Source organism: Candoia aspera, chromosome 3 (assembly GCF_035149785.1).
Source record: "Candoia aspera isolate rCanAsp1 chromosome 3, rCanAsp1.hap2, whole genome shotgun sequence".
Taxonomy (NCBI): Eukaryota; Metazoa; Chordata; class Lepidosauria; order Squamata; family Boidae; genus Candoia; species Candoia aspera.
Window position 1 is genome coordinate 94,404,247 of NC_086155.1, and position 211,025 is coordinate 94,615,271.

Sequence of the window (211,025 nt, forward strand, 5' to 3'; positions counted from 1 at the left end):
ATCATTATGGAAGTGGATTCATTCCAATTGGCTCCAGACATTGTAATTGCAGGCAGGCTGTCTCACCCCCCTGTCCTCTCACCCAGGAGCCATCCAACCCAAGATAGGCCAGATGGATTTAAAACAGTCCAAACAGCCTGTCAGGGCAAAGATGGCATCAGTACGCAGTCACAGGAATGAAAACAGAAAGTTTGTCCAAGCATGATGCATGTATTAGCCCACTGAATCTCTGAAAATGTATGTAAAACAAGAGCCAATGGCAAGAATGGTTCACAGACTTGCATAAGGAACATGTAGCTTCAGGTTTTCTAAGTATATATGTCTGGCATGCTTGTTTTCATGTAAAGCCTTAATAAACATCAGCTGGAAAACATATTTATTAATTCAGTTTGAATATCAGAGTTCCAGCCTCTATGCAAGTAAACAAAACAATAAAAAACAAAAAAAATGTTGCTTTATATGTGGTTTACGGGGAGTGTCATTAAATGCAATGAGAACTACTTTACATAAATATGCATAAGACTGCTCTTTTTAAATTACTTTCTACAGATTTTTTTTTGTCACAGCTCATACTTTTTATATAGCTGCCCATCTCAATTTCATGACTCTAACAGAGTTTCTAACAGCTGTTAAAAACACCATATAACAACCTATACGAATAAAAATAACACATATATAATTAGCAACTGAGATTAAAAAACAAACAAACCCAAACATCAGACCAATCAGCGTTATCATTGCTCAGGCTCTGACACACATCTGGTTCTTGCCTGAGTATGGATAGCCACAAATGGCACAGGCTCAGCATGATCCATTGGTTAGTTTTTAACTTGAGGGTGTTTATGTCTTGGTATGTACAGGTTTGACAGAGAAGTTTATAACCCTCAAATCCCTTTTGGATAATTTTATTGCTTTATCTGTCATGATTTCTTTGTATTTTATCACCATTTTAAAGTTTATACTGGATTGCTAATTTTAATCTCTTTTTTGTTGCACATGTATAGCTTGTGCAAACATTTTAGCGTTCTCTGCTCTTAATGCTGTATTTAGCCAAAATTCCTTGTATGTATTTCTTTTAACTACCCTGATATTGTCAATTCAGTTTTGGATATTTATATATCGATTTCCTTGTGCTGGTTAATGACCACAATAAAGTTTTTCATTTCACATCTGGATCCCCAAGTTTAGATACAAAATCATGTCTTTAAAATTGTGTCTTTAAGGTCTTTAAGACCAGCAGGGTTGGGGCCAATCTAATCTCTGGGAGGAGGATGTTCCAAACGGGTGGGTGTCAGAACAGAGAAGGCCCTATTCCTGGGTGCTGCCATAAGACATGCAGAAATGGAAATAATTTGAGAAATGAGGTACTAGGAATTTATTTTCGTTAGCAGTGAAGTTGTGTAAAAAGCAAGTTTGCCATGGGCCACGAGCCCTTTTATGTTGCAGATGTTTACAGAGAAAGACTAACATATCTTGTAAACAAGCAGATGCCTAATCATTTAGATCTAGTAACAAACTTCCGGGGGAGGTACATGGAGCCAATGACTGCGGCAAAGTTCAAGGAACTAGTAAGTAGACTGGTTCCTTGGAACCTCTCCAGATAAAGAGAGGACAGGAGATTGCCCACATGTGTTCTGGATGGCTGCTCCTCGCAAGGAGACCCCAGGACAGTGGTTTTTCGTGGGTTTTTTGCAGGTTTGAGTGCCAGGAGATGTTGGGATCAGCTATCTTGCTCGCAACTGTGATGGAGCCTTTTAAAAGACACTAAGTTTGCAAACCTCACTTTGTAATCACTTTCGGAAATTGCCTATTAACCATCTTAAAGCTATTACTGTGTAGGAATGCGTCCCTGAAGCGGGGGGTGATGTGGATTTCGGCACTGCCGCTAGCTCAGGAAGGAGGGAGCGCATTCCAGGGAGATAAGAGAATTCTCAGTAGTCAGGGGGCTGTTGGTGGGAAAGCAAAGAGACTCAAGGTGGCCCTGCCCTAGAGTCTCTCAGGTTATTTGTGCTTGGGTTAGTTAGAGTAGCTTTAGTCTGGCAAGATTTTGTCTATATGGTGAGAACAATAAAGAACTAGAGTTGGAAGACCCAGCATGGTTCTTGGCCTGGTTCTGACAATTAGAGACCTTCAGAATGACAAGTTTGAAAAGTCTTCATCGGGTGAGTTTATCTTCAACTCTGAACAAAAAAATTAATTATAAGCTTAAGAATTTAAAGAATTTGAAATAAACAGCAAAAAGCTAAATAAGATTTTGAACTAAGAAAGTTGTAAACTGATTAAGGGTCCAGATAAATTTGGAATATTGACTTTTACTATAAGATTTTGGAGTTAACTATAAAAAGTGAACAGCTTCTCATGGGAAACATAAGGCTATTGTACAGTAAGTCATAACAAAGGTAAGTGATGATTTGAGAAACTGGACACTAGAGGTGACTAAAGATTCTAAGCAAAAGAAAAAAATACAAGTCTATTCTTGATGTCAGTTAATACTGGGACTTACAAAATGCTATGAAATGTTATAACAACAGAAATATTAGAGGAGATCTTTGAAGAATGGAGCCAGAAATTAGTAACTACAACAGCAACACTGTCAGTAATGATGTCTATTTCTATGGATAGACTATGTCTAAAAGATGTTAATAGAGGATTGACAAATGTGGAACAAATTTTATCTGACAAGACAGAGAAAGTACCAAAAGTGGAATTATAAATGACAGGCCAAGACAATGATTTGGAAAAGGACGCTTTACTGGATACAAAAGAAACTGGCTGAAATTTTATAAATTAAAAGGGAAATAGAAATGATAAACCAAAAGAATGACCTGGAAAATGTTTTCTTATTGGATCTACAAAAGAGGCTTGTTAAAGCCTTGAAGATATCTGTGCAATGGGATAAAGAAGAATTGAAGAGAAATCAAATCCTACAACATTTGATTGAACTAAAGATTAAAACTGTTAGAAGTAAAAGGAAAGAACATAAAGTTGGTTTATTTGATCAAGGTTAAAATAAGAGGGTTTTTTTTTTTTGCAAAGTTCTGAAAACCCTTTATAGGTTTTTTGCTGACACCAGGATTGAAAAAGTTGATGTTTTATGGAGTTGCTTATAGATAAGGGGTGGGATATGGGATGAAGAGATATGTTTGCAATCTTATAGGGGGTGAAGAGTTATTACATTTGTTTATTCTTGTTGTGAAGGTTGGAAGTCACTTCTTTATATATTTTTCTTTTTCTTTATTATATTCTTTCTTTTCCCTTCCTGCCTGCCTGCACTTTTTATTCTTTTTCCCATTCTCTTTCTCTAAGTTTAGTTTCTATTAGCTTTTGCTATTGTAATTAGAATTGTTAACAAAAGTTATATTTAAAAACCAGTTAAGATAAAACTTTTAAATCACTCTCCCAAGGTTTCATACAAAAATAATTTTAGATTGGATGCTGCGTGGAATTATACAGTCAAACAGCCCAATCCTGTGGACTCTTATTTGACAGTGCAATAATGGCATTGGGCCTCATTAGAGAAAAGCACACATTTCAGGTAGCCCTCACTTAATGACCACAATTGGGACTAGAATTTAGGTCGCTAAGTGATGCGGTTGTTAAGGGAGATGTCACGTGACTGCTTCACTTAGCGACTGCAATTCGGGCAATTTCCCTTGCCGTTAAGTGAATTTTACCTGATGTTAGCTGAGGACCCACCCCAATCCAAGCCATTCTGGGCTTGGTCCTCCCAGCCCTGAGCCTCAGTAAGGTAAGGTACTGCCTTCCCCACCTGCCTATCTCCCCCTGCATCTCTGCCCTTTTGGCCACCTGGCATCCTGCCTTGTGAGGCAGCAAGCAGCCCCAGAACTGCGCGGATCTGAGGTTGCTTGCCACGTCCTGGGGAACTGCAGCAGCCCCAGCCCAATCCCAGCTGCAGTCTCCCTTGCCACCCTGCATGCTGAGACCCCTGCCACCCTGTGCTCCACCACCCCAGCTGACCTTTGCCGGCTCCTTGCTCCTGCTGCTGCTGAGGTATGCCCGGCCTGGCTACTAGGATGGGCTGGGCTGGCTTCAGCTGCAGAACACCCCCCCCCCCAAATCAGTCCCTTTGCAAAGAGCTCCTGGGCAGTGCTAAGCTAGCTTTTTTTTTTTTAAGCGAAGCTAGCTCAGCCCCACCCAGCAGCAGACCTGCAACAGGGTCTCTGTCACTTGGGGCAAACATGGATTCCGTGCCCATTTTGGCACCCCCCCAGTGCGGCACCTGGGGCACATGCCCCACTTGCCCCCCCTAGTTGCAGCCCTGCCCAGCAGCTCTTCGCAAAGGGACTGCTTTTAGCCTTTTTAAAATTGTTTTTATTTTTTTGGAATGCAAAGCCAACTCATCTCTGCCCAGCAGCTCTTTGCAAAGGGGCTGCCTTTACCATTTTTTTTTCTTTTTCCTCAGCTGAAGCTGGCCCAGCCCGGCCCAGCAGCCAGGCCGGGCACACCTCGTCAGCAGCGGGAGCAAGAAGATGGCAAGGTCAGCTGGGGCAGCGGAGTGCAGGGGGCAAAAAAGGCATAGATGAGGGGGAGATAGGCAGGTGGGGGAGTTGTGCCCCTGCAGTCTTAAGTGTGGGGGGGCTGCCAAGTGTCCAAATTTTGATCAGATGACTGCAGGGGTACTGCAACAGCCATATATTCGGGCACTGGTCATAAGTCCAATTTTTCAGCACCACCGTAATTTCAAATGGTTGCTGAACAAATGGTCATTAAGCAAGGACTACCTATAATATCCAACATACATTCTTGCTGGGGGTTAATACATGCCTGGTCCTATAATCTACTCTGCTTAGAACTTGGATTTTACCAAATGCAAGTTGAGAAGAAGATGAAGCACAAATGCCTTGCACTTCCTGTTCAATGCATTTCTTCACCCACTCATGTCAGTAATAGCTTATCTAATATACCTTTCACGTAATTAGACGTTTATTATAAGGATCTGAGATCACAAATCATTACTTTTCATAGGCGCTGTGTGTGTGTGTATGTATGTGTCTATGTATATATGTGTGTTTAGTGGTAGCCTTTGTCAAGTGTTTCACTTCAAGTTTTTGAAACCTGTAGTTAATCTGATGTAACTGTGTGTGATCCATAGTTGATTAAAAGAGAAAAATTAGTGTTTCTCTGAAAGATTTTGTAATGTGCACGCAATTTAACATGATAACTTGAATGCATTCAAGTTCCTTTTAAGTTATTTACTTCTTCTTAAAAACAGGAAGTTTTTAGTATTGATATGTGTTCAATTGACCAGAGCATTGTTTCATATCCTTGTGCAAACGTTTCAGTGAAAAGCAGGAACACGCCCCCAAGATAAACTCGAAATATCTTCTTTCTTCATCTCAATAAAATTTCTCTCCCCAGAACGCACATTTTGTTGAAAACAGAGAAGTATTATTTGTACTGAAAGGAGAAGTTCATAGAGGAAACAGTGAAAATACCAAGGCCTGATCATTAGCAAAATGATCCTTAGGTACCTCTGTAAAGGACCTCTAAAGCACTGCAGTTAGGTCTTCTGTTGCAGTAGAAATCCAATAGTGTTATATCCAAACCTCTGACATATGATTATGCCTCTATGATTGCTTGCTTAGTACCTATAAACTATTATACAGTGTTAATTAATCATAATTAATTATCTGTAAGAATAATTGCAGATGAATTACAACATTCTTTCTAAAATATTAATTTTGGGGTTGACTCATTTATTGTGCCACTGCCTACACAGTGATGGGTGTGTTATCTGGGGCTACAGATCATCAGCTACTAATTATAGAAATACACATCAGACTGAAAAAGACTATAAATTCCAGTAAGATATAACTTCAAAACATATTCCTGAAGAATATCAGGTTGAAGTTAGAAAACATTCAAAGACCTGGACCATGTGAATTGAGAACCTGAGGAATTGCGGGAAGAAATTAAAATGATTGTAAAAGAGGAAGCCACAAAGCACATAACAAGAATCAGAATCAAATGAAGGACACACCAGCTATCAAACAAGGCCATAGAAACAGTTAAGGAAAGAAAACTGACAAAAATCAGAGGAGATCTTAGGAAAACTAGAAAGTTTATTGCAAACTTCCAACAGTAAGTGAGAAAACACAAAGAGGTATATCTGAACTTGGACTGCAGACACAGAAGAAATGAGAACAAAAGATCTATTTAGGAAAATTAGAGAAATTCGTGTTAATGTGTTAATGTCATTAGGAACAAGCATAGAAAGGATTTAACAATGGAACGTAATTTTTTAAAAGTTAAATAATGCTAAAATGTTAACAAAAGATGGAATAGACGGAAAACCTGTTGGTCTTCCTGTGCAGAAAACCTGTACAAGACCAGCTGAAACTGCACTATATTTGAGAAAGAAGAATTTGAGCATGGACCAATGATACTTGGGGAGGAAGTCAGATGGGCTATAAAACTGGCAAATAGGAAAACCCTGGCATACATGAAATCTCCACACTCTTAAAGGCTAGTATAAAAACTGTAAATATCTCGATTCTCTGCCAACAAATATAGAAAAAAACAGCATGGTTTAAAGACTGGAAAAGTCTATATACTCCAGTCCCTAGAAACAGATGTTTAAAGAAATGTTCTAATTAAAGGACAATGTCATACAATTACAGTTGAATTACAGCCCTAATATCACATTCCAGATATTGTTGAAAATCCTTCAGATGAAATTAGTGCCCTGTAAGGATAAAGAAGGGACGCGGTGGCGCTGCGGGTTAAACCACTGAGCTGCTGAGCTTGCTGATCGGAAGGTCGGTGGTTCAAATCCGCGTGACGGGGTGAGCTCCCACTGCTAGTCCCAGCTCCTGCCAACCTAGCAGTTCGAAAACATGCAAATGTGAGTAGATTAATAGGTACTGCTTCGGCGGGCAGGTAACGGTGTTCCATTTAGTCATGCCGGCCACATGACCATGGAAGCGTCTACGGACAAACGCCGGCTCTTTGGCTTTGAAACAGAGATGAGCACCACCCCCTAGAGTCGGACATGACTGGACTTAATGTCAAGGGAAACCTTTACCTTTACCTAAGGATAAAGAAGTGAACATACAAGCTCCAGAAGGAACAGGGAAACATGGGGTTGCATAGCTAATACTGATGGAAACTGCAAAAGAATACCAAAAAGGGCTCTACTTTTGCTTTATAGATTACTCCAAAGCTTTTGTTTCCGTTGACCATTCAAAACTAAGAAAATCTCTCAAACCAATGGGCATCTCCCAGTATTTGATCCTTCTGATAAGAGATTTCTAAAATAACCAACAGTGCATGAGGAGGATAAACAGAGTGCTGGAAACAACAGGAATGCACTTGCAGGAGTTGCATAATGCAATGAGAGACAGGGCAGCAAGGACAGCTTTTATTTATAGGACCACAGGAGTTGGACAAGATTTGATGGATCACAACAATAAGAGGGAAAAATGCAAAAAAAGCAACTTCCATTTTTGCCTCTTTTAGCAAACTTACACCCATTGATTTGTCACAGCTGTTAAAAAGTAATGTATGGAAGAAAACAATGCCAACTCATGGCCAAGGAGACAGCAGCCTTCCTAATTTGCTTAGGCCACTTAGGGCTAACCTGGAAAAGTGATAGTGGGAAATTTCTGCCACTATTAATCTATTCTTCTTATTTGCCTTATCAGTACTTAAATCTTTGAAAAATCATGATGGTACTTTCAAGAAGTTCTGGGAGGGCCGTATAATGAGAGATCTCCTTTCAGTGACCATACATCCTTTATTATAAAGACCAATCCTTTATTTCAGAAAGCTGTCTTTCAAATTTATTTATTTTCTTGTGTTTGCTTTTGAATTTTCCTTTGTAAAGCAAAGTTATAAACAGTTGATTTTTTTTAATCCTTATGATCCTCTTTTAGATTTGCCCCCTTTTCAGGTTTGTCCTTCATTTTTTCAAGAAAATATGGTCACTGTGTTGTTTATGGGCATGTAAGCCTCCTGATTTGAGAGCGAGTGGCCGGCAGACTAGGACTCTGTAAACAGGGATTTCAATTCAGCCCTAGGATTACTAACTTTTCCTATGGAATGCGTCCTTTTTGGACCAGCATCAACTTCAGTCCAATGTTAAAAGTTTATCCCCCTGTTTTTTCTGGAGTTAACCTGTTAAAAGTACACAGGCCCGGACCGGAATCTTCTTCCGCCTCTTGGTATGGGTAAATTGGAAATCCTAGCTCCTCGCTGGAGGAACCCTATGGCGAGGCTGCTGCCTTTCCTTCCCGTCCCTGGGCTAAGCGTCCGTCCGTCGCAGTAGCCCTGGCCAAGGCCCAGGGAAGAGGTTCCTCCAGCCCTCGCGGAGCTTCCTGCTTCCCGCAAGGTGCCGAAGAAGCCGCTTCTCTGCAGTAGGAACAGAGAGAGGTAGAGGAGAGGCCGGGAGGGAGGTGCTGCTTTTGCGGCCGCCGACACGCCGGGCCGAGGAAGCGAAACAGCGAGACTCGGGCCACCCTCGGCGAAGACGCCTGGGAGCAGTAAGCTCCCCCGACCTGCTCCCCTTGGGACGCGGGGAGGAAGAGCGAGTGAGGAGCTGCCGCGTCCCTTCCCTCTCGTCCTCCTTTCCCGCCCAGGCCGGGCTGGCGCCTGCCTTTTCCCTTCAGGGGGTGTCGCCGCCTCCTGGGACCCCCCACCCCGAGATGCGACCATGGATTGCAGGATCAAGTAAGGGGGTCAGTGGAAACGGGGCGGCGGGGCGAAGCTGGGTGGAGGAAGAGGAGGAAAGGCGGCCGGCGGCCGCCGCGAAGAGAGCGAGGGGAGGCGTCAGGCTAGGCCTCAAAATCACCCCCAACCCCACTTTGCCTGTATGCGGCTGCTGAGGAGGAGGCCGGCCGGGGGGCGAGAGCTGAGGTCAGCAGAGAAGGGGGGAGAAGGGAGTGGAGCCCCCATACACGCTTCTGGCGCGTCTGTCGGGGGCTGCAATCCCAAACACGCTCGGCGGGAAGGAATCCCTTGGCAAGCAATTGGGTTTGCTTAGGTGGGATCCGCCGGCTTGCGCAAGCTTGCTTTCTCCTTGGAAAAAAAACAGCTTATCCGCAAAGCAACTCTACTGCTGTCTCCCCGCCCGCCCCCGTCGCGGAATGAAATCTGACAGTCCTTTTTTGAATGGCCGACAGTAATACGAGCATTCCTCAGTCCCTGGTTTGCCTGCGGTGCTTACCCTCTTGAACAGTACTTGACACATACCCTCAGCAAGTGACAGTGCAGGTCTCCTACTGGGTAAAGCTCGGACAGCACATTTTTGTAGAATGTAGTCCTACAAGAAACACAGTAGGCCGAGTTTGGGATTTTCTGATCGGTTGGCAAGCTACAGCCCACATGAAAAACTTCTTTATCCCCATTTCTAGTGCACAGTCTCAGCCTCATTATAATCACATGGCATACAACATGCACCTGGGTATCTTGAGATGTCATCCTCCCCATCCCCCAATTTATAGGATTTGAAGATAAAACAGGGTACTATGTTATATGCCAGGTAAAGATTTGACAGGAGCACCAAAGCTCCCCTGCATTTCTGGAAAGATAGCATGTGTGGCAATAGTGGGCAGGAAGATGTTAAAATTGGCAAGGAATTTCACATGACTGAGGGAAATGTGAGTGGAATGATGCCACAGAATTCATAGATATGAATAATTTCTGTTTTTAATAATTTCCACAGTGGGTTGGAAAAAAAAATGAACGCTTTGAATATATATGCCAATTCCAAGGACTTTTTTTGCCAGAGTGAAAAATGAATGAACTCTTTTCCCACCTGGTGCTTGCAGTTACAATCTTGACCTTGCAAGCCGCATTGCTGAACTTCGTATTCTGAACTGGTTTTAATAGTTTTACAAACTGACAATGATCTGTTCATGGTAAGCCAGCTGGAATAGACACAAAAGCCCATGCCCAACATGCACTGCTGTGGTTTGATATTTTATGGTTCAAAGTGACCAAGAAAATTTGAAAGGCCTTTTTGTGGAAGCCTACAAGCAGCTATACAGAAAACAGAAATATTGACCTATGAGATGTTTAACTAGTTTCTGAGACAAGAGATTGTGGTTATAGTTGGAGAACCTGTTGTCTTAGAAGTTTTCTTTTCATTCATTGTGGGTACTTCTGGAGTTAGAAGCAGTCAACTACACAAGCCAATGCAAAAGAGAGCTCAGTTGCAAGTCCTATTATAGCTGCAATCCTGTGCACAATTTCTAAGGATTAATTTCTGATTGAGCATGCATGGGATTACATTGTGTAGAGAAGCATAACATCTCGTCTAGAAATTGTATGTGGTTGATTTTTTAAGGGTTGAAGCCCCATGAGTATAAATTTGGTTAATAATAATTTCATGACTATTTAATACATTGAATTTTTGTTCATAACTCATGTTTTTGGTTCTTTATATGACTACTGTATGTAGTTTAACTTTCTTGAATATAGCACATTCAGCTCCAGTTGCTGTTTAATACCTGCTACTTCTGGCCTTCAATTTACATATTTATTATTCATTCTCATGGTCAAGCAGTCATGTAACCAAGCAGAGGGTGACTTCTTGATTAGATGACCAGGTTTTTTTGTGTGGAGAAATACTCACATGTTCATTTGCATGAAACTCTAATATTGACAAGCTCAACTAATTATTGAAGATGAAGTTATACTTTGCTTATGTAATGATTGCCTATTCTAGAACACCATCAGACTCATGAGCAGGATCACAAAGATATCTGATTTATTAAAGAATAGTATGTAGGATCACAAAGAAAGCTGAGAATGGAAAAAGCATGCCAAATGCAAACTAAAAACCCTCGGTACAAATGAGATCCCTCCCCCCGTAGAATCTTCCCAAGCTCACAATCCCAGGTGCTCCTAACGGCTTCTGATGGTCCGTGGGAAAAGTCCTTGAACAAAGCATATAACCCAAACACATTCCATTGAAATGAACATAGATACAGAGTTTGGCACAAGATTTCACAGCAGCTCCCTCCCAAACAGAAACGCATGTCAGCACCATGGCATGTGAAACATTACGATGTACAGTGCACATTGAAACAGTGAACATGACATACTGCCCCCCAAAAGAAAGAAAACACTAAGCGGCAGGCTTCAAAGGGTAAGCCAAGTGGAAACAGTTTACTAAATCAGGAGCATTAACGTGGCGAGCAGTCATCCATTTAGGATGAGGAAAGTGTTTCCAGCGGATCAGATACTGGAGGGTGCCTCGAAGCTTGCAAGAATCAACGACCTCCTTGACTTCAAAGTGCTGTTGGCTATCAGTCATGATCGGGGCAGGAGGAGGAGGCTGGGGATGCCAGCAGGAAGAGTGGTGGACAGGCTTGAGCAGGCTGCAATGGAAAACAGGGTGCAAGCGTTTCAAATTGTGAGGCAGGTCCAATTTAACAGTAACTGGATTGATAAGACCAACAATAGGGAAAAGACCAATGAACTTGGGAGCAAGTTTTTTAGAGGGTTGTGGGGACTTGATGAATTTGGTAGATAGATATACTTGATCCCCAATTTTGAAATTGTGTTGCAAAGAACGACGTTTATCGACTTGAAACTTGTAAGCAGCCTGGGCATCAGCCAAAGCCTGTTGAATCACCGGCCAAGAATCAGCAAGCTTAACAGCCCAGTTAGAGGCAGAACAGGATTGGGGAGGGGGTTGTGGCAGCTCAGGGACGGGAACAAAATCGTGACCAGAAACCACACAAAAAAGGGTTTGCCCGGTACTCTGATGGACAGCATTGTTGTAAGCCACTTCAGCAAAAGGCAGCAAGTCCACTCAATTGTCCTGATGGTAGTTAATGTATGCTCTGAGGAATTGTTCAAGTGCGGAGTTCAAAATCTCAGTAGATCCGTCAGTCTCAGGATGGGACGACGTGGACAGCGCCTGTTTAGTGCCAATCAATTTTAAAAATGATTTCCAAAACTGGGAAGTAAACTGTGTCCTGCGGTCGCTGACCAAATGGGAGGGGCTACCATGGAGACGGTAGATGTGAATGAGAAATAGGCGGGCCAATTGCGGGGCCGACGGGATGGATGTACATGGAATGAAATGGGCTTGTTTGGAGAAAAAATCTTTTACAACCCAAATTACAGTTTTTTTCTGACTGGGAGGTAGGTCCACAATAAAATCCATAGAAATCTTGTCCCAGGGACGGGATGGGCTGGCCACTGGCTGTAGAAGCCCCTGTGGTTTCCCTCCTTTTCGCTTTGACATGGCACAAACAGGACAGGAAGCAACATAGTCTTTTACACCACGCCTTAAGGTTGGCCACCAAAATTGACGGCGAACCAAATGCAAGGTTTTGACAAAACCAAAGTGTCCAGCAAGTTTATCATTATGGGAACGCTGCAAAACATCAGCTCTTAAAGTTTCAGGCACATAAAGGTGGTGTTCCACCCACGCCAGACTGTTTTCAAAAGAAACATAGTCTCTATTAGCTAGCAACCAAGTGTCAGATTTCAGTGCCTGGAGAAAGTCCTTCTGTAACTGACAAGGAACTTGCACTTTCCGCTTCCCAGACTGGGCTGGGGTCGGGGTTGCCTGCACACAGGTCTGGCTCCGAGTGATGGCAACCAAGCCCAGTTGTGGTTGAGTGAGAACACTCCCAACTATATCTGCCATGTGGTCAAGGTCCTGAGGTAAATGTGACAAAGCATTGGCCAGAAAGTTTTTCTTTCCTGGAATAAATTTTAACAGGAAGTTAAAGTGACTGAAAAATTGAGCCCAGCGAATTTGTTTAGGACTGAGACACCAGGGGGTGCGGAGGGCTTCCAAATTCCTGTGATCAGTCCAAACCTCGAAAGGGCATTTAGCGCCTTCCAGGAGGTGACGCCAGGCTTCCAAAGCGGCTTTTACAGCAAAAGCCTCTTTTTCCCAAACATGCCACCGGCGTTCAGTTTCAGAAAATTTTCTGGACAAATAAGCGCAGGGTTTTAAGTGATTTTCAGAATATCTGTGTAACAATATAGCCCCAACTGAGGAGTCAGAAGCATCAACTTGGACCACAAAGGGGCGTTCAGGATCGGGGTGCTGTAAAATAGGCTCAGCAGTGAAGAGGGTTTTTAACTTCTCAAATGCTGCCTGGCATTCAGGCGTCCAATTCAGCACTGCCCCAGCGTTTTTTACTTTGCGTGTCTCCCCCAAACCCTTGGTATGGAGTAAATCACTAAGGGGCAAAGCAATCTCAGCAAACCCCTGGATAAATTGGCAATAGTAATTACTGAACCTGAGGAAACTTTGCAATTGCCTCCGGGTGCGGGGACTTTCCCAACTTAAAATTGCCTGAATTTTTGCAGGGTCCATTTCAATGCCCTTGTCAGATACCCTAAGCCTAGATAGTCAAGTTGGGTCTTGTGAAACTCACATTTGGAAAGCTTGGCATAAAGCTTGGCACCTCTAAGCTTACTTAACACCTGTTTGAGAAGGCTTTCGTGTTCCTCCTCGGTTTCAGTGTAAATGAGCACATCATCCAAATAAACCAGGACCCCTTTAAACAAATGACCATGTAATACTTCATTAATCAATTGCATGAAAACTCCAGGCGCCCCAGCTAACCCAAAAGGGAGGACTTTGTACTGAAATGAACCCAGTGGACAATTAAAAGCGGTTTTCCACTCATCTCCAGCTCGTATGTGGATGCAGAAATAGGCTTCACGAAGATCGAGCTTGGAGAAAATCTTGCCCTTAGACAAGTGAGCTAACATGTCCTTCATAAGTGGCAGAGGGTATTTGTTGCAAATTGAGATGGAATTTAACCCCCGATAGTCCGTACAGAGTCGAAGCGTGCCATCTTTCTTTTCCCGGAATAGCACAGGTGCCCCAACTGGGGAATTTGCAAGTTCAACAAACCCCCTTGACAGATTTTTGTCAATAAAGTCCCGTAATGCCTCAAGCTCCTTCTGAGTCATTGGATAATTTTTTGGCTTGGGCAATTGAGCGTTGGGAACCAACTCTATTGCACAATCAGTTTTCCGATGGGGGGGTAGCTGTTCTGCTTCCATTTCCCGAAAGACGTCTGCAAAGTCTTGGTATCGATCGGGCAAGCCTTCTAAACGTGCCAAACTAGGGTGCGGCGTGGCAATTGCAGCCCTTCCAACCCCCGCACTTGAAGCTCTCTCCACGGTAGGGGCTTGGTAAAACCCATCCTTAAAAGTCAGAGTTCTGTGTTCCCAATTTATATGTGGGCTTTGATAGGTCAACCAGGGAATCCCCAGAATGACCAAGGGGTTGCCAACAGGTGCCACTACAAATTTCAAAGTCTCACGGTGGCTGCCCATTTGCATTGCGACAGTTCCAGTGAAATGGATTGCCCCCCCCCCCACCGTTGAACCATCTAACTGTGTGAAGATCAAAAGCTGCTGGAGGGGGAAGCTAGGCAGGTCCAAAGCAGCAACCAGATCAGGGTGAATCAGACACCTGGAACACCCAGAGTCAACTAAAGCCCAGACCTCTGTAGTCTTTGTGCGGGAGCCCAATTTCACTTTTACTGCTAGAGTGGGACAGTCAGCACTCACCATATCATCTTTGCGCCCATCCTCCTCCACCTGCCCGCAGGTGCTCTTCATGGCAGGTGGCTGGCGTTTCCCGCCAGCTCCTTAGAGTCATCTTCAGCCTCTCCCGAGAAGTAGAATACTTCCTCAGCATCGGCTGCCCCCTTGGCTGCTGTCATCCACCGCGAGGGGGGTGGCGATTTGGCCGGCAGCTTGCCCGCTCAATCCCCAGCCTTGGCTTTTGGGCAATCAGCTGCTCGATGCCCTTCCTTTCCGCATCGTAGACACTGACCCCTCACATAGCGCCGATCTCTCTCCTCTTCCCAGGCTCTGTAGCCTGGCCGGGCAGCAGTTGCAGCACTTCGGGGTCCCCTCATGGTGGCTGGTTGTTTTTCAGGTCGTTTGGTTTGCATGAAGGTATGCCGGGCGTGCTCAGCCTTGCTGGGCAGACAGATCCATTCATACAATGTCTCTGGGTTGTCTCTACACAACGCCCACCGCAGGACGTCCCGATTGAGTCCCTCTTTAAACCGTTCTATTAAGGTTGACTGAGACCAGTCGGGGATTTTCCCAGCTAAAGCCTTAAACTCCAGGGTGTAATCAGCTACAGACAGTTGGCCCTGGGTAAGATCCTTCAGCGCCTTTTTAGCTCTTGCCTTGGCTAGAGGATCCTCAAAATGCAGCTTTAACGCCCACATGAAGTCCTCAAAATACTCAAGCTCGGGGGAGTCAGACTCACTTAATTGAACATACCAGTCAGCCTCTCGTCCCTTCAACTTGGTGGCAATGGCAGTTATTTTAGCCTCTTCGGAAGGGAAGTATGGTCCAAACTGCCTCATGTAACTTAGCATTAGTGAGAAAGAAAGATAATTTGGTTGGATCCCCATCAAGCTTGACAGAGAAGTCTTTCACCCCCACCCCTGTTGGAGCTGAATCAGCGGCTGCTTGAGTGGTTGGGCCCCAGGTTACAGTAGTTCTCCCTCCTCGGGGTGAGGACACTGGTGGTCGAACTCTGCGGGGTGGAGATTCATCCCGGCGCCATCTCCAGCCCTGCTCTGCCGGCGGTCCGGGTGGGGGGATGTGGGATGATTGCATGGAGCTGGAATCTCCTTTGCGCCTCGGCTGCCCCCCCCCATGATAGAGACAAGTTTCTTAATATGTACTCCATCGATTCTATTTTGGCCTCCACCACTCTTAGCCTTTCAGGGGTTTGAGATTCCTCCCTCCCTTGTGTGTTAGGCTGTCTCCCTGTTGATACCGTGATAGATTCTACGTTTGGGGTCAGCGGGAACCGATACTTCCAGGATGCCTGGGACGTCCCTGGCTGGGGTTCTCCCATTTCATCCCAGGTGATTAACTCTGCGGGCGATTCGCTGGGTGCCGGTTGCTCTGGTTCTCTCCCATCGTCAGATTCCTCCACCTCAGGGCTGCAACTCGAATCCTGCCGGAAACCTGAACGTTCTGGGGTGAGGCTCAGTTCTCCGCTCTTGACTGTTGACTCAGGCATCAAGCCAGTCGGTTCCTCAAGTCCCCCGGTCGTGAGCTTGGACTTGGCCATCGTTAACTCTTTTCCCTCACAAACTAATCTTGGTAGGAGCTAACGGTACAACTTTGGTGATTCTCAGCTTTATGTAATGATTGCCTATTCTAGAACACCATCAGACTCATGAGCAGGATCACAAAGATATCTGATTTATTAAAGAATGGTGTGCAGGATCACAAAGAAAGCTGAGAATGGAAAAAGCGCGCCAACTGCAAACTAAAAACCCTCGGTACAAATGAGATCCCTCCCCCCGTAGAATCTTCCCAAGCTCACAATCCCAGGTGCTCCTAACGGCTTCTGATGGTCCGCGGGAAAAGTCCTTGAACAAAGCACATAACCCAAACACATTCCATTGAAATGAACATAGATACAGAGCTTGGCACAAGGTTTCACAGTAGCTCCCTCCCAAACAGAAACACATGTCAGCGCCATGGCACGTGAAACGTTACGATGTACAGTGCACATTGAAACAGTGAACATGACAGCTTATTGCTTCTCAGTTGTTGTCCTGTCTTAGATAACCCTTCGCCATTCTAGCACTTTTTGTCTTTTGGAATAAATTCTCCTGAGTTGTTGGCTAGGAATTCTAGAAGGTAATTTCAATACAACTTGAAAGCATGAGTCAGGGAAAACTAACATTAACAAAATTTCATTGCAGTTGATTGTAAAAGAAAAGGCAATGTTAGTCCATAAAACAGTCTCCTTAATTGTACATGTGAGGGTAGATGTTATTTAAAAATTGGAGTGTACTGGCTAAAAAGTCTTTATCAAATGCAGTTTATTTCAGTTATACATAATAATCTCTTTGAGACTATATATTTTGCATGGCCAGTAAGAAATAAATAGATATTAGAACTACAACAGCATTTGCTTTGAAAATCTATAGAGAATTATAATATGTATAGGAGTTGGGAATGGTAATGAGTAAAAAATACATTGCATGACATAAATAGGACATACTGGAAGTGTTACAAGAGTCACATTGCAATTCCATGTCCACATTGTTATGAACCCAACTCTGAAATGATAGAATCCTTCATGTTAAAGCTACAGAACTTGAAATAGATGTTGAAGGAAAAACTGGCTGATATATAGGATTATAATGGATTTTAACAGATTATTTACATGTGTACCTTGAGTGTAGTTTTCTGTGATCAGTCATCTCTGTCTTGTACTGCTTATTTTTAATCCCTAATGAAGAAAGGGAAAAAAATTCCCTAAAGAGGTAAAACAAATGTTATTTCTGACTTGCAGTAGACTGTAGTTTCACTCCTTAGTTTTAGTGTCAATTCCCACTTCTGTTTATCCTAGTTCAGCAGGATTCCCTTTGTTCTCCCCAGTCATTCAGTGCTGAGAGTTACTAGAGCTGGGATAGCCATTACATAATCTAGTAAATTTCAGCAGTCAAGATTAAATCATGTTTGTTGACCTTGCATTGTAATGCAATACTATATGTCTCAGGGGCTGATAGAAAATAATCATTTTGTATTCTAAGGGCCAAAATAATTATGAGTCATTACCATTGTGCAGTTTAATGTTGTAACAGAGATAGCATTCCTATGATAAGATTATTTAAATGTTTGTGACCAATCCATGACTAGTCAGATATTTTGTTTTTCCTTTCAGAGAAAATCCAGAGACTACCTTTGATTTGGTGATACAAGTAAAATGTCAGGCTTCCGAAAATGAAGGTAATACACATACATTTATATTCTGCATATAAATTGATTATGCAAAATGTAACGGGTTTATATTTTTAATGTAGCTAGACTGAAGGAAGTGTGCTTAATTGTTTTTTATTACAGTTATGTTTAGTAATAGAACTATATAATTATAGCTTACCGTATTATATGCTTTATATACTACTACTATTATTAGCTGTAGCAACAATAATATTTAATTAGAGACATACAGTTTGCTTTGAGTTTGTACTTTAACCTTTTTCAATTTGCACATTATAATGGATTTCATAAGTTGTGTTTTAGCAGTACATATAATTATGATGTTTAAGCAGGAATCCTCTCTGGCTATGCACACATAAGCAGTTCTGCTGCTAGTGTAAATCACTCAGTTGCCATCACTGTGTTTCTGTTTTAATAGCAAGTGGAGAATTATCATGTTAGGAAGGAGAGACTCATGGAAAGTAACAACATAAGCTTTCTCAACTTAGATCTGATAATCCTGCTTAAACACAAAAGAAAATAAATACTTTTCTCAAGGTGTCTCCCTAAATAAGCTTTTGTATCTGTTTCATCTGTTTTTTAAAGTTGACTATGGAAAGAATATCTAACTGAGATGCATTTCAGAGAACCTGGATCAGCTAAATTCAAGTGTTCATGTTTTTTGCATGAATTTACATTTGGAATACATCCATATTCCAAAAAGTAAGGTTGGGTGAGAAGAAATGAATAAAACCAGAACAAAAATTAAATATAGTTTGATGAAATTAAGATATAAATGCCAAAATTAAATTACTCAAAATTAATAACATTAATTTGTTAAAGACAATTCTATTTTTCCCATGAATTTAATAATGTATCCTATCATATTAAAAGATACAATTTGGTGGCAATTTCTGAAGTAGTTCTGAGGGCTGTACCAAGGTTTTGGGGTCCACATGGCTGCTGGGGCCTCCAGTTGAGCTAAAAGAAGCTGAATTATCTCCTATTTATCCAGGCTCCGAGATGCTTTTAGCATTTCTGCAGTTTATTTATTCAGAGAAATATCATTAAATAATAAAGGAACATTAGTTGTTATGTAATACATTTAGATGTTTGCATCTAAAATTATCACACCATCTGATTTTTTAAAAGTAAAATATAGCATTACATAGCCAATAGTGATTTGCTTCAGGAATAGAAAATATAAATACCCTCAAACAGGCAAATGGGAGAATAACCACCACATGTTAAAAGCATGGTGTTCCATGTTTGTATCGTCTGGAAAAGTACAAATATATTGTTATTCTGTTCGTATAACCTCTGTCTCAATCCAAGATAAGATAAAAGTTGGTAAACTTTCTTCAGGGTATAGTATAGGCTTGGTAAACTGTGGACTTGTTTAGCTGGAATTTCAGCATGGGATAATAGATATGTCCAGTCATTGCCTTTTAAAGGATGACAATTTTATTTATTTATTTATTTTCTATCCCACCTTTATTATTTTTATAAATAACTCCAGGCGGCAAACATATCTACTACTCCTTCCTCTTCCTATTTTCCCCACAACAACAACCCTGTGTGTAAAGCTATGTACTGAAGCCTAATATATATTTGATACAAGTTCTTGGCATCAAAAGTAGAATTAATTCTATAGAGTTTAGTCGTGTAGAATATAACCATTTCTGTAGTATAAAAGGGTTAACAAGAATTAGGAATAGATAGTGAATATAGCAAGTTGGTGCTGATTTCAAGAAAAAAAGTTTATTTGTTTTATATGTATGCTGCCCATTCCCAGACGCTCTGAGCAGCTAACGATCAAGAGCATCATAAAAAGCAAGAAGATAATAGATAAGCCCACCCAAAAATGGCACCTTCCCACAATAGCACAATCATTTAAAAAAACAAACATATAAAGTCATGAGTCCATCAGTTCATTCTGAACAATCACAACAGATGCTAGATAGAATAGCTATATAATTTAATTGTTCATGATTTGTGTATGGGAATCATGTGTATTAAAGTCTTTCCTGTCATAACTTACCAACATAAGAAAAGTTGGTTTGTCAGTGACAAAGCCATGGTGCTGGTTTTTTATTTGGAAAGGTTTTTTTCTGCTTTCAACCTTCCTTCTGAAATCTAGAGCCACAGTTCCCAAACTGGGTGTCACTGCAAACTCAGAGGGGTGCCATGGGATATTTGAAATCTTTGAGGGAAACACAGTGATAATATCTGTTGGACACTGTGTATTAGCCTGGCATGCATGTATTAGCCTGCATGCATTCATTCATTCATTCTATATAGCTGCCCACATCACATTCATGACTCTAGGCAATTAAATTAAATTAAACAATTGAACAATTAAAACACAGTATCATTGTATTTTGCTTGAAATGATAAAATATCCTATGGCACCCCTCTGAGTTTGCTATTTCTGTTATGCCCGTGATTTGCAAACTGTGTGCTGTGGCATCCTGGGGGACAGTTTGGGAACTGTGCCATGCTGTGAAAGAATTACTGAGACACTAAGGGTGCTATGAGTGAGCTAGTTTGGTGTAGTGGTTAAGGCACCAGGCTAGAAACTGGGAGACCATGAGTTCTAGTACTCCTTTAGGCACAAAGCCAGCTGGGTGGCCTTGGGCCGGTCACTCTCTCTCAGCCCTAGGAAACAGGCAATGGCAAACCACTTCTGAAAAATCTTGCCAAGAAAACTGCAGGGACTTGTCCAGGCAGTCGCCAGGCATCAAAGACTGACTTGAAGGAACAAAAATACCCCCTGACTTGAAGGCACAAAAAAGAAAAAAAAAGGGGTGCTGTGAACCAAAAAAGTTGGGAACCTTTGGTCCAGAGAATGTGATACTATGTAATTCTCCCATCCTCCATGTATAAAAATAAGTTTTATATTGTTCTTTTTAGGGGTCTATCTGCCATCATCTCAAATTATTTAGCTCTTTTCATTAGGCTTGGAACCAGTTAATAGCACTTTCTAATTAGTGTTTACCAGTGAAGATGATTTGTCAGATTGAAGAAATTATTTTGGGGGAACAGCAAGTTTGGAGGACTTTTAGATGATATAAATATTAAATTAATATGCAGAATATCTGGTTTCTAATGCTACATGACACTATTACAAAGATACATCAAAGTACAAAGTGAAAAAATTATGTTAAAAATAATTAGACAGCTGGTTTCATTTTGATTACTAGTTCTGTAGTAGATGTGAAATAATATGCTTATTCTTAAACTGCTTCACAGAAATAGTGTGATTTGGTTTATACTACCACAACCTTTCAGCCGTGTTTGCTACAATAGGAAGAAGAAAAATCAGCAAGTGTTATTGTGCCTTCACTGGGAATTTCTAAAGTGGTATAAGAAGCACTGAAAAGGTGTCTGCTATTGCTTGATCACTAATTAGCAGTTTGATAAATCTGTTAGCATGTAGGATACTACCAGGATTTGTTTCTGCCAGTGAATTTTTGTATGCTCCTGTTATGTTAAGTTTCAGCTGGTTTGTCATATTAGAGATTGCTCTTATCAAAGATCATTATTTCAATCAATTTTCAATCAAATAATGATTATTTCAATAATTTCAAAGACCAATCATATATCATTATTTAAGCTATCAGCAATATTTATTTATTTATTTATTTATATTTCAAATTTCTGTCACCGCCCATCTTCCCCAAAGGGGGACTTTGTGGTTTACAACACAATAAACAAAACCATGAAACATAGATTGCAATACAAAATCTTATAAATAGATAAATATACAACCTTGTGGCGAAAAGCTCTCATTCAACGGAGATGGCACTACGGTGCCAACCACCCCCAGGAGGAGTTATTGCCCTTCCCATCCCAAGTAAGGCGGCAGAACCAGGTTTTTAAATTCTTCTGGAAGTCTGGGAGCAAAGGTGCCCTCCTCACCTCCGGGGGCAAGATATTCCAAAGAGCGGGCGCCACTGCAGAGAAGGCTTGCCTCCTGGACCCCGCTAGATGAAATTCCTTTGTTGGTGGGGTCTGTAGCATACCCTCTCTGCTTGACCGGGTGGGACGGGTTGATGTTATGGGGACGAGATGGTCCCTCAGATATACCTTATATAATGATAACATGAATATAACTTACTAATATTATCATCTTGCCTTACTCTTGGTCTTTTGTAGAACATACTGTTTCATAGTTTCCTTTAGACTGTACGGGTAGTCCAGGCTTAACGCCCATTCGTTCAGTGACCATTCGAAGTTAACGTTGGCACTGAACGAATGGTACATATGCCCAGTCCCTGAAGTTATGGCTTTTGTAGCGCTCCTGTGGTCATGTGATCAAAATTTGGGTGCTTGGCAGCCTGCCTGTACTTATGACCACAGGGGCGCTTCAGTTCCCCTCACCTGCCTATCTCACCCCCATCTCTGCCCTTTTGGTCGCCCTGCACAGTGGCACTCCTTGTTGTGGTGGCGGCCCCTGTGGTGCTGGAACTGAAGTAGAGGACGGGGTTTTCAGCAGCCTCAGCCAGCTGCCACCATCCGCGTGCCTCTATTTGATGGACCTTGTAAGACAATTTGAACCTATGATTGGAGCTAACCTGTATGGTTGGGCCATTTATGAAGTTTTAGTCTGAGCAATATGGGAAGCAGCTCACAAAAAATAATTCTAATTCTACTTACAGAGCTTTTACTTTCACATAGGAAATAAGATGCATTTGTGTGTGGTAATAGTGGGGCTGTGCATTGCAAAGAAAAAAAATCAGAGATAAATTATCCCCAAAGTAAGATTTTGGTATTTGCCAAATGCCCTAGAGCCTATGCTTGGGGGTAAAATGAAGACCCAAGTTAAATATTTGGGGGTAGTGATTCACTTCTCCTGTAAGCGTAGGGCCCATCAGGATTATATTGAGCAAAATGCCCCAAAATTAACAATAGCTCTGAAATCTTTCTAGTACTCTAAAGGGGCATGAATTATACTGGTCGCTTTTAAAGTATTTGCAGGAAATGTTTATGTACATCTCTTACTTGGTGTCCATTTAGACCCATATAGCTCTTTTGCTTAGTTGGGGAGAGTACAATCTAAATTTCTAAGGGTTATTTTCCAAGTGGTGTGAAGTGTGCTTAATGTGGTCCTTTGTCATGAAGCTGGTATTATTAGAGTAGAAACCAGCATGTGTATATTTTCATTCTGGTTGAAATTGCTGGTTTTTTTTTTCTGTCGGCTTAGGTCCCTTGATCCTGGCTGATAACTTTGAATCGACTTGGAAAAGATTAATTTATAAGAAGTTGCAGAGTCATGGTTTTTCACAGGACATATTACTGATGAGGGCTATAAGTAGGTGGTAGCAAGCCTTAAACAACATGTTAGGGATGTAAAAAATAAATTAGATTTGTCAGTTCTCCCTAAGATTTTTTTTTTTTTAGACGCTAGACTCCCTTTTTTAGACTGGCAAAATATTTAAACCAAATATCTATCCCTAAATTTAGGAGAGCACTAAATTTTAATGCACTTTGTAAAACCCACTGTAACCAATCATACTGATTATTTAGTTATTGTTGTTTATTTTTAACTTATTTTGTAAGTTTTAATTTCTACCTTTTAGGTGGAATTCTGGTCATTGACTCTAGTAAAGGACTGACTGATGAGCAATAGTGAGGGATTTACCCATTCAACTGGATGAATACATATTTGAGACTATCTATTAAAAATCCAGACTAATGTTTCCTACTCTTTTGGAAAGGTGCTAATGCTGTTTATTCCTGTGACTGATTTTAGGCTCTTCTAGCATTTTATGTCTCTTAACTAATGCCTTTTAAAAAATATTCCACTTAAATTTATGAATCTAATATAAAATGCACACATTCATTAGTTACCTAGCACTGGAGTTTTAGCTTTAAATAGACTTTCATGCTAGGATAAGTGTTTGAATATATCATACTTAAAAATGTGACTCATTCATTATCTGTGCCTGCGCTCTTTTCTTTATAAAAGAGATTCATATTTTAAGTGGGTGTTCTTTTTTTGTATCCCATCTGTTTGCTGCACTTGATCTTGCTGTGAAGTAGAGGTTAGTGTATGACAGCACAGTCATAAATATTGCTGTGGAAATATCAGGAACAGAGAATATTGTCTTCTGAAAAGACTGAGCAACAAGAAAGACTGGAAGCAAAAAGATGTTAATATAAATAATGCAGCTTTAGTATTTTGCTGAATTTTTCATTATTCCTTAAAAATAATTTCAGTATAGAATTTTAAAATAATATTTTGTGTTGCCCTGTTATCATGTAAATCCACCTATGTTCTCAGACATTGAGAGGACCTTGAATTAGTTTATGTAGATTAGCAGTACTTTGCAGACTGTGTTTTTCATTATGCATAAAATTTGGCTATTCCTATCCTTCATATTGCATATGATTGATTGATCTGTGACTTTGGGGTGCTAACCCCAAGAATAAGGTTTTAAAGTGGGAAGAATACATTTTAGAAATCATTTTCAAATATACGATATAATTTGAGTGTAGATCATCCAGATTGTGCTTTTTTTAAAAAAAAAAATCCTTATGAGTTTGATCCAAGGCAGATCTGCAAAACTGGGTTACTGCTATATACTTTTCACTCAAGTCCTTATGAAATACACTTCTATGCATATTTTTCCATCCTTTGCAATGGTACCCATGAGTGATTCTTCTTTTTCCCCCCCAGTAATTTCACCCATGCAACATTAGCGTCTTCAAGTAGCCTGTTCGGCTTTGTGACTCTCTAGTTTTTGATACATTGTATAGAAGCTATTGTTCCAGGTGCTTTTAGAATTTTTTGAGCTGATATTTTTTTAAAAAAATGTTTTGATAATCTGTCATGTGGGCTGCTATTTATAACTGATAGACTTGGTGGATCATAGTTTCTGCTGGCTGGATATATAGCCTGAATTTTTCTTCATGGCCTGAGGAAGAGAGAGAGAAATTGACGATGTGGAGTAGCCTTCCATGTTGCTAATGGTTGTGAAGTGGTTAAGGGGTTACACTAGAATTGATGAGACACAGATTCATGTCCATTATCAGCCACAAGAGCTTGCTGAGTTATTCTGGGCTAGTCTTACCAGTCCAACCAATCTTATAGGGCTACTGTTATGAGGAGATCCCCACAACTGCACAAGGAGGAGGAGGAGATCTCCAAGTAAGTCAGCTTGAACTCATGGAGGAAAGGTGGGATATAGAATTAACAGATAATTACTCACATGTGTTAGTGTCATTAGTGTTAGACTGTTTGCAGTTATTTAAATATCCCTTCTGTACTTTTGATTGGTAGATTTTTTCCTAAGTATTTTTCAAGTGGTGCTGTTTGTCAAAAGAACATTTCTCAAAAATTAGTGAATATTTATGACTAACCCATGCGAAGTAACAAGGTTGGATTTTGCAAATAAGCAGAGCCCACTTTTTAAATAAGAAATATTAACAATATTTGTTTTGACTAGAGCACCTGAGAAAGTGGAGGCTGCATGAGAAAATTCTTGGCTTGTGTGCTTAGTTTTTTGCAGGCTATTTTATACATTGGATTCTAAGTATAGAAATGGTAGGAGAGGATAGACACAATTAAGGAAAATATTTTTTGTACATTCCTTTGTTAGTTTAAATTTAGACATATATCTTTGTACTACCATTGAACAAACAGGAAGTTTTATGTCATCATTTCAACCAGGGTTGCCTTAAATAGGCAAATTGTGGTACACTTTTTAAAACTGTAATGTATTTTAAAGCTTACGTAAACCGCAGTTCATTTACAGAAGCTGACTTTTTAAAACTGTACACATGCCTAGAGGAAGTTACCTCAACTTTTGTATGTATAATAGATATAACAGTGAATCTTGTCAAGTTTAGAGGACTTGATAATCTCCTGTTTACTGACTAAGAGCTTGATCTTCCTGCATTTGCTGACTGATGCCGGATGAGGAAAATCTGCTTTGTATCCTCTCTTAGTGGTTGGTTCGCTATCTTCCCAAGGCACAACAATCTTTTTGGACAAATTTATAAATGTGAGAACTATTGAAGTTTAGTGTGGAGGCCTGTCTAATCACAAAAAAGAAGTAACTTGTTCAAAAACAAGGTAGAAGTTGAGTTTGATCCCTAAATGTCAAATAATATTTATCTGTATATAATGTGATCACTCTCATTTCCAAAAGTTGAATAAGTTCATCATTGCAAAAGCACACACTTTGTTTCTCAAGATCATTACCCAGACTTACCTGAATATGCACAGCCTTTTTCAGCCATGATGACCAATCACACAATGTTATCAAAGAAATGACTCTAGCTTTCTCTTTTTTCTTTCTGGGATCCCTTCCTTTCTCATTATCGTGTACCCAGTGTGTCAGGGATGTATAGACATTCCTTTTTAGTCACTAAATTCCTTCAGTGCCCTGATTGTGTTCCATTTATTTTTCTTACATTTAATTTTTAAGGCAATTGGTTGGGTAGAGGTAGCGTGCAAAGCTGCCTGATGTAAAATAACAACAGTGGTAGTAGCAGTAGGTAATGGTGTATGTGAGGTACCTTTGTAACCATAGCACCCAGAGATTATTTTCCCTACTCCTATCTTTATCTGCTCTGTCAGTTAACCTGCACACATTTCTCATTAATGTTTTAATTCTCTTTGGTTCCTTCCAAAACCAACACCAAGTCATCTGCAAAAGCCCTTAACTTGTAAGTTTCTTTTTAAATCTTTACTCTGACAATCCTCTCATTTTGTCTTATATCTCTATTCAGTATTTCAAGAACCAAAATAAACAAGAGAGGAAACAGTGACCTGCACTCATTTCTCAGTGGGATACTTGTTCAGCACTATCACAGGTGGTGATCTTAAGAATGCTAGTACTTTCCCTTTTGGTAACAATATTTTTGTTCCATTCAGAAGACTAAGATGCTTTCAGTTGCTAACTATGGATATAATGAGCACGGCAGTGCTTTAGTATGAATTATTATCTGTTTTTTAAATTCTTATAAATTATCCTTGCCTAAATCTTAAATTCTAGCTATTTTACCAACCTGCTTTTCAGTTTTTACAAGAAACATTCTCAGTATTTGCTACTGAAAAAAAATGCCTATTTGAACTAGTTAGAATAATGAGTTTTCAAATCCAAATTAATTTTATTTTTGATGTACCTTTTCTTGAAAGTGCTTGAAACTATGTACATGATTCTCCCTCTTACTTCTGTTTTGTTGTTTTTGCTGTTTTGTCTTGTGAAGGGTCATGGGCCAAACAGTATCAGTTTAAATCAGTTGACTTTTAATGGATGTTTAAAGACTTTGAGAGACTACATTTTGAATATGATTTATGTATAATGTAACATATATTAGCTAAACAGTATGGGTGAGATGCTTGTCAGCCTCTGAGGTACCTGCACTTTTAGGATCCTTAACAGATCTAGCATTTGAATGGAAGCCAACAATCCAATTTTATAAGGTATTAAAAAGTAAAATGAAAGTCAGTGTTACTGGTAGTCCTCATTTAAAAACAGCAATTGGGACTAGAATTTCTGTCGCTAAGCGACATGGTTGTAAAGCGTGACATCATCTGATTGCGCTGCTTAACAATGGAAATCCTGGTGCTCCCATTGCCATTGTTAAGTGAATCACAGGTCATTAAGTGAGGATGTCACATGGTCACCATTTGTGACTTTCTGCTGGCTTACCCATTGACTTTGCTTGTAGGAAGCTGGCAAAGAAGATTGCAAATGGTGACCACGTGACTGCAAGATGCTGCGATGACTGTTAGTATGAGGACCAGTTGTAACACTCGTTCAACACCATTGTAAGTTTGAATGGCTGCTGAACAAGTGGTTGTTAAACAAGGACCACCAGTAGTTGTATATGTATTGAGCTGTGGAATCAAGAAGCTGTATTTTCAATGTGGAGAATTAATAAGTACTGTATACTTCTTATGGTTTAACAATGAAATGATTTCATCAGAAAATATTATTTCAGGTTCATTAGACCCCTAAATAATATTTTAAAAAGACATTAGACTTTTTGTCCTGGAATTGTAAAAAAATTTAAGGTTCTTTAAGTCATATGGTCTGGTCTTGCCCAGGTGTAGCTTCATTTTGGTTTTATATCATTATGTATGTCAATACAATTTTAGAAAGAAATCTTAACATTAAAGACCTTAATGTGATATTCCTAAAACATAGAATTTGTTAACTCATGAAGACTGTTGGCTCTATCAAGCCTGGGGCATGGCAAAGAAGTGATTTTAATGTAAACAGGAAAAAATTATCCTTGTGACATTAAGGAACGGATTCAAGATATGAGTCTGTTATCTATGTTTGAGAAATCTCTGTATTTTAAAAATGAGAAGAACAAGCAATAAGTTTATGGTCTATGATATGCTTAAGGTTTTAATTTTATATTGCTATTTACAGTTATATATGGCTCTTGTTTTTGTTAGCTTTCTTTTTTTGTCAACTAGTTTATTTTAATTACTCTAATATATCTATGCTTTCTCACTGTATAATCACTGTTATGATTATTATGATACAGCACTGCAAGAAATATCTTCTATATTTGCATATAAGATCATCCACAGATAAGCTGAACTTTGAATTTTGAACCAAAATAGATAAACCAAATAGATCATATATTCCCAACCAGATGCTGTCCAGAAATTTTGGGACTGCAGTTTCCACAATTCCCAGTCACCATAGCCAACAACTGGAAAGTTCAGAGTCTGTATATTGGAATGGCATGTATAAATGGTAGGAAATAAATAAGTTATGGGAGTAGGTTTAGGAATATCTTAGAACACTTCACTAGAGAGGATTATGTACACGGATAAGTCAGAGAGATGACATGAAGTCTTGTAGCTCTCTGTTCAAGAAAGCAAAAAGCTGTTGCAACTCTAGTTTCACTATGCCCCTTGCATGTGGTCTACTGTGGTTCTTCGGAGACAATTGTGTCCCGGTAGTGGCCTCATATGAAAAAAAGGAAAAGAAAAAAAATGCTTTCTGAACTTTTTAAGAAATTATGCACAGAATTGTCTAATTTTTTTAGCATTTATTTCTAGTAGTTTCCTCTCCATTTTTTTGGCTTGTGGGGAAAGTTAACTTCATATGTTATGTATCTTGACCATAAGAAGTAACTTATTTTATGTTTTACATTAACCTTTTTAAAGTTGTGTGATCAATTCTGAGCATATGTAGAATAACTTGTTACATTTTTCTGTTTGTACAAAATAAGGTTGATGTATACTTTTACAGAAAATTTGGGGGAAGGAGAAATGTGTTAATTTTTAGAGATTGCCCTCTGCCCCAAGGTTTGAAGGAAAATATTTTCTTCATGCATATTGGAACAGTAATTACTACTGTTAATAAGGTTACCAGAAATATAAATGTTTATATTGTTTGCTCTTAAAGACTTCAGAGTAGGAAACGTTTCAAAGTCTATTCACCTTATAATTTGGAAACGGAAGAATCAATTCCTACAGTACAGATAGTCCTCGTTTAGTAACTGCCTTGGATAGCTACCGTTCGCAAATATAGTGGAAATAAACTGTAATTAAAAAAATATTTTTTGACCAATGTGCAAATTTACCACAACAAAAGGCTTCTGTCCTAACAGCCAGGAAACACGCTGAGACAAGGAACTGGTCTCTAATGTTTATTGCTAGTACATAACAGGAATCCTAACAAACTGAAGAAGCGTGGGAAAACCCAGACATATAAACCCCAAAGGTTAAGGCGGTCCCGATCTGTGTCTCTTTGAATGGCTGACCAATTCCTCAGTGCTACGCATGCGCTTAACAGTCTGGATGGGAGCCCCCTGCTCGCCATCCTTACTCATGACAGCTTCAATGTGAAACTGATTAATGTCTGGTCATTTTCAGACAGCAGCTGCCAGCGGCTTGAAGGTTCTAATCAACTAATTAAGGTCACAGAGCTCAGCTTGTTAACTTGTAGTTAGCACTTTGTAGGGAAGTGCTGTGCTGTGGAGAAAGGCAGCCCAGGAAGAGACAGCTTGTTTAAGCAATCTCTCTGCCCTGCGAGGGGGCAAAAAAAAGGGGGAAAAAATGGGTCAGGCACAGGACACTGTATGAGAGAACTTTATCTGAATGAGATGGCAGCAATCAGTGATCTTTGCAGTGTCTGTCTCTTGGTCATGTGGTTCACTTAATGGCCATTTTGCCCAAACCAACTGCAGTCACTAAACGAGGACTACCTGTATTGTTATTGTTTTATTCTTTATTTTGTATTCAGTAAGGCATTTCTTGCAGCACTCTTCATTTCAGCTGGAAAAATGCTAATTACATAAGGAGTGGGGAAGTTGTGGCCATCCCACTGTCACTGAACTACAAGGCCCAGAGACCTCAGCCAACATGACCATTAGTAAGAGATAATGTGAATTGTATGAATCTGACTTGGAGGTGACTAAGACATGAGTTACTGTGATCCTTCTGATCCAGATTCAGGTGCAGTTGGTGGGCAAAATAAAACCTGTGCAAAGGCCCTCCAAGCTATGAGTGCCACCTGCTCTTTGAGCAAGAGCTACAAGTAGATAACTGCCTCTTTTGGAGCAGATGGCATGACCCTCTCATGCAAAAAGATATTCTCCTGTCACCTCTCAGGAGGCCTTGACCAACCAGGAGGAACAGGATCTAAAACCCATTGCCCAAAATCACAGCTCCAAGGACCTTGTCCACTTCTTCAGGACCAACATTTCAAATTCTTCCCAGATCACTGGGTGACTCTGTGCCTCAGGCACCTCTGTAGGACCTGTAGAAATAGAGTCTAATTATGAGTGAATCCAAGTAACTTTATCCTACAGATGCCTAGAATAATCCTCAGAGCAGCCTTTTGTTTCTCCAACGCCCCCCGCCCCCAGCCAGGAGGGATTGGGTCACCCTAAGCAGAACTGTGGGTCAGCTCTCTGTGGACATGATAAATTTGTAAAACTAAGTTTTGCTGCCCGTATTGCCACAAGGTAATGCCTTGTTGTTGTTTATTCGTTTAGTCGCTTCCGACTCTTCGTGACTTCATGGACCAGCCCACGCTAGAGCTTCCTGTCGGTCGTCAACATCCCCAGCTCCCCCAGGGACGAGTCCGTCACCTCTAGAATATCATCCATCCATCTTGCCCTTGGTCGACCCCTCTTCCTTTTGCCTTCCACTCTCCCTAGCATCAGCATCTTCTCCAGGGTGTCCTGTCTTCTCATTATGTGGCCAAAGTATTTCAGTTTTGCCTTTAATATCATTCCCTCAAGTGAGCAGTCTGGCTTTATTTCCTGGAGGATGGACTGGTTGGATCTTCTTGCAGTCCAAGGCACTCTCAGAATTTTCCTCCAACACCACAGTTCAAAAGCATCGATCTTCCTTCTCTCAGCCTTCCTTATGGTCCAGCTTCGCAGCCATATGTTACTACAGGGAACACCATTGCTTTAACTATGTGGGCCTTTGTTGTCAGTGTGATGTCTCTGCTCTTAACTATTTTATCGAGATTTGTCATTGCTCTTCTCCCAAGGATTAAGCGTCTTCTGATTTCCTGACTGCAGTCAGCATCTGCAGTAATCTTTGCACCTAGGAATACAAAGTCTTTCACTGCTTCTACATTTTCTCCCTCTATTTGCCAGTTATCAATCAAGCTGGTTGCCATAATCTTGGTTTTTTTGAGGTTTAGCTGCAAACCAGCTTTTGCACTTTCTTCTTTCACCTTCATCATAAGGCTCCTCAGTTCCTCTTCACTTTCAGCCATCAAAGTGGTATCATCTGCATATCTGAGATTGTTAATGTTTCTTCCAGAGATTTTAACTCCAGCCTTGGATTCCTCAAGGCCAGCTTGTCGCATGATGTGTTCTGCATACAAGTTGAATAGGTAGGGTGAGAGTATACAGCCCTGCCGTACTCCTTTCCCAATCTTAAACCAGTCTGTTGTTCTGTGGTCTGTTCTTACCGTTGCTACTTGGTCGTTATACAGATTCTTCAGGAGGCATACAAGATGACTTGGTATCCCCATACCACTAAGAACTTGCCACAATTTGTTATGGTCCACACAGTCAAAGGCTTTAGAATAGTCAATAAAACAGAAATAGATGTTTTTCTGAAACTCCCTGGCTTTTTCCATTATCCAGCGGATATTGGCAATTTGGTCTCTAGTTCCTCTGCCTTTTCTAAACCCAGCTTGTACATCTGGCAATTCTCGCTCCATGAACTGCTGAAGTCTACCTTGCAGGATCTTGAGCATTACCTTACTGGCATGTGAAATGAGTGCCACTGTTCGATAGTTTGAACATTCTTTAGTGTTTCCGTTTTTTGGTATGGGGATATAAGTTGATTTTTTCCAGTCTGATGGCCATTCTTGTGTTTTCCAAATTTGCTGGCATATAGCATGCATTACCTTGACAGCATCATCTTGCAAGATTTTGAACAGTTCAGCTGGGATGCCGTCGTCTCCTGTTGCCTTGTTATTAGCAATGCTTCTTAAGGCCCACTCAACCTCACTCTTCAGGATGTCTGGCTCTAGCTCACCGACCACACCGTCAAAGCTATCCCCGATATTGTTATCCTTCCTATACAGGTTTTCTGTATATTCTTGCCACCTTTTCTTGATCTCTTGTTCTTCTGTTAGGTCCTTGCCATCTTTGTTTTTGATCATACCCATTTTTGCCTGGAATTTACCTCCAATGTTTCTAATTTTCTGGAAGAGGTCTCTTGTCCTTCCTATTCTATTGTCTTCTTCCACTTCCGCGCATTGCTTGTTTAAAAATAATTCCTTATCTCTTCTGGCTAACCTCTGGAATTTTGCATTTAATTGGGCATATCTCCCCCTATCACTGTTGCCTTTTGCTTTCCTTCTTTCTTGGGCTACTTCTAGTGTCTCAGCAGACAGCCATTTTGCCTTCTTGGTTTTCTCTTTCTTTGGGATGTATTTTGTTGCCGCCTCCTGAACAGTGCTGCCAACTTCTGTCCAGAGTTCTTCTGGGACCCTATCTACTAAGTCCAGTCCCTTAAATCTATTCTTCACCTCCACTGCATATTCCTTAGGAATATTAGTGAGCTCATATCTAGCTGATCTGTGGGTCTTCCCTAATCTCTTTAGTCTGATCCTAAATTGTGCAAGAAGAAGTTCGTGATCTGAACTACAGTCAGCTCCAGGCCTTGTTTTTACCGACTGTACAGATGTCCGCCACCTTTGGCTGCAAAGGATGTAATCAATCTGATTTCGGTGTTGTCCATCTGGTGAAGTCCATGTATAAAGCCGTCTCTTAGGTTGTTGGAAGAGAGTGTTTGTTATGCAGAGTGAATTGTCTTGGCAAAATTCTATCAGCCTGTGTCCTGCTTCGTTTTGTTCTCCCAGGCCATACTTACCTGTAATTCGAGGTGTCATTTGACTGCCCACCTTAGCATTCCAGTCTCCTGTGATGAAAATAACATCTCTTTTAGGCGTGTTGTCCAGTAGGTGCTGCAGATCCTCATAGAACTGCTCTACTTCAGCTTCTTCAGCATTTGTGGTTGGGGCGTATATTTGGATCACTGTGATGTTAGATGGCTTGCCCTGAATTCGAATTGAGATCATTCTGTCGTTTTTGGGGTTGTATCCAAGCACTGCTTTAGCCACTTGACTATTAATTATGAAGGCTACTCCATTTCCTCTGTGGTCCTCTTGTCCGCAGTAGTAGATCTGGTGGTCATTTGATGTGAAGTGGCCCATTCCAAAAAATAACTTTTTTGTCTATTTCTTTTTCCTCTCCAAGTTGAATAGTAGAGATGAAATGTTAGCTTATTTATGCAGAGATGAGTCTAACTTACAGTATATCGTTACACTTCCCTAATGTAGGATAATTGCCTTAAATGTTGCTTTCCTTATAATTATTGATCAAACTAGATGGGTCAGCAGCAGATACATGATCACCTATGTGGCTGTCCTTTGTATTTTCCCTTCCTTTGAAATAGTTTTCAGAGCTATTGACATTGACACCTTCTGTTCTATGCACAATCTGAAAAAAAAAGTTAAGCTAGGCCAAACCTTCATTAATAGAGATTTTATTTGAAGCTTAAGTACTGTATTTATAAACATTAAATACGTTGTTGAAAATCTGTAAGAGCCTACATGGCAACCATTTTTAGACTACTTGCTTGTGTCAGAAAAAAATGAAGTTTTGATTTTGGGTTTTAATGATTAAATGGCTTGACTTGATAGAAATAATGTTACTAAGGTTTAACTAATGGTAAGAGATTATACTTGTAAATGTATTCATATCTGTACTGGAGAAGGTCAAAAGTCACTTTCGATTTCTGCTCTCTCTCTGTTCTGCACTTTTATAGTTTTCTTTTTTCTTTAGACCTGTACTTTTTCTGCTCTATATTCTGTATTTTGTATTTTAATTATATTTGGAAAATTAATAAAAATCTTATTAAAAATAAGAAAATCTGTAAGAGCCCTTTGTATGCATTCCAACAGAACCTTTCATGTCATGCCTTAGTTTTCTTATGCTGATGGTACTGCATCAATGGATGTTTGTAAAGCTAACCTGAGTTTCAGAGATGGTTTTGGGAGTCAAGCAAATAGACAAAAGGGACTCCAGGCAATTTTCTGCATGGACATACTTCAGCACTACTCTTTAGCATCCAGCCATTAACTTCAGTTCAACACTGAGCAGTACTCAGTAAATATTTGTGTTTGGCTTAGTACATTTGTAAAAGTAGTCAATTGTGATTTAGTCAATAAGCTATAGTTTAGTATGATGTATAAATCAAGTCATTGTTTCCATGAGGGAATGGCTCTCAGTTTAGTTTACTCTTTGTTTTGCTGAAGACCATGATATTTCTTCCTTGGATCCTTTATCCTCCTCCTCATTGAAGAGAATGGCACACTGGTTTTTCCTTTATGATTCATTATAGTGTCTAAGACTCTGGAATGAATGATGTGGTTAGTGTCGGTCTTTTTGTTAGGGAAATCCAATTATGAATTTATTGTATATAATAAAAGATTTAGATTTTTTTCTCTATTACTTCAGTGCTTTTATGCACTGAAGTAATAGAGAAAAATTATTAAGTAATAGAGAAAAAAATATTGAATCTCTGTTGAATACACTTAATAATTTGCTTGTGACTAAGTGTATCGACTTTGGGAAATTCTTTATCAAAAATTGTGACCTTACTATGGTATTGCAGTAATGTCAATACTAGCCTTTGCAAGCAGGCATGCTATTACAAATGTCTAAGACTACCATAAAGTTAATTTTTTAATTTAAATGTAACTTTATAATAATATGCTGTGATCTAAGTGTAAAATTAATAAGAAACTGGATACCAATAAGAAGAAGACAAGTATTACAATAAGTTACCTTTCTCCAACTGTTACTTGAATTTTAATATTAAAATACTCTGCTTTCCTTTAAAAAGGAGAAAGAATTGTTCTTAGATGCTGACCTTACTCCAGCTCAAAGTTGTCATAATATGACGTTATTACTATTATTTCTTTTATTAAAAATGTGGAGAAAGATTTTCATTTGCTTACTGAACTACCAGTAACAATGTTTGGAAGAGAGGAAAAAAAGCAGTGAAAAAGGAAGTGATAAGAAAAGCTGAAAGTGGTATATATAATCAATATACATGTGTGTATTGGTCTTTTTCTGGATTACATTAGCTGGTCCCACTTTCAGCTCCAGAAGCTGGATTCCTATATGAGCTGTTGTTCATAAAAAGTAAGGAACTGAACCAGCAAGTAAAAGTTAACACTCAAGTGAGGAGTCAGAGCCAAAGAAGCCAGTAGGTACTGGAACTGGTGTCCAAGGCCAGACTAGAAAGAATAACCGAGGAGTGCAGCCAGAAATGGAGAACATAAAACATTACTTTCTGCCCAAGAGACCCAATTTGGATAACTATGGTCCTTTCAGGAGCAGAATATAATTGCTTAGGGAGAAACTCCAACTTACTGTTCAGTGACTTGCTACTTGGGGCAGCAAGTTCTGTTTGCCCCACAGCAGCTCTCAGTAGCATTTGTCAGGCATGTGCAGGTTGTCTTTCTTCATAAATCTCAGTAGCAGAGCCAGTGGATGTGAGCCCAGTCCCTTCATGTGTACTGAGCCCTTGTGCCATGTACCTGGAAAAAGGCTGCTATAACAACACTTCCATGTTTCCTGAGCAGTTCAAATCATTGCAACAGGACTGAGTTTCGACTAGATGATAGGGAGTAGTGGAGAACTGTGGTATGTTTAGGAGAAGTGAAGGGAGTGGGGCTTGTCGATCATGTTCTGTTCCAGCATGGATATCGTGGAATACTCTTCCTTTAAGATTAGATTGCCATCCTCATTTTGGCCCTCAGAAACTGTTAAAAAGAGAGGGATTTTTTGGAAGATCCTTTGGAAATTAATGATCACCGTTATGCTGACTGTAGTGCTTTTATGTTTGCTTGTGTTTTTATTGGCTTTTCTGTTTTTATCCTGTTTCTGTGTTCCAAGCCACCAGGAATCTTTTTTGTTGAGTTTGGTGGTATATAAACACAAAAATCAGTTAGTCAATCAATAAAACATGTAATATGTGGCACTTCTAAATATACAACCAAAGCATAGTGGGAGAAAAAATGACTTCCAATAGATCGAAAAATGTGCTAATCCTTCATGTGATGGAGTACAGCAGTCATTCCATAGGCATTATTGTAGACTGACTCATTAGCAGTATATATTCTACAGTTTATTCCATTTTATCACTTCTCATTCCTGACCAGCTTAGTCTACCACTCAACTGTATATTAGTAAACTATCAACTTACCAGTAGCATCAGCAACCACTCAGTTGCCAGAATACCATTATAAACCTATGCAGCTGAAATATACATTTCTAAGTGTTTGCATAATAAAATTAAGGATAAAGTTGCAAACAACAGATTTCTCTTGGAAGGTAGATTAGCTATAAAAGCTATGTCTTCTTTGAGTCAAGTTCAAGTCCTGGTGACTTTATGGAAGCTATGCAGCTTTCTTCAGCAACAATATGGGGATGGATTGCCACTGGTTTCTTCTGAGATTTTGTTCCCAGCTATCTAGTCCAGCCTGCAGCCCTGTGATTTCTTTGTGGTCTCCCATCCAATTACTGACTAGGTCTGATCTTGTTTATCTTTTGGACTTCAATCAAGGTCAGCAAGATACTTGTGAGGTTTCAGCCCACTTCTGACTCCGAAAATGAAACTTATCCGGAGTCAGAAGGGGAAAATGAAACTCTTCAGGAAGGAATTGGAGAAGTTGAATCAGGAAGTGACTCAGCAGAGCAGGAGAATTTGCAGACGTGGATTGGCCAAACTCCAGAGGGGGGTTTGAATCCTCCAATCAGTGCTCAAGACAGGAGAGCAGAGGAGAGCAGAGGAGAGCAGAGAAGTGTACAAATCAGAAAGTAGCCTGATTGGCTGCAGGAGAGAAAAGGCGCAGAAAGGATCGTCTTAAAAGGCAGATGCGCGAAGAGCAAGCTTCCAGAGACAACCAATCCTTTGAGCTCACAGCTGTTGCGGAAGAGTCCTTACCTGAGCCTGAAGCCTTGTCTGTAGCCAGTGTGGAACCAGTGCCAGTGCCTTTTACTTCCGCGGAACTGCCTTCTGCACAGGCTGCTCCAGGTGAACCTCTCCTTGCTGGCCTTGCTGAGCACAGTCTTGCGTCTAGCTCTGGACCTCGTCGCTGTGTTTCAGCACGATCCAGGTGTGCATCCAGCCTTGCTTCCAGCCTTCAGTCTTGCCTAGAAACTCCTGTCCAGACCAGTCTTGCTTCCAGCTCTCAGCCTTGTCCAGACTCTCCAGTCCAGCCCAGCCTTGTTTCCAGAGATCAGCATTGCCTTGACTCTCCAGCCCAGTTCAGCCTAGCCTTCAGAACCAAGCCTAGTCTAAAGGTTCCAGCCCAGTTGTGCCTAGCCTCCATGCTCCAGTCAGATCCTTCCTGCGTGCCAGTCCATTGCACATTGCCTTCAGTTTCCTCTTTGCCTCGCACTCTAGCATCGCCAAACCTGACAACTTCAATCAGAGAGTTTGTTGAATTCTGCCTTGTGGTTCTGTCTCAGTCTGACCCTGGAGCATGGCCTGTTCATCCGCCATTCCCTGGGTGGTCTTGATCAAATTGCTTGCCTAATTATTCACAGACTTTACTGTCATAAATAGTTGTTTTAAATAAAGAGTTTGATAATACTTCTGTCTGGCTGCCTCATAGTCTGAACAGGACAATACTGTCACTCCTGTAGGCACAAAGCAAGTATATCTGAACTGAATAGTCATGCCTAATATTGATTGTATGACATATAAACAGATTTAGTTTATAATTTTCATGTATAGCAAGATTGAATATATTGTAATAAACAAGTGTTTGGGGCCCCTAAGCATATTTGGAATGTGTGGGACATATCATGGGGTGCTTTCACAAAATGGTCGCCATTATTTATTTATTTATTTAATTTATCAAATTTGTCACTGCCCATTTCCTCCCACCAGAGGGACTCTGGGCGATTTACAACGAAGTAATCAATAAAACAATAGATATACAATATAATTACAATATATAAAAATACAATATATAAAAATGCAATTACAAATAGACAATAAATATATATAAAAATAAAATCCAAATGGCAGATGATCTAACTCAGTCCTTGTGTGCGACGAGCACTCTAGAGCACTAGCCATCCCCAAATATGATGACTCCCCTCCCCGTCCCAAGCAAGGTGGCAGAGCCAAGTCTTCAGATTCTTCCAGAAGGCCTAGAGCAATGGGGCTAATCTCACTTCTGGGGGTAGGATGTTCCAGAGGGTGGGGGTACTGAAGAGAAGGCCCATCTCCTGGACCCCACCTGTCATGAGTAAGGATGGCGAGCAGGGGGCTCCCATCCAGACTGTTAAGCGCATGCGTAGCACTGAGGAATTGGTCAGCCATTCAAAGAGACACAGATCGGGACCGCCTTAACCTTTGGGGGTTTATATGTCTGGGTTTTTCCCACGCTTCTTCAGTTTGTTAGGATTCCTGTTATGTACTAGCAATAAACATTAGAGACCAGTTCCTTGTCTCAGCGTGTTTCCTGGCTGTTAGGACATCACCAAACAGAATTCTCTTACTGACGGGGTCCGCAACGTGCCTGCTCTGCATGATCAGGTGGGATGGGTTGATGTAATGGGGAAGAAGCAGTCCCTCAAGTAGCCTGCGGTGTAGGGCTTTAAAGGTGATAACCAACACCTTGAATTGGACCCGGAAGCAAACTGGCGCCCAGTGCAGCTCGTGCAGTAAAGGTGTTATATGCACCCTTCTAGGGGCACCAAAGATAGCCCACGCAGCTGCATTCTGGACCAGCTGTAGCTTCCAGATACTCTTCAAGGGTAGCCCCATGTAGAGCGCATTGCAATAGTCTTTATGGAAGATAACAAGGGCATGAGTGACAGTTCAAAGGGCTTCCCGATCCAGGAAAGGGGGTAACTGGTGCAGACTCTTTAAACCAATTCAAGACAGAGGCAGCATTGTATGCCATAAGGTGTCTCTTTCAATTAACAGCTTTCTGATATTTAGAATGCACTCTATTTTTTCTTTCGCCCTTCTTTTCCCTTATTTTGAAATAGCAATAGTAAAAAGGCCTAAGCTTTTATAGCAGGAAAAGGTGAATCAGAAGGTGACCAACATTGATTAGCCTAATAACAGAATGGAAACCAAGGCTCTCCAAACTTACCTTGTTGTTGAATGCCATGTATTACTTTGAATTGTTGAATCAGTTATCTTGCCTATACAGTATCCCATGCATCCAGTGACAAGCCATTTTTAATTGGGCTGCTCACAGGAGCAGCATAAATTATTACACAATGCATGCATTACACAGTCAGTGATGGGTAGTAGATCTATCATTCTAGATCTATGGTATGCACCAAGCTTTGAGTGATTTGGGTAAATACCTAAAGGATTGGATAAAGAAACATGAGTCACTGTGGTGCAGTGATTGTGTTGGACTAGGACTGGGGAGACTCAGGTTCAAGTACATCCTCAGCCGTGGAAGCTGGTGAGCTTGGCCCAGTCATTCTGCAGCTCAAGATATCTCACAGGGTTGCTGTTGTGGGGGAAAAATGCTGGAGTGAGTGCTATGGACACTGCCTTGAACTCCTGGAGAAAATATGGAATAGAAGCTTAACAACAAAAATATGTTCTTTTTCTTCCACAGCCCTTCTAACACTGTGGTTATAAGCTATGATTAATACGTTATGGAAATAGTTCACAATCTCTTGATTTTTTAAGAGAGTATTTTAAATGCTCAATGAATTGCAAGAGTATGTTAACCATTTTTCATAGCAGACACATTGAGATCTGTTTTCCAGTTTAGTTTTTTATAGCATGAGTTGCCAGTAATCTTGGGGATATGTAAATTATAAATGGCAGAGACAGAGCACATCAGATTAAATGCGGATTACTCTGTAATGGCTCTAATATATATCAGGAGATTGGAAGAGCTTTCTAGTTTTATCCTGATAAAGCTGAAACTGATTTAAATATTAATTCCATTGACAATTATTTTATTTTTAGAGAGGAACAGCCCAGTATGATAAAGATCTGTGAGCCTTTAAAATCCTGTTCTTGAAAGTGCATGTATTAGAGTTTAGAAAGAGGATGATCTAGAATGGGAGTAAGAGGGATATCATAACTAATAAGACATTTACCACTCTTTTCCAGAATATGAGTGTGCCATTTATTGAAGCAGATTTTTGGATGTAATTATTAAAACATTTAATCATTCAATCAAATTTATTATGGTCACTGACTATATATTGACCATATATACACATTGACCATATAATATTATTATTAAAATGTTGTAAGGTATAATGGGTTCATATGGCCCAGTTGCTTTTTCTTGACTCCTGCCATATACAGTGTGACTCAGAAAACAAAGGAACTTCCATCTATGGGGGGAATCCAAACAGGGTCATCTGTCTTATTCTTTTAACAAATCATAAAACTGAAAGCATCATGGCATGTTTTTGGCTCCTAAACTAAGGAGAGAGATCCAGTTTAGCGTAGTGGTTAAGGCATCGGTCTAGAAACCGGGAGACCATGAGTTCTAGTCCTGCCTTAGGCACAAAGCCAGCTGGGTGACCATGGGCAAGTCACTCTCAGCCCTAGGAAAAAGGCAATGGCAAAGCACTTCTGAAAAACCTTGCGAAGAAAACTGCAGGGACTTGTACAGGTAGTTGCCAGGAGTCAAAAACTGACTCGAATGCACCCAAAAAAACCAAAATCAAAAACAACAAAAAAACCCACTAAAAAGAACGTGTCAGAGAACCTTTTCAGATTTAATGCTAAATAGATACAGGTAAAGATTACTGATTTTTCTTTTTAGCTATTGCTGAAGGTTTTGATTGGGTCTAATCCATGCCATTGTATTAGTAAAAATCTCACACAGTTGAAGATTTTTTCTCCTCCATCTTGGTGTTTTGTCTCTAGAATAGGTGTGGACAGCCTACGGCCTCAGAGCCACATGTATGTTTTGACCTAGTTCTCAACCTAGTTTCAAAAGCACTTAGCAAGCAAGCAATTCAGATCTCTTACAAAAATGATCTGCCCCTTCCCTATTAGCCTGCTGTTGGAAAAGGAGGAGAGAATTAAAAGGGGTTTTGGAAAAAGAGAGAATGACAGAAAATGAAGAGCCAGAAAGATAATGGTAAGTTTGCTAACCTTGGGTTCTGGCCCCAACCACTGCTTGCTTCAGCCCTTGCTACCACTGGCATATACTGTGATCCCACCAGATCATTCCTGTGCTAATGTGGCCTTTTCACTGAACAATTGATTCCTACCTTTGCTCTAGAACTTACAGTATGACCTGACAGTGGCACACTCTCCTAAGAATTTTGGACATTTATTAAAAAATGTATTGTTTCATTGGGCCTTTAATGGCTGCTGATAAATTTTGTACTGTTTTAGTTTGTTTTAAAACAAAATTTGTTCTTGCTTTTTTGCTGCAAATTTATTGTTCTATATTTTTAATAATAATGTTCCTGATTAGGGAAACAGATCTATAAATATTTTAAATCATGTAACAAATTAACTTATCTGCAAACAGCAAAGTAGGACAAGTCATAGCAATCCCAGCCCCACAATGACACCATTGCAGAAGCCCCTCTTTCTAAATGCCTGTGTTGTGACACTGCTCTGGGGCAAGGCTTGGATAGTGATGTCCCTATTCTTTTGGACTCCATGAAAGCACTTCTTACTTCTTGCTTGCTGACAAAAAACAGCCCAGCCAGCTCTTTTTTCTGTTGGTAATTGGCAATTATCAGCTGAGAGCAGTCAGATGTAGCTTGTTTTTTGCCTGCAAGGAATGATTACAATTCCTTTTTTTATTTTTTACTGTCTTCTGCTTTGATTAAAAAAAAAACAATTCTGGGGATCATGTTAATTAATATCACTGGTTATTATGCGGATGCCCATGTCTCCAAACCTAATAAAGTTGCTAAGTATATTACTGTTGCTCATTTATTTGTCTTATAAAAGTAGTTGACAAGGAATTAATTCAGTTCAGTCAGCAAAATAAAGGGGCAACCAAGGGAAGGGGGGTTATACTTTTTAAAATAGAAGCATACGAGTATTTTGATCTAGCAGTGTCCTGTGCAATTAAAAATAGAACACTGGTATGATTGGGTATCTAGTAAACAGAAGCATCCTAACCAACACTGTTTCCTTCAGGTTGGGGATGGAGATTAATAAAACTCTTGCAGAAGTTCATGAGTACTTGGTTTAGTCACACCATTTGTGACAGGTGCTTTTAATGGGGGACTGTGTGCTGGTAATAGAAGGTACTCTTATGATTTCAACCTAAGAGGAAACTCCCATGGATTCAACTCAACAGGAACTTAGGCTGCAGTCCCCTGCACACTTACATGGAAATAAACTCCACTGAACTTATTGGAACCAAGGGAGGAATTTGAACTGCTTGTTTCACTCCTCCATGTGTTCACTTTCTCAATGGTATAGAGAAAGAGTTGCTTTATTTCTCTCAGCCTTGTTAAGTAGTCCAGACAAGAAACACACCCAGAAGTACTAGCTCTTTATTGTAAAGTTACATTAAGAGAATCTTGCAAGTCTGAAAGTACATCTCTCCCTTCTTGCCTTTACAGTCCAAGAAACTAGGGAGGGTCCCTTCTGAGTCGTTTGCCATGCCCCCATTCCTTTTGTGGGCTCAGCTGCCTCTTGTCTGTCCGTTGCCTAGTCTGCAACTCTCCTTTCTGTCTTCCAAGGTTATTCCCACATACAATTACAACTTCTGAACCAATAAAAAAGTGAGATGTTTGGCATCTGGTCAAGTGGTTCTTCCTAATTGTTGATCTTTATGCAAATGAAGCTCACAGAGAATTCAAGAGGAATCTGACAAATTAATGATGGAAACAGTATTTTTTTAAGCTGGAAAGTGACAATATTTAAAAAGAAGGATCTGGGAATAATAGTAAAACAATTTCAGAGTAGGTATCAAGCTACAAACTAGATATGTGATATTAGAATAAGATAAATAGGTTTCAATATTTTAATAACTGATCTCTTGTTTTTCACATACTAAGATTTTTTTTAAAAAATCCTTTACACTCCTCCTCCCATGGATAATTTGTAGTGTTATATTCGAGAGAGTTGTGGCTTGGAAGTTCTGTGATTTTTCTTGGAAGGTTTGCTACTTTTGAAAAAAATTAGAGTTCTGATCTGATGTTCAACTAAGATACCTAGCAGTGGTAGGGCACCCCCATGGCATTTACTACTGAACTCTCTCTCCCTTCCTCCTTGTCTCATAGCCTTCAGGATCTTCTACTTCATGAAATCTAGAACATGAGCCAGGCATGTAGCTGCTCAAATGCTGGCCTGTGTGGTAAATGGCAGAGCTAAGCAAGCTATCCATGCTTCTTCAAATTTATTCTAAAATTTATATCCAGCTGGGAAAAAAAAAGGTGAAAGATCCCATGTGCAAGCACTGAGTCATGTCTATTGGTCAAAATATTGAATGATTTATAATCAAATTCAAATGCTGCGTCTTAACTGGAATGGTGTTTGTGTACCTGTTTCATGGGCTGGCTTATGTGGAAATGGTCACTTTTGTAGTATTGTGGACTTGTTCACTATCGCTGGGAGTCGTGCATTTTTTTTGGTGTGCTTTGTAAGTTTAATTACATTGGTTCTTAGGATTTTACAGGAGTATTCTGTAATTTTGTACTGATATTGTCTATTACACTATTCTGTAATTCTGTAATTCTTATTTTTCACAGTTATTACTAGCTATCTGAATAGTCTCATCTGTTACCATTTTTTCCCTATTTCAGTTACCTTTGCCTCCTGGATTAGGAAATGTAGGCTGCTAGGGTTCAGAGTAGATTCTACCATCCTTCTTCGATAGCATTATACTTTCTATATAATATCCATAGGACAACTATTCAGAATAAAATAATTACACAGCATATTTAGAAACAAATTGATTTTAGCTAAAATAAAAAAAGATCTTGGAAAAGAACTTTGATCCTGAAAAAGCATGCAGAATTTGGGGGATCTCAGGATCTCAGTGAGGAAGCACTGAGATTTGAGTATTCCTCAAAGTCCTCTCTTGCTAGTTGTCAGCAACACAACTGAGTTGAGTATGGGAACACACAGAAAATGTTTTTATCATTATATTTATGTATGGGCATACACTAGTTAGAGGAAATGATCCATTAGGTAGCCCAGCAGCAAGCTGTATGGGATTTTAATGGAATAGTCTTTTGCATTGTGCCAGTAAAGTAGTTAGTAAAGAAGTTTCAGAATTGGCGTAATTGGATCTTATTAAACTCTGTTGAACTAACCTGTTTCTGTCTGGGGGGTTTGTACCAGTAAAAGGTGGGAATATAATACAGCCCACCAATCAACAGCACTTTTGTCTTGTCTAGAGGTAGAACTAAAGTTTTATAGTGCTTAATGCTGGAGCCTGGGACTAAGATTTTCGGATTCAAAGAGCCATTCAACCATAAAGCTTATAAAGTGATTTTGGGTAGTTACCTAATCCTTTTCTCAGAGTTGTAATGAAGAGAATAGGAGACAGGGAGAGCCCTTGTGTGTTGCTTGAACTCCTGGAGGAAAGCTGAAATACAAATATAAAAAATAAAATAGTAATTTATTGGCTCCCAATGTATGATTGGGGATTGGCTCTACTGTACATAAGAAATTTGACATGTTCAAAGATGGTTAGAATTCAGCCTGAGTATTTGTGACTGTCCCATAATTTTTGTGAAAGACCTCTTAATGTTTAAGTTGATGATCATACCACCTTCATTTGAAAACATAGATTGGAAGCCAGAATAGTGTGCACAATCCTGCTGCTTCGACATATATTTGGAAAACTTTGTAAAAGCGATCTTAGGAGAAATAAAAGCTCATGAAAACACTTTTATGTATCCTAAATGATTGTGTACATGTTGAAAATGGAATGGTAGATTCAGCTGAAAGAGAGCTGTGCTTTCTCTATGGTATGTTAAAGGATCACTCATATCAGAGTTGTTGAAAGTTAGGCATGCAGCAAAAATGGGCTCAAAATGAGATTTAAAAAGAGGTCATTTTTCCCCCCTCGTCTCCTATTTTTTTGTACCATGTTGCCTTATGAAAAGATCTTGAGAATGTGCAAGCATTTTATTGATCCTAATAAAAGCATGGATGGATTTTGAAGTTTGCTTCCTCCATGAGCTATCTTAGATTTGTATGTTTTTTATTGTGAAACTGAAAACTTGTCCTCACAATTCTTTTGAAATAGAAACAGAATGCCTGTGTAGATATAAATTCTTAGCTGATTAAAAATGGAACTGGAAAGATAGTTGCAGAATATTAAGTATTTTAAAAGTAAAAAAGCCTAGATCAAATTTTAATTTGAAGTAGTTATATACTTGCTTTCTTTTCTTCCACCCAGTTGATCCTGTCCTTCTGTTGTGTTTTTTTTCCCTTATTTAATTCATATTTACCTTTCTTTTTTAATAGTAATTTTATTAAAGATTACAATTTACAGCAATAAAAACTAATACAAACTAAAAAAAGAAGAGGATAAAAAAATAGAAAGTGCATAAAAGGAAAAACAGAAAAAACAAAAATAGAAAAGAAAGGAAAAAATAATATACTAAAGAAAAAAAAGAAATATAAAAAATGACTTCTCCCTTCATCACAAGTATAAACAATTTTAGTAACTTATCACCGTCTCTTAAAATACAACAAATGATTTCTTCCCGTCTCTTATCTATAAAGAAATGCATGAAGCCTTGTCATTTCAGTCCTGATATCAACAAGTCCATTAAGGGTTACCAGAGATCTGAACAGAACTATGTTGACCTTGATCAAATAAACCAACTTTATATTTCTTCCTTTTACTTCTAACAATCTTGATCTTTAGTTCCTTCAAATAATGTCCTAGAACTTGACTTCTTTTCATTTTTTCTTTGTCCATTCTCACAAAATTCTTCAAAGCTTTAACAAGCTTTTGTAAATCCAACATAGGAAACTTATCCAGGTCAGTCTCTTGTTTATTATTTGTATATCCTTTTTAATTATTAAGACATCAGCTGGTTTATTTTGTATGTCCAGTGTAACATCATTTTCCATGTCATTCTTGTAGCCTGTCATTTTTAAATTCACTTTCAAATCAGTCTCAATAATATCAGGTAATACTTGTTCGCCTTCCCTAGCATCTTTTAAACATATGTAGAAGCGGATGCTCTTAAAATTAACTTCTGGGTCTATTGTTCAAAAAAAAGATCCTCAGTATGTCCAATGTTAAAATATTTTGCTTCATTCTGTATTAGTAAGTTGAATTTGAGTGTTCTTCTCCTTTTATTGAAACCTTTAGTTCCTTCTAGTTTCCTCTAGTGTCCAAATTTTAAAGTCTTAACTTATGCTTCTTTTTTTAAAGAATTCAAAACAAAAGCATTTTCCCATGGGAAGGATTCTTTATAATTTCAAAATTTTATTTCAAAGTTATCTGGACCCTTAGTCCATTTATAACTTTCTAAAATCAAAGTTTTCATCACCCTTTTGCTGTTTATTCCAGAATTTTTTTTTTAAGTCCTTAAACACAGTTTGAGCAAGATGGCTATTTCCTTGTCTCCCAGAGCTCTAAACCTGCTGGGGACTGCTGACTTGTGGTCTCCTCATGAGAAGCAACTGTCTGGAGCACTTGGGGGCAATCTCAAGTCCTCTCCTTGTCCTGAGAGGAATTACGAAGGGCCCGTCTACTCACTGGCTCTTCTTTCTGCTCTGATCATCAGCCCCACTTTCTGCGGAGCTGTCTTCAGTCCTCCATTTCTTCCCTGGAAGTCGGGTATTTACCTTTCCTTCAGGTAAGTCCATACACTGCCTGCTAAACTGTATCCTGAGTGTAATCAGGAGAGGGATCTCTTTAGTTCCATGGAAACAAAGAAGCCCTGGAGTCTCTTGATTTAGAGCTTTTGAGTCCCTTTGATTTCTGCAAGCTAGATATTAACTGAGTTTCTTAAATCTGCCTGCCTCAGCAAAAGCCACCAGTACTCTGCAGAGTTTTAAGCTTGTTTGTGCATGTGTTGTTGAAATGTCTGGGTAGACTGATCCAGTTACCACGACATATAGGCCTATCATTTGATATAAAATTTACATTTTTTTTAATACCCCAAGCCTAAAGTTAAAGCAGCATATTATTCTTCAATTTTGAAAATTTTGAAAAACCTCATTGTTTGTGATGATGTAACAGTGGAGTGTACAGTATCCCATTCCAAGGTTCTTTTTGTCATTGTTCTGACCCATAAAAGCTTTAAGATTTTTTTTTTAGGTGCATTCCCTTAGGTTTTAAAGTTGGAGATAAATATTTTCATGTGACATACAGCTTGAATTTTACACTGACTGCCTTTTAAAGGAACACCAATGCTAGCAGCTGCATCCTAATAAAATATATGTACTGAGCCTTAAAGAAATTAGTGCCATTATTGTTTAAAGCCTGTATCTCTTAAAGTTTTCTCCTATCTCTCTGTTTAAACAATGGAAAGTTTTACCATATGTTCAGATAACATCTTCATCAGGTTCACAACAGGATACCTTAGTTAATTTTCAGTTGAGTGCTTGATAGGATTTTCTTTTTCTGGCTGGTTGGGTGAAAGTCTAGACACTGAGAGATGAGGCTTTACTGGGGCCTCACAATATAGTTATTGTGAATGTTAAGTAGGAGCAGCATCCTCTGATGTACAGATTCTGTGCCCAAACCAGAAGTACAAAGACGTGGCTTTTGTTCCAAAGGAAAGGGACTAATCTAAATGCTGCACAGTGTGAAAAACTTTTTTATGCAAGAGGGGAGAAGAACTTGCCTTAGAGGTGAGAGGTCAGGAGTTTAACCTCTGACCATAAAATAAGAGATCAGCAATGAGTGGGATGAACAAGGCCAGGGAAAATCCTCTCCAAGTACTTTGGGTATTGTTTACTGAAAACGGGTCAAGGAAATGATTGTCAGGGTGGTTATGTGAATTCTCGTGAGATGCATGATTTCTATTGACTTTGAGTTTCTTCTGACTTGTGAAGATTTCTTCTCTTCCCCTTTTAGTATAAGGAAGACCAGAGTAAACTTTGTCCCTTGGTCTTTAGTTCAAACATAATTATTATTTATTTTAGTTTTATACCAGTTTTTCTCCTGAAGTAATGCCGTTATCCCTTTGTATTTGTATGGATTTTTGTTCTTTGTGCTAATTAAATATACAAGCTAACTACATTCATTCCTAGGATTTTTTCCATTGGTAAAAATGGTATCATTTATTGGGCTCTTTATAGTTAACAAACTACATTATGAACCTCTTTCAGATAATTTATTTGGCAGGCAATGGGAAGATTGTCCTTAGTTAACACAGAGATATTTGGGTGGTCATTGTTATTGTACAACACCAGGGGAGAGCTGTTCTCAGTTGTAATGCTAAAGAAATTAGGACATTTTTCTCTCTGATGTTGTTTTGGCATTAAAAGTGCTCTGGAACTTAGTCACAATCCAATTATACAGTGTCAGTTAGTAGACAGATATGCTACACAGTCAGATTTACTGGTCTAAGCTAATCATTACTCTTCTTCCTAAACATATATGAATTAAATATATATGAAACTTGTTTTGACGTCATTTGCTAGATGTATTGTATGTTGGCTGATGTATTATATGGTTTACTTTTTTGTCTTCATCTATAATCTTTAATAGGAACCCACAATCTTATTTAAGATGTAAATGAAGCATATATTTTTTTATCGAAAAATGTATTCTTAGAGTTGTGTAATTTATTTAACCTTAGAATCTCAAATTTGGACTATTTTATTTTAGTAAGTGATTTGAGCTTTTTCACATTGCATGTATAATATTTCTGTCTGCTGTTTGAGTAGGTTTTGAATGAAATAATGCAAGATCTGGAAAATCTGTTTTATCTGAAGTAAAAGTGGATGGATATACACTTAGTTATGGAATTTGTAGGTTGCTTCAATCTGTCATGATTCTGGGTGGCTCATGAAATGGTTCATATATCCTAATCTCTTTTTCCCCCCTTACTGTTGCTGGTTCCTCCAACCTTTTAGGTAGTTTTTTAAAAAAAAACAAAAAACAGAAGATAAATTTAATTTAGTCTAAAAATATGGATGGGACTTGAACAAAAATTGTTTTGATTTGCATTTAATTAAAATTAATTGTATTTTTTATGATTACTCACTAGTCAAGGATTTAGTAATTCTATTCTGTCACATTGCAATTTGGAGGGTTTGGGCATTACATGCTTTGTTTTATGATATTGTACAAATTAGTATATTAATTAAGATATTAGGTGGTCTTTTAAACTCTACTAAAACCACTGAAAATAATAACTATAGAAAAGTTGAAAGTAGTAACTATGGGATGCCTTATGTATGCTGTTTTCATATAAAAACGGCATATGTTTTTATATCCTACTCCCTCTGGCAGCCACTCTGCCTTCTAAGGATTGGAGGACCCTGACTAATAGCATAGATTGTATATTGGGTTACTTGGGATGGGAAATGTGGATATTTACGTATTTGACATTTATGTACCTCCCCAATCTGAAAAACTGGGAAATGTAAACATTCATAATATATCATTAAAACAAATTATGAAAACAGAAATAAAAACTGGATGATTGCCCACAGTTCCTTATAAGGGGACCAGAATCCCAGATGGAGCAATGGATAAAAAGTAATGTGCATGCTGGGTCATAGACACAAGGGATAAGGCCTATAACAATCTAATAGCATAATTCCTTTAAAAGATTTTTTAGCTGTTGGAGTAGCACTGATTTTTTTTCTGCAACAACCCTATTAACCTGTTTTCTTTGCTTATCAGAAGTTTAGTGTTGACTTTAAAGACTGGTATGTGAAGCACGTCAAAACATAGATTTTCAGCTATGTTGCCTGTCATAGATAAATCAATACTTAAATGTATGTGGAACAGCATTTAGTTTTTTTCCCCCTTGTGCTCACATGGAAGGCCCTTGGGACAGATGGCCCCTCACTGTTGATGGTTCGATTTCAGTGATCACCCACAGCTTCAGAGGAGTGTGAAGAAAAGAAATTGCTTTCTTTGTCAAGGTGTTTTCAATTCAATTCTCACCCATTAGCCCTGTTTCGTTAAGTTTTGAATTACTCCATCAGGTGACTGATGAGTGTATTTCCTCTCTTTGGCTATTGAAATAGGCTGGTGTAAAATGGAAAAGGAAAATCAAGTTTATAGTTATTGATTACTAAAACGTCTTTAATCTGTCCCCTGGCTTGATATACTTGAACGGTAAAATAATATTAAATGTGAATAGTAACACAAAAAGGAAAGCTTAATAATATAGTAATCTTAAACTAATATATATATATGTGTGTGTGTGTGTGTATGTATGTAGATAGATAAATAGATAGATAGATAGATAAGCAGGAATCAGTGGACATTATTTAAATATGATTGTGATTCTCTGTTTAAGCAAGAAGAGCTTTTAAATACCTCTTTGTGCAAGTAAGAAACCCTAGGTTCTCAAGTTAAATTCCTAGTGGAATCACAGGCCTGCAAAATAAAATCTGATACAGTTGGTAATGTCACAATCAGTGTGGTTTGAATTATGCTATCCTGGATACTCCCAGAATGGGAATTGATCTATCGGATCAGATTTGGCTTTTACTGTCAGCTAAGTTCCCCTGTGTGTCCCTGTATTACCTGTGTTAAAAAACAGAGGGTTTCCATTTCCTTCATACAAAAAATGAAATAAAATAGTCATTATTGAAAAATACCCCTTTAGAAAGGATTTTCATGATAAAAAATCTCAGAAGAGTAAATCTCAGTTAAGATATTTATTTTAGCAACAATATTACAATAATAACAGTAATAATATACTTTTTTTTTAGCATTTAAGCTCTGTTTCAGTTTCAAGACTCCTAGGTAATCGATAAAATATATATTAGAGTTCCATATATAAATACAATTTCCAATAGATTTTTGAGGAGTGGTTTTGTAACCATTCAACCCAGGACAAAGTTAAATGAACTTAGAAGTGCTGTTGTAAAAGGCTTATAAGTCCCCCCGTAGGGGAGAGATAGGTGGTGAATAAATTTATAAAATAAATGAATAAATATAAATAAATAAGATTTTAAAAGATAAAAGATTCTGCAGAAGCCCATACTGCTTATTCACCTCTTAGATTCAGGTTCATTTTCATGCTTTTCAACTCATTTCAGGGAGTTTAAGGTTAGGGTTCTGATGTATGTATCTTCAGCTGCCGTTGTTGCCTGTCCTGTCTTAGGAGGGAGTTTTCTGGGTGCTGTGTTGTATAGATTCTTCCTTTTCTTTGTGGATATTCAGCTCCTTATGGAGAAATTATGTGCCAAATAAGGGGATTTGACTTCCCAACATTATATTAAGCTGTTTAAAGCGCTGGAGCAATTCCAAATTTACAGATCAATGTATTATGTAATATAGTATTTTTATACTGATATGTATTAGGTGTTACGAGAATATTGTTTGTCTGTCTTGTCTTATGCATGATCTTCCTTTTAGGAATCAAATTTCACTTTTCTCCTTTAAAATATATATAACTATGAATATTATTTACTTTCTTATTTCACCTAATTTTGCAGGTGTTATTGCATTATTTATTTATTAGGTTTTATCCTCTCCAAATCTATCCAACTTGTGGCAGCTTACAAATATACTAAAAATACAGTTCAAAAAGGCAAAAATACAATGAGCAATCAAACAGAAATATATTACTTGTCCCCTGGGTGTCAGAACTCAAATGGCCTCTAAAAGAACTTGGTTGTCAGTTTCTCGTGGAAGGGGGTCAGATAGGAGCTGATGTAACCTCCAGGGATGATAAAAGAATGGTGTTCGACAGGCCCAATTGTTAGCTCGGTAGATGAGCTGGGAATCCTTTTCTCAAAATCCTTCATTTTGTAGGCAGGCTAAAAGCATGGCATGTTCAATTTCATCTTTGCGCTTTCTGTGCAATGAACTTTCACCCGATTAAGGTTTTCATTTTATAACGAATGGCATTGCATAACTAATGGCATTGCAGCAAAAAAGACTTTCTTTTCATGTTCCCAGGGAGCTGAAAATGGCTTTCTATGCATTGAAATGCTCAAATACAATATTGGGCAAAAGGGATTCACTGCCCAAGGTGGGAAAATGATAGCTCAGACTTTTTTTCCAACAGCAGAAAAGATACAAGGTAACAATATTTCAGAAGTTGGCATTTCTGAACAAATTAAAAAAGCTAAGAGAAATAACATCAACTTTTCATGGTTTTTCATGGTTTTTAGTAGGGATGGGAAACTTATTTGATTGTACACACATTTTAGAACAAATAGAAACTTTTATAAAGTGATTTCAACAATATTTAAGAAAATGTTACTGGGAAGAAGAGGTAAATTCTTGTCTCCATAGTAGCAATTCCTTTGACAATTACCACCAAACTGCATTCAGATTTTTTAAAGCCTCCGTTGATACCAACAGAGTTTTAAAAGTAGTTTTTAAAAGCCTAAGGGTAGGGTGGGAAAAAACTCATATTTCTGAATAGCTACTGGACTGTTGGTGAGGACCATTTTTAAAATACTTAGCTACGCTCATGTGGCATTTTATCTGTTTGGAACTTCCAGAAGTTCCTGGTCCACATTAAAGAATATTGGCAGTTTTAATTTAGCTACATCAAGAGGGCCACAGGATCCATACAGGTAGTCTTCGACTTACTATGGCAATTGGGACCAGAATTTCTGTTGCTAAGTGATGCGGTTGTAAAGTGCCCACATTGCTTAGTGATGGCAATTCCTGCAGTCCCAGTTGCTGTCATTAACTGAATCCCACAGTGATTAGGCAAGGCAACTTCCTGCCAGCTTCCTACAACCAAAGTCAGTGGGGAAGCTGGCAGGAAGTTGCAAGTCCCAGGCTGGCAGACAGGTAAGTGGCTGCTGCTGGGTGGGGGAGGGAGCGAAGGGGTGCACAGGGTGTGATGGTTGAGGAAGATGCATGGGGGTGCATGAGTGACTGGTGTGTGAGTGAAGAGGGGCTGGGGGAGAGTCGCAGGTTGGGGAGATTTACCCCAGTGACTTGCAACCTTCCCTGCCGGCTTCCCCATTGACTTTCTGGGGAAGTCGGCAGGGAAGGTTGCAGATGGTGATCATGGGGTGCTTGGCAACCAGTCATAAGTGCAAGTGGGTCGCCAAGCACCCAGATTGTGATCATGTGACTGCGGAGGTGCTGGGATGGCCAGAACTACAAAGACCAGTCATACAAGCATACCAGACAGCAACTGGGACTGCAGGGATTGCGGTTGCTAGGCAATGTGGTCGCACTTCATGACTGCATCGCTTAGTGACAGAAATTCCGATCCCAGTTGTGTTGTAAGTCAAGGACTACCTGTAAGCTTAGTGTCCTATACTTTGTAAAATACCAAGAATATTGATGGAGAATCTACCTGTTCTCCCTCCCACCCTCCCTTCTATCCATGTGTTATATGTGTTTGTTATATATATTCTGAAGATGATGCTTGGTGAGATTAAGAGTGTACATAGTATGAGGATTCTGGTAAAATCGTCGAATCCACTCCCAGTGCTGGTTTGAGTTATTAATATTGCTTGGGTTTCTGCCAAGCTTTCCAACTAATGGTTAGTTAAAAACAGTTTTCCATTAATCTTTCCACTGAGTGTGTTTCTTGGATAGCACTGTCTATTTTGGATAGAAAATGAGCTCTGTGCTGAGCTAGTTACTGTGAAGTCAACACTCAAGTTTGGGAGCTTTGTGAGTTTCTGAGCGTAAATTGGAGTGCATTCCAAGGCAGCATCAGTTCTAGGAATGTGAGTGGAGACTAAATTGTATAAAAATGATAAGTGGGAAAGTAGCATTCCATTATTATTAATACACAGTTGACTTTCTTGGATCTTCATATAAAATATACTCCTATGTTTTTTTAAAAGCTAAAAGTAATATATGCATTGATCCATTCAACACACTTTTTTGTATATATTTGTCTTAACTCACATTTCCATTATTGCTAGGGCATAGCCAGAAAGAATATTTTGGTTTCCCTCTCTAAACTATTGTTTCTCTTAAAATGATGGTAGTTTATTGAAATTATGAAGTCTATGAACTTATTATTTCAACCCCAAGCAATATAAAATAGGATACCTTGAATGATCAATTAAGTAAGTTTCAGATATCTGATAAGGAGAGCAAATTTAAATAATACTTAATTTGTAATGTTTTCAGGATATGTTTTCTAATAAAAAAATAAAGTATTTTCTTTGAAATGTCTCTTGAATTGATTTACAGTAACAGCTTTGTACAATGAATGACTTTCCCTCTTTTGTTGGTCACTGCTGAACTTCTTTTTAAAAAAGCCACACACAGTTTTGAATCCTTTGTCTCCAGCTCAACGTCGGTATTTAAGGTGATATAAATATTTTACATCTAGATTTAAGTAAGTATTTTATACCTAGATTTAAATATGGAAGATAGGTATATTATATGTTAGATATTAAAATTGCCAAAATGTGTTCTTCAAAGGAATTAGGACAGATATGATAATATTCTCAGAGACTTGGATCCAATCCCTTCCTTATGTGAGAGCAACAGACTTCTATGTAGATGAGAGGGACATTTTTTTCACCTGGTGCCAATATCCTATGGCTTTTGACAGGCTTTTTCAGAGGGCATCTTACTGAATGGCCTGGTTGTATGCTGTATACTTGAGTCCTGCAGAAAGAGGGACCTGAATGGCAGTAATGCACAGGTACAACCAATATTATATAAAACTGGATTCAATACAGTTTTTATGATATTTATGGTATAAGCCATAGGTGGTGGTTTCCTTATGGTAAATTGAAAACTGAAATTAGAATGTATGATTGCATTGTTCCTTCAGTTAAAAGATGGGCATGACTGGAATCAAGAGCTTGCTAATAATTTTGAGCTGTAACGAAATATTATGTTAAAGAAAGGGAGTTAAAAAAAAAGATGCATAATGCATTTATTATCTATGGCGACTGTGTTTTCTGGTAGTTATCTTTGCCATCTCATCCATAAAATCAGCATAATATCAACCCAATGTTGCCCAGTCAGATGGGTATCATTCGTTCCAGGAAAAATAAATTCTCAAGAAAAACTGTTTAGATGCACGATGGTATAAATCTTCTGTTTTGTATCTCCTTTCTAACAGTTGAGGAACTGGCTTGAATAGAGAATAAATGTAACCTCAGATATAAACATATGCAAAATACAGGTAGTCCTCACTTAACGACCACAATTGGGGCTGGAATTTCTGTGTCTAAGCAAAGCGGTCATTAAGCAAATCCGACCTGATTTTATGAACTTTTTTGCAGGGGTCATTAAGCGAATCATTGTGGGCATTAAGTGAACTATGTGGTTAAGTGAGTCACGCGGTTTCCCCATTGATTTCGCTTGCCAGAAGCCGTCTGGGAAGATAGAAAGTGGTGATCACGTGACCACCTGACACTTCTACGGTCATAAATGTGAACTGGTTGCCAAGTGCTCAAGTCATGATCACATGACTGTGGGGATGCTACAATGGCTATAAGCGTGAGGACCGGTTGTAAGTCGTTTTTTTCAGCACTTTTGTAAGTCTGAACTATCAGTAAACAAATGATTGTTAAGTGAGGACTAACTGTATTGAGTTCATCAGTTGCTTTGGTAATTATCATAAACTGGTCTGCTCCATGAAATGTGTAATTTATTTTAAGTATTTTAAGTATTATTTTAGGTTCAGTCACAGTAACCAAGTACTGTTGTATGTCTTCCTCCATTTTGTCAATGAAAATATGGCTACTTCTTTTCTCATAATATAGCAATTATAATACAATGATGACTGCCTAGGCTTTCCCTTTCATATACTCAATGCAAAATGCAAGTATGTACTGTTAGTAATCTGACTTGCACCCAAGCTGAAGTAATTATTTTATTTTATTAAACAGAAGAAAAAGTATATATACATACATGAATATGAACAATATTGCATAACCTGTAATAATAAAGAAAAGAGAAAAAGAGAAAAAGAAAATTGTTATAAATGAATTTTTAAAAATCCGATAGACTTTGAAAATTTCTTTGTACTTTTATTGGAAGAAAAGTAATTCATGTGTTGACAGTGCTTCTCAAAAATCTTTTGTTGCAAATTAGGTGTCGATTTCTCCTGCAGTGTTGTATAATAATTTTGCCAGCTCCCATGTATGAAAAATCCATAATTCTTGATGTCTTGGTAGATTACAAATACTAGAGATAAATCAAGGAGAACACATGCATTTTTAACACATCCAGTTTATCCAGTTAAAATAACTTAATTAGTCCAAGATTTTTGTAAATCCATGGAGTACTATTGTCTCTGAATAAAATTTATATAGTTCTTAAGGAAAATAACTTGTCTATTAAGAAATTTATTCTGGGAGATGGGTCTGAAACACTATCTGATAATGCATAATTAATTATGGCAGAAGAATATCTGGTGAATGGGGTTGCAGAAAATTTGGTGTGAAACTTTTAGTCATTTCTTGGTGCTTCTGCGATTAGATCCCACTTGTCTCATAGGGTTAACTTTTCATGAGGATAGGTATAGTTTTAATTTACAGGTAGTCCTTGCTCACCAACTACTTGTTCAGCAACCGTTCAAAGTTGCGATGGTGCTGAATGAGTGGTACTTATGACTGGTCCTTGGAGTTCTGGCCATCGCAGCACCCCTGGGGTCATATGATTATGATATGTATGCTTGGCAACCAGCTTGCACTTACTACGGTTGCAGCGTCCTGTGGTGATGTGATCGTCATTTCTGACCTTCCTTACCAGCTTTCCACATGCAAAGTCAATGGGGAAGCTGGCAGGGAAGATCGCAAGTTGCTCTGGTGGGTCCCCCTGGGTTTCATGTGCACCACGCCCTCCTTCCCTCTGCCTCCTTTGCACGCATGCCTCTCTCCTTCTTCCGTCAGCCCCCCTGCACTTGCATGCACTGCAGCACCTGCCTCTTCCAACTCAAATGGCCTGCGCCGGGCCTCCCAGGGCCTCCCCCACCCTCCTGCAGCACCCTTGTGGTTCTTACCTGGGACTCTCACTGCTTCCCACTTAATGAACCGTGCGTTACGATGGCAACCAGGACTGCCTGGATTGCTGTCACTAAGCAATGTGGTCATGTTACATCGAGCTTTACAATCACATCACTTAGTGACAGCAGTCCTGGTCCCAATTGCTGTTGTACCCTGAGGTCTACCTGTATTACACTTTGCTGTTACATTAGTAAGCTTCTGGCAGTTTTCAAAAAAGGTTGCTTCCAAGTCCAAACCTGCTTTAGTTTTTTTCAGCAGAGGTGCATTATATACTTCCAAACTACTCTCTAGCCCCAGTGACTTGGCTAAGACTTTGCATGCAAGCATATCCGAGAGCATTTCTTTTTTTTTCTAGACTCCATTTTTACTGCAGAGAAGTAGCTGGCAAGAATATATTCTGTGCTTCTTCACAGTTTTCTCTGAGTAAGAAGGTTCTATATAGGCATTTATGATGCTCATTGTCTATATTTCATAACCCTTTGTACTTTTTATGTGTGTTCCCTTGAAAAACTAATGTATCAGATTGGAACTTGAAAACTTTCTTTTTTCTTTTAGACATTTTAAAGATATATAAATAGACATTAAAAAGAAAAAAGATAAATGGGTAAAATACAGATGAATAAACAAGAAATTAAAATGTCATAGGGATTATAGTTTTCCAATATATCATTAGTTAATTATGAATAACTGAATATTTTATACTGTATAGTTTTAAAACATTAAAAGTTGCTATTGAACTTTAAGCTAAACATAAATATCAAGAACCATAGTCAATGCAGTGTCAATGTCTTGAATAAAATTATGTGCTACTGTAAATTAAATCCATGTTACTAAAATATCCTGTAAAATTGAATTATGGACTCTATCCACAGAAAAGCCCTCATTTTGGATGTGGTATAAATTCATCAATTGTTGTAGTAAAAAAATGTGTCTTGAAGAACAGATGGGCACACCTCAACCCACCACATGGATCAATCAGCTCCTCCAAACTATCACATTCCTCAGTTTTTCATCACAATATTTACTTTCTGCCGGAGATCAGGCCAAGGCAGTATTCTAACAAAGAGTCTTGGATGTATTGCACACAATAGGTTGTCAAAATGGCTGGCCAAGAATAAACTGTCCTTTCAAATAGAAAAATAACAGACAATGGATCTGACTCAATACCATAGGATAGCTCTTACTAGAGCAAGTTTTGAGCAACTAGATTCTATGGTCAAATATGGATGATTCCACCAAGTGCCTTACCTTGAAAGGACATGTGTTGTGGAGCATCTGAAGTAGAAGACATTGCACATGTCCTATTTAACTGCCAACTATATGCCCCAGCAAGGGCTTCAGACATTAATTGACAGAACCACATTTTGGGACTGTAACAAAAGACTATGTTACTTCCTCCAGGGCACAAATACATATGTGGTCAAGTTTATAGTTACGGCTGTCCAACTGAGAACGCAATTTACAGAACACATTGGGGTGCATGTAAAGGTGATGAATTCATTTAAACTCACATTGTTTCTGTATTTTATTACTTGTTTTATTATATTATTATTATTATTATATATTATTATTTTTATCTTACAATTTTATCTCTATTTTACCCTACTGTATTTTATCATATTTTATCTTACCATAGTATATTTTATCTTACCGAACTGTATTTTATCTGTTTTATGGTATCATATTTTATATTTTATATCTTATAGTGGCTGATGCCCAACTTCTTGATATGGTCGTTTGACTAATCAATAAAGTTACTCATAGTAAAAAAATGATTTTCAGTTTGAATTTGATCTTCAATCTGATTTTTTTTTTTAGGATACATAGTTATTTTAGATACTGACTCCTATAACTTAACCTTTTTTTCCAATGAGGGGAATCAACCAAGCCTTCCTTGCAGCAGTTAGCATATACAAAGCAAATTCAATATACTTTGAAGGAATATGTGGTTTTGTAAAGAATATTGCAGATTGAAATGGGAATTCAACTTTTAAGATTTGTTTCAGAGTAATATTAATTATTTTCCAAAACTGTTGGGCTTTAAAAGAATGCCACAGAATAGGAAATAATGATCTGACTTGATCATTACATTTTCAACAATTTTTAGAGAATGCATTGTTCATTTTAACAGTCAGATACCAACAGTAAAACATCTTACAGTATATCAATTTTATCCAAGTATAATACATGGAATAAATTTAATATTCATTTTCCATTGAAATTCCATTGTTGCATATTTAGTATTGCATTCAAATAATAGTTTCCCATTTTTAGCATATGTGCTCTGACATGAATATGTAATGTGCATGTAATACTTGTAGAGTTCTGTTGGCTTTCTGTTCCTTACAAATAATATGGAATAAAAGAATATATATTTTTTCCAACTTGATTCATAATGAAACATAAATTTTCTTACCAATTTTCTGACTAAATGTTTATTAAAAGTTAATAGCATTGTAAGTGGGTAGATAAAATTATTATGGGGACTGCTACAATCTATAGGGCCTAGCTGTCTTTTAGATATAATTGAATATACTTATGTTTCAGTTGTATATACAAATGCAAGGATGTAGTAGTAAATGTATAAAAATGAATAAGGTATAATTACAATCTCTTTGCATGCTATAATGCCACACAATAATGCCTCTTACCACACACTGTTCCTCAACACTTAATTGGCTCCAGTATCTTCAAATACAATGAAGCAATGCAGGAATAAAAGAAATACAGAAGGGGGAATGTTGAAAGGTGTACCTGACTTTGAAAATCTTATAAGGTGTAATACTAAATTAAGCATAATTTATAAATTACTAGTAAAATATGAGTCAGAATCCAAACATCCATGTGACACATACAGTCCGAAAGATTGTATGGTTAAATGGATACAGTATTTGAATATACTTAGAGATGCAACAGTGGGAGTTTCAATGGAAGAATCAGAGAAAAAGCTAATATATGCATGCATGAATCAGTGCCATGATGCAACTACTGATATGTTTGTATTTTTTTTTTACAATCTTATTCTCTCTTTGTAAATCCCAAATGTTGCAGAAGGTAGAGGACAGAAAGAAAATACCAGAAGGCAATTGAAGAGAATAAAGTAGTGCTTAACTTATGACATTAGGAAATAATTCATTTCCCCCTAATTCTAACTCCCTTTAATAAATTGAATAGTTGGGTAATTAATTTAAACAACATTGAAAGAACTATACAGTTATAAAGCACTGAGTAAAATCAGCATAGAATAGCCTACTGATCTGTTAACAAATAATGCAAATATAATTATAAATATGATTTTTAAGAACATATTTTGAATACTTTAGTATTTTCTTTTTAGACACATTTTTATATCTCTCTGTGAGCCTGAAGCAACACTGGCCCTCTTTAATATTAATGTACTCTACTATAAGATGCTGCTTCTTTGCCTCTGATTAATGCTGCCTGTCAATTATTTACAGATCCTGTGGTTTTGTGGAAGTTCCCGGAGGACTTTGGAGACCAGGTTAGACATGTGAGATTGATCCTTTTAAAATGACAGAGTAGTAAATGTAATAACAACAATAATAATATCAACATCACTTCCCTCTCTGCAGCAGCTTTCCTACTGAGCTGGAGAAAGGCAAATGGTTGGAGACAGCAGTAAGAGAATTTTCACCAGCTGATTTGATTATTAGAATTTGTTCATGGCATGAAGCATTGCACAGGATATTAGTTGCTTTCATGGCTTTATTATGTTAATATTTTAATATGGGTGGATGTACTTCTTTGATAGAATTTTTTTTCCTACTGCAATTGTGAATAAACATCTTGTGAAATACATTAGTGTAATTATGATTGATGTACAAGATTAAAATTGTCACCAGGTGTATAACTTCAGCAATAAGCTCAAATGGTGATTTTAGGCATGTTTGTTCACATAACCTGCCGTCAATACTGATAAATCAGATTGGTTATTTGTTTATTTATTTATTTATCATATTTTTATCACTGCCCATCTGCCCCACATGGGGGACCCTGGGCGGTTCACAGTAAAAACAATTTAAAATTCAATAAAATTATAAATAATTATTCATGTTTTGAGATAGCTCATACCATTGATGATAGAAAGAAATGTTATATTCTGATGCTACAGTGTTAGTTTGTCTTATACCTAAAGCCAAACAGGTGGAGCTAAATATTAATGGCTTTGAATGTCATTTTTGGTAGAAATCTGAAGTATCAATTCAATGCATAAAATAACTGTATTTATCAGAGGTGTGCAGTATGAGTTCTGAAGATACATATTTTCAGAGTCCCTTCAAAACTTACTACCATTTTGACAGAAGGGGAAAATCATTAAATACACAGGGAATAATCACATTACTTGCATTCAATTTAGTTCAATTAGTATAAATTAATATTGAATTTAATAGATGTAATAAAAATAAAAAAAAATGATTTTACCCTGGCCTCACCTGCTTTTTTATTTTTGACCCTGACTTCTGCCTATTTTTTTTTTGAAAGATAGTCTGTAATAAGCCCTCAGTTTGATAAAAGATGCCTGTTCCTGATACACATTATTGTTTTTAAAAATCAATGCTACCAAGTTATGACAGCCTGGGTACAAATTTTTATTTAATACATTTCACTTCTTTAAAAAACAAAACTGTAATTGATCTTTCATTAGTTCAAGCATAGTTTTGCTTTGAAGAATGCCAGATACTTTAGAAAAATAAGGTATGTGTAAACAACAGCTTGAATTCTGTTTTTAATATGGGGATTTATATAAGAACTATGTTTGCCAATGCAGTTTACAACTCAGCATTTGTTGTGCTCGTACCCTGAGCATAGTTGTGCAAACGTGAACTCCATTAAAATGAACAACATTAATTGCTAATATCAACAGCCAGTGTTCATAATAGCACAGAAATTTTCATTCTGGTGTGGTATTTTTTTTTTTGGCAACAATTTTTCACAGAGTAATAGGAGTTGAACTCTGTTCCAGCAGACAGGAACTTCATTTGCAGATAGGTTGGAATTTAAATTAATTTACCTTTGAGTGAGAGCAATGTTTTTTACATTTTAGCCTGGGTATCTTATTATGGTTTAATCTCAAAGATATGCTGAAGTTCACATATATTCATATACTGGGCTTACATGTATAACAAATGTATTATATCATTCACTCACCTTACCAGCTGCAATTAATATTTTAATTTGCTTTTACTCTGTTAATTAGGAACTGAGATAGATCTCCCTTTGAAACCCTATAGATTCACTTCCTGAAAACAAAAACACAGGGTTTGTTTTTTCATAGGGTTGCTTGGGAGAAGGAGAGAAAAAGAGATTAATCCCCTCCCACCTACCCTCATCATTCTGATCAAGGTAGATGTGTGGCCTTCTTCTGTCTACCACATAACCAATTGCTGATCAACTGAATTGATGAGGGAAAGTGGGCATAGATCTTTACACAAAGAGATTTGATGATGAGGCCTTGTAGTTGACCATATATGATGCAGAATGTATAATGTGAGAGACTGTCAGACTATATAAATGCACATTATGATTTTTTAAATAAATGAACTGTATGCAATATTTTTTCTTAATTATACCTGCTTGTTTTCAATTTTCTTGAAAGTGGCAGTCTCTATATTTCTGTAATAAATTTAAGTATGTATTCTTCCTGATTCTTGGGTTGTTGGATACCAGCAGCCCTGCTGTTTAGTAGATTTCTGATTTCCACAAGGGAAACTAATATATAATTATTTATATTTATATAATGCATGTCCTGTATTTTTATGTATTTTAACAATTATAGATTTCTTTGCTTTATCCTTGTGATAATCATCTCATATTGATATAATATGACCCCCTTTACTTTTACTTCAAATATTTGATATAATACCCTGGTTTTCAATCTCATTGACGTACTTTTGGTCAAAATATCATCCATAAGATCAAAATAGTGAGTATAGTGCATTCCAGTATTCCTCTATATAAGCAGCTTGATTTTCAAAGGTTTGTTATTTTGGCCCTGGAGTTGAAGTTCTTTTTTCTGAATAGCTATGTTAAAAGCTTAAAGTACATATTCATTTCCTCCCTTTCTTTCTTCCTCCTTTACTATGAGTAGGCAAGGAACTATACAGTAAGTATGTTGGATCATTGTTCAGTAAAACCCTATTTGCTCTTCCATAGCTTTCAGATGCACACAAATAGCAAGTTAAGCTCCTTCCAAGTGTAGTGGCAATGCGGAAGATCATTGTATTTTGAGGAGTTTAAGTGATATTTCTTGATTTCTCCTTCATATTAAGAAAATTATAGAACTTTAGAGTTCATTCTGAGCTATGTTTAAGCTGCTTGTTTTTTTCACTCTTGCTTGAAAAGCGGGGGGGGGGGAGAGAAAACCCCAAGATTGTTTATCTTAGCACTAGCTTATCTGTATAGCTTCCCAGGCTCTTGGATTATGTCATAAACAGGTGCCCCAGACCCTGGGAACTTACCTAGTCAAGGTCGAGTCCTGTAGCCTTGGTACCATGGAAACAGAGTCATCAGGTTTTAGGGCCAGACTTTGATAAAAACCTTAGGATTGCCTCTTGAGCGGGGAACTTGGCCACAGACCCTGGTACCGGGTGCTGTGTGCAAAATTGGCTTGGGAAGCTTCTGCACAGACTTAGGGCTGAATACTCTGGAAATTGAACTGCCTTGGGGTATCTCTGCTATTGTTATAGAAGGGCTCCTGACAGCTGATGAGAAATTAGGTATCATCTTGCTTGGTATGTTATGATTTTTCTTGCTTTATGTTATGCTTTTATGCTTCTGTTTAATTTGCCTAAACTGTGTTTCTGTATGTTTGCTTAAGTTAATAATAAAGCTTAAAATCTGGTGTGCTTATTGTCTCTGGATTTAAAAGAACCAATTGTCTGGGCACCCGATCACTGCCTGGACACTTGGCAGAACACCAGGCAGCATCTTTGGCATCCATTTTACTACTTGCTGTTGCTCTCTGTTGCCTGGAAGTATTTGTTTGCCAGGTGAAGGGAGAGCAGTTGAGTCAAGGACCACCATTATTTGAATTTGGTTTAGTTGAGAAGGTACCCATTGTCAGTCCCTATTTTATAGCTGCTGTTCTAATACACCATGTAACTAACTGAAGATAAATAAGTACTGACATACCTCTCTCCCTGGTAAGTCATAGTCAGACAATACATTGTGATGTTCCCCACCACACACAAATCTGTTCATTTCCCCTCTGCCAGCCATTCTTGTCCCTTTCCCCCAACCTGCTTCTTCTTTCTGATTATAAGCAAGTTTTTTCTTGCTTGTCCTTTCATTCCTGCTAACTTAAACTTTAGTCAGTCTTGCTTCAGGACTTGGCCCAGGAGTCTGTTTCTAAATCAAAGTAGTTTCTTCAATATGAAAAGGAAAGTATATATAGAGTGACTTTCCTATACTAATGTAATCTTTGCTGTGATCACTTTTATTACTGAGCACATGCTAATGTGCCAGCTTTTCTATTCAGCATGCAGAGTGCACAATCTTTTAATGACACAATAAGCTCACTCTGCTTCCCTTCCATCCTAGTTTTCAACAGTCCAATAAAATAAAGATGCCTTCCTTGCCAGCTTAATAACATTCAGGTCGAACTTGACTCTTGGTGACTCTATCAATGCATTTATGACATCATTGTCTTGGTAATGAATACAAAAGGAGTCCCCAGGATATGCATTTATCTAGTTTCCAGAAGTCTGTTCTAAAAATGAAAAGATGACACTTTGTTGCTATATGGCAGGGTTTCTTAACCAGGGTTCTGTAGAACTCTAGGGTTCTGTGAGAGGTCAATAGGTGTTCCCTGGGAGATCATGATTTATTTATTTATTTATTTGGAATTTGGGCAAGTTCACATTCAAGAGGTAAGTTTCATTCTTATTTTTAGTTTAAGAACACTGTTAATGCATATATACAGGCATACACATGAAACGAATATAATAATTTTGTAACTTCTGGCCTCTGTTTGAGTGTGAATGTGCAGGGGTTCCCCAAGGCCTGAAGAATATTTCAAGGGTTCCCCCAGGGTCAGAAGGTTGAGAAAGGTTGCTATATGGTCTAGATAAGTTTAATGATAAACTTAGCAATTGAATTTAGATAGATGTTTATACTTACATGGTTCTTTCTTTCTGTAAATGTTTTCTGGTTATATTAGTTCATTTTAGTTACAATAACATACATGTTTTTGTCCTTCACTATATAATGACTATTTAATGTAGACTTTTGTATTTCACCACTTTTACAACTAATTATTATTATTAAAATACAAACATGTTTTTTCATTGCCTTCTTCTGGGATGTTTTTGACTTCCCATCTTTACACCCCTAGGAATTTTTGGTTGTCTCCCATCCAAGTTTGGGCTTGCCTAGTTTCTCTAGAGCTGAGAAACCTAGAGTCGCTTCCTTCAATGTACAAGACAAGAAAGCATTTTTCAGTTTTTTAATTTTTTATTTGTTTTTTCATATAATAAAAGGCATATCAAAAGAGAAGAAGAAAAAGAAAAAAAGTGCAAGAAAAGAAAAAGAAAACTAAAGTTAATAAATATATAAGTTACTTCCAATCTTCTTTTCAATAATTACAATCTTTTTGTAAAAAAATATTTTACAAATCTCACTCCCTCATTTAGTCTGCATCTTTCTTAATCTTCAAATCCATACATCATCAATTCATTTTTTCTTCTTTCAGCAAAAAATCCATATAAGGTTTCCAGTCTTTCAAAAAAGTTTTTATTGCTTGTTCTCTGACCAAACATGTCAGTTTTGCCATTTCTGTAAATTCTGACATTTTTACAATCCGTTCTTCCACTGTGGGAATTTCATTATTCTTCATTTTTTCAGTTTTTTTCAGTAGTTATATATATAGGGTTCTGCATGTTTCAAAAATGATTTTGTGGAAGTGCTTTGAATCAAGTGCAAGTGCACTACCTCTTTGCTACTAACTTAGGTACTTGCATTCTCCATTAAGCTTCTGTACAAGTCTGAAGAAAGATACAGCACTTTGTATTTATTTATACAGTGAATGATATATCACACACTTCTAAGACTCAAGATGTTTACAATAGGCATAAAGCAATATATAGTTAAAACATTTCTCAAATATACAGTAAAATAATACACTTAAAAGAAAAAAAATCTACAACCAGTCTTGTTAAAAGAGGTGGCCCGGTATCACTCTTATCCCTAATATATTAGCTGGAATAAAAGTGGCTCTTAAAATAGCTGCATCTTTTTTCAGGCTAGTGTGGACCCTGAAACAAGACGTGACTGCTTTAATGAGTAGCTAAGAGATACTGTCCTAACAGCCAGGAACCACGCTGAGACAAGGAATAGGTCTCTAGTTTTTTATTACTGCTACATAACAGAAAATCCTAACAAACTGAAGAAGCGTGGGAAAAACCCAGACATATAAACCCCAAAGGTTAAGGTGGGCCTGACCTGTGTGTCTTTGAATGGCTACCTAATTCCTCAGTACTACGCATGCGCTTTACAGCCTGGATGGGAGCCCCCTGCTCGCCATCCTTACTCATGACAGATACTGTGTTTACACTTTCACAATGTCTGAAGCACTTTTCCTCCTAATCATATTCAAAGAATGCATAGCCTTAAGATGATATCTTAATTGAGAGAGAAACTAGGAGACTGAGTTCTAGTCCTGCCTTAGGCATGAAAGCCAGCTGGGTGACTTTGGGCCAGTCACTCTCTCTCAGCCCAACTCACCTCACAGTGTTGTTGTTGGGAAAATAGGAGGAGGAAGGAGTATTAGGTATGTTCCTTGCCTTGAGTTATTTATAAAAATAATAAAAGTGGGATTTTAAAAAATCTAAAACTAAATATAAATCTAAATGCTCAGTCAAATGTCCTTCTTGCCCAAATTCTTAATCCTTGCAAAATTAAATTGCAGACTTGACTGGCTTTTACTACATCTCAGTACAGGCAGATGTTGCTTAATGACTGCCCTGTTTAGCAACCATTTGAACTTACGATGGCACTGAAAAAGGAACTTTATGACTGGTCCTCGCACTTAACGACTGTCGCAGTGTCTCCACAGTCATGTGATCGAGATTCACAACCAGCGGGCGTTTATGACTGTTGCAGCATTCTGCGGTTATACGATTGTCATTTGCATGCTTCACAGCCAGCTTCTGACAAACGGAGTCAACAGAGAAGCTGGCAGTAAAATCACAAGTCATGGTCACATAATGTCTTGCTTAACGACTGAGGGTGATTCGCTTAACGACCATAGCGGAAGTGAGGTTGTAAGTCCATCGTAGTCATGTGATGTCACTTGATGACCATGTCGATTAGCGATGGAGTTGACGATCCCAATTGTGATAGTTAAGTGAGGACTACCTGTAAGTAGAGAACAGTAGCATTCAGTTTACATGTAATCTGTGTGGGCAGGAAACTTTCTTTACCTCCTGTCATAGATTGTCCTTTGCCAACACAGCCAAAATTGCCAGACTTTCTGGAGGAGAGGAGACAACTCCAGACAAGCTGTTCTGGTGAAGCACTGTGAAAAATATTCTGTGGCAGGAACAATCTTCTCTTCCTGAACTTATCTGCTATGCTAATGGATCTAGGACGTAGATCTTGGATGTAGTTGCTTTTCCAGGGGTCATGCTCTTTTACATTGTTTCTGAGGCCAAAATAAGCAAAAAGGAAGAAAAAAAAGAAAGAAAGAAGGAAAGGGAAAGGGAAACCAACCCTCTGAATAAGAACCAAGGCTCTTGGAATGACAGGATAAAAATTTGTTAAATAAACATTATATGGCACTAGGGCTTTGCGGAGCAAAGTCCATAGTGAATCCCGCAAATGCATTCTGTAAGAACATGTAACACTTGTCCCCATCATTTGTTTATCTCTTAGTTTGGAATCATCATACAGAACTATTGTTCAGTGTTGTACTTATTATGGATGGCTTCTCTGGTCTTGAACTTTGGTTCTAAGTAACAGAAGAAGCAGGAGTGCTTCCTGAAAATTGGGTAGTTGGAAGGTGGTATTTCCCTGTGAAAGAACTTTGAAATATAGATCCTTCTTAGCTGAAAGGCAGGATACATACACAGAACTACACTTTGGTTGTTCAGAGATCACAATCAATTATGGTTCAAACTCATGTCCTCTCACTTCTCTCTTAGCATGAATGTGAGGATATTAGAAACTTTCACTCCTGTTTTTGATTAACTGCAACAAAACCTAAACTTAGTTAGTTCCTGAAACTATTCAGTTTCATAATCCATGATCAGAAGGACAATTATGTCACAGAAAGTTTAGTTAACAGGGAACGAAAAGGTGGAAGAATAAAGACTAAAGAAGCCCATTTTCCTCTTTGCTGGTTTTTCCTTCTTCTTTTTTCTTCAACTAGATTGTACTTAAATAGGAAAAAAAGGACTACCCCACATGGAATTACATGTGTATTCTATCCCTAATGACTCTGGAAAGGCCTGTAATTTTGTTTTAATTTTACAGATGAGAATCATAAACATCTGTTATGATCCTATTTCAAGAATTGTGACATGAAACTAGAAATTTTTCTCTGATTAGACAATTTCCCTTAACATTTGTTAAAATATGTACATGACACTATGAGAATATCAGGACAACATGCAAATAGCAGTTCTAAATGTGAACTATTTCTTATTATTTTCATCATTAACTAACAGCTAATTATTGGTCCAGTTGTTTTATACACACATTTAAGGTCTGACTCTTGCTTTTGTCAGTAAATAAGTATTTTGAAGACCTGAGGAAGCCCTCCCTATCATTTGGTATCTAAAGCGTTTGAATCCTTTCACCCTGAGTACAGATTAGTATAGTTTGTACATAAATGTTTTCTGTACTGCAAATATATAGTTGACACTGTAAAAATGATGACTTTTCTTGCATTTGGAGGGACAGGTGGCAAGTCCACATCTTGTTAGGATCATGGTTTTGTTCTATAGCATTTTCCATGAGTTTGAAATGTTGCATTTGATCAGCATATGGTATAGGCAAGCCTCATCTTGACCAAACTCTTTTGTTATCTTGTTATTGTTACAGGTCTTAATGACAGTTGTAAGCCACAGTTCTGGATGTAGGGGGTAGTCTACCCTGGGGAGAAGAGGGAGAAACAGCAGTGTGGATTATGGAAATATGAATTGATCTAAGAAACAGCTCTCTTGTAATAGAATGGGGCTCAAAGAAAGACAGGAGAAACTGGAGAAAAGACGATGGAATATGATGTGAAAATGATCATTTGAATGCTTTCCTTTTCATTACCAGATGCTATGTTCTGGTGAAAAAGGCATGCATTTGTATATCTTAAGGCTGGGTGAAAAAGGGCCAGATGAATGGAATTACTTGTTAGATATGTTTTCATTTTGAGCAAGATAAGTTATGTGCATTTTAATAGACTGTATGCATATGTTTCTCATTTTTATTGTACAGCTGTAATATTTGACACTACTTAGTGAAAAACAAAAAATGCTTATTTTTTACCAAGTGTAATATTTAATTAAGGGCAGCATTTTTGATATTGTATATTAACCCAAGCAAATTGAATGTGTGATTTGGCCTATATTCATTGCCTTATAAAAAAAGCTGATATAAAAAAAGGCTAACTATTCATTGATAGCTGTGTGTTTAAAAATCGGTGCATTGGACAAAATAGTTACTATTCAGTGATAGAGCAGTATCTGTAGAATTAGAACAGATTGCTGAAGTTTCATTCAGAGCAGAGTCTTCAGAACTTATTCCTTCATTTACTTTCAGCAAAAAGAGCAGGTTATACTCATGTAGCATGGTCAAAACCTTCCTTCCTTTCTTCCTATTACAGTTTTCCTGCTAGCTTCTTTGTTATGTTTACTTCACATCACATAGTTTCTTAAGGAATCATTCACAAATATATATCTCCTGCCTTGCTTATGAAAGTTGGATAAAGATGTAAGTTCTCTGATTGCTGCAATAAGAGAAAACCACATTGCTAACAAATACTCTTGTTCCGGTGGCTAAATTGTAGTTTAACATACATTACTGAGCTTTTGTCTTTCTTGTTCTCTCCCCTTCCCTTGTCATCTTTCTTTGCAACATTCAGTGTATTCTTAGTACACCCAGCTTCCTATCGGTTTGGTTGTGGTTGTATGTTAAAAATTCATTTAATTTACACATACATTGCATACCTCAAGGAATACATTGCATATGTTGAAGGAATAAATACTTTGGGATGCTGCTGTTTGACATGATAGACACTTGGGGAATTTCTTAGATCTCAGAAAGGAAACTTTGTCGCGCTTTTCCATTTGTGAAATGTGGGTAAAGAATTGGAAGTACTCTGGCTGTTTTCATTAACTCTGCAGGCTCTAGGAGAAGAAATAGTAGTTTGATTTTGTTTCTTCTTATCCTGTGTAAAAACCTGGAAATTGCTTTTTTCCTTGGGAAAAAGTGGCATTTTTCTCAATTTACTATTTTTTTTAGTTCTCTCCAAAACTGCCGATCTCAAAGCAGTTACAGTTTATCTTTGACCATATTTGTCTTAATAACGTGCAAACTATTTTGATGCTGTGCTGTTCATGTTATCTGGGACTCTCAGGCTTTTTTTTTTTTTATGATTCATTGAGCTAAATAGGATGCCAACATTTTTTCTTGATCCATAGGTTTTCCAAAAATGGAGATATATTAAATGCCACTTCTTGGAACTGACATTGGCATTTGAACTTCATGTTAGCCTTTCTCTATTTTCTGTTGTGTTTCACACATTGAAGAGGTAGTTTTTTAAACAATAGCTAATAGCTTCTATTTTGCCTTGTAATGCTTATATAAATTTGGAGCAGACTGAAAATTCATAAGATCTACTATTTCATTCCATTGCTGAATCCACACTTATTTTAGTATTCACAACTTCCATATGGTGTTTCTAAAGCCATGCAAAATGCATGCATTTGTATATCTTAAGGCAGGGGGGAAAAGGTGTGAGATTCCCTTCTGTCTCTGTTCCCCTATTTTCATGTAAAGATATGATGGTGTTATTGGATAAATTATTCATTTTTCTTACTGTAGGCACCCTAAGCCCTACTAATTAGATTCTATACCAGTATGACTCACAGAAGGTGGTTTTGAGTCTTGCTGTGTTTGCCAACCACAGGGTATAGTGAAATAGCTGCACATAACAACTTAAAATCAGGTGTGTGCTCATTGTTTGGGTACTGTTTCTGCAGCAGCTCTCTCTGTTTTCAGTGTAGTCCTGCAACTTTTTTTTCTGGGGGAGTTTTCAGTTAGTGTGTCTAGAATATTTTTTTTCCTTTAAAATGTGGTAAGAAAATTAAACTTTGCTCTGGAGTAGGCTAATTTATAAAATACTGATCTGCACTGTATATATATACAATGTTATATAGCTGTTTGCTGCTGTTTATAACAGGTGGCAGATTTAAAAGTGATAGTGCAAGTTAAATAAACTTTATTATGGTCTTTACCAGCATATGTACATATAGGCATATATACATAAAATTCTATGTAGTTCATAAGAAAAAGGAGGGGGACAGGATAAACAGTACAAGGTGTAACAAAGATTTGTTTCCGTATGATACGCACCTGTAATTAGTTTTACATAATTGTAATTGTTAACTTTTGTCCTTCCTGCAGTGGAAGAGATTTATTAACACAACCTATAACTTTTTCAGTTTTACCCTATCAAGATTTGCTTTAAGTTCTTGGTTACTGTAAGGCATGAGGAGGTAATTTGTGGTTTATAGTTCTCTAGTTGCTTCTGACCTCCAGATCTCATCATCTAGTGTAACTCTGGAATTGGAGTTCTGGAGTTGAGTTATATTTGGAGGTCTGAAGACTCACATTTTCATTTGGGTCTCTGGGTTGCTCTTACTTCACTTATATATAAATTTTGGTTCAAATTGAAGGTGCTGGTTATTACTGGTAAAGCCCTTTTATGGTTTGGGTCCTCAGTATCTTTGAGACTGCCTGCTCTAGATAAAAACTGCCTCCCTTATATATGCAGATGAAGAAGAGGTACTGTGGATCCCCCACCCCCAAAGTTAAAGAGTGGGAGCCCAGAAGCAGGCTTTCTTAGTCATAGTTCCCTCACACTGGAACAGGTTACTGCTGGAGTAGTCTCTTTCTTACTATAATTTCAAATAGCAGTAAGTTGTTTTCCAGAGAGCCTTCAGAAAGAAGGGCAACGGTACATATGTCGGGTGAAATGAACAGGATTTTATTTTATTTTATTTTGTCTATATACCAGCGGACATTTATTGTGTCTGGTAGCTGATTGGTAGCCAGAGCATTTGCTTTGCACTGGTGTAATGTGTGCATGGCCAAGTGCTGTATTAAGCAATCTGGCTGCTTCATTCCATACCAGTTGCAGCTCTGAGACCTGGTACAAGGACAGTCACACACAGAGCGTATTATGGTAAAAAATTCTTTTTGGTAGATGGGTGGCTATATAAATTAGTTCAATAAGTTATAAATAAATAATACAAATATGAGGTTACCAGCACGTGGACAACAATCACCAGACAATACTGATCTAGGAAAAAATGAAGTGAAGCAGCTAGGGAAAAAATAAGTTGCTGGAAGTGGCTTACAAGTAGCTACTCAAACTTAGAAAAAGACTTGCCTAATTTATTGATATGAAAAAAGGTACATTGTACATGTACCTACATGTTGTGAACTAACTCTTTTGAAATATTTTCATATCTGTAATAAACTGAAGCTGGTAATAATGTAGGTTCTCCTTTAGTGGCAATAATGACTCTAGGAACACCTGCAAATTAGAACTCATTCTGTATGAGGGAGTAATATCCTTTTTAGAATAGGCAGACTCCCCATTTAATATATCCTTCCACAAGATCTCAGTCTTCTCAGAATTCAGCTCCAATATACTCAGCTTCAGTGTATTGTCTAAACTTTCAGTGCATTTATAGTAAATATCAGTTTGGGCCATGAAGAGCCTCTCCTGATTCAGGTGTTATGGAGAACTGTGTATTATTAGTATATTGATGATATCTCAACCTCAAACTCCTGATGATTGCCTCAAGTAGCTTCATACAGAAATTAAAAAGAATTTAATGTCTTGTAGTATCCCATTATATAACTGCCGTGATGTCAGGGAAGTCACTCTATTTTATAAGATAGTACTTTACGTAAGAATAGAACCATTGAACAGTGTCTCCAACCCCTGTCTCACAGAGACATTTGAAAAAGTCTCCATGGTCAATCAGATGCTGCTGAAAGATCAAGCAGAATGAACAGAGTAGTGTTTCCCCTGTCTCTCTCCCATAGGAAATCATCCATCGGATTATTCAGTGCTGATTAATTCCAGAAAGCAGATCTGAACCCAGGCTGAAATGGATTAAGTTAATCAGTTTCTTCCAAGGATTTTTTTTTAACTGTAGGGAAATTGCTATCTCCAGAACCTTGCCTTCCAAACAGAGGCATTTGTGGCCGAGTAGTAGTGGTTATAAACCTCTGAATCAAACTAGGGTTCTTTCATGAGTATATTCATTATTGCTGCTTTTAAAGTCTAGTGGAACTACTCCGTTACACAAAGATAGATTTACCACTCCCTGGATTCATGCAGTCATCTTCCCTCCCCTCCCCCCTCCCCCAACTAAGTTAAATAAACCAAGGTGGGTAAGGATCAAGACAGCAGGTTGTAGGCTGCACAGCTACAAGCATCTTGCCCACATTGCCATCCATAACAAATACAAAACAAACCCATATACCTGAGCCAGACAATGCACTGGACACCTTAGTTTGTGTCAGAAACAGAGCAAATCTGTATGAAGATGAGCAGTTTTGAAGTGCCTTGCAAATTTGTCATAGCAAGCTTCCAATAACTCCAGTATGGGTTTATCTGGGGCAGATGACAACTCCATACTGAAGCATCTGCTGGATGGCTACTTGAGAATGCAATGGAGGCTATAAATTAAGTATCTTTGCAGCCTTCCCTGTCATGCAGTAAGCGTGATTATATGCTCTTATGCATGTTTGGTTAACTTCACAGTGGCTTTTACTAATTCTTTTTGCTAAATGAAATGTAAGTCACACTGTTATTCTATGGATAACACCGTGACATAAGTTTCCTCCTTGTACTTATTTATTATCGTTAAACTTATGACCTTTCCAGTTAAGCATAAAGCATTTAGAAAGTAGTCATTCAGATCCCTCAAAGCTATCTTGAAATTGCTGAAGAAACTTTTATTGCAGGTGCTTATTAAAAAGTTATATCCTTTATCTAGTCATGCCCACTGCTAACACTCCAAACTTAAAGGCAGCTGCCTCAGTTATATAAGGTTCCTGAGATTCAGTCAACCAATTTCTTTTTCTTCCTATAAACTTTTTCTTTATTCTTCATAACAGCTTTTAGATAGCACCTCTCCTGCATGTGCTTAACTACTAGAAGTAATAATGTTAGTAATTTCGTTAGCTTGATTTATGTCCTGCCTTTCCCAATTCTTTAGTTAGGTTGATGTGAATGAGAAGAGAAATAGAGAAGATTTCTAAGGGAGCTTTTTTAATCCTCATGCTTTTAAAATTAGTGTTGACTTGGACTGTTTAGTGTTCTACAGCAGTTTTTCACATGGTCTAGATCCACTGCTGGACCTGCAGCAAATGGATAATTTTTCTCATTAAACATTTCCCCTCATAGAATCAGATTGTGTCTTTTTCACTAGTAGTTGTTCTGTGCTCTGCTTCTGAACTGGATGCCATTGATTTGCCTCAGTGATTTTCAACCCACTCAAATTAAAGTTGGAGAAGACTTCCTAGAAGACCATATTCTGAATCAGCCTTCTCCAGTCTAGTGCCTGCTAGCACTGATATTCTGGATATTCCAATATACAGTATTGGAAAGAGTGTAGTAGGGAAGCTTTTGCTCTTCTTTCAGCAAAGGTCTATTGTTTTCATTTTTGTGCTTCAGAATTTAGAACTGTTTTTCTTAGAACAAATTCAGAAAAATGTGTTTTTCTTTACAGCATGGAAACATTCAGTATTTGTTTCATAGTAATTCATGAAACTTTAAAACTATTTCAAATAAGCAAAACATTGACAGATTTGTCTGACAACTTTGTTTTTTAAGTATAGTTGAAAATTTTTCTGTTGCAAAGAAGGTTACAAAATGCCTTTATTTCTCTAATCTACCTTAATTACATACATGGTTCTGAGAAAATCCTGAATGACTTTGATGTAGCCGGTATATATAAACCCCTAAAGATCTTTTTTACTGATAACATTAGGAAGAAAAGACTATTTCAGTATCTCTTTACAGTGAATTTCTCTTTATAGAAATTCTTTACCAGAATGTCAAATTGATCTGACTACTAGCCAAGGCATGCCTTAAATATATGTTTAACGGCTTTTTATTCTTCGTAGAACCACAATTTGCCATAAAGGGTGTTTCAGTGTTACACAAAGTCAACTTTAAAATGTGTAATAATACTTTCTAAAAATACATTCAATAATTTAGTTTTTCAGCTGATTGCATATTACATCTTAAGAAACTTTCTGGACAGCATCTTAGTTTCCTTTATTTTAAAATCTAAATAACACCTGTAATTAAGGCAGAGAACTGATCCTTACAAGCTAGGTAGCCTTCCATCTATTGATCTGGCTTATACTGTCAGGGGAGAAACAGTCAACTGCTGAGTTGCTTTGTCACTGACATAAGCTGAGAGGATTTTTTTCCTCCTATACTGTTTATACACCAGTCTATAGACTTGCTGGCTGGTTGAATTTTAAAGAGTGCGGAGGTTTAAAGACTTGTCCCCTGAGGGATGATCCTGCCAGTTGGGAAGCGAGCTGAGGCCATATTTTGCAGAAGTGTGTATATGTGTGTGTGCTTGCACACACGTGGATGGGGGAGGGATAGAAAGGAAAGTATTGAGTTCGTTTGCTCCTTACAATGTTGCAGAAAGGACTGATATATTTATTACAGTGAAATACAATAATATCTGTTTTTCCTCTTTTCCATGTGTTCTCATTTTTGGTGGAAGAGCAGAAATGTAGCAGGAATGTTACAAATGTCTGCAAATACAGTTCCCTTGAGATACAATCTTATGTGCTTACTAATCAATATTGCGAAGAAATATAGTTTGTGGTGGTTTGTTAAAGGCAAACTTGTATTTGTTACTGTGAAGGCCTAGAATCTAAAATACTAACATTGTGTGCTAGAAGGGAGGGGAAAACGCAGAAGTCTCTGCTGTAATAATCTAATTATTGAGTAGCTTTTTAATATTATATTTATTACTTTGTCTCTTTTTCATGAGGTTAGCATTAATTTGCTATGTCTATCTAAGTAAATTGTAGATCTTTATGTTTAACATCCCAATCTGATTTTAGTGATGATTCATAAAATAGAGTGAGTGACAATCTTCCCTGAAAATATACTATATTGGAAGGTCCAAATAAAGTTATAGCATTGTCTCCCTAGGACCAGTACTTAATAAATCAGTTGTCAGGCTTTTGAGCATGCACTTTCTCCTGTTTCCTTTTCTTTCTATAGTGATTTTACCAATATCTTGTGGCTTTCACTTTGAGCTTATGCTGCATTTGTATTGGTGCAAGCTTTACATCTGATTTAGAGGCTGAAACCCAAGTAGGAAGGTTAGCCAAACATAGCTATGAAAGAGTCTGCTTGCAACAGATGTAATATGAAATTATAGTCGTATAGCATTAGTGGAAATTAAATTTTTCTAAGAATAACAGATTATGGCAATTAATGCAATGTAATGTATCTGAAATCCAATAATGACAAATATATATTTTGCCTGATGTTGTTAATCAGAACCTAAGAACTGAGGACATAGGCCATATGCCTATGGTAATGAATTTTTCCAGCTATATTAGGTCTCATAATACATGGGATGCACATTACCATGTTGTCCTACAGTCCTTTCTTCTATTGAAATTGGAAAACTCTTGATCAGGGTCTGTAAGTAAACTGCATCAAGTAAGAAAACAATGATTTCTTGAAACATTTCTGCCATAATACATGGATCTGTGTTTCTTTAATGTAACTGTCCAATTTCCTCCAAATTCCTCCTACTCACCCCCTTGTGAAGTAATCTAAATTTTATATTAGTGACCGCAAGCAAATGCAGGCATTCTTGTTTTCCTATCAGCTTTTCTCCCATCTGATCTTTTCATTTTTCCTTCTTGTAAGGGATGAAGCTAGCAAGGTGGAAATCTCTGATTCTCCTGCTTGAGGAAGCTTGAGGAAGCCATTTTGTAAACAAGACAAGACAGATGGCAGAAACCTTCAAGGCGGGAAAGGAGCAACTAACAGTCATTGATTCAGAAGGTGGGAGGGAGGGGCCCAGCATTTAAACCTGGCAAATAACATTTACATGGAGAGCAGAATTCTGGGGTGCTGTTAAATGGACAACTTCTTAACTATCTGCAGTAAATTTACTTCCCTCGCCTTCTTGTGTCTGCTTGGAAATGCAGAGTGGGGAGACAGCATAACTACCATATCTGATATGAAGTCCTGACAATCCTCTATGTTAAAGCTCAGATTGTATATTTTCAAGCAGGACTCTTTCTTCATTATAACATTAATCTTTTCAGTGCAGTGTATCTTAACAGCACTAAAAACCACTCAATTCTGTGTGAATTTCAATACAATATAGCTGTAAATAAGGGAAAGGTGGGAATCCTATTTTTTTGTCATACTGGCTTTGAACACTTGGTAGTTATAATTGCTTCTTTAATTCTACTATTTTTCTTTGCTTTATAATAATTTTCAGATGAGTATATATCATTTGTATAGTTACAAATGTGTCACTGAACAGCATGTCAGACCCAAAAGGAAGAAATAAATGTGTAATTTCCATAAAATTATAGGTATATATCTTTATTTTTTTTTAAACTGGTAGAAGATTTTGAACCTTGTGCTGCTGTACTAAAGGGTTAACTCTGTCCAATTTTCTCCTTATAACAAATGACAAGTTCCAGCTTTTTGAAACATTTGCTTATAAAATGCATATAGAGTTGTTTAGCTCTCAATAAATTCAGTTTGCTGTCAACTTAGTTCCCCTTTCTCTGCTTGCATTTTAATTGAAACAACATTTGTATTTTTGAGCCAGGATCTGTCAGAAGTCCCTATGGCTAGTCTGTAGTACAAGTAGCAGCAGACGTGGCCTACCCATATGGTACGGTGCTTCTTGTAAAATCCATATGGCCTTGTTGAAGGGAATCCCAGCAGGGATGTGAAGGGTGTTAATACCCTTCAGGCCAGGCCTTTCCCTCCTGGGGTTTCTATGGTATTGTCTTTGCAATCTGCCAAAGCACAAACTTAATTCCTTTTTAATAATCAATTATTTTAGTCCAGGAACATGCAGTATAGGTTTCTCTTCCCTCCAAATATTGCTTGATTTTTTCTGTTTTTTAAAAAAATTACAAGCATATTCTGGTAATTATTAAATACATATAACATTCTTTTTCTGTATTTACAGGCAATCCTCCAGAGTATACCTAAATTCTGCTTTCCTTTTGACATTACAAGGTATGTCTTACCACAGCTTTTCAATAAGTGAAGTTAATGCACTGAAAACAATTTGCACTGCAAAATGTTGATTTTCATAGGAAGCCAGTGAATGGATAGAATCACTATATTAAACACATTAAGAAGCAAAGTGTTTTCTGAACTGTAACTTTTAGTTTGTATCCTTGGCAATAGGCAATATGTTTTCAGTATGATTGTAGGCTTTTAATGGATAATCATAAATGTTTAACATGCATTTCTTACTAATATGAAGTTGATAAGACATTGTTTATAACTGCACTTTTACTTCCTTCCAACCCAATAGGAATAACAACATTGGCTTTAAACCGTTTTTTTTCCCTTATAAAAGTGATTTTATAAATTAATAGTATAAAATCTCTTAATACATTTTTTTTAGGAAAGAATGAGTATAAAATCTCTTAATACATTTTTTAAGGAAGGAATGATAAGGTTCAGTTCTATTTTGGCAAATTCTTTCAGGCCTTTCTCATGCTTAGGTATAATTGCCTGGTTGTTAAAAAAGCCCCAAATACACAACTTCTTAAGTATAAATAAGAGCTTCCAGTTGAAATATCTCTTGAAGATTGTACAGATGTGTTCTGAGGGTTATATTTTAATTTTAAAATGCCTTTATTGTGTGCTGTGTATTGTAGGACTGCAGCATTTACTCACATTGACAGCTTGGTAGAGGAAACATTTTTTTTCAGCTTATTGAGCAGCAGACTTTAAAAGAAAATCATTCATGATTTTTAATACAATTTAAAATAAACATAGAGGGCAGATGCCATTAGAAGAGGCATTGCTCCTCATTCTGTAATGGGGGGTGTGCTTCTTCTAAGATAATGGCTGTTGTGATATCAGCTTAGCAGAATTGTTGTTCCATGTGGAACTCTGTGCAGACTTAATTAAATACTTAATTATAAGTTATCTGATTAGTCACTGAAGGTTTCTTTAACCAATACAATTCAAGGGACAGAATACTTTACAATTCTTTAATCCAGTTGGAGGGCACATGTCAGGAAGAACTAAAAAGTTTCCAAACACACCTACTGAACTTTACAGCCAGACAGAAATTTGATTCTGAAAATCTAGCAAATGCAAAACATTATCTCAACTCTGGGACATTGTTCTATCCTATATGATATAATTTAATTTAATTATGGATTTCTTTTCCAGCATTTTTTTTTTAAAACTTAAACATTTGGGGGCATTTTTTTTAATGATTCGATAGAGAGTCAGCCAGTTGTTACTATGAGTTACTTGTTTTTCATCAGCTTCCAAATACTACTTGTTCTGTTTCTTTAATATATTAAAATGGCTGTAGGTTGAAAACCCAAATAGCCAAATATAATCAAAATTAACCGGGAGTTGATACGAGCTTTCAAACCTAATGAAAATTAAACTGGTTAGTATTACTTACATTAAGGTTGGTACTGGTACATGAAAAATTGGGAAATGAGAGAAGGAAGAGAAAAGGAACTCAGAATTTTATTCAGTGGTGTCTGCAAGGGGGTAAAGACAAGTCAAAATTGTTAGGAATGAGGAATCCGAGGAGGAGGAAGGAGACAGTTTGTCAGAACCGTTAATTCAAACCGTAGAAAAAGATGGGGAAAGCATAGAAAACAGGAAGAGTGGAGAGTGAGAAGAAGAAGAGAGGAAGAAGAGGGGCGTGTTTGGCATTTGTCATCTCCAATCAGTGTGAGAGAATGAAGGGCTGAAAGGAGGGCCGAGCAACGGAAGGCCCGATTGGCTCCCAGTCACCAACGGCATGAAAAGGGAGGTTATGGTGCTGAAAGACAGAGCCGGTTGCCAAGAATAACTGCTCCTAATCGCAGCCTTCGACTTCCAGCTCCCAGATTACCTCATCCTGAGCCATCTTCCTAATTCATCTGAAGAACTGTTCTAAGCCTTGCCCTGACACCACGCTTGGAGAACCCTCGCCTCCTCCACTGGGTCCAGAAACCTACCTTGTTGACAAGTCTTCTTCCATTCCGGTTCCTGTCACTCTGCCGCCTTTTGCCTCAGCCTGCGTTCCTGCCTCTGCCTGTGTTCCTGCCGCTCTACCACCTCTTGCCTCAGCCTGTGAACTTGTCACTCCGTTGCCTCTTGACTCTGCCTCCGCGTTAATTCCAGTGAGCCCTTGCCTTGCTGCTCTGTCAAGCCCTGCATTCCTTCCAGACCACACCGTCTTGCCTTCACCTGACTCCTAGTCTGACAGCTGTACTCTTCTTGCCTAGACTTCTAATAGCTGCTGAATTGTCTTGCCTTGGACTCTTCAGCCCAGAGCCATTCTGAACTTAGGTTACAGCCATATGCAGATTTATTCACCATCGATTGTAGAGCATTAGCAAGTCCACTTTATTCTGACCCGCTGTATCCAGTACGCTGTGTGTTCAATATTGATGTAAATAAAGGTTTTAATTGTTAAACTGGTGTCAGTTGTGTAAAGCTCAGCCAAACAGGACAAAATATAGGCTGTGACTGTGTGATCAAAGCCTCACCCATATTGTACTGTGTGGTTTGCACCGTATGCATAACAGAAAATGGCAACATCGCAAGTCATGCCAGAAACTCAATGTGAATCAAGGAATAGAGAAACTTAAATGTGCAGAAAGGGAGATCTAGACAAATCCAGATGATTACCATGGGTAAAAACTGTAGAGCAGTATTTTCAAACTTGGCCCCTGACATTTCCAGGAGTTAACATCCCAGCAGACCTGGAAGATACCAGTTAAAGAAGACTTCCATATAAGTTTATAGTACCATAAATACCAGAGATCTTTATTACTTCAGCTTTCATAAACCATGTCATTGGATACAGTCACAGTACTTTAATTTTATTAATACTTTAGCCATTTGAAGGTGGGCTCTAGGTCTTGAAAACTTGTGCAACAATAAATTCTTTGTTTAAGGTGCTGCAAGACATCTACCCAGTCCAAATTAATCAAAGAATTGTGATTCTCTGTTACTTGAAAGAAACTCTCAGAATCACACACACTTGCTCTCCTATTATACTCCCTTTTAATTTTGAATAAGTCACAGAACCCCATCATACTGATGCTGAGAAAAATGAATAAATAATGAACTGAGAAATAATCATCTGTTCAATAATGAGACTGTAATTTCAGAGTGTCTTTTTCTCAAAAGTTAGTTTCATCAAATCAGAATTCTTATAATGGGGAACTATAGTAGATTTAAAAATTTGTGAAACACAGTTGTGTTTGAGCATGAAATCTGCCAGTGTTTCTTCTAATAGTAGAATTATTTTTTCGTTATGTGTATATGGGCCTCTGTTGTTTTTGCTGAAACAGTTGCTTCTTTAGTGTTTATCTAAAAATAGACTTGGATAGGAAATGTTCGCTGTTCTTCAGATCTGCACATATGCATTATGCAGTCTATCTTACCCACTGAGTTTAGGGGAGCTTACTTAAAAGAAAAAAAAAAGTAAAACTGCATATAATTTAATGTAGTTATTTGATTAAATAACATTTTTGGTAAAGCATTAAAACCTACATGTTACTAAATCTACAACTATGAGTGAAGAAAGCTAGGAACAGTGAAGCACTTAAGGCTCTCTTAGTGCCATCCAGTGGCTAGGAATTAATGAAATATCAGTGTAATTACCTGAACTGGTAAAATAAGATAATCCAATTGTAGATACTTGTATGAGGACAAATGCAAAGCAAGGTTTTTAAAGAAATTCAGCAAATATATTTGCAAGTACAAGCAAGTATCTGTGTTAAGGAACCACATTGTCTTTTGAACACTGAAAAATTAATTATTATGGAACAGTTGCTCCAGGATATTTTCAATTATACACTATGCATATGTGATGAATAAAATGGCAATATGTGAGTGGGCAATTTACTTTAAAGCCTATGTAAGCTAGGTAGAAGTATTTACCTCAGAGTGAGATATATTAAATGCAGTAAGAAATAAGAGTTTTACTTGTAGATATACTGTAGAGTATGAATGTTAGAGGAAAAAAGACTAAAAAAGTATTGAATCTTAGCAACAAAATGAGGCAAGGAAGAAAAGGCCATGGAGAGGCTATTCTTTGTATGTTTTACAAATAGTATAACTTTCTTTTCCTTCTACAACTCATTACTAATGTATAGCTTATACTGCTCATGAAAGAGAACTTACAGTGATAAGAGATTGTTGAGTTTTCTGAAACTTTAAGCTTTAAAAAATGCTTTATGCTTAAAGTGAGAGATTTTAAAAGAAAATAAAAGTCTTGATGATACAGGCCTTGATAAAGGTGTACCAATGTCTTATTCTTAAATTTAAACACCACATTTACTTTTCTGTTACTTACTCTGGAATGTGTATGATGTATAAACATAAATATTAATGTTAACAGTTTCAAAAAACCATTCAACTCCATGTACACATGGATTTGTATATATTCATGAACAAGGCTAGGAACAGTTTCAAAGGATGTTTTAACAGGTTAAATGTGACCATAATACAATGATGAATCATTGCATAATGGATATTTCTGTCTCCTTACCTGGAGTATATTAGCTTAAATTGATACTCATATTTCACAGTCAAGGAAAAACTACTAGCTCAACAAGTAGTTACGGTTAAAAGCATTGGAGAATAATTGAGTCAAATATTAAAGTGCAAAAGATTTTAAAAGCTTATTGAAACACAATCAACCCTGAAACATTGGATAAATTACCTGTTTATGAAGGAGAATACAGGAACAAATTAAAATAGTGCTAAGTGGAACAGAGGAGCCCAGGATCACTTGTGAACCAAATCAGTGAGTAGAGATTTTATGAAAGGCAAGAAGTAGACTAAGAAAAGACAACTGACTTGAGAGTTAGTACAATTTCAAAGAAATTAACCCTGTGCTTAATTAAAGATTTCAATTAAATTAACTGTGCCTTTTCTTTGTCAAGACAAAGAAAACAAAGATGTGTCCTTAACAGTGAAAATAATTTTTTAGTGCTTAGAAATCTGTAGATCATAAGCTACAAACAAGAAAAGTTGTTCTGAACTGTCTTGTAGTTCTAAACTTTGTGTTAATAGGTAGGATCAATTTATGATCTGGTTATTTTTTTCTCTTTGGAACTAATTGAAAAGCTTCATTTGAGCATTTGCTTATGGGATGGTGACTAGCAATTAGATATGTAAAAACTATATTATCTTCTGGGGAGATTTTCATTTGTTTACTTAGTGGAGGAATGTTTGTGCCTTTGCTTAATTAGTCAATGGCAGAATTATGTGAGCAATAATAATCAAAGCATTTTGTCCTTTGCAATTCAATCATTTTGTTCCTAGCAATACCACAACTTCTGTCATCATTCTAGAAGAAAAAGAATCTCAAAGCCAAGATTTTGGAAAATATTTAAGGAAATGTGACTTACTAAAAAACGGGGGGGGGGGATATGAAAACTCCTTTGTAGTATTATGAGTTAGTTACAATCTCAGATTTGTATTTATTAGACAAATATGTTTTGGCATTCATCTATAAATATTGGCAATTACACTTAGATTCATTAATATTCACCAAATTTGGGATACTGCAGATAGAATTTATAATTTCCATCATGGCTGATAGTAACACTTTCAGAACAGTTACCTCCTTTACTTGAGATACATTTATGACATTTTCATCATCTGGATCCATGGAAAAGAATCTCTCAACAAATTGCATTATGACCTCAACTTCTATCTTACCATCAACCTAGCTACAGAATGAGTCCACTTCTTTGCTGTCATGGTAAAATTATACATAGACACATAAATGCCATGTTATACAGGAAACGTACAAATCACCATGCATCCTACGTGCTTCCAGCTTCCACCCAAATCTACCACCAAATGTAGCATTTATAGCCAGGCTTTATGCTACAACCACATTTGTGCTGACCCATTTGACAGAGATTCTCAACTGATAGAAGTAAATCAGGCATTCAGGAGGCTGAACTACTTACCCAATGAGTTCAATAGACAAATCGAGCCCTCCCCCCTCCCCCCATCTCAGATCACATCCTACATCCACTCCATTACATCTGATAAAATGAACAGTAGGTTATGGAAGCCTATGCCTTTTAATATATTAGTCTGAAAAGGTCGTACCAGACTTTTTTTTCTAATTTTTTTTGTTCCCATAGACTGACATGGCTCTCCTCCTACAATGTATACATATTTGAGGTAGTTTTGTTTAGGAAGTTAATAGTTGTTTGGTATAACTTTAAAATAATTTGATAATCTCCTTGATCTGAAAGCAAAAGATGTGATGAAATAATTAGCTATTCTCAGTCTGTATTAATGGCTGATATTTAGAAACATGATTTAGGGTTGAAGTTTTATGCTCTTCTTCCATAGTGTCACATTATGCACTGGTAAATAATAGAAAACGTATGAAAAATCTAGTATAAATTGTGGCTGTTGATAGTAGTTTTTAGAATCCAGGCTCAGCAAAGCACTGGTAATTTAAGTTGGTCAAAGTCTGACACATAGAATGTAGCTTCAGAATTAATGACAATATGCCTGAACTGAGCATAGGGGGTTATTTATAGTGAATTTTTGACATACCAACTACACAGAATAAAATAGTAAGAACTCATTTAATTCTGTTTGCTTTTCTAATAACTATGTTTTACTTATATTATGTATTCATATTAAATATTACAGGGAGAATACGTTATCTTTCAGTGAAAATATGAAAATTAAACTTAAAAATTAAACCTTAGAAAATACAATAATAATATATGGAAGTGTCCTTTGTGGATCACACACAATTTCCATCTAGCCAAATACAAAGGGGTATTGTCCACAAAATCCTGAATTCAAGGAGATACTCCTTTCTGAATATGGCAGTTCCATTTAACACTTGAAACTAATAGAATTCTTAAATATTTTGTTTTATAAAATATTAAAATTATCAAAGCTCCTAGCTAGTGCATTTCATGATTTAATTATATATTGTGTGATGATATGCTTTCTCTTTTTCCTTTCCAAATGACTTTTAATCAGCTTTGTGGTATTACTTTGTGTGACTGCATTTGCTTGTATATATGTATATATAAAAAATGTCCCTATTCACTTTCTACACATCATTTCTAATTTTGTAGCTCTTTATCTTAGTTGTACTTTTAAAATATAAGTATATTAACTAAATTACTATTTTCTATACAACTTTAATAGTTTTTGTTTTTGTATGTATGCTATATATGCTAATCAAAACAGTATCCAGGGTATAAGAGCAGCTCATAGCTTTTATGTAAATCTTTCTGTCACATGAATGGCTACACATTCCTGAACAATTACACAGACTCATATAAATCTACAGGAAAATGAATTCTTCCTTGAAGGGCATACATATTTGATGTTGATAACTACATATCCATATCTAAGGAGAGGTAATTCTTAATCTGCCCTCCAAGAAAGCTTTGAATTATGTCTTGATAATAAATACAGAAATATAAATACTCCCTATCTATATCATTGTCAGATGAGTATACCCTGTTGTTTAAATATGTATTTAAAATGTTGCCATCTATTATAGTGACCTTGAAAGCATCCTTTGTAGTCAACAAGATTGATGGATATTTATATATGTTCTTCATCATTCAATGATTTATTATTTTAGTTATTAAGATCATACTAAAACATATATATAAACAAACAATGAGAGAAGTATTAGTTTTATTAGAAAACAGTTTGCAGCACTATTCTACCATGAATTGGGGATTTGCTTATTAGAATACATTTCATTTTTTAAATAATTCTTAGCAAAACATTCTGTTATCCTCCCTACATCATTTTCCTCATCTTTATTTTTCCCAAAGTTGCTAATAGCCTATTCTCAGGATATCAAATGCCCAATGAACCCTTACCTTTCTTGTGCTTATCACTTCCAAAATCTCGTCTTCCGTTGAACAAACTTTGGATCATTTGGCTCCTTTCCTTTATTATGTTCCATCTGGTAGTAAGAAAGGTAGGGTATAAGTATGATGAATAACATTATGTAGCTTTTGGAGGCTGTCTCGTTTATTGTAAACTGCCCAGAGTCGCTCTCTGAGTGAGATGGGCAGTGACTAAATAAATAAATAAAGACAAGGTTGTAAAGGATTTTAAAATATTTTTGAATAGTAAGATAATATGTCATGTTGGAATTTAATGCTGAATTTTTATTAATACCTAATAATATCTGAATCATAGCTGGCAGGAATTACGGACTACCTAGAGTTCAATGTCACTGGTTGTGTTCCAGTAAAATGGAATGAGACTTGGGAAAAGGCAGGAAACATTTTAGGAAAAATGTATTGAATTGGAGAAACAGACAGAAGTGGAGAATACTTGTAGGAAGCTCTAAGTCACCAAATGGGTGAAGATAAACTGAGAGAGTACTTAGAGCAAGGGATGAGAATAGTAGAAATAGCTCATTCCACTCTCTGCAAACTTTAGTATCTCACTTCAAAAAACACCAGGACACTGAACTGAAGAAGGGCTACTGTAATAGTTCTGGGTGTTTTTGTAAAATAAGGTTTTTATTTTTATTTTGATGCAAGTAATGTTTAGGTTTTTAGATGGAATAAGAACTAGAAAGGGATTTCTATGATTTGGTTGCTCACATGGTAGGATAAATACTATCTTACATATGCTGCAGGTTAGTATTAGAGGACATGCTTTAAATCGGTCCATGGCCTGTTAGGAACCGGGCTGCACAGCAGGAGGTGAGTGATGGGCGAGCGAGCGAATTTACAGCCTCAGTATTTACAGATGCTCTCCATCACTTGCATTACCGCCTGAGCTCCACCTCCTGTCAAGAAAGCAAGCCCAATGGCTGCTATCTCCAAACCGTGCAAAGGAAAAAGAATAAAAGGTCGGGAAAAAGAGGAAGTGCTTGAATCATCCCGAAACCACCACCACCACCCCGGTCTGTGGAAAAATTGTCTTCCACAAAACTGGTCCCTGGTGCCAAAAAGGTTGGGAACTACTGCTCTAAATGACTGGATGATTACATTTGATTCAATATAAGACAGTTTCATACATTCCTTAGAAGAAGATGGAATTTCACATACTTGCCACTTATACTATGATATAAAACGTGGTTTGATAATTGTCACTTAATAGAGGGATTGCTGTTGCGGGATGAAGTAGATTGAGGGAGTGTCTCCCTCAATGGCTATTCATATTATCTTTTATCTTACTTAGATTTGATTATATTTGATTTAAAAAGTATTTTTTTTTTCATTTTATGAAACCAATTAATCTGATAGTATTAAAATTAAGCATATTTACTCTTTAGGGTTGAAAGGAGTGCCTCCTTAATAAATTTTTTTACCCCCCTAGGGTAACGCAAGTTGGACAGCACTTTACTTTTGTGCTTACTGACATTGAAAGCAAGCAAAGATTTGGATTTTGCCGTTTAACATCGGGGGGCAAAGTGTGCCTATGCATTCTAAGGTAAGTTGCTATATATAAAAACAAATGCCTGGCTACTTTCTTTGACAGTTATTGGTAATTATTGGTTTAAAATTGCACACTCCATGATAAGCTGGAAAGCTTTGATGAGTATGGATGTATGGTTATATGCTGCCATTATAACAAGCATAGCTGACATTAAAGACTATTTTTTTCTATATGAGGGAAATCGTTTTAATGAGGTATTATACAAATGCTCCATGGTTTGCCTGGCTTGGCAGGTTATGTAAATGGTTGTATAACTTTTTTTTAAGGAGAAAAATTGACACAGCAGCTGCAAATGAAATTGCCTTATGATAATGAAGTGAAGTCCTAGTGCTAATTAATAGAAATTCATCTTCTAACTGACCCAGAGGAAAAGCAAAGTTGCAACATAACAAGGCGTATATTAATGTATGTGTGAATTTTCATCCTAACCTTATTATGAGGCTTTTTGCATTATACCTTTGCTTTTATACTTGCCTTGAATCAAAGTGAATTTAACATACATTATGCTATATCACTTTTGTAAATAAGTTAAAAGTAGTAGAGGATGGAGGCCATAGGATAATATTTTCACAGACCATCAGAAAATGTGAAGTATTGGACTGTGATTATTATTACTATTAATTAATTAAACTTGTATGCCACCCAACTCTCAACAAATCTGGTGGTTCACAACAATCAAACAAACTACAATAAAAATAAATAAAACATAAAAGTTACAGATAAAAGATGCAAGTGCAATGAGTGAGGGGTCTCACTCTCGCTTGGGTGAAGAGCCAGGTCTTCATGGCTCTTCTAAACAACAGCAGAATGGGGGCCATCTGGATCTTAGGGTGGACCTCATTCCAGAGGGCAGGTGCTGCTACAGAAAAGGCTCACTTCTCAGATTTCAATAGATGACATTGTTTAAGCAAAGGAACCTGGAGCATGCCAACTCTGCGGGATCCAATCAGCTGGGTAGATACTATGGGAGACAGGCGGTTCCTCAAGTAATGAGGTCCAATGCTGTGTAGGCTTCATAGGTAACAACCCGCACTCTGGATCACACCCAGAAGCAAACTGACAACCAGTGCAGTATCGAGGCAGGCCCATTACTGCTTGCACCGCTGCATTCTGGAGCTGTTGAAGTTTCTGGGTTGTCTTCAGGGGCAGCCCCATGTAGAACACCTTGCAGATGATTCTTGGAAGGTTTCATCTGAACTTATGGAGTAGGCTTGGTGGCCTTGTCTATGGAGAAGCAGGCCATCTGAATGCAACATGTGGATATTAAATCTTGAAAACGGATTACGTATAAAGAGCTGAATTGGACTGGTCAACACAGAGCTGACCAAAGTTGATGGATTCTTGCCTTTTGCCCTTTTTTAATGCCATTGTTTCAGTATTTCATAAACACATGCAACAGTGACAATATTCAAAGTTTATGCATTTTATACAACTAAAAATATGGATGTTACTATGGTTGGCATTTAGATGATATTTCTTAATGGGCTGGTACACATGTTACTGGCTACAATGAAACCTAAGTAGGTAGTAGAACAATATTATTCTAATATAATGTTCTTTTTTCTATTCTTTTCTGCTTAGGAGTAGATTTGCTTCTCATGAGTCAGGATCTGAACAAACCTTAATTTTAATTCAATTTTTAAATTTTAATTTTCAAACTACAATGTTGAATCTGTTCTAAATAAGAATCTCAGATAATGTTCCTATGGATAAACGTTTTTGGTTAATAGTGCAAAGAAAAGAGGTTGAAATTTACTTCTATGAGATGAGGAGCCAAAAAAAAAAATACTCATATAATTCCTGAGGCTGACTCTCTGTTATGGAAAGTGCCCTAGAGATACAGCCAGCCCTTTTTAGCCCTAGCTGGCTTTTTTTCCCTGACAGTCTCATTTTTTATAGGTGATATGAGTATATAATCCATGCAATACTTAGGGAAGCCAGTATTAGGAATAGCTATCTGACATGGTTATTTTCATCCACCCTGAATATTAATTCAGTTCACACCTTTTTATTCAGTTAATTGATTTTTTACCATTTGACCTAGTTTGTTTTTTTGCCTATGAACACATGATACTCTGCAAGGTTTCCCCCAGTTTTTTTTTTATTCTGCCATTATTATTGTTATAAATAACTCGTGGTGAGCATATCCAATACTCCTTCCTCTTCCTATTTTCCCCACAACAACAACCTTGTGAGGTGAGTTGGGCTGAGAGAGAGGGACTGGCCCAAGGTCATCCCGCTGGCTTTCATGCCTCAGGTGGGACTAGAACTCACAGACTCCTGGTTTCTAGCCCAGCACCTTAACCACTAGACCAAACTGGCTCTCACCCAGTTTAACCAGGGACTACCACTAAGGTTGTCATTGATACTATAATTTGATTGTGAGATTTTTGTTTTTAAATTTGAATATGAAAATCTATTAATATTGCCTAGGAGCGTATTTCCTATGAGAAGTACAAACAGATTTGCCTTCAACACTGATGAACCAGCTTAAGGAAGTGCAGATAGTTTTTATCCACTCCATTTGAGTTTGTGTCTGCTGCATCAGGATTTTGCATTGTTTTGCATATTTCAGTTTTAGAAATGTAAGAAAAGTAGCATTATTTCTTCCGTGCAAGTTTTTATAACATATAAATAAAACTTTTATATGTATCTTTGTTCTACATTTTATGCAATTTTGCATTGCATATGGATCCCTGTATTTCCTTCTCATAAATGCATGTTTGTAAGAAAGTTTCCATAAATATTAACATTTTTGACTGCTAGTTTCTGAGCAGAGAATTACATCACAGATTCCATATGTGTAGAAGCTGAAGGGTACCTGTGATCCAATTTACTTCCAATTTACTTAGAAATCCAGAAAGTGTGAACTAATTTAAAAATGTGGACTAAATTATTTTATTTGAACCTGGATTAAGTATTATTAATCTTAACTGCAATAAGTAAATTTTAAAATGGACTTGTTATCATTAATCATTGTTAAATTTAATCATGTTTAATGTTTATTTAACAAAATTAATTGCTGTTAATATATGAAATAGAAGTAGTATCTTGTGAGCTCAGCAAAAGAGAAGATAGACTTGCTATTGTGATGAGAAAGCTTAGTTTGAGATTTTATCTTAACACAGTTAATCTCACTCTCTACCCAGTCACCTTACCATATTATATATAAAACAACAACTTTAAGAATAGGAGTACATGTTTTTTGCTTTGTATATTTATTATTTTTAAATTGTTCACCTCAAGTACATCAGGTCATATGACTTAAAATACTTTTTAAATACTTTTTAAAAATCCAAAATGCAGAAGCGATTGATTCATGCCTTCAAGTTGGTATCGATCTTAGCCGCCGCCTAGATAGATTCTCTGCAGGTTGATCTGCATTCAGTTTGGCCATTTAGCTCTCAGTGGTATATTCATTGCTATTGTAATCAGTCTCATCCAACTTGCTACTGCTCAGTTTTTCCTAATGTTACGGACTTCTCAAGGGATCTAGATCTTTGCATAATGTGTCCAAAGTATGAGCCTGGGCATTCATGCTCTGAGTGAAAATCTTGGATTGATTTGTTCTGTGATCCATTTTCCTGGCTATACATGGTATTCTCCGGCACCGAAGTTCAAAAGCATTAATACTTGTTCTATCCTGGATCTTCAGAATCCAAGTTTTGTGTCTATCGTGTGTTATAAAATAACAATTGTCTCAGTCACTCTAAAGTTTGTGGGTATAGCCACATGACAGTCTCTGAATATCCTTTCCAAAGCTTTATTGCTATATTTGTAGTGTATTTCTTGACTGTTGGACCCTTTTTTAAAATCCATTCAATTGTGTCTGATTCTTGGAGACTGCCTGGACAAGTCACTGCAGTTTTCTTGGCAAGGTTTTTCAGAAATGGTTTGCCATTGCCTCTTTCCTAGGGCTGAGAAAAAGTGACCAGCCCAAGGTCACCCAGCTGGCTTTGTGCCTAAGGCAGGACTAGAACTCACGGTCTCCCAGTTCCAGCCTGATGCCTTAACCTCTACACCAAACTGGCTCTCATACTTAGTATATAGTCAACATTTATTTATATCTCTGTAAATGAAAAGAAAGTATACAGCCTTGTCTTTTTCCTTTGTTGACCTGGAGCCAGTCTGTTTCGCCTTGTTGCATCTGGATTGTGACTTCATGTTCTGTCTATGTAAGGACAATTAGATGTTCTGGGGCTTCCCTTTTCCTAAGGAGATATTAATATGGTCAACACAATCAAAGGCCTTTCTATAATTACTGAAGCATGTATTGACTTATTTTCAATATTTTTGGGCTTTTCAGTTATTAGCAACATAATCTTTTGTTACTTGGCCTTTTCTAAAACTGGCTTGAACATCTGGGATTTCACCTTTCAAGTAAGGCACTTATGCTGGATGATCTTGAAGAACATTTAGCTAGCTAGAATTTGATATCTGACACTCTGAAAAAAAAGAAGGAAAAGCTTTTCTTTCTAAGATAACTAGCCTAACTCACAAAAACGTTAATGTGGAAAAGCATTACTGTTTATTAAGACTCACAAACATTAGATTCTGTGGCAGGAAAAAAGCATTTAAAGAAAACTTTATGATTTTGACAGATGGGCATTTAAACTGGGCTATATAAAATCTATTCTAGGCCATTGAGAGATCATGCCTAGTTTCCTTTAAGAAGGCTCAGCATTGCTGTTCAAGAAGAACAGTATAGTAACTGAAGCAGTAGTACTTTTTAATGAGCAAGTGATTTATTTGCTAGTGTGTTTCAGTTACACTAGAATTAAGTGAACACTTAATAGTAAACAGAAATTTTATTTATTTATTTTCTATCCCACCTTTATTATTTTTATAAATAACTCAAGGTGGTGAACATACCTAATGCGCCTTCCTCCTATTTTCCCCACAACAACAGTCCTGTGAGGTGAGTCAGGCTGAGAGAGAGTGACTGGCCCAAGGTCACCCAGCTAGCTTTCATGCCTAAGGCAGGACTAGAACTCTCAGTCTCCTGGTTTCTAGCCCGTTGTCTTAACCACTAGACCAAACTGGCTCTGCTGTATAAACAACAAAACCCTATAGGCTAAAGTGATTAAAAATGTTATTACAACTGCATAGTTTCATGGTGATTATCTTCACATCAGCTTTAAGATAGATATTAAAACATAAATGACATTACTACAATAAACTGCTAATTAAAAACCAAATGAAAGAAACGTTCAGCTGTTTTAAAACAAAACCTAGGTGCCTGTATAAGGAGCTTAGAACAAATTATTGAGCAGCCTGTCTTACATATATATGAGAAAGAAAATTGAATCTTAACTTGGACAGTTAAAACAACACTGTATGGAAACTAGCAAATAATTGCAAAGGAAGGAAGCATGCTAGCCCAGTGGGTTTGAGAAGGAAAGAATAGGTGTCAGAAATAGAGGGTAGATCTAGAAAACAAAAACAAAAACAATCAGACATCCTTAGAAAGTATATCTTGGGTAACTAGCCAGATGTGTCTTTATAATAGAAATACTAGGAACTGGCAAAGTTTATATAGGGATAATTATTATATGGGAAAAGTTTTGTAAGGGTATTAATGGGGTATGGTTTTTTTTCTTTCCAGGATATAGTTACATTTTGTAGATTTAGCAGGGCAGTTTAAATAATATTGCATTTATCCAAATCATCTAATTTAACCACCAATAAGTTACTAAGTTTTTTTTCCTACAGCTTTATTTACTGCATTAATACCTACTACTGCTCTTACTTATGGGTGGGGATTTTATAGCAATGCCAAGAGCATGTGTATAGTGAAATCCTCAGAAAACCAGTTTCTACTGCATTTGGTATCAGTGTTGCATGCATAGATAGATAGCATCTGTCATGTTCCTATGTATTACTTGCAGACTTTCTACTCAATAGCTTCCTTCATCTCCAATAACTATGCCATCAGTTATAGCTTTCATATATTTAAGAAATAGCTTATTTTTTCCACTGCTAGCTTGTTCTCAGGAGATGGGCACAGAGACACTGTACTTCAGATTTCCGTTAATGCTGTTTTGGAAGATTCTTTCTTTCCATCTTGCACTGAATCCACAGATCCCAAGATCTGCCACGCTAATTCTGTGATAACTTTAGCAACATGTAGATGTGCAAGATCTTGGGAGTAAAACTCATATTAAATCAGTTCCCTTTACATTTTTGGTTAGATGGTAGAATTACCTTATTTTAGATTCCCCTTTCTGATGATCCTGAAAGTTTGGGACTTGCCTGCACTGTCTTTTTTATATTGGATCATTTAAAAAAATTTTTTTTTTGTCATAGGTAGATTGCCAGTGGAAAGTATTTTCAGATATCCAGAACATACTTATCTAGTGTACCTTTGAAGCAATAATCTTCTCCTTGCTGCTGAATCCAGTTAATCCAGATCCTGAACTGAGGAATGAGTCAGCAAAGGAAGCCATATTCAAGCAGTGGATTATTGTGTATTTTTTTTCTATATGTGTTGTTTTTAAAAAGAATATTAAATATTGTGTCTTAACTGTTGTATAGATAGGCTCTAAAAAGGAGAACACTTAAGAGAGACAGGGTTTGAAAAACAATTTTAACCTGTAAGCAAATATAATAGTATATCACAGCAAATTGAATATTGATTGAATACATTCAGATATCTGTAGTATGCATTTTTATTTATATTTCAGTGTATCACACTATTTTTGTATCATACAAATAGTTTCCAAGGACAAACATAAAAATCCATATCAACAAACCTTACAAACAATATGCGCAAGCTTTAGTGTCCAGAGTATTGCAGATCAAGCAAATCAGTCCCATTGAAAAATTGCACTCCTGTCTATCACTTAAATATCTTGGAAGAACACCATATTTAGAGTGCTTTCAAGCTTTCATTCTAAACAGAACATGAACCTCACAGGAATGAGTTGTTTTAGAGCGATTTTATTGGAATTTTATTATATATTTATTGTTTTATATTGTAAACCGCCCAGAGTCCCTCCGGTCGGAGGAGATGGGCAGTGACAAATTTGATAGATAGATAGATAGATAGATAGATAGATAGATAGATGGATGGATGGATGGATGGATGGATGGATGGATGGATAAAATGGACACTAAGACAGAAATGTGCTAATGGAAAAAATCTTGGCTGTAAGTGCAGGAAATAGCAAAAGACATTGACTTTAAGACATTGTGCAACACTTGTGCATGTAGGTGACTTGAGATAAGCATGAACAGTTCTTTTTCTATGGATAATAATCATATGAAGAAGAGTTACTCTTATATCCATATGGAACAGAGACAATTGTTTCAATGCCAACCTTTGAATAGATTTTAAGAAGTCATTGGTCTCAAGTTAAAAAAGGTTAAGTGTGCTTCTTAAGAAACTTCAGATGGGACTAATTTAATTTAAAAAAATCTTGTGGAAGTCTATTGGATCCCTTACAGATTGTTTAAAAAAGATACTTTTGGATAGTTGCAAAAAAGACTGTTATGCATTCTTGGAAAGACACTTGTGTACCAGACACTAAAGTCTGGCTTGGTGAAATATGTGCACTCTCAGTTTTGAATTGGCTAATGATGAGACAACACAAGTATGATTCCATGTGGTCAAGGTTTAATTTGTTGTTTAAAAAGATGAATTGTATTAATTTGTATATAATTACAATTATTGAAATACTTGATTTACTTTTTTCTTTTGTTTTCTGTTTTTTCACACACACACACACACACACATATTCTCATTCTGTTTTCTTCCTTTTTGTTATAGTTATATTACAGGAATAAAAATAAAGGAGATAACTGTCTTATCAGTTGCCATGGTTAATAACATCAAAAACTTTTGAGAAACTAGGCAGAATCAACAGAGACATACCTGATAGTTTAATTCTAGCATACAAAAACCTTGCCCTACATTTTTAAATAAACATAATGTGTAGGGAACACTTCTTAGGCTTCCTTCTGTATTTTATTCTCTTTTATTCTATTGAAACAGTATACTAGTAATAGATGGAAGGAATTTTTTGGGGGGCAGGGAAGAATGATTCAGGTGCATTCTGTTTATACGTCCATAAGAATATAAGAATAGCCATGCCAAATCAAGCTAGAGATCTGTCTGGTCCAATATCTTATTTACCAAGTGACAAATCAAGTTATCCATTGTGGACCCACAAATTATGAGAGCAATACACCACTCCTACTGTTGTCCCCCAGCAAGCAATATTAAAAGACATGCTACTTCTGATCCCACAGCACAACCCTCATGTAATAATTGGTAACTATATTATTTCACATTTTTCTCTGAACTATTTATAAAGCCATCTAAGGGCTCTCTGGAGAAGTCTATAATGCTAGGAAAGAGAAGACCACCAGCAGCAAGGTGGATGGGCTCAATTACAGGGGTAATGAGTACACAGTTGGAAGACCTGAAGGACTAGGTTGAGGACAGATCATCGTGGAGAAAATCTGTCTGTGGTTGCTAACAGTCAACACCAACCTGATGGCATAATCAAAGGCTAAATTGCAGAATCAGTTAAATGTAAAGCATGCAGCTTACCCTTCCATTTTTCCCCCTTCATGCTAGTGTAAGCATGTAAGATTTCGATTCAGATTGAGATTATTGTGCATGATTCAACCCTCTCCAGCAGCCACGTGCTTTGCAAAATTGCCCCCTGTCTATTACACTGCATTAATACCAATGGACTTTTTTAAAAACAAAAAGAATGTTTGGAGTAAAACTGCTAGTGACAGTACTCTTGTTCTTGAATGGGCCTGTATGTTTATACCCTTTACAGTAGGGGGTAGAAAAAGCTCAGGGGCAGCTGCACACCATTTATTTAGCATACTTAATTGTTCAGGCCACAGTTGGATTATCATATTTGGAATCATTGTGGGAACTAGTGAGGAACTAAGATATGTACAGCTCCAGCAGATGGGAACGTACAGGTTCTTTGTGATGTGCCAGAAGATTATTCCTTCTTTTTCTCTTTTGCAATTCACTGGAAGTCCAGTGAATCAGTCAGAATTTTTACATATAATGTCAAAGGGCTGGAGAACCCATAAAAACAAATTTTCTTGGACAAAATGTGTCAGTATTCTATGCTGTACTGGAAAAATGGTTTGAATGATGAATATATGATCAGTTTGTGATTCTGTATATGCTCAAAATATATGGTACAACATTTATACTATCTGTGTTTCTGCACTAAGACTACTGTATATTAAATGGGAACATGATGCAGAACACTGTGTTACAGAGAATCCTTTTCATTAATATAAAATTAATAATTCTGCTCTGGGATATTGTTCGGAAGGAATAAATAAATGAAATACTTGAGGATTTACATCATTTTGAGAGAAAGAGTACTGTAATTTATTTTATTTATTTATTATTAAATTTATATCACCACCCATCTCCCCCAATCACAATATGAGATCAACAAATTGTGATTTTACTACTTCTTTTCCTGGCTGCTAATTGCAAAGACAGTTATAAATTAGTGATGTCACAATTCTCAATTTGCTTTACTGCAGTAGTGCTTAAAAGCTTGTGAACCCTTTTGAATTTTCAATATTTATGCATAAATATGACATAAAACATGATCTGTTCACCACATAAATCCTAAAACTAAAACTAGAAAGCTAGATAGAGAGATCCCAGTTTAAAAAATGGATCAAAAACATTATAATTGTCCATTTATTTATTGAGGAAAATGACTGCATATTATAGGGAGCAGAGGGGGAAGAAATGTAAAGTTGGGATGAAAAATTTCAAACAATATCTATGCTTCTTTTTTTAAGGGGAAAAGGAAATATTCCTCATTCTAGCCACTAAAGCTAAATGATAGAGAATTGCTGCAACTTCCTTTGGGCTCTTTGCAGTGCTTCTTATCATTTCACTTGAAAGTTCTCCGCCTTTTCCATGCAAGTTCTCAGCCAAGATTCTGAACGTTGCCAGGGCTTCCACAAAACCTTTTATTTCACGTCCTTCAGTATTCAGCATGAAAAGGCTATATCAAGCCTTGTTTTTTTAATACTTGTTTAATATAATTATAACTTTCAATAATATGAAACACTTTTAAAAAATGAGAAGTTTTGGGAATTTGAGTTGTGCGCAAAACTTGTTCACATTAGAAAGCCAGATAGAAATCTAATTGTTTTAATAAGGTGTTCAAAAATAATTTAACTGGTGTTCCTTTTGATAAAAACTATGTTACTCTCTGCGAAACACCCTCAGAAACATCCTCAGAAATTCCTGTGGCATCATTAAAACGTTCAGCCTCGAATCTGATTAATGAAATTTTATTACCATAACGTAATCCCTTATATTTCTAATGAAATTTTCTAATAAGGAAGACGGGTTTATTTGGGAAGTCTTTGTAGTTCTTTATCTCAGGCTCCCCACCCCAACCCCCACTTTAATCAAATCCCTCAGAAGCAGAATGTTTCAATTTTACACATTTTGTGTCAATTTTCCAGACAGAAAGTAGCCCCCAGACATTAGATATTTAGCTACGGAAGGCAGTTTCCTTAGTTTTATTTGAATGCTAGAAGTTAGATTCCTGCTGATAGTTCAGGACTGTTAGTGGTTACCTGACTGTTTGACAGAAAACATTTCCTTTCCTTTACTTAACCTTTGACTTGTGAATATAAAAGCTTTATCAGAAATGTAGTGGAAGTGCAAGAGAGCTGGAAATCGACCTAGTGCAACAAAGCTGAAGGCTGCCTTTGAATGAAGGCTAGAAGGCCTGCCTTGTGGCTCACTGGATTAAAAGAATATGTTAAATACGTTTTTAATTAGTAATGAAATATCTGGTGCTGTTGTTTATGTGACAGATAAGGACTACATTTTGGGTAGGATCTAATGAATTTAAAACCATTACACTGCCACATCCATGATTGATTTTGTAGATGCTATTTCCAGCTTTTGTGTTTTATGTAGCGGGCAGGTAATTTGTTGAAACTTTTGCTGACCTGCTGAAATTAAGACATGCCAGTTAAGCCAGTTTTGTGAGTCAGCCTTCGTGTGATTATTGCTAAAGTAAAGGTTCCTCTAGATTCAATAGTATCTAGCTTAAAGGTGTTCAAATCCTAATTGTCTTCCCCATCATTATGAGTACTTTAACATATAAGTACCTCAGCTGAGGCAAATAACAGATTTAGTAAGAAAATATTAAGCTTGGATTTAGGAGATAAACAAAATCATCCCAGCAATGAATAACTGCATTATATGGAATAATAATATTGGCATAATAAGGTTTGAGAATTGTTATGATTTGATGCTGGCACCCTCATCTTTGGTTTAGCTTCATACAAGAAATCAATATGCTAAGTTTTACACAGATGCATAGAAATGGTACATGACTTTATAGTAATCTGTGGTGTACAAGAAAATATTGTCTGGGATCCAGCACTAAAGTGTGCAGAAGTGATATCCTCACAGAAGAATTTTAGATTTTTATTGCAGTCCAGTCTTCACAACATGGTTTTCAGAAAGGATTTTTGTGTATCCTTCTGCAGCTGAGTGGATGGAAGCCCCATTCTGTAAGAATTCCATTCATGTAGTTAGGGGGCACTTCAGCAAAGGATAGTTACCTTGTGGTGCTGGAGCTTGAGCACCTCAATGATGCCATGAGCTAAACCGTGAAGGGCCACCCAAGATGGGAAGGTCATGACAGAGAGGTCAGACTAAATGCGATCCCTGGGGAAGGTAATGGCAACCCACCCCAGTATTCTTGCCATGAAAACTAAATGGATCAGTACAACCAGAGATATGTCGGTATACCATCAGAAGATGAGACCCCCAGGTTGGAAGATGGTCAAAATGCTACTGGGGAGGAACAGAGGATGAGTTCAACTAGCCCCAGACGTGATGACGCAGCTAGCTCAAAGCCGAAAGGACGGTTAGCGGCCGACGGTGCTGGTGGTGAACGGCGAATCCGATGTTCTAAGGATCAACACGCCATTGGAACCTAGAATGTAAGATCTATGAGCCAGGGCAAACTGGATGTGGTTATTGGTGAGAGGTCAAGATTAAAGATAGACATTCTGGCGTCAGTGAACTGAAATGGGCCACTTCACATCAAATGACCACCAGATCTACTACTGTGGACAAGAGGACCACAGAAGAAATGGAGTAGCCTTCATAATTAATAGTCAAGTGGCTAAAGCAGTGCTTGGATACAATCCAAAAAACGATAGAATGATCTCAATTTGAATTCAGGGCAAGCCATCTAACATCACAGTGATCCAAATATACGCCCCAACCACAGTTGCTGAAGAAGCTGAAGTAGAGCAGTTCTATGAGGATCTGCAGCACCTACTGGACAACACGCCTAAAAGAGATGTTATTTTCATCACGGGAGACTGGAATGTTAAGGTGGGCAGTCAAATGACACCTGGAATTACAGGTAAGCATGGCCTGGGAGAACAAAACGTAGCAGGACATAGGCTGATAGAATTTTGCCAAGACAACTCACTCTGCATAACAAACACTCTCTTCCAGCAACCTAAGAGACAGCTTTATACGTGGACTTCCCCAGATGGACAACACCGAAATCAGATTGACTACATCCTTTGCACCCAAAGGTGGCAGACATCTATACAGTCAGTAAAAACAAGACCTGGAGCTGACTGTAGTTCAGATCACGAACTTCTTCTTGCACAATTTAGGATCAGACTCAAGAGATTAGGGAAGACCCACAGATCAGCTAGATATGAGCTCACTAATATTCCTAAGGAATATGCAGTGGAGGTGAAGAATCGATTTAAGGGACTGGACTTAGTAGATAGGGTCCCAGAAGAACTATGGACAGAAGTTCACAACATTGTTCAGGAAGCAGCAACAAAATACATCCCAAAGAAAGAGAAAACCAAGAAGGCAAAATGGCTGTCTGCTGAGACACTAGAAGTAGCCCAAGAAAGAAGGAAAGCAAAAGGCAACAGTGATAGGGGGAGATATGCCCCATTAAATGCAAAATTCCAGAGGTTAGCCAGAAGAGATAAGGAATTATTTTTAAACAAGCAATGCGCGGAAGTGGAAGAAGACAATAGAATAGGAAGGACAAGAGACTTCTTCCAGAAAATTAGAAACATTGGAGGTAAATTCCAGGCAAAAATGGGTATGATCAAAAACAAAGATGGCAAGGACCTAACAGAAGCAGAAGAGATCAAGAAAAGGTGGCAAGAATATATGGAAGACCTGTATAGGAAGGATAACAATATCGGGGATAGCTTTGACGGTGTGGTCAGTGAGCTAGAGCCAGACATCCTGAAGAGTGAGGTTGAGTGGGCCTTAAGAAGCATTGCTAATAACAAGGCAGCAGGAGACGACGGCATCCCAGCTGAACTGTTCAAAATCTTGCAAGATGATGCTGTCAAGGTAATGCATGCTATATGCCAGCAAATTTGGAAAACACAAGAATGGCCATCAGACTGGAAAAAATCAACTTATATCCCCATTACCAAAAAAGGGAAACACGAAAGAATGTTCAAACTAATGAACAGTGGCACTCATTTCACATGCCAGTAAGGTAATGCTTAAGATCCTGCAAGGTAGACTTCAGCAATTCATGGAGCGAGAATTGCCAGATGTACAAGCTGGGTTTAGAAAAGGCAGAGGAACTTGGGACCAAATTGCGAATATTGGCTGGATAATGGAAAAAAGCCAGGGAGTTTCAGAAAAACATCTATTTCTGTTTTATTGACTATTCTAAAGCCTTTGACTGTGTGGACCGTAACAAATTGTGGCAAGCTCTTAGTGGTATGGGGATACCAAGTCATCTTGTATGCCTCCTGAAGAATCTGTATAACGACCAAGTAGCAACAGTAAGAACAGACCACGGAACAACGGACTGGTTTAAGATTGGGAAAGGAGTATGGCAGGGCTGTATACTCTCACCCTACCTATTCAACTTGTACGCAGAACACATCATGCGACATGCTGGGCTTGGGGAATCCAAGGCTGGAGTTAAAATTGCTGGGAGAAACATTAACAATCTCAGATATGCAGATGATACCACTTTGATGGCTGAAAGCGAAGAGGAACTGAGGAGCCTTACGATGAAGGTGAAAGAAGAAAGTGCAAAAGGTGGCTTGCAGCTAAACCTCAAAAAAACCAAGATTATGGCAACCAGCTTGATTGATAACTGGCAAATAGAGGGAGAAAATGTAGAAGCAGTGAAAGACTTTATATTTCTAGGTGCGAAGATTACTGCAGATGCTAACTGCAGTCAGGAAATCAGAAGACGCTTAATCCTTGAGAGAAGAGCAATGACAAATCTCGATAAAATAGTTAAGAGCAGAGACATCACACTGACAACAAAGGTCCGCATAGTTAAAGCAATGGTGTTCCCTGTAGTAACATATGGCTGCGAGAGCTGGACCATAAGGAAGGCTGAGAGAAGGAAGATCGATGCTTTTGAACTGTGGTGTTGGAGGAAAATTCTGAGAGTGCCTTGGACTGCAAGAAGATCAAACCAGTCCATCCTCCAGGAAATCAAGCCAGACTGCTCACTTGAGGGAATGATATTAAAGGCAAAACTGAAATACTTTGGCCACATCATGAGAAGACAGGACACCCTGGAGAAGATGCTGATGCTAGGGAGAGTGGAAGGCAAAAGGAAGAGGGGCCGACCAAGAGCAAGATGGATGATATTCTAGAGGTGACGGACTCGTCCCTGGGGGAGCTGGGGGTGTTGACGACTGACAGGAAGCTCTGGTGTGGGCTGGTCCATGAAGTCACGAAGAGTCGGAAGCGACTAAACGAATAAACAACAAATTAGGGGGCAATGAGGGGATGAAGAAGGAACAAAAAGGTATCTGAGGAGGCATCTGCAACCATTGTTAGACTATGGTGGTTTATGTTAGGAACAAGTAACAGAGGAACAAAGGAAGTATGCAATTGCCTACTGTAACTCTGTCTTGCAGGGATCATTGTATGTGTATAACTGGATAGCCATCTTTTTCATAAAACATAGGCCTATTGCAGGAATGTTTATCCTGATCTTATATATGGATATATTGGCACAAATGTCTGGATGAAGGTATGAGAGATGCATTATAATGGTTATAGCCATAGTTTTTTGTAAGTGTTAACTTACAACAGTTATGTGGGTTTTTTTTTAAATACTTGGTTAAGGGTTGCTGTTGTTGAGACACTTCACTTGTAAAATGAAGCTGTGGTCTTTCAGAACCATTGAAATTACATATTTTTAAAGGATGGGAATACTGAATATTCTGAATATTCTTTTGAGAATTGAAAAAAAGACATGTAACCCAAAAGAGGGTCAGAATAGGCTCTATTTCTTAAAAAGAACTTTTAAGTATTTAGTTGCAAATGAGATTTTTCTAAAGCAAATTTAAAATAACAATTAATGCATTCTTCAGAGAGGAGAGACCCCAAGCTTCCACTGAAATTACATTTTTGGATTCATAGTCACTGGACAAACAGAAAAATCCGTATTGCTCTGAAAGCAGGTCCTATTCCTGAACCCTGACTGATGGGGTTAAAAGGGAGGGTAGGTGGATTAAATGAGTGCTACTAGCAGAATGTTTGACTATTGTTTTGGGTACTGACTAAAGATATATTTACCTTTGTCTGTTTGCTGATACAGTTTAATTATAAAGATATACTTCTTTGAATTAAAAAAAGCCCTTTCTACTAAATTTCAAAATATTTGAAGCATGCTTTTAAATATTTTAAAACTGATCACAGTGACAGACAAGGAGATTGCTTTTAATTCTTTACGTTTTCTGGGTGTATCAGGAATATGATGCCATTATGTCAAGTCTGGATCTTAATTTTCTTCTGCCAATACTTCCTGGAGCCTACTGCCAATACCACTAACTCTGTGTCAATGTCATGTAAGCTTATACCAACACTTGTCAGTTTATTAGCTCAGTCAAACACACCTTATAACATAAATTATAAAGTTGAGTGGTTGGCAGTGGAAAGGTAAGTTTGGATAAAAAGAAATATATACCTGAAGGACCAATTCAGTAGTTTTTTTCTTTCTGAACGGTACTTAAAAATAAATATGGAAATATGACGTTTATTTTAAGAATGCAAAAATGAGGCTTGTATTGAAACAATTTAGCATCTTCATAGCTGGATAGACAAGAAGAACTATTACTTTCAGGAAAGTCAGGTCCCCCCAGGGAGAAACTACTTAATCAAAACTTGAATTTTAGGCAGAGCATTCCTTAATTTTGCTATCCACAAATTCTTTCTTTCTTGTTTGAAACATTTCCAGAGTCATCTTTTCTTGTGAATTTTCCAGAGCTGTATAATCAAACTTCTCAAGGATTTTCAAAAAGTGCATTACAGTGAAATAATGTTCAAATAATGCTTGCATATTTTAAAGCTGCTGTATTTCTCTTTTCAGCTATTTGCCATGGTTTGAGATGTACTACAAACTTCTAAATACATTGGCAGAATATTTGGCTAAAGAACAGGTAATTTTATTGTTATTAAATAGAATTGTTTTTGTGAAAAAATGCTAATCATCAACTGTTTTAAGGCAGCAGTCTTTTTTTTAAATCAAGAATTACATATATTTTCAGCTTTAGGCCACTGCTATTATTAATTTTTTTTAAATAAATAATTTAAAAACTTTTTAAAAACTTTTTTTAACTAGGGAAATTAAATGAAATGTCTATGCTAGAAATTATAAATAGGGATTAAATCCATTGGATAGAACTTGAGTGTGGACACTTTTTAATACTTTACTATAAAATACTAAATTAATTTGCTAAAGAAATGCAGGAAAGGGACACAATTTATATTAAGGATAGAGATAATGTTATTGAGTTATTGTCATTTGTTTATGCTCACTATGAGCTCCTATAGTGTATTACTGAGAAAGACACCAGTTATTTTCAAAGCGTAGATAGCTGAACTATAAAGATAGAAATCAAGACTGTAGTGATGACATTGCCTCTTCCCTGCCTCCAGCAGTCAGTCTGAACAGGCTGTGGTCTCAGAGATTGTAGAATTAATGGCATGCACATTACAGAATGTGGTGTATTACCAACCAGCAATTGGTAACCTATAGTATTAGAAGTTAGTTTATTTATTAACAAATACACATATATGCAGAAGATGTTTATGATTAGTTTCATGGCAGGCATAAAATTATTCTACGATGCTGTTGCGGCTGCTGCTGAGGATGAAAGTCCAGTATTATGTTATATAGTAGACTTCTGAAAAAAAAAACCCTAGTAATCAGTATGTAAGAACATTTATTATAGATTAAAACATCATACATAGACCAGCATTTGTTTTTGTACAGAAGGAGTAATTCTTATCCTGAAATGTGTATAGAAGTGTTGAAATAGTGGAAGGGGTAGAACCAACACCTAGTAAGACTAGAATTTCTCAATTCATGGAAAGTAGGGTCATGAATCTTTTAACTGGAAAAGGGTGTTTTAGGTATAAAATAGCTTAATACAGTAAGCATTGGGCTGGATGGTCCATTGACTGTTTTGATGACTCAGCAATATTTTGATTCTGAGTCAGCATCACACAATTCAGGCAAATTTGACTCAAAGTTTGAAATAACATTTTAGTTTGTCAAGTCTGTTATGTGATATCTTTGTTATAAAGGTTGAACAGGATATTGTATGAGAATTTCAACTCACTTTTAAATACTGAAAATGAGTTCCAGTAGAATTATTTTAAACTAATTCCTGTGAAAGGCTGTGCAAACACACACACACACACACACACACTGTATGTATATGTATGTGTGTGTGTGTGTGTGTGTGTGTGTGTGTGTGGGTTAAACTATGAGGGTTGCTTCATTTTCTGGACAATCTATCTAGATTTTCAATTCTGATGCAATGTTTACCATGTTTTATCATGAACAGGATTCCCAGCAGTCTCACAGTGGAGAAATGTTACATATAAATTGGTTCTAACACAATTGCATGTTGAGTATTCTCAGGGGAGACTAGCTTGTCTGCAACACATTGCAAGACAATATAGATAATGCAATAGATAATGAATTTATAAAATGTCAGATTGTGAAAAATTAATATGTTTTTATTAAGTTGGGATTTGATTCTGAGATTCCTGTGATTTTCTTGTTAGATTCTGACACAGAAAAGAATCTCAATATTGATATGCAGGAATTGACATCTATAGAATTCTTCAGTGCATCCCATTCTTCATGCAAAAATACCTTCTAGACTATTTCAGTATCACAGTTCAGGGTGCATAGGATAAAAGTAACTGGATTTCACACTGGCACAAAATCCTGGAATAACTGTGAACATTTCATGTCCCATAAATTATTCTAAGACTACAATTTCCTAGTTACTCATGCTTGGCTATATTTGAATTGTCTTATATAGTGCTTCTTCTAAAATGGGTTTGGATATAGAATGAATTCCTGGAGGGGCTACACTTTTGACTTTTAACTTTTTATCAGTCTGTTAGTTACTAGTTTGTTTTGCCAGATTTAAGTTATCGTGTTGATATTTAAAGTAATCTAGATGGTTTGGGATAATTTTTTGAAAGGTACAAATTTGAACCTGCTTTGGCTATTATGATCAGCTTTAGAGACTCTAATCCTAGGGACGTGATCAAATTATTTTAGATTGGTGGGCACAGTTCAGGAATGGATTGATATTTGTAGAATTACCTATCAAAAAAGATACATTGGGCCCTATCTTTATTAGTTTGTAGAAAAACTTTATAAACTATTTCTGTTTTTTAAACTGAGACTATGGACTTGATATTTAATATCACATAATATTTTAATTTTAATTCTGCTCTATTTAGGTTATAATGGTGGGCCATAAAGCTTTTAAATTATTTTAAAGGCACACAGATTGCTTTTATTATATTTTACAGTTTTCAGTGTTTTTGTCAGCTGCCTTAGAAGGCTTTACCCTGGAAATAGATAGATAGATAGATAGATAGATAGATAGATAGATAGATAGATAGATAAATCAGGCATGTGCTATGCATGTCCCTTTTATTTAGCTTGGTTGCCCTTTCCATCTATATTGTTTTTCTTTTTGTTGTATTGTTCATTTGTTTATTTTGTTGTAGATTGTACCAATATTTGTTTCATATTTTTATACCTTACTTTATAAAATGCATTTCTTTGTATATTCATATAGGAAGATGCTTTAGCAGAAACATGATCATGATCTATACAGCTTTGATTAATACATAGAAAGACTGCCATTTTTCCCTCCCAATTAACTATTGAGTCTTTCATGTGTCCATTAAAGAATAGAGAAAGAAAATGAGATTGTTTCTGTTTGCACAAAAAGTGATTGTACATATTTTTGTTGTTGAAATGTAGTGAATGTGAATGAAATTTTTGTATCTACTGAATATTTTTTTGAAAAAAACTTATTTTATATAGGAAGCTGACTTGAATGATTTATTAGAAACATGGTATAGCCATTCTGTGCCAAAGGCAAACACTCTTATCAGCTTAAATTTGGTAAGTATTGCTTTTACTATAGAAAATTGGATTCTAATTCATATATTAAAGATCAGCCTACACTGGATCCTATAATAGGTCAACTCTGTAAAGGGTAGTGAATTTGGTTCTCTCATAAAGCACTTTTTATAGATACTGGCCTTAAGAGTAAATATGTGGGTTATTATTGTGGAATGTTCTATTGTGCTTGTTCTCCCCATATAATCTTGGAGGGAGTAGCTGCTAGTTACTAGGTGAAACACCTCAAGTTTTTCTAGTTTTATTTTGAATCCCAAACTCTTAAGTTATCTCCAAAAGACTGTGCTATAACAGGTGCTGATTGTCCAGGAACTATTTATTTACTACAGTTTTGCATAGGGAATTCTGATGAAGTAGAAACTGCTTACAGTCTCTTTTATGGTTACATTTCAAAGGAAGCTTCTGAATAAATTAAAACCAACTTTTTTGCATTGTGGCTGTGTACTACAGTATTAGCTCCAATTTAGGGATTTAATTAATTAATTAATTATAATTTATTTTTCAAATTTCTATCACCGCCCATCTCTCCCGAAAAGGGGACTCTGGGCAAAGGTCCAAATGTTGACATTGGCCATAAATGATACTAATCTAATAAGTGTGCCATTATACTTCTTCAACCTATTTTTTATTTTTAGGAATTACTCTGATATCCAATATGTAGTTGTTTGGGATTAAAGAATTGGTATCTCTTTAAATGTGCTAGTGTTTGTTTTTTATAACGCCCTTAAATTTTTTTTAACAAATACCTTGTGATTTTATTACTTTTTTAATGTACAAGCACATAGCATATGAAATTTATTATTATTATTTGCAAGCCATCAATGTTTACATTATTTTATTGATTATATATGGATGTACAAATTCTTCAGATAAGAGACTATTAAATCCAAAATTATAATAGCTATTAAATGATAAACCTACTTTGAAAAGTACTTAAAAAGCTGGTAGCCTGGAATGCCATGTTTGACTGTAATCAGTATAGAATAAAGTAATTTGGTTCTCCATAAATACACTTTGTCCTTTCTGTCTCTTTCACATACTTCTCCAGGGGTCTGAATACAAAGCTGAAATCTTTTCTAGGCTCACACATTGACATCACTTTTTCATAAAGTATTTTGAAATTGAAATTTATTGCAGCCAACCAGTTTACTAGATGAATTAGTATGGAATCAGATGTTTGTTTAGAAGCCTTGTAACTAGCAGCAGTTGTGAAATAGTATTCATGATACGGGATTTCATTCTTGCAGATGAAACTCATAATACATTTCCTTTTTTGAATGTTTTTGAAGAAAAAAAAGTGAGATAAAGTATTTTTTTAAAATTGATGTAATGCAAGGATGGACAACCTACAGTGCCAGGATGTCATTTGCAGCCCCCATGTCTTCATTTTTCAGCCCCTGTAACTCCTAACCATAATGGCTGAAAATTGATTTCCTGCCATTTTGAGATGGGAGGCACATAAACCTATACTGAAGCCTTAAAATCGGCACAGTGGAGTGAAAAAACAAAAAAATTCCACTCAAATTCTCTTTAAAACCTAACCCTACTATCATGTGGGATGTGGTCCCATTGACTTGAAGCCCTTGCCTCCCCCTGAAAATGTTAGATGCAATCCTTAGACACTAGAAGGTTGGGAGTGCATCAATGTGTACCTTGATTCTTGCAAATTTAAACTTAATATACGGTGGATATAATTATTTGTTAACGAAAGAAGGGGCTTCATGTAAGGGGTTTTTAAATGCCCCTTTTCCAGAAACATTTTCTAATTACAAGCCTGCTTACAGTATATACTTACAGTACTTACAAACAACTATAATATATATCTCAGTCCTTTACCATGCCTTCTGTTGCTTTAACATTTTTTCCTTCTTTACTCTTTTTTCTGCAAAGCAAAAATAAATTCCTATGTTGTTCAAAAGCAAAAGCATAAAAATAGGAAATAATCCTGTGTCAAAGAGAAGAAAGACAAATTCCTTTAGAAGGGACCACTTTTTAAAAAGTTGAATCAGCCTTTTTTCCAAAAATGGATTTGTTCAACATTCTTTCCCATATTGGAAAAATAACAACTAGGTGTTTTTTGCAAATGAGCAAGTTTTAAAAACTCAATTGTGTATATTAGTGGTGACTGCAAAATACTCTTCACAGCTCCTTAAAAAAATTGCTTGCCGAATGATGTCTATTGATTGCAAGAGATTTATAAATGCCCCCCTGAGAAATTACTATCTTGTGACTCTGGTCTAAAGAAGGCAATCTTCTTGAATATATTTTCCGAGAATATATATTATGAGACTTGGAACTATATGTGTAAATTGTCTACTAAAAAGGGTCTTAATATTTAATAAAGTGACAATAGTTTATTCTTACACCTTTTTTGTTTATTAAAAAAATCCAGATACCATATTTTTCTCTATTTCAGTTGTTTATGTATTTCAGAGAAGGGATCTTAGTAGCCTAGGAATCAAAACTGTATTATTTTCGCTGAATATATTTACACATGGCCCTGTTGACAGTATGTCAGCAGTGTCTTCCCATCACATCTTCACTTATATTTCAGTGCCATTTTCATCATAATTGTTTAGCAGGTTGAATATTTTTCTTTTCAATGATTATAAAACCAAGCTCTCTAAAATACTGTTGAATAATTATACTGTATATCAAAAGGAAACATAAGGGAAAACCAGGAAAGGTATTTGCGATAGGAAATAATCCAAAGATGTAAAAACCCAAGGATACAAGCCATTTGGTAAAATTAAATTTACAGGTCATCCTCGACCTACGACCATTCATTCAGTGACTGTTCAAAGTTATGGTGGTGCTGAACGAAGGGACTTACATCTGGTCCCCAAAGTTATGGCTGTTGCAGCACCCCCCCCAGTCATGTGATCAAAATTTGGGCGCTTAGCAGCCCACCCACACTTAAAACCGCAGGGGCGCTTCAGCTCCCCCATCTGCCTATCTTCCCCTCATCTCTGCCCTTTTGGGTGCCCTGCACTCCACCACATACCCCTGCTGCCTCCCACTGCCACTGCCCCCAGCTGACCTTTGATGCCTGGGCTCGAGGTGCTGGATGAGGATGTAGCCCTGGATGAGCATAGCAGGGTGGTGGAGCCTCATCTGCCGAAGGGATCTTGCCAGGCCTGGCTAGGGAGGAGGCAGCGGGACGGTGAGGCACGGTATTTTCCATCGCTGGGTGAGGCAGGAGAGCCAGTGGCTTCCAACATGAGCTGCAGAGCATGCACTGGAAGTGCCCTTGGAAAACCGGTCTGCGGGCTTCAGTGCGTTGGAAGCTGCTGGCTGTTTGTGGCGTTTGCAGGAGGAAGGCTGGGCTGAGAGCAAGCAATGGGCCTGCAGGTAGGCTCTGCCAGCACTAGGGTCGCCTCCACCCCTCACAGAAGTCCTCAGGCCAGTTGCCCAGGAGCACTTCCAACACGAGTTGGAAGTTCCAACACAATCCAGGAATGGGGGGTGGAGGTGGGTTGGGGGAGTTGAAGCGAAGATGAACACAGCAGGGCAGGAGAAGTATGAGTTCCTTGCCTAACAACAGCACTGTCCTGGCCTAACATTTGCAACCGGGACTACTGGAAGTGCTGTCTCTAAGCAGCGCGGTCAGCTGATGCTTTGCCTAATGACTGCATCGCTTAGCAGTGGAAATTCCAGTCCCGATTGTGATCGTAAGTCGAGGACTACCTATTAATATATTTTGAAGTCTGCTTGCAAGAAATATTTGCAGATCATCTGAAATACATTGTTACCATTACTATTCTTGAAAAAGAATTTAAAATTCTCAATTTTAAACATAAACTGCAATGGGCCTTGCCTTTGGATAACTAGACAACTTATAATATCAGAAAATATTTTCTAAAATTTGAGATGTGCTCTTTTGGTGCATTTGAATCTTTTTTCTTTTCCATGAATTCTGTTCCTGTATGTATATACTGGAAACAGTATACTTAGTTTGGTGTACTGTAACTGTTGCTTGATTTTTCCTTTTTCAAATATTACTTGTGCTTTATTTAGGTAATTTTGATTGTTCAAAATATTTTGTCACTTTTTATACAAACATTCAGGACTAATTTAAGGAATTTGGAGATCCAATATAATGCCAGATTTGGATCCTTACCTCACATAAAATTCCAGATTAATATTGCAGAGGGATTCCTGAGATGTTAGAATTACGTATTCAAAATGGAATGTTCATAGAACCGGAACTAAACAATAAAGATAGGTCTAGAAGAAACAAACTGAACACTACATTTTACTGTGGTGGTTTGTTTTTTACTGTTTTTATTGTTTTGTAAACTGTACAGTGGCTGTATAAGTCCTTTACATACATACATACATACATACATGCATACATATATACATACATATTTAACTTCTTTTATTTAAATACTATTTTCCTCACATTCTGTCCTCTACACATCTATAAGAATGACTGTAGAAGTTGTCTGCCTTACAGCTACACAATGAAAACAGGACAAAATAACAACAACAACAACAACATCCTAATGAGAATTCTCTTACTTCTAGAATTACTATCTTAGTATCCATGTATTCCTAACCTGTTTTCTGCCCCTTAGTTAGGTGTTACCTATCCATGAGAGGACTTGTTCTCATAATTTACAACTCCTAAGATCACTCGCTGATGACTTTGTCATTTTTTCCCCCAAACTCCACCTATATAGTGTTAAGTGGATCATCTCCTTTTACATGTTTCTTCACATTCTCAAATAATTAACACTCTTTCCCACCATCTTACCCTCTCCAGCATGGCAGGCATGTGTGTCCGTTCCTCTTTGCAGTCCCTGTTCAGCCCTCATGACAAAAGGGAGGGGTCTGGCCTAGGTAGTGGGGTGGTGCTGCATGGTTGGGAAAGAAGCAGAGCAGTGATGAGTGACTTTTTTTTTTTTTACAACAAAATGCACTTCCAACTGTAAAAAACCATAAAACAATAAAGAATAATTAGATGCGTATTCACTCAACCTGTACAGATTAGTGTAGATATTTATGCCTGTTCATGGCATTCCCTAGCAGTGTGAAGAATACCTTTTCCCTTGCTGGTAATGTTCACTTCATAGTGACCAAGTGCAGAAATGATGATTCTTTCTAGTCTGTTATAAATCTGTTTCTTTTGGGAAATAAATGAAGCCTTTTGGTGTTGATTTTGCTAGATAACCAATGCCATTTCTAGCAAATATGGCTCTTGGGTCCCTAAGCAAAATGCATGATGCATCTCTCCTTTACATTCTGAATGTAAGAGTTTCTGTGCTATCTCCTTAGGAGTTTGTCTTCTTAAGGAGGGGCTTTCCTAGAGTGGATTGAAGCAGAACAGGCAGAGAGCCTTCTTTGAGCCAGCACAAGCCAGAACCCCCTACTTTTTATATGCAGCAGAAAATGACATGGTCCCAGTGGGCTGTGTGTGGCTGTGTGACAAGGTTCCTGCCTTTGAAAAATGACCAGTGGCCTGTTCTGGCACTGGGGGAAGCTCTTCATGTGGACCAGCACCACACTTTTCTCTGACACACACATACCTTTCTCTGTTTCTTTTTTCCACCCTCATATATGGACACTTTTATCTGTTCTTGTTCCGCTTACTCATGCACTCATATACACTGATAGGAATTTAGGTGTTTTTTTTTTACTAGCTGCTAGATCTGGGCTGAAAAAATCCAGATTAGTTACAAATTCTTCTATTTCTTTACTGCCACTTAATGGCTGTGTAGAATGAATCCTAGATAGGGTCGCCTCAGTCTAGAAGTTGCATCTCACATGAAGAGGAGAAAAAACTTTACTTACTTTAGGCTGTGGGGGACAGATAGGCTAGCAGTCAGACAGAAGGACAATGCACTACTTCCGTCTAAATCTCTTCAGCGCCCACTGTTGTCATTCTTGGCCGCTCAGCCTCCCATGCTTTTCCATTATCTTCTTGGCCTTGTGCATTCATGGAAGGAGGCAGGAGCATGCACAGTTGCTAGCTCATGATATGAATAGAGCAGGTGCAGTGTTGGAGATAGTAACAGGCAGAAGACGGTAGGGAAAGGAGCTCATGTTTAGGAGCTCCACATTTTCTGAAGCCCCCATATTACACCCTCCTTAAACCAGCCCAGTTAAGATTAACCCGAATAAGAATAATAATGCTACTTTGAAAGCTAACGTGTTCAGTATCCCATCAACATTCTCTTGCCCCAGTAATATTTATCCATTCAGAAGCTGGAGCCTAGCTTTTCCAGTTAATTTGATATTAAGGCTGAGTTCTGTACTTGTCAGAAATAAGCCCCTTTGAGCTTAGTGAGACTTCTAAGTAGCATTGCACTATGCAAATGAAATTGAAAGTAGAGCTGCATGGCAATCAGGATTATTTCTATTTCGAAAGAAAGTTTCCCATCCCCAACATTAGAACAAAAGTAGGTCATGAGAAATTGTAACTAATGAATGAAAGGAAAAGAAATGTAGTTCTGTATCAAGCACCTGCGGCTTTCAGAACCTTCAGTTGATCAAGTCTCACTTCAGTCAGCTTTTGTATTAATCTATTCCATTGTCTTGATAAAAGCATAATAGCATTCTGTACCTCATAATTTTGTATTTTTGTTTTTACCTTGACTAGCATTCATGCTTTATTACTCCTGATATAACTGGATTACCAACTGTTCCCGAAAGTGTAAGTTTGACTATGTTTGACTATGTTTCCAGTATTTATATAGGTTTACAAATAAATCATTTAACAAACATCTATAGAAATCTGAAATTTACTGATCAAACTCTCTCCCTTTCATATGGCTTCATTCGCCTATATGAACCGCATAATTAAGTAATAATGTCATAATAATGGATATTTTAGATAATGTGTGTATGCGTATGGGTGGGAATGGTTGTGTGATTTTATCTGCATTTATGCAGCTAAAATAATTTAGCTAAAATGGATGCAAGGATTTAGTTAGGATTTACGATGTGTATACAATTGGGGTTTTAAATAAATAGTTATAGATAATACGATAAACTCAAAAACAAGCAGTTTAAGAGGCCTGCTTTCTGAAAATATAAAACTAATCTTGGACACATTTTCAAAATGTGCAAATGATAGTAGATGAATTTCAGTTAAAATGCTTATTAAGGTGACAAATTTCTTTAAAAATATTATTTCCCCCTTTTAACTGGCAGAAATACATTTATATATCACTCGGTTACCATTATTAATGTGTTAACAGACTTCATTCTTCATTAACTAGAGAAATCTTACTGAATATTTTGTTGCTGTGGATGTGAATAACATGCTACAACTTCATGCCAGCATGTTGCATGAGAGACGCATCATTATTACCTCCAGCAAGCTAAGCACTGTGAGTACTTCACACTTCTCTTTTCAAGTAGACTATATTGAGCATCTCACAAAAAAAGCTTGCAGATCTCGGTAGATTTAAATATGTTCCTTACATACTTATGAGACAATATCTACATACTTTTTTAAAAAAGATGTCGTTTTAATCTAACTCTTGAAGCACAAAAGTCTGATTGATACAGGCTTACCTAAATACATTAAGGCGGGTTAATTACTTTTTGTTACCCAGGGATGAGAGTTCTTTAACCCTCTAGAGTTCATTTCTGTGTCTTCCATCCTATAAAGAATTCTTAAGGGCTATTATAAGATCTTTATTATTCACTTGTGGGTTATTCCATTGGACCTACTAGAAAGAAATCAAAGGGCCATGATAATAGCTGCTATCCTAAATCTAGTAATAGGTAAATTCATCTTAGTAGCAGAGTAGTGTTCGGAGAAGGGATACTGTAATGACTCTGGTTTTGAGCAGCTCTTCAGACTGATAATGACTTACTATTCCAAATAGTCTTTTTTTATTACAGGTTTTATGCCTCTGCCTAGGCTGAAATGGCATTCTTGTGTCATTGCAGATGGAGCTAAGATAAAGGGTGTGCTGTGTTTATCCATGCCTAAATCTTTTGATAGTCCTGTTTGTTTCAGCTTTTCCCTTGTGGTGTCATTTATAACTCTAAATCCATCACCGTTACGTTGAAAATAACATTGCCTTCATGCCAGTGGGCATCATTTGTATCTGCATAGCGTCTGTTTAATTTAAGTCCATAAATAAATTTCTTAAACTCCCTCAAACCCGTTGCTTTACTTAGTTTTCAGTCTGATAATAAGTACTTTAATACCAGACTTTAACCATGTGAGCCCTGTACTCTGATTACATTAATATAGGGAAAATAAGGTAAGTGGATGTGTTAACATTTTCAAAAACTAATGCTCATTGAAAGATAAATCCATTGCAGAAACAATATTAATTTTAATCACTTTTAAAACCTTTTTGAATGATATGTTGGCTTTATATGTGGAATATAAATCCTTAGACACTTCCCAAAATAGAAAAAAGCTGCCCCATCAGCAAATTGCATTTATTTCTTCTTGCAAATCGCTTAGGAAGACTAATGATAGCACTTTCTCCTTTTCATCCTTCTCCTTCTCCTTAATTTTTTTTTTAAAGAAAAGGGAGATAAATATCTCATTTAGTTGGGGAAAGTAAAATGCCCACAAAATATAATGTTGGTGTTGAAAGAGACATTTTTTCCTCTCTTCGGCTAGCTTGGTGAAAATTTAACTCAAGTGAATCAAATGCAGAAGAGCATCAGACATTCTGCCAGGTTATTGTTAAGATTGACCTTTTGCAATCAGAGTTTTAATGAACTTCCTTAAGAGCTCTGAGATGCCTTTTTCCCATCTTTGGAACCCTCTTATATCACACCACATGGCACAGTAAACTGCACAGGGATTGGTAGCTTAGAGGACTTCCCTTTCCATAAACATTTTTATATACTGTATAAGCAGGTATGCAGTGAACAGCACTCCTAATCCAAAGAAGGGCAGGAATAGTTTCTCCATTTTTGTCAAACCTGGATGTGCACTAGAGTTATAATTTTATACATAAATAAGTTTAGTTTAAAAATGTTATATTTAAATAGTTTCCTCAGTGCAGCAACTTAATCATGAATTGGATTACTGGCAGCACCTGGCCAATCGTGGGAGACCTTGAAAACAAGCTAAGCAAGCTCACACTCGATCAGTTTGGATGTGGGCTAGTCTAGGAAGTTAAAGAAAACATCCTAGAGAATGCAATGGCAAAACACTTTTCTTATTTCCCAAAATATTATATGAATATGTTGATTTCAACTTGAGGGTGTCTTTACCTTTTTGTTTCCTTGATAACTGGAGCAGGGTTTAAAAGCTTAAATCAGTAAAATCCTGCAAAGAGTCACCAACCTGTGGTCAACAGTGCAGTCTATCAATTATATTCTTAGGTTACAATAAAATAAGCTAATAGCTTTACAGCTAACTACAGCATGAAGATGCTCCTTTAACCATTTTCAGAGGATGTTCCTGCAGTCTCATCTTCAGCCCAGTGTCAAGGCAGCTTAATTTTATTTAGCAGTTCCAATTTAGAAAAATCGTTTTGTGTCTTTTCCTGACAAAAGTCTTGCTGTACAAACAATCTGTGACACCTCCTCAATGATTCTGGTGATAATGCTGTCAGGGCTAGGATCTGCCCAGTGCAAGTGGCCACTTGGGCTAGTGCAGGAGCTCCCCTTCCATCTATAGCCTGTGTCCTGTTGTTTTGGGGTTTCCTATTTTTGGCAGTGGAAGAGTCAATTTTTTCCACCTGGGCTCACCTCTGTATTTGCTAGGTCTCCAATCACATGAAGCTCATCTGCTGGGCAAAGAGCTACTTCTCCCTGTATCTTCTGCTACCGTTCCCAGATCTGGCACGAGGTTGGGAGGATTAGCAAAAAAAGCAGAGGGCAAATGGCTATAGATGCCAGATCTCCAATTCATGGGACTGATCTGTCAAATGAATTGCCTCCTTCCCACCTCACATGACATTCCTTGAGAGCTGATCCTCAGCTTGTCAGCCTTGGAAGGATGGCAGGAGAAGAATGGACTCTTCTTGCCTGATCTCCAGCCCCACATACAACCAGAGACCCAATGGGGAAAGAGCCATATCTTTTCAGTCTCCTGACAACCTATGGATGTGATTTCAATGCAAAGTATTCTCACTTTTAAGGAAAGATAAATACAGAAAATTTCATATTAAATATAAAATTGCACATTGATTCCTAAAGCTGTCAGTTATTTTTAGTATTTTGTATAGATCAGGATATTTAAATAAGAGTGTATTACCTCTACAGAGAAATGAATTTTTCCATATATTTCCTAGTAAGGCTAGGAGTTTTGCTTTTTTATGTAGCCAGAAAAGAGTGTTAGCAATTCCCTTCTTTTGCTGAGGGAGTTGTCCTTTATCTTTGGAGGTTAACTTAATACCAAGTGTTTATGACAGTTCATGCAGACTGAATTGTTATGTCACCTCCAAGTTATCAGCTCAGTTTCGGTTCACTATCTAAGGGCAGTAGGACCAAGATCAAAACACATAATTCAAGTTCTCTCCTTCTCAAGCTCTCCTTTTTTTCTGGAGGAGGGGAGTGCAAAATTGTTGTACTCTAATCCACAGTTCTTTTACATCTAGCAACTCCGTGCCACTAGATTGTGATAATAAAGCACTAGACTTGCTATGCATACAAATTAAAAAGAGGAAAAGTCTGAGGTCTCTGAGGGGTTGCTGGTGGAAAGCAGCAGATTTTGCTTAAAAAAAGTATGAGGAATTCCACTACTGATCAGCTTCCCAGTTGTTAGCATGTTTGCATTTCTTACTTTATAATAGCATTTTAAGCTATCAGTAAATGTTGTGTGTCATGTGCATATTTACTTACAGACACATTTCTTTATTTTACAACATTTTATGCTGCCCACTCACATGACACACATACATACTATATGCACACTGTACTTTTTAAAGCTATTAGATTATATATAATAGCTTTAATATTTGTGGGTGTGAATTCAGTATTTTTTCCTATCCTTAAACTAGTGTGAGACGTGTTTTCAGAAAGACAGTGCTAGAGCATTGATTTTATGCCTGTTGTAGACAGGCATGAGAAGTTTGGGCCCCAAGTGAACCTGCTGTGGTACTCTACCAGAACATCATGCTGTAGTCTTGTGTATTCAAAGCAAAGGAATAAATCATGATTTTACAACAGTGCATCAGTTGACTTATTGCTGTTTTGTGACCACTGGATAGGAAGGATTGCTGTTTAATGCCATGTCATTGGTTCTCAAGTCAGTCAGGCATGAAGGCTTGTCATATGCCTCTGTAATTGTACCTCTCCAGACTTCCTCTAACTAGTCAGCTGGGGCTGTGCATTTTGTCTCCAACACCCAGCTGGCCTGTGCCTGACAGGAGCCTTCTCATCATCCTGTCAGTAATATGTTAAGTAGTGGGTGTCTGTTTTGGGGCCTTTGCTAGAGAAGCAGGTGGAAAGGATGCTGTGCTTCAATGCAGAGGTCGAAATATCATCTCTCCTCCCCTGTATCTTAAACACATGCACATGCACAGCATTTCCTTATCCGAGGATGGACCAATAACTTTGTAAGTATGTTCTAACTGCATAATCTTGGATCTTCTCACAGAGAATTTTTCATCTGAATAAAAACAGAAGGAAGAGGCTAAAAATAAGAAAGTAAAGAAAATAATGAGTGATTCATTGCAGTTGGGAGGGTGTCATTTCCCCAACCCAATAAATCAATTATGACCATATCTTCTGTGAGGGAACTCTTAGCTAGTTGATATCTGCAAATAAGATACATTTCTTCCTATCACTTCTCCTTCCTTTGACAGACTTGGTATTTCATTTAATGTTGTCACGGGAATTGAAAACATTTGAAAGCAGCAGAGCAACTGACCAGATGCTAGGAAATGCAAAGCAAACCCCATTTGTTACAATTGCATTAACCTTCGACATGCTCGTCTTCCAGCTGACTCTAAACAAGAGATTCATGAATATCTTCTAAATCCAGATTGTGTAATCTGATACCATAACTTAGTTACTAATAAAATAACTTCTTGATGATTTTTATCACTTTTCTTTGGATGTAAGCTATATTTGCATTGATAACCTTTTCATCAAAATGCTGAATCATGCTTTTAAAACTTGATCAAATGCTTAGAAGCAAGGCTGGGAGGGGGTGAGATAAGAAGGGAAGAAATGTTTGCTCCACAATCTGCTACCCTCATGTATCCTCTCAATGATCACCCCAGAGAGAATTCATTCTCGAGACCCAAAAAAGTTTTCCTCCTCTGCTGTATAAGTTCAAAGCAGAGCCCGAGGATTGGTCTTCCTTCCACCATTGGATCATGTGAATCTGCCCAATTCCATGCAGTACCCAGGCCTTTTTTGAATCAAGCATTGTCAATTACTTTATTTATATGGCTGCCCTTCTTGCCAAAGCGACTTTTTATGAGTTTCTGAGTGAGAATAAGCAAATCTGAGAAAAAGAGAATAATCCACTTTACAGTAATTTCTGTGCCTCTTGTAGCTTCTGTTTCTGATTCACTTTAATAAAGAAATATCAGGCCTGACAGAAACCAAAGGGATTTATGTGCCACTTTTAACATACATGCCCTCCCAAACCCATGTCCAAACAATAATTAAAACACAAAGTGTTTTAGAAAGCAGAAAGCTACTGTCTCCGTAGAATAGTTGTTCCTCAGCTTTCTTTCAAGATTTATCTTTATTCATTATAGGCATTTATATGGAGTCCTTTGAATAGGCAACATACAAGTACTTAAACATATGTACATACTGCTCTAGTTGAAGAATGTTATGCAAAACCTTCCAATTTGGTTTAAACAACCTTAAGTCTTTCTCGAAGATTTGTATATGTTCAAAAACTGCACTTCCATTGTCTGCTGTATCAGATGAATCTCACAGGCTACTGCTGGTAACATTATTTTTATCATTCATTTATATACTACCTTTCCACTTGGAGAAATTCACAATATTATATAATAGAGGAATAGATGGATCTTGATTGTTGCTTATCAGATTTTGATATTTGACAAGACTGTCCAGTAAAGGATTTGTCTAGATTTCAACATCTGCATTTACTTATTTGAGATAAGTCTTGGTATTATTATTATTATTATTATACACAACAACGTGAAATCACAGCTGCCAGTTCTTTAGCTGGTGTTGGCCTTCATTCGCATCAAGTTCTTCCCAAGAACCTAGGATGTCATAATCTTTCGATGTGGTTTATGTGCGGATCCAAGCAGTGTGGCCTTTTGTAATTGACAGATGGCAATTTTGTCAATGTGCAGATTTTCTAAGTGCTGTCCAAGGCTTTTTGGTATGGCACCCAGTGTGCCAATAACCACTGGGACCACCACTGCCAGTTTATGCCATAGTCTGTTTTAGCAGAAATGCTGACTATTACAGTAAAGGATTTGTCCAGATTTCAACATCTGCATTTACTTATTTGAGATATGTCTTGGTATTAATATTATTGTCATTATTATCATCATCATCATTATTTTGAAGGCATGGGTTCCAAGGAGTGCTTTCTGTAGGTTGATTTGTGCCATTTGAAAGTAATTTTAGAAGGTCAGAAAAAAATTGTGAAAAAGCACTTCCACATACAACTGGCACACTGTTTAGTTTAACCACTATATTATCATTTCAGTAAAAGTCTACTACCAAAGGAAACTGACTCCTACATTCTCTACTAATTTCAAATATTTACTTCACTTCCATGATACTCTTAAAGGTACAGTAGTGTTTGCTGTATAATAGTTAGCTGCCTTATATTTTGCTGCATTTTTAATTTTTTTAAAAATAAGCATAAATTAAATATTTAGACTATAGACAGATGGTTACCTTCTGTCACTTAAAAATGTTTTAATGTGTTTCATTTCCCTCTGTAGCAGTTTTTTGTTTATAGTTGCCAGTGTATTTATTTTGACATATTTTTTTTTTCACCTGCAAGGTTGCTGAAATAGTTTGCTAATAATAACTTAAGTGAAAAAGAACACCTCTCTCTCTCTCTCTCTCTCTCTCTCTCTCTCCCTCCCTCCCTCTCCCTCCCTCCCTCTCTCTCTCTCTCTCTTCTTGTCCTTTTCTCAGAATAGCATCCACAAACATCATCTGTCAGCAGGCAGGGTCTACAAGGCAAAGAAATATAAAGGAACCTTTAAAACAAGTTCAGCTCTTGTGATTTCACCATCATTACATGCATCTGTCTTGACGATAAAATGAAAACGGTTTACTATTATCTTTTCTTGGGATGTTTTTTAGTCTAGGCCAGAGCCCTCAAAGTCTGGCGATCTCCTACCCAAATACCAACCATATCCAATCTTTCTTAGTTTCTAAGCCTGCTGAGCTTAGCCAACCATTCCCACCTGCTGAGATCCAGGCTACTACTGAGGTAATTCCTATGATCCTTATCTCTGGGAATGCATCCTTTTCAAAAATTAACTTTTTACCAAACCTTTTCAACAACAGTTCTTTGAAATGGGATGGAGAGTAGAAAGTGACCTTGGCAACATGTATAAATGGACCAAATTGTAGATTACACCTACCATGTGATAACCAAAAAGTTGGCAGCTAAGAAGTATTTAGGATGAGTCACAAGTAGGAAACTATTGATGAGGTCAATTTGAACATTTTTAATACTATTTTCCAACATGACTCATAGTAATTTGCCTGTTTCAGAATTTATTACTTGTCTGAAAGTCTAAGAACATTTTAAGCTGCCCGTCTCTGGACTTAACGACTATTCATTTAGCAGCTGTTCGAAGTTATGATAGCGCTGGGAAAAGTGACTTACAACTGGTCCTCGCACTTACAGCCATTGCAGTGTCCCCATGGTCATGTGATCAAAATTCGGGCCCTTGGCAACTGGCATGTATTTACGAAGGTTGCAGCATCCTGGGGTCATGTGACATGCAAGCAAAGCAAAATCAATGGCTTGCTGGAAGGAGAGCCACATGATTCATTTAATGTCAGCCCTTCCAGGTAAACCAGACAGGAAACATGACTAGATGAACTAATTCTACTTTATTGTAAGGCTACATTAGCAGAATCTTGCAAGTCTAAAAGTACAAATCTCCCGCCCTCCTTATTTATCACTTGAGTGGTCAGGATGGGTCTTTCCTAAGTTTCTTCTTTAGACTGTTACCCTCTCTTGGACTGCCTTTCCTTTTATCTGATCGGTCCCTAGGCAGCATCTCTTCCCTCTGTTCTCCAAGGTCACCCTCACATTCCATCACACTTAACAACCATGGTGATTTGCTAAATGACCGCACCACTTAATGATGAATTTTCCTGTCCCTATTGTGGTTGTAAGTTGAGGACCACCTGTATAGCATGCATCTTAAAACCAACTCTGGCTGGCTTACAATCAATAAAACAATAAATACAATCATAAAACAAAAACCAATAAAACTAAAAAACAGGAAAAAAAAAACTGGTGCGGCAGCCACACTTCCCTGATGCAAGTCACATTCTCTTCCTGACTTCACCCTATCCCAGGGCTTGAGGGAAGAGCTCCCAAGAGAGTTTCTGTCCCCACCCAGCGCTAGCTACCCATTGAAAAAGCAACCACCAATTTCTCTATGGATTGTGTGGTAGAGCAGGGTTTGGAATCTTCCCGTGGGTATATTAATCTCTCATTCTCGTGGAAAGTATAGAAGATCAAGACATCAGTATTATTCTCAGAGGCTGTGTCTGTAGACCACTCCTCTTTTCTCCCTGTTTTTAAAAATAAAAGGAAAATTAATTATGAGCCTTGAGAAACACTGGTAATATGGAGAGGAGGAGGGGGAGAGTAATCTGCTCTTTATCCAGATAAGATTTCCCCACTAGACTTTGGCTTCAGTCCCTCTTCTCTCCTTGCACTGCTTATTTTGTACTAGTGTATGGGCAAAAGGCAACAAGCAACCATTCTTGTCCTTTGGGGCAATGCTTTGGTTCCTTGAGGCTACTGGAATTTTTATGACGACATCAACCAACTTAGTCACTAGGAAGAATGTAAAATTATTTATCAGACATGTCAGACTGGAACCTTCATCTCTTCTGTGATGAGATCAGTAACTCTCTCTTCCTCCCTCCCTCCCTTTTATTCCTGTGATTACCACTCTCAGACAGTGGAAGAACAAAAGACACAAGTGACCAGCTTACACTAGGTCCCAATTCCTGGGGTAGGAATTGGGACCTAGTGGGTAGGAATCAGAGAGGTCCATATACCACCAGGCAAAGCTGACTTAAAATAACTGGGACAGGAATTTTTCCTTTCCTTTCCTCCTTTGGACCTATGCCTTGCATCCTCTCATACTTTCCCTCTGTTCATGAGTGGTGCCTGGGAGAGGGGCACCATCTGCCCATCATACTTAAGTCATTAGCAAGCTTAGTTGACAGACAGTGGGCACTCCAAGCTGTCCTTACCCAGTTAGGAGATAGAGAAGGAGGCACAGTGAAGGATTGCCTTGTAAAACATCAAAGCCATGGGAATATCAATCTTTCAGTGTCCTGGAAGATACAGAAGACAAGAAATCAGTATTCCCACTGCAAAAAGCTGCCAAGGTTGAGAACAAGCTGCTTATGAGTAGAAATGTGAACTGATTTGTATTTAATTTCAGCTTGGAGTTGGTCTTGGAACTGGGGTGGTATATATGCATAGGGCTTACAGTAGGTTTAGTGTCAGAGCCAAAAATAGCTTTCTGGAAAGTACAAATGGAGAAAGTAAGCAGTGTTCTGGGTCATAATGCTTCACTTCAGCATCTATAGTAGCCTGATTCTGGAATCATTGTTACTGTTAGGAGCTAGTTACAGTATCTAGTGTAGGACGAAAGTACAGAAATACAGCATTCCAGCAGAGAACAGAATAGAATTCACATGTTGGTTTATTTATTTCTGCAATATGTTAGAAAGCAGAAGGTTGTATGTAGGAACAATACAAGATGAGTTGGTATCCTCTTCTGGATTTGGCAGACATGGTTTTTTATAAAGAAAAAGAACTTAAACAAGTCTAACTCTCAGTCCTCTATATGATTAATCTCTCACTGTGGAATCCTAGTTTCTAATTTGGGTAAAATGTGGCTGGTTTTTCTCCCCATTCCGACCATTATGTATTCTCTCTGCATTGTCGTCTGGCCTTCATGCTTTCAGTTGGCTTTTAGCTGAGCTAAATTAAAAACTTCATCTGTCTGGACTATACAGAAAGGGAACATTTTGCTTCTCACTTGTAAAAGAGATAAAGCAATGTCATTTCAGCACTTCTTGTTTAATCCAGAAATTAATTCTGTGAGGATAGGAAGAAGAATAAGTTAAATTAAGCTGGAGATATAGCTGTAGAACAGAAATACTAATTTTTTTTTTAAAGCATGTGTTTCAAAAAGTTGAGAATGTATTAAATATTATGCCAGATTGAGGGATCAGTTTACTAGATTAAACAGCAAAGCAATCTTGAGTAAAAGAAAATAATGTGGACATAATTGTTGGGATAAGAATATGTAAGAATAAAATTGTTGTGGCATTGAGGAGCATAATGAGAGAATAATTAGTAATCATCCAGAAAAGATGATTATTGGATTGAATTTTGCTGTCTTAGATCAAAATGATTTTAGGATTAAATATATTGTATTTTTCTAATATAAAGGTAACTTACTTATATATCTGTGTTCTGCAAGGATAACCACCCATGAAATTAGCAATACCATGTTGCCCATTTGTTGATTTAACATTTTCTGGTCATGATTAAACCAAGAAATATAAAAAGTTGCTTTTCATTAGGCTTTTAAGTTTTCTGAATATGCTAAAAGTTTATTGATAATTTCTAAAAATAGATAAAGAAAATTGCTTTTGTTTAAAGCACTTTATTAAAGTTTAGCTAATAAAGCATGGGTGTGAACATCCCTTCATATTAAGCAGGATAATTGGGCCAGTCACCCTCTCTCAGCCCAACACACCTCCCAGAGTCGTCATCATAGGGAAAAGAGGTGGAGGAAGAAGCATTAGGTATGTTTGCTGCCTTGAGTTATTTATAAAAATAACAAAGGTGGGATAGAAAATACCTAAATAACTAAATAAATAATGGTTACCTAGCAAAATGAACAGGGAGTTGACATAAATTCAAAAGATGTGCATTTTATTTTTGAACAAAGAAATATGCTGTTTAAATGTGCTAGAAATATATGTAGTTGCAGATTAATTTACTACAGGAGTATTTTCCTAATTTGCAGTCACTAATTTTTATAAACATCCTTCAAATTACTTATTCATGGTTTTACATAAAATTGCTAAAATTACTTAAATACAGTTTTTGTGGAAAGCTGAATGCCAAGTGATAAGGAAATTGTTTCTGCATGATATCCAAGGTAACTGTTTTCAGATTGTTCATTTGTATTATATGAATTTAATTAATAAACTTATCAGAATAAGTCATCTTTTGAAAATATAAAAGCTAAAATGCTTTCAAGCCTAGATAGTAATGTGTGTTCCAATATCATGCTTACTGTATGTATGCATAACATAATTTATATTAAAGATGTAAGCAAGTCTAGTTTGGAGTCATATCAAAAACTGAAATTTATGCTTATTAATTAATTTGTTGGTAGAAGACAAATGTCCAGTGATTTTACAACGTATTCCTGCAATAGATGTTGAGGGATAAAATGTTTCTTAATGCCCTTTCTTGCATCCAGACCGCAGAGTCTCATCATCTTAGGGGCATTAGTGGAATGGTATAGCTTAAGCATTATGGAATTGCATTCCTTCTACATTTCTGCAGCTCTATTTAATTTAAAAAGTAAGTGTCATTTGTGATGCTTCTTCTATATTTGCCTTGTGCTGCCCCATCAGACAATCACATTGTTCCCTATTTGCATCTTCTTACCTGTTTCTTTAGAGGTTGCAGCACTCATGAAAGTGGTCTTGCTGGCAAAACAGTGTATGCACTGTCAAGCCATATAGTATCTAACATTAGTTTTCAGCTTAATGCCATTTCAAATTAGAGAAGAGCTAGACAAAAATATCCCCAAACAAAATATAATACAGTTATAGAATACATTGAGCAATGAATGGAATGCTTTGGATAACTTTAATATCAACAGTGACAATCCTTGCATTTTATGCTAATGTCAGTCCCCAAAGTGCTATATCGGATACCTAGCAAGAATTTCCTTTTTAGCTTTTTTAAAATACCACATTGCATATTTCAATCCAATCAAAGAGACATAGGATTTATTAATAGAGTGTTTGTTTATTTTTGCTTCTTTCTTGCCATGGAAGTATTCATCAGTTTGGCAAATGATTATTTATTATTTATCTATTCGTTGACAGACAGAATAGAAATGTAGTTATTTTAGACTGGGAATGTTGATGGGTACCAGATAACAATATACTAGGCAATTTACTACTTGAAACTGCAAAGACGTTTGCAAACTGATAGTTTTGAAAAAAAAAACATACTTGTGTCATGGATCTTTCAATATGAAGTATCACATACAGGAGCACTTCACACTGGAACATGTTTTGTACCTTTCATGTGTACAGAAATAATTTTCAGGTGTGAAAAAATGTGTTATATGTAGGGCACTCTGTGTGCTACATATCAGTTATCTACAGGAAAAATGTTCTCATTCAATGTACGTTTCAATTTTTAAAAAGATTTTTATTAAAGATTTTCACATAAGTAAAAGATAAACATGGTATTATATAGAATAAATTAAGAAAAGAAAAAAATACAAGAAGCAGTGCAGATAGAAAAAAGAACAGTTATATAAAGAAGTGACTTCCAATCTTCTTTACAGCACTTACAAACTTATTCTCTTCACTCCTTCTTTAAAATTATAGAATGGTTCCCTTCTTCCCATATTCAACCCTTTTTAATTAGTAAATCCATAAATCACCAATTCTTTTTTTTCCCCATTTTCAGTAAAAAATCCATAAGAGGTTTCCAGTCTTTTATAAAAGTACTTGTTGTCTTATCCCTGATCAAACAGTTCAATTTTGCCATTTCTGGAAGTTCTGCCATCTTCCCATTTCACTCCTCCATTAAGGGTATTTCAGTAATTTTCCATCTTTGTGCATATAGTAGTCTCTCTGCGGTTACCATATACAAAAATCTTCCATAAGTCTTTTCTAATTGGTTACCCATAAGTCCCAATAAAAAAAGTTCTGGTTTCATTTGAATATTGGTCTTTAACATTCTTTGTATCATCATATATATTTGTATCCAGTTTTTTTTTTTTTGCTCTTTTGCAAGTCTACCATGCATGATAAAACGTCCCTTAATGTTTTTCACATTTCCAGCATTGATTAGAAGTACCTTTATACATCTTAGATAATTTATCTGGTGTCATATACCAATAATATATCATTAAAATTCTCTTAAATTGTAACACAGTAAGTGACTTTCAGACCATTTAGCCACATTCTTTCCCATTGGTCCATTTGTGTGTTATAACCAAAATTCTTAGCCCATATTATCATTCAATCTTTAACTTGTTCTTCCATTTCAAATCTCAACAAAAGTTTATACATTTTAGCAATCACATGTTCATTTGTACATGATTCAATTTCAAATTCAGTCATTTTTCAAATGAGAGTATCACCAGGCATGATTTATGTCCTTGGTGTACTTGAATATCAACTGAAAGTCTTGCTGTGGCAGAAAAGATGCAGGAATAAACATGAAGACGTACAGATGAGTAGATTGAAAATTCAATTCAAGCCAATTTTTCTCCTTAAAAAGAGAAGAAGAGTACCCAATCATCCTCAACACTCAAAGCCGCATCTAGTTGGTACAGATGAGCAGTTGCAAATTGAATTACAGAAATATTTTTAAAATTCAGTAGCATCTGGATTTCTTCACATTTGAGAAATGGTAAGATAAGTACAAGTACAGAGTGATTTCAGTGATCAAGGTTGAGTAGAACAAGTTAGATGTATCGAAATTACAATGAGAGCCAAGAAGAGAATTCATACAGGGACGGAAGACAGCCCTATGAGTAGGAGTCTGAAGTAGTGGTAAGCAAGACACATAATAAAAAAGTAATGTTTAAGCCTTGCTATATATGGAATACATACTACTCTAAGCTTTAAGCAACTTCAAAGCAGCCTGTTAAGGAAATATTTGTATCTGTAAACCTTTGCAATGAACAATCTGGCTAGTGGATTTCCTACAACTGGATAAAATGTTACCATCCCTGATCTTTTGAAATCTGGCATGTGTTCCAACATAGTCCCTTTATTTCTATTTTCTCTATAAACAGCTTGTTAGCTTTAGAACCTTATCTGCATGGTTCTTTTATGTTTTACCTTTCAGAGGAATTTTGAATATGCAGATATTGCAGTTAATATCTGCATAAATCAGAAGGAGGCTGGTAGCACCTTTTTAGGCTAACAAATTTTATTAAAAGGCATTAGCTTTTGTGAACTGCAACTCACTTAATCAGATGCAAATTTGTTAATTTGCAAAGGTAATGCTGATTTTTGGCTTCCGTAGACTAATATGAGGCTCCTATAATGTCCATAGTTACATAAATGAATTTCTAATTCAAAACCAGTGTTGTTACAAATAATGAGATTTTGTAAAAGAGTAATTATTAGAATGTGAGACAACCAAAGCAAAATTAGCTAACAGTGGTTAATGATCCACAGTGCAAACTATAAAGCCTATTTTAATATTTAAAAACATAATTTGGATGTTACTGTTTCAAAAAATAAAAGGAAGAAAAGTGAAGTTCAAAGAAACAAATGTTAAATACTTATTCATTTCAGTTTCTTACTAGATTTGTAAACATTCTTTTAAATAAAATACTATACATTCAATTTCAGTAGTTTATACTTGCCCCTTCAGCATTTTTCCACTTAATGTTCATTTAAATTCTTGCTGCTGGTACTAATTTGGTGCTGTCTTGAAAGTATATATTTTGCATACTATAAGAAATCATATTAGTTTCAGTACTAAAATACAGTGAATGCTAATGTATTTATAATAGCTATTAATTCGTTTCAATGATCTTAACTCTGTCTGTTTATCCATGGATGCATATCATTTACGTGGGATTCAGAATACCATCATCTTATTCCTGAGATTTTCTAATTATATTTGATAGATAGAGCCACTTGAATATAACTTTATAATAGTTTTCAGTTAAATTAGAATACTGTAATTCATTCTGCAAATGTTTTTACATTTTCCTGTAATATCTCATTACTATACCGTTTAACCTGAAGCATACAAAAGTTTTTCCTCCTTCCAGTTCTTTTGATATCAATAAATTATGTACCTTTCAAAGGTACATAATTTATCAATTAACCCTCAATTGATTTGAGGCCTCTTACTAGCACTAAATTACCATGTAAAATGCTTACAAATTGTTTAATTTGAAAGTTACTTTTTAAAAAAAAAATAGGACTTTTATAGTGATATGTCAATTAGCTTCTCATGTAGTATTTATAAATTCTACCATACTACTCAGTGTTTCCTGGATGGGTGCTTCACTCAGGTAGCTACTGCTTGAGAGGAAGAATAGAAACCCCCTCCCCCATCTTTCAAATAATGGGGAGGGTTAATTTAGATTAATCAAGAATATGATGGTGGAGGCAGACACATTTTTTTCTATCTAAAATTCTCTTTTGGAGGAGAGATCATTTTAAAATCACAATTACCTCCTTTTTTGGTAAATTTCAAAATCTGGACTGTAAACTTGAATTTATTGTGAACAGCCCAGAGTCCCCTGTATGAGGGAGATGGGCGGTGATAAAAATATGATAAATAAATAAAATAAATAAATCTGGATTATACCAATTCAGACTGCATATGGGTAGGGATCATGTGATTGAATGCTCCCAAACTCTAATAACAACAGCATCATAATCAACAATAACATTTCATTGGAAAATTACATATAAGGGAAAAGGGGTGGGGTTGGAATAGCAGTCACCATATTCCTCTATACTGATAAAGCTGCCATAATATCACAAAACCCTATGGGGTTGAAAAGAACTATAGTGACAATATTTTGGTATTGCATACAAATTCAATTGGTATTTAATTTTGATAAACCTAAAATTCTGGTCTTTGCCCAGCAATCCTAGACAACAAAAGAGCAGAAAATAGAGCAGGTTATTGCCTTTAAATACCTTGGGGTAGGTTTTTTTTGGCCCAAATCCTTTATAGTGTACTAGTGGGAATTTACGCAAAAAAGGATGCACTGGAATAAGTGCAAACAAAATTCCTGGGATGTTGTGCCCAATGGAACAGCAAATGCCCAGTTAAGGCTTGAGACAGGAATGCTCACAATCCAGATAAAGGACTGGAAGAAGATGATAAACTACTGTTGAAAATCCAGTTCTTTCCAGCTGGCCTGACCCCTCTAGTTTTAATGGATAATTTTTGTTCTCCCTGGAAACAGAATGTAGAACAGAAGTTGGCATTATATGGGTTTTCTGCACCATTTCTAATCTCTCTAGGGTATGGCTAAGCCAAACAACTCACTCAAAGAATAAGGGACTTGGAGTTCCAGGCTAAAGTTAATAGGTTGCCCCAATATGGCAGAAATTGGATAAACAAGGGCACTTGGAAACCAGCAAAAAATTTACAGAATCTAACTTTCCCCAGCCTGAGGGTAGCATTTTTGCTGCAAGGAAGATATTCCAAAACCCATTAACCAAGTGCACCTGCCCATATGGTGACAAGGAGATTGAATCCATTCTCATGTATCATTACCCTATAAATGTTATGGGGATATTAGGTCTACTTATATTGTATTCCTAATATCTAAATTACCAGGAAAGCCAGACAGTTTCTGCATGAAATCATCTTCTAGAAGATTCAAAATCTTACTTGCTTGGTAGTCAAATTTTGTATTGCCGCAGTGAAAACAAATCATAACCCATCTCAGGAATTACTACTTCTGATTAATTCACCACTTCAGATTCAATATGCAGATTTAGCAATTGTGTTAGTTATTTTGTTTTAGATTATGTGCATATTTACTTCATAGGCTGTAGTATTTTAGACTTACTGTACATTTGCAGTTTATTAATATTAATATTTATATTAGCTTATGCTACACTTCTTGCTGAATATACAGTTAGGTAAAGGTAAAGGTTTCCCTTGACATTAAGTCCAGTTGTGTCCGACTCTAGGGGGTGGTGCGCATCTCCGTTTCAAAGCCGAAGAGCCAGCGTTTGTCCGTAGACACTTCTGTGGTCATGTGGCCAGCATGACTAAACGGAACGCCATTACCTGCCCGCTGAAGCGGTACCTATTAATCTACTCACATTTGCATGTTTTTGAACTGCTAGGTTGGCAGGAGTGAATATACAGTTACAGGTACATAAATACTGTATTTCAGCAAGTGTCTAAGTATAATGTAAGTGTACATTATACTTCTAACTCTTAAGGATCAATTATAGTAGTAACTTTTATCTATCATAAGCAATCGGATAAACACGTTCTGTAACTGTGATGTATTTATACATTTAAAGTGTATTGTTTTACCTCTGCAGCACTTTGAAGCAGCGTATACAACTAGAGTGTCAAGTGTTCAGCAGGGTGTCCATGGGGACTAACATGCCTCTAGGGATCCTCAGCGGAGCACTAAGGGAAGCAAGTGGCATAACATGCATCATGAAATTGTGACATAAACTCTGACGTTAGGTATTGCATGTGACATTGTGACGCACACCCTGTCTCCAATATGAAAGAAAGGATGGAGCTTGCATCATGGTATCACAATGCCCATTTTGTTATTTTGGCGTCACCAGGAATAGGAATGGATGCCTCTGCTGAGGAGTCATATCTTGAGACTAGTTAAACTCTCTCTACCATTTTTTTTTTTTAAATGGTTTCAGTTAAAATAAAATATGAAGTTGGGATGCTGCAAAGCAAAGCACTAAACGTTAGTACTCTTTCTTCCCCCACTCCCCTATCTGGACCCATAGGGATTCTTGAAAATTAAAAAGGGTGGATGGCTGCAGTCTAGTTCTTTAGAACTATAACCAACTCTGAAGTGGAAAAAACAAGAAGAAACCAAGACTGAGATAATCTGGAGTGGCATAATGCATCATAAGGGAGTAATGACAGGTGGCAAAAACTAAAATCTGACTTTGCTAGGTTTTTTTTTTTTTGGCAAGTTTTGTCTTTTTGAATTAATATCTTTCTAGAACACTTAATATACTACTATGAATTCTATATACTTGTGTCATGGGAATTCGTATCTGTGTTCAGTGAAATAATAATAATATGTGGCTTTTTCAAAGGAAATTTGTTCAGCTATTTCACTTTGTTCCACTATAGAAAGTGCTAGAAAGATAGCAGCATTCAGGGAATTACCTGAAATCTTAAATGCAATCATTATTTCTAGAGGGACAGACTGTAATATGTAAATAGATTTCTGTTTTTAGATTTATGATAGTAATGATGTTCTAGGTTATTGTTCAGGGTAGCAGTAATACAATCTAGAAGTCTAGCATTTAATAATAGGTAGTTCAGATGAATCCACCTGTGCTTAACTGTGCTGCATCCTTATTTTAAATAGCTGTTAACTAAATAGTAGTTATGATATCCATGACTAACCCTTTTCCTGGGTTAGAGTTGCTAAGGGTTTCATATTTAATCTCCTGTCTCTTTGCATGCAAAAATTACTTGAAAGCATTGTACTTAATGACTTAAAAACTATGATTAGAATAGTGACTATTACATAAATTATATGGGAAAGTAATTGGCAATGCATCCAAAGGAGTACACATTATGGAGAATGGCAAGCTATTCACTTGCAGAAACATTAAATTATCTCTATAGCAAGAAAACAGCAATTAAAACAGCAAGCAGCAAAGGGGATGGTAATGGCACTCTGTAAAATTGCAGCTGTTCCACAGAGGTAAGAAAACAAAATTTAATCAGAAATGGGCAGCTTAAGTAAGAAATTATGACATCTTTGGCTGACTGGAGCATAACTGTCAAGCCTGGGCTGTTTGGTGGTCAATAGTGACATTCCATGTGTCAGTGAACAAAGTCTCTTGATACAGTAACCCTCAGTTCACACATTACTGAAGCTCCAACTGTCGAACATTTAAGTCCCTTGGTACTACTGCATCTTCCAATTTTTCTTGACTGGCTCATGTTTCATTCTTTGGCAATTTGCCCTAATGATATCCCTCAGGAGCTTTCAGACTCTTCTTTTCCATATTTAATCCTGTTATATTAATCTGGATGAGAGTATATAATGCTGTTCAAAATTGTAATCTCTTGTTTTTCTACTGCTTTATGTTTTTTAAAGCATTTTCTCTGCTTGTTATTTAGGATGGAAATTCATAACACAAATGGTTGAATAATTCTAAAGTGGAAGCTGAGTTCTCTGAAACATCTTTAGCTTGTTGATTATATTCATATTTAAGAAGTAAAAGCCTCTTAAAACATGAGGTAGGAAGAGCTGTCAGAGGCATTTGAGCTTTCCCAGCCACTTCCCAGTCCAGGTGGCCTGTTTCCTACCCCTTTTTTGGAAAATAGCACTGCTATGAATTTGAGGACAGTAAAATATTATCTTTACCCACAATCCTTTTATAGTCTCACCTTGTGGATCTAGAACTCTGTATTTCTTTGCTTTGTATGTGACTGGACTATCATGCCCCACCCATGGCACTTAATAATCCTATAGCTATTCAAAGGGGTGCTATTTCATTAACTGCCTCAATTTTGCTTGCTGGAGTAATCCATTCCCAGGTAAGACACCTTGTCAATATGAAGAAGCAAGGCACTTCACCCTACCGGTTGGAAGCGTTGATGCTGGTTGCTTTATTTTGTGTCTGTATTCAAAGAAGACTAAACAGGGATCTTACTTCGAAAACGAATGAAGTGGCTGATGCGATGTACATTGGAGCTGCCAATACAGTTCCTAGAAGTGGGGTGGAACCATATTAAAAGGGATGCTTTGAAATCTTGATTAATCTTCATCCTCATAAGGCGTTACATAGGCTCGCTGTGTGAATGGATGTAGGTATGCATGTTTAACTTTGAACTGTTGACTTACGTTCCATTTGCCTTTTATCTGAACAATGTAGAAAGATATGGGGAATGTCCCTGCCCCCACCCCCCGCTCTGTATGAGGCAGTGGAGCCACGTTAAAGGCATTGCTTAGCTGCATTAGACCTGGGGAGATCTCCAAGTGGCACCTGGCTTTGCAGAAGATATTTCCACTGAAATGTATTGGCCAGATAGAGTAGTCTACCTTGAGACATCATAGTGAAGTGCCTTGCTTTTCAGTGTCAAGACACCATGTGGAAGTAGCTCAGTCCATCAGTTGGGGTTGAGGAGCCTCTGCAAAATGGTGCTACTTCACATAGGTATAATATACATGTGTATGTAAGCATGCATCATCTGCCCTTTCTCTTCCAAATTGTCCTGACTATTGATATTATTGTGCACATCGCCCTCAGGAGGAGTATTGTAAAACCCTCCGCTATTTTCTCTTTTTCAATCATGTTCCTGACAGGCATCTATGGTAGACAACCTGGGAGATCTTTGATGACTACATGATTTGTGAGTTGCCAGTACGTGAGGTAGGAAATGCTGTACTTAGTTGTTTTTTGTGCCACTGGCATAATTTCAGACACCTTAGGCTATATAGAAGGAATCCATAGAATGGCTCTTTCTCTCATTAAGAGGGCCCTAGTTTGTATAGCAACATGGAGAGGAGCTTTCTTTTGTGTGATCCATTATCTCAGTGATAAGAAAAGTTACATTCTGGTGGTTTTATGTCTTTGTCCTCTGGCATGTTTACTATAAGATGTCCTTATGCAGAATTCTCAATCCTGTAAACAGAGGTTCCACACTTGATGCCAGGTTTGAGTTTCTAAGCTCATTGCAGTCAGAATATTATAATAAATGTACATTATTATGGCATCAGGAAATACATAGTAGATAAGCAGAGATTTAAAAAGAGAAAGCAGAGTGCTAGATTATATTCTGGATATTGTGACCATACAATGCCTTGTGAGAATTAAGATCTATTTCATGTGAAATTCATCTGCTGACTGCATCTGGCTTTCTTTGCAGTGAGTTTGCCCAGAGAAACACATTCTTGTTAATCTCCCTTATAGTTCAAATAGCAATCTTAACAATACGAGCTAGGCTAACACTTAAGAAGCGCAGGGTCTTATGTGTGAGACGCACTCCTTGTACCCTTTGTGAATTGTAAAACAGACTGGGGCTCTTGGGACAATTATTAGTAGAGACTTAACTCCTCATTAAATAAAAGTAAGACCCCTGTTTAGCATTTTATTCAGGGAACATGTTAAAATAGTGCCAGCTTTGTCCCATTTGCTTGTCTTAATAGCATTTTCTCTCTAGGATATTGTCCTTGGCATAGTGTTTGGTCTCTGTACCTGGGCCATTTCTGCGATGCCTCCCCCTGCATGGCAACCACTGCAGCTGGTATTGTTATCCCAGGGGTCTCTTTTGGCCTCAAACCAGCAGCAGAGATAGATCTTGGAGCGCCGCCTCCTCTTTATTCCTTCTACTCAAAAAGACCATTGGTTCCTTAAGACAGGAGCGGGTTGGCAATCTTGGGACGGTTGTAGCTACAGTAACTATCAGGGGAAAGTTGAAGGCCACGGTGGGTAGGATGGGGTAGGACAGGAATGTATACGCTTAAATCATATGATATGTTGGGATTTTTTGAGGGGAGTGGTGCTTTGTTTCTTGTGGGAGGTTTAATCCAGTTTTAGTCTTAACACTGCAGTTTTATAACTTTTATTATTATTAGATGTATGTGCATTTTATTTTATGTACATCTTTTATGCCTCAAATGTGCCCCGTTATCGTGGAAATAGCTGAAACATCAATGCTAAATGTGATATAATGATTTTATATTCTTCCCTGATAATTTTGATTTTTAGCTTTTTTTCCATAGTTTTGTGTATTAACACTTATATCACACAGTTCAATTTAACGCTGTATTATACTTTAAGTTTCCATAATCTTAATACTGTTAGTTTAGTAATATTGTGATTTTATATTTGTGTCAGTAATTCTAAATTTTAGTTATTTTTCCACATATCATATTGGATGGTTGTAAATTGTCATCATCTAATGTTATTTTATGCTAGTCAATGACCCAAAAAAATTTGATTGACTGACTGAAATGGTGGGAAAGCGACAATTATACTGTTATGCTATCACATAGAATTGTCTTATTTTCTGCCCTACCATTTCAAATGTCTGCTGGCCTGACAAATACAAAATAAAAAATATATTAAAATATCCTGGTTTATTTGCTGCTAATTTGCTGCTGCTTTGCTATATAAAGAAAAGGGTTTTGTCACAGAGGAAAAGATTTGCTTGTATGGTATAAACCCTACTTCTCTGTGAAGAGAGATTTATCCATAGCTATTTATTTCAATTGTTATTTAAAGAATGATGTTGATAGCATAAACTGTTACTGTGTGAAGCATAAGCTCTCTAATCCATTTGAGGTGTCCCTTGATGAGGCCAGAGATATTTTCTAGCACATGAACCCCAAGGGAATCCACAGTCCTAGGAATTTTTATTTGTATGGTAAGATCCAAGCAAGTCCAGACTTCTTTGTTTGTTTGTTTTGTGTTCACTTTGTTTGAGTCCCCTGGTACTGTGCTGTGTGACAAAAACTGAAAATGCTGTTTGATAAAAATGGAAGCTGCTCTATTGTAGACTAGTATACATCAGCTATTTGGACTGCTTGGTTTTGTAACAAGAACAGACATTTCACTTACGACATAATTTCTTGATGCAAGCAAGAATGCTTGCTGCCAAATCTAAGTTACCTGTATGTGGGAGGGAAAAAAACAGCATTTGTATCAACAGATTCCATGCAGTGGAAAATGCCTCATGTAAAACTTTTCATTTCTTTTGCATCTCTTTCAGAACATAATTTTAACAATGGCAATAATAAGTTGGAGCATATTACTGCCTGTAGCAGAACTTACTTTTGGCAAGCTCTGGCTAGATGGATTAGAGATGTAGTCCAAGGTAGTTAGCTGAGAGAGAATCCTGGAATGTACAAATATGACTGTTCTTCATATTTCATATTCAGTGTGAGATGAATAGAAAGAATATACTGTAGCTGTCTTTTATTACTGTCTTTTATTTGCATTTCCAATATTGCAGCATAGAGAGGAAGGCATTGAGTTGGCTTTTTTCTGCTTAATCTACAGTATTACAGGTATTTGTGATGTTCATAGATAATTGTATTTCTTTTCCAAAATGACCAGTTGTATTTCTGAAAATCAACAAGCATTTTTGATAACTTATTTTGATAACTTGTCTGATCTTGTACCAATCTCCCATCTCTCTCTCTGTCTCTCTGTCTGTCAGTAAAACTGAAAGAGTTTATAAATTTACCAAAAAAATTGATGTACAAAAACCCAAAGTTCTGCTGTGTATCTAGTCCTTAGCAAGAAAGAACTTTCAATGCAATCTACTTTCCTACACTCTGGTTCACACTGCAATAAAGAGAGAACATATAATGTGCTTTGTTTCTTTGAGGGACAGCATTCTGCACATGAATCAATATATAAGGAAACATTTATAGATTGAATTGGCTTCCTTTCAGTAGAAGATGCAACTGTTTCTACATCTCTTTATGAGACTATGATTGATACTGGTATTTCATTATGTGAATGACTGTGATACTGCCTTTCTATTGTACACAGAAATTTATCTGAATTTATCTGTTTTATCTGAATATTGTATATACATCTTAGTTGCAGGTTTATTGTTGCTGACATGCTTAATGTAATGCTTTCTTTCTTTTCTATCTTATAACATTACACTTTTGCTGTGTCTGCTTTGAATTCTAGTTAACTGCTTGTGTTCATGGGTCAGCTGCATTGCTATATCCAATGTACTGGCAGCACATATACATACCGGTGCTCCCACCACATCTCCTGGATTACTGCTGGTAAGAGGTTAAATATGTATTATTCTTTACCTCTCTAATAATTAAGCAAGACAATATGTTGCTGTTTATTTAAATTCATAGGATCACTTGAACATTAAATCCAGTTGTAGTAGTGCAGACTCAAACTGAAAACATGCCATATTTGGCACTGCTTTATACTAAGAACAAACACAGATAAACATATTTTAAACTGTACTTCTGCAGGATTAAGATATGAAACATGACTTACATGACTTACATTTACATCACTAGGCCTTAGATGTTGGTGAATTACAGACTTGGGACAAAATCCAAAATTTTGTGTTATCTTAATTTTCTGTATTTTCCAAATGGATGTAGAGATTCCGCAGTGTGGGCTCAGAATGTTTCTCGGTTGAGGAAAGGTAATCAGAAGGTCCTCTGCAGACTCACTGAGAGCTACTGAATTTTATCATTACTAATCTAGTAATGTCTGCTTGATATTTTGTGTGTGCTACATGTATTTCAGAGCTTAGTTGACATCTCTTAGTATGTTACAGTACAAGCACAAAACAAGCTAGTATTTAAATAGCACAGATACTTCCAAGATCCTACATCATTTTCATGGGCATAGTTTATTTAGATGTCTTATAAGTTAATATACTTGTCCCAGTAAAGAAAGTAATGATTTAATGGGATTAAAAATCATTGAAATCAAAGGGCAGAGATAGAACTTCAAAACTAACATAGCCGAAAGAAGGAGCAACAGGCTTAGGTAAATTGTCAGGTCTCAATGTGATGTTAAAAGAAAACAAATGCATGCCTCAGCCAGGCTTTTGAGACAAGAGAGTTCCATAAACCAAACAGAGAAGTCCTCTTTCACATTTGCACTTCTCTGACAGGCTTTAGTGTTGCTTAATTTTTAAACAAGAAAAAAAAAATCACATTAACCTCTTGGTACAGTTTCTTACCTATAGCACTATATGTATTGCATGATGAAACCTCTGTTTTTCAGAAGCTCTATTAACACTCTGATAGGATTAGATAATTCTACTCAGAGATGCATAATGATTTCTTATGAGATTCTCCCTATTTTTACTGGAGAACAAACATTTTTCACAATAAAACCATAGTAATTTTGCAGTTTATACTTTATATAAAATAACAATTATTTTAGGAAAATGATGGACTAGATTAAGATATGTATTTCATAAATTTATAAGTGATTACCAGAGGGAAAAAAATTATGCAGGTCTTAATTGTCCTGATTATTTTTTTCTCCTTTTAAGTGCCTGACACTTTCTTTAATGATATAAACTGCTAATCAGAAACTGATTGTGCCAAGCTTTCCCCAGTATTACTTTTCTATGAAATATGAAGAAAAAACTGATTCATATCAAGCACTGTTTTTAAATAAAATCCTGCATTTTGATTTTAATGCAAGATAATATCTCACTTTGGTGAAAGGTGAAAGGTCCCCTGTGCAAGCACCGAGTCATGTCTGACCCTTTGGGGGGACACCACTTTCGCGACGTTTTCTTGGCAGACTATAGCACGGTGGTTTGCATTGCCTTCCCCAGTCATCACCTTCCCCAGCAAGCTGGGTACTCATTTTACTGACCTCAGAAGGATGGAAGGCTGAGTCAACCTGAGCCGGCTACCTGAGAATCCAGCTTCCTCTGGGATCAAACTCGGGTTGTGGGGAGAGTTTCAGTTGCAATACTGCCGCCTACCTCTCTGCGCCACACGAGGCTCTCAATATCTCACTTTACTTTGGATATATTTGAAGTACAGGTACTCTTAACAACCATTCATTCAGTGACTGTTTGAAATTATGACGGTGCTGAAAAAATGGATTTTCAACCTGTCTGAAATTACAACTGCAGCACCCCTGCAGTCACATGATCAAAATTTGGGTGCTTGGCAGCCTAACCATACTTACGACTTCAGGGGTGCTTTAGTTCCCCCACCCACTTACCTTCCCCCCAACTCTGCCCTTTTGGAAGCCCTGCACCCTGCCTTGCAGGGCAGCAAGCAGACATGGAACCGTGTAGTTCTGGGGCTTCAGCCAGCTCCAGCCTCCCTAGCCCAGGCAGGTGGGGGGACTTGAAGGCAGTGTTTGAGGCTGGGCGGGACCAAGCCCGGAATGGCTTGGATTGGGGTGGGTACTCAGGCTAACAACCAGTAAAATTCACGTAACGATGGCAAGGGGAGTTGCCAGGATTGCCATTGCTAAGCGATGCCATCTTGCTTTACAACCACATTGCTTAGTGATGGAAATTCCAGGCTTAATTACTGTCGTTAAGTGAAGACTACTGATAATACCTCAGGGTTTTAATATAAATGTTATATTACTAAATTAGTTAATAGAAGAAAAGTGTATGCACATTCAATAGAGTTAATGGGATAATATAACTTCTAACATAAAAATCTTAATTACAAATGAAAAAGGCCCACCAAATTAATATATAAAGAAGAACTACTTCAAAAACTTAAGAGTGTATTTTCTTTTCGTCGAAAAAGAACTAATGCAAATGTTGGCAGACAGCATGTATCAACAATGCACTGTTTTAAATGGGATACAGATTTCTACTTCCAGTGTTGTATGTTAACTCTGTTAGCCAACCCCCAGGCCAGAAACTGCAGATTTCTTGATACCAGGATAGATTCAAAACTATGGATATTACCAAGAATATCTTTAACAGAAAGCAATTAATACAAAGTCATAGTGACAATCCTATTTGATATCAGCCCCAGATATGTTGATAACAGAGTAAGACCAAATTGTATGGGTTAATGTTCCAGTTCCTGAGTAGCATCCCCAATAGCAAAACATTTGGTATCCAACACTTAGTAAACATTACCTGAGACTTCCAATATACATGAACCAATTTTTGTTGAAGTAGCACCAACAATATTTTAAGATTGTAGGAACCTAATTTTACAATATTTAGGTAAAGGTAAAGGTTTCCCTTGACGTAAAGTCCAGTCGTGTCCGACTCTAGGGGGCGGTGCTCATCTCCGTTTCTAAGCCTTGGAGCCGGCGTTGTCATAGACACTTCCGGGTCATGTGGCCAGCATGACGACACGGAACGCCGTTACCTTCCCGCCGAAGCGGTACCTATTGATCTACTCACATTTGCATGTTTTCGAACTGCTAGGTGAGCAGGAGCCGGGACTAGCCACGGGAGCTCACCCCGCCGCGCGGTTTCGAACCGCCGACCTTCCGATCGGCAGCTCAGCGGTTTAACCCGCAGCACCACCGCGTCCCTTAAACAATATTTAAAGTGGCCATAAATTGATTTATCAAGGCAGGACACTGCAGTTTGTTATTCCAAAGCTTGCATAAATAACTAATACTAATTTCTTCTACTTCCTATAAAAATATTTATTGGTTTATGAACCATAGTTAATTGAAGTATTTGCTTTGCATAAAAGTACTTCTATAGGGAAGGAGAAAGATGTGATTTTGGGGGACTAATTTTTCTCTGCCACTCCCTGCACTATGACTCATGTGGATTTGGAAGAGTCCTCAGCTACCTTGATGAGCTTTTTAGGAGGCTACAGTCGAAAGGAGGAATATGCAGAAATCATCTTCTCATTCTTCAGTGAGACTATTTCATGAATGCAGTTTTGTTCAGTGGGATTCGGAAACTAACTTCTTACATCTTATCTATTATAAATTGGTATGCTTTCCAAGAATCTAAAAGTCTCATTCTGTCTTATCCTAATTTTGTGTCAGTGTATATAACTACTCTTAACATTTGTAGTAAATTGTAAAGCAATGTAAACTACACAATCATTTCTATACCTTTTGCCTGTATTCTTTGTCATATAATATTTATTGATACTCCAGTTTATATATGGAAAATGAGGCTGACTTATCTAGAAAAAAGTGTCATAGTTAGGATTTGAACCTCCAGTCTAAATTCATGGCTGTAATCACCAGTCTACTACCTGTAACATTTTATAATATTATTCTCAATTTTACAGTGAAGTCACATTTCAGACCCACAGAGCTGCCTAATATGTAATCTATAAACTGTAAAAGTGATTCTATACCAGTTGGCAAGTTTTTGCCATTGGGAGGCCGACCTCTCTTTATTATTGTTTTGTGTGTTTGAAGGCCAGGGATGGCAAGGTGGTGATATATCAAAATTGGCATGGATTAAGATTCTGGAAGCATTTATTTAGGGTGACTTGAGGTTTTTTTAATGGAAAAAACTCACAGCTTTTTATTGGTTGGAGTTGTGGGATTTTTTTGGAGAGGGTGAAATCTGGTAGTATAATTTCTAAGGCTTTGAAATAAGATGGTTGAAATGTAGGTGGTCTATGGATTGACCATTCTGTTCAACCCACATGCAGAACAAAATCCCTAATTGTAACTTGTAGTTCAAATTCACAAGGTAGAAAATGTCACTAGATGGAAAAAGAAATACACTATTGATACAACCTCCTCAATGTGTTTCATGCTGTTTTGAACAATAGTATGTATGTAGCATAATATCACTCTGGCAGTCATAAAGTACATTTAGGCTTCATACGTTGTACTTACTATATAAAAGGAGTGTGTATTAAAGAAGTATGAAAGAAAGTTTTACTGCCAGGTTTGTGGGAAAGCTTTATAGCAATTAGTTAGTCTGGCTTTATCTGCTTTAACCAAGAACCACATGCTGATTTGTGATACTATATCATTGTGTCTCAGGTGAACCTGGTGTTAGGTCATCTGTGCCTATGATGCATGTCATGAATGAGGGACATAAATTGGTCCCAGCACACATTCCCTATGTTGCAAATCATTCCCTTGTTGAGTCCCTCTTATGACCCTTGCATTTTGTTGGCCACATGCATATGAGCACAAACGACTATGTCATGACAGATAATCAATACCATCAAAATGGGCTCCTCTTTGGTAAAATTCAGGGCAAGCTTTATGAGATATGATTTAAAAAAAACCAGACAAACATTTTAAGAACATCCTGGGAATGCTTCCAACTTGTTTCAAATCACCTTCTTTGACTATTATGAAATTCTACTTGCATTTCATAAATGCAGAAAAAAATGAATTACATTTACCTATAAGGAACAAAGTTTTGGGGGGATATTGAAGAACTTTTAGATCAGAAAAGAGAAACATAAAGCTTAAGCATACATAGTTTTTGTGGCTATTGGCCGAATTATTTGAGTATTTAGCACCAGCTGCATTTCCATCCGATTGGGAAGTAGTGAGCAAATAGAACTGGATGCCATATACCAAATTTGATAAAATTCCGGCCAGAATGAAAGAAAGTTGAAATTGAAAGTGATATAATTCTGTGTTTTTCTAAAAACACAGAAGTAAAAATAAGTAGATTGCTAAGTATGTACTAAATATACAAATACACAATTGTTACCTTTTGTAAATCACAGTTGCATTTAAATCCAGCCTTACTCATTTAATATACATCAGACTTCAACTTTTCCCCTGCCTTCTATTGATCAAGTCTAATCCTTTTTAAGCCTTGCCATGCCTTGCCATGCCTTGCCATGCCTTGCCTTGCCTTGCCTTGCCTTTTTTTACAAAATTTATAAGAGCATTTTTTTTTCTTTGCATAAATGTGTACAGTAATAGAAGGCATAATTCTACTGTTTGATTCCTGTGTAAGATTTTCATGGTCACCTTGCATTTTGCTATTTCAGTGTAATCCACTGCTGTTCAAAGTGACCATATTATTCATATAGTAGAGCAGTTTAATTAAAGTAAGATAAACCCAACATTTTGAGCTTGAAGATACATACAGCTAGATTTCAGTAGCACAAGGTAACCAAAATGTTTCTGTAGTAATTTAATAATTTAATTTAACCAAACTTAGTACTGCCTGGAGGACATCGTCTGCTTATGAAGGCAGGCATTTTGAACACATGCTCTAATACTATTAAAAGGATATTCAGAAGATAAATGAACATTTTAGTTTAAAGTAGTTTGCATAAGCAATTTTATTGTATGATCACAATAGTATAAAGTTATAACTTGTTGCAAAAATAGACTATTGCAGATCAAAACCACTATTTATTTCATTGTTCCATATTTTCCACATGCTGCTTCCATGCATTTGTTTTTGTCTCCTCCCCTGTGACAACTGCTCGGGTTTGGGGGAGGGGTCACATTACAAAAATGCCAGATCAGCTTAAGCTTCTTTTATGTACTAGTAGATGCAAAGTAATAGAATCTTTGTATCTTTTAGAAAGAACATATAAAGGCCTTTCATTTTTCCCATTCTGGGAAGTTTTTTGTAGTATTAATGCAAATGATCTGGTCTTTTGAACTCTACATTAGCTAGATGCAGTGTAATAGATTATTTCATGAATAAACCAACAAATGAAAAATAGAAACAAAGCACTTCTACTCCAGATGAATTTGTTGAATTAACTTGCAAAAGTAAGATTATTTGGGGATTTCTGTTCAGCTCAAGACTGTTGAGTTAGGAGATGCTATGGAGTTCTTTTCTGTCCTCCATTCTATTAAAATATAAAAGAAGATGCCAAAGAAGAGCATCAGGGGTTTAAAGTCAGGTGTCATCAGTGTGATGATAATACCCAATTTTTTCAGTGCAACACCACTGCTGATATTAAACTGCAGTATAGATGTTTTAATAAGCTGCATCACAGCCAATAAAACAATGCTATTTGACAAGATGGTGTCTGTATGGATTAGTGGTTCCTATTTTGGGGAACTGGGCAAGCAAACTGCACTGAAATGGATATATTCTTTCTCTGAGGGAGTGTATTTTCAGTGTACTGCTGGATTCATTGCCAGTTACAGCTCTAGTGCTTTAATAATTTTGGACAGTTTGGGCTTGCCTACTGATTAAAAATAAAGGAGCATACATTACTATGGGAAGACTATCCTTTGTTTTTAATTGCTAGGTAGCCCAAACTGACCAAATTTATCTCAGTTTTGCAGGAACTGCAGTCACTCTCAGTAGCTTCTGATCTGAGTTCAAGGTATTCATGGTGGCTTTAAAACAGCTGGGGACCTTGATATTTAAAGGACAGCCTCTGTTGTATCACCTACCTAAATATTAAATATAAAAATTTGATGAGGGGGCTTTCCTCCACCTTCCACTATTGGGAGAAGTGCAAATGTGAGAGAGGACTTCTCTGTTTGGTTTGTGGAACTCTCTTCTCTCAAAAGCCTGGCTGAGGCATGCATTTGTTTTCTTTTAACATCACATTGAGACCTGACAATTTACCTAAGCCTGTTGGTAGTTTAGCATTTTGTTACTTGTTTTATCTGTTCTTCATGTACTAGTAAGTACTTTCATGCTGATTTGTTGGGTTTTAACTCCACCCTGAGTTCTTTTGATCCAGGGCAGATTAAAAACATTTTACTAAGCAAATAATGAAATTGCAAAGATGTAGGAGATATAAAATAATAATTAATAGATGGAGATGATTCAGTTGGTTTCCTCTGAACATGTACTTAATGAGAGAGATGGATAAGCAAGCATATAATACTGCATGCATAATAAGAAAAAATATTGGGAGAGGACTGCAACTTCCATTTGGTAAAGCTCACACTTTGAAGTATTCATGCCCTTCAGTATATGCCCTCAGGTTTGCAACACTCTGCAAGATAGTCTTGTGTTATTCCTTATTTTATAGCTGGAATGATAGCTAGGTTTTGAACCAGATTTTTTCCAGCTCACAGAACAGTTTTCGTGCACTCTAATATTTGGATCTGGCAGATATGCTCACTCTCAGTTCTTTATTTTTCCCGTATCTGTTGTATTTCTTTTTCCCTTAATTTCAGTGCACCAATGCCTTATCTGATTGGAGTCCACTTCAGTTTAATGGAGGTGAGTAACTTTACTCTTCGTACTTGGCTACATGTTAAGGTTGCATTCTGTGTAAATATTTTGAAAGCTGGGTGTACCATACTATTCCGGAAAAGGCTTCAGTATTCAAAAAATGAAACTTACCAGTGGAAAACAATAATTCTATGGGAAATTGGATGGGTAGGGGAAAAAAAGAAGCAAGTTTGTTAACCTTAGATTCCTTAGACAACCTCCATTTTATTTGAGATTCTCTGTAGTTGAGAAACAGAATGGGAGAACTTCCCATCTTCATTAGCTACAGTGGAGGAGAACAATAAGTTCCCTTCATGTGAGCCTTGAAGCAGTCTTAAATATATCAGCATCAAAATGGAATGCTGAACATTCTCACAAGCTATTCTGGCAGCATGCCCTTTAATGATATCTAGACTTCTGTATTGAGGGGGATAGAACTATTGAGTGAGGAGGAACCAGGCAGGATCACCTGCTTGTTTCAAATATGCTTGTAGTTGTTTGAGAAGCTCAGACTGAATGAGAATTATTAAAGGAAAGAAAATGGCCAGGAATCTCTATAAGAAAAGTAACCCTCCCCTCAGTATATCCATTATCTGATTGGCCACTTCATCCAGCATAGAAGGTGCTCAGAACTGGCACTAAAAAGACTTCTCTAGATTATTTGCTTGATCTAGGATCACACTGCCTGAGTTTAAAAGACTGAGCAGCTCTAGAAAGCCTGTCCAGCAGTATCAGGGAACTGCTTCCCTTGTATCACTGGGGACATGTTATACACATTGAATGTACACAATCATGTGAGAATATATTATGTCATCTATTTCTTATTGTTATTCAGGCCTGTAAGCCTCTGCCTGCTGTGTTTTGTCAGTTCATGCTTGCATTAGTCAAAAAAAGGAAGGCTGTAAGGAGTCTCCTGCCGAATCAGATCAAATGTCCATTTGTGTCAAGCATCTCATTTCTCACAGTGCCTAGGCAAATATTGCCACAAAATCCACGAAGAAAGTACCCCGATATGTTTTATTCAGTGACAGAAGAATCCTGAACAAGGAGATCTTATTCGGCTACTGTGGTAAATAGGTGTTGATAGGTCTATCCTCAATGGCTTCTGCTTTTGAAGCCACCTCAGCTAGTGTCTATCACCATCTTAGTAAATTTCATTAATTAATGATGTGTTATATAAGGAAGTTCTTAGAACACAATGCTGCCATGGAAATATTGGCTTATTTCTTTGTGACCTAGATTACGGCATCTCTAGTTTGTTTGCTTGTTTGTTTATAATTTAGATTTGTAAGTTGAGCACATGATTATTTTTGCATTAAAATAAGGAAGAGAAGCACTCAGATACTTGCACTGATATTTTCCCCTATCCAGAAAGTCAAAAGTAAATCACTGGAGGATGTGGTGATGCTAAATGTTGACACAAACACATTGGAAACACCATTTAATGACCTGAGCAATCTACCAAGTGAAGTGGTAAGTCTAAGTTGATTTTATCCTCTTGGTTGTTTGAATTACTCCTTTTCCCTGCTATACTAAGTAGAAAAAAAAGTACCTCCCCCACAGCATTACGCCATCAACTATAGATTTCCTATTAAATAGTGTCTTGTTTTTTATTTATTTTTTTTACTTGCTTTTGACAGTTGAGGAAATGTTGAGTGGAGCATCATACTTCTTATTGTAAAAGAAAAGGGGAGATCATAATTATAAAGCTAGCTGCATTCATTAGGCATAGCAGCTTTAAACGTAAGACTCTCTTCATCTCATCTTAATCATTATATTACAAAGTAGGCATTTCTGTCTGCCTAGTGGCATATCTTGCAAAGGGAAAAAAAGGAGTTTTTGAAGGCAAAAAGAAGAAGGGGGCCAATTATCGGCTTCTGGTTCTCTGCCACCTGCCAGCACTTCTCCTTTTAATTAATGATCTGATGACATTGGTCAATATAATAAGACATGCTTGTAGAGTGGGGTCAGAAAATGCATACTTTGATCTCCTTCAACTTTCTGAAACATTTATTTGTTTTGTCTAAATTATTTCAGTTTTATTTTAATCTCTTCCTTCCTGCTGAGGATGGCATGAATTGAAAACCGTACTCTGTTTGTCATTTGCTTTGGCAGAGCAAAGATGCCTTACTTATAATTCTATTTGTAAATTAAACTCCAAACCCTGTGTGTCATAAAAGACATTGGATCCTTTTGAAAATGACGAAAACTGTCTTTTGTCTGTAAAGGAAGATAAATTAAGTGCCACTCTTGGACTTTGATCTCATGAAGATTTTTTTCCTGGATGCTTATAATAGAACATACTGTACAGTTCATGTCAAATAGAGATCCCCAGAATAGCATTTCACTTTCTCTTAGTCTTCTGCAACATTGTTCTGATAAAGAACTCTTTTCCCTATCACATTTTGTTTATTTTTGAGACAGAATTCAGTAGATGTTGATGATACCAAATGGTTCAAAGTAAGACTGAAATAATATTACATTATTTCTCAAGTGAAATATATATACATGTGAGCACATACACAAACACATTCGTATATACTTGTATAGACCACTCAAGACAATATGACAGCAACCTTATTTCTGTTTATAGTAATTTTAATATCTAAGTTGTTTTATCTATTACATTAAGACATTTATTCTTATGCATTATTTAAAATATATAACAAAAACATAATATTCAGATTAATGTTTTACTACTTTGCTTTGGAAAAGGAAATAATAAACATGGGTAATACGTAGCTGATTATATGATGCACTTTTAAAACCATTTTTGATATTATAATTAACATCTAGAAGTTGTTATATCAGAACAAATTTAAATCCCCAAATATTATGCATTTGTTAATTGAAATATATATATTTTGATCTTGCACTAAGAAGAAATGGTCATTTATATATATCCCATATAAATTAATATAAATAAATTAAACCATAGAGCTATAGTTTAGTAGTTTCCAAGCATACAGAGTTCTGAGCACAAAAGGGATTTCTCTATTTTTATACACATGATGGGTGAAGAGGCTCACATTTTTGCATAAACCTACTAGTGATTATCCAAGTTTGCTGCATTTCTATTTTGGATACTTCCGTTTTTGTAAAAGACAATGTGATTTGACAGATTTCCTAAATATATTTAGTAGAAAATATATTTGACCTTTTAATATTTTTACTAAGCAAGACTGGACTAAATAGAATGCCAATTCAAAGATTTCTGATACTTTTACCTTGGACCTGGAGGAACCAGCTCATATATTAATTTTGGTTGGTGTAGAATCTTGTGCATGAAAAGAAAACCTCACTGAATTAGGGTAAATTGTTAGTGAAAACATACTGATCTATTTAGGAATTCATTGTATATGCAATCCTACAAATGTCTTATATTAATTAGGGTTTCTCTTTCATGGAATAGGCAGTGGGCCTTTTACAAAAATGAATGTTTCATGTAAAATATTAACATAAAACAATATATTATTTGTATACACTATAAAGTTTTATTTTTCCCTTCTGGTAAAACATGCTATAGTTGATTTGTTTTACCAGATGTTTAACTGTCCTGATTGCTTTCGTTCTAACAAGACTTTTTTGTAGATCTCAATTGTTAATTAAAAATGCATATAAGCATAGATTGAAAGTGAGCTGCTATATCTTCTCTGCAATTTTGTTAGTTTATAGACCAAGAAAAGCTGATACTGCATTATAAATACTATGTACATATATCAATGTTTACTGTATTTGGCAACAGTTTTGATGGTGGGTTTAACAATATTAAACAATAATAAGCAAGACTGAGAAAAAATATCAAATATAAATACTTACGTAATTATTTAATGTACAATAGATGAAAATATGTGAACATATGTATAAGTTCACAATAAGTTCTTTTCCATATGTACATCATATCTCATATGTCTTAGGTCTGTTGTATATAATCTACTGTGCTTTATATCTATTAATACATTACAAGAGATAAAATAGTGTGTTACTGCGGACAGCTGAAAAAAAACAAGCAGACAAATGAAGCTTTATTTTATATACTGCCGGCATCAAAAATGAATTCAGAATCATTCCTAAATTCCTGAATGCCTTTCATAAGTCATCTTTGTATAACCAGAAAGACTTAAATTATTATATGATATTTATTCCTATTGTTACAGTATTTAACAATCCAGGATTTTTAAATTTGTAATACAGTGCTGTTTCCTGTTACAACATCTAATTTATTGAGAATGGCTTTTTTTTTATGTTCAGAAAAAGTTAGCAGTTGAAATCTGAAAAACATTACTGTTTGGCATGGTCTAATCAACAGTTCAGTATAATTACCTGAAACTTAACAGGCCTTTTTAACTCATTCACCAAAACATTTAATTTATACTTTCAGGCTTTATGACTTTCTATGCATGTGAACTCTATTAGTTTGTTAGATTGACTAGTGGTCTTAACTATTCAAAGGTCAGTGGTCACAGTTGTCCTGAATTACCTGTCTTTTTTTGTTTCATGTGGACCCTTTGCTTCATGGTGTGTTGTAATCTTAATGGCTTCATTCCAATATTTACACATAATAGTTTAGATTTATTGGCTATTAATAATACTACCATGCCAGTAGCAGTTCCGCTACTCCTAAGGTATTCAAAATTGGAAAAATAAATCAACATAAGGCTTTTCAGGAATCCTTTGTTTCTCTTTCTCTTTTCTTGTCTTCTGCCAGGTATACTTAGCTTTTATAATTCATTATTTCACTGTGTATTTGTCACATGCTTTAGAGACCAAGCTGTCTCCCTTACATAAATAGTGGCTCCCTTAGAAACAGAGGTTTAGTTCAATTTAGTAATTCAGTTTTGTTTTTCTTATTCTCAGATTGGAATTTGTAGTGAAAATCAGGAAAGCAGTCAGGAAAAGCTCCCATTGGGTTAATGTTTTATCCTTAAATTAGCCTCCTTAGCCTAATATCCTCTAGATGTGTTATAATTGTAACTCTCAAAATTCTTTGTCAGTGTGGTGAGCTTGCTAGAGGATATTGATATAATAGGGCATATTGCAGATAAAACTCAGCAATCTGGCAGATTCTACTTTAGTAATGATTAAGACGTGGGATCTGCAACTGGTGTTTTTTTTTTTTTTTACCTGAGGGAAAATGACAGAATGGGAGTATTGCTGTCTGTAAATGTTTGGGCTACTGGGCACATTAGGAGAGCATGTTGTTTCATCATGTAATGCTATGGCAAGTGTGGCGAGTCATAAAATGCCTGTCTTTTTGTTCCTACTACCTCTTCCAGCCCTGTCTTTGTCTTCCTTTTTCCCATTTCTGGATAACTTTTCTGTGGCACATTTCTGAAATAAGCATTACTTTGCAAACCCTGCCCCCTCAACCCTTTTTCTTTTCTAAACATGGGGTGAAGCTGGCCCTATTGCTTGGTATTTTATGTTATAGATGCTGATTTCCCATTTGATTAAAAAATGATGAATCAGAGAGGGTGGTACATGCCAAGGGAAGAAGTAGTGGGCATGTTGGGGCTTCTGGCCTTCAGGTTGTCCACTCTTTCCTCTGTGAGACTTCTGAGATGGTTAGATCCTAGAAAGCTTGGCCAGGGGAAGTGAAGCTGCAACCAAAGCATATGGTTGTCCTGATTATATTGTACAGTATTATACTATAAGGTGGGACTTTTTGCTTTTAATGTCTGTGGCCTAATTTTTGAAGACCTGCTCTTCCACCAGCTATGTAGGAGTTTTTTGGGGGGAGGAGGGTGGAGGACCTTGTTTTTTGTACAGGGCCGTGTTTTTACTTCAGAGTAGAAGAGAGGGGTAGGTGGGGAAGAAACTTCGTGAATTTGGGTAAATCAATTTTTTTTACTGGTAACCTTTTTGTAAATGTGCAAGCTCTTTCATAATCATTCTATGTCCTGACAAGCAGGAACCACTCCGAGACAAATAAGTCTCTAGTGTTTTATTACTGCTACAGTAGACAGAAAATCCTACCAAACTGAAGAAGCGTGAGAAAACCTGTACAGATAAACCCCAAAAGTCAAGGCGGGTCTGTTCTGTGTCTCTTTGAATGACAGCTCAAATTCTCTCTACTATGCATGTGTTTTCCCCCCTGGATAGGGGCCACCTCCTGCTCACCATCAGTGCTCATGACATTCTATGTGAGCAACAGGCTCTCAGCACTTCAAATACACCTACCATCTTCAAATATCACCCTATCTTTTCCATAAGGTGTTTTGTGTCTAGTATCCATAGTAGCTTAAAGCTAATACCTGGTGTCTTAAATTGAGTACAAAAACTAGTAAGTAACCAATGCATTAAACCTGCATAAATAAACTTCCTTGGGAGGGAGATGAGCGGTGATAAAATTGGATAGATGGATGGATGGATAGATAGATAATGTCATGTTACCCATTTCAATGTGCTGTTAACATTGTAACGTTTCACATGTCATCTTCTGTTCCGTGTTCCTTCACCCGGATTTTTCCATTCCCTCGCCCTCCGTTGTTTTGAGGGCTTGGAATGTATGTTTGGGTTTGCGCTCCTGCTCAAGGTTACTTTCCCAGGCGCGTCTAACGGCTCCTAGCACCTGGGAGGGGGAGCGCCCTGACGAGGGATGGGGCGGAACTTGCTCACAGGCAAGGCTTTTAAGTTTGTATTTGGCGCGCTTTTGCTCATTCTCAGCTTTCTCTGTATTTGCATACTATTCCTTTAATAAATCAGTTATCTTTAAGCCCGAGCTTGTGAGACTGAGTATTTGGGATTAGGCAACCGTTACATAAAGCTGAGAATCATTTCAACCATTTTCCGCTAGCCCCATCCAATCGCTGGATAAGAGGGAACGCTAGCGATGACCGAACATCAGCTTCGCGCAAGTGATGGGAGCGAGGAAGAGCGGGAGGCGGCAAGGATCTGGCCAGCTCTAACCTCGAGAGCGCAAAGAGCAGCACGTCGGGAGATGCGGGATGCCCAATTAGATGAATTGCTGATATCCATGCAGGAGAGCCTCAGGAGTGAACATAAAATTGTAATGGAAAGAGCACCGGGGAGGGGGTCTCCACAACTATCCTGGGAGCCCGAAATTCCCCTGTCACCGAGGGTGGTGGTAACCAACCAACCCCTGGAAGAACCGGTCACTCCTGCTCGTATGAGGGCGTTGGAGGACAAAATGGATCTAATAGTGACAATCCTTAAGGATCTCCCCAGAGATGCAGAGCCCACCCCGGAGGATTGGGAGGAAGAGCCGTCACTGTACCCCAGGCATAGCACCCTGCCATCCAGGGGGAGAAGCAAGACTCGATCAGCCCGTCAGGCGGGGGGGCGAGAGGCAAGACCTCCTAGGGATCGGCCACCCATGGGGGCTCGGCGTACGCTGACATTCGCGGAACCGCCACAGCCAGCTGAGCCGGCAAGAAACTTCCCACCATTTGGGGTGAAGTTCGATGGGGATCCCACTACGCTCTCCTTCTTTATCACTAATGCCAAGCATTATATGGAAGATTGGGGCCGGAACTTTCGGTCAGAACATGGCAAAATCAATTTCATTGCCAACAAACTGAGAGGAAGGGCAGCTGATTGGTATGTACAACTGTGCCAGGCTGAGGCAACTGAGTTAGAGGACTTCGATGACTTTTTGTGGGCACTTAAACAGCATTTCGAAGACCCTCTAGCCCAAGAAACAGCTAAAAACGCCCTGAGGAAACTCTACCAAGGGTCCCTCTCAGTTGCCAATTATGCGCTGGAATTTAAAGCTTTGTCAGGGAAAGTAGAAGACTGGTCTGAGCCAACTTTAATTGAAATGTTTAAGCAGGGGCTAGAACCAGAAATCCTTCGCTGGGCACTAGGAAGAGATGATCCTAAAACGCTGTACGGGTGGATTCAGTTGGCGGGCAGCGCAGAAAATGCCCTGCAAACCTATGCCCATACCAAAGAGCTTATACAATCTCGTCTTGCTAGAGGAGCGCGTACATCTGGGCTTGCCAGCCGCCCCAAACCGAAAACCTGGGAAGAAGAAAGGGAATGATGATTCTCCAAAGGTCAGTGCCTGAAATGTGGGAAAGAAGGGCATCGAGCCACATCGTGCCCCAGACGTCGTCCAGAGGAACGACAGACGAAACCTGCAATAAAGTCGCCTGCGCCTACTCTACCGCGGAAACTGAAAGCGGCTGTCGCAGAACTGGACCCCCCAGAACTACCCTTCGGAGAAGAGGAAGAAGAGTTGCAATTCGAGCAGCCGGCGGGAAAAGCCTACCACCTGCCCTGAAGGGCGCCCTAGGGCAGGTGGAAGAAACCGGGCGTAACCACAATTCGGTGAGTGGAAATTTCCCCACACTGACTGTTAAAGTTAAACTGGGCTCAAAAACCAAAACTGTGGAAGTTTGGGCCATGCTAGACTCGGGCTGCTCCCATTCCCTTATGCACCCTGATGTCGTAGCGGCTCTGGAACTGCCCACGTTTCCTTTGCCAAGACCTATGATCTTCACCCAATTGGATGGAACTATGGCGGGAGGGAAAGCAGTCAATCATTCCACGGGACTGGTAGCCTTGCAGATGGGCTCCCATCAGGAAAAGCTGCCATTTGTTGTAGCTCCAGTGGGGGGCCCTCTGGTTATCTTGGGGATGCCCTGGTTTGTGCAACAAAACCCTTTTATCAACTGGCTACATAGAACTGTGACTTTTGCGGATGGATTTTACAACGTACCCGAAAAGGACCTACTGGAAGACATGGAGGGTGGAGGGGTAGCGTATACTACTGTGCAAACGCTTCAACCTCTTGAGGGATTACCCAATCAGTATCAGGATTTTGCTGAGGTATTTGGGGAAAAGGAAGCAGATCGCTTGCCACCCCACCGAAAAATGAACTGTGCCATTGAATTCTTACCAAACGTAAAATTGCCTCACCCAAAAATATACCCCATGTCTCCCAAAGAGCTCACTACGCTAAGGGAGTTCATTGACAAAAACCTGGCTAGGGGTTTCATTGAGCCTGCTAATTCCCCGGTAGGAGCCCCTGTCCTATTCAGGCCAAAAAAGGATGGGTCATTACGGCTTTGTACCGATTTCCGCGGGCTCAATGCGGTCTCAATATTAAATAAATATCCTTTGCCCCTGATCAAAGATATGTTATCACATCTGGCCAGAGGCAAAATCTTCTCAAAACTGGATTTGAGAGAAGCTTATTTTCGTATTCGCATAAGGGAAGGGGATGAGTGGAAAACAGCATTTAACTGTCCTCTTGGGGCTTTCCAATACAAAGTCTTACCATTTGGTTTATCCGGAGCACCTGGGGTTTTTATGCAACTAATCAATGAGGTCTTGCATGACCACCTATTTAAGGGGGTACTGGTATATTTGGATGATGTATTGATTTATACTGAAACCATGTCAGAACATATCCACTTGGTGCGTCAGGTACTGGCTAAATTGAAAAAAGCAGAGTTGTACGCTAAACTGTCAAAATGTGCCTTTCATCAGTCACAAATTGATTACTTAGGCTATCGAATTTCAGCTAAGGGCATTGAAATGGACCCTGCAAAAGTAGAAGCTATTGTGGCATGGGAGCCTCCCCGTACCAGGAGACAATTACAAAGTTTCCTTGGGTTCGCTAATTTTTATCGGGCATTCGCCCAAAATTTTGCTGAAATTGCCCTCCCCCTTACTGAACTGTTAAAAACCAAAGGACAGGGGGATACGCGACGTTCAAAGAACCCAGGCGCGCTCCTTAAATGGACTCCAGCCTGTCAGCAGGCGTTCGAAGCGCTCAAACAAATCTTTACCACAGAGCCAATTTTACAGCATCCAGACCCCTCTAAACCCTTCGTTGTACAAGTAGATGCTTCTGATTTCTCCATAGGAGCAATCTTGTTACAATCTGACCACTCTGGCGCCTTAAAACCCTGTGCTTACCTCTCTCGCAAATTCACTGAAACTGAGAGGAGATGGCATGTTTGGGAAAAAGAGGCTTTTGCTGTAAAAATGGCTTTGGAAACGTGGCGACACCTATTGGAGGGCACTTCCAACCCTTTTGAAATCTGGACTGATCATAAAAACCTGGAAGCTCTAAGCACCAGTCGAAAACTCAGTCCCAAACAGCTGCGCTGGGCTGAGTTTTTCAGCCGCTTTGACTTCACCCTTAAATTCATACCAGGCAAGAAAAACTTTTTGGCTGATGCACTCTCCCGCAGACCCCAAGATGCTGGCCCAGGGCCAACGGTCCAAGGCACCGTCTGGACCGATAAACAATTAAGTTTGGCAGCGGTGACTCGCAGCCAGACCCGAGCGCAATCAACACAACCTCCAGCCGCTCTGCCTTCCAGCCGCTTGCCGCGCTTGTCAATTCCATCTGATTTGCAACAACAGTTGCTTTTCCACCTTAAAACAGATACTTGGTTACAAACCAATAGAGACAATCTAACTTTCACTGACGATCTCGCCTGGCACAACGATCGCCTTTATGTACCCGATGCTATGCGAAAAACCATACTCCAGCGCTGCCACGATGACAAGCTGGCTGGACATTTTGGCTATTTAAAAACTCTTCACCTTGTTCGCCGACAATTCTGGTGGCCAACCTTACTCAAAGACCTAAAAGCATATGTTACTGCTTGCCCTGTGTGTGCAGCAACAAAGCGCAAAACAGGCAAACCTCAAGGTCTCCTTCAACCCGTCGCCACCCCATCTGTCCCCTGGCAGGACATTTCCATGGACTTTATCGTTGATCTACCCCCTAGTCAACGCAAAACTGTCATTTGGGTGGTCAAAGACTTTTTCTCCAAGCAAGCTCACTTCATCCCATGCGCTTCTATCCCCACCGCACAACAGCTGGCCCGCCTCTTCCTCATCCACGTGTACCGCCTCCACGGTATCCCCGCCCGTTTGGTGAGTGACAGAGGCACACAATTTACATCACAATTCTGGCGGGCATTTTTGAAACTTCTGGGCACCAAACAGTCACTTTCCACCGCGTGGCATCCGGAAACGGACGGATCTACAGAGGCGGTTAACTCTACACTGGAACAATATCTCAGGGCTTTTGTTAACTACCAACAGGATAATTGGGTCGACCTACTCCCATTTGCAGAGGTCGCCTACAACAATGCCGTTCATCAAAGCACTGGTCAAGTTCCTTTTAAAACAGTTTTTGGGCGAGATTTTGTTCCTATTCCTGAACTTCCCCATCCACAACCGCTGCCAGCTTCCCTTACTGACTGGGCTGACTCTCTCAAGCACTCATGGCTTAATATTCAACAAGCTCTCCTCCATGCCCAGGCTACTTATAAACGCCATGCCGATGCAAAGCGTTCCCCAGAGCCATCTTTTACTGTCGGAGATAAAGTCTACTTATCAACTAAGTTTCTCAAATCCCCACAGCCCTCCAAGAAACTTGGCCCTAAGTTCGTGGGACCTTTTCCAATTATCGCCCAAATTAACCCTGTTACGTTTAAACTTGCTTTGCCTCACAACCTTAAACGTTTACATCCTGTTTTCCATTGTAGTTTACTCAAGCCCTACCTGCCGTCGGACCGCTGGCATCCCCAACCCATTCTGCCACCTCCGCTCATGATTGACAACCAGCAACACTTCGAGGTGACATCCATCCTGGACTCCCGACGCCAGCGCTCCACTTTGCAATACCTCGTCCGCTGGAAACATTTCCCTCATCCTGAATGGGTTGCTGCTCCAGACGTGCTTTCCCCTCGTTTGGTAGCCCAATTTCACTCTGCCTATCCTGACAAACCTGCTCCATAGCCTTCATTTGGGGGGGGCAATATGTCATGTTACCCATTTCAATGTGCTGTTAACATTGTAACGTTTCACATGTCATCTTCTGTTCCGTGTTCCTTCACCCGGATTTTTCCATTCCCTCGCCCTCCGTTGTTTTGAGGGCTTGGAATGTATGTTTGGGTTTGCGCTCCTGCTCAAGGTTACTTTCCCAGGCGCGTCTAACGGCTCCTAGCACCTGGGAGGGGGAGCGCCCTGACGAGGGATGGGGCGGAACTTGCTCACAGGCAAGGCTTTTAAGTTTGTATTTGGCGCGCTTTTGCTCATTCTCAGCTTTCTCTGTATTTGCATACTATTCCTTTAATAAATCAGTTATCTTTAAGCCCGAGCTTGTGAGACTGAGTATTTGGGATTAGGCAACCGTTACAGATAAATAAATAAATATAATGCATTTTCCATGGCCAGAGCATAGCAGCAACTGGCCTATATAGTTATGCACCAGCCAAACCTATGGAATGATCAAAGGTAGCACTACATAGAGCATATTATAATAACTATTCTAAAGCCTGACAAGCATAAATAATGGTGGCTAATTCTGATATATTTAAGATGATTTCCATTTTATTAGACAAATGTTTCTAGACGATTTTGATTATTGCTGCCATTTCTTTCTTCAGGAGCAAGGTAAGAGTTCATAAATGAATTCCTGCTCCTTTTGAAGGAATGTGATCCTGTGAGGAACAGTCAGTCCAAACATCCTTTGGACAGAAGTCTGTGTTTTCATAATAATGCTGTTCTTTGGTTGTTTTATCAGTATTTCACCAAAATCTTTCAGGTTTGGTATCCCATTATAAACTTGTTTCTAGATAAACAGATGGTGGATACTGAAATGTGCCAAGGTCAAAAGACCTGGTTGTTTTCCATTTAATAAGCAAAAAATGTTCAGAGTCTTAAAATATACATTTAAGTAGTGGTGAAGGGGTAGGGATTTATTTGGAAGTTTCCTGTCTTTTTTTCTTGCCAGTGCTGTCTGATAGTCAACATTTATTGCTCTCTTATTATGGTTATATACTATAAGAGCATTATCTAAAGTTCTTTAATAAATAAAATATTAATAAAGAGTAATGTTTAAATTATTTATTTAATTTAAGAATAATTTGTTAGTTGAGTTGTATTGGTATGCCGAACTAATGTCATAGAAAAGATAAGGGTTTTTACTGACTGAAGCCACAATCATTATTTGGTTAAGATTTCGTTATCTGAGAGGAAATGAAGTTAGATTTGTTACAGCTATAAAATATATTACTACTATGCTGACTATATTACTTACTTCTGTGCTAGCAACTTTTCCACCTGCCCATATCTTTCAATTTTCAGTTCTTTTCCATTTTCTTTCCTTTTTCCTTGCTTTTTTATTAGTCTTCTTTCATTGAAAAAAAATACAACTTATTTAATGCGCAAATACATATTTTAGTCCTCTATTGCTAATATATCTTCCTTTTACCTTCAAAGAGGTATAATGCAATTAGAAATAGTACAAATTATCAAAAGTTTATTCTTGAAGATATATATATATATATATATATATATAATAATAATAATACATAAACTTGTACGATAGAAGTAGTCATATTTAATACTATATATTGAATTTATCTTATTCATTTATTTAAATATTCATATGTTACCTTCCAGGGCATAGCACTTTAAACATTGTATTTTGAAAAATGTAAGTAATACATTCCAGTAACAAAATTTAAAAAGCTTTGTCAGTACTGCAATTAATTTCAGATCTTCATTGCCAGGCACACACCACCATGATTATCTATCAATAACTACTTTTTCGGACTCTCATTGTTTATCTTTGCCATCAGTAACAGTATCTAGCTGCCCTGCCTTCTGTCAAGCTTTTTTTCAATTGTTTTCCATTTTTCCAAACATCAAAGTTTTCTACAGTGATTCTGTCATTGGCATTTTATGTCCAATGCTTTAGCTTCATTATTAGTGTTTCCAGTGAGCAGTCTGGTTCACTTCACCTGGTATCTGTTCTTCTTGTGGTCCAAGATATTTTCAGCAGTTTTTTTTTCCAACACCATATTTCAAAGGCATAAATTTTTCTTCATTCAACTGGTGATCCAGTTTTCACAGCTGTATATTACAGCTCAGAAAATCATGTCCTTAACCTTATCTTTGTATTCCGTGTGATGTCTCTGCAGTTTAATATGTTGTCATAGTCTTTTTCCCAAGTAGCAGATATTCTTTATTTCATTACCACAATCATCATCCTGCTAAATACTTGAGCCCAGAAAAATAAGTTTCTTACTATTTCAGCATCTTCACTGTTTACATACTTTGGGATGGTATTTGCTATTGACATAATCTTAGGTTGTTGGGTTGTTTTTTTTTTAAACTTTTGATCAGCCTGGCTTTTTTCTTTCACCTTCATTATTGTTTTCAGCCCCTCAAGTGTTTTTTTCAGTGTAACTGAGTTTTTTTTAAAATATTTCTCCCAGTGATTTTAATTCCAGTTTCTGTTTCTTCTACTCCAGCATCTCTCAAGATATATTCTGCATATAAATTAAACATTTGGTGGCAATATATAACTTCGACACACTCTTTTCTGAGTTTTTGACGTAATTAAGGTGCTCCATATTCCATTCTGTTGATTCCTGGCATCATACATATTATTTAATAGGGAGTGCACTCCTGCTTTAAGGGCTATTGACAGTTTATTGTGGTCTGGACAATCAAAAGGCAAACTAAAAATAAACATCATTTTGGAACTCCTTTGCTAACATCCATCATTCATCAGATGTTAGCAATATGGTCTTGAGTGCCTTTGCCTCTTTTGATCCAGCTTGTACATCGGGCAGTTCTTGTTCCACATATCGTTGAATCTTTTGATTTCAAAATCTAGAATATTTTCATACTCAGGTGTGAGATAAGTGCAGTTCATCTATTGTGTGAGCATTCCTGGATACTACCCTTTGTGGTATTGGAATGTAAATTAATCTTTTCCAGTCCTTGGCCATTATTACTTTTTATATATTAGCTTATTAACTGCCAGGAGAACTTTAACGTCATCATCTTATAAGATTTTACAATTCTCTAGCAGCTCATCAATGTCAGCAGTTTTGTTTTTGCCATATTTTCCAGGGGCTATTTCACTTCCTAGGATATCTGGTTTACTTCAATTATCTTTGTTATGTATCACTGATTTTTGGATTTGGGGCGGGGTACAGCTCTTCTGTACAGTCATCACATCTCTTTTTTTTATATCTTCGTTCTTCAGTTGACCTTTGTCTTTTTGTGCCCATTTTTTCATAAAAGTTTACCTTATTTTCTTAAATAAATGTCTTGTTCTTTCCATTGATTTGTTGTCCTCATTATTTTTTTCATTATAAATCAGGCTTAACTTGATAAATCAGTCTAAAACAGAATCTAGATTACATCATAAATATTTCTTCTGAAAGAGAGTTTAAAGTATGAAGCTACCACCGATGGACGCTACTGCATTCCTGCAAGTGTGGCCTCTACGATGCCAATTATATAAGTCAGATAACCTGGCCCTGAATAATTTTAAGATGCTTACTAGCATTTGAAATGGAGCTTAGATATGAATAGATTATGAACGGAATAGCAGTGCTATATGCTCCAACATATCGGCATCACAAGCATCTTAGCAGATAAATTTTCCAAAGTTTCCATTAATAACTATTTTCCAAATCACATTAGAAGCATCTAGGGCAGCCTTTCCTCACCTTTTTACTCTGAAGGAACCCTTGAAATAATTTTCAGTTCTTGGGGAACCCCTGCATAAAAATTGCAAAACAAAAACAAAAACTTCACAATACAATTCACTCAGTTCACTTCCAACCTACACAATCCATGTTTTACATTTACAACAGTAGCAGAGCAGAAAGCTGGCAGCTGAGTTGTGGCATGTAAAAATGTCCATTGTGAGTGCGAGCATTGCGCAGTGCACATAGTTCAAAAAATGAATTTTTAAAAAATCATGATCTCGTGCAGAACCTCTAGTGACTTCTTGTGGAACCCTAGGGTTCCATGGAATTTCAGTTGAGAAGGACTGGTGCTTCTTCAGAGTTCTTCAGTCGTGGCAGAATTCTCGGTAATGGCAGAAAAAAAAAGTTGAAGCTGACATGATTATCCTAATTTGATCCCTCACATCTTCATTGTATCCTTAAACAGAACAGCTGAGTAATACTGTGTCAAATAATACTGTCCTGAAAGCAGAACATTTGAAAACCTCAAATGAGGCTATAATGTTCAGAGTTGTTGGTACATATAAGAAAAGCATCTCTGAAAAAAGAAGATTGAAGATTGCTGGTTTCAGACAAGCAATCATTTATTCAATATTATTTAATGTTTCATTCACAGTGCCCAGAAGAAAGTCTAAAAGTATATTCTCATAGAATATTTACATATTATGCCTTGTGATATTTTTATTATAATTAACTTTCAAACAGGCTTACAGTTTACATCCCATCATAAAAAGATAAATAAAGTAAAACCTGATGAACATGAAATCCTCACTAAATTCAGGTCAGTCTAAAATCTTTTAAAAAGGAAATACTAGACACTTTCTCTAAAAGGAAACTTTTTTGACAAACCCTTTCTGGTTGAAGTTCTTTAGAGGGTATCAAATAGAAAAGAAACTTCTGGAATTAATAATTCATGTGTCATGGTGATCCTTAAAAGAGTCTTTCCAGAAAATCTTAAATCACATTGGAATTTGGGCAGGCAAGCATAGGCTCAAATGTTCCTTCAGATATCCAGGTTGTACTACAATACAGATTTTAGAATAAAAAAGCCAAAACAAAACTGAGATTTTAAACTGGAATTAAATAGTAATTAATACAGTTCTTTCAGACCTAGAGTAATAGATCCTTTAGACCTTTCAGAACATCGCTTCTGTATTCTAGAACTTTTACCATTGTTGAATGTATTTCAAAGACATACTGCTGTAGATGACCTGCGATGATTGCACTTGTGTCCCAGTGATCAATTTCTTGAGATTCTAGTAAGTGGAAAGGTATTCATTTCAAACAAACAGCTGGTAGGTAAGAGTGGAAGATGCTAGTCGGTAGTCACCAAAAGGAAGAGGAGAGACAGAACGTAGAATGTATTAGCATTTTTAAAAAGCAAAAACAAAAAGTTTACCATTTCTCAAAATGTTCTCTGTAATTTGAATTATTTAAATTGCTCCAAAAATGTATATATCAGTGAATGAATGAATGTTTTTGTGTCTCTATTTAACACCTGATTTAGAAGGGATGGGTTTAGTAAGATGATTATATGAAGCACATATTAACAGCAGTTCTTTCTTTAAAACAGACCAAAACATATCCGTTGCCTTACAAATATCGATGCCTGTTCTTTTATTATGCCATAAAGATCACTCTTTTAATTTTCAGCAAATCCAAACACTTTTATTTTATTATTAGTAGTATTCAACAAGTCTAGCCACTGAAATCTCATTTTCTAGGTGTAGTGTGGAGTTGGGGCTCTATCGTGGTGGCAGATCCCCCTTGTATTCATTTGAATGTTTAGAGGCAAGCACCATGCATCTTGCTGTAGAAGTTGTGGCCATGGTTGATCTAATGAACGCAGTTAGTTGTGAAGATTTCTATTGTACTGCTCTCTACTCTGTTTAACTATATCTCTCTCCACTCCTTTTAAAAGGAGGGGGGTACCTGATAATACATGGGTGTACCTACAATAATGAATAGCAGCATTCACTCTATCAGTGGGGGCTGAAGGTTAATTTCAGTGCTCTATCCTATTTACTAGTTACTGACTTAGCATTTTAACCTTTCACAATAATGTCAGATACGACAACTTCCTAGTCTTGTGTGTGTGTGTGTGTGTGTGTGTGTATGTGTCTGTCTTCTGATACAAGACACGGAGGAATGAGAACCCAATACAAGAGCAGTTGATGCCATCTTACAGTTAGTATGTGAGTCAGGCATGTATCTTTTCAATAGCAAACTGTCTCTTAGATTTAAATGAATTGTTAAAAAAACAACACAAAATGTTTTTCACACCTCCGCTATGCATTAGTCTCCCCTGAAGTTAATTTAAAACATTGTTAATCTGAGAGAAAACAGCAGATAACATGATAGTGTTCATTTGTACCACGATCCATTCCTTTTTTACTGGAGGTAAGACCTTTTGAATTCAATGAAGCTTATTCCTAAAAAAACGCTTAAGATTATTACTTTTATGTTTTTCCAATAATTACCTTATAGAAACAGAGTTAACAGTTTTCTAAAAATTCCACAGGTTCCCTCTTCATTATATATAATTGCTGTTACTATGATACCTTGCTTCCCTTCAAAGACTGTATATGGTACAGAGCTGCATGTATATTTTATAAAAACATGGAGTGCATCAATTATTTTATAAACTTCAAACTTAACTTTTTTTAAAAAAATAGGTTACATTTTTGTTGTGGGAGTGGTTAATCTTATATGGATATTGGTATAGTCTCTCCATGGTCTAAATGAATCAGACTCTCAACTTTTATCTGAATCTGTGGGGCTTGAATATAAATGGAAAAGATCACAACTATAGGGAGAGGACCTATACCGTAAAGGCCTTTCTGCATAGATTATGAACATCATAACTCAATAATTCTTTTCCAAAACTATAGTTATAATTAGACCCAATGGGGGCCTCTCTCTTTGATCATATCACAGTGACTATGACTTTACATTGGAAAATGTCACTACTGTGAAGGTTTATCACCTGTAGAGCTAGTCTTTTCTCTGATGCCATGTTCAGCTCTCATTAGCATTATTCAGAGTTTCATTGTTAATTAGATTGATGCTTCAATTATAATAATCATTGTCAAGAACAATCATGGCTGCTTATCTGAAGAAACAAAATGATATTCATTCTTGCAGATTTTTTTAAAAATTGACATCTGTTTTAGTAATACATTCCATTTTCATAGATGGGGTAAATACTATAGTAGCTGTAATGAGACATTTTGCATATGCTGCAGTCATTGATATTTGCAACCTGCTCATTTGCTGCAAAATATGAGGAATCATTAATTCATTATTAATGCTAATGCAATTCTTCTGCAAAAGCAGGAATGTTCTGGTTCTCAGAATTATTGACAGAGTACTTTCTGCAGTTGTGGAGCTCTTCCACAGTTCCCATGATTTTTATCCAGATAGTATTGATCAAGAACCCCACATAAGCTCCATGTATATATGGAATGTATACTTGTGTTAGTTGGCTGAAAAAAATATATAAAAGAAGTGGGCAATCTTTTGGGGCTCAAGAACCACGTTAGGTGCAAAGGCATATGGGTATTTACATTCGTACTATGCACACACAAACTTTAGTCTCTCTTCCCTTCAGACTTCAGCTCCTAAACATTCCAAATCAGTGTCTCAACTTTTTCTTTATCCACCCCGTCTATTTATTTATTTATTTATCTATCAAATTTCATCACCACCCATCTCCCTCAAAAGAGGGACTCTGGGCCGTTTAGCTTATCAAGGAAGAGCATGATCTTCCCGCCCCCTCCTTCTTTTTTCTTCTTTTCCCAGCTTTCTGATAATTCCCTTGAACAAGTAGATTATATTTTTAAATATACTATGGACACCTATTTATAATATACATTCTTGGGTATACTGTCTTAATTTAGGACACTTACCATTAGTTCTGACACTGTGAGCTTATTCCAAGAAAGACAGACACAACTCATAAGCTGCAGCATGGTGATAAAAAGCACAGTGATTACCATTTAGTTGAACCATTTCTGGCTCATGAGAAAGTACAGCATTACTGAAATTTCCTCTGGTAGGAGAAAAAAACACATATGCTTGTAAACTTTGGTAGCACAGAATAAATGGGGTTACACTAAGAGATAAGCTAAATTTAAAAAATAAAGCAAGTTTTGTAGCACAACTGAAAGATACCTATTCATCTTTATCTGAGACAACCAAGCACATTATGGTGGTGGCAAGAAATCTACAGGAAAAGAATCTCACAAGCCACTTACTGTAAAATAATTAAAGCTTATTTATGTCAAGAGGCCTTGGGAAAAAAAGAGAGCATAAACCAATTTGCATTAGCACTTACCAGCATCCCCTGCTTTCATTTCAATTAACAGATCAGCAGGTGTTCTTTGCAGCTAAAAAGATAAGCTATCAAGGAAAAGCATGATTTTTTGGCTGACCCACAGACACCATAGCTTGCCTGCTGATTGGGTTCGTACCTCCCTTTACCAATTTCTGAAGTGTTAATTTAACTGCTCCTCTCTGTCACGCAGGTCTCGGCCTTGAAAAACCAACTGAAGAAGCAGTCCACTGCGACTGGTGATGGGGTAGCCAGGGCCTTCCTCAGAGCTCAGGTGGCCTTGTTTGGATCCTACAGAGATGCACTAAGATACAAACCTGTAAGCTACCTTTTATCATTCAGGGGTCTATTTTGTTCTAATTCTGAAGAATGTTTGCAAATTGGAATCCTATCTTCCTGCAGTTAGAAAACTCTTGTGTTTAGCCATGTTGTTTGTGGAAAGCAATATACAGTGACCAGATGAAGAAGAAAATGCTTGGCTTGCTCTCACAAATCTTTGTCTCACAGGCAGATCTAATGTGAAAGGGTAGATTACTTGATGAGTGAAGAATACAAGTGTACATGTCAGATTTTGGTTCCCAGCTTGCAGCAATGATTTTCAACTAGTCAGAATTATGTCAATAATGAATAAGTCAGAGTGTTTCCTAATAGATATAATTCACTTATTGAGCTGCCAGTTCTTGGTCATTATAGGTTGTTTATCTAAAATATTCCTATTCAGCCTTTTTACTTAAAAGCACTCAGCAACTGATTTAATTTTGTTTAAATTAAAATGTGGGTAAATAGTCTATATTTACATGCATGGTAGGTATATGAATCATTCTTTAAAATATATTATATATAAATACTTGGATTAAAAGCTGGTTCTTTTAGTTTACTAAATTTAAACTCTTCCTGGAATTTATACCTTTTCCACCTAGTGATCTTCATTTATAGTATTGCCTTTCAGTAAAATGAGTCCCTGAGCTTCATCTGTGGCAGGAAAAAAATGGCATTTGTGTTTTTAGAGCTGATGGGAGGGGAAAATAATCATCTTCTTTCCCCCTGAATGCTAGAGGTAACCTAATACAGATTATACCTATTGCTAACTAATGAATTCAGTTTACATGTTCCTTTTTAAATAATGCTTTTTAAATAATGTGGTGACATTAGTACTTAATAATTTAACATTTTTATTCATGCATCTGCATACTGGAGAGATGGGTTATATGTGTTATTTCTGTTTTTAAACAGAAGCAACCAAAAACATAGAAGAAGTAAATTGCAATAGAAGCTTTTCCTCAAAGAATGGAATGGATTGGTTTCAGTCTGGGCATAACATTGCTATTCCATTCTCCTGTCTCTAGTAGACCTTAGAATTCCTGCCCTTAGATACAGCGTGAGGCAGGGATGATGTCTTTAAGATCCTGCAATATAGGTAGATGTTGGGGAAAGTCTTATATGTCTGTATATACATCTGGCTTTTCTTCAGATTGTTTCTTTAACTCATTGGCTAAGCCAGTGTTTTTCACCCTTGGCACCTCTAAGATGGCTAAGCAGGTCATTTGAGCCCTCCACCTACTTCAGCATACTATTTCAGCATGCATTTGACTTTTTACTATTTCAGCATGCATTTGACTGGTACACTGTCCCAAATGATTCTCTGCCTTTGCTGATTTAAAGTGATAATATTCCTTTTTTTCTGCTTTCTGCTAGCCCAGAAGCCCCTGAGCTTCATCTGTGGCAGGAAAAAAATGGCATTTGTGTTTTTAGAGCCAGTGGGAGGGGAAAATAATCATTTTCTTTTCCCCTGAATGCTAGAGGTAACCTAATACAGATTATACCTATTGCTAACTAATGAATTCAGTTTACTTGTTCCTTTGAGATTGATTTTTAACAACAAAAGGCAAAGCCGAAAGACCTGACCTAGTCCCAAAAGACTTCCCTTGCCTTTTCTCCATATTTTGTGTGTTCCAGACATTTTTTCTGCTGAAAATTTCTGGAGAACTCAAATCTTGCACACTCTTTTTAATCATTTAGGTGGGTCCTAATAAATATGTTAACAAACTATAGATTTTGGAATTCTTTTTAAGTGGGTCAAGTTGACTGTAATTAAGATTTAGCAGAATCCAGCTTAATTATATCTACTTCAGATACTAGTTGTGTAGCAGATGGGATAATTAATTAAACAATGGAAATATACTTTGTTCAAATGAACACTAAACACTGAAATATTTTATTAGTAAATACTAATTTAGCTACCTGAATATTTGTATTTTGTGCTGGACTACTACTGCATAGTTCATGTGATTTTCACTGAAAATATATGTTCATTTTTCATGCAATAGTCTCTGTAGCATCACGTTTTCAGTTTCTACTGTATTCGTCAGCAGAGTAGGGTAAATAGTATTTTTGAGATTCCTTCTCATCTACACATGCTTGCATGATTGAGTTTTAAGTATATTAATTATGTATGTTGCAAATACATTTGCAATGTATGTAACCTTGTCCACACCTTAAAACACTCATATTCTTTTGAGTTTGGTTGATAAAGTTTCTGAAGGCCCTTTAAGATCTGTTTAAGCCAACTTCTCCTATCCTAATGATTTAGGTTGTCCCTTATCATACCACCACTGCTTGCATCATCTCTTTGGACATTGATACTACAGGATGTTAAATGACTGAAACAGGAGATGGTACTCTTTTTTAGCTTTAAATTTCTCCAATTTTTCAAACTATAATTGCCAAGCGTTAGTATTATTTAAACAAAGCTCTGTGTTATTTTTTTCAAGTTAAGTGCTGGGTGGTTTTCACCCTTCTTGCAGAGGTTCCAGTATCTTTTGTATGGCTTTATCTTTTTCTTGGCTAAGTTTCTGAAATGCTGCCAGATTTTTTAAAGTGAAGTATAAATCAAGTGAGTTGTTTATGTTCTTTATAATCTTTTAATGATATGGTTTTTAAGAAAGGTGATTTGTTTAGTGTATTACAGTATTTTTCTTTTTCCTGCTTTATCATGAAGAATTACACATTTATCGCACGTAATATTTTTCCCTTTCCAAAATATTTCACAAAAGCAAGTAGGTTTTAACTGTTCTTGTTTTCTTGATAAGTTTTGTACATAATAAATATGAGCATACTTTTGCCATCATTTTTCATCCACTAACTTTAACCTAAAGATCAGGACTGTCATGAACAGGATTGGAATAGTCCATTAAAGCAGAGACTCTGAAAATGGGAAGCATGATGTATACTCTCCAACTATTTTACCTTACTGGGAGATTCTCAGAGTGTGCTTCTTTTCCTTCCCCATATACTGTGACTGGCAGAAAATCTTCCTAGCAGACAGAGATTTTCACTGTCCTGGGACTAAATGTCTTAATGATTTTTTTCTGAGATCTCCATTCAAATCTATTCTAAATACAGCTGCTATAAATTGACCAATATGACTCAATTTCTTTGAATGTGGGCAAATTCTGTTTTACTGTTTATAAGATTTGCTATGATGATGTAATTATTTTTGTTTTATTTGTTCATTTTATTTCTCATATTTTAAACTTTTATCTTTCTTTTAGTGAGCACAATAAAGTTTGTACTGTACATGTTACTGTAAAATGGTGTTTAAATAGCTTACTACATTCTACTTAAATCCAACCTTTGTGAAATGCCTTTAAAGAATAACAGTTGCAACAGTTTGACTAATCACGTTAGTCAAAGACAAAACTGCTAAATCATCTAATTAATAAAAATAATTTATTATAAACCAAACAAATTATGAATGAAAAGAACCAAAGTACATACCATTATCATTTTTAAAGCAAAGATATCTACTGAAGAGCCCAGCTTTGCTTTTGCTTTTAGTGTAATTGTGTGGCTTTAGCTTATTTTATGCTCAAGATAATGATTTCTTCTGAGTTGGTGTGTCAGGAGTTATTTACAATTATATTAAGCAGCTAGTTTAAAATGTGAATACAGCTTAAAAGGAATGAGTCCTGCTGTGCCCAGTAGCCCATGAAAAGGAGATGGGGATGTATAGAGTTCTGTAATAACTGTTAACAAGAGCACAAATATCTTGTCTGGCCAAAAAGAAAAAAATCAGTCAAATATTACAGATATTAACAGTCAACTCTTCACAGCAGAATCCCTACTAGGCCTTGATTAAAAATATACTTTGAAAGTATGTTGTAAATCATTACCAAAAACTATGTTAGAGTCTGTCCCACTAAATATAGCACAGCATTTAAATCAAGCTGAAATTGATGACAAAAAAGATTACATGGACAATTTTTTAAGTATTGTATTAGCCATAATCAAACATTTTTAAATGGGATATAATTTTGAAGCCTATTATAGTACATGGCATAGGGCCCAATTATTACATCACCTTATATTGTGTGGTGTTTGCCAAGCCAATTCAAGCTGACAGGGTTGGCACACTCTGGGCTCCTTTGATTAAACAATGTCATCTGTCAGGACCCAGGAAGCATATCTTCTCTGTTGCAGTGCCTGCCTCTGAAATGAGGTTCCCCCTAAGATCTGGATGGCTCCCACCCTGTTGGTGTTCTGAAGGGCCATAAAGACCTGGCTGTTCTCCCAGGACTTGGGCTAGGTGGTCTCTGTTGATTGAGCTAGGGTGATAGTTGGAACCACAGCATTTCTTTGGGCCCAATAAGGAGTTTTGCAACTCCTTTCAAAATGTTGGTGTTTCTCTGTCTTCTGGATTTTTTTTAGCAATTAAGCTAGAGGATCAGTTGCTGTTCTAACGTTACCAGGGATAAAATGACTCTGCCTTCAAGAGCTCTACAACTTCCCTTCCTCAAGTAATCTCTGACAACTTTTAATTCCATATTTGAGATCTTAGATATGTTAGAGGAAAAGAATAAACTCTTTGAAAAGGGAAGCTTTAAACTTTTGAATTGGTTTGGTGTGATTCCACTGAAAACTACTTTAATAGGGTAGTTATTTCCTGTTGGTCATTTTTCTAAAAAAAAAGATTATTAACGTAAAACATACAATTACAGGGGATGATTATGGTATTATGTATCAGAAACATCAGCAAGGGTACATACTGAACATTTTCTTTTCCAAAGGAGATGAACCCCTTAATCTACTTCTAGGTATACAGTAGGTATTTTGTAGCACTATCCCAGGATGATGTAATAGCTTCCAGGGCCAGTACAATTTTGCTGGTTTGTATATGCCAAAGGGATCTGAGTGTTAAGATTCAGGGGATGAGATGTGATCCACAGAATTCCTGTCCCTGGCAATGCAAGATAACCAGTGGTCCAATTGCCTTCCCTCTCTCTTGCATTTACTTGCATTTCTGATCCCAAAAGCTGCATATCAAAACAAAATGATTTGTAATGGTCTGTAATCCAAATAGACCATAAAAGGTCAACTTGATTACAAAATAGCTAATACTAATAAGATTTCTGATACTTAGGAAATTTTGTACAGACACTCCTAGAATAATCCTTCTTCAGGTATTTGCATTTCAGCATTACAATCAGGAATTAAGAAATTATCCATCAAGGATCCAATTATCAATAGGAAGGATGCAGTCTAGAAGAACCTTACAGTAGCATTTTTTCTTTTTCATGTACAGTAGTGCAGAAAAAGTGTAGACTAAAATGCTAGTCAATATATGTATCTGTACAGAACCCCAGTATCTTTGGGCAAAGTGCATTTAGAATTGATTTGGTGGTTACAGTATGACAAATTTTCGTTAATATTTTTAATGTTCATTATGTAACCGTTATTTGTACATAATTGTGGCTTCTTTCCTGGAGATGTCTATGGAGAAAGGGAGAACAATAGTCTTTAAACAAACAGAACATGGGACAATATGGAAGTGGCTAAAATATAGCATCTTTGAATTATTTTTGAATGTTTAAGTTAGAGCTGGTCTTAGTCACCCTCCTCTCAAACAGATCTCCACACAGAGTCAGTGAATTACTTAAGTTTCTGGGAAACTGAAGTAATATAGATCCTAATGATGGAAGGGTTTATGGGATTTGGGTTAATGGGATTTAGAGAAGGCACTAGTTATGGACTAATAATTAGTCTGTTTCAAAGTAGTTTAAAGAAGCTTCTGTTGAAATAGCCCTTTTATTTCTTATAAGCATTCAGGTTGTCTGTTAATTTCCCCTCCAATCTACCAAAGCCTGAGGTAGTTCTTACTCTATTCTTAAAGTTTTGGGGTTTGTGTAAACATTGTAGATATAAAGTACTCCTGCCTTTCATTCAGTTTGGTCTGCGATATAAAGAATTCTAGCAAATCATTTGTACTGTAGCAATATACAGCAGATATTAACAGTCAGTAATTAATAGAGATTTACTGCCGAGGGTGATACATAAGGCCCTAAAGTATTCTGAATTACCCTTGATACGTAATAGTTTGCTCCTTATGGTAATTGCCTATGCTGAATTTGTGTTGTCTTCTACAAAATGGTCAGTCGATTTTAGATGTTAGAAAAGCTAGGGGTGTGTGTGTATGCTATTTGAACAAATCAACTTTATCACAGCAGTTTCATTTTATTTATTTCAACCTTGATGTCAAAACAAAAAGATAGATTCAGGATCTTTACTTGTCTTTAAAAGTATTATATGCAAGTATCAGCAATGACAATGAAGCAATGAATCATTCTTACATCTGTTAGAGGTTTCAAAAAGCAGTGCATCAGTTGCTATATTTTGCATCAGCTTTTATAAGAAGTAGAACTTTGTAGTAGTAACCAGAATTGTTGAACAGACTGTGACTCTAAGAAAAAACTATCACAATATTTGATACCTGATTTGAATTTTTGAGAGCTGGTTAATTTTCTGAGAGCTGGTAGTTTTTTGAAACAAATTTTTGATAGATCCTCTTTGTCTATATCTTTTTTGTCATTCAATCATTTAGAATTCTTTATGGCCCAATGGACATTTTTTTGTCATGACTGTCAGTAGCTGCTATTTTGAGTTCTTTTAACCTCTCCTTTTCTGTCAGCCTCTTTTTCTGTTGCTCTTGACTTTTCCAAGCCTTGCATGTAAGAGGTATTAAACATTATTATTTTTAATACATAAACACAAACAGGACGACACAGCTTTTAATTCTAAGGTAAATGTCCGGTGCAAATTTTCTTGTGCTGCCCTACTAAAAGTGAATCAAGGAACTTCATGAACTTGTTTCAGTTTGGCTGGTACAAAAGTGTTCCGGTTATTGTTACTCAATTTATTATTGCAACACAGCAATGATAGTAATTTGAGGTCTTGGGGGACTTAGATATATAAATATATAACTTTATATTTGTGATGTCAGAAAATCATTTTGAACAACCATTTAAGTTTTGCTCCTATTCTTATTGCTGTATGGTTTCTTTCGGTCATGTGGGCACCCAAACTTTTTAACCCATGAGAGAGAGACAGTTTTGTTTCACTTCGTGTCTTAAAAATCAATAAACTGTAACTGGATTCTATTGAAAATATTTAATATAGTGCTGTTTGTATAAATTATTAGGGGGAAATCGAAAGTTTTTGAATAATCAAAATATTAGCTAAATGTGAATGCATCCAGCAGAAAATTAAACAGACATGAGGATCTTATGGAAAATCCATAGCTAATTTGCATAATCACAGGATTTTAATAATTCATCCTGGATTATTGGGTACACTGCATTTCATTATAGAATCACAGGAAAAGAAAGGCTTAGCAGAGACCCAGTGGGTCACATAGGGCAAATCCTGTGGCCATGAAAATGTCTTTTTTTTTTTTAAGCTTTCCAGTATTTCTGATAAATTTCCCAAACATAACGACAACAACAAGATCCTTGACTTGCAGAAAAGAGGACTTTTAAATTAAAGTAACAGTTAATTTTTTTTAATTATTAAAATGGATGTTAATTATTTCTAATCTCTTTTGTGCCCAAGATTAGCTATTGATAGACTTTGTTTTTGATCTGAGCACACTTTATGTATAATCAGATGATTTTAAAAAGTTAAGTTAAATTTACCAAGTTTTAAAGATATTGACCATGAGTACTGCTACATGCAAAATTATTGGTAAATAGAACTGTTTACAAAAAAGTATATTTCTAACTTCCTTTTTTCAAATTTAGGGAGAGCCTGTCATTTTCTGTGAGGAAAGTTTTATCAAGCATCGTTCCAGTTCTACTAGACAATTTCTGGAAACAGCAGTGAATCTCCAACTTTTTAAACAGGTATCTCTGGGGATTTTTGATCTAGTACCATTCTAATGCATATAGCATATACATATTCAAGGGTAGAAAAATGGATACAACCCTCTCAATACTTGTTTCTGAACTTTGACTTGAATAATCCAGGATAAGTGAAGGATTTATATGATTTGCAGAGAAACCAGAGTATATCCAGGATAAACTCTTACATGTTTTTATTCTAAACCCATAGTCAAAAGGTTCTTTCTAGTGACAACTCTTTGAAGTAATAAGAGATAATCCAGCTTCAATTAAAAAGCTCTTGGGTTTCTTCCAATATATTAATCAACTGTATTTCTATTTGGATTCCTGCTGCTCATGCCCTACCCTCCCATGAGCATCCAGAATCTGTCTTGGCAGGTTTTCTAATCCTCCAGAACAGATCTTGCAAGTATGTGGGAAAGTATTAATAAACTGTTCTGCTACAGGTAAGATTCAACCAATCATAATTTTAAGCCTTTAGTTCTTTATATAAAAAAAGTTTTGGATAAACATGTAGATTAGATCCCATTGTCTCTAGTAAAAATGAACAGAATAAGTTATTTAATTTAATTTTGTTTTGTTTTGTTTTGCTTTGCTTTCTATCCTGCCTTTATTATTTTTATGAATAACTCAAGGTGGCGAACATACCAAATACTCCTCCTTCCTCCTCTTTTCCCCACAACAACAACCCTGTCAGGTGAGTTGGGCTGAGAGAGAGTGTCTGGCCCAAGGTCACCCAGCCGGCTTTCATGCCTAAGGCAGGACTATAACTCTCAATCTCCTGGCTTCTAGCCCATTGCCTTAACCATTTTCCTATGTCTGCTAGCCCCCAGATCCTCTCTTAAACTGGTCCCTTCAGGGCCAGGAGGTTTGCTGTATGAGATGGCTTTGGTGCAAAGGTATGTGGAGAACAGAAGTATGAGTCTGCACCCAGCTCCTTGATGCTCATAGGTATACTCATAGATAGTATAATCATTTTGGCATTATTTGAGAGATGCTTTGTGGATGAGCACATTGGGGAATTTCTGTTTGCTCAGACAATCTAGAATCTGGTCATATCTTTTGATCCTGGCTGATTTTCAAACAGTTTTTAAAACTAATCTGTCTCATTCAGACATAATGAGGAACTTCTGTCTTTTGAAGTTGCTGCTTCTTATCTCTTGTGGTTGTAGCAGGGAAGGAGAGGAAGGGGTGAAAGTGCAGTGTTTCAGAACTGTTTTGTCTGATGAATCTCAAAAGCTAGAACTGATATTGTGTATCTGGATTTGGAGAGAAATTCTTAGTTTTGAACTCTCTCGATATAACAGCATTTGGGAGGGCTACTCCAATTGTAGCCTAAACAGTACATTATTGGTACTTGCTGCCATTTGCCATTGATTGATTGATAACAGAAGATTATTTTCTCTGGCTGGCCTGTTGGAAACAATTGTTGGATGAAGAGAGAACAAAATGATACAAATATGAACAGTCTTAAAAGCTTACAGTATTATAAGCATTGGATAAACACTGCAATCCAAGCTGCAGCACAAAATGGAAAACATTGCCTCTGATTAAAACAGCCAGAACCTCAGGGGGGAGACCATGTTTAACTAATCTTCTGGCTCTCTTTGAAGATATAGTACATAACAGATAAGTGAAATTCACAGGATGCTAGGCAACTTTTATTTAAAAAAAAAAGGTTTTGTCCCTGAAATTTAACGGTTGATGTAGAGATTTATGGCAGTAGAAATGAAATATGTGCAGCTTCTAATTGGATAGAATAGAAATAGTGTTATTCTGCAATAGGGAAAGAAATATGTTTTAAAACTTACTTCATTTTATGCCTCTTCAGTATATTTTATATAATTCCTCCTCCTCGTCTTGCACTTCCAGCTGCTTCTGATCCAAGAGCTCTTGTTTGTAATTAGTCACTTTTCAAGGTTATTTGAGTCATAAGCGATTTGAATTCAAATGTTACTTAAAGTTCAGTGGCGAGTACTATTTTTTAAACAGAAAAGAAATCTTGTGAACGGTCCAAAGACAGACAGACAGCAGATAGATAGATGAATAGGCAGCAGGACAGACATTTGCATTATTGTAATCCTGGAACACTGTTCTTTTGGAAAATGAAATTATAGTAATCATACAGATAGGAAGCAAAAACAAAATGTAAAAAGCATGCACTACATATTACATCATAGATTTCTGACTTTTTTTCAAACCCATCTACTTAGTATAGATATCATCAGGAAGAATGAAGAGGACTCTGTGTATTTAATCTAGCATATAAGAACTACATAGCATTGATGATGTCCACTCACCATATATAGTTTCTTTGAAGCTTTGAGTATATATAATCTTTGGTAATTCCTGCACTTCTTCTAAAAATAGCTATTTTGGGAAAGCATGGAACTATAGCTGATAGACCTCCTTGCACTTAATGCCATTAATACAAAATATATAACATAGTGATAAGAATCCTAAGAAAAAGGTCAAGCAAGGTAACTTTTTAAACTTTGGGAAATGCTTGTTACTCATGGTTGTTGATAGGGTAATACTTGTGTGCATGACTGCTAAGTTTAAGTACAGAAAATGTTTTTCAGAAAGAAGAAAACTGCTTAATCTGATTTGAAATAGACAACAAGATATGGAGTCCTTGGTGCTCTCTGAGCCTTGTTGTTTTCTTGCAGACGTTTCATTGCCAGACTAGGCAATATCTTCAGTTTGCACTGAAGATGTTGCCTAGTCTGGCAATGAAATGTCTGCAAGAAAACAACAAGGCTCAGAGAGCACCAAGGGCTCCACAGTTCAACCCTGAGCTACAAATATTCGCTTCGATTGGTACGACAAGATGTGTATATTACAACTGGATGAAACCCTTATCTGATATATACTGTTATGAGCAGAACACTGACCAATTGTTTGCGCCTCTATGCAATTTTTAGAAGTCCCTGTGGTACTGACTTGTTCAAGATGAATCACTGAAACTGTAGTCCAGTCAAACAAAAATATGACATGATTTGACACATAAATTTATTTTATTATTTACTATGTTGTCACCTCTCTGTTCAAACTTAGTTTATTTAAACTTGGAGGCCCTTTTATTCTTTAGGCAGTGGTCTGAATTGCTAATAGGACATATTTGTATCTTGTACAAAATACCCAACAGATAGGCATAATGTTTAAGGAGAGGTATATAAAATGTTACTAATAGTCAAGGTGAGAAAAAAAATGGGCATAAAAAAGTATACTTGTTTTTAGTATATTGTTCATTCTTCTTGATGAAATCTGACAAATCCACCAAACACAATTAATGGTGCAGCTATTAACTTTCTGTGAACCCCCAATTTGTATTAACATTTTTTGTGTGTACAAGATTAGACCAAAAACAAATATCTCAGCTCAAGCTTAACACTGTTATCTTACTCTGTAATTTTACTTACTGATGAAACATTCATAAATCATATGCTTGGTTTGAGAGCAAGGAATGATTTCTTAACTCTCCCCAAATAGATAATGCCTTGTGGTTCAAAGAATGTTTTCTGCACAGTGGTAGCTAAAGGTGCTTTATCTCATTCTTGCTGTGAAATAATCCAGTGATCCCATACTGTGGTCTGACCATGAACCAACCCATTTGGAGAAAGGCCAGGTTAAGGTTGGGCAGGGGGAGAAGAATGTTAGCTGAGAAGAAGAGGAAATAATAATCAGTGATAGCATGTCTTTTGCTGCTACTGCTGGGTCTGCATTTATCTATTCCTCTTAAAAACGTATTCATGTAACAGTTTGTTTCATGTCATCAGTCTATCCATTGACAAGCATCAGATTGTCACTGACAGGCCTGTTTGGATAATCTGTGATAGCGTATGACAGTCAGCCAAATAATTAATTTTTATTGGCTCCTGTGTACTATTTCAGTTAACAGCGATTTGGTGGTAATTCATGTTGGAAAATGTGCAATCAATCAAATGATGTCTTTGTTTATCTCATATTTTCACTACCTAACCCTGACAAAAAAGTATTACCCTTGAAAGTATCCTAAAAATGTCAGTACTTTTTGAGGGTTGGGAAAGATTTTTTTGTTTGTTTTATGAAACTTTTAAGGCAAATTTAGGGTTTTTACCAAACATTCTTATTTCATTTGAGAGTTATATTGAGATCCCAATTGTCAATAATTTAAATCTGGCGATTTTGACAAGGTTTCATAGTAGTTTTCAGTAGTTTTCAGACTATGTATAGCCAAGCTCAGAATTCTCTAGAACTCAAGAGTTCAGTATGGATGGGAGAATTAGAAACTTGCATTTTCATATCTCCTTTTTTTTTTTACTTTTTTGGCACGACCTTTTTAAAATTTTTGTGACATTTAAAATGGCAAACTATGATTAATGCTAACTTCTGTTGTTTGCCATCATTGTTTAAAATGATTAGCAGTAACCATTGGTTTTAATTTTGCAGCGATGTACAAAAAAGTGAAAATGGGAGAATTTTATTGTGAAAGGAAAGACATATGTACATCCATCTTGTATTCTAGTCCTCCAAGCATAAAAAAAAAAGGGAGGGATTAAAAATAATTTCTGGACACTTCATCAGTTAGTAAACATTTACTTTCCCAGTACATATAAATACAAAAGATTTCATAAGAGTTTTATGAAAATAAAGCTCTATAAAAAGTCCAATATTTGTATCTTGACTATATAATTTGTATACTATCCTAAAGTATGAGTTAATCCTTATCTGAATAAGAATATCACTTAACAGGTCACAGTTTGCTTTCCTCAATAAATAGATTAAAATTATCTTATATAAATTACAACTAAACATTATGATGTTCCTGTGGACATTTCCCTTGATGCCCATTTATTTCTCTGTCCCATAGTACTTTAATTTTTTAAAAGATTATTTTAAGACTGTCTCTTAGTTTCACATAGGAGGAAAAATGTTGGGTGACTGTAATCCAGCCTATATGTCTGGAAGTTGGTTTTCTGACTAATGAACATCCTGGGAGTTAGAGGAGGCAGAAAAAAGCAGTCTCCCCAGTTCCTTCTGTTTTGATTGGTTGTGCCTTGTGCCTGTTGTACATGGCCTTTGTGCTTCTAAATATCTCCATCACCCTGAAAAAGCTGCCACCTAGTAGTATAAATGCTCAGGCAGTGAATTGTACAGAATTTATGAACTGAATTTATATCAGTATAATTGTCTTAGAGATTTCCCTAAAAAAACATTAGAATGGAAAATTAACTCCTGTAGAATATGGTTTGTACAAATGACACACATTATCTTCTTTGCATGTTTTGCACAATATAAAGTGGTATCTGTACAATTCCCCCACTTTTGCATTCCATACATGTGTGGAATTCTCATAGTTCATAAGGAGATACAGAAAAGTTTTTGCTTTGTAAAACTCACCAAGTGCAGGAAGGGCAGAAGAAGAAATCCATGTTATTTTAATCTGCTATCCTCTTCATTGATACTAGTTTGTTAACACTTGAAGAAGCGGTTAGTTTCAAATGCAATTTGTTCTTGTTATAATTACAGACATTGCTTGTGTCTAGATTTGAGACAGCTTGTATGAATTGGTATATAAGCATAATAGTATGAAAGTTTATTGTTGAGTTGTTTAAAGAACGTAGTTTTCTTCCTAACCAATATTAAATAGACTAGAATTGTATGCTATTTGGAGATACACAAATAGTACATTTAGAATAATTCAATGGTTTAGTGGGAAAAAGGGACGCGGTGGCGCTGCGGGTTAAACCGCTGAGCTGCCGATCGGAAGGTCGGCGGTTCGAAACCGCGCGGCGGGGTGAGCTCCCGTTGCTCGTCCCAGCTCCTGCTCACCTAGCAGTTCGAAAACATGCAAATGTGAGTAGATCAATAGGTACCGCTTCGGCGGGAAGGTAACGGCGTTCCGAGTCGTCATGCTGGCCACATGACCCGGAAGTGTCTATGACAACGCCGGCTCTAAGGCTTAGAAACGGAGATGAGCACCGCCCCCTAGAGTTGGACACGACTGGACTTTACGTCGAGGGAAATCTTTACCTTTACCTTTACCTTAGTGGGAAAACAGATTTTAGACATTGCTTTCAAGCTAATAAATTTGAATTACTTTAGTATGATTTGCTCTCACAAAATATGCTGAGGATGTAAATGCATCAAAAATGATACCATATATTTCCTTTTGATTGTTTAAGATTACTATTCTATAATTAGATTAGACTCATATATATCCCACAGGTGGACAGATTTTTTTCTTAGTACTTTATTATTTTAAAATATATCCCACATTTTAAAATGAATGAATGTATAGGAGCTAAAGCAAATTAGACATCACTTGCAAGAAAAAACAATCCTTTGAGTAGCATGCCTTTAAAATATGAAGGTGATAAATGTTTTATTCTGATGTGAGATTAATTAAAATACAATTAATGTCAAAAATATTTTGCTACAGAATCATTCTGCTATATTGTCAAGGACAATGTGATTCCCACACTTATTTTGCCAATTCTGGATCAAAAATTATCACAAGTATTACCTTAAGTTTCAAGTCACCCTTCCTGCTTCCCAAATTCAGCTTTAACAGCTATCAAGAATAAAAAGAGATAGTGAAGGGTGGATGGACAGGTGATTATGTGATGAAATGGAGGTGGGTGTGACCTCTCTGAATTTCTAGCACTTCATAGTACAGTTGATAAAATTATATTTTATACAGTTTTCTTAACAATGTTATTTCACCTTTGATCCACATTTTATTGTAGTTTATTGAAGGTCGTCTTGCAAAGCTAAATGCTGGAAAAGGGTTCTCTGATGTATTTGAAGAAGAAATCTCAGGAAGTGGAGGTAGATATATACTTTTGTACTTCTTGGCTACATGTAGGTCTCAATTACTGCAGCTAATGAATCCCATAAAATGGTCGCATTATTCAAATTTATACTATTTGAAGTAATATTTCTATGGAAAATATGGTAATTGGTTCCAGCTCAAAGGAAATAGGCAATGAAAAATTTTAAACACACACACACACACACACACACACGAAATATTACAGTAAAGGATAAAAAGAATATACTTACAATTTAAATTTATGGTTAACAAAGTCACAGAGTAGTTATAGAAAGCAAAATAAAAAAGATTCTACCGTAGATTCAGGCATTCCAATATCTTGTCCTATTTTAGCATTGCTATGACCACGTTCATATACTTACATCAAATTTTCGCTCTAATGTAATAACAAGCCTCTTCTTTTTTAAACTTGTACTGTTTTCCTCCGGCAGAATCTTCCTGTTCTCCATTTTCCAGACACAAAGATTAGCCGCGTCCAAAACCCCAACTGCAACTGCATATGCACTAGCCTCAGTTGTGCTTGCGTTAGCTTCGCATTGACTGAATTTTGGGTTGCATTAAACACAACCTGATATCAATTTACAATTCTCATTAAATCAAGTATATCACAACCTACCTGTACTTTCATTCCTTCTGCATTAATTGAAATAATGGAAAATGACAATACTTTTTAAATTAGTTGTCAGCTTTGTCCTGACCCTATATGGAGTTTTTAATTAAATAACTGTAATGGAAGTACTTATCAGATTCCATGTTGCTGAAAATCCAATATTAGAAAATAACTTCTCGATTGACTTTTTAGATGCTTTTAGGTAGGATGAGCAAAAGTTTATATAAAATACATGTTGTTATATATGTTCTTACTGATCTTTTACCAAACAGTTGTTTGTATTTTTATTTCAAATAATTGCAGTTTTCAACAAATCATGTATGTCGGAGATGTTAAAGCAAACTGACATGAGAGTTTAGTAGTTAGTATGAAAATGTAATAATAAATAAAATGAACACTAATGCTTCTTATGGGATGAGTGTGAAATTAGTCTGTGATTGTAATAAAGTTTTACCTCTATGTCTGGTGTGAAATTGCTCCTGTTAATTAACACCAATTCTCTTAATGCCAAAAAGCACAATTGAGGTTTTATTTAAAATCCCCTTTTTGAATTAAGAGTTTTTTTAATTTATGTCTAATTATACTTCTGTGTGTGTGATGTGTGTTGCTATGATGGTTTATAACTTCAGCTTCAGAGGATATCATAAACATTGGTATGGCAAACTGATAGAATTTAATATAATGGTTAATTAAAAAGGGTAGGAGGCAGAAAGACCTTAACTCTTCAAACTCATATGTTCTATCTCCCTTTTTTCAAAGTTACATGCTCAGCTTTTATGCAAGTATCTGCAGTTTTAAATGAAAATACTTTAGTAATTGTATGTGAGAGCCAGTTTGATAGAGTGATTAAGGCACCAGGCTAGAAACAGGGAGACCGTGAGTTCTAATCTCACTTTAGGTACCATCTGGATGACTTTGGGCCAGTCATGCTCTCTCAGCCCTAGGAAGAAGGCCAGAAAGAACAATATTAAAATGTCTCAGCCCCACAAAACCTGCTGGAATAGCCAGGTTTTAATGGATTTCCTAAAGACCAATCAGGTAGGGGCCATTTAGATTTTCAGAGGACATCTGTTCCATAGAAGTGGCAGCAATTGAGGACAGTCAATTCTATGATCCCTGAAGATGATAATCCCTGAATGAAGGGATGCAGAGGGAGCCCACTGTACCAGATCTTACTGGACAGCAGATACAGTTGGCTGTCCTGCAGATACCCAGGTCTTAAGACCTGAAGGGCTTTAAAGGTGAGAACCGGCACCTTGAACTGATGGTTCCAGAAGCCACCTGGCCACCCAGAGCAGCTCTCAAATGTAGTGGTGTTATACGAGCAAATCAAGATGCTTCATTGCCTTGATCAATGTATTGCTGAGCTTAAGAGGCTTTAGAAGCTGTTGTAAAACCTGTATCTCCCATAAGAAGCCATTATACCTTCATTTTAATCTCCAGTTATTGGCTAAGACATTGTAGCAACTGTCATCGTCACTCATACTATCTTAACATTAATAATTGTTTCAAAACTAAACCCACATTAACTTGTTCCACTAAATGTTAAATTTATTTATACTGCTAAATAAAAAGCAGAGCTACCTTTTTTATGGAATCAAATTTCACCTGACCATTGTGAACAGTTTATTAGAGTAACACTAGTGAACATTTATCAATTTGCTGTTCTCTTTGCAAAATGTTGTTCAACTGCAAAATTGTAGAAAGTGTAGGTGGCAAAACATGTCATTTAATACCATGATATAATACTGTAAGCCTATATATATATATACATATACATACACAGAAACACAAACACACATATATACATACATACATACACACACCCAGTTAAACCTGTACGAACAAAACATGTTTTCAGTTTTTTCAAGTCCTAGCCAATTCTAAACTTACCATGTTTTTAAATTCTGTTCGTATCAGCAAAAGATTTTGTCAGACATCGTCTGATGTGCTGTGAAAATAGATCTGTAGAACTCCTGTGTTCATTATGAACATGAATTTAATGTATAGTGAAAATTATGCATAAAAGCCTAGCAAATATTGGTTCTAACCTTTGTTTCCCTTTAATTTTCATTTTTTAGGAAATTTGAGAACATACCACCAATGGATGCATACTGTGAAGGTATGAAAACATGTCAGGAGACCAGAGTATGTCTTACAGTGCAAAAAGTGTCACTGTGTGAATGCAATCTTGTTTAGGGTTTGCAGGAGAATTGTTCAGAATTTGTACAATATATCCAAGTGCATGCATGCAGTGATCAGTGCAAACTTCTCTTGCAAAACACCCATTTGTATAATCAGAACATTATGAAGGAGAATTTCCTGGTGCCCTATATAAGTACATTAGAGTACACTGATAAATGTGTCAGCCGTAGAAATGATATATTGTAACCCTTGGGTGGTAGTAGACAAAGCTAGACGAAAGGCAGCTGTAGAAATCTTCAAAGTGGCATATTCGGGGGCACGCTAAGGGTTGTAATTTAAGTTAACCAGGGGTGTAGATTTTCTTTTAGAAACTAAACATGTTATTTAAACTGAGAATTAAACTATGTTTTGCATACTTCAGAATGTGTGTGTGTTTGTATTGTATTTCAGAAAGGAGGAGCCTTGATCAACACAGCAATGAACAAAGCTACTCCAGCTATGAAAACAGCATACCACTTTGTAAGAGCTATTCTTTTCCTGTTTCACTTTTATAGATCTGTAAGTGACTGTATGAAAGCCTCGTGTGGCACAGAGTGGTAGGCGGCAGTATTGCAACTGAAACTCTCCCCAGACCTGAGTTTGATCCCAGTGGAAGCTGGATTCTCAGGTAGCCGGCTTAGGTCGACTCAGCCTTCCATCCTTCTGAGGTTGGTAAAATGAGTACCCAGCTTGCTGGGGAAGGTGACAGCTGGGGAAGGCAATGGCAAACCACCCCGCTATAGTCTGCCAAGAAAACGGCACGAAAACAGCATCCCCCCAAAGGGTCAGACATGGCTTGGTGCTTGGAAGGGGACCTTTCACCTTTCACAAGTGACAATTCTGCTTTCTTTCAAGATGTTACAAAATATTGCTTTAATCCTACATTGTCCTAATCTTTTGTTTGCTTTAACCATAATTTGAACAATTCATGGTGGCCTAGATTATATATAACATGAAGCTATAACCATGGTTTACAATCCCCAGTGAGGAGTTTGAGTCACTGAAAGCCAAAATCATTAGGTTTAGTGAGAGTGATGTCAATCCAGTTATTATGTTACATACTTGTTTGCAGAACCATCATTACAGCTTCAATACACTGGGATTGACTGAATCTAGAGGTGAAACTCCTACAGTTCTCCAGTTCTTTGTGCTAAGATTCTCCCTCTTCTGCTTAGGAGTAGTTGCAATAGTAGTAGTAATAGAAATAGTAGTAGTAGTATTTTTACTTGGTATGTGTTTATTCCTAAGCTTCCTACAAGTAAAACAATAAAAATCACAATACAGTATAAACCAATATCAACAGTATATCAGTAATATAATAAATAATAAAAACCATTAAAACAATAAAATTATCTCAAAACATCCAGCACTACCATAATTTATGCCAATATCAAGTTCTGGTTTAAAGCTTCTAGCTTTATAAAGATCCTGAAAAGAGAAGCATTATAAAGTCTTTTTTAAACTTTAAGAGATCTGACTCCCAAGTGGTTCAGGGGGAAGTTGACTCCAAAGATGGATTAGGTTTATAAATGCAGACACCATGGTGATTCATTGAACGATTTACCAATAGCAGTGGTACTGATTTGATCCACACACAAATGAGGTTTTCATGTGGGAGAGTAATATATCTACCTTTTGTTGTCATAATGGGCCAAGGCAAAGAATTCTCCTGTGAGGAATTATGTAAGATATCACGGAGGTATCTAGGGATCATCCAAGAAGGACTCAGCAATTGCATCACAATAGAAATAACTTTAGTCCTGACATTTTGAAGGTCTAAAATCCCAGATCCTCTAAGTTCAGCCAAGACCTTATCTGAGCTGAGAGGTGATATAGCCAGGAGTTAAAAGCCACAGTTAGCCAAATTGGAATCAGTTTGCCTTATCAGGGATCAGGTAAACCTATCTAGTAGAGTAAGGTGAACCAAGGTTGCTCCCCAGAAAAATTGTTTCAACCAAAACTGACAGCAAAGTTTCAGGCAGGCCTCAAGAGAGACACAGCCAAACTCTAACCAAATAAGGGCATTTGAGGTTGAGCAAGGAACACAAAGTATAGCTTTTAAAAATTAAAATTAAATTAAAAATTAAACTGAATAGTTTCCAAAGTCAAAGCATCCTTACAGACACACAGCTGGGCACCACAGCTGGGCACCAAGCCCCTTGGATCTATTTAATTTAATTGCGGGGATGTGATTATTGCCTGGATGGCTGACAAATTTAAGGATCACACTGGAGGCTTTCTGGGCTCTTACAGAGAGCTCATTCAGTTGTTTATTGCAGCAGGTGGAGGGTTGAAAATAGATGCCTAGGTACTTAAAGTCCTTTACCTGGTTAATTGGTCTTTTATTAATTCTCCACCTCATCAGGAATTTAAAGCTTTCTAGAGAAGTGTAAAACCTTATTTTCTGAATAGTTAATTTCACGAAATTCCCTAGAGCAGCAGATTAGTAAAGGAACTTGGCAACTGCCAAGGCCCACTTCAGTGACCGATAGAATAGCTGCATCATCTACCTAAAGAAAAATGGAGATAGATCAAATAGCAAGAGTTTAGAGTGAAGTTCCAGCTTAGAAAGGGCCACAAAGGTGTCATTGATATAGAAATTAACAGGGCAAGAATACGCTCTTGTTTATCTCCTTTAAAAATAGGAATAATGTGGGTAGGTCACCGTTATAATTGCCTCTAATTTCTGTGATAGTATTTTAATATAGCAAAATTAGTAGCCTGAAAAGGAGGTGGTCAATGGATATTGTGGCTAATTTCTTCTAAAGTCTCTTGTGAAGAGCAGAATCAAAGGCCACCCTTAAATCAATCAAGGTAATGTAAGGGTGCCTTTACAAGGGCCAGAGTACTTCTCAGCTAAATGCTGTAGAATTGCACATTGATCCCTAGTGGAATATCTTGATGTGAAACTTGCCTGTTCTGGGAGAAGGATGTTTTCCAGGTTCATCCAGTCTAAATGTTTATAGTAGAGAAATCTAGTATAAAATTGCTGATTATTGGCAAAAGGCTGATTATTGACAGGATTATGCCTATCACCTTTCTTATACGTTGAGAGAGTGACAGAGTTCAATCACCTCTTAGGAAATAATCGAGAGTTGTTAATAGCAGTGAACAGAATAGCACGGAAGGCTACCAGTCAGGATTTATTTTCAATAATTCTAAGAAATCGTATTTTTACCTGAGGTTTTCAACTGGGAAATTAACTTTTGAATTTATGTTTGAGAAACTGAGGGCCAATTAGTAATGGATCAGATAGTAGGGAACTGGGAGAGTTACAGCCAAGTGGAACTCTGATTAAATCATGGAAGTATTTGGTCCAAGACCCTAGGAAGATTACGTTGTTGGCACTAAAGCTGGATTTAACTGAGGGGCAAGAGACAAGATGCCAGAACAGATGGTTATCTTTATTTCCTACTGCTTGTTGAAGCCTTGGCCAATTCACTAGTGCTTTGCTTTTTCTCCTTCAAAAGTATAAAAAGTCTTTTATACTCTTTTTAGATTTTTTTTATTCCACCTTTATTATTTTCATAAATTAGCTCAAGACAGGGAATACTTCCTCCTATTTTCCCTACAACGACAATCCTGTGAGGTGAGTTGGGCTGAGAGAGAGTGACTGGCCCAAGGTCACCCAGCCAGCTTTCATGCCTAAGGCGGGACTAGAATTCATCGACTCCTGGTTTCTAGCCTGGAGCTTTAACCACTAGACCAAACTGGATATCATTCAATCCAGTACAGAGCTAATAATTTGCTAAAAAAATTATTTAAATTAATAATTTCATGAGCTAAAATTTCATGAGTTTCACTGGCTATGCCAATAATCTGTTTCAAATGGTTGGCCAGCAATGAGTCAAAGAATTGGACAGCAGTGACTAATAATTTAACAGACCACACTGGCTGAGAACATTTGTCGAATGAGGGATCGGTGTGAATTTGTGAAGATTGACAAATAATTGAGTGTTCTTGTAACACTCCCAAAGACCCATTTGATTAGTAGAAAGAACAGTAGAGTGAATTGAGAAAGGTCCGGTTATAGACCATGCTATTTTGAATCTGAATTAGAGTGTGGAGAGCCTAAACATCATATGATCACTTCATACGATCTTGCCAGTACTGAGGTAATTTCCAACTTTATCAATGTGGTTGTTCCAGATGGAAATAGCCTGGATGCTCAACACTGAAGGAGCTGTCTGATACTCTCCTGGATAGGTAAATCAGCAAATGGGTAGATCAACAAACAATTCACAGGCAGTTTTTGATGTGTTGAGCAAAGTTTAAGGCTACCAACAAAGCTGCTACTGAGGAATAATTAGATACGGTCCTAATGGCACCCTGGCACAACTTTGCTTCATTGGAACTAGTACTATGAAAATTCCCGTTGCCACTGCTTGCTTAGAATATTTTTTTAAATTGAGAGAAGCCCTCCTACAAAAAGGAAAGTGGCTTACTGCAAAAAGCGATGCCACAGCAGTTGATTCTTTGTCAAAAATACAGATAATGTAAACCCAAACTTCATTATAAAAGTTTTATATTTTTTCCTTCTACGTTTCCTTATTTTTTATTTATTTATGAAGGTTATGTTTCATATTTACTCTAAGAGCTCAAGGCAGCATAAACAATATTTCCTCCTAGAAATTTATTCTGCTAAAATAACCCAGTGAAATAACATTGGGCTGAGAAATACTGACTGGCCAGGACTGGTGAATTTAAACCTTAGTCTTCCTGATGCTATTCCAACATTTTAATTAGTACATACACTACAACTTGTTTCCTTAATACCTGACAATTATCTTAGTGTTTGGAAGATGCTATGGGTGAAGAAACACTAAGAACCAAAGCCATAGAGATGTCTGAAAATTGCTTCCTTCCTTTCAGCTTCAATCATGAATAAATGAATCTGGTCCTCACCCTCATTTTCAAAAGAGAACTTTTAAATTTCCATCATTCAAAATCACACTGAAACCATATTTCATGTAAATATGCTAAAAGTACTAGAATGCAGGAGACCATGAGTTCTAGTCCCACCTTAGGCACAAAGCCAGCTGGGTGACCTTGGGCCAGTCACTTTATCTCAGCCCTAAGAAGGAGCCAATGGCAAACCACTTCTGAAAAACCTTGCCAATAAAACTGCATGGATTTGTCCAGGCAGTCTCGGAGAACTGGACATGAATGAGCAGATTAAAAAAAAATATTGTGTGGTAAAATACTGTTCTTCTCTTTTTTCACCACTAGGTTTCTATCTTATTTTGTTCATTATAATCTTCTAATGATGAATCTATTCCTATATTCACTACTGACTTTAGCTTTTTAACAGAATCTCTGGAAAATTCTTCCTTATGGACTCACCCATTGGTAGTGTCTTCTGGGCATTTAACTGGTAACAGTTTAGTAAGGGACATCTTAGTTTCCAGCAATGTCCTGTCATAACTTTGCTTTGCAGAAGTGTGAGAAGTTAAAATGGTGGCTCCCAAGACATTCTCTCCAGATGCTAATGGAAAATCAAGTGTGAAGATTATCACAGTACTCTCACTAGGCAATCAGTAAAAAAAGTTTGCCTTGTATATCTAAACATATATATACTTGTCACAGAACACTGAAGTCAAGCAACATCTGTATATTTAATATGCACTTGCAGGTGAAAACTGTCATGCTTTCTATCGGGATATATTCCCAAATGTGGATTTCAGTCTGTATATACTATACTGTTGAAATTGGAATGCAGACTGGGACATACTCTGAAGATAGTCTGCTGAAGACAGTGCAGTTCAAAGAGACACTCTTCTTACTCACTTGCATAGCTGAGTGTGCAGTTAGAGGATATGGTTCTTTGCATCGCATGCAAACTTTTTAAAAAAATCCAGTACGGTTCACATAAGGTGGTCTTTTACTCCATTTCCCCCCTATTTATTGCCTTTGTACACTGCAAGGAATATGACTTGGCAGAGAAAGCAGAGCTTTCTGCACACTTGCACACTTTGGGGAAATTTGGGGAGTTGCGGGGGCTTGGTGAGGACAACACAATATGGCTAAGGTTCATATATGAGTCATGGGTTGCAGGTTGCTTTTCCTGTATAGTTCATCCTCAGATTTGTATTTAGGTCTATTTTCTGTTTAGTTTTGGTCCTGAGTTAAGAGAAGAGTACTTGGCATACATAAAGAGCATATCCTTTACTTATGAGATTGTGAAGAGCAGTCTCAACTGTATCTGTTGGAAATCTGTTGGAAATCTGTTGGAAATAGCTCCAATAGCTTTGTTATCCAGCTTCTAATTTGGATAGAAAATAGTCAACTATTATTGTAGTTGTTTGAAGAATCAGTTGCCGGAATTTGAATAATAAAATGAATTGAAATGCTATTTGTTCCTCTTTAAAGTTAGAATGGCCTCTTAAAAAAACCCCACACTTCTTTACAATTATTTACTTCTTCAATGATTACTTCACCTTTTTATAAATGCAAACTATAATTGTCATTTTTATTCAGGCTGATATGAAGAGGTGGCATGAAACTTTAGTATAACAAAATGTAAATCTAATAATAGTAACTGCAGAACACAACACTTTGACATGGCTCTGCATATAAAAAAGGCTAGATTGGAATATTATTGCCTCAACTTTGTCCCTACTCAACTTGTGGCTAAACTAAGGCTTTATTTCTACAGATGCACCATTTCACAAGAATGCTATATTAAGGAAATACCAATTTAATTAGTGTGTTTTTGTAACACAGTTATGCTTATGCCATGATCCATCTCTTAATGCACTCAAACCTTATTAGCAATCATGTGTGAAATTAACAAAGAAAGTGATTTCTTTTTGTTATACCACATAATGTGAAAGGTTTAATTTTTAATTTTATTTCACCTCATCTAGGGCAGTTATCAAATCATTGTTTTGCAGATCCAGTTAGTCCTTTTTCCCTCCTCTTCTTTCCCCCAGGCAAAAAATCATGCAAAACAGGGAATAAAAGAGGTGAAGAGTAAGTTGAAACACAAGGTATGTGGCAAAATTTGTACTTTCTTACCTTGTTTCTTGCTTCAGTTTGAGGTATATACCTTATGAATCCCATAAGATTTCTGTTTTTAATGACTTTTGAAATATGCTTAGCCCTTTGTTCAACAATGCATTTTTTATAACAAGCCCTCTGGCAACTCTGTCATTCTATGCATCGACTTGAATAATCTCTTTATTGTTTGCATATTTATCATGGAAAAACAAAAGTCTTCAAAGATCTATTAACAGTATGTATGTTTTCATAAAGCTGATTACTTGGATGTCACAATTGAAGCCTTTGCTTCAAGCTGAGAATTTAAGGCAAGTGACTTTTACCAGAGAAATGTAATTCCGAAAGTGTAGTTGTCTGTTTAGGTTTTATTGGTGCAGTAAATGGCGGCAGTATTTTTGCATCCTAAACTTTCCAAGAGTATGATCTAAAAGTATTGGAGACATCTTGCCAAGGCTCCATTTATTCAGGGTATTATTGGTTTACCTGCAATATTCATTTATAAACCAAGTAGTTTGAGCATTATTTCATTTTCTCCTCAGGTGTCAAGGCTCAAATATATGAAATGGGTTTTGTTTTACTTGATAGCTTCATATTTTAAAATTATTTGGTAGTTATTATGTCAGCATTTAAATCTTTTTGGTGACAATTTTTTAAATGATGCTTCTGCTCCAGTAAAATAGCTTTAGATAGATATAGAAATATCTATAGATATAGATATCTATATATCTATAGATATAGATCTGTAGATACAGATATAGATATAGACATAGAGATATATCTATATCTATAGATAGATACAGAAATGTATAGTCACAACAGTTTTTCAGTCTTAATTTTCTCTGTAGGAAACAGAAGATGACTTTGGAATTTGTAGCTCAGGTTTTGCACAATACACTCCATTCTGTACCTTTCATAATTCTCCAAGACAGAACACAGAAAAAAGAAGACTTGCACAGGTAATTAAAAATGTTTTCCGTTTGGATGTTATTAACAAATACAAGATATTTGTTAATCAAGATGGGGAATGCACAGCAGTAATAAGCATTGTGAACCCTCTATTGATTCCAATAGAAGGGATGTGTCTGGGCCTCACATGGGTCAAATAGACAGTCCTAGAAAATGAAAACAGTGGATGGTTTGTTTTAAAGTTTGCCTACCTGCCCAGAAAATAGGCAAAAGTAACCTGAGATGTTATAAAGCATTCTTGGAAACACCTTCACTCATTTTCTTGTGTTAATGCATTTAAAAATAGATGAACCCCTCTTCCTTTGTAGCCATTTTGAATTCCAGAAATGTTCTCAAAATTACAGATGTGTCCATTGGTTCCCAAAAGGTTGCTTAACACACACACACACACACACACACACATCATTACAAGTCATTAGTATTCTATCTAACCCAAATGTATCCAAGCTGGCACTCCACCTTGTGAATCGAAGCTGTAATGCAAATTTAATTACATAAATACTGTGTGTCTTTTAAAGAAGCATTTCCTCTGTAAGGGCTAGAATTATATTAGCCCAGAACATGGAAGGCTTCATCTCCGAGGCTCATTTAGAATCTTACATCATTTGTAGAATGTGTCCTGATTAAGTGTAATTCCTATGCAACATTACTGTGAATTTCTAAAACTTGGTAAATACTGTATTTACATATAAGTGTTGATAAAACTTACATTAGTTTTATATAAATGCTGAAAAAGAAATATCCTTCACTTTGAGAGATAATAAACATCAAGAATGTGACCACTGATTTTGATTCTTGATGAATTTTGGAATAGACTGCCCAAAATATCTTTTAGAGGTTTAGAAGATTTGCAAAATTCCTCCAGGATTTTCATATGTATATCTAGCAGCATCAGAGCATGGGATTAGATTCAGTGATATGGAGAGCAGTTCTAGTTTCCTGTCAAATCCTTCGTCCAAAAACAATTAACTGAAATGTAGGCATATTAGAATTTTAACTAGGCAAGTTGGTTATATCTGCTGTAAACGTTTTCTTTTTGAATCCATGGTGGCAGACTTCTGCATCTGTAGTTTCTTGGTGTCCATGTGAAATAGAAACATAGTATATCACATTTTTCAGAAACCCAGCTCTGTAAATATTTAATATATTGAAAACTGAGAAAGCAAATAATTCATGTAAAAAACTGCAAATGTATAGTTAACACTTTTAGGCATTATGACAGCTAGCATGCCATCTTCTAGCACAAGCTCACTATGTTGTATAAATGGAAATGGCAGGTTGCATGTTTTTATTTTAAGCATACAGCTGTCTTCTAAATGTAAGGGACAATTTCTAGGTTTAATCTGGATTTTCACGTGGCTTTATTTGTATACATCACTTGTATCCATGAAAAGTTAGTGATTTACTTATTTATTTCCAATCTGTTCTAGGTATTTTAAGTAATCATTAATTGTTTAATAATGGAACCAGTACTTGTTGCATTATTACTGAGAGCAAAATGCTAGCAGAACAAGATGGGGGTAAGGTGGGTGGGCTCTGAACGATCAGAGCAGTATATGCTAGATCTTATATAAAAATTACTCAGATTTTAGTGACTGGGTAAGGATCATTAGATGGTATTGCTAAAATAATGCATTGCGCTAATAGATTCCCAAACAACATTGGGTGAGGTTGTATTTCTTGGTATAGATTTTATATTGAAAAAATGAAGTCTGGAAATCTCTAGTAGGTAGTTAAAGGATCTGAGTATTCTGTTGCATGTATCAATTACTAATTAATGTATTTGTGTCACTTATCATAATGTTGAATTCTGTTCAGCCACATTTTAAGAGTTCTACTGCAAAATTTACCTATGTAGAATCCTAGCAAGTACAAGTACATACGTTTTTCTATTCAGTCTTAGGTCTGCTATTGGATTGCAGTATTTCTCTCTTTATGTGTTCAAATTAAAAAGATATTAGTAATTTAGGGCCAGTCTGTTGGACTTATAAAATAATGCCTAAAAATCAAAGCCATCTTCATGCTGGAAGATCACATTAATGCTGTTTTTGACATTGTCATTAGTAATATTGTCGTTTTCTAGAGCTGAATATGAATGTGCTTTCTACCCCAACAAAAGTAGTTTGTATGCCAGTCTGCTAATTAGTTTGGTTATTTCCTGTTTTTTTGATGAGGTTTAAATAAATGTCAAGGGTACAGACATGGAGATCTCCCAATTAGGCTTCGCATTTGTAAAGCCCAGCCCCTTTGCTTTTGTGTGAAGATGACAGTTCCAACTGCAGCGTCAGTCTAACAGGGCTCAAGGGAGAAGGTACTTCACTGCTTTTATTGAAAACAAGGCTAGTTTGGCCCAGTGAGAATATTGGCATTGGTCACAGTGCAGATCAGTTGTTAACAATGAATATTTACTAATCTCTGTCACAGCCAAGACTGACTGCTTTTTTTCCATTATCAATTTAACGACAGACCTCAAAAATCAGTGCATTAAAATATGCATATATTTTACACATGGACATAAAATAGACATAAATAACGGTATTGCCAAGGGTTTCATTGTACTAACTTCTCTATTGTATGTACACCAGATTGCTTCTGCATGCAACAGGGAAGAGATCCCACACCATGACAGCACAATTGATCTTCACCTAAGAGATTCTGAAAAGAATTGTTTCTATTTCTGTAAGACGTGTGCCAGCCTCCTCATAGCTATTCTGGTCTGTTTGGTTGTGGGTGTGCACAGGAGGGAGAGGGAGAATAAGAAGGAAGTGCTTAACTGCATTGCAAGTCAAAATTAACAGATGGATTGCCCTAAGCAAGGGAAAAGCCACCACTACAAAATCTAGTGAAAGTGGCAGGCTGAGGCTTTTTATTATTAATCCTTATTAAAATCTTGATAGGTATTTTACAGTTAACCCTTCTATCCCTTCATGGTTAAATAATAATCCCTCTCCCCTGTGCATTAAGTTAGATTGAACACAATACTTTTTTTTTTTTTTAAAGGAAAGAGAAAGCAAATTATAGAATTTTTAGCATGTCAGCAGTTTTCTCCCATTTGTATGTCTGTCCGCCCTACCTTTTTTAAATTCAAACTGTAGGAATGCCTTAGACTGTGGAAAGCTTACTTCATTCCGGGGTGATTTTCTTTAGTATCCATCGATGCGTCAGCTAAATGGGTCTTTTAAAATGCAGGTCTGTTTCCACAGCATTGCTTAAAAGGAAGGATTTCAGGCAGAACAAAGGCAGGTATATTTGAGGATCTGCTAGCTATCACAAATATCATCTTTAGGAACATCATCTCAGCTATGGCTGTGACCCATTTTAAATGAAGCATTTAACATTTTAAAAAGATACTGGCTTATAAAGCTTTGTCACACATTTGGTAGCATCCTGTGTGTAACACTGCAGGAGCATACACTATCATGAAGAATTAGGAGTGCTTCCTTGTTTCTTGAGAAATGTATGTATATGTATGGTTTGTAAGTCTAGGTATACAGTAACTTGTAAGAATTTTTCTTAAAAAACCCCTTTGTACAAAATACAGATTTTTCGGGAATCCCAATATCTTAGTTGCAAGTGAATTACTTTTCACAATGATGTTGTTTTATAAAGACAATGTAATTTGCTGGAACATAGCTCTAGTGATAGCCATAAAGCTATGTAAACTCTATGAGTTTAAAATAAGTATGTGAAATGTCATTAGCAAAATCCACTTTGTGATATATAAGCCATCCAAAAATGTTGTTAAGTACTTCTGTACGTTGCTTAATTACCTTTTTTTTTTAATGTGGCTGAATCGATATTTTCAGGTGCTACTGTTGAATTAGTCATGATTATATGCGTAATCAAATTATCAAATGTGTTTAAACGAACACGGACCATTTGGCTTGCCAACATGTGTTCACTGTGGCTGCTGTTTCACTGTGGTTGTGAGTCTCCTGCAGGCTGACAGGTTGACTGTTCCCTGAAAGCAGGCTGTCCTCTACAGAAGGTAGCCCCCTTTGTACTCTTGCCGACCCCCACCATTCCCAAGCTCAGAGATATGGCATAGGTTGTGTCCTGTTCTATCTATCAAGGTGGAATGAACTGAGCAAATAGGATTCAGTCTTGGCAGAATTCACCCATATTGCAAATTGAAGGTTGCATACAACAGATTCAGAGCAAAACTGAACATCATTATTTTTCAGAAATGAAGAAATACCTGTATGCTTTCCACAGAATGAGATTCAGCAGAGCACGTGGAATCATACTGAGGTTCAGGCACCCAGTATTCTTTTTTTTTCCTGTTTTTGCCTTTTGCAGGAAATTCTACACAATATTAGGGCAGCACTGAGCTCTATCTAGCAATTTAGGTAATGTGAATAAAATATTATATGTGACAGATGTCATGCAGAGTAACAGTGAGCAGTGTTGAATCGACAGTTTGGTAGTCTGCTTTAGCTTAAGATTTCTCACAAAAAAGGGAAATTTTGTCAATTAGCCCAGTGTTTTAGACAAAAGAAAGCATAATCCATAGACATGCTTGGCTCTGTTAGTTTTTGTTTGAAGAGACAATCTTTTGTCTTTCCTTGTCAATTATGATCCATCTATATTGCAGCGTGTGTATCTTTTAATTAAAAAAAGAAAATATAGGCTGCAGAAAATTACGAGACTGCCCTCTGGTGGTATAAATGACTTTCCAGGGAAGATGTAAAATAATAAACTCTTCATGCTAAATACATGCACAGCCCAGTATGCATAGGAAAGCTAGTAAAAAAGCAAAAAAAAATTTTTTTTTTAAAGCTGGTAATAGCTTTTCAACAATTACTTTCCCTGTTTATCTAGTATAATCTTTAGATGTTGATCCCATTCTAGGTTTTCCAGTGCTGACTTTTGCGAAGTATTTTTTGCAGTTGATACAAACCATATCTTCTAGCATAGGGAAAGGAATGGGTTGCTTTTTGAGAAGCACAACTCAAACAACATCCTTCTGGATGAGTGCAAACGGTCAATGAGGTTCATTGGTTCCTGGATATGGGACTGTAAGAACTCTATATTGATTAATAAACAAGTGTCCTTCCTGAACACTTACATATTAATTCCTTTTTCTTTTAAAAAGAGATTTAATACTGGATATCTTATTTCTGTTACTTATATTTACTACTATCACCAAGCAGGATTTGAAACTCTTTAGGCAAGCAGTGGGCAAAAGGTGGCTTACAAGAGCATTAAGGTACTTTCTCTATTTAAACCAAGGGTCAGTCACCATTTGACAGCCAAAAGGGGAGCAGTAACACAATGACATCACATGAGTTCAGAGGCTGGGTTTTTCTGCAGCAGTTCAGATGGTTTTTATTTCACCTTTCTCATGTGTTATTCCTATTTGATCGCTAACACGCCATCTTCATTTTATTTCCATTTTTATGTTCATCTCTGTTGTACAGTATTTTGCAGCTGAATCTTATTAGCATGATTTCTGTGGGGCCATAAAAGAGTTTGAGAACAGTAAAGGGATAATAGGCAACCACTGATTTAAAGCTAAAAAACGTTTTCAAAGATGGGGTGGGGGTGGGAAGCAGCAGCTATTTTTTTTTAAATACATTATAGTGCAATTCAGCCTTTACGCTACATATTTTAACAAATACAGAACAATTCAGCAGGCTAATTTTTAAAAAATAAGACATAATTCCATAGAATCTTGCATAAAATTAATTATCCAAATAATGTAAGCATAATAAAATACTTCATTTCATCTATTTTATGATTTTTTATTTTTCAGTCAGTAATGGATTGGACCCATTAGTTCTGTTTAGAGTAGATCCTATGAAATCACTGTGATGGGCGTGGGAGCCATTTCTCACACACTGAAAAGAAATAGCCTGAGACTAGGTCTGGACGTTACCAAAAGAAGGAACAGATGGAAGTGGTCCATTCTACCCTTAAAAGAATCACTTCTATCCCTTCAAATACGATCACTGGGAGAAAGAGGCACAACAGTTTGAACATGAATTACAATATAAATAGAACTCATATTTGATTTAACACATAGCAGTTGCCAGAATTCTTTTGTAATGTCTTCTTAGCTTTTCTACAATAAATCAGAAGATGCTGTATCTTTGTATACCTGTTTATCTTGTCCAGTCCAGCTTTCTGGGAAGAAATCTACTTAAAATTTAATAAACTCCAATTTAATTTTCAAAACTTCAATTACTTTCTACTCATTTTTATGAATTAAAGCAGCTAATGATAAATTTCTAGTTTTTCTTATAAAAATAACATTTTAAGAGGCTTTCCCTTCATTTTACCCATTTTTACAAACTTACTTGTTTACAGCTCAAAAGATATATCACTATAGTTCTGTAGGAATAGTCCAATGCTAGTAAACACACTACTTCATCATAGATATAAAACCAGCAGATTGCAGCCTTAATCTTTCCCCTATAGTATACAGGCCTGAATAATCTATATCTAATACTATACTAACAGGAACACAAAATGAGTACGTTCAAAGAAACTACAATTGGTCCTAGGATCAGTTGATACTTTCACATTATAAAAATTTATTCTTTGGCCATTGCCCATTTTTAAAGAAACTTTATCCAGTTTCTGCTCCATGCCTTACAGAAACTCAGATATGACTAACAATAAAACAAAATCTCACAATTGAAACCAACAATTAAAACTAATTCTATCCTTTAAATGTGGGCAAAAGAAGAATATTTTATTGCTGTTCCAGAAATTGTAACAAGTTTGAGCACTGACACTTTTTGAGGGACTTGAATTCTTCAGTTGTGGGGTTTGTCTTGGGTTTTTAAATATATGATAAACACAGGCTTTTGTAAATTTTCTGTGGTGGGAAGTTTCCTAAAACTAGGGAAACACTGTACTAGCTAAACTGAAGAAGCTTTTTTTCCCCTCAGTTTTCTACACAAAGATGTAATAATTGTAATAACATAGCAATCACATTAAAAACAGAGAGCCTACCTTTTTATAGTGAAAAAAACAATTTGTTGCATCCATCATGGAAATGAAGAGCTTGATAAAAATTTCTAGTTCTTGAAGCAAATACTGTATTTTCCATTCTTGCTTAAGCAAACAGAAGAGGTCTGGTTATTATTAGAATACTAATCAAGAAGGAAGCAGAAATCTGCTTCTCTCTCTCCCCCCTTTCCTTTCCCAAAACTGGCAGGGGAGAAATGTACATATTTGAAAATGAGGAAGAGACAGAAATTAAAAGGTTCAGTATCTGCAAACAGCAGAGAACATCAATAAGAAGTTACTATAAATGATTCTGACAAATTTTGCAGGTGTTCATTCAGTGCCTCTCCAGTTACCACACTCCTTTTGGCATTTATTAAGCTTTGCTCTTTTATTTTGGGTGTCTCCCCCCCCCCCCCCGCACCATGTTGTTTCTTACCATTTTAAAAGAAAATAATCTTTGAAAATTTGGGGTGCAAATTATCTGTAACTGATATCTATTGCATACTGTCTATTATATCACTGATGATAAGTGACAGAAATCATCTCTCTTGACCACATCTCAATCATGGCCTCTGCGTACTGAAAATTGAGCTTAGCCAGAGCATTTGTCTTTGATTTCATTTTCACTTTCATTAGTATTGAAAAGCACCTTAGTTTGTTTCCATGTGTTTTTAATTTCTTCCTTTAAACTTGGTCGGTTTTCACCCTGGACATTAGAGGAAAGTGTGCAGTACCCTTACAAGATGATTTAAAAGCTCTGGGGACCTGCCCATTTACTGAGCTATCCCACAAGCAATAGTTCTGAGTTGCTCCTGGAATTTGGGAAGTGAGGAAGTTGTGATCCCTCTAAGCTGGTCCTTGAATACCTGCACTAAAACATAGAAACATACAGTTGGAAGGAACGATTTAGGCCATCTACTCCAATATCTGGTTGAATGCAGGAATCCAAATTATAACTTCCATGACAGTTGGTTGCCTGTCCTTTGCTAGAAAACATCCAATAGAGGTGAAAGCATTGCCTATCTGAGTAACTGATTATCCTGTTTTACTGCTTTTGCCATTAGCATTTGTTTTTCAATCAGAATGTGCCTGTTTGTAACTTACATCCATTACTCCATATCTCGTACTGATGTGACATCATTTTGAATAAATGAAAAAAGCTGTCATGTCCTGAACCAAAGTCTACTCTTCTCAGTGATAAACATTCCCAGTTCCTTCAACCTCACTTCATAGGACTTAGCCCTTTTCTGAACCTGTCCCTGTTTATTTGAATCTTTCTTAAAATATTATGTCAAGATATGGACCAATACTCAAAAGAAGGTCTGCTGAACACAGAATAAAGTGGACCTATTACTTTCTGTGATTTGTAAATTAATTTGTAAATTTTTGTTGCTGTAGTCTAAATTTGTATTTGCCTTTTTTGCAACTGCATCATACTACTAAATTATATTCACTTTGGGATCAATTACTATTCCAGTATCTTTTCCACAAGTACTGTTATCAAACCCCAGTATCTTCTAGCCTATACCTGTGCATTTGAGTTTTGCTTTTTAAGTGAAGAATTCTGCATTTGGTCTCTGTTAAATTTCATACTATTATTCTCAGCCCATTTCTCTAACATAGCAAGATGAACTTGAATTTTATTTCTGCCTTCTAGGGTGCTGGCTTTCTTACCCAATTTTACATCTTCTTTAAATCTGATAAGCAGGAGCACAATAAGATAATACGAATTCATGTTGCATATACCATCTTTAGCACTGTTGTGGAAAAAAGAAAGTTTTAATAAGTAATGGAATCTTTAGAGCTAGATAGTTCCACTAAAGTGTTTATAAATGTTTACGTATACATAATTGAGTGCTGGATGATAGATACAGCATTCTGAATTTAAAAAGTACACCACAGTTTTTATCTTGTCAAAAAAAAAGCACAACTTGTGAGAGACTGCTGTAAGATTCCAGTTTTTTATAAATGATTTGAATAGTCAACCACACATTTACTTAACCCAAGTATCGGTTTAGCTGCTTAAATGTTCAGTTTAAAAAATGCAAAAGCAAAATTCTTAATTGTCTAAATACTTAAGCCATTTTAAATATTTAACCAACAAAGTCTCATTCTTTCCTTTCCACATTTCCTTCCTTCCTTTTTTGCTCCAGCTGGTTGGCCTTCCATCACTTATTTTCTCAAGATAAGAATTTTTATCCCCTGGGAAGGATGGAATTGGGAGGAAATGATGTGAATATAATTCCAGTTTAGGAAAGGAAAATGGGCAGTTCGAGCAGAGTGTTACATACCTACTTGCAGTCATTGGCCACAATGTGCATTGTGATCAATAGCCTTTCATTTTTTGATGCTACATGTCTACATTTCTTTTAATATGTCATTTTGAATATATTTTGTGTACTGCTTTTCATAGTTGGAAGAGTTGTCTTGTGAATTAATCTAACCGTAGTCAGTTTGGCAGTAAATCTGCTTGCTTCATATGGTTAACAGTTTCTGTCAGTCAGTTTAGAATTGCTAGGCAGTCTTGCTTAGGAAGAGTACTATAGGATCTTTGGCAGGCTGTGTGAAGATTGACCATGAACTCCAACACCTCCCCAACTAAGATGAATGTTTCCCCTTTCAGACACGCTTTGGGCATTTTCAAACCAGTATGCATAATAATGACTCTGCCTTGGATGAAGATGCTGATGATGAAATAGACCAAGGAAGCAAGTAAGTTAATTTATGTGTGATTTGAACTGTGCCCTATTGACAGAATTATAAATCTAAGACCAATTGGTAAAAGCAGTTGGGAATTTTAGAGAGAACTCTAAACAACCAGCAAAGCAAATACTACACAAGTGGTGGGAAACCTTACATTGGTGTTGAGTGCCATTCAGAAGCAGGAAGACTCCTGAGCAGTATCTTAAGTTATGGAGAAAATAGAACAAATTGTTAATGGAAAGGGAAAAAACAGTCTCAGTGATATTGCTTGTTGTAAAAAGGCAGAAAATAAAGAAATAAAATACTGGAAGTGCTGATTAACTTGCAGCTGGGATAGTACGAAATTGATGGACGGAAAGGTAAAGTGGAACAATATGATCAGGAAAAAGTAATGTGATGAACCTTAATAATAAAAAGGAGGAATTACAGGCAGACCATCAACCAGGAATTCAAAACCTATATCCAAGGGCACTTTTTTGAAAAAAAACTGCTAGTATTCTGTAAAAAATAAAATAAAATAAAATTATTCCTATGAGTGCAACAATAATACTGAAAAAGGCTTTCCATTGCATCTGTATACGATTTCCTGATTAGTGCTATTTCTGCTGTTCCTGCATGTCTGCACTAAGTATGGTTAGATGCAATCCTATATACCAGCCTTAATCAGTTCGGCTCCCTCCAGATGTGTGGATTTTAAATCCAGCTTGTCAGCAGTGGTCATGCTGGCTTTGGGAAGTGAAGTCCACACATCTGGAGGGCACCCAGGTTGAAACATATAGCAGTATTTTTATATGGAATGATTGACTCAGTGGATTCAGAATATTGCTGTCAAGGCAATGATGTAGCAGTTCCCAACCCTTAGAGATGGCTATCTGTGGTGCCTCTGCAGGCCACTGTTTGACTTTTTTTAAATTATAAAGTAACAGCAGCAGTTCAAAAAGAAACAAAGGGCACATCTCTTTCAAGTCTGGGTAACTTATTAAAATTAAAACTATATTCGATAATGTAATATGCCTCCAGTTCTTAAATTGGGAACAAAGTACATTTCAACTATCAAAAGCTTAGGAAATGGTAATGAAAGATAGATCATACTGAAATCAATCCTATCCTTGTGGATTTGAAAATTCCCTCAAACGGTACTTGCAAATGCAAGGTTTTAAAAGAGCTCATTCTCGATCTATGTTTTCCAAAGTGAGATTTGCACACACAAAAAGCCTATGCACTAAGGCATTGTCACAATGCATTACAGGTACACACTTAAAAAAAAAAAATCTGCCTGCAGCATTTCCTTGCTTCCCATCCCAACCTGAGGACAAAAATGGGCATAATTTATCTCCCCTCGCTTGTAGGTTACTGGAAAAGAGAATTTCACAATTTGCTGTTTCTGACTGCTGCTGGCCAAAGCCACAAAGCTAAGTAATTATGCATTTTCATAATAAATGCAAGGGCTAAGAGGTTTATTTTGCCAAAATAGATCTTTGTAATAACTGCCAGCCAAAGCTTCATGAACACTTAGATTCATTGTCATGGTCATAACATATAGCAGTGAAGAGACTTTATATTTTTCTTTAGATTGTCCTCTGAAGACAGTGAGGAAACATCTTACTATTTGTATGACAGTGATGACTCTGGGGAATTAGCCAAAACGTCTGTTCCTCCTGGAGAAATGGACCTGCTGGGAGAGATTTTGGATACTCTGAGTACACACAGTTCTGATCAAGGGAAGCTCTCAGGGGCAAAAAGTCTGGATTTTTTTCGATCAATGGATGACATTGACTACAAGTCAAAGGTTAGTTGCTCTGTCTCCTCTGAGTCTTAAATCTGAAATAGCTTCTTTGCAGCCTTGGCTCTCCTGGTGGGGTTTGTGTAGAAGGCTGGTATTTTCTGCTTTGTTGACCCCTTCTGCTTTAACCCCTTGTAAGCCACCTAGAATTGTTGATGAGCAGGTGGCCTTAGAAATTGAAACTATAAATATATAATCTCCAAGTAAAGCTGCCTAGCACCAAAAAAAAAAAAAAAAAAAACAGTTGGTCATCTCTCTTTTATCTAAATTTCTGGGTCATTCTGATACGCTTTATTTGCACAATTTATTAGATGATAAATACAACTTTATTTCCTTAAACATTATAAAGTTACGTTGTGTAAACTCTGCTAAGTAATTGTCGCTTACTGTAGTTTTGGTAGTTTAATTTTGTTCTGATATAGTCCAAGAACAGCAATAAAATAATTCATTTGTTAGTTCATTGAATCATGTATAACTTGTAATCATTCTTTCCATTTTTCCTGTGTAATACAACTACCTTGGATTTTCATCCACTGATTTTCAGATCTGTATTCCTTGTTGCATCATGCAATCCATCCTAACATTTGCTGCAAATAATTTTGTTCCTCAGCCCACATGGTATTGTTTACAATGTACATGTACATTGTATATACATGCTACATATACAAACATATGCCCAACCAACACACTTCTGCCTTCATCACAAGCATACCTCATATAGTAATCCATAATAGTTTTTAAAAACCAAGGGAGCATGACATATTTCTGTCTTATTCCTGCTAAGTGCTTAACCATTTGCTAAGCATTCCATTTATTCTCATGAATGCTTTACTTCCATTATCTGTCCCTCTAATCACATTCATCAACCAGCTTTCAACTCCATATTCCATAACAAAAATCCTAATCCAAGTTTCTTTCTCACATTCATTCATTTCTGAAGACCTGCTGAAGAGCAGAAATTAGGTCTGCATCTCCCTGTCAAGCATAAAAACATACTGTATTTTCCAAAATGTATTAATTATCACTTCATGTACTCTTTCAATCAGAATTCTGTCAAACATCCTCCCCAGGCATGATATCTTTCCCTTTGTATCGGGAAGCAATGACTGCATTCTTCCATTTGTTAGGCTTCACACTTCTGTTAAATTGTGCATTTCATAAGCAAACCAAGTTGAAACTAGTGTAATTATTTATTTACACTATCTGTCCCTGCAGAGTTACTGCTTTCCAAGATTCTCATAGCATGGAGTTGTGGGGAGGGATGGCTCTATTTTGTTTTATGGACTGTGTAAATAATAACCACCACCACCACCACCACCACTACTACTAATTATTATTATTATTACTATTATTACACATAGCAATGTGAAATCACAGCTGCCAGTTCTTTAGCTGGTGTTAGTCTTCATTCACATCAAGTTCTTCCCAAGAACCTAGGATGTCATAATGTATCGGTGTAGTATATGTGCGGATCGAAGCAGTGTGGTCTTTTGTAATTGACAGATGGAAATTTTGTCAATGCATAGATTTTCTAAGTGCTGTCCAAGGTTTTTTGGTAATTTGGTTGCTGCTGCTGCTGCTGCTGTTATTATCTGCATGCCACCCAACTCTCAACGACTCTGGGCAGCTCACAACAATCAAAGAAATTACAATAAAATCAATAAAAAATAAGATAAAAGATGGAAAGTGTGATGAAGCAAGGGGTCTCCCTCACCCTCACTGAAGGCCTGGGTCTTCATGGCTCTTCTAAGCAACAGCAGAGTGCGGGCCATTTGGATCTTGGGGCGGGGGAGCCTCATTTAGAGGGCAGGCACTGCTACAGAGTAGTACATGCAGTAAACCACTTGAATCTTTGAAATAAATGGTATATAACATCCTTCCATTCTTTTAGTTTCACAGACCCACAGCATATCTAATCTGTTAATTCAGGTTTTTGACTATTTACTTTACTTCTGTTTCAATCAAGGCTTTCAATTAACACATTTTAGTAAGATAGAAAAAGGTAGAGTAGGTTACCAACTTTAGTTATACCTGTATCAGCATTTCCTGAAAACACTAAAACTAGTACTGTTTATTTTTGGCATATATTTGCTAGAATACAGAAGCACAGTGTGAGTCCCAAAACTCAAGCTATTGTATATATTTTTAATCTTTTCCATTAGTATAACTCCACACATTTCTGTGGCATTTGGTAACGTAATTATTTTTACTCTGTTCCAAGCAGCATCCACAAACTTTTTCCCTTACATCTACTTTCCATTCATTTTGTTTGGAGATTAATCTATGAATGCTTTGTCATACACAGTTTTTCTTCCAAATATCACTCTACTTTCACTCCCTTCCCTTCCCTGTCCATTCTCCTCCTAAATACATTTTTAACAGTACCAAATAATAGCCTGTCCAAAATTCAATTATGCCACCAAAGATATAATTGTTTGTTTGTTTGTTTGTTTACTCAATTTGTATGGTTGCCCATCTCAACAAGTGACTCTGGGCAGCAAACAGTATTAAAATAAAATTAAAACTATTATAACCAACAATGCAAAAATTAAAACACATAGCAGCTGAGGAAGGGTATCAAAATCAACTGTTGCTATCAAATTTCAATGATATGATATTGGCAGATTCAGCAGATCATAATAATGGATCTAGGAGCCACATGCAGGCAGCAGTTTGACCCCTTCTGTCTGAATGAAACTCTGTTGCACCATATGTGAACAGAAGGGCACCTTAGCATTCATGCCATTGATAATCTTGACAGTAAATCCCAGACTGTATGTTTTAAGAAAGCTGGCAGCTCTAATCAGGCCAAAATATGGTGATTAAGAATAACTAACCCTAAATTTCACAACATTGAGATTTTTGTTTGTTTCAACGCTTTTATCACCTACAATCTCTTTATATTCTGAAACAGAATTAACTCAAAGTTAAGTCTTTTATAGCGGTAGAAGTAGGATTCAAAATTTGTAAGACTGTTCTGTAAGGAAAAATTGTCATATAATTTACTCCTTGATTCATTCAGACCAATGAAAAATAGGCAGGTTACTCAAGATTTTTTAAAATTTAGTGTAATATTTATATGCTATTTTTCTGATTAAAAAGCACAACAAAGTTGTTATTTAGAGATACCAAGGGGAAGAATTCTGATAGGATGCACATTCTTTTTTATTTCAGAATAAATCCAACACCCCAAGTGAGAGCAATCTTGCCCTACTCTGTAGCGGGTGGACATCTGACCTGGCCACTTGGAATCTGGGACAAGATGACAGCATCCTCATTGAGAAGCAGCTTCCTCCATCACCAAGGAAACATGATCCTTCTAGTGGTTATGGAGAATCTCTCTTTGTGCTAAATAAAGAAAACCCTAACCTTACTTCCAGTGCTGATGACATGGCCCTGCTTAATGACCACCCAAGATCTCCAAACTCACCCCAAGAAACTATGCAGGTTTCTTCTCCAGGAACTTTGCCACTGAAGAAGAGTAAACGGAACGAAGCACTTAGCAGGACGACTGTGGATGAGACATCACCAACCTTGAGCCCAAATCCATCCTCCCTAGTTCCATGGGAGAGGGAAACCCAAGATGGAAATGAAGTCCTCGAAGAGGGTGGGCTTCTTCATGAAGTGGTATCATTATGTAAACTGACTTCTGCTTTCAGTCAAGGTTTAAACATTTCAGGGGACAGGTTTTCCAACAGCAGTGGGAATGAAACGTAAGGATCTTTTATTTGTTTTGAAGGGGAGAGATTACATGCCTGGTAAAAGATGGAAGGAAGACAACTCAGGATTCTGTATCATAACAAAGGAAGTTAGAGATCTTCAGTTTTTCTAATCTTATTTTATGGTTGGCCTTATTTGTGTATTTTTACCCTTTTATTTTGAGCCTATTTTCTCTGAATAACTTGGCTCCATTTAAGTTCACAATATAGGCTTGAATTTGGGATGGGGCCGTAACAGTGTTTACAGCACATGCTTAGCATGCAGACAGTTACAGCTTCACCCCTGGGCATTTCCAGTTGTACTTGGGAAATACCCTGTCTAAAAACCTGAAAGTCACTGCCAGTCAGTGCATGCAATACTGAGTTCAGACAATATGCCATATTAACGAAAACATTCTAGAATCATGGTACTAGCTTGATCTTCACATTTAAGCTACAGCTGGTCTGTGGCATGGAACAGGATTTATCATTTCCTTTCCCTATATGCAAAAAGAAACATATCAGACATACACATTTATCCTTCTGTAACACAAGCCAAGAAGTGTAGCATGACTTTTCTGGAACATAGTCCATGAGCTGATTGCCTTAAACTTAGAAGGGCAGTTTTAAGTACCTTAAAGGCTGATCTGTAAATATTTGGAAAAAGCACCACCATTATTTTATAGCAAAAAAAATGTGCTTGAGTAAAGGAAAATGCAGACCATTTACAAAACAAGGGAACTCTTTAGATTATGAATGATCACAGGTGTAACCTTGTTTATGCAGTGATTTTAGTAATCCTGTGAGAACTTTGTTAAATGGGAAATATGATGATGATTCATGCTGCCAAGCACTACCCATCAGTAAGTTGAGAGTTCTGATATGTATCTGCCACTTGAATTAACACCAGTTGAGAATGATTGCTTGGGAGTTACTGTAAAATATGTTGGTTTTTTTTTAATCTAGCAGACAATGCCCCTGTCTTCCAGACACTGAAAAATGGTACTGTATATATATTTTTTGAAATGGTGAAATGCAGTGAAAAGTTTACAACTCTTTTTCAGAGCTTATTCCCTGAGTATATTTTACATTTTAGTTTTCTTGAAATACATATTTTGAGCACAGTTGGAATTTTAATGGAATGAACCTTTGAAAGATGTAATATTTTTAATTGAAATTCATCTGTTCTTCTGGAAATTATTCCTCTTTACAGATAACTTTAAACGTATTTTGTAAAGTCATTGGGTTGTTGTTAAATATGCTGCTTAACCAAATTCTAAACTTTTATTTTTTAGAAAACAAAGGGACAGTTGCAGTAAAAAGAGAAATATGCCAGTCTCATGGTGCAAATCCTTTTCTAGTTATACACAAATGAGTCAAAGAACCACCCCAACTTCTAGCATTTAGGTTTAATTTTTTAAGAGGCTGAGATCCATCAATTACAATGGATGGATACCAACCACTGACAGGTTTTTCAAGTTGTCATCTAAAGGATCTATTCAAAAATCAATCACCTAGTACACATATATATCAATGTCTAAAAGCTCCTTCAAATTTGTCACTAGATCAAATATTTTGAAAATTGTCAGAAGTGATTTCTAGATAGATAGATAGAGTAGCTAATAGATTTTTAGGTGCTATAGAAAGATCAATTGAATGTAGAAACTGTCCCTTCTTTTTTTTAGCACCTATTTTCTGAGATGTAAGGTCCTTTCTCCATTGTATTGTACCATTCTTTCATTCTCCAAGTCTAAGGTTTATCCAAAACATGTTCCACAGTCTCACTCATATATTTCTTCTTCAAAAAGAAGAAAAACTATGCATATGCAAACTTTCCACCGCAACTATAAAGTGCTTCTTCAAAAGAGAGGGAGAAGGAGAGGGAGGCTAAATCCTGCATGGGTATCTCTGTGCATCTTAGATAACAAGGGGATGAGTGGGGGGGGGGGGGAAACTAACAAGCTTTGTCTAGTAAAGTTCGCAGGTTTTCAGTGACTTCCATGGTTAGTGAATGTGCTTCAAGATTCTATCTATATGGAATTGTTACATGGTAAATTATGTATTGATGAGTCTTTTTGATGAACTTTTGAAATGTAACTTTATTTGGTGTCTGTTTGAACTTACACCTATGCCAGATTTCATCATACTTGTCATTTTTAAGGCTAATAATTGTGCCTTAAAAATGTGTGCTGTCCAGTTGCCAACTATTTTTATTTACAAAAAGGACATTTATACCCAAAGGATCAGAGTAGCAGTTAATCAAGCCTTTAGCCAAAAATGAATCTGTTTTCCACCAGATTTTAATTTTGATGGTTTCTGTAGTTTCAGGAATATTATAGTTCCCATGTATGGCTGATTTTACCTATTTTGTAGTCATTGCCTCAGAGAATTCTAAATTACTGTTTTTAGTATGGTGAGAAATACTTAAATATTTTTAAAAATATTTCTCAGGAATCCCAGCAATTATTTCTATTGATCATCTGGTTCCATCTATAAAATATTGGATTATTTTACTGAAATTTAGCTTATGTACTCCATACCATTAGTCTGTCTAGAATATGGACAGCCTGGTGTTCTCAAGATGTCTGGGACTTTAACTATCATCAGACCAGCCAGTGTGGCTAGTGGAAAGGACAATGGGGGTTGCAGCCCAAAATATCTGGAAGGCAATAGGTGGCCTATCCAGATTTATAACAAATAGTGTACTGTACAGTCACACTGGTGATTAGTTGGCATATTCAAATTTACTTTTAATAGATGATATAAAATTGCTGTTAATTGCTTTATACCTATCAATGGGTTTCATCAGATGTATAGAAAGGAAATCTGTTTCAACCTGTATCCTATGCCCCAAGTCAAAAGGTCCTGGCAGCATCTAGAATGATTGCAAAGAGATCCACCACCAACAGCTTTCCTTAACTAAATGGTTTTTCCAAGAATGGAGAAGATTGTTCTGAAGGCACAACCAATTTTATATCTAATGGATGAGAGATTGCTTTGCTATCACCTTTCCAAACCCTCAGATACATGCCCTGTGCCATGATGGCCCTTTGCTACATTACAGAAATTAAAATTGCTTAAACTAGAAAAATATTTGTTCAGGTACCTCTATACATATAGAATCATCTGGAGTAATATGTTGTCACATACTGTAAATGATATACAAAGAAATGAAACCCTTGTAATAAGACCCACTTTGGTGAATAGTAGAAGTAGTGAGAAAGGTGGTAGGTTTTTTTTAAACTGACTTTTTAAATATTTCCCTAGCATTTCAAAAAGTGATATTACTACTTTTTGATTGCTGTGAGTTAGATTATCAAGAGCTGTCAGTACTGGCTAACTTTGCTCCCAAAGATGTCAACAGTGATTTTCCAATTGATTGAATAGACGGCTTGCACTGATGAGCACTTTTGAAAATGTTAATTTTCATAGCTAGACGAGATAAATCCATCAAGCAATACTCCTGCATAAGACCTGTTAATATTGTATTAGCAGCACTTGAAGAATTATACCTAAGTTGCATTAGGTAAATTAGATGAAACAAAACAAATATCCGCTTTTATTCATTGTGCCCATAGGTTAGTTGTATATTTAGTAGGTTGTATTGAGCAGGGAATGAAAAATAGTAAGTTAGTTGCCAGTTGGGTGAGTACTATATATCCATTTCCATAAACTCTTCCTAATATTTGTGCTCATTTCTCCAGGCTCCTACTTAGAAAAGTATTTATCTTATTGGAAGCTATTTCTTATACGTATCTTTGCTTCTAATATAGCAACGCTGTAGAATACCACTGTTAACACTGACACTTGTTTTCTCTGGTAGAATTTAACTCAGAAGTCAGCTTTTTTAATAACAGGCATCAGAACATTTAAAAAAAAACCCTTTAAAATAGCCAAAACTTAACAAAATTGCCAAACCTCACAGGGGTTTAGCATTCTTATCCCTGAGATCTTGTGAGATCTCATGTGTGAAGACTTGGCCATTTTTTTTTTAATGTTGGGTTTCTGTGGGCACCATTTCAGGGTGCCTTGCTGCCAATCCTTGG

General features: G+C 37.0%; 1 protein-coding gene across 1 annotated transcript; it reads left to right on the forward strand.

Annotated features, from left to right (window-relative positions):
* Positions 1 to 8,341: 8,341 nt before the first annotated feature.
* Positions 8,342 to 209,102, forward strand: DENND1B (DENN domain containing 1B). The gene is made up of 22 exons (XM_063298387.1): positions 8,342 to 8,688; positions 17,663 to 17,727; positions 60,679 to 60,722; positions 78,682 to 78,731; positions 88,047 to 88,160; positions 104,549 to 104,618; positions 107,543 to 107,623; positions 114,246 to 114,299; positions 114,868 to 114,978; positions 138,386 to 138,486; positions 146,237 to 146,282; positions 147,645 to 147,746; positions 166,285 to 166,410; positions 174,164 to 174,265; positions 180,994 to 181,075; positions 183,771 to 183,811; positions 184,285 to 184,353; positions 190,806 to 190,862; positions 191,718 to 191,828; positions 201,419 to 201,507; positions 203,071 to 203,287; positions 206,456 to 209,102. The coding sequence occupies exons 1-22, from the start codon at positions 8,672 to 8,674 to the stop codon at positions 206,996 to 206,998; spliced, it is 2,292 nt and encodes a 763-aa protein (XP_063154457.1). The 5' UTR covers positions 8,342 to 8,671; the 3' UTR covers positions 206,999 to 209,102.
* The last annotated feature ends 1,923 nt before the right edge of the window (positions 209,103 to 211,025 follow it).

Excerpts from the sequence above, each read along its gene's own strand:
- DENND1B (XM_063298387.1), top strand. Across the intron at positions 146,283-147,644 it reads TCCACTTCAGTTTAATGGAG|AAAGTCAAAAGTAAATCACT; the intron begins GTGAGTAACTTT and ends TCCCCTATCCAG. Across the intron at positions 183,812-184,284 it reads AATGGATGCATACTGTGAAG|AAAGGAGGAGCCTTGATCAA; the intron begins GTATGAAAACAT and ends ATTGTATTTCAG.